Source organism: Salmo salar, chromosome 21, assembly GCF_965601325.2.
Source record: "Salmo salar chromosome 21, fSalSal1, whole genome shotgun sequence".
Classification (NCBI taxonomy): domain Eukaryota; kingdom Metazoa; phylum Chordata; class Actinopteri; order Salmoniformes; family Salmonidae; genus Salmo; species Salmo salar.
The window spans coordinates 49,206,672-49,450,933 of NC_138311.1; the positions used below are offsets into that span (position 1 = coordinate 49,206,672).

The 244,262-nt window shown below is 42.2% G+C and overlaps 2 protein-coding genes across 2 annotated transcripts in view; one reads left to right on the forward strand and one right to left on the reverse strand.

The window, feature by feature from the left end:
* The window catches only part of LOC106582439 (pyridoxal kinase), a 23,308-nt gene extending 13,087 nt beyond the window's left edge, over nt 1-10,221 (reverse strand). Inside the window, exons 1-2 of the mRNA XM_014165552.3 lie at nt 9,918-10,221; nt 7,433-7,487 (exon numbers count right to left, since the gene is read on the reverse strand). Coding sequence (XP_014021027.1) covers nt 7,433-7,487; nt 9,918-9,998 — 136 coding nt within the window. The 5' untranslated portion in view covers nt 9,999-10,221. The remainder of the gene's footprint in view (nt 1-7,432; nt 7,488-9,917) is intronic.
* Nucleotides 10,222-67,431: 57,210 nt separating this feature from the next.
* LOC106582440 (glypican-6) lies at nt 67,432-228,421 on the forward strand. Its single transcript, XM_014165554.3, has 9 exons — nt 67,432-67,936; nt 100,812-100,970; nt 134,730-135,121; nt 141,040-141,205; nt 190,362-190,492; nt 191,653-191,799; nt 213,710-213,849; nt 223,149-223,324; nt 225,315-228,421. Exons 1-9 carry the CDS (start codon nt 67,783-67,785, stop codon nt 225,530-225,532), a joined length of 1,683 nt encoding a protein of 560 aa, XP_014021029.1. The 5' UTR covers nt 67,432-67,782; the 3' UTR covers nt 225,533-228,421.
* Nucleotides 228,422-244,262: the final 15,841 nt, after the last annotated feature.

The following is a 244,262-nucleotide window of genomic DNA, read 5'->3' on the forward strand; positions in this document are numbered from 1 at the left end:
ACACACAAAGGAGAAATCCTTATCTGTTTTATAGGCCTACTGCAAGTATATGCAGCCAAGACAGAACGATAAACTCTGTCAGAGACCCACTAAAGCAGCACTTACCCCTCAAGAGTCTGAGCCTGCCTGGCAGGGTTGGTACAACAAAGCCAAAGCCCCCTGATGGGTGAGCATAATAAGGAATTTCTCAAAGCTGCTAATGAGAACCTTGATGACCTTGTACCTAGCAGGTGGGGATTCCGGTGTGGTGCCCCCACCCAGGTAGTGGCAGTGCAGGCAACTCTAGCTGCAGTAACCCATGGGGAGTGGGTCACACTCGGACAATCAGAGAAGGGGAAAATTCTTATGTCCCTGGTGGCACAAAATAATCATAAGGTCTGACTGCTCAGAGAGGCTTGGGAAAATGGTCACAACGGGGGACTGGTGTGTGTGTGAGCGCCATCAGCTAGAACTTCAGATTGATTAATCAAATCTCACCATTCTAGCATGCCTTCTCAAACAACTACAACTGTATATGCATTCGCACATCAAGTCTTCTCTTGAATTGGGCTCGGGATGGAACAACTGTTGAACATCCGAGCTTGCGGTTGTTTGTGGGGGAAGGGCAGGGAATGTGTGTATCCCACATCTGTTGCTATGGGGTAATGATGTTTTGTTTGCCGAAATAATATTTGCTTGCCAAATGTAATTTGTCATGCCAATCCTGGTTATAGGTAACAATCTTTTGTATGAACTGCCAACATTATGACGCATATTATTAGTTCATTGTGGAAATAAAATATGCAAGATTTTTTTACACAGACACACACACACAGAGTACCAGTCAAACGTTTGGATACAGCTACTCATTCAAGGGTTTTTCTTAAATTTGTATTTTTACTATTTTCTACATTGTAGAATAATAGTAAAGACATCAAAACTATGAAATAACACATATGTAGTAACCCCCCCCCCAAAAAAGAGTTAAATAAATCAAAATATATTGAGATGAGATTCTTCAAAGTAGCCACCCTTTGCCTTGATGACAGCGTTGCACACTCTTGGCATTCTCTCAACCATCTTCACCTAGAATGTTTTTCCAACCGTCTTGAAGGAGGTCCCACATATGCTGAGCACTTGTTGGTTGTTTTTCCTTCACTCTGCGGTCCAACTCATTCCAAACCATCTTAATTGGGTTGAGGTCGGGTGATTGTGGAGGACAAGTTATCTGATGCAGCACTCCATCACGCTCCTTATTGGTCAAATAGCCCTTACACAGCCTTGAGGTGTGTTGGGTCATTGTGCTGTTGAAAAACAAATGATAGTCCAACTAAGCACAAACCAGATGGGATGGCGTATCGCTGCAGAATGCTGTGGTAGCCATGCTGCTTAAGTGTGCCTTGAATTCTAAATACATCACAGACAGTGCCACCAGCAAAGCACCCCCATCATCATCACACCTCCTCCTCCTCCTCGCTTCACGGTGGGAACCACACATGCGGAGGATAATCCGTTCACCTACTCTGCATCTCACAAAAACACGACGGTTGGAACCAAAAATCTCAAATTTGGACTCATCAGACCAAAGGACAGATTTCCACCGGTCTAATGTGCATTGCTCGTGTTTCTTGGCCCAAGCAAGTCTCTTCTTATTGGTGTCCTTTGTAGTGGTTTCTGTGCAGAAATTCAACCATGAAGGCCTGATTCACACAGTCTCCTCTGAACAGTTGATGTCGAGATGTGATTGCAGCATTTATTTGGGCTGCAATCTGACATGAAGTTAACTCTAATGAACTTATCCTCCGCAGCAGAGGTGAGTCTGCGTCTTCCTTTCCTGTGGCGGTCCTCATGAGAGCCAGTTTCAGCATAGCGCTTGATGGTTTTTGCAACTACACTTGATGAAACTTTCAAAATTCTTGAAATGTTCCAGATTGACTGACCTTCATGTCTTAAAGTAATGATGGACTGTCGTTTCTCTTCACTTATTTGAGCTGTTCTTGCCATAATATGGACTTGGTCTTTTACCAAATAGGGCTACATTCTGTATACCACCCCTACCTTGTCACAACACAACTGACTGGCTCATACGCATTAAGAAGGAAAGAAATTCCACAAATTAACAAGGCACACCTGTTGATTGCAATGCATTCCATGTGACTACCTCATGAAGCTGGTTGAGAGAATGCCATGAGTGTGCAAAGCTGTCATCGAGGCAAAGGGTGGCTACTGTAAGATTATTTCGAAGATAAATACACAACGCAGAAGACGAGAGGTCAATTGAGTACTAACGATCAATGGAAATAGTGTTTTTTCTGTAATATCAATGGGTCAGAGACATAACTCATAGCAAGTTCTCATTGGTCCAAATTGTTTATACATAGAACCTGAAATAGGATAGTTATTTGGCCATTGGCCCAGTTTTATTGCAAGGAATTCTAATTGGTCAACCACAGGCTAAGGCTGGGTTATGAAACTACATCATGTCCCTTTGTTCTGTGGATAGAATCACAGGAAAGAATCACTGAGGACAGGGGAGCATGAACATCTACCATCTACCTCCCGCATGATTTGTTCTCTTTGAATAAACATATTTTCCGCCCCCTGCTTTGGGGTCTGTGTTATTGGAGAATAACATCAACTGCTATCACTACTTTGAAGAATCTAAAATATATTTGGATTTGTGTAACACTTTTGGATTCAATAATTATTTTTCTAAATATCTACACACAAGACTCCACAATGACAAAGAAAAACCTTACTTACATAGGTATTCCGACCCTTTGCTATGAGACTCGAAGTTGAGCGCAGGTGCATTCGGTTTCCATTGATCATCCTTGAGATGCTTCTACAACTTGATTGAAGTCCACCTGTGGTGAATTCAACTGATTGGACATGATTTGGAAAGGCACACACCTGTCTATATAAAGGTTCCACAGTTGACAGTGCATGTCAGAGCAAATACCAAGCCATGAGGTCGAAGGAATTGTCTGTAGAACTCCGAGACAGGATTGTGTTGAGGAACAGATCTTGGGAAGGGTACCAAAACATTTCTGCAGGATTGAAGGTCCCCAAGAACACAGTGGCCTCCATCATTCTTAAATAGAAGAAGTTTGGAACCACCAAGACTCCTAGATCTGGCCGCCTGGCCAAACTGAGAAATCGGGGGAGAAGGACCTTGGTCAGGGATGTGACCAAGAGCTCCAGAGTACCTCTTGAAATGAACTTTCCAGAAGTACAACCAACTCTGCAGCACTCCACTAATCAGGCCTTAATGGTAGAGTGGCCAGACAGATGCCAATCCTCAGTAAAAGGCACATTACAGCCCGCTTGGAGTTTGCCAAAAGGCACCTAAAGGACTCTCAGACCATGAGAAACAAGATTCTCTGGTCTGATGAAACCAAGATATAGCTCTTTGGCCCGGAATGCCAAGCGTCACATCTGGAGGAAACCTGGCACCATCCCTACGGTGAAGCATGGAGGTGGCAGCATCATGCTGTGGTGATGTTTTTCAGCAGCAGGGACTGGGAGACTAGTCAGGTTTGAGGGAGAGCTGAACGGAGCAAAGTACAGAGAGATCCTTGATGAAAACCTGCGCCGGAGCACTCAGGACCTCAGACTGGGTCGAAGGTTCACCTTCCAACAGGACAACAACCCTAAGCACACAGCCAAGACAATGCAGGAGGGGCTTTGGGACAAGTCCTTGAGTGGCTCAGCCAGATGCTGGATTTGAACCCAGTCAAACATCTCTAGATAGACCTACAAATAGATTGGGCTGAGGGCTGTAGGCCTAACTTGATATTGATCTTAACTTCTCACCATCAAAGGATTCATGGCAACAAACAAAAAAAACTCTTTCATCCACTACCAAGCCCCATATTGGGAGGTCAAGTCATGATCTAAAATAGATCATGTAGCCAACTAGAAGTTAAAATGCAACCACCCCAGGGTTCAATCTCTGAGTGAATGGCATGTACTCTATGAACCCATTACTGAACTGTTCAGTATCTCCCTTCTTTCTGTACAGTTAATAGATTATCAATCATTAACTGTAGGACTATCTCCAACACCTTACTGGATTTAATGTAAGTGCAATTGCTCAGATAGAAAAGTACTTTCTCTGAGTTCATGTAATGCAAAGTTGAAAGAGCGATTGTTTAGACTGCAGGGTAATATACGAGTTCACTGCCTCATCATTTCACTCCAAACATTCAGTCTTTCATGACTTAACTTTGGAAAAATTGTTTTGGGAATTGCACTAGTTAGAGACAAAAACACATTTTGAATAAGCACAAAACGCTCAATTCTTCTCTCCGAGTGAACACTGTTTTACTTTACAACAAATGGGTGGACATCCTCAAATTGGAGGGAGACGTTAAAAAAAAAGGGCTCACCAAAAATGTAGAGGGTGAGGCTAGTGCTACACACTGTGGTTACTAAATACAGTCACTGGAATCTTGAATGTGGGCTGAGACAGGGGTTGGCCGAGATGATATTGACTACTGATATGGGCCAAAAAGAATCCCACAACCAGGGATACATTCCATAAGTGACTCGTTTAAGGAAACTAGGCATATACAGGATAGTCTTTTTTGGGGGGCAGAAATGCCTTCTGGAACATGTGAACTTTGCCAGTCACATTTTGTTAAAGGTCCCCAACAGTTTGCTGCAGCTAGCAACTGGAACGAGCTGCAACAAACACTCAAACTGAACAGTTTTATCTCAATCTCTTCATTCAAAGACTCAATCATGGACACTTACTGACGGTTGTGGCTGTTTTAGAACAGTTTCAACTGTTCTGCCTGCGGCTATGGAACCCTGACCTGTTCACCGGACGTGCTTGTTGCACCCTCGACAACTACTATGATTATTATTATTTGACCATGCTGGTCATTTATGAACATTTTAACATTTTAACATTTTGACCATGTTCTGTTTTAATATCCACCCTGCACAGCCAGAAGAGGACTGGCCACCCCTCATAGCCTGGTTCCTCTCTAGGTTTCTTCCTAGGTTTTTGGCCTTTCTAGGGAGTTTTTCCTAGGGAGTTTTTCCTAGCCACCGTGCTTCTTTCACATGCTTTGCTTGCTGTTTGGGGTTTTAGGCTGGGTTTCTGTACAGCACTTTGAGAATATCAGCTGATGTACGAAGGGCTATATAAAAATAAATTTGATTTGATTTGATTTGATTTTACGTGATGTATTGTTGTCTCTACCTTCTTGCCCTTTGTGCTGTTGTCTGTGCCCAATAATGTTTGTACCATGTTTTGTGCTGCTACCAAGTTGTGTTGCTACCATGTTGTTGTCATGTTGTGTTGCTACCATGCTGTGTTGTCATGTGTTGCTGTCTTGCTATGTCGCTGTCTTGGGTCTCTCTGTATGTAGTGATGTATTGTCCCTCTTGTCGTGATGTGTGTTCTGTCCTATATTTATATTTTATTTTTAATCCCAGCCCCCGTCCCTGCAGAAGACCTTTTGCCTTTTGGTAGCCCGACATTGTAAATATGAATTTATTCTTAACTGACTTGCCTAGTTAAATAAAATAATGTGTCTTAATAACAAACTTGTATGCCATATGAAAATACAAATAAAACAAATTAAATGACGATTCTACTTGGTTTAGCCATGGAAAAAGACAAGAACCTTCCCGCTAGCCATGATTGGCTGAAATGAGTGGGCTGGACATGCCAAGAGATGAGTTCGGATTGGTCTGCCATGTAGCATGCTTCTGTCTATAACAAAAGCTGCGCTGTATGTGTAAGTAATCCTTTGTTGCTTTTTTGAGAGATATCACAAAGAACTGAAAAACATTTTTTTAATGCTCTCCACTTTCTGGAGGACAGAGTTTTGAAATCAGTGGAATGCCCAATGGAAGCAGAGTATAAAAGGGATGGAGAATTCATGTGTTTGTTTGCAAATATGCAGGAGTTGAAAAGAGAACTCACAGAAGGCTGTTGTATAAAACACCCGTCTCCAGATTACATCTTCAAACTAAGGGCAAACATGGCATCCGTGACAGAGAGGGAGAAGCATCCATCTAGAGTCTAGCTAGCTACATTTTCAGATATTATAGGTTTAAAATTGTCAAATGTCCTTTTCATTGCAAGTTAAAGCGTACTGTTAGCTAACTAGCTAATGTTACGTGTAGGATCTGTGTAGTAATATTATTTGTATCTCAGACCCATTTGTATTGCTAGTTATATCCTAATGTTAGATAGCTAACATTGAACATGGTTGGTTAGTTTTAGCTACCTGTAGATTCATGCAGGGTAATAATATTATGAGTTGGGATTATGGTTCACTGTTTAGCTAGCTACATGTGTAAACAAAAGACTCCATTATGCAAGTAACCATTTCAATAGAATGTTTATGACGTCACTGTACTGTTTACACCTTCTATATCCTGTGCATGTGAAAAATAAACTTTAATTTTATTTGATATAGTGTGCGTTTACCAGAGACGGTAATGTGAAGAATAACATGATCGTCACCAAAGTGAAATTAGGATACACCGTTAGGCCAACGAGACAATGCCCTGCTTTTATTTTGTCACACTCATAACCGTAAACTATTTTCTGGAATTAGCTCGCCATTAACATGTAAATAATGATCTTGTTGTGAGTTTATTTTCTTGTAATAATGAATACAAATGATCTAAAGTGAAGACGTCAGCAATATGGTATGACCATTGTTTGAACTGGCTAGCCAGCTAACGTAACAAGCTAGAAACTAACCAAAAAAATAGTTTAGAAAGATGCTTTTAGTTGCCTGGTTTGCTAGATTGACATGTACTAAATTCATTTTTAAACGGATTGGTTTATTGGTGTTAAAATACACCAGATATGCTATTTTGAACCACCAGGCTGCTGATGTCATGCAGCCTGTCGTTTGAGTGTTTATACTTTTCTACTGTCGTCCGACAATGATCATGATGTCACTGTGACAACTGTTTACAGACATATCGATAGTCGTAGTATTAAATCAGTCTTTAGTCTTGAAATCTTTGGTTGTTTACTACACTACCTTACTCACGCTGTTTAGCACATGGCCTCACATGTGAATCCTTAAAGAGATGGGTGGGGCTAAGGCTTAAGAGGGTGTGAACGATGCTGAACGAGTGTAGACAAAGAAGAGCTCTCCAGTAGGTGTACCAAAACATTCAAGGGCCATTTTCTCAAAGTGGGGTTTATCATCTTTCAAAGCAGAATTACTTTCGTTGTTCCTCAACTGTAGTCTATGATGTACCATTTTCTACCTCTGAGTCTCTACTTTTATCCAATATAAAAAAACACAATTTCGAATGTTGCTACATAAGACCAAATGGTGTGGGATAGGATTTAATTTGATTCTTGATAACATTTTCTTCTAGTGTACTTCTTATACATAGCCTGTTTACCAGCTGTTTCTGTCAAATGTTATATTGAAAAACGAGCACGGAGTTACTGCCCTGCACGCACCTGTGTGATTGGAGAATTGCACTGAGTTGATGGAGTCCACTTCGAACCCAAGCACCTGTGAGGGGAGACAAGCAGATCATAACAATGCTTGCAAATATTACATCACTTTCGTGGGTTTATGACATATCTTTCTTCATGAACACACACAATCAAATTAAACGGCCTGCTACTCGGGCCCAGGAACTAGAATATGCATATTATTAGTAGATCTGGATAGAAAACACTCTGAAGTTTATAAAACTGTTTGAATGATGTCTGTGAGTATAACAGAACACATACGGCAGACAAAAACCTGAGAAAAATCTAACCAGGAAGTGGGAAATCTGGAGCTTGTAGTCTTTTCAAGTCATTGCCTATCCAACACACAGTGACTTAGGGTTCATTTTGCCCTTCCTAAGGCTTCCACTAGATGTCAACAGTCTTTAGAACCTAGTTTCAGGCTTTTGCAGTGAACAGAGAGTGAACAAGAAGGCCGGGGAGTTGGTGACTCAGGGAAGGACATGAGTTCATTGGCACGGTTTCACGTGATGAGGTAGCTGTGTTCCAAAATGTTTTTCAAGACATTGGAATCGTCCGGTTGGAATATTATTGAAGTTTTATGTTAAAAAGGCCCTAAAGATTGATGCTATACAATGTTTGACATGTTTCAACGAACGTAAATATAACTTTCTTTTTTTTTTTTACTTTTCGTCGTGAATATTTGGGCGCGCTTCCTACATTTGGAGTAGCTTACTGAATGCGCAAAAAACAAGGAGGTATTTGGACATAAATGATGGACTTTATCAAACAACAATTATTGTGGACCTGGGAATCCTGGAAGTGCCTTCTGATGAAGATCAAAGGTAAGTGAATATTTATAATGCTATTTATGATTTTAGATGACTCCAAAATGGCGGATATCTGTATTGCCTAGTGTATGTTTCTGAGCGCCGTACTCAGATTATTGCAAAGTGTGCTTTCCCCGTGAAGCTTTTTTGAAATCTGTCACAGCGGTTGCATAAAGGAGATGATTATCTAAAATTCTTTGAATAACAGTTTCATATTTTATCAACGTTTATGATGAGTATTTTTGTAAATTGTTGTGCTGATTCATCGGCAGTATTGGAGGCAAAATATTTTCTGAACATCATGCGCCAATGTAAAATGCTGTTTTTGGATATAAATATGAACTTTATCGAACAAAACATACATGTATTGTCTAACAATGAGTCCTAGGAGTGTCATCTGATGAAGATCAGCTAAAAGTAAGCACTAACCTTTGACGAATTTCTGGTATTTGTGATCCCTCTCCTGCTTGGAAAATGGCTGTGGTTTTTCTTATGTTGTACCTGTCCTAACATAATCTAACTTTATGATTTCGCCGTAAAGCCTTTGAAATCGGACAATATGGTTACATTAAGGAGAAGTGTACCTTTAAAATGGTGTAACATAGTCGTATGTTTGTGAACTTTGAATTATGACATTTTGTTGATTTGAATTTGGCGCTCTGATTTTTCACTGACTGTTGAATAGTGTGAACCGTGGGTGCCCAAAAGAGGTTAAAATATCAAAACAAACTCGCAACCATTTACATTAATTTGGGGACAGGTCGAAAAGCATTAAACATGTTTGGCAATTTAGCATCCACTTGCTTGCTAATTTGTCCTATTTAGCTAGCTTGCTGTTGCTAGCTAATTTGTCCTGGGATATAAACATTGAGTTGTTATTTTACCTGAAATGCACAAGGTCCTCTACTCCGACAATTAATCCACACATAAAACGACCAACCGAATCATTTCTAGTCATCTTTGAACTTATATGGTGATTGCATTTAAACTTTCATAGTATTACCACTACCACTGGCAAAACAGTTCGTCTTTCAATCACCCACGTGGGTATAACCAATGAGGAGATGGTACGTGGGTACCTGCTTCTATAAACCAATGAGAAGATGGGAGAGGCAGGACTTTCAGCGCGATCTGCGAAATAGGAACGACTTCTATTTTAGCCCGTGGCAACGCAGACGCTCGTTGGTGCAACAATTGAGTAACATGGTTTCTAAATTTATTTTGCGACGTGTCCGGTCTGGTCAGCATGTAACTCTGTGTTGTATGTGTCGAACTGCTTTTGCTTTATCTTGACCAGGTCGCAGTTGTAAATCAGAACTTGTTCTCAACTGGCCTACCTGGTTAAATAAAGGTGAAATATATATATATATATATTTATTTTTTTATCCTCTGGCAAGTATAGGCTACACTATTGTTATTCTGAATGACTATTCCGAATTTCTCCAACCTCTTCTATTCGCTAAATACACTACAGGTTACTGTACGCCCATGTAAATTTAGCTAATTCTGCTAATCTAACCAGTTTTGCGAATCTTTCCTAACCCTTGGATACTGTATCTCCTCTTTCTCAGCATGTAGCCAGGCCACTCGTTCAGAGTTGTCGAACGTGCATACATTGCAAACCCCCAGCAAGTAACGTAAACATATTCATTTCTTACCTGCAATGGAAATGTTGCCGATTTATTCCCGACGTATCCCCTGACAACATGACTCTGAATAGATAACACACGACACTCCATTTCAAGGATGTAGTTAAAAATGAAGCTACGAGGGCTGTGGAATAAGATGTGTTCCGTGTACGAGCTAACGAGGCTCACTAAGCAAACAATCCTGTAGACTACACGAGCGTATGCGAAAACTCCACTGTATTATTCAACTGTAGACTACAATAAGGACACGACACAGCATTGGCGATTCAAGAAGACTGACTGGCTGCAATATTGCAGGCAACTTTATGGACACCTAAGAAAAGTCACCGGCGCCTTAAAGTGGATAATGATTTAAGTTTCTAGTACAAATAAATGATTCACACAAACTATTCCAATGTAAACTGACATGCATCCTGATTCAATCATATGTTACATAGGGTCGGAGTCAAACACATTATAATTGAAAGGCAGGGATACAGAAGTGTGGTCCTTTGAACTAGAGTTGCGAAATTCATTTATATTGCAAGCTGTTGCTACTGCCACTGGCTGTCAGCAGCGGTCAGCATAACATACACTGTACATTCAGTATTGCTACTTCTCTGATTATAACATAACATGATGAAAATAAGAAAGAGCTTAATGGTTGTCATTGTCTATCATCAGCAATTATTGTAGCTAATATTTAAAATTAAAAGAATGATCACTGTGTTTTTTATTATCAATCAACAATTCACTTGTCTGAATGATATTTCTATGTCAGACGTTGTCTGTTCAAGAACGCAGCTCACACACATATGTCAGTCTCATAAAGATGAAGACAAGAGGGTCCAAGAGTTTTCCCTTGTTTTATCTCAATGATCAGTCTCACTTTTTACAGACTGAGGGTCTACACAAGAAACGTCCTGTTTCACCACCAGTCTTGAATCTGGTCTTAGAGACTAAATGATCAGCCTAAATGCAACGAATCACACTCTCTGTGTGTCTCTGACTGCAGGCCAGCTTAGACCAGTGGTTATGCCTGATATTCAATCTCAGTGACACTGATACTGTAGTGTACGCTTACGCATGTCAGGTGGGCAGAGTGATATAACCTGTCTGGTGGGCAGAGTGATATAACATGTCTGGTGGGCAGAGTGATATAACATATCTGGTGGGAAGAGTGATATAACATATCTGGTGGGCAGAGTGATATAACCTGTCTGGTGGGAAGAGTGATATAACATGTCTGGTGGGCAGAGAATGATGCATGATATAACATGTCTGGTGGGCAGAGAATGATGAGTGATATAACATGTCTGGTGGGCAGAGAATGATGAGTGATATAACATGTCTGGTGGGCAGAGAATGATGAGTGATATAACATGTCTGGTGGGCAGAGAATGATGCATGATATAACATGTCTGGTGGGCAGAGAATGATGATGAGCGATATAACACATCTGGTGAGCAGAGAATGATGAGTGATATAACATGTCTGGTGGGCAGAGTGATATAACATGTCTGGTGGGCAGAGAATGATGAGTGATATAACATGTCTGGTGGGCAGAGAATGATGAGCGATATAACATGTCTGGTGGGCAGAGAATGATGAGTGATATAACATGTCTGGTGAGCAGAGAATGATGAGTGATATAACATGTCTGGTGGGCAGAGAATGATGAGTGATATAACATGTCTGGTGGGCAGAGAATGATGAGTGATATAACATGTCTGGTGGGCAGAGAATGATGAGTGATATAACATGTCTGGTGAGCAGAGAATGATGAGTGATATAACATGTCTGGTGGGCAGAGAATGATGAGTGATATAACATGTCTGGTGGGCAGAGAATGATGAGTGATATAACATGTCTGGTGGGCAGAGAATGATGAGTGATATAACATGTCTAGTGGGCAGAGAATGATGATGAGTGATATAACCCACCTTTGTATTCTTTTGATCTGATAAAGCATGCATCTTCCCTGTCAGAGGCAATATTGTAGTTTATTATGTATATACAGTGGCTTACGGAAGTATTCACCCCCTTGGCACTTTTCATATTTTGTTGCCTTACAACCTGGAATTAAAATAGATTTTTTGGGGGTTTGTATCATTTGATTTACACAACATGCCTACCACTTTGAAGATACAAAATATTTTTTATTGTGAAATACAGCTGCAAGTCTCTTGGGGTATGTCTCTATAAGCTTGGCAGATCTAGCCACTGGGAATTTTGCCCATTCTTCAAGGCAAAACTGCTCCAGCTCCTTCAAGTTGGATGGGTTCCGCTGGTGTACAGCAATCTTTAAGTCATACCACAGATTCTCAATTGGATTGAGGTCTGGGCTTTGACTAGACCATTCCAAGAAATGTAAATGTTTCCCCTTAAACCACCTGGCTACCCCTTCCAACATCTCAGCACCCCCTGCAGCAACTTGCCCATGGACAGATACTCCAATCTCCGCTGTGGAGCTTTGCAGCTCCTTCAGGGTTATATTTGGTCTCTTTGCTGCCTCTCTTATTAATGCCCTCCTTGTCTGGTCCATGAGTTTTGGTGGGCGGCCCTTTCTCGGCAGGTTTATTGTGGTGCCATATTCTTTCCATTTTTTAATAATCGATTTAATGGCGCTCCGTGGGATGTTAAAAGTTTCTGTTAATTTTTTATAACCCAACCCTGATCTGTACTTCTTCACAACTTTGTCCCTGACCTGTTTGGAGAGCTCCTTGGTCTTCATGGTGCCGCTTGCTTGGTGGTGACTCTTGCTTAGTGGTGTTGCAGACTCTGGGGCCTTTCAGAACAGGTGTATATATACTGAGATCATGTGACAGATCATCTGACACTTAGATTGCTCACAGGTGGACTTTATTTAACTAATTATGTGACTTCTGAAGGTAATTGTTTGCACCATATCTTATTTAGGGGCACCACTTTTCCGTTATTTTTTAATTTCACTTCACCAATTTGGATAACTTGGCCTCCACAATCACCCGACCTCAACCCAATTAAGATGGTTTGGAATGAGTTGGACCGCAGAGTGAAGGAAAAACAACCAACAAGTGCTCAGCATATGTGGGACCTCCTTCAAGACGGTTGGAAAAACATTCTAGGTGAAGATGGTTGAGAGAATGCCAAGAGTGTCCATTACATGAAATCCAAATTAAAATCAACTTAAATTACAGGTTGTAATGCAACAAAATAGGAAAAACGCCAAGGGGGATGAATACTTTTGCAAGGCACTGCAATGCCTTTGGATCACACAATTTCAAGCACCTATGTATGTCAAAGACAAACTGACACAAATACGCATACCCAAACAACGTCATTAGGTTTATCTACAGTGAGGGAAAAAAGTATTTGATCCCCTGCTGATTTTGTATGTTTGCCCACTGACAAAGAAATGATCAGTCTATAATTTTAATGGTAGGTTTATTTGAACAGTGAGAGACAGAATAACAACAAAACAATCCAGAAAAACGCATGTCAAAAATGTTATAAATTGATTTGCATTTTAATGAGGGAAATAAGTATTTGAACCCCTCTGCAAAACATGACTTACTACTTGGTAGCAAAACCCTTGTTGGCAATCACAGAGGTCAAACATTTCTTGTAGTTGGCCACCAGGTTTGCACATATCTCAGGAGGGATTTTGTCCCACTCCTCTTTGCAGATCTTCTCCAAGTCATTAAGGTTTCGAGGCTGATGTTTGGCAACTCGAACCTTCAGCTCTCTCCCAGATTTTCTATGGGATTAAGGTCTGGAGACTGGCTAGGCCACTCCAGGACCTTAATGTGCTTCTTCTTGAGCCACTCCTTTGTTGCCTTGGCCGTGTGTTTTGGGTCATTGTCATTCTGGAATACCCATCCACGACCCATTTTCAATGCTCTGGCTGAGGGAAGGAGGTTCTCACCCAAGATTTGATGGTACATGGCCCCGTCCATCGTCCCTTTGATGCGATGAAGTTGTCCTGTCCCCTTAGCAGAAAAACACCCCCAAAGCATAATGTTTCCACCTCCATGTTTGACGGTGGGGATGGTGTTCTTGGGGTCATAGGCAGCATTCCTCCTCTTCCAAACACGGCGAGTTGAGTTGATGCCAAAGAGCTCCATTTTGGTCTCATCTGACCACAACACTTTTACCCAGTTGTCCTCTGAATCATTCAGATGTTCATTGGCAAACTTCAGATGTATATGTATATGTGCTTTCTTAAGCAGGGGGACCTTGCAGGCGCTGCAGGATTTCAATAGTTCTCGGCATAGTGTGTTACCAATTGTTTTCTTGGTGACTATGGTCCCAGCTGCATTGATATCATTGACCAGATCCTCTCGTGTAGTTCTGGGCTGATTCCTCACTGTTCTCATGATCATTGCAACTCCACGAGGTGAGATCTTGCATGGAGCCCCAGGCCGAGGGAGACTGACAGTTCTTTTGTGTTTCTTCCATTTGCAAACAATCGCAACAACTATTGTCACCTTCTCACCAAACTGCTTGGCGATGGTCTTGTAGCCCATTCCAGCCTTGTGTAGGTCTACAATCTTGTCCCTGACATCCTTGGAGAGCTCTTTGGTCTTGGCCTTGGTGGAGAGTTTGGAATCAGATTGATTGATTGCTTCTGTGGACAGGTGTCTTTTATTCAGGTAACAAACTGAGATTAGGAGCACTCCCTTTAAGAGTGTGCTCCTAATCTCAGCTCGTTACCTGTATAAAAGACACCTGGGAGCCAGAAATCTTTCTGATTGAGAGGGGGTCAAATACTTATTTCCCTCATTAAAATGCAAATCAATTTATAAAATTTTTGTCATGTGTTTTTTCTGGATTTTTTGTTGTTGTTATTACATTTACATTACATTTACGTCATTTAGCAGACGCTCTTATCCAGAGCGACTTAGAAATTGGTGCATTCACCTTATGATATCCAGTGGAACAACCACTTTACAATAGTACATCTATATCTTTTTTTTTTTTGGGGGGGGGGGGGGGGGTTACAAGGATTACTTTATCCTAGCCCAGGTATTCTTTAAAGAGATGGGGTTTCAGGTGTTTCCGGAAGGTGGTGATTGACTCCTCTCGTGAGGGAGCTTGTTCCACCATTGTGGTGCCAGAGCAGCGATCAGTTTTGACTGGGCTGAGCGGGAACTGTGCATCCGCAGAGGTAGGGGGGCCAGCAGGCCAGAGGTGGATGAATGCAGTGCCCTTGTTTGGGTGTAGGGCCTGATCAGAGCCTGAAGGTACGGAGATGCCATTCCCCTCACAGCTCCGTAGGCAAGCACCATGGTCTTGTAGCAGATGCGAGCTTCAACTGGAAGCCAGTGGAGTGTGCGGAGGAGCGGGGTGACGTGAGAGAACTTGGGAAGGTTGAACACCAGACGGGCTGCGGCGTTCTGGATGAGTTGTAGGGGTTTAATGGCACAGGCAGGGAGCCCCGCCAACAGCGAGTTGCAGTAATCCAGACGGGAGATGACAAGTGCCTGGATTAGGACCTGCGCCACTTCCTGTGTAAGGCAGAGTCGTACTCTGCGAATGTTGTAGAGCATGAACCTACAGGATCGGGTCACCGACTTCATGTTAGCGGAGAACGACAGGGTGTTGTCCAGGGTCACGCCAAGGCTCTTAGCACTCTGGGAGGAGGACACAATGGAGTTGTCAACCGTGATGGCAAGATCATGGAAAGGGCAGTCCTTCCCCGGGAGGAAGAGCAGCTCCGTCTTGCCGAGGTTCAGCTTGAGGTGGTGATCCGTCATCCACACTGATATGTCTGCCAGACATGCAGAGATGCGATTCGCCACCTGGTTATCAGAAGGGGGAAAGGAGAAGATTAATTGTGTGTCTTCTGCGTAGCAATGATAGGAGAGACCATGTGAGGATATGACAGAGCCAAGTGACTTGGTGTATAGCGAGAATAGGAGAGGGCCTAGAACTGAGCCCTGGGGGGCACCAGTGGTGAGAGCACGTGGTGCGGAGACGGATTCTCGCCACGCCACCTGGTAGGAGCGACCTGTCAGGTAGGACGCAATCCAAGAGTGAGCCACGCCGTAGATGCTCAACTCGGAGAGGGTGGAGAGGAGGATCTGATGGTTCACAGTATCAAAGGCATCAGATAGGTCTAGAAGGATGAGAGCAGAGGAGAGAGAGTTAGCTTTAGCAGTGCGGAGAGCCTCCGTGACACAGAGAAGAGCAGTCTCAGTTGAATGACCAGTCTTGAAACCTGACTGATTTGCATTAAGAAGGTAATTCTGAGAGAGATAGCAAGAGAGCTGGCCAAGGACGGCACGCTCAAGAGTTTTGGAGAGAAAAGAAAGAAGGGATACTGGTCTGCAGTTGTTGACATCGGAGGGATCGAGTGTAGGTTTTTTGAGAAGGGGTGCAACTCTCGCTCTCTTGAAGACGGAAGGGACGTAGCCAGCGGTCAAGGATGAGTTGATTATTCTGTCTCTCACTGTTCAAATAAACCTACCATTAAAATTATAGACTGATCATTTCTTTGTCAGTGGGCAAACGTACAAAATCAGCAGGGGATCAAATACTTTTTTTCCCTCACTGTATATCTGTACTTTTCCCTGATAAACGTATTCAAAAAAAGTATATTATACCAACTAAAATCAGGTTAGTATTACAGCATTCTAATGGTCTATCTTTGAACATGAAACACTGTATCTGGTGTAATCTGGATTTAAACAATTTGTCACATGGGAAGCAGTGGAGGCTGCTGAGGGGAGGATGGCTCAAAATAATCTCTGGAATGGAGTCAATGGAGTGGTATCAACCACATTGATTTGGACAAGTATCACGGGTTAGATGCACTTTGACAGCCGTAACACCACAATTTGGCTGGTGGGTCTGTTGAAAAAGTGGGCCAATCGGAGGGACAGTGTGCGTGCCTAACTTCACTGTCCCTGAGTGGGGCTTTGCAGTCAACATGGCAGAATGGAACTGGTGCCCATTGATTTGTATCTAATGATGCTCACCAGCTGTGCCCCGTCTGATGATGATGTTACTGGCTATGTTTATACTGGCTGTGTTTATACTGGCTGTGTTTATACTGGCTGTGTTTATACTGGCTGTGTTTATACTGGCTGTGTGTATACTGGCTGTGTGTATACTGGCTGTGTGTATACTGGCTGTGTGTATGGATTATCACTGTGCAGATACAAACAAGGACCAGGGCAGTCGACTGCGAGGCCTATGGAGGTTGTCTATGAAAGACTCAAAGCAGATAACCAAAGGTGAGAAAAGCATGGGATGAAATATCAAGAATCTTGTGCCTTCTTGCAAGAGGCCAATGTTATTACCAGGGTCCAGAGTCTTCACTGTAAACTCTTGGCCCTAGAAACTTTAAGATAATGACCTCCCTACCTGTGGCAGATGATGTTTGTTCATTAGGAAGTTTAAAGGTTGAACAATCAATCACCTGCTGTGAAGTTTCTCTGCCAGACAGCTTTTAACTGCTCTGACTGAGGTCACTTTGTTTAGATAAATATTTGTACCTTATGTAATTGTGTCTGGGCCAGGCTGCCATGATCAGCTATTAAAATACATCAACCTTGGCTTTGCAGTCACCTTGAGAGATCGGACCTTCCCTACCTAATACTCTTACTGTACAGCAAACTTAAACAAAAGAGAAGGAAAACAGAACTATAGATCCACTGATGAGATGAGTGTGTCCACAATTTTATTCCCCCCCCTCTCTCTCTCTCTTCGGTTGTGCCACTTCCTCATCCAATCAAAGGAATGGTCAAACAACAGCTGCTGTACTGCTGTGTTGGGGTTGGATACCATCTCCAGATCCTGGCAACTGTCACCATACAAGACAGATAATAGGGGCTGATGCTGTTTTAAGAAAACTGTCTTAGTTCATCTGTGAGAATTAGTTTGCAATCAATATTCTGTCTGTCTCTGTTTTCTGCTCTCCCTTCGTCTTACTCTCCCTTTCCTGTTGGCCCAGTAAGACTCAGTGCAGCTCTCCTTTTCCTCTGTTTGTCCAGTAAGACTCAATGCAGCTCTCCCTTTCCTGTTTGTCCAATAAAATGTAACACAGCACAGGGACGGTGACTGCAATCAAATGCCTGGGTGAGTGAATATTTAAGGAAAGTGGGAAACTATACACAAAGCTTCCAGATTATTTGGGGTTTTATTAACAGCATGTGTGTTTGTCTGCAGAGTGTGGCTCCAGACCCCAGTTCAGCAGTCGTATGGTTGGGGGCAATGTGTCAACACACTTCTACACGTACACGCACAAACACAATCCCACACCCCTCATACTGTTTCTCCCTCCTCAGGTTTGCATTCCCCACACCGTTGGCAGTGCATGTAGGATTGACAGATCAGGCAGGTGAATGGGGCAGAGCAGCCGGTGAATGGGGCAGAGCAGCCGGTGAATGGGGCAGAGCAGCCGGTGAATGGGGCAGAGCAGCCGGTGAATGGGGCTCAGGCTCTGGCAGTGGAGAAGATTATCTAGCAGCCCAAGGCTCTGGAATGCGACGTCGCTCTGGTGAAGCTGGTCCAGCCATTCACATTTAATGGTAGGTAAGGACCCCACTGTCTTTAACGGTAGGTAGGGAACTCACTGTTTTTAGACATACTGTATCTCTGATCTCTCTCCATGTGAGGGATGGAGGCTTTGTTTCTGTATTAACCTTAATCTTTTGCCTCCAACCCTCGTTTTCTCCCACACTGCCCACTCTTTATTTTAAACCAACACACCCCCTCTTCTCTCAGGGTCCCCTGGGCTCTCAGGGTCGCCTGGGCTCTGACAGCGACATGTCATTATGTGTATTGTCTGTCTGTGATTGAGGCCACAAGGCTCATCTACACCCATACTCTTGTTTCCCTGTGACCCTCCATCTCTGCTCCAGCTCACTTCTCACTATTGAATGCGTTGCTTAGTAGCCATGTGTTAGTTGCCCCAGGAATAAGATTTAGGTTCATAGTAAGTAGTCAATAGTCTCAGCGAACTCTCACTTTATCACTATTTTAAACCCATGTGTTTCTGGGAAGTGTAGTTTGTTTCTCTGAACCGTCCTCCCTCCCTGCTCCCGGTGTTGTGGAACCCATCTGCCTACCTAACTTTGGGGAGGACTTTGAGGACGGGACCATGTGCTGGATCTCAGGCTGGGGGGGCACTTCATATGGGGGTGAGTCAAGGCTGTTAAGCATGTCACATGCTGTTTCTTTATTCACACTTACAGACCAGTAGTCAGTCTAGGGGTCATAATGTTTTTCATAAGTTTAAGCTCTGTCTGAGTGTAGTCTGCTAGTGATTCATTATTCTCTGTCCAGGTCCCTTTCCTCTCCAATAAGGTGTGCAGCACTCCGGGGGTCTACCATCAATATATCCCCCGGGATGATCTGTGCAGGTTACCTGGAGGGAGAAACAGACTCCTCCCAGGTACTGTAAGCCCATGGTGGTGAGCCTTAGTGCAGAGTGGGACATTTTTGACAATTTGGTGTTAAATATACACATGCTGATATGTTTTCATTAATGTTAAATATTTGTTGTTAAACATACTTATACCATGGCATTGTTGAATACTCTTTTCTGATTGGCTTGAAGGGGATTCTAGAGTGTGCATTACTTCCCTATAATGCACTGTATTTTTACATGATATAATTCAATGGCAATAGTTAATTTTTACATGTTTTGTTTGAGCTGCTTTTGAAAGCAAAAGTTGAATTGAAAACAGTATTGGTATTGTTGAATTCGTTTTTTCATAATAGCAAGCTATGTTTGATGGTTCAGTTAGTTAAACTAGCAAGCCTGTTTGTTTGGTTACCACAGTAACTACTGTAGCTATGTAGTAAACTTGCTAGCTACTTCAGTGGATGTTGAACACATAAATATTGGCAAATGAACACATTTCTTGCGGCAAATGTGTTAAATTATAACCATGCTATTAAAGGGATAATCAACTCTGGGATCTATAGCCCCTCATTGATCATCCCTTACATAAAGGCTGATATGTTTTTATAGCTGTTAAAATATTAGCATGCAGGTGTCTTTTCCGGTTGTCCGTTTCCCTGTGTAGCTGTTTGTTGTTGTGTCTGTGAGGGCCTGGGGTTTTACTGTTGTGTTTGTGGTCCCCAGGGGAACAGCGGGGGCCCTCTGGCCTGTGAGGACTCGTCAGTATGGAAGCTGGTAGAGGCCATTAGCTGGGGCCAGGGCCGTGTCGACAGGAACAAGCCTGGGGTGTACACTCGAGTCACCCCAGTCCCTCAAATGGATCCACCAACAGATGGAGGTTAGGAAGGGGAGCAGGGGTTGGGGATTGGATCCAACAGATGGAGGTTAGGAAGGGGAGCAGGGGTTGGGGATTGGAGCTGGCAGGGTTTATGAGAAGGTCGGGAGTTTTGTCCTGACCAAGAACTCTTATCAGGGGACCCATTTATTAGGGGTTAGTGAGGAGAGAGCCAGAGAGTTGGAATTCAAAAATTAATTATTGAAGGAGCAAATAACTGAGGACTAAATTCCTCAGTGGGTGTTCAACAAAGCACAGACTACTTGAAACACAGTGAAGCAGAGAGACTTGAACCATAGGCAGTGCAGCAGTTGAGGGAGAGAAAGGGTGCAATGCTTAAGCCTCCCCTGCTTGTCTTTCAAATTCCGTTTCACGAGCCCAGTTGTTCTCCTGTCCATAAATTCAATGAACTAAGATGAACAGCTGTGTTTTATTCAAATATTGTGCCTTCTATCCCCCAAATCCAGCATCTGGCTGTACAGTAAAGTACAAGGCTGCGCTCAGATATTAAATGACACATATAAAGTAAGAAATCATTTCAGCTCTATTCATTACAATTGTATCTAAGTTCAGTGTGTTGCACATTGGTGAACGTAGATCTGATTTTGTTGGGCTCTGTGTGTGATGTCGGCGCTGCGCTCTCGAGCTCGTTCAGAACTGTTTCCATTTGAACGAGGTAGGCTGTGTTCTCTCCTGGCCTCCCCTTTTTTAAAGGTATAAAATTCACTCAATGGACATTGTAACCTCTGTAAACGTACTTTACTCATAACAATATTGGTCACATACAGTGTAAACGATGTCTTTGTGTGGTGTCAGGATTTTATAAGTTTGTCTTCCTGCGGTATTATGACGAAGATAATGTTAGCGCCTCGCTAGCGTTCTGTGGCTAGCTACAGTATGATTAGTTCATTTTCATCTTCTGACAGCGGAGGCACAACAAATATATAGACTGCACGACATCCAATCCTGATGTCCCCTTTCCTTGCTTTTGCCCTGTGATCCTCATATGGAGATACTGTATGAAATATGTGTGGTTTTTTTCTAATCATGAAACAGTTCTGTGGTAGAGTAAATAGCCATTTGGCTCATTCATTGAACTAAGGTTTTTCCATTGAACATCCTTTTTAACATAGGATTTTGATATTCTATTGATGGTATTAATTAAGAACATGGTTCATATTTGGACAGTATATGTGATTTCATAGCTCTTTTTAGGGTCAAAGACGTATAAAGCTTTTCAAAACCTTAAAAAATGGACAATCCAAGATGGCAGCGGAGTAGGACGTATATATCTGTCTTTGTCTTATCCCTTGTCTTATCCCTTGTAAATAGCCGGTCTTTATCGTATACATCTCAATTTCTATCTATGAACTAAATATACTTTCCTGCAACCCGCCTCACTCAATGTGGTACGGATCTGCTATTTTTATTCCTTATAACTGAAACTTCCATCAGGAGCTAGCCAGCTAACTAGCCCCTCGCCTTTTTTCCCCCGGCATCAGCCAGCCTTAGCTTGGATAACACCTGCCAGTCTTGCACAGCGCAATATCAACCCAGAGCATATCGGAATGCTTTTCTCTACCATATATCACCGGATTCCTGCCGCTCTGGATCATTACACTGGATCATTACTCCGGATCATCGCAGCTAGCTAGCTGCAAACGAGTGGCTACAGTTAGCTCACGCCTCTGTCCCGAAGCAAGCACCAGCTAGCCTTGAGCTAGCCTCGAGCTAGGCCCATATACCAGCTAATTCTAGGGCTACAATACCTCCTTTACCAATTGGCCTGGACCCTTTATTGTCGACACGGAGAACCGCCGATCCATCACGACTGGACTGCCGACGTGATCGCCCAATGTGATCTCAACAGGCTATTCTGTTACGATATCGCCACAGAATCATCTACTAGCCCCGGCCCGCTAGCTTTTCTGAACACTGTGTCCCCTGCTCGCCCAGCATAGTAGTGACTACCGAACAGCACCCTGACTCACCTATTGCTGCTCTTTTGACCCTATGATCACTCGGCTACACAGCTGATGCCCCCTGGACTGTTTCAATAACACGGTAGCTCATTTTGTTTACCTGTCGGCCCCAGCCTTGAACTCAGGTCCTGTAACTGACCCGCTCTGCCCATTCATAGCCATTTACCCGTTGTTGTCTTAGCTCTCCTGATCAACACCTATGATTGCTTTATGCCTCTCTCTAATGTCAATATGCCTTGTCTACTGATGTCTTGGCTAGTTTTTATTATTTTATTTCACTGTAGAGCCCTCAGTCCTGCTCAAAATGCCTCAGATAGCTCTTTCGTCCCACCCCACACACATGCGGAGACCTCAGCTAGGTTAATTGATGCCTCCAGAGATGAAACCTCTCTCATCGTCACACAACGCATAGGTTTACTTCCACTGTACTCACATCCTACCATACCCTTGTCTGTACATTATGCCTTGAATCTATTCTACCATGCACAGAAATCTGCTCCTTTTACTCTCTGTCCCCAACGCACTAGACGACCAGTTCTTACAGCCTTTAGCCTTTAGCCATACCCTTATCCTACTCCTCTATTCCTCTGGTGATGTCGAGATTCCCCCAGGCCCTGTAGTCCCCAGTTCCACTCCTATTCCCCAGGCGCTATCATTTGTTGACTTCTGTAACCGTAAAAGCTTTGGTTTCATGCATGTTAACATCAGAAGCCTCCTCCCTAAGTTTGTTTTATTCACTGCTTTAGCACACTCTGCCAACCCTGATGTCCTAGCCATGTCTAAGTCCTAGCTTAGGAAGGCCACCAAAAATTCTGAAATTTCCATCCCCAACTACAATATATTCCACCAAGATAGAACTGCCAAAGGGGGTGAGTTGCAATCTACTGCAGAGGCAGCCTGCAGAGTTCTGTCATACTATCCAGGTCTGTGCCCAAACAGTTCAAGCTTCTACTTCTAAAAATCCACCTTTCCAGAAATAAGTATCTCACTGTTGCTGCTTGTTACAGACCCCCCTCAGCCCCCAGCTGTGCGCTGGACACCATATGTGAATTAATTGCCCCTCATTTATCTTCAGAGTACTGTTAGGTGACCTAAACTGGGATATACTTAACACCCCGGACGTCCTACAAAGGCTTCTCAACAGTTTTTACCCCCAAGCCATAAGACTCCTGAACAGGTAATCAAATGGCTACCCGGATTATTTGCATTGTGTGCCCCCCCACAACCCCTCTTTTACGCTGATGCTACTCTCTGTTTATCATATATGCATAGTCACTTTAACTATACATTCAAGTACATACTACCTCAATTGGGCCGACCAACCAGTGCTCCCGCACATTGGCTAACTGTGCTATCTGCATTGTGTCCCGTCACCCACCACCCACCAACCCCTCCTTTACGCTACTGCTGCTCTCTGTTCATCATATATGCATAGTCACTTTAACCATATCTACATGTACATACTACCTCAATCAGCCTGACTAACCGGTGTCTGTATGTAGCCTCGCTACTTTTATAGCCTCGCTACTGTATATAGCCTGTCTTTTTAGTGTTGTTTTATTTCTTTACTTACCTATTGTTCACCTAATACCTTTTTTGCCCTATTGGTTAGAGCCTGTAAGTAAGCATTCCACTGTAATGTCTACACCTGTTGTATTCGGCGCACTTGACAAATACACTTTGATTTGATATTTGATCTAAGCTAGATGCCCTCAATCTCACCCAAACTATCATGGAACTTACCAGGTACAACCCCAATCCGTAAACACGGGCACCCTCATAGATATCATCCTGACCAACCTGCCCTCTAAATACACCTCTGCTGTCTTCAACCAGGATCTCAGCGATCACTGCCTCATTGCCTGCGTCTGTAATGGGTCCACGGTCAAACGACCACCCCTCATCACTGTCAAACGCTCCCTAAAACACTTCAGCGAGCAGGCCTTTCTAGTCGACCTGGCCCGGGTATCCTGGAAGGATATTGATCTCATTCCATCAGTAGAGGATGCCTGGTTATTCTTTAAAAGTGCTTTCCTCACCATCTTAAATAAGCATGCCCCATTCAAAAATGTAGAACCAGGAACAGATATAGCCCTTGGTTCACTCCAGACCTGACTGCCCTCGACCAGCACAAAAACATCCTGTGGCATACTGCACTAGCATCGAATAGCCCCCGCGATATGCAACTTTTCAGGGAAGTTAGGAACCAATATACACAGGCAGTTAGGAAAGCAAAGGCTAGCTTTTTCAAACAGAAATTTGCATCCTGTAGCACAAACTCCAAAAAGTTTTGGAACACTGTAAAGTCCATGGAGAATAGGAGCACCTCCTCCCAGCTGCCCACTGCACTGAGGCTAGGAAACGCTGTCACCACCGATAAATCCACGATTATTGAGAATTTCAATAAGCATTTTTCTACGGCTGGCCATGCTTTCCACCTGGCTACCTCTACCCCGGTCAACAGCTCTGCACCCCCCACAGCAACTTGCCCAAGCCTCCCCCATTTCTCCTTCATCCAAATCCGATAGCTGATGTTCTGAAAGAGCTGCAAAATCTGGACCCCTACAAATCAGCTGGGCTAAACAATTATCCCCACTTTTTTCAAGTCCTGTCTGGTTCAGCGACGGTAGGTTTATGCCCATGGGCAACGTTGTTGCCGGTGATGTCTGGTGAGGACCTGTCTTACAACAGGCCTACAAGCCCTCAGTCCAGCCTCTCTCAGCCTATTGCGGACAGTCTGAGCAGTGATGGAGGGATTGTGCGTTCCTGGTGTAACTCGGGCAGTAGTTGTTGCCATCCTGTACCTGTCCCGCAGGTGTGATGTTCGGATGTACCGATCCTGTGCAGGTGTTGTTACACGTGGTCTGCCACTGCGAGGACGATCAGCTGTCCATCCTGTCTCCCTGTAGCTCTGTCTTAGGCGTCTCAGAGTATGGACATTGCAATTTATTGCCCTGGCCACATCTGCAGTCCTCATGCCTCCTTGCAGCATGCCTAATTGTTATGGGAATTAAGTTATCAATGTTCTTAAACCAAACTTCAATTCTGGTTGATTGAAGCAGAAGGAGAACCAGCCTACAATGGTCAAAACGTTTATTTATGAGAGCTCTATAATCCATACAATGTACAAAGCCTTTTATATTAACACACACACCCAAATGAACTCACATCAGTAGAGAACTCCACCCCGCTTTAGGCGGCTGTATTTTTCCACAGTACGCATACATTCCTTATCAAACCTTGCCACCTGTCTTCTAATCTCCTGCCAACTAAGCCATTCCCAGGCCGTTGTTTCTCTCCCTAACTTAGGGAGGCCTCTTCTCCTGTTCCTTTCCCAAGGTCGTCTTATCAACTCTGCCCTGCTCATTTTGAAGTGGTAACAGTGTCTTAGTCTTAAACAGTGTCTTAGTCTCCTCACACACTGTATTGGATTATAGTTTTTAACATATTATTATAGCCTTATAATTACTAATACATTTCAACATGTTATATGGTTTCTGAGTGAAATCATTTAGTCAAACCTTTAATCATATAATTTCCATTAGACTAAGGCACGTTCACGCAGATGAGCAAGGACCCTGGGCATGTTTCTTTTGGTGTTTTTCAGAGTCAGTAGAAAGGCCTCTTTATTGTCCTAAGTTTTCATAACTGTGACCTTAATTGCCTCCCATATGTAAGCTGTTAGTGTCTTAACAACAGTTCCACAGGTGCATGTTCATTAATTGTTTATGGTTCATTGAACAAGCATGGGAAACAGTGTTTAAACCCTTTACAATGAAGATCTGTGAAGTTATTTGGATTTTTACAAATTATCTTTGAAAGACAGGGTCCTGAAAAAGGGCCGTTTATTTTTTTGCTGTGTTTATATCCATGCTTAGACTGGCAAAAATATAGCTACCCAGACATTTTATTTTGAATACCACATATTTGATGTGTCATGGGTACAACTCAAAATTTAAAAAAAGTTTTTTTTACAAAAACTTCCTGCCTTACACTGTAAACAAATGCTAAAATCTATGAAAATATCTTTCACTTCATCCTTTGAGATTTGTTTTTGTCTCTCTCAGTCAACAAAATACATTTATTGTATTTTAATATAAAATACTGGTGTTATACTGTATGACAATATTTTGTTACCCTGAATGACACATCACAACAGCTCACAAATATTGATTAAATGTGATTCCTTCAGCAATAACAATAATTTCGGCACTGCTCAACTTGGTGCAGCCAGTTAAAGTGATGCCTCACAAGAGCATCCCTTTTCTCGTTGAAGTTTAACCAGGTCAAGCCACGCGCTCGTTTCAGTTTTTTTCACAAAATTTGTGAATGACCTCTCTCCGTTGCTTGATTTCTCCCTTTGCGGCTGTTGTGGCTGTTCCCATGAAAATTGGCATGAAAATTGGTGCATTCTCTCCAGGTAGGGCCAGCTCTATTTCATCATAGCAACACTTTGCAAAAACACGGTACATGCATTGCTTGTTCTTGATATCACAGACAATGGAAGACAGTAACTCGAAACCGCTTGAGGTTTTTAGCAACCCGCTTCGGGTCAACCTGTCATCTTGAAGTTTCACATTCTCGTAATCGAGACATGCACAGGTGTTGCGGTCAGAAGAAAGGACTTTGTTTCTGTCCATTTTGAGCCTGTAATCAAAACTACAAATGCTGATAATCCATTTACTCAGCTTGTCTAAAAAAGTTTATTGCTTCTTTAATCAGAACAACAGTTTTCAGGTATGCTAACATAATTGCAAAAGGGTTTTCTAATGATCAATTAGCCTTTTGAAATTATAAACTTGGATTAGCTAACACAACGTGCCATTGGAACACAGATGGTTGCTGATAATGGGCCTCTGTATGCCTATGTAGATATTCCATAAAAAAATCTGCCGTTTCCAGCTACAATAGTCATTTACAACATTAACAATGTCTGCACTGTATTTCTGATGAATGTGATGTTATTTTAATGGACAAAAAAATTGTTTTCTTTCAAAAACAAGGACATTTCTAAGTAACCCCAAACTTTTGAACGGTAGTGTATATAAAAAAGAATCTCATTTGTCATCTTCAATATTTAGAAAACTTAAATCGGAGCCTGGAAAACAAAGCTGTTAGCTTGAATAACAAACATTTTATACATAAATATTCCATTCAAAACAAGAGGCCACAAAAAAACACATACTGCTTATGTTTGTATATGAAAATAAGCATCTCTTTTTTTTCTCATAAGCTCTGCTGGCCCACAGGGCCCATGTGAAAGCCTGGGAGTCAGTCATTTTCAGAGTGGGCACATCTACTCAGACACTGGCATGCAAAGTGAACAAAGCGACTATTGCTACAACTTCAAAGTGTTGGCATCGAAAAAGAGATGACAGTTTTTCTCAGACACATACAAGCATTTTTTTATTAATGTTGTCGATTTTCAAAAGTGTTCTCAAGTCAGTTATCAACAGTAAAGGCATTTTTTAAAATGTAGTTTGGTCTCAAAATACATTCATTAAAACTACAGTACCAGTCAAGTTTGGACACACCTACTTTATTTAAAAAAAAAAAAAATCTACATTGTAGAATAAATGTGAAGACATCACAACTATAAAATAACACCTATGGAATCATGTAGTAACCAAAAAAGTGTTAAACTAATCAAAATATATTTTTTATTTGAGATTCTTCAAAGTAGCCACCCTTTGACTTGATGACAGCTTTGCACACTCTTGGCATTCCCTCAACCAGCTTGGAAAATTGCTCACCTTTTATGCATATTTCACAAAACAATTTCATACACATCAAATCCAATATTATTTCATATAAAAAAAGGAAAGTCAGCACATTGTGTGCAGGAATCATTCATGTGTCTGTATTCAATACTGTGCAAAGGCTTAGACTTTACATCGGCAAGCAGCAACAGGAATCATTCATCAGCATCCTCACAATCCAAGTCAATGTATTCAATACTGTACAAAGGCTTAGACTTTATTCACTTTACAGTGCATTTTGTATTCATTGATGGCAATTGTATTTACAGTTTTGCAAAAGTGGGTTTAAGACATGCAATCCAGGGACAAAGGCGAGAAAATGATCAGTCTACAAATGTATTTAATCATTTGACCATGGCTGTTCTGCTATTGGTACGTTTAACTACAGTTCCAAAAAACACCAATGAGAAAAACTGTAAATGAAAAATAAAAAATTAATTCACTATTTATTAACGGAGAGTACAAACTTGCTTCAGTGTAATTTTTTTGAACACTTTGTGATTTGTTTTGTTTCTCTTCTTTTTGTCTTTTGGAACTTTCAATAATATTATACAAAAACATAGACTATATAATGAAACATGTTTTCTTATTAAATGAAACTACTCACACACAGCACACTGTTCAGTAGAGGGACATCAGAAGTGATCCTGTATGTGTTGTGGTTGTGCTCCGGTAAACCGATTGACGCGCGCGTATGTGTGACTTAAGCCTTAAATAACCATATTAACTATATGTAGAGTGAAATAATGATCCTGTTACCAGCAGCATCCTCATTGCCAGCAAGTTGATCCATCTGACCTAATAAGTCGCTCTGGATAAGAGCGTCTGCTAAATGACTTAAATGTAAATGTAAATAAGATGTGTGTGTAGGCTACACTATTTCCTATCTATAATTATCATGTTTACTGAGTGGACTCTGAATTACCACTTGTGACCTAGGCCTGTCTTTTCAATAGATTTTGATGCAGTTACTTTTAAATACAACCAGCATAGTGTCATGTACAATTTGCACATGAGCCAGGGGTTGTGTGTTTGTGTCGTCTGTTGAACTATTTACTGAATATTGCATAACCTGTAGCATTTATCGTGTAAAGAGGCTAAATGGATTCTTTGGATGCGAATCAGAGAAGGGCAGAATAGAGGAGATGATTGTGGACTACAGGAAAAGGAGGACCCCCATTCACATCGACGGGGCTGTAGTGGAGCAGGTTGAGAGCTTCAAGTTCCTTGGTATCCACATCACCAACAAACTAGAACGGTCCAAACACACCAAGACAGTCGTGAAGAGGGCACGACAAAGCCTCTTCCCCCTCAGGAAACTAAAAAGATTTGGCATGGGTCCTCAGATCCTCAAAAGTTTCTACAGCTGCAACATCGAGAGCATCCTGACTGGTTGCATCACTGCCTGGTACAGCAATTGCTCGGCCTCCGACCGCAAGGCACTACAGAGGGTAGTGCGTACGGCCAAGTACATCACTGGGGCTAAGCTGCCTGCCATCCAGGACCTCTACACCAGACGGTGTCAGAGGAAGGCCCAGCCACCCCAGTCATAGACTGTTCTCTCTACCACCGCATGGCAAGCGGTACCGGAGTGCCAAGTCTTGGACAAAAAGGCATCTCAACAGTTTTTACCCCCAAGCCATAAGACTCCTAAACAGGTAATCAAATGGCTACCCGGACTATTTGCATTGTGTGCCCCCCCCCCCCTTTTACGCTGCTGCTACTCTCTGTTTATCATATATGCATAGTCACTTTAACTATACATTAATGTACACACTACCTCAGTTGGCCCGACCAACCAGTTAGCACATTGGCTAACAGGGCTATCTGCATTGTGTCCCACCACCCGCCAACCTCTCTTTTATGCTACTTCTACTCTCTGTTTATCATCTATGCATAGTCACTTTAACTATACATTCATGTACATACTACCTCAATCAGCCTGACTAACCGGTGCCTGTATGTAGCCTCGCTACTGTATATAGCCTCGCTACTGTATATAGCCTCGCTACTGTTATTTTTCACTGTCTTTTTACTGTTGTTTTTATTTCCTTACTTACTTTTTGTTCACCTAATACCATTTTTGCACTGTTGGTTAGAGCCTGTAAGTAAGCATTTCACTGTAAGGTCTACACCTGTTGTATTCGGCGCACATGACAAATAAACTTTGATTTAATTTGGAGTTTGACATGGAATGCATAGTGATGATGTAGTTATGGTTGTATCCAGCAGATGGAAGCACATGAATGGTTGATGTAGTTACGGTTGTATCCAGCAGAGGGAAGCACATACATAGTTAAAATGTAATTCACAGTTTGAAGAGATGTTTCAAGAAAACTTCAAACAGCTATGAGCCTGTGCTTCATTCTGACCATTGAAAATGTATTAGATAAACGTATCATACATTTTGTGATAGGCCTACTCCTCCATAAGGAAAGTGGCTAAGCTTATCTAATTCATGTTCTTTGGTGTATTTACTCAACCGGATTTGTTTGAAATCAGATTTTTTGTCATTAATTTCCTTGAACTGTACATTTCTGGGCACATTGTTTGAATCTGTTTTATAAAACTTTTAAAGATCCTGATATTTCCGTGTTTTTCTCAAAATCCATGCACCGTCTTATCGCTGAGGCTACAATGTTTGTGTGTGATTCTGTACTTTTCCATTTGCATTTAAGCTAATCAAAAAACATTTTTTTGTCACTTTTTAATTTGTTTTGCAATTGTGGTTGGCTGATTGAGAATGAGGACTGGCAGTGCTCATACATGGTCATATAGGCTACTGTATCATACAGCTTGAGGAGAGACTGGTATCAAAAATAACCTGTATTTAAATTTTTCTGCTGTGACGCAATACCTACGCCAGCCTTTTTTTCCACAATTCTTGATGACCATCTCAGTTTAGTCATCTCGTTATTTTATTGGCGGCGTTGAATGTTTCTGTGGTGACACAGCTGACCTGTTTAATGGGGTTCTCACCTCTCCCAATGCTGACCTTTATCAGACAGCCAAGATAAATGAGAAGCGTCCAGACAAAGCATTTCTGCTTGTCAGACTATGCTGATTGCTCCCACAACCTCTATTTACTGTGATGTCAACAAAACGTAATGGCCATGTTGTGGATGCATGTCATACAATATTGAGGGACATAAAACTGTCCCCAAAATGTTTTGCTCTTGTATTATTTTTCTCAGAGTGAAATATGTTCAAGTCAGTCCCCCTGTTTTCTTCCCCATTTGCTGCATGTAGAATATGTTGTTCCAATGAGTCAGTCAGTAAATTTAGTCACTTAGTCAGTCGGTCAGTCAGTCAGTCAAATCAAACCAAATGTATTTATAAAGCCCTTTTTACATCAGCAGATGTCACAAAGTGTTTATACAGAAATCAAGCCAAAACCCAAATGCAATGCAGATGTAAAAGCATGTGGCTAGGAAAAACTCACTAGAAAGGCAGGAACCTAGGAAGAAACCTAGAGAGGAACGAGACTCTGAGTCAGTCAGTCAGTCAGTCAGTCAGTCAGTCAGTCAGTCAGTCTCTCACACCCTGAGCTGTTTCACCTGTCTTTGTGCTTGTCTCCACCCCCTCCAGATGTCGCCCATCTTCCCCATTGTCCCTTGTGTATTTATACCTGTGTTCTCTGTTTGTCTGTTGCCAGTTCGTCTTGTTTCATCAAGCCTACCAGCGTTTTTCCCTTACTCCTGTTTTTTCTCTCGTCTTTCTTTTCTAGTTCTCCTGGTTTTGACCATTCTGCCTGCCCTGACCCTGCCTGCTGTTCTGTACCTTGTGACACTGCCCAGGTGTACTGACCTCTGCCTGCCCTTGACCTGTCGTTTGCCTGCCTCCTGTTTTTGTAATACACTTTGTTACTTCGAACTGTCTGCATCTGGGTCTTCGCCTGAGCCGTGATAGTATGAACTGGCCACAATGAGCGCCGGAGAGAGGGAGCGGGAGTAGATGTGACACACTCAGTCAGTAAGTCACTTAGGTAGTCAGTCAGTCACTTAGTCAGTCAGTCACTTAGTCAGTCACTTAGTCAGTCACTTAGTCAGTCAGTCAGTCACTTAGTCAGTCAGTCACTTAGTCAGTCAGTCAGTCAGTCAGTCCCTTAGTCAGTCACTCAGTCAGTCACTTAGTGAGTTAGTCACTTAGTCAGTCACTCAGTAACTTAGTCAGTCAGTCAGTCACTTAGTCAGTCAGTCACTTAGTCAGTCAGTCAGTCAGTCAGTCCCTTAGTCAGTCACTCAGTCAGTCACTTAGTGAGTTAGTCACTTAGTCAGTCACTCAGTAACTTAGTCAGTCAGTCAGTCACTTAGTCAGTCACTTAGTCAGTCACTCATTCACACAGTCAGTTAATCAGTCAGTCACTCAGTCAGTCAGTCAGTCAGTCAGTCAGTCAGTCAGTCAGTCACTTAGTCAGTCACTTAGTCAGTCAGTCAGTCAGTTAGTCAGTCAGTCAGTCAGTCACTTAGTCACTTAGTCACTCAGTCAGTCACTTAGTCACTTAGTCAGTCACTTAGTCAGTTAGTCAGTCAGTCAGTCACTTAGTCAGTCACTTAGTCACATAGTCAGTTAATCAGTCAGTCAGTCCCTTAGTCAGTCACTCAGTCAGTCACTTAGTGAGTTAGTCACTTAGTCAGTCACTCAGTCACTTAGTCAGTTAGTCAGTCAGTCACTTAGTCAGTCACTTAGTCACATAGTCAGTTAATCAGTCAGTCAGTCACTTAGTCAGTCAGTCAGTCAGTCCCTTAGTCAGTCACTCAGTCAGTCACTTAGTGAGTTAGTCACTTAGTCAGTCACTCAGTCACTTAGTCAGTTAGTCAGTCAGTCACTTAGTCAGTCACTCATTCACACAGTCAGTTAATCAGTCAGTCAGTCACTTAGTCAGTCAGTCAGTCACTCACTTGGTCACTCAGTCAGCCACTTAGTCAGTTAGTCAGTTAGTCAGTCAGTCAGTCACTTAGTCAGTCACTTAGTCACATAGTCAGTTAATCAGTCAGTCAGTCACTTAGTCAGTCACTCAGTCAGTCACTCAGTCAGTCACTTAGTCAGTCACTTAGTCAGTCACTTAGTCACTTAGTCAGTCAGTCACTTAGCCAGTCAGTTAGTTAGTCAGTTAATCAGTCAGTCAGTTAGTCAGGTAGTTAGTCAGTCAGTCAGTCAGTAAATAAATTCATGTCATGCTCATAGAAGTCTAAACGTTAACTGTGTTGCTCTGGAAAATATAATATTTTGGAGAGAACAAAAGGACATCTGATCATTAAAACTATTAGCCATGGCTTTGGAAAATGAATGCCTGTCTCTTTGCAGATGCCAGACAGCCTTTCTCAAGTCATTCAAAGGCACAATTAAGACTTGTCTCTTACAGTACAATGGAGGCATGTCTCTAGTGAGGCATTGGTGCTTTCTGCTCTGCAGCTGATTGTGTTCTCTACCCGACAGACCTATTCCTCCCTTATCTGTATTCACTGGAGCCCCATCCTCACTCTCTCCATAAATAGCTTTATCACCTTGAAAGGCGATTGTTGTAACACAGCAGAACTCACAAATTCGACTAATTCAATCAGAACTGTTGTGTAATAACATAACACAACTCTAACACAACTGTTGAGTAATAACACAACTCTAACACAACTGTTGAGTAATAACACAACTCTAACACAACTGTTGAGTAATAACACAACTCTAACACAACTGTTGAGTAATAACACAACTCTAACACAACTGTTGAGTAATAACACAACTCTAACACAACTGTTGAGTAATAACACAACTCTAACACAACTGTTGAGTAATAACACAACTCTAACACAACTGTTGAGTAATAACACAACTCTAACACAACTGTTGAGTAATAACACAACTCTAACACAACAATGATCAATATATCTTCATGCCGCATAGATTCCCATTGATTGGAAATACTTGGTTGCATCATTATTAAAGGTTAGCCCTGCTACAAAGACCAACTCTGTTCAATTACAAAGAAGATTGGGCAAGCGAGGAGATACATGCTCATTATTATTTACAGGAGTTGGTATGGGTAGTCTGATAGACTATTTCGGGATAAAGAGCTCTCTGTTTTCTCCCTATCTCTGTAGACTTAGATTCTTGTTATCTTTGTTTCAAGGTCAATGCTGCAACCTATAGCAAAGTAACTAGTGTAGTTCCATTGGGAAAATAGATGGCAAAGTAACTAGTGTAGTTTCATTGGAAAAATAGACTGCATTGAAACTTAGAAAATACACAAATTAAACAACACTCCTCTTTATCTCTACTAACAGTCTCATTCACTGACTCAAGCACACACCTTCATACCCAGACCCTCATAACACACCCTCATACCCACACCCTCATACACCCACATACCCACACCCTCATACCCACATCAAAATACCCACTCTCACACACCCTCATTCACACACCCTCATACCCACTCCCACACACTCACACCCTCATACGCACACACCCATACACCCACACTCCCACACTCACACCCTCATACCCACACCCACACACCCATACACTCACACCCTCATAGCCACACCCGCATACCCACAGTCTCATACCCACAGTCTCATACCCACAGTCTCAAGCACACAGCCTCATAGCCACACTCTCATACCCACACCCTCAAGCACACACCCTCAAGCACACACCCTCAAGCACACACCCTCAAGCACACACCCTCATACCCACACCCTCAAGCCCACACCCTCATACGCACACCCTCAAGCACACACTCTCGTAACCTGAAGAGCTCTATATCACCAGAGAACATTGTCATGTACTGGGTGTCCATAGTTATCAGAGTGTCATTGATTTTGTGGAGATGTGGTAAACTTCGGTTATTTATCTCCATGGCCTAATTAAAGATTCAGAGGGGACCTTGTCTCTGTGTTGATGTTGTGTCCCAGGGGGTTGTGTAATTCTGCTAACAAACAGGTTCAGCCAGGATGCTGAAGTGGCACTCCACTGCTGGCATCCATGCTGATGGGGGTCGCTTCCTTCATCTGACCTCTGTGAGCTAACTGTACCTCAATGTCTAGGACTCCACACGACCTAGAAATTAACTCACCAATTTACGTATGCATATGGCACACCCCAGCTGTCAATTTATGCCAATGCCCCTTGAATTAGCCATGAAAAACAATTAATTTTCTCAGAGAGTTGATTAGGAGTTTTCACAATGACCCTTACCACAGTCTTTTGTGTCTGAACACTAGCTGACTTTGTGGGTAGTGAGGCAGAGGCATGGATAGAATTCAACTGGAAGTGTGCCCAAGATTAAAACAAGGTCTTGCAAATTTAGCTAATATTCCAGCAAGTAATCACTTGAGTTGGTTAGTTCATTGATCTGACAGTTGTGGTTTGCATGTCTTTCTTTTCGCACCTGTTTGCAGAAATTTACCTGCCATAGGGCAGTTAGGGAAAATGCCCGGTGGGTCCGTTCATCTCATTGGAGAGAATTATTACATGTTTTTATTGTAAAAAGAAAATGGGCCTGATAAGAAATGTTATTATGATTTTTCTGGCTAATGGCCTGCTGTCCCATTTCATAGACACCGGCCCAGAGTATTTTAGTGGACCGGCCCATTTGGCCCTGATGGGCTGATATGTAAGAAATTCCCCAGACGATTTATGGTACCAGTTCTGTCTGTTTGTGAATCAATAGTTGGCTGTAATGAAGTTAAAAATAAACAAGTAGTTGGCTACTAAAAGTAATACTACTTAATTATTTTATTTAGTTTCTGGATAGATCTATACAGTTTCCCTGTAAGTCTTTTTTTCTTCTTATGACATAAACCTACAGTGAGGGAAAAAAGTATTTGATCCCCTGCTGATTTTGTACGTTTGCCCACTGACAAAGAAATGATCAGCCTATCATTTTAATGGTAGGTTTATTTGAACAGTGAGAGACAGAATAACAACCAAAAAATCCTGAAAAACGCATGTCAAAAATTTTATAAATTGATTAGCATTTTAATGAGGGAAATAAGTACTTGACCCCCTCTCAATCAGAAAGATTTCTGGCTCCCAGGTGTCTTTTATACAGGTAACGAGCTGAGATTAGGAGCACACTCTTAAAGGGAGTGCTCCTAATCTCAGTTTGTTACCTGTATAAAAGACACCTGTCCACAGAAGCAATCAATCAATCAGATTCCAAACTCTCCACCATGGCCAAGACCAAAGAGCTCTCCAAGGATGTCAGGGACAAGATTGTAGACGTACACAAGGCTGGAATGGGCTACGGTGACAACAGTTGGTGCGATTATTCGCAAATGGAAGAAACACAAAAGAACTGTCAATCTCCCTCGGCCTGGGGCTCCATGCAAGATCTCACCTCGTGGAGTTGCAATGATCATGAGAATGGTGAGGAATCAGCCGAGAACTACACGGGAGGATCTTGTCAATGATCTCAAGGCAGCTGGGACCATAGTCACCAAGAAAACAAGTGTGTTACCACGGCGTAGTGGTAACACACTACGCCGTGAAGGACTGAAATCCTGCAGCGCCCGCAAGGTCCCCCTGCTCAAGAAAGCACATATACATGCCCGTCTGAAGTTTGCCAAAGAACATCTGAATGATTCAGAGGACAACTGGGTGAAAGTGTTGTGGTCAGATGAGACCAAAATGGAGCTCTTTGGCATCAACTCAACTCGCCGTGATTGGAGGAGGAGGAATGCTGCCTATGACCCCAAGAACACCATCCCCACCGTCAACCATGGAGGTGGAAACATTATGCTTTGGGGGTGTTTTTCTGCTAAGGGGACAGGACAACTTCACCGCATCAAAGGGACGATGGACGTGGCCATATACCATCAAATCTTGGGTGAGAACCTCCTTCCCTCAGCCAGAGTATTGAAAATGGGTCATGGATGGGTATTCCAGCATGACAATGACCCAAAACACACGGCCAAGGCAACAAAGGAGTGGCCTAGCCAGTCACTTAGAAAATCTGTGGAGGGAGCTGAAGGTTTGAGTTGCCAAACGTCAGCCTCGAAACCTTAATGACTTGGAGAAGATCTGCAAAGAGGAGTGGGACAAAATCCCTCTTGAGATGTGTGCAAACCTGGTGGCCAACTACAAGAAACGTCTGACCTCTGTGATTGCCAACAAGGGTTTTGCCACCAAGTACTAAGTCATGTTTTGCAGAGGGGTCAAATACTTATTTCCCTCATTAAAATGCAAATCAATTTATAACATTTTTTACATGTGTTTATTTTGGATTTTTTTGTTGTTATTCTGTCTCTCACTGTTCAAATAAACCTACCATTAAAATTATAGACTGATCATTTCTTTGTCAGTGGGAAAACGTACAAAATCAGCAGGGGATCAAATACTTTTTCCCCTCACTGTAACATAACGAGGAACTTTAAAACACGTATCTAAATTCAGCCTGCCGTGCTGTACTTTGGATGACATGGCATCTTCAGCATGACAGTAACAGCCTATTGCTCTGCTATCTGCTGAAGTTAAGTGGCAGCTCTGGAATAAGCCTCTTGCCAAGTATTAAGTAGAAATCAAGGCAGCTTTCGACAGCCTCCTCATACATTTAGTTGCTTCTGCGTCTCAACTACAATTAAAGCCTCCATTAGATCAGCCACAAGCATGTCAGGTTGACATTCCTATGATTAAATAAAGCTATTGTTATGTAACTTGTTATATTTTCCTTTTTTTATTTGTTAAAGATAAGTTAAATGGAAATAGTTTCCAAGGTAAAATCTTGAAGTGATTGCTAACGTTAAGTATGAATGCAGTATTCTTTGTGACGGGTTCTTTCTCTTCTCAATCTATTTTCTGCACCATTCTTTTACCTCTTTTGTATCCCATAAAGCAGACATACCCACAAAGGAGTTAAAACCTTTATTTTTTGTCAGGAGAGAGCAACCGTCTCTTTTGTACGGTGTGCAGTGCTGCAGAGCAAAAAGCAATTTGGAATTACAGAAGCCCAGACACTGATTAGCATTGGTAGGTTGGCTAAAAATGACTTTTTAATGACCAAAACATAACATATTTATGATTTTCTGTTTGCAGCATATTTTTTAATGAATTTTCTGTCCTGAAATTGCAAGTAAATAGTGAGTGTGTGTGTGTGTGTGTGTGTGTGTGTGTGTGTGTGTGTGTGTGTGTGTGTCTGTCTGTGTGTGTCTGTCTGTGTGTGTGTGTATGTATGTATGTGACGTTAGTAATGATAATAGACTTTTGCCACTATATATTCAGTCAAATAACTGACCAGTCGTGTTACGTAATGTCCCCACTGACTGAGGATCTATTTGTTGTATCTCTTGCTTTCCCATGTCTCTCAGACCCAGCAAAGCTCTGTAAGGAGACAATCAATGTCTATCTCTGGCTCACTAACCTTCCTCATTTTTTTTCATCTGTTCAACTGACTTCCAGTGGACCTGCCAGTATTCCTAGATGAAACTGGCAGAGATTCCAGCTCTGCAGATGTTGATGCACCAACTGCTCTCAACAGCTGTTCTGGCCCGTGACACTCAGGAGGGAGACAATTCCAGCAGAAATGTCATAGAGATGATGCCGGGGGTTTAGCCTGTGAAATTACTGTGTCCCGGTAAATCCAGAAACCCAATGAGATTTCTATATTTACCATCAATAATGTAGGTCCTAAACAGTGGATATTCAACCCTATCAAATAGTTTGGTCCAGCATCTAATAAAGCAGCTGTCACCATGGAGATGTATCTGGCTGAAGCACAGTGTTGGAGAACAAGTCTTTTCTCCTGATGGATTTCTAAGAGGTTCTCTGGTGGAGATGAAATTGGCTATTCACTCTGGGGACTGAATGTTGGAGAGGCCACACCGGGCAAATGACGGGCAGACATCTGTGTGCATTTTATCAGCATTATGCAGAGTAAAGCATCCAAAGTGTACATCTGGGTTTGTGCTCAGCCTTATAGAAAATTATAAAAGGGAGTTGTTCTGATATTCCAAAACCATATTTCCTGTGCAGGTAACATGTACTGTAGAAATACTGAATAAGTAAAAGGTTAGGTTTAGTCTAAACCTATTAAAAATATATCTCAAGTTAAACTGACAAATACAGTTTAACAATGGTTTGGAACAGATGCTCTGTAACATAATACACATTTCCTTTACTTTAAGGTTATTGTGAATTCCGATTAGTTCATATTCTCATTATACACATTTTCAGTGTGCACAAACCCATTTTGGTGCTGGTTGATTAGCTCTACAAAGCCCACAGCACAATCATCCCCTGACTCTCCATGTCTCTCAAAGCAGCAAACTAGCAAACTGAAGTTAGTAAGCTTCCCTTTACCCCATTCTCATTATTCATTTGAGCTCCCCCAGAGAAACAAACACTGCCAGAGGACAACGCAGCTGGAGCATCAACAGCCAGAGGGTACAACCATTATCATGAAACCCAACTAACACCTCGGGCAGCACAGTGTGGGTTCCTTGTGGAAACTGCTAAACACGTTCTGTTGGCACAGTGTGTAATACCATTTCATTGTATGGTGAGGCTGATAGAGCAGAGGACATCTGACATGAAGAGGATTGAGAAGAATCATTCTTCTCCGCTAACGCTTCAAGAAAATAGTTCCTTCTGCACAGGGTAAAGACGTCAGATAGATATCTAATTTGGGATGAGATTGAGTTGTCAACAAATGGGAATTTAATTTGAAATAAATCACATTTTATAACTTTATCAATGATTTGCGAAATCTAGGTTAAATATATGTTTACGTTGATGACTCGTTCACCTGTGGGGGTGCCACAGGGTTCAATTATCGGGTCGACACTTTTCTCTGTATACATCAATGATGTCACTCTTGCTGCTGGTGATTCTCTGATCCACCTCTACGCAGACGACACCATTCTGTATACTTCTGGCCCTTCTTTGGACACTGTATTAACTAACCTCCAGACAAGCTTCAATGCCATACAACTCTCCTTCCGTGGCCTCCAACTGCTCTTAAATGCAAGTAAAACTAAATGCATGCTCTTCAACCGATCGCTGCCTGCACCTGCCCGCCCGTCCAGCATCACTACTCTGGACGGTTCTGACTTAGAATATGTGGACAACTACAAATACCTAGGTGTTTGGTTAGACTGTAAACTCTCCTTCCAGACTCAGATTAAGCATCTCCAATCCAAAATTAAATCTAGAATTGGCTTCCTATTTCGCAACAAAGCATCCTTCACTCATTCTGCCAAACATACCCTCGTAAAACTGACTATCCTACCGATCATTGACTTCGGCGATGTAATTTACAAAATAACCTCCAACACTCTACTCAGCAAACTGGATGCAATTTATCACAGTGCCATCCGTTTTGTCACCAAAGCCCCATATACTACCCACCACTGCGACCTGTATGCTCTCGTTGGCTGGCCCTCGCTTCATATTTGTCGCCAAACCCACTGGCTTCAGGTCATCTATAAGTCTTTGCTAGGTAAAGCCCCGCCTTATCTCAGCTCACTGGTCACCATAGCAGCACCCACCCGTAGCACGCGCTCCAGCAGGTATATTTCACTGGTCACCCCCAAAGCCAACTCCTCCTTTGTCCACCTTTCCTTACAGTTCTCTGCTGCCAATGACTGGAACGAATTGCAAAAATCACTGAAGCTGGATACTCATATCTCCCTCACTAACTTTAAGCACCAGCTGTCAGAGCAGCTCACAGATCACTGCACCTGTACATAGCCCATCTGTAAACAGCCCATCCAACTACCGCATCCCCATTATGTTATTTATTTATTTTTGCTCCTTTGCACCCCAGTATCTCTACTTGCACATTCATCTTCTGCACATCTATCACTCCGGTCTCTATCACTCCAGTGTTTAATTGCTAAATTGTAATTATTTCGCTACTATTGCACACACTGTATATAGACTTTTTTCTATTGTGTTATTGACTGTATGTTTTGTTTATTCCATGTGTGACTCTGTGTTGTTGTTTGTGTCGCACTTGTTTGCTTTATCTTGGCCAGGTCGTATTTGTTAATGAGAACTTGTTCTCAACTAGCTGTCACGTCCTGACCAGTAAAAAGGGTCATTTGTCATTGTAGTTGGTCAGGGCGTGGCAGGGGGTGTTGTTTTTGTGTGTTTTGGGGTTTGTTTGTTTCCAGGGGATATGTTCTAGTTTTCATTTTCTATGTTCGTTTTTCATTGTGTGGCCGAGTATGGTTTCCAATCAGAGGCAGGTGTTGTTAGTTGTCTCTGATTGGAAGCCATACTTAGGCAGCCTGTTTTTTCCTGTGGGTTGTGGGTGGTTGTTTCCTGTATAGTCTGAGAACCTTACGGAACTGTTGATTGTCGGTTTGTTATTTTTGTTTAAGTGTTCACTTTATTACGATAATAAAAGAAGATGAGCACTATACCCGCTGCGCTTTGGTCCCCTTTCATCGACGCTTGTGACACTAGCCTACCTGGTTAAATAAAGGTGAAATATTAAAATAAAAAAATCAACCAGTCACATCGATGACTCATTCAATCAACCAGTCACATCGATGAATCATTCAATCAACCAGTTACATCGATGACTCATTCAATCAACCAGTCACATCGATGAATCATTCAATCAACCAGTCACATCGATGAATCATTCAATCAACCAGTTACATCGATGACTCATTCAATCAACTGGTCACGTCGATGACTCATTCAATCAACTAGTCACGTCGATGACTCATTCAATCAACTAGTCACCTCGATGACTCATTCAATCAACTAGTCACGTCGATGACTCATTCAATCAACTAGTCACGTCGATGACTCATTCAATCAACCGGTCACGTTGATGACTCATTCAATCAACCGGTCAGGTCGATGACTCATTCAATCAACTAGTCACGTCGATGACTCATTCAATCAACTAGTCACGTCGATGACTCATTCAATCAACTAGTCAGGTCGATGACTCATTCAATCAACTAGTCAGGTCGATGACTCATTCAATCAACTAGTCACGTCGATGACTCATTCAATCAACTAGTCACGTCGATGACTCATTCAATCAACTAGTCACGTCGATGACTCATTCAATCAACTAGTCACGTCGATGACTCATTCAATCAACTAGTCACGTCGATGACTCATTCAATCAACTAGTCACGTCGATGACTCATTCAATCAACTAGTCACGTCGATGACTCATTCAATCAACTAGTCACGTCGATGACTCATTCAATCAACTAGTCAGGTTGATGCAATGTGATCACATTGAAGTTTGTTGAAAAAATGAGGAGAGAATGTTAACTCATGAGGGCCATTTTCTATGTGCCAATTTTTGAACCAAATTTTTTGAAAATACTAAACTAAGTCTAGCAATAACAAGCTCGCTCGTATTTAATGGAAAACATAAGTGTTATGTGCATGTACTGTACATTGAGTAGATAACATGAGTAGAAAATATATTCTGTTTGACCAAGCCATATTGTGTTACCACAGAACACTGTCTTATGGCACAATGAATTACACCTCAGAGTGATCGGTCACAGTTAAATAAAACTGATGCTTGTTTGTTTTCCCCTGTAGGTCAAAATAGATTAGAACTTGACTGACATGATAATTACAGACGCATTGTTGCAGCCTTTAAAAAAAAAAAAATCTGTTTGGCCAATAGGCAAAAACAAGCAAAAAATATTATTAGGCAAACATTATAACAGGTATTGAAGTGCCAGTAAGTTCTGAGAATGGTACGAAATCATACTAATAAGCCATTATTTTCTTATTTCTTAACGAGATTACATGGGTAGAAACCCACAATAAAGGTGAGTGAAAGTACTGTACTTTGTGAGTGCTGGGGAACAGATTTATGCCCGTGTGCCCTCTTTTTAGATCATTTTTTGAAATCCATCAAATGAGTCACTATGTTGATTTTAGAATTTCCATTAACACCTGCCAATCCATCACAGTTTAGTAAATAGGTTTATACCATGTTTTTATAAGACACTTTGAGGTATTGCCATCAATCACAGCTGCAGTAATATGGTAATTTAGCCTACCCAATCCCTCTGCACCCATTCATGGTCTAGACGTATATACACTACCGTTCAAAAGTTTGGGGTCACTTAGAAATTTCCTTGAGGAGTAACATGAAACATTCTCAATACAAAGGCATGGTAAAAAAGGAAGGAATATACCAATGGTTAAAGTAACTGTCCAGTGTTTCCAGATTTCTATGAAATATGACCTATATTTAATTACAATATGAGTGAAATTATTTTCCTTAAAAATAAAAATGAATTGAGTATGTTCAAAAGCAGCTTTTCTGTGCTGGAATGGTGTGTGAATACCCCAACAACAGAATGGTGTGAGAATACCCCAACAACAGAATGATGTGAGAATATCCCAACGACAGAATGGTGTGAGAATACCCTAACAACAGAATGGTGTGAGAATACCCCAACGACAGAATGATGTGAGAATATCCCAACAACAGAATGGTGTGAGAATATCCCAACAACAGAATGATGTGAGAATATCCCAACAACAGAATGGTGTGAGAATACCCCAACAACAGAATGGTGTGAGAATACCCCAACGACAGAATGGTGTGAGAATACCCCAACGACAGAATGATGTGAGAATATCCCAACAACAGAATGATGTGAGAATATCCCAACAACAGAATGGTGTGGGCGTGCCTCTATAACAGAATGGTGTGGGCGTGCCTCTATAACAGAATGGTGTGAGCGTGCCCCAACAACAGAATGGTGTGAGCGTGCCCCTATAACAGAATGGTGTGAGCGTGCCCCTATAACAGAATGGTGTGAGCGTGCCTCTATAACAGAATGGTGTGAGCGTGCCTCTATAACAGAATGGTGTGAGCGTGCCCCTACAACAGAATGGTGTGAGCGTGCCTCTATAACAGAATGGTGTGAGCGTGCCTCTATAACAGAATGGTGTGAGCGTGCCCCTATAACAGAATGGTGTGAGCGTGCCCCTATAACAGAATGGTGTGGGCGTGCCTCTATAACAGAATGGTGTGGGCGTGCCTCTATAACAGAATGGTGTGAGCGTGCCCCTATAACAGAATGGTGTGAGCGTGCCCCTATAACAGAATGGTGTGAGCGTGCCCCTATAACAGAATGGTGTGGGCGTGCCTCTATAACAGAATGGTGTGGGCGTGCCTCTATAACAGAATGGTGTGAGCGTGCCTCTATAACAGAATGGTGTGAGCGTGCCCCTATAACAGAATGGTGTGGGCGTGCCTCTATAACAGAATGGTGTGAGCGTGCCCCTATAACAGAATGGTGTGGGCGTGCCTCTATAACAGAATGGTGTGAGCGTGCCCCTATAACAGAATGGTGTGGGCGTGCCCCTATAACAGAATGGTGTGAGCGTGCCTCTATAACAGAATGGTGTGGGCGTGCCTCTATAACAGAATGGTGTGGGCGTGCCTCTATAACAGAATGGTGTGGGCGTGCCTCTATAACAGAATGGTGTGAGCGTGCCTCTATAACAGAATGGTGTGAGCGTGCCCCTATAACAGAATGGTGTGAGCGTGCCCCTATAACAGAATGGTGTGGGCGTGCCCCTATAACAGAATGGTGTGGGCGTGCCCCTATAACAGAATGGTGTGGGCGTGCCTCTATAACAGAATGGTGTGAGCGTGCCTCTATAACAGAATGGTGTGAGCGTGCCCCTACAACAGAATGGTGTGGGCGTGCCTCTATAACAGAATGGTGTGAGCGTGCCCCTACAACAGAATGGTGTGGGCGTGCCTCTATAACAGAATGGTGTGAGCGTGCCTCTATAACAGAATGGTGTGGGCGTGCCTCTATAACAGAATGGTGTGAGCGTGCCTCTATAACAGAATGGTGTGGGCGTGCCCCTATAACAGAATGGTGTGGGCGTGCCCCTATAACAGAATGATGTGGGCGTGCCTCTATAACAGAATGGTGTGGGCGTGCCTCTATAACAGAATGGTGTGGGCGTGCCTCTATAACAGAATGGTGTGGGCGTGCCTCTATAACAGAATGGTGTGAGCGTGCCTCTATAACAGAATGGTGTGGGCGTGCCTCTATAACAGAATGATGTGAGCGTGCCCCTATAACAGAATGGTGTGGGCGTGCCTCTATAACAGAATGATGTGAGCGTGCCCCTACAACAGAATGGTGTGAGCGTGCCTCTATAACAGAATGGTGTGGGCGTGCCTCTATAACAGAATGGTGTGGGCGTGCCCCTATAACAGAATGGTGTGGGCGTGCCCCTATAACAGAATGGTGTGGGCGTGCCCCTACAACAGAATGGTGTGAGCGTGCCTCTACAACAGAATGGTGTGAGCGTGCCCCTATAACAGAATGGTGTGAGCGTGCCTCTATAACAGAATGGTGTGGGCGTGCCTCTATAACAGAATGGTGTGAGCGTGCCTCTATAACAGAATGGTGTGAGCGTGCCTCTATAACAGAATGGTGTGAGCGTGCCTCTATAACAGAATGGTGTGGGCGTGCCCCTATAACAGAATGGTATGAGCGTGCCCCTATAACAGAATGGTATGGGCGTGCCTCTATAACAGAATGGTGTGGGCGTGCCTCTATAACAGAATGGTGTGAGCGTGCCTCTATAACAGAATGGTGTGGGCGTGCCCCTATAACAGAATGGTGTGAGCGTGCCTCTATAACAGAATGGTGTGAGCGTGCCTCTATAACAGAATGGTGTGGGCGTGCCTCTATAACAGAATGGTGTGGGCGTGCCTCTATAACAGAATGGTGTGAGCGTGCCTCTATAACAGAATGGTGTGGGCGTGCCCCTATAACAGAATGGTGTGAGCGTGCCCCTATAACAGAATGGTGTGGGCGTGCCCCTATAACAGAATGGTGTGGGCGTGCCCCTATAACAGAATGGTGTGAGCGTGCCCCTACAACAGAATGGTGTGAGCGTGCCTCTACAACAGAATGGTGTGGGCGTGCCTCTATAACAGAATGGTGTGAGCGTGCCTCTATAACAGAATGGTGTGAGCGTGCCCCTATAACAGAATGGTGTGGGCGTGCCTCTATAACAGAATGGTGTGAGCGTGCCCCTATAACAGAATGGTGTGGGCGTGCCTCTATAACAGAATGGTGTGGGCGTGCCTCTATAACAGAATGGTGTGGGCGTGCCCCTATAACAGAATGGTGTGGGCGTGCCTCTATAACAGAATGGTGTGGGCGTGCCCCTATAACAGAATGGTGTGGGCGTGCCCCTATAACAGAATGGTGTGGGCGTGCCCCTATAACAGAATGGTGTGGGCGTGCCTCTATAACAGAATGGTGTGGGCGTGCCCCTATAACAGAATGGTATGGGCGTGCCTCTATAACAGAATGGTGTGAGCGTGCCTCTATAACAGAATGGTGTGGGCGTGCCTCTATAACAGAATGGTGTGAGCGTGCCTCTATAACAGAATGGTGTGGGCGTGCCTCTATAACAGAATGGTGTGGGCGTGCCTCTATAACAGAATGGTGTGGGCGTATACCGGTAATAAAAAAAATTCATGCAAGTAGGCCGCTGATTGGCCAGCTGATCCTCCGGAAGAGACATCATCCACAATGAGGAAATAGCAAGCATTTTTGAAACGGTCTGTTTGAGATACAAGTTTGAGGTGAGGTTTTTGCTTAGTGTTTTTTCTCCAATTTATGCTTTGGCTACAAATACAAGCATAGTATGAGTCAACAACATTATTTGGGTGACTTAACAGACTATGAACTTTTAAAAGTGAGATTTTCACTGGCCAGTTACTCTATTGTTGTTTTCTTCAAATAGCATGTAGCAATTTCTACTTTATACCGCTGATATGGGGAGGCAGCTCGTTTCAGTAGAGTTGGTTGTCCCATGATGGCAGCCTTAGCTTTATCTCACTGGAGGCATATCACAACTCCAGAACTAACTGAGGAAAAGGAGCTTGTTTTGCTGCAGAACCAGCATAGAAAATCACTTGCCTTCCAGGACATAAGCCCTCTTGAGACAGGCTCTTTATTGCCATTAAATCTCAAACTTCTCTAACAGCAGAATATCATCTGCCAGCCACATTGTCACAGTGAAGAGTAGATCCTAACATAAGGGAAGTGGTGGGAGTAGGTATACAATCCGTATGGGCCTACTCCCTTAGCCTCATTCTCCTCCCTTAGCCCCAACCTCCCTTAGCCTCAACCTCCTCCCTTAGCCCCAACCTCCCCCCTTAGCCCCAACCTCCCTTAGCCTCAACCTCCTCCCTTAGCCTCAACCTCCTCCCTTAGCCTCAACCTCCACCCTTAGCCTCACTCTCCTCCCTTAGCCCCAACCTCCCTTAGCCTCAACCTCCTCCCTTAGCCCCAACCTCCCTTAGCCTCAACCTCCTCCCTTAGCCCCAACCTCCTCCCTTAGCCCCAACCTCCCTTAGCCTCAACCTCCTCCCTTAGCCCCAACCTCCCTTAGCCCCAACCTCCCTTAGCCTCAACCTCCTCCCTTAGCCCCAACCTCCTCCCTTAGCCCCAACCTCCCTTAGCCTCAACCTCCACCCTTAGCCTCAACCTCCTCCCTTAGCCTCAACCTCCACCCTTAGCCTCAACCTCCTCCCTTAGCCCCAACCTCCCTTAGCCTCAACCTCCTCCCTTAGCCCCAACCTCCCTTAGCCTCAACCTCCTCCCTTAGCCCCAACCTCCTCCCTTAGCCCCAACCTCCCTTAGCCTCAACCTCCTCCCTTAGCCCCAACCTCCCTTAGCCTCAACCTCCTCCCTTAGCCTCAACCTCCTCCCTTAGCCCCAACCTCCCTTAGCCTCAACCTCCTCCCTTAGCCTCAACCTCCTCCCTTAGCCCCAACCTCCCTTAGCCTCAAATAGCTCAGAGTGTTGCTGGCATGTTCAAAACAAAGTGAACAGACAGGAGGAAGTGGTTCCTAATCCTCTGACAGTTTCAGCTGCTCCATCTCAGCGCTGTGTACTCTACTGTAAGCCTTTGACTCACTGAGGGAAGGGATATAATAAAACTTGTCGGTGAGATTTATTGGCAGCTAAAATGACATAAAATTGATTTCCTGCAAGGAAATCCAAGGAGAGGAAGAAGTCTGGGGCCTCTTAGCAGGTTCTCATTAATTAATAGGTTGTCTCAGGGGGTGAAGACGTTATGTAACACTGTGGTGATTCAGTCCCATGGCGGAGACAGGGAAGCACTATAGGTGTCTCACACGATAAGCCTAACTAGTGCATTGAAGGAAGGAATTCTTCACCCAGATAATACATGTGTAGCGTAGCAAGGACAATCTGAGCAATAACGCCAATGAATCCTGGGATTTCAAATGAATAACATTGTATTCTGTCAGCAGTGTCATTTACTAAGGGGCTGCACCAAAGCCCACAATTAAGTGGGAAGGAATCTGAGATATTAATTTTCACTCTATTCCATTTCATGGATGAGAAACTGTGATTCAATTAAAGTGTCAATACACATTGTTTTGTCCTTGTTAGTTTAAGAAAAGAGAGCAACATAGCAAATCAGGTGTGAAAACTGCTAAGGCAGAAAGTCAGTCCCATTAGACCTCTCTTGTCACCCTGAAATCTGAGCTAATGACAACTCATGTGTGTGATCTAGATGTGCAAATACAATCCAGCTAATGTGATGCTCCTCGTTCTATCGGTCTCATCATTTTGGGGCGGCAGGTAGCCTAGTAGTTAGATGGGCCAGTAACCGAAAGGTTGCTGGATCGAATCCTCAAGCTGACAAGATGAAACATCTGTTGTTCTGCCCCTGAACAAGGCAGTTAACCAGTCTTGTTACAGTCCACCAAGTTAATCATATAATTCCCCTATCATCACGTGGTTCCCCTCTGAGCTAGTGTTACACAGACAACAATCAGAAGCACTGTATTCTAATTACTCAGCATTAATTAGAATATCAAACTTCAGCCTTATCCTCTCACGAAGTTTACAAAGTAAAGCTGCAAGTAATTATCTGTCACACCATCTTCATTCGGTTGTTGAATTGATGATTTGACTCTGTCAGAAGATCACATTGACACTTGTACTCCTGAAGGCAATGTTGAACATGACAGTGGGGGCAAACCCCATTAAGACTGACATCACCAGAAGTGCTGTTACCGATCATGTAATTTCACTGATATTTAAGTCATATTTCTAATGAGAATCAAGTCGATATCTATTTATTGGGCCTTAATAATACTAGCAATGGGATTGAAAACACATTATCATGCACAACAACAACAACTTGTAAATGTTGTAGTTGGTTTTGTCCTCTAAAGTACATATACTTGTTTTATGTCAAGCACCAGCATAGACCTGTTATTTCAGTGTTTTTATCCTACGACGCTGTCACAGATCCACTTCACACTTGTGAGGTGAGAGGTGAGCGGTGTCTCTGCCCCATGGTCTCCTCCACGGGAACTCTGTGAAGGTGGGAGACAGGGCCTACTGCTCTCAGAGTTTTGACACTGAACCTGTCATGGCTGTCAGATTGGATGCTGGAAGAAGTTCAATCTCATCCCCCAGAGAGACAGCCATCACTGTGGATTGGGTCAGCCGCTGTGATGGCTGCTCTGAAGGTTACCTGGCTGTACCTGTTCCTAGGACAAGGTTTGAATCTTTGGCTGTGTTCCAAGCGACAAGGACCCTGCCTTTGGAGGCACCATTTCAGGACGTAAAAAAATCCTGCGATTTAGAAGTCATCATCCAATGTATCCTCAAAAATGTTTTAAGATATATATCTTAGAAATATATAAGATAGCTGAGATAACATTAGATACAGTATATTTCTTATATCTCTTAGAATATGTTTTGGGTAGGATATCCCATAACATCTTGCGACTTAGCTAACTAAAAAAAAACAAGGTCTGTTAAATTTATGGCGGACGTAAGTCCCGCTTCTGAGAAACATTTCCAGAAGAATGAGAAATAACTTCATGAAATGTGAGTATTACATTTATTTATTCACCAAATGAATGTTAACATTTTCAACGAATTATTTTCATATGAATTTTAAATGCACTCATTTGGACATACAATTCCCAGTTTGCCCCACTAACAATTGACATGATCCAGTTAGCTTGCAACCGATCTCATCTGAATCAGCGGTTTAGATGGACAACTAAAATAATGTTAACTAGCTAATTGTGAATTCATGAATGTGTAAATGATGAAAAACTGGACAGTTTGTAAATCCTGAATTGGTGAACTTGCTAGCCAGCTAATGACAAATCTAGCAAAACATTTTCTTACGGACTTAAGAGGACATGCGCTCATTTCACTCCATTCGCAGGACACTCTTCCAACTAGTTTGGAGGTAAGACATTGTAACATTGTCTAGCTAGCTAGCTAGTAGTTTCTTTTGTCACTTTCCCTCCTTCTCGTGTTGCCCCATTGTGTCTGAGGTCGATGTTACCAGTTCAAATGAGAGCCTAAGTCTATAAATTATTAGACTAACAGGTGATAACTTGAAGGTCTAAATCTCCTCTACCTTCATCCCCAGCACCTGCCATTGGATAGAGAGATTTAGACCTCCATTTAGACTAAATCATGAGTTTTTCTTTAAGTAATGCACAGCGGATCATAGGAAAAAGTAGCAACAATAGGTTTATGTAATATGCACTGTTTTCATATTATTATTAACTTACTACAACGTCAGGTTGACTGAGATTGTGTTTATTCAAATAAGCAGACTCTTTTCTCATGCATCCTGGTGTGACAGACTCCAAGGCTCTCCACAAACTTGTCGAAAAAAAGCTTCTTCTCATATTAATGTAGACTATTGCCTTATTTATTCAAAGTGACTCATTTCTTCCCACACTAACCCATACAGTAGCTATATTATGCCAAGAATACATGTCAGAGAGATACATCAGACTACTATTTTTCACCATTGTTATTCCCGTTTTTCTCCGTAGCTCCATGACTACCGAAAGTGTGGACCAAGCCTGAGAATCTGATGGCGCCATGGGCAACTTCCTGTGGCGGTTGTCATGGGTCCTGGCCCATCAGCGAATCACAGGCCACCCGGGCCGAGATCACTAACCTCGTACAACTTGTGAGACAAGTTTACATTCTGTTTCGCTACATGGATTCCGTGATAACGCAGCAGTAATCAGTCTGGTAATTATGAGGTCACCACAGAGAGCCAACAAAACAGCCTGCCCAACAGCATAATCTCCCAAACCCAGATCCCGCCTCTGGTAACTCTACTCAATTCTATTTAGTTCTAATTTATTTAAATAACTTCTTATTTGAAAAAGGTACATGCAGTCACTTTACATGGCTACTGTATGGTCTTTGCTTTCGCAAAATAACCACAAATAAAGTTTGTCTGTGCTACTAATAATTCAACAAAAATACAATTTGAAGAGGCACTAATCTAAGTGTTATTACAAAATGGTTTAAAATCCCCATCAGAGTATTACACTAAACAACTCTATATTGTAGACATATCCCTCTTAACTAAAGTGCTTCTAGAAATACAGAGGTTATCAACCTATAAAGGGTGCTACTCTGACATAATCTTGGTGTTCCAGGCATTGACTTAATGAGCTGCAGCCTGGGTGCAGCTGGCAGCGTCATTTTGGTAATGGACCATGGACTGGCCAAGTACACATCATTCAGCTACCCCTTTCAATAAACCACATAGTTGTCATATTTTAGCCCCTCAACCATGAATCTGGTTGGTCATTAGTTTTAAAAACTCTAATAGAAGATCCAATCAAAATCCTCTGAGCTTGTCACTCTTCTAGGGCTAAATGTGTGTGTGCTCACTGTAGCCCTTTCCTGCAGTTAAATGACCAAAGCACCCTCTAGTGGCCTTATGGGTGGAATGTTTCTCATTTTTTAAATAATTTCATAATGAATAAACATTGTTAAAAAAACGGATGAAAATCCAGTGTTTCTATGTCAAACGGGTTTTGTTATATTTCAGTATTCTGTGATGTATATAAAGTGTAATATTGGGATGCAAACTCAAAATGTAATACATTTCAACTCTATATCTGACATGGTACAGGTGTCTTCGTTTTTTTAAGCCCATAACCATATGTGTGAGGTGGATACTTTTGTTTCAAAGTAGATTTGTTTAAGACTACCAAGAAACACTGTGTGACCCTGACTTAGCCCAGTAATAATAATATAGCACTACTTCAGTCAGTGAGAGTGTGTCGCTGACTGAAGCGGTACTATATTATCAGACTCACACGTGTCCTAGCTTCAGCTTCAGCTTCAGCTTCAGCTGTATCCAAACCCTCACCCTGGTCCCTGCCATTACTCCAATCCATATTGACTCCCTGCCCAGTGCTTAAGCCATTATGACAATGGCTGACAGTGCAAAAAAGCCTACCAGTTATGTGTTCATTAAGCATTATCCTACTATAAGTGCTTTTTCATTGATACACAGTTAGTGCAGTTGCTGAGCTGAAAGTCATCTATCACACATTCAGTCTCCAGTTTCCAGTCAGCAATTCTTTCTAAATGCATTATTCTATGGACTGTGTTGTTTGTTTGCTACTCATTTCAAAGAATACATTTGCGTCTGAACTCTGTTATGTAATACTGAGTGTTATTTACATTTTTGTCTGCCTGGCAAGAGGACAATTGATGGCACGATAATAAACCGTTATACAAATCTGAGTCAACAAATCACAGGATAACACACGGTCTAATTTCTGAGCTCTGCACTTAAATGTATGGGGTGTGATAGAAAAGCATGTGTTCAAACCATCCTGGTACACTTAAGAATATAAAGCCTTTGGCCCTAATTCCCTGCTTGGATAAACATGTGGGAAGCAAATCTTATTGTTTATGTATTGTTGTTGTCCAGGCCTGGATGAATTTGTGTGACTTCTGAATTAAACATAATGCTATTTGCTAAAATGCAACGAATATGCCCCATTTTTTTTCTCCCAACCAATCAATTGTCTGGCCATATACAGTACTGCTTTGAAGAATCTCAAATATGATTTGAGTGATTTGTTCAACACTTGTTTTTGGTGTTATTTCATAGTTTTGATGTCTTCACTATTATTCTACAATGTAGAAAATAGTAAAAATAAAGAAAAACCCTTGAATGAGTAGGTGTGTCCAAACTTTTGACTGGTACTGTACATTAGCTTAGAACAATGGATCAGACAGTGGCTTCAAAACTTGTCAAACAGAATGATGATTCCTTGATTTTCATTCAAAGGGGATTTCATTTATGTTGCAAGCAGTCTGATGTCTGAAATTGGATCTGAAATTGTAAGGGTCTCTGAGGTGCTGGGACCCTTACAGGGTGGTGGTGCGGTTCAGCACTCTCAGAGCGTGGCACTTCCTTGATGGAAATTCTCTTTAATCAGAAGTTTCATCATCCCTTCTTTACTTGTTCACATCAGTTTGATTTGTTTTTCTGGGTTAGGGTTGGGGTTGGCTCTATATTCAACAAGACACTGGCAAAGTCTCAAGGTTGGTCAACAACAATTAGTATGCTGAAAACAAATGATTTACTTTCATTGCGATGATGCCTTATCTGTGAAGAAGTTATGTATTATTATTATTCCTAAAAAAATGTGTTTGGTAAGCCTTAGGAGCATGTGTGGATCACTGTTATTTACAGAAATAACAATCCAGTCTTACCACTGCAAATGTCTGACAATAAGAAATATATTGGAAATGTGTCAAAATGCTTACTGTATGACTTTCTCGGTAACTTGAGGTTACAATAGCTTTTCAGTGCTAGTTTTCGTGGGTGCCTTGCATGGAGTGGTATTCTTCTGGACTTTTGTGTATTGAAGAAAGAGAAACTCATTTTATTTTGCCTCCCAGTTTAATTGTTTTATTTAACTAGGCAAGCCAGTTAAGGACAAATTCTTATTTACAATGATGGCCTACCCCGGCCAAACCCTCCCCTAACCCAGACAACGCTGGGTCAATTTTGTGCCGCCCTATGGGACTCCCGATCACAGCCGGTTGTGATACAGCCCGGGATTGAATCAGGGTCTGTAGTGACGCCTCTAGCACTGAGACGCAGTGCCTTTGACTACTGCGCCACAGTTGTCTTGTGGCACAGAGCTTTCAAGATGTCTCTGGTGAAATGGAAACATATCCCAAAAAACATTAATTCAAATAAAAAGCAAAGTAAACTTTTACAATGGGATGGCAGCAAATGATCAGTCATGACGGAGGAGAGTTTTCGAGTTATTACTAATTCAACACATAGCACCAAAGCTTTTAAACCAGTAGCTGTTTTTAAAAGAATTTCTGAATGAATATGACAGGTTGTTTTTGGTTCAGTGTAGCTACCTTCATTGAAAATCATTTCATCACTAAGGTAAACTATTAGTTTCTCTTGATTTCCCATGATTAACCCTCATTTTTAAGTTCAATTAAATCTAGTTTTCACACTCAATTTCCTGAACTTGAAGAGACACACTCATGCAGGCACGTACGTAACCACCACGGGTGGCTGGTGGCACCTTAATTGGGGAGGATGGGCTGAACGTAATGGCTGGAATGGAATGGTATCAAACACATAGTTTCCATGTGCTTGATACCATTCCATTCATTCAATTCCAGACATTATTCTGAGCCATCCTCCTCTCACTAGCCTCCTGTGGTACCAACACACACCCACTCACCCACCCACCCACCCACCCATACTCCTGGGCACCTCTGACAGCTCTCCTAGAGGGGGCATTCTCTGCCCCCTGATGATGCCTGGTACAATATATCATCCACATCCGGTCTACTACATAGCAAGGGCAAGGGAATCCTCTACTGCAGGGTTTAGGGATAGTTAATGGATCACAGAGTTAATCAAGCAAAGAGGGCGCCTCTACAAAGTAAATTGTTATCATTTGAGATTACTGGATCAGATGCAGCGTTTTAAACAAGCCCCAGTGATTACAGGGTAAGACACAGTGCTTTAAAGAAGCCCCAGTGATTACCAGATCAGATGCAGCGTATTAAAGAAGCCCTAGTGATTACCGGATCAGACGCATTGTTTTAAACAAGTCCCAGTGATTACCGGATCAGAAGCAACGTTTTAAACAAGCCCCAGTGATTAGTGAATCAGACGCAGTGTTTTAAACAAGCCCCAGTGATTACCGGATCAGAAGCAACGTTTTAAACAAGCCCCAGTGATTAGTGAATCAGACGCAGTGTTTTAAACAAGCCCCAGTGATTAGTGAATCAGACGCAGTGTTTTAAACAAGCCCCAGTGATTAGTGAATCAGACGCAGTGTTTTAAACAAGCCCCAGTGATTAGTGAATCAGACGCAGTGTTTTAAACAAGCCCCAGAAAAGACACAATTTTATAAACAAGCCGCAGTGATTAAAATCAAATCAAAGTTTATTTGTCACATGCTTGGTAAACAACAGGTTTAAACTAACAGTGAAATGCTTACTTATGGGCCATTCCCAACAAGAGAGAAAAAAAGTGAAAAAATAAATAAATTATAACACAGTAATGATAACTTGGCTATATACACAGGGTACCAGTACCAAGTCGATGTGCAGGGGTACGAGGTAATTGAGGTAGAAATGTACATATAGATGGGGATAAAGAGACTAGGCAACAGGACAGATAAACAGTAACAGCAGCATATGTGATGAGTCAAAAGAGAGTGCAAAAAGGGTCAATGCAGCTCTTATGGCCTGGGGGTAGAAGATGTTCAGGGTCCTATCGCTTGCCGTGCAGTAGCAGAGTGAATAGTTTATGACTTCGGTGACTGGAGTCTTTGACCATTTTTAGAGCTTTCCTCTGACACCGCCTGGTATAGAGTTCCTGGCTGGCAGGAAGCTTGGCCCCGGTTATGTACTGGGCCGTACGCATGACCCTATGTAGAGCTTTGCGGTAGGATGACAAGCAGTTGCCATTCCAAGCGATGGTGCAGCCAGTCAAGATGCTCTCAGAAGATTTTGAGGCCCATGCCAAATCTTTTCAGCCTCCTGAGGGGGAAGAGGCATTGTCGTGCCCTCTTCACAACTGTGTTGGTGTGTGTGGACCATGATAGATCCTTAGTGATGTGGACACAGAGGACTTGAATCTTTCCTCCTGCTCCACTACAGCCCCGTCAAGTCTTTGAAAATGTTTAGGGTCTTCCTCTGACAACGCCTGGTATAGAGGTCCTGAATGTCAGGGAGCTCAGCCACAGTGATTTTTTAAAATCTTATTTAACCTTTATTTTATCAGGGAGTCATACTGAGACCAAGGTCTCTTTTACAGATGAACCCTGAATGACAAATTACATAAAATACCCAGATCAAAATATAAATACATAATGCAAGCAGAAAGAAAAACATGGTCATAAAGAACAAACACATTGATCAGTAATACGGTCCTCAATCAGCTTTCTGAATTGACCTAGAGGCACCAGAACATCACATTTAAGAACATTTTGAAGTTTGTTCCACAAATAAGGTGCAAGAAAACTCAAAGCTGATTTACCTAACTCAGTAGAGACCAAAGGAACTCCTATGTCTGAAGTTTAGTGATGATGTTAGGTGTAGTGGGACTTTTTGTAACAGGGCTTTATAAATGAAAACATAGCTATGTATCAATCTACGTAACATCAAAGGGGGTTAACCAACTTTCTGGTGATGTACTGGGCCGTACTGGGTCGTACGCACTACCCTCTGTAGCGCCTTGTGGTCTGATGCCAAACATTTGCCATTCCAAGCTTTCATGCAGCCAGTCAAGATGCTCTCAATGGTGCAGCTATTACCGGATCAGACGCACTGTTTTAAACAGGCCCCAGATCAGACGCAGCGTTTTAAACAGGCCCCAGATCAGACGCAGCTGTTTTAAACAGGCCCCAGATCAGACGCAGCGTTTTAAATCAGGCCCCAGATCAGACGCACTGTTTTAAACAGGCCCCAGATCAGACGCAGCGTTTTAAACTTAGGCCCCAGATCAGACGCAGCGTTTTAAATCTAGGCCCCAGATCAGACGCACACTGTTTTAAACAGGCCCCAGATCAGACGCACTGTTTTAAACAGGCCCCAGATCAGACGCAGCGTTTTTAAACTTAGGCCCCAGATCAGACGCACTGTTTTAAACAGGCCCCAGATCAGACGCAGCGTTTTAAATTAGCCCCAGATCAGACGCACTGTTTTAAACAGGCCCCAGATCAGACGCAGCGTTTTAAATTAGCCCCATATCAGATGCCCCAGCGATTCCTGTTTATTCCCTTCTATCATGTATACTCAGCTGCTATTAGAACCACTCACATGAAGAGTATCACCTGTTTTGTTACAGTAATGTAACTGATTGATGTTTCTGCAGTTGGGTAACATTTTGCTGATAAATACCAGTGAGTTCTATGGAGAACAAAGTATATCTTCACAGTCAAACCGTACTGTTCACATGGGTCATTGGTTAGGGATGCAGCATACTTTTTGCTTTTCAACACAAAGTTGTCTCCAGTACAAAACGTATGATCATGAAAGTCTGTATGGGAGTATGGTGTACAGTAGTAGCCTGGTGGTGCTATATGGGTATATGGGTGTATGGTGTACAGTAGTAGCCTGGTGGTGCTATATGGGTGTATGGTGTACAGTAGTAGCCTGGTGGTGGTATATGGGTGTATGGTGTACAGTAGTAGCCTGGTGGTGATATATGGGTATATGGGTGTATGGTGTACAGTAGTAGCCTGGTGGTGATATATGGGTATATGGGTGTATGGTGTACAGTAGTAGCCTGGTGGTGATATATGGGTATATGGGTGTATGGTGTACAGTAGTAGCCTGGTGGTGATATATGGGTATATGGGTGTATGGTGTACAGTAGTAGCCTGGTGGTGATATATGGGTGTATGGTGTACAGTAGTAGCCTGGGGGTGATATATGGGTATATGGGTGTATGGTGTACAGTAGTAGCCTGGTGGTGCTATATGGGTATATGGGTGTATGGTGTACAGTAGTAGCCTGGTGGTGATATATGGGTATATGGGTGTATGGTGTACAGTAGTAGCCTGGTGGTGATATATGGGTATATGGGTGTATGGTGTACAGTAGTAGCCTGGCCATGTTGGTGCTATAACTCTTTAAATCTCTGTGCCCTTTCTCTGCATCATCCATCTTCCCTTATCAGTGTTTATACACCATCAGGTTTGCAGTGTCCTACACAGTCCCTCTGGTAATTTAACTTGGAATATGTTTTCAGAGCATCTTCCAGGCCCCTAGAATGCTCCAAGTCATTATTGTCTCTGGCAGGTACATAGAAGCAGATTAAACTAAAGAGGAGAGCCAGGGAGGATGTCAGGAGAAGGTCTGCCTGTTTCTATTGTTTATTTACCAAGCAGAGTCAGGGCGTTCAGCCGAGCCCCAAGGAGAGAGGAGGACTGTGGGACATCAGCAGCAATGCCAAGCTGACCCTCCATCTTCTCCTGTCCTCATCTGCAGGCTTCCTGTTTCAGCGTCAAGTGATTGACCATTGGCTCTAGATTAGAATTGATTGCATCATAGAAATAACAATGGAAGCCTATTAGTATTCACACATACTGTGGCAGGTAGTGTGTCTCACTGTGTAATCAGCAGATAGCAGAACAACTGGATCCATTATTAACAACACATTGTCTAGCAGGCTGATGCTAAAGATGAGACTGGGGCCTTTTGATTTGAGTAATGCAGTGGTTCTAACTGGGTCGTATCGATCCGTCTATCCGGCTCCTGTTCATGACTGAACAAGGATGGATGCCCTGGTGGTCGTTGAAGGGTAAAAATACTGGGGTAACCTGAGAAAAGCTATTATGTGCTGTTAGCTCATGTAGAGGTATGAGAAATACGTTTTTTTGCTTGACTTTCCATGGGAATGGCTTGGAAGCAGTCATGGTCTCCTTTAGAGGACAGGAGAGGGGAACAGGCTGCTCTTGTGTGGAGGATTGGGTCTGGCATCTTCATGGCTGGACATGACTGTTATCATTACCATGGTCTTTGATCCTGTCTCTTCAGACTAGAAGTGCTTTATTGGTCCATTTGCACGAATATTCTTTTTTTTTTGCTGTCACACTAACCAACCTGACACACAACACATAGATCCCAGAGCAGCAACCCTGGAACGCTTAAGTAAAGTGCCTTGCTCAAGGGCACAACGGTGGTAGGTAGTATACAGGGATATTGAAGCCGGTAACCCTCCGACAGCCGGGTCTTTCCCTGCAGATTCCCCAGCAGGCCGCTCAGGGGTTCAAACCGTCTCTCTAACCTCGAGGCTACAGGCGAGTTACCGGCCCGCCTCTCTAACCTCGAGGCTACAGGCGAGTTACCGGCCCGCCTCTCTAACCTCGAGGCTACAGGCGAGTTTACCGGCCCATCTCTCTAACCTCGAGGCTACCGGCGAGTTTAGTATCGCCTATCAAAGGGATTCTATGTGTGTCAATCATCCGTTATTGTATTGACACTGCAGAATTCAATGGTCTCTTTTATCCCAAGTCTATAAAAAGTAATAAAGTGGCTGACATTTTCTCTGGGGTACTTCCAATGGCTACATCTGTGATTCAAACCTGTAGCCAGGTGCAGCTAAACCCCTTGGCTACTCGCCCTTGCTCTTGACTGGGAGATGCCAGAAGCTTGGACTTTTCTAACAGCCTGATGTTTTTAACATTGACCTCTACATGCATTAAAATGACTTGGCTATATTATGAGTCATGTCCTGGTCTTTCACTCTGTCTAAAACATATGAATTACTAGGTGTCATACCTTAGATGAAATAAGAAGTATAGGCTTCCTCTAATGGCTAGGACCAATTTGAAATGTTCTTTCACCTTTAAAAAAAATCTGAGATCACTCCATCATTCACATTACCCAGGTGTCTATTTTAATGTGAATTACTGTAAAACATTGACTACACGTCTCGGAGCGTGCACAGACAGCTATGACGTAAAACATGCTGACTACACGTCTCGGAGCGTGCACAGACAGCTATGACGTAAAACATGCTGACTACACGTCTCGGAGCGTGCACAGACAGCTAAGACGTAAAACATGCTGACTACACGTCTCGGAGCGTGCACAGACAGCTATGGCGTAAAACATTGACTACACGTCTCGGAGCGTGCACAGACAGCTATGACGTAAAACATGCTGACTACACGTCTCGGAGCGTGCACAGACAGCTAAGACGTAAAATATTGACTACACGTCTCGGAGCGTGCACAGACAGCTATGACGTAAAACATTGACTACACGTCTCAGAGCGTGCACAGACAGCTATGACGTAAAACATGCTGACTACACGTCTCGGAGCGTGCACAGACAGCTATGACATAAAACATTGACTACACGTCTCGGAGCGTGCACAGACAGCTAAGACGTAAAACATGCTGACTACACGTCTCGGAGCGTGCACAGACAGCTATGACGTAAAACATTGACTACTCGTCTCGGAGCGTGCACAGACAGCTAAGACGTAAAACATTGACCACACGTCTCGGAGCGTGCACAGACAGCTATGACCTAAAACATGCTGACTACACGTCTCAGAGCGTGCACAGACAGCTATGACGTAAAACATTGACCACACGTCTCGGAGCGTGCACAGACAGCTATGACGTAAAACATTGACTACACGTCTCGGAGCGTGCACAGACAGCTATGACGTAAAACATTGACTACACGTCTCGGAGCGTGCACAGACAGCTATGACGTAAAACATTGACTACACGTCTCGGAGCGTGCACAGACAGCTATGACGTAAAACATTGACTACACGTCTCGGAGCGTGCACAGACAGCTATGACGTAAAACATTGACTACACGTCTCAGAGCGTGCACAGACAGCTATGACGTAAAACATGCTGACTACACGTCTCGGAGCGTGCACAGACAGCTATGACATAAAACATTGACTACACGTCTCGGAGCGTGCACAGACAGCTAAGACGTAAAACATGCTGACTACACGTCTCGGAGCGTGCACAGACAGCTATGACGTAAAACATTGACTACTCGTCTCGGAGCGTGCACAGACAGCTAAGACGTAAAACATTGACCACACGTCTCGGAGCGTGCACAGACAGCTATGACCTAAAACATGCTGACTACACGTCTCAGAGCGTGCACAGACAGCTATGACGTAAAACATTGACCACACGTCTCGGAGCGTGCACAGACAGCTATGACGTAAAACATTGACTACACGTCTCGGAGCGTGCACAGACAGCTATGATGTAAAACATTGACTACACGTCTCGGAGCGTGCACAGACAGCTATGACGTAAAACATTGACTACACGTCTCGGAGCGTGCACAGACAGCTATGACGTAAAACATTGACTACACGTCTCGGAGCGTGCACAGACAGCTATGGCGTAAAACATTGACTACACGTCTCGGAGCGTGCACAGACAGCTATGACGTAAAACATGCTGACTACACGTCTCGGAGCGTGCACAGACAGCTATGACGTAAAACATGCTGACTACACGTCTCGGAGCGTGCACAGACAGCTATGACGTAAAACATGCTGACTACACGTCTCGGAGCGTGCACAGACAGCTATGACGTAAAACATTGACTACACGTCTCGGAGAGTGCACAGACAGCTAAGACGTAAAACATGCTGACTACACGTCTCGGAGCGTGCACAGACAGCTATGACGTAAAACATGCTGACTACACGTCTCAGAGCGTGCACAGACAGCTATGACGTAAAACATGCTGACTACACGTCTCGGAGCGTGCCCAGACAGCTATGACGTAAAACATTGACTACACGTCTCGGAGCGTGCACAGACAGCTATGAAGTAAAACATTGACTACACGTCTCGGCGCGTGCACAGACAGCTATGACGTAAAACATGCTGACTACACGTCTCGGAGCGTGCACAGACAGCTATGACGTAAAACATGCTGACTACACGTCTCGGAGCGTGCACAGACAGCTATGACGTAAAACATGCTGACTACACGTCTCGGAGCGTGCACAGACAGCTATGACGTAAAACATTGACTACACGTCTCGGAGCGTGCACAGACAGCTATGACGTAAAACATTGACTACACGTCTCGGAGCGTGCACAGACAGCTATGACGGAAAACATGCTGACTACACATCTCGGAGCGTGCACAGACAGCTAAGACGTAAAATATTGACTACACGTCTCGGAGCGTGCACAGACAGCTATGACGTAAAACATTGACTACACGTCTCGGAGCGTGCACAGACAGCTATGACATAAAACATTGGACTACACGTCTCGGAGCGTGCACAGACAGCTATGACGTAAAATATGGTGACTACACGTCTCGGAGCGTGCACAGACAGCTAAGACGTAAAACATTGACTACACGTCTCGGAGCGTGCACAGACAGCTATGACGTAAAACATTGACTACACGTTTCGGAGCGTAAACAGACAGCTATGACGTAAAACATGCTGACTACACGTCTCGGAGCGTGCACAGACAGCTATGACGTAAAACATGGTGACTACACGTCTCGGAGCGTGCACAGACAGCTAAGACGTAAAACATTGACTACACGTCTCGGAGCGTGCACAGACAGCTATGACGTAAAACATTGACTACACGTCTCGGAGCGTGCACAGACAGCTATGACGTAAAACATTGACTACACGTCTCGGAGCGTGCACAGACAGCTATGACGTAAAACATTGACTACACGTCTCGGAGCGTGCACAGACAGCTATGACGTAAAACATGCTGACTACACGTCTCGGAGCGTGCACAGACAGCTATGACGGCGCAGGAAATAGTGTAAAAAGGGAAAGATGGGATCATGCTAATCTTGCCCTAAAGCCTATTGATTTTGAACAACGTAATGTTTTATTGTCCTGACATTTGAATATGATTAGTGTAGCACCAATCCGTTCAGGAATGTTGCGTGGATGATATTGTTGTTGCTGCTCTAATCCATTGACATTAAGCAGTCAGTCAGCTCAGTGCATGTCTATGTCGACACTGCCGACATTTAAAACAAGAGCTTCATTCATTAGTACACAAACCACAAGTCCTGTAAACTGTAAATCTAGAAGAAATGTACTGACAAAAGTTTCAGGATTGTCTGGTTGATATGGACCACTGTTATGAGCAATGTTGTGGCAGTATATATTGATTGGACTGTTGGTTAATGCCACGTTGGTAAATTAACCACAGGGGAGACCATATATTTCACAGCTTAAAGGCTCTGCTTAGGCTGCTTAAACTGCCTGCACGTTAAACCTGTCCTGTTTAACATTCATGCAAATTCATTGGAAATCTGCAGAGACAAAGACATCAAAGAACCCACATCTGGAGAAAATGAATGATACAGCAGTTCGCTGTTATACAATTAATACTCTGTGGGAAAGGTATGTAAATGTAAATTGTCAATGTCTGAGGATATGACAACAGGACCAGAATCCTTCCTTTAATCTTGCATTAGAACAGGCAACCTGCTGTCACGCCGACGATGTCAGACAGCGACAACTGTCCATGACCATTCGCTGGTTATTAGATGCATCGACACAGTGGAAATTCTTTCAAGTGGTGTGCAGAATGTCAACATAATGGCCATGTTCAAGACAATCAAAACCGTAATGCATCATGGGTAAATTGTGACTGATCTACAAATTATAATGAGTAGTTATTTATGATGCAAGGTTCTTTGTAGATCAGTGTGCAATGTCGAAACAAGCCCAATGACTCTTCTGCAGGTTTCCAATCAACATTGTAATTCAATGTGCTCGATGTGAATACTGCCTGTAACTGCCTTGAGGCCACTCATTAGTGGATCGATCTAAAGTATCACGTCTCACGACTTCATAAAGTTTTAAGAGTAATTATTGTAAAAGCTCCTCATTAACACTTATCTTATACAAGTATTGCAAATGTTCTTAATTCCCCCGAAAATAGGGTCAATGTCTGTCGCCGTTAGCCGCAGATTGTCTTGATTAGATAAAGTGGCTTCATTTGAAACCAGAAAAAAACGAAAACATTTTTGATCTGAAATGAATGTGCCTCCATGTTTCCTATATATTTATTCAGCAGATTGCTTACATTGCCAGTTTTCCTCCCACTGCCCTGTGGCTGATCTACAGGCATCATTCATACTAAGCACTCAGAAATCCCCTAATGCCAGAGGATGTGGAGGTCAGAAGTGCATATTCATATTTATTTATTACGTCATGGTCCGAATTCTACGAACGCTTTACCCTGTCTTTATTCCTGGAGGTCTAAACAGGGAACACATAACAAAATGAAATCTAGCCATTTACCAGAGTGAGATACCTTTGGTCCCAGAGCGTGAATTAAACCAAGCAGGATGCTATGTTGTGGGGCGGATTAAGTCTGTTGGTCAGGGTATCATCCCTACTGTAGGTCTCAATCCTTCCTAGGGAAAAGGTTGTGTTTTATCAGGGAGTGATTCTCAGATATGTTAAGCCATGAACTGTAAAAAACTATTATCTTGATGCATCCAAAGCATAGGTTAACTCATTCATACCACAATAAGGCACATCACAATATCGAATTTCAATCAATTAAAATGCACAGGGATGCTATTGAAAGATTTGGCACAATTACACAATTATCTAGCTAATGATTCAATTGGACCTAACCTAACTGATGTACAACATTTGAATGTATAATTCTCTGCATTGGATGTCTGTACTGTTTAATGTTCATTATAATCAGAAATCTGCGTTTGGTTTTGTCCTTGTTTCGTCCTTGATTCCTCCTTGCGCCAGATGAGTCGGCATGAGATGCACAATAGGATGCAAAAAGCAAAAGATAGAAGTCTTGCAGAGCAAATGTAAATTAATAAAAAAACATTTATTTATCCATGATGTCTTTCCCCAAGACATTTCCGACAAGACTTTGAAATAGTGGTTGACTATCACAGCTTTACAGACAGTAATGATTTTTGGGGTGTGTCGCAGTGCATATAAAAGCCAAACTACAACAGCAGCAACCTAGATAACAGCAATCCTCTGTGACACGGTAATGGGGTCTTGTCTACCATCCTTGAACAATAATGTCATAAAAATTTCAGCCATGACTAAATTATTTCAGACCCATGTACTCCAGAGATACAGTAGATCATTGAAATGGTAAAATGCAATGGCAGTGCATTTACTTTTATTTCCTAATCAACCCAGTTTTATTGCTTCACCGGGCTGTTTGCTGATGGTTCACAGGCTGTGTCAGGTGAATTCCCTACTTTGGGTTGGCTACATTCAGATGATCCTGCTATGCTATCGCTGTTAAGATAATTATGCTAATTGGGGTTTGTGAAGTTGACAGGTCCTGGGAAGGAGTTTAGATTTTGCTTTTAGAAAGATCAGGAAGGGTAATGATTTTTAGCACTTATCATAACATATCTGAATTCCCAACCTGTCCTTTTCTCTTTGACAACTAAACCATGGTTTTCCACTGGTGTGTGACTATATTGAATATAATTGTTCTGCTATTGAATTAAATCAAAAGCCAGAGTCTGTCAAGGAGAACATTAATACAGTTGTTATTTCTCACTGTATATGCATACTGTTTGTTGTTACTTTTTATTATTCAGTAGCTTAATTTCTCAGAGTCAAACATACCCCAAGGACGTGTTTGTCTGACACAATGAGGAATTTCCTGAAAGTGAGGGAGGACTGAGCACTGTAAATGTATTCTGAGTCTTCACTTGCCTCAGGAATCTCAGAATGTTCGTGGGGAACTTTCTGACCATGCTTTTTACACTCCTATTCTTTGTGGAACAACTCTTCCAGAAAAGAGAGTTGCCTGGAAGATATCTAGCTCAGGAGCAATTGTCTTTGACATTCAATGAATATATTCAACAGACCTATGCATTGTGGCGTATATTTCTCCATCTCCCATATTCTATGATAAGATTCCTGTCATTACTATTTCCAAACAAACTTTGAGAGTTATTTGTTAAAGACATGTTTCTGAACTTTGTCGACTACTGAGCATTTTTTAAACCTTCTGCTTTGGGCTGGATGTGTCAATGTGTAGTTCACACATGCATAATCTATGAGCAGAATTACTGTTTTACCTCAATTAGCCACAAAATCCCTAATTTGAAAGTGACTGTTTTCTTGAAGCTGTGCCGCAACATTTTCCCTACATTTCCCCCCCACGTGGGCCAGCCCCCTAGCAATTCGAGTTCTAACCAATGAGCTTCAGCCCCTCGCATTTGAGTGACAGTTAGCAAGAGGCCTGCCCAGCATTATCCAATGAGGTTGCAGGGCGGGCTCAATGGCTCAGTGGACACAGCAGAGAGAGAGGACAGAGAGAGAAAGAGAGCTTAACAACTTGGTGCACATATCTGCACATATGTGACGTAGTACACAATTTTCGTGGAACACTTTTGGCTCATGAGTGTTACTTTCAGAACTGCTGGCTAAAACGTATACAAGAGGATCAGAGAATCGCTTTAAGCCTTGGAAATAAGCTGGGGGGGATAGCCTACCTCCCATGTGAATTAAATAATTAATGTGTCTTACACAATATGTAGCAAAGCCAAGGTAATATCAATGCTTTGTTGACATAGAACATTTCACTGTGCCTAGATACAATCAGTTCATCTACCGTTTTTCAAATTTCCACAATTGGTTATCACACCCTAAAGGGTCAGTAATGCAGTATTTGGTTAACATGTTGCATTTTAGCTCACTATGGAGAAAATACCCTGTCACTGGAAGTGTAATGATGTCGGACTATGGAGAAAATACCCTGTCACTGGAAGTGTAATGATGTCGGACTATGGAGAAAATACCCAGTCACTGGAAGTGTAATGATGTCGGACTATGGAGAAAATACCCTGTCACTGGAAGTGTAATGATGTCGGACTATGGAGAAAATACCCAGTCACTGGAAGTGTAATGATGTCGGACTATGGAGAAAATACCCTGTCACTGGAAGTGTAATGATGTCGGACTATGGAGAAAATACCCTGTCACTGGAAGTGTAATGATGTCGGCTACAGTATGCTGTGTTAACACCCCTGAACACTGTGCGCCAGTCAGTCTGAATGGAACCGTACATGTAACTCTGACATCTAACGGAGGTGGAAGTGTAGCTGCTATTGCAGCCATTATGATAATCCACTGTTGATCTACTCCGCTACTAAAGCTGCTCAAAAATCATTAAAGCACTGAAAGGTTCAAGCATGGTCTCCACACAACACAGCCAATATACCAGTACCACCTCAGTCACACCGCGGCTGTAAGAAGATTACACCTGAGCTAGTCATAAAATCCACTGATAATCAATGTCAGGTTTGACCAAATCCATCAACCATTGTCACCTTGTCCTGATTCAGTCGATTCCACGTACAAGCACAGCCCCATTGTTCAACACAGGCTCTGAAATGGAGAGTTCTCTCATAGAGAACCACTGTCATAGACAATAGGCTGTAAACTACTGGGGTATATTTATTTGGTAGGCTTACCAACTGACTGTTGAGTTGATCAAGCAATATAATAATGTAATAAACATATAATATGGTGTAATATGAAGAAAGACATATGAAAGAAATGCTGTTAAATGCTGTTAAACCAGGACAGTACATCCCTTTAACTGCCAGTAAAACAATTATAGGCTTTATCACCAATTCAGGAGCAATCCAATCCATGTGAAATCTAGTTTGACAGTCTGGCGAGACTGACTCCACTCCGTGTTTTCCCACCCTCTCTGATTTATTAATGCATCATAGGTGTCTCCCTCCTCTTCAGTTCTGAGTATTTTGACTTTCTACAGTAACGTATAACAACACCCAACGGCGCTTTCTGAGTGAAGTTGAGTGAACACGTTGAGATCCCGTTCTCTGTTGGATCAATGTGGTTTTACCTGGACTCACAACAACATTCTGTTTTGCGTCAACGCAGGACCGTCAACCATCGTTGGCAAAATAAACAGATTTTGATTGAGAAAGATGTTATGATAGACAGTTGTAGAAAAGTGGTGACCATTAGACGTTGAGTTGTTAGTACCTACTACGTCCGGATGCACTGCAGTGGAGTTCCTCTCTAATCGGGAATCTGCAGAGGATTAAAGAAGGATTAATCACAGAAGTGCACGATGTTGAGAATACGGACCGTCCTATGGACTTTATCTGTCGCGCTGTCCGTTGTCGCTGGACCAGATTTTAAAGCACATAACTGCAGTGAGGTTAGACAAGCTTCTATCGCAAAAGGCTTCAGCTTTGAAAATGTTCCTCTGCAAGAAATGTCAGGTAAGAAGGGAATGTAAGATGTCAGTGCTACCTGTCAATATAATGATGTATTGAACACAGTCGTAAAGTGGGTATAGTTATGGCATAATAAACCATATCATGTGGATAAGAAAAACAAATCTTATACTGTATTATGCAAAACTGTAATGTTCTAATTTACATCACTTACTACTATAATGCGCGTGAATGGACATTTTGATAACCGGCGCCTTGGCTTTAGGCTACAAAGCATTTTATTTAGGGATATAGTTGTTTATTATGATAATGCACAGCCATATGAAAGTATTGTTGCTATTGAGTGAAGGCTATACTCGCCTGTCATCCATGAAGTTGTGGTTGATTTTGCTTTATGAAGGAAATGTATGTGTGATATAAAGGTAGCCAGAATAATGAATATAACTGAACACACACGGACCTTAGGCCTACCTAGGTTACTTTAACATTGTACAACATGTTTAACTGAACCTTTATTTAACTAGGCAAGTCAGTTAAGAACAAATTCTTATTTACAGTGACAGCCTACACCGGCCAAACCCGGATGACACTTGGCCAATTGTGTGCCGCCCTATGGGACTCCCAATCACAGCTGGTTGTGATACAGCCTGGATTCGCACCAGAGTGTCTGTAGTGACGCCTCAAGCACTGAGATGCAGTGCCTTAGACCGCTGTGCCACTCAGGAGCCCCAGCCTATAATACAAACCCCTTAGAAATAAAACTCTAGCCATTTAAAACTCTCGATTAATTCCTAATCAAAGTAGCCTAATGCAGATATGTCTCAGTAGCCCAGTTTATAACGTTCCCATTCGTGATACTTTCGTTCATTGTTTCAAAGTTAAACCTAAATATATCCATTAGCCTACATTTAAAATATAATAGAAGTAGTCCTGGACATAATGCTATTTTAATATTTGACTGAATAAAGTCAATTTCTTTGTTTATCTAACATTGTGAATAATATGTAAATGGAAGCAACAGAATAAACCTGCTGGTGTGTCCAGTAGAGGTCTCTGAGTCTTCTTTGTGCCTCTGTGTCGAAATAATTCAGAATCGTCAGCCATCCATTCACTGGATTGAGTTCTGTCTTGTTAATAAAGTAACAATGACGCCGTCATATAATGCTACCTCAAGTCATTGCAAACATCAGTGCAATTCAATTATCCAACCAATATCCATTCTCCTTCACATGTGTATCAACCACAGGGTAATGCTGGCATGATGCTATTATGATGCTTCTTGTTAATGTAAATACATAATGGTAGCCTGCTGGTCTTCAGAAATATTTATATGGACTTTCCCTATTTCAGGCCATGGAGGCTTGAATTTTTCAGACCCACCCAAGTGAAACTGTGACTGGCTCAGTCAGAACCTACATTATTGCTCCAGTGTTCTGCTCCAGGGTTCTGCTCCAGGGTTCTGCTCCAGGGTTCTGCTCCAGGGTTCTGCTCCAGTGTTCTGCTCCAGCATTCACAAGGATAGATTTGCTCAAGGAGAGTTGTCATAAGGAACATTTGAATTATTTTGTTTAGGTAATAATTATCGATTGCATGCATGAAGTGGATCAAATAGTTGTTTCCTCTTTCCCTTCCCATATGAGTATAAACTTTGTCCGCCCAGACCATTAATATCATGATGTCATGATCCCATAATTCTGTAGTTGGACAGAAATCTGGCACAGGTGAAAGGTTGTGTATTTGATAACAAGCACACCTGTTCATAGACGGGCTTGAAGATCTACCTGATTTGAATCCCTCAGATGTAGGCACGCTCCTGTCATTGACGTCTAATCTCCAAATGAATGAAAAGCTCAGTCTGTCATCTCTGAGTGATGCAGCTGTATGGAAGCACTGTGATCACATCCACAAGGGTGTTGACCTCATTTGTCTTCAAGAATGGCAATGACCGATTTAATGCAATGTCAACACCTCAGCAAATTGATTGCTGAAAGTCTGAGAGAGTGCATATTTCAGATTTGTGCACTGTGCATATTGTCTGTTTAGCCGACACAATTGTGTACATATCCTTTATTTATTAATAATAGTGATGTAAACATCTCTGTGTCACTGCCACTGGTGCAAATGGTGTCTCATCGAATATCCTTGTACAACCAGCATGCCAGTCAATAGACCATACAGAGCTGAGCATGCCCTTAGAAAAACGGTTTCCAAAAGGTTTCTTTGGCTGTCCCCATAGGAGAACTCTTTTTGGTTCCAGGTGTAATCCTTTTTGGTTTCAGGTAGAACCTTTTTGGGTTCCATGTAGAACCCTCTGTGGAAAGGGTTCTACCTGGAACCCAAAAGGGTTCTTCAAAGGGTTCTCCCATAGGGACAGCTGAAGAACCCTTTTAGGTTCAAGATAGCACCCTTTTTTCTAAGAGTGTGTTACAGTATTGATTCAATGTACAATTGAGATGGAAAAAACCCCCAAGTCTCTATATTGTATAATCAGGTTGATATTTTCATTCGCTAGCCTATTGGTGTGAAGCCAATCCTTAAAATATTTAATGTGAATTCTAACCGTAGTATAGAGCAGGAAGCTCTGTGTATCGTTTTACTTTGTGATTGAATCCTGTCCAAAGCTCTTCACTGCATAATCAGTTGAGTTGAGGTCTGTTGCTTTTGGCCATGTCCTCAAGAGGAGAGCCGTCAATTTCTAGTTGTGGTCAAAGAGAGATGGGTTGATGTCTGACACCTCAGAGACTGATGATATTGTACATCATCAAATTATATTGAAGGCACCGGAATTCCCCTCATATCCTTACAAAATCCCTTTGGCTTCATATTGTACATGGTTCTACTCTTTTTCAGTGGTGTCTGATATGCAAACATATGTGATTTTTATTCGCTATAGGCTAATTGAGCTCAGTTGACTGACTTTAGTGCTTGAATATTGTGCTCAGCTTTTGGAGTGAATGAAAGATGTCCGTGGCACTGTCTCAACCCCGTTGCTTTGTATCTCACTCGTTATAATTCATTAGGGGTTTAAATATAGCTTCATTTGATTGTAATTCCTTCATTTAACCAGATGGTGTCTCTGCACAACTTCTTGTGAAAACATGAATTTACAGGTTATTAGCATTAACAATGTCAAGGTAAACAAGTTGTGAATGATAATTTAGGATTATTGAAGGTGATTAGGCTTGTTCAAAGCTACTTTCAAGAGAGTCTAATCTGCAGTTAGCATGCTATTCCACTCCTATTGTTTGAGACCGGTGGTTTATATTGAATGTGTTTGTGGGACTCAGTTGGAGCAGCCAGGTCCTGACCAGAGTGTGTGGTCAGAATTAGCCAGGTCATGTAGAATGTCAGCAGGGGTGTCAGCATTATTGACAGAAGTGCTGCTATGTGTCAAAGCCTGCAGGCCCGGATGGAACGGTAATACCGTGGGCCCTGGCCTGTGCATTTTCAATAGGCCCTGGTCCAAGTTGACAGGAAGTACAGTGGCGAAGGCTTAAAAACTAAGAGTGACTGGGAAAGTGGACCGGCTGCACAATGCACTTCATGTCCTTAGTCATTGGACTGTCAGCGCAGCTAAAATTGTCTGGTGCTCCTCCAGTTCTCCTCTACAGGTTATTGACTCTGTATTTAAATTTTTTTTTTTTTAAATCGGTCAGTGAGTTCATTATATACCTCCTTAATCCAAGCCCATCACTGCCCTGGTGAAAGACTAGCCCTGCACGCAGGCTTGTGACAGATCTGTCTCAGGTTCCATTCACTGACCCAATGAATTACCCAATGCCTGAGACGAGACGCGACGACAGGGGGACTTGGAAGATGAGTCAGACAGACTGCTAGACCCTTCCTGGTAGATGTGTGTTATTAGGAACACAGACACACACACACACACACGTCCAAACTGTGTCTGTGGAACTTCTCAAGCTGTCCCAGCTCCACCCTATCATTTCACGTCCTGCTCAGCCTTCCTGTTCCCAGCAGTGGAATGGGACAGAAATAACGGTGCTGATATTTGATGTGGTCCATGGCTGCATATACAAGCAGCCAAATGATCTCTGCTGAGCCGTGTAATGTGTGGAATGGATTGAAAATAGCTAAATGGGAGAGCCAGGCCAGCAGAGAGAACAGCCAAGTGAATGTGCTGGTCTCTGGCATGATTCATCCGTATTACTATGCTGCATTATCAGATTATTATGTCCCACCCACTAAACACACAGTTGAGGTGATGGATCAAGGATCACATGTGATGGTGTGGTGGTGGTGGTAACCCTCTGCATTTCAATGGCCAACTCATAAAAAGGATGGTGATGGAATTGTTCTTGATTGGACAGTTGGGATTGGCATTGATTGAAAGTGTTGTAAATAGCAGTGTTGGCGGTAGGGCTGTTGGGGTTATAATCTGTAGATTTAATCATGTATCATCAGGAAAGCCAGGGACCCAAACAGTCTTTTTCTCCAAAGTGGATTTCTCAAACGCCTCTTCTATCTCCATGCCAATAATCATGCTCATGAATACTAAAATGGGCTGCATGACAGGGTTTCTCTCTTGGATCAGGAGGAACGACTCCGGTCTGTCTGCTGCTGTTTCATCCTCGCAGGGAGAATAACAGAATAAAAGGGCAGTCGCTCAAAGCATATCAACAAGCTCCTGCAGCGTAGACGCTGGTGGCAGTATCTTTTGTCAAGAAATTAAGTTGTCAAGGGGACACTGTTTTCTCCTCCACTTTTGTCTTTAGTTCTTTTATATTGGATACAAATGTGTAATTGAGCATTTCAATTAAATTCAATTTAAGGGCTTCATTGGCATGGGAAACGTATGTTAACATTGCCAAAGCAAGTCAAAATGGATAATTAACAAAAGTCAAATAAACAATAAAAAATGAACAGTAAGCAGCAAGAGCGTTTCTCTTACTGCTGCATACTCAATCTATTTTTCATTCTAGGGTTCTTGTTGATATTTTTTATTTATTTAACTAGGCAAGTCAGTTAATAACATATTCTTATTTACAATGACGGCCTAGGAACAGTGGGTTAACTGCCTTGTTCAGGGGCAGAACGACAGATTTTTACCTTATCAGCTCGGGGATTCGATCTAGCAACCTTTCGGTTACTGGCCCAACGCTCTAACCACTAGGCTGTATAGCTCACTGTTTGTTCACACTTGCCACTGTTTTGATCATATTCCCAACAGTACAATTTTAGATACGGTATAGTGTCATTATACTTCACATTATAAAGGAGATATCTTTAGATACGGAGCTTGGAAGATGAAAGGCTCATTTCTGTACCACTACACCCCTGTAGTTGATTTTTAGCACGTTTTCAGTGTTGTCATTCTTCCTAAGCATCTTTTCTTTAAGGCTCTCTGCACACTTGTTGATTTTAAATTAGTCTTAATAAGGAATACACACCATAATATATCTCTTAAAAGTCATTGGTTATGGATAATAGTCAAAAGTAAGTCTCTCCATTTATATAAAACAATATATATACTTGTCCCTGTTTGAACTTGAAGGTCTCGACCAATAGTGTGAGGGTTTGTTAAATTATTTTCATTGTTATTTAAGTTAGACTTGTCAGCTCTCTCATGTAATCTCAGAGAAGATAACACACTGACTCTGTATCGGTACCCCCCTGTATATAGTCTCGCTATTGTTATTTCACTGCTGCTCTTTAATTGTTTGTTACTTTTATCTCTTATTCTTATCTGTATTTTTGGAAACTGCACTGTTGGTTAGGGGCTCGTAAGTAAGCATTTTACTGTAAGGTGTACACCTGTTGTATTCGGAGCATGTGACTAATATGATTTGATTTGACACATTGTCACAGGCAGGGCATCCTCCTTGGCACTAATAATGATAAATGATTAATAAATCAAACATGTCTGACAATCTCATCACTGTCTAATTAAGTATATATAGCATACATATTTACAAGAAATTACCAGTGATTCTCGTGAGATTGTAAACAATAAATGTTTTAAAAATGCAAGTCATCATTACTTTTTTGTGTGAAAGAATATACTTTCACTGTCGGAATGGAATCCATGTCTTTCAGAATCTGTCAGAGCTATCCACTTAAAATACAACCAGAAGCTATGGAGAATAAGTTATTCAATTGCTTTGTCATGTTAATATAATCCAACATTAATATATGGTTTTGGTTGGGGATCTTGTTGAAGATTATTTGATTGGAGTGATATGAAACCTATGTGAAAGAGCACTATTTTAGGAAATTGAAAGTCATGTATAGTCACCTTAGCCCACAGCAGTGAAAATGTGTGTAACGTTTGGTCAACTCTTAACTTTTTAAACAACTCTGGAAGTAATGATCACTTACATACACCCCCGGTGAATCAGTGGATCTTCTTGGATTAACAAAGACCTGGCCCGTGTCTACAGCAACAATGTTCAGTCATACATACGTTATATCTCCCTATTCCTCCTCAACCTGTCAAAGCAGTGAGCCATCAAAAAACAAAGCCCCTTAGATTCCAACGGCGGTGGCTAGGTATTCAATCTTTAGCCCCATGTCTGTCACGTCAGTCCTGTTGACAACAGACTAGACATGTGTACCTGTAGGAGTGCTTTGCCTTTTCACCGCTCCTGGGCAGGGGCCAACGAGGTTGCGTAAGCGGCCATGGGGGATGTATTGAGCGCTCCTCTCAGTCCACTTGGCCACAGAGTGGAGGTATACCAGAAGAGTAACAGGGCACGAATGAAGACCAGAGCTGCGGTACGGTAGTAAGCTGTAAATGAGTAGTGAAAGGTAATGATCAGTACAGGCCTTAGGGCCTTCCTAGTGTCTAGTCTCAGCCACCAGCTGCTACCTGGCTGTAAGTCCTTAGCCATGCTCCAGTTAGCAAGTTGATGCAGAAGAGTCACACTTCTAGGCCCGCTGCCCATGAATATCAAATGTCCTCAGCCGTGTTTCCATTCCTGCACCACTCCTTTTATTACATACTGTAGTCCCCAATAAATATCAAAGCCAGACATGGTTGTACGTATGCTGATTATGCATAGCTTGTCATTCCACACTGTAATATACATAGTGTTTTGGGATCCTCTATAGGTTTACCATTCTTTATGGGATCCTCTATAGGTTTACTATTCTTTATGGGCTCCTTTATAGGTTTACCATTCTTTATGGGATCCTCTATAGGTTTACCATTTCCAGTGTATGCCATCTAGTTGTGTGTATCATTGTTGAAGGTAGCTATTCTGGTATCATCATAGACATTCTTATCCAATGAGGTGCTATCCCAGTCAGATTTATAGTATTGGTTCCAGATCCAACATTTAATCATCTTTATTTTACTCTTATTATTATTATCTATCTACCTCAAATACCTTGTACCCCTGCACATTGATCTGGTACTGGTACTCCCTGTATATAGCTCCACACTGATCTGGTACTGGTACTCCCTGTATATAGCTCCACACTGATCTGGTACTGGTATTCCCTGTATATAGCAGCACATTGATCTGGTACTGGTACTCCCTGTATATAGCAGCACATTGATCTGGTACTGGTACTCCCTGTATATAGCTCCACATTGACCTGGTACTGGTACTCCCTGTATATAGCTGCTACATTGATCTGGTACTGGTACTCCCTGTATATAGCTCCACATTGATCTGGTACTGGTACTCCCTGTATATAGCTCCACATTGACCTGGTACTGGTACTCCCTGTATATAGCAGCACATTGATATGGTACTGGTACTCCCTGTATATAGCAGCATATTGATCTTGTACTGGTACTCCCTGTTTATAGCTTCATTCTTGTGTATTTTATTTTTTCATTTTAATATTTTTTAAAACCCTATCGTTGGGAAGGGCTTGTAAGCAAGAATTTCACAGTAAAGTCTATACCCGTTGTGTTACTTTGAAGTGACTTCCACAATACTTTTGGGAAGTCTTTTTTTAGACAGTAAACCTTTAGCGTTGAACTTTAAGGGAGTCCACAGCAGGGCGATCTATGACGTACAAGTCACCTCAGCTGCAGCATGAGGGCCTTTAGAAAAATGGAATGGACCAGATTTCAAATGTCATTGAATGGCTATTTTCTGTATATGGCAGAATCAACAGATCCTGAAAGTACGTTATATTGGCTAGAGAGCTCATTTACCTACAAGCCCTTTTCAAATACACCTGAGAATAAGGCACATGAATATGGTCTTTGAAACAGCATTTCTGTGCAGTAGCAGAGGGACTAGCCTAATTTTAAATGATTTTTCTTGCTTGTGTGAATTCCCTTAGGTGATTTCTTTCCCTTGCAATGAAACATCTTATTCTAATGAGAATGAATTCGCTTACAAATCAATTCTTCTTGCCACACACCCCTACAATGACAGAGTTGCGAGTTTGTGGCACATTTTGAAATGCATTGACAATGGCATTTCATCATTGTGACATTGGTTTAGATATTAACATTTTGATATTCCATCATATTTGACTCTCCTGAGGACGCAGACCACCATGTCATTGTGTTGAAGGTACACTGTGACACTGTCATGTGTAGTCCTACTGTGCTGCTTTTACCTCTCTCTGAGGACATGTTCAATATTCATATAAGAACATACACTGATTATACCAAACATTAGGACACCTTCCTAATATTGAGTTGCACCCCTCCCTTTTTGCCTTCAGCACAGCCTCAATTCGTTGGGGCATGGTCTCTACAAGGTGTCGAAATGTGGACCATTTTTGATACACACGGGAAACTGTTGAGCGTGAAAAACCCCAGCAGCCTTGTAGTTCTTGACACACACCGGTGCGCCTGGCACCTACTACCATACCCTGTTCAAAGGCACTTAAAACTTGTTGTCTTGCACATTAAACCTCGAAATGGCACATAATCCATGTCTCAATTGTCTCAAAGCTTAAAAATCATTCTTTAACACTGATTGAAGTGGATTTAACAAGTGGCGATCATAGCTTTCACCTGGATTCCCCTGGTCAGTCTTTGTCATGTTTTGTATAGTCAGTGTATAATACATGAAACATGTCAGAGGTTTTGCAAAAGAGCTCTTGAGAGAAACCTTCAGCACCACAGAGGAGATGGAGAGAATTTATGCAGAGTAAAAGCATTTGGCTGCATACCTATGTCACCTGGTGATGAAAAGCTTATTTTTTTTCCTCATGTTTGTTTTGAAACGTTTGCTGTGCCAACCTAAAAAACATTGGACATCCCTCTCATCTGAAGTCTTGGCATGGTCTAGTCATTCCATATTGATTGATGTAAGTCCTAGCTAGAATCCGCTATTCTAAATAACACTTCATGGGATATTGTTAAAAGGATGAGGCTCGGGTATTGAGGAAAACACTGAAGGCAATTTTCACTTTTCATAAATGTTAATATTTTTTAACACCCATTGCATATTGAAATTGGCTAACACTCAAAAAGGCACGATCAAGTTCCTTCTCCATAACCTCAATCACTTTATTTAGAACGTTGTGATAACTCATCTTAATAATTCGCAAGGACACATTTGAAGTTGCTGCAATGTGTGAATATTAAAATGAGGGGGAAAGTGCTCTGACATTAATGGGTGGTAAAACTCTCTTGTTCTTGCTGGTTTTACCATAATACCTTTACTGTCTCACTCATAAATATTGTGCCACAGGAAAATATTGTTTTTCTAACTTGGCATTTGTACCAACATGCATGCTGTATTTTTTGTTGTTGTAATTTTTATTTATATATTTAACCTTATCCTATTAACCTATCTCAGGTTTTGGCCTGCCAAATGAGTTCTGTTATACTCACAGACACCATTCAAACAGTTTTAGAAATGGAGTATTTTCTATCCAAAGCTAATAATTATATGCATATTCTAGTTTCTGGGCAGGAGTAATAATCAGATTAAATCGGGTACGTTTTTTATCCGGCCGTGAAAATACTTTTTCAGTTTTTTTGTTTTATTTCTTGTTTGTTTCACTTTAAAAAATATTTAGCATCTTCAAAGTGGTAGGCATGTTGTGTAAGTGAAATGATACAAACCTCAATTTTAATTCTAGGTTGTAAGGCAACAAAATAGGAAAAATGCCCAGGGGGGGTGAATACTTTCGCAAGCCGCTGTATACCAGATGGCAGACCCATACTTTTACTGTTTGACCCACCCTTTCTGGAAATCAGGCTAGTCCCAGTAGAGTAACTTGTAGTGTTACTTGTAGAGTAACTTGTTCTGCAGTGGTGGTCCTAATGTTTTTGTAAGTCATTTGAAATAGCTCAGTGTAGGTTGGGAATGTAAAATATTGTGACAACATTTTTTATATTTTAATGGCACTGCAATGAATAGCTGCCATTTTATGGGCTGCTGACCAATTCTGCTGTTTTGTGTGTTTTTTTGCACTGTAACTTTTGTTTTTACATAATGTTTCTTTATAGTAAAGTGTACTGTTAACTAGCTAACGTTCAGTGTATGCTCTCCACTATCTGGAGAAGCGAGTTTTGAAATCAGTGGAATTCGAGTATGATAGCTGGGGCGGCAGGTAGTCTGGTGGTTAGAGCGTTGTGTCAGTAACTGAAAGGTTGCTAGATCGAATTCCCGAGCTGACAAGGTAAAAATCTGTCATTCTTCCCCTGAAAAAGGCAGTTAACCCACTGTTCCTAGGCCATCATTGTAAATAAGAATTTCTTCTTAACTGACTTGCCTACTTAAATAAAAACAGCTTAGGAGATGGAGAAAACACCGGTCTCCAGATCACATCTTCAAACTAAGCTCAACGATGGCATCCGACGGGAGACACGTCCACCCATCAATGATGTATACGGGTAAAATAGTCTATCAAGCATGAGTTGGGATTATTGTTCATTGCTTAGCTAGCTCTCTAGCTACATGTCTTAACAAAATACTCTACTATGCAAGTATCCATTTCAATAGAATGTCACTGCAACAACTGTTGATAGACGTACTAGCTGGTAAATTCGCTCTGGGTATCGATTTCAGACCACGGGTAAGATAATCTAGCTAGCTATATTTTTCATATATTACACATTTCTATTTTCTACAAAGTGTACTGTTAGCTAGCTAGCTAACGTTAGCTGGCTGGCTGGCTGGCTCGCTAGCTAACATTATGTGTATGATTTATTGGCCAGTTTGCGATTATTATTTACCAGCTAGTATGTATTTTTATTGCCCAGTCTGAGATATGGCTTTTTCTTTGCAACTCTGCCTAGAAGGCCAGCATCCCGGAGTCGCCTCTTCACTGTTGATGTAAAGACTGGTGTTTTGCGGGTACTATTTAATGAAGCTGACAGTTGAGGACCTGTGAGGAGTTTCTCAAACTAGACACTCTAATGTACTTGTCCTCTTGCTCAGTTGTGCACTGGGGCCTCCCACTCCTCTTTCTATTCTGGTTAGAGCCAGTTTGCGCTGTTCTGTGATGGGAGTAGTATACAGCGTTGTACGAGAGCTTCAGTTTCTTGGCAATTTCTCGCATGGAATAGCCTTAATTTCTCAGAACAAGAAGAGACTGACAAGTTTCAGAAGAAAGGTGCAAAAAGGTTTTCTAATGATCAGTTAGCCTTTTAAAGTGATAAACTTGGATTAGCGAACACAACGTGCCATTGGAACACAGGAGTGATGGTTGCTGATAATGGGCCTCTGTACGACTATGTTGATATTCCATTAAAATCAGCTGTTTCCAGCTACAATAGTCATTTACTACATTAACAATGTCTACACTGTATTTCTGATAAATTTGATGTTATTTTATTGGACAAAAAAAATTGCTTTTCTTTTAAAAACTAGGACATTTCTAAGTGGCCCCAAACTTTTGAACGCTTGTGTGTATGTGTGTGTGTGTGTGTGTGTGTGTATTTTATTATTATGAACAAAACAAATACAAAAACAGAAATATACAAACAAGAGTACATAATTTACATCCATTTGTCAAGTTTTATGGTACGTATTGCTTTTTTGTTTTTACACTGACTTAAAAGTAAGTGGTTTGTTCTCTGTCCACTTCATTTTATGGATAAAGAATCTGCATGGAAAAATAAACAAATTAACAATGAAAGTTAAATCAGGGTCCATATACTTTGGATCAAAATAAAACCTGATATCAGAGTCTTTAACATTAATAGTAGTTTCTTTTCAAATAAAATATTCTAACTCACTCCCAAATCTTCTGACATAAGAACAGTCCCAAAATAAATGGTCAAGAGTCTCTGGGTCACAACCACAAAATACACATTTGTTATCAATAGCTATTTTGAATCTGTGTATAATAAAGGTCTTTACAGTGGTGCTTCACTGCTGTTGTTAGCACAGAATGCTCGGATCAACCCTTCAAGAGATGGGTGGGGCTAAAGCTTAAGAGTGTAATGAACGATGCTGAATGGGTGTAGACAAAGAAGGGCTCTCCCATAGTAGAACCAAAACATTCAAAGGCCATTTTCTCAAAAGTGAGTTTACAAGTTTATCAACTTTTAAAGCAAAATTACTTCCCCATTGTTCCTCAACTGTAGTGTATGATATACCATTTTGTAGCTCTGAAATGTAAAAAACACAATTTCAAATTTTTCTACATAAGACCGATTTGAGCCGGTGCACATGCTGAGCACTTGCTGGCTGCTTTTCCTTCACTCTGTGGTCCAACTCATCCCAAAGCATATCAATTGGGTTGACGTTGGATGATTGTGGAGGCCAGGTCTTCTGATGCAGCACTCCATCACTCTCCTTCTTGGTCAAACAGCCCTTAACCTCTCTGGGCTAGGCGGGACGAATTCGTCCCACCTACGCAACAGCCAGTTGAATCCCGTGGCGCGATTTTCAAATACCTTAGAAATGCTATTACTTCAATTTCTCAAACATATGACTATTTTACAGCATTTTAAAGACATGACTCTCGTTAATCTAACCACACTGTCCGATTTCAAAAAGGCTTTACAACGAAAGCAAAACATTAGATTATGTCAGCAGAGTACCCAGCCAGAAATAATCAGACACCCATTTTTCAAGCTAGCATATAATGTCACATAAACCCAGAAGACAGCTAAATGCAGCACTAACCTTTGATGATCTTCATCAGATGACACGCCTAGGACATTATGTTATACAGTACATGCATGTTTTGTTCAATCAAGTTCATATTTATATAAAAAAACAGCTTTTTACATTAGCATGTGACGTTCAGAACTAGCATACCCCCCGCAAACTTCCGGGGAATTTGCTAACAATTTACTAAATTACTCACGATAAACGTTCACAAAAAGCATAACAATTATTTTAAGAATTATAGATACAGAACTCCTCTATGCACTCGATATGTCCGATTTTAAAATAGCTTTTTGGTGAAAGCACATTTTGCAATATTCTAAGTACATAGCCCAGCCATCACGGGCTAGCTATTTAGACACCCGGCAAGTTTAGCCTTCACCAAAATCAGATTTACTATTATAAAAGTTTGATTACCTTTTGTTGTCTTCATCAGAATGCACTCCCAGGACTGCTACTTCAATAACAAATGTTGGTTTGGTCCAAAATAATCCATCGTTATATCCGAATAGCGGCGTTTTGTTCGTGCGTCCCAGACACTATCCGAAATGGTAAATCAGGGTCGCGCGCATGGCGCAATTCGTGACAAAACATTTCTAAATATTCCATTACCGTACTTCGAAGCATGTCAACCGCTGTTTAAAATAAATTTTTATGCAATTTATCTCGTAAAAAAGCGATAATATTCCGACCGGGAATCTCCTTTTCGGCAAACAGAGGAAAAATCACAAAGACGGGGGCGGCCAGGGCACGCGCCTAAGCCCACAGTCCCTTGATCGGCCACTTGAGAAAGGCGATAATGTGTTTCAGCCTGGGGCTGGGATGACGACATTCAGGTTTTTCCCGGGCTCTGAGCGCCCATGGAAGACGTAGGAAGTGTCACGTTAGAGCAGAGATCCTTTGTAAAAGATAGAGATGGCAAAGAAGTTCAAGAAATGGTCAGACAGGCCACTTCCTGTAAAGGAATCTCTCAGGTTTTGACCTGCCATTTGAGTTCTGTTATACTCACAGACACCATTCAAACAGTTTTAGAAACTTTGGAGTGTTTTCTATCCAAAGCCAATAATTATATGCATATTCTAGTTACTGGGCAGGAGTAGTAACCAGATTAAATCGGGTACGTTTTTTATCCAGCCGTGAAACTACTGCCCCCTAGCCATAACAGGTTAACACAGTGTCCAAAGAAGGGCCAGATGTATACAGAATGGTGTTGTCTGCGTAGAGGTGGACCAGGGAATCACCCGCAGAAAGAGCGACATCGTTGATATATACAGAGAAAAGAGTCGGCCCGAGAATTGAACCCTGTGGCACCCCCATAGAGACTGCCAGAGGTCCAAACAACAGGCCCTCCGATTTGACACACTGAACTCTATCTGAGAAGTAGTTGGTGAACCAGGCGAGGCAGTCATTTGAGAAACCAAGGCTGTTGAGTCTGCTGATGAAAATGCAGTGATTGACAGAGTCGAAAGCCTTGGCCAGGTCGACGTATACAGCTGCATAGTATCGTCTTTTATCGATGGCGGTTATGATATTGTTTAGTACCTTGAGTGTGGCTGAGGTGCATCCGTGACCTGCTCGGAAACCGGTTTGCACAGCTGAGAAGGTACGGTGGGATTCGAAATGGTCTGTGATCTGTTTGTTAACTTGGCTTTCGAAGACTTTAGAAAGGCAGGGCAGGATGGATATAGGTCTATAACAGTTTGGGTCTAGAGTGTCACCCCCTTTGAAGAGGGGGATGACCGCGGCAGCTTTGCAATCTTGAGGGATATCGGACGATACGAAAGAGAGGTCGAACAGACTGGTAAAAGGGGTTGCAACAATTTTGTAGGATAATTTTAGAAAGACAGGGTCCAGATTGTCTAGCTCAGCTGATTTGTGTGGCTCCAGGTTTTGCAGCTCTTTCATAACATCTGCTATCTGGATTTGGGTGAAGGAGAAGCTGGGAGGCTTGGGCAAGTTGCTGCGGGGGGTGCGGGGCTGTTGGCCAGTGTTGGCGTAGCCAGGAGGAAAGCATGGCCAGCCGGAGAGAAATGCTTATTGAAATTCTTGATTATCGTGGATTTATCGGTGGTGACAGTGTTTCCTAGCCTCAGTGCAGTGGGCAGTTGGAAGGAGGTGCTCTTATTCTCCATGGACTTTACAGTGTCCCAAAACTTTTGGGATTTAGAGCTACAGCATGCAAATTTCTGTTTGAAAAAGCTAGCCTTTGCTTTCCTAACTGACTACGTCTATTGGTTCCTGACATATCGCGGTGACTTTTTGATGCTAGTGCAGTCCGCCACAGGATGTTTTTGTGCTGGTCGAGGGCAGTCAGGTCTGGAGTGAAAATGGAGTACCATGATTAATGAACAGTCCAGCAGGCATCAGCTATGTAGCCAAGTGATCATAGTGTCCAGTGAAGAGCAATAGATGAAACAGGGAAGCTGCTAGGTAGTCATTACTATGCTAGCAAGCGGGAGACATGGCGTTCAAAAATAAGTTTGCAGGCCGGGGCTAGTAGAAGAGTCTGCGCCGACGTGACCAATACATTTAGATTTGTACATTTGGGCTGCAATTTCTGAGGCTGGTTACTCTAATGAACTTATCCTCATAAGCAAACAGGAAAATGCTCATCCAGAGGTGGCACTCCTAGTGACCGATGATTTTAATGCAGGGAAACTGAAATCGGTTTTACTTCTACCAGCATGAGGAGACAAAACTCTAGATCACCTTTTCTCCCCACACAGAAACACTGGTTAAAATACAAAGCGCTCCCTCACCCTCCATTTGGCAAATCTGACCATAACTCTATCCTCCTGATTCCTGCTTACAAGCAAAAACTCAAACAGGAAGTACCAGTGATGCGCTCAATATAGAAGTGGTCCTACAAAGCGGATGCTAAACTACAGGACTGTTTCACTAACTCCGGCTGGAATATGTTCTGGGATTCATCCGATGGCATTGAGGAGTATATCACATCAGTCACCAGCTTCATTAATAAGTGCATCGATGACGTCGTTCCCCATAGTGACCATACGCGTCAAGACAAAGCATCAATACAGTACTAAGATCAAATCCTACTACGTCGGCTCTGATGCTCGTTGGACGTGGCAGGGCTTGCAAACTGTCATGGATTACAAAGGGAAACCCAGCCATGAGCTGTCCAGTGACGCAAGCCTACCAGATGAGCTAAATGCCTTCCATGCTTGCTTTGAGGCAAGCGTCTGTGAACCATGCATGAGAGCACCATATGTTCCGGACGACTGTCTGATCATGCTCTACGTAGCCGATGTAAGACCTTTTTAAACAGGTTAATGTTCACAAAACCTCAGAGCATGCGCTTACCAGCTGGCAAGTGTCTTCACTGACATTTTCAACCTCAACCTGACCCAGTCTGTAATGCCTACATGCTTCAAACAGACCACCGTAGTACCTGTGCCCAAGAACGCCAAGGTAACCTGTCTAAATGACTATTGCCCCATAGCACTCACATTTGTAACATGAAATGCTTTGAAAGGCTGGTCATGGCACAGACCAACACCAACATCACAGGCACCCTGGACCAACTCAAATTTGCATACCGCCCCATACTGCACTCCACAGTACCCTCTCCCACCTGGACAAGCGGAACGCTTATGTGAGAATGCTGTTCATTGACTACAGCTCAGCGTTGAACACCATTGTGCCCTCCAAGCTCATCACTAAGCTAAGGACCCTGGGACTGAACACCCCCCTCTGCAACTGGATCTAGGATTTCCTGACGGGTGGTGCCAGGACAATAACCTCTTCCTCAACGTCAACAAGACAAAGGAGCTGATTGTGGACTACAGGAAATGGAGGGCTAAGCACGCCCCTATCCACATTAAAGGGGCTGTTGTGGAACAGGTCACGAGCTTCAAGTTCCTCTGTGTCCACATCATGTTTGTTCTATCATGCTACACACACACCAACACAGTCGTAAAGAGGGCATGTCAGCGCCTCTTCCCCCTCAGGAGGCTGAAAAGATTTGGCATGGGCCTCAAAAACTTCTGAGAACATCTTGACTGGCTGCACCATCGCTTGGTATGGCAACTGCTTGGCATCCGACTGCAAGGCGGTACAGAGGGTAGTGTGTACGGCCCAGTACATCACTAGGGCCATGCTCCCTGCCATCCAGGAACTCTATACCAGGCGGTGTCAGAGGAAGGCCCGAAAAATTGTCAAAGACTCCATCCAAGTCATAGACTGTTCTCTCTGCTTCCGCACGGCAAGCAGTACCGATGCACCAACTCTGGAACCAACAGGACCCTGAACGGCTTCTACCCCCAACCCATAAGACTGTTAAATAGTTAGTCCTGGTCGCACTAACTCATCACATCCGCTGCTGCTACTGTTTATCTATCGTGTTGCCTAGTTACTCTTCCTAGTTATATGTGCATTTGGAAAGTATTCAGTCTCCTTGTTACATTACAGCCTTATTCTAAAATGTATTAAATCTTTTTTTTTCCTGATCAGTCTACATACAATACCCCATAATGACAAAGAAAAAACAGGTTTTATACATTTTTGCAAATGTATTGAAAATACAAAATAAATGAAATATTACAACCTCAAGCCTCTTCTAGGGTCTGATGCTGCAATCTTGGCACACCTGTATTTGAGGAGTTTCTCCCATTCTTCTCTGCAGATCCTCTCAAGCTCTGTCAGGTTGGGGAGTGTCGCTTTACTGCTATTTTCAGATCTCTCCAGAAAAGTTTGATCGGGTTCAAGTCCTGGCTTTGGCTGGGCTACTCAAGGACATTCAGAAACTTGTACCGAAGCCACTCCTGTGTTGTCGTGGCTGTGTGCTGAGGTCCTGAGTGCTCTGGTGCAGGTTTTCATCAAGGATCTCTCTGTACTTAGCTCTGTTCCCTCGATCCTGACTAGTCTCCCAGTCCCTGCCGCTGAAAAACATCCCCAAAGCATGATGCTGCCACCACCATGCTTCACCGTAGGGATGGTGCCTGGTTTCCTCCAGAAGTGACCCTTGGCATTCAGGCCAACGAGTTCAATCTTGGTTTCATCAGACCAGAGAATCTTGTTTCTCATGGTCTGAGAGTCTTTAGGTGCCTTTTGGCAAACTCTAAGTGGTCTGTTATGTGCCTTTTACTGAGGAGTGGCTTCTGTTTGGCTACTTAACCGTAAAGTCCTGATTGGTGGAGTGCTGCAGAGATGGTTGTCCTTCTGGAAGGTTCTCCCATCTCCACAGAGAAACTCTAGAGCTCTGTCAGAGTAACCATCGGGTTCTTGGTCACCTTCCTGACCAAGGCCCTTCTCCTCCAATTGCTCAGTTTGGCCCAGTGGGCCAGCTCTAGGAAGAGTCTTGGTGGTTCCAAACTTCTTCTATTTAAGAATGATGGAGGCCACTGTGTTGTTGGGGACCTTCAATGCTGCAGAAATTTTTTGGTACTTTCCCAGTTCTCTGCCCTGACAGAGTCCTGTCTCTGAGCTCTACGTACAATTCCTTTGTACAGACAGGTGTGTGCTTATCCAAATCATGTCCAATCAATTGAATGTACCACAGGTGGATTCCCATCAAGTTATAGAAACATCTAAAGGATGATCAGTGGAAACAGGATGCACCTGAGCTCAATTTCGAGTCTCATAGCAAAGGGTCTGTATACTTATGTAAATAAGGTATATCTTTTTATTTTATTTTAATACATTTGCAAACATTTCTAAAACCTATTTTTGCTTTGTCATTATGTGGTATTGCGTGTAGCTTGATGAAGAGGTTTTATTTAATCCATAATAAAATAAGGCTGTAACTTAACAAAATGTAGAATAAGTCAAGCGGTATGAATACTTTCTGAAGGCACTGTATCTACCTCAATTACCTCTTACCCCTGCACATTGACTCGATACTGGTACCCCGTGTATATAGCCAAGTTATCGTTACTCATTGTGTATTTTTTATGACTTTTACTTTTTATTATTTCTCTATTTTCTTTCACTCTGTTCTGTTGGGAAGGGCCTTTCACTGTTAGTCTACACCGTGTTTACGAAGCATGTGAAGAATAAAATTCGATTTACACAATGACTTGCCATGACTTGATTTAGCAGTATAATTTTCTGTCCTTTTTTAGCTGACTGTTTTTAAGAACATTGCACAAATGTCTTCGTGTAGATTACAGGATGATTATCTAGACTAATATGTACGGGCGTCTGTGCTTCTGTCATGGTTGACCTGTGATCTTCTGAACACTAAAATCATAGCACAGTTAGAATCAGAATCAATCCATGAGTAAATTCATGTCTAAGTGCCAGTAAGGAGCTTTCTTACTACCTGGCATTGAGTATGTGAAGTCAAGACGAGAAGACCTTTAGTGGGGGAGTGTATGGAATATGAATGTCTTCCTGTATTAGGCCCCGGGAAAGGATTCATCAGCACAGATAATGGGAGGGGTGATCTGACTGACACCGCTTGATTACAGACACTGGAGTGACAGGAAGTATTGCAACTCACGAAGGCAGCTCATATAGCTGTTGATGAAACACTGAATGCATGCATAAGCCCCCCTCATTACTTCACTGCATTTGCACATTTACAGTCAGGGTTGGGGAGTAAGGGATTACATGTAATCCGTTCATTTTTTGGGCATTTAACTCTGATTTAACTAGCTATGTATGTTGTCAGGTTTCGACATGAGAAAATTAGTGAAGTGTCAAATTCCCCCCAGATACTGCGAGAATTAGCGAACTCACGGATACAAAGCCTCAGAAATAAAAGATCCAGTCACAGATTAGGAGTCACTTACTGTAACTGTAATCTGTTACCAGCTAAAATATTGTAATCAGATTACAAATACTTTTGAAAAACTAGATTACTTCTAGGATTACTTTTAAATTCTGAAACAGTGTTTCTGAAAGAAATACATTGACACCTTTCTGTATTCCCAATGACATTCACATCATTTATTGGTCACATACACATGGTTAGCAGATGTTATTGCGAGTGTTGCAAAATGCTTGTGTTTCTAGTTCTGACAGTGCAGCAATATCTAACATATAATCTAACAATTCCACAACAACTACCTAATACACACAAATCTAAGTAAAGGAATAAGAATAAATACATATAAATATATGGATGAACAATGACAGAGCGGCATGGGCAAGATGCAATAGATGGTATAAAATACAGCATATACATATGAGATGAGTAATGCAAGATATGTAAACATTATTAAAGTGATTTGTGATCCATTTATTAAAATGGCCAATGATTTCAAGTCTTAAGTGATGGCTGTTTAACAGTCTGATGGCCTTGAGATAGAAGCTGTTTTTCAGTCTCTCGGTCCCAGCTTTGATGCACCTGTACTGACCTCGCCTTCTGGATGGTAGCGGGGTGGACAAGCAGTGGCTCGGGTGGTTGATGTCCTTGATGATCTTTTTGGCCTTCCTGTGACATCAGGTGCTGTAGGTGTCCTGGAGGGCTGGTAGTTTGCCCCCGGCGATGCGTTGTGCAGACGCACCACCCTCTGGAGAGCCTTGTGGTTGTGGGCGGTGCAGTTGCCGTACCAGGCGGTGATACAGCCCGACAGGATGCTCTCAATTTTGAATCTGTAAAAGTTTGAGGGTTTTGGTTGACAAACCAAATTTATTCAGCCTCCTGAGGTTGAAGAGGCGCTGTTGCGCCTTCTTCACCCCACTGTCTGTGTGGTTGGACCTTTTCAGTTTGTCTGTGATGTGTACCCTGAGGAACTTAACTTTCCACCTTCTCCACTGCTGTCCCGTTGATGTGGAAATGGGGGTGCTCCCTCTGCTGTTTCCTGAAGTTCACAATCATCTTATTTGTTTTGTTGATGTTGAGTTAGAGGTTGTTTTCCTGACACCACACTCTGAGTGCCTTCACCTCCTCCCTGTAGGCTGTCTCGTCGTTGTTGGTAATCAAACCTACTACTGTTGTCGTCTGAAAACTTGATGATTGAGTTGGAGGCATGCATGGCCATGCAGTCATAGGTGAACGGGGAGTACAGGAGGGGGCTGAGCACGCACCCTTGTGGGGCCCCAGTGTTGAGGATCAGCGGAGGGGGTGTTGTTTCCTACCTTCACCACCTGGGGGCAGCCCATCAGGAAGTCCAGGGCCCAATTGCACAGGGCGGGGTTGAGACCCAGGGCCTCAAGCTTAATGATGAGCTTGGAAGTTGAATGCTGAGCTATAGTCAATGAACAACATTCTTACATAGGTATTCCTCTTGTCCAGATGGGATAGGGCAGTGTGATGGAGATTGCATCGTCTGTGGACCTATTGGGGCGATAAGAAAATTCAAGTGGGTCTAAGGTGACAGGTAAGGTGGAGGTGATATGGTCCCTGACTAGTCTCTCAAAGCACTTCATGATGACAAGTGGGGCGATAGCCATTTAGTTGCCTTCTTAGGTACAGGAACAATGGTGGCCATCTTGAAGCATGTGGGGACAGCAGACTGCAATAGGGAGAGATTGAATATGTCCGTTAACACTCCAGCCAGCTGGTCTGTGCATGGTCTGAGGATGCTGCTAGGGATGCAGTCTTGGCCGGCAGCCTTGCGAGGGTTAACACGTTTAAATGTCTTATTCAGCATTGAAAAAAGGCGCAAGTTATAGTTTGTTCCGCCTGAGCGAGCCTGACCACAAGCCAGAGACCGCTGTGACGGCACCAAATGTGTTTGATGGATTGCTGTTAAAGAGCAGGAATAGGCTTTTGCAGGCTACAGTCCATGTCTTCCAATGGTGCGACTGCTGTCGGCATCCAAAGATTAGCCTATACATCCACACTTGGAGGTAAGGATGACAGAAGTAGTGTAGGCAATACAGGTATTTATTTATCCAGACAAATCAATTAACAACAAATTCTTATTTACAATCACGGCCTTGCCCGGCCAACCCCGGACGACGCTGGGTCAATTGTGCGCCGCCTCTATGGGACTCCCAATCATGGCCAGATGTGATGCAGCCTGGATTTGAACCAGGTATTTGAGTGAGACCACTTCCACTGAGATGCAGTGTCTTAGACCACTGTGCCACTCAGGAACCCACTTATTGAGGTCTACATTGATGTGAATCACACTGCTGCTCTCTCATTGATGTGAATCACACTGCTGCTCTCTCATTGATGTGAATCACACTGCTGCTCTCTCATTGATGTGAATCACACTGCTGCTCTCTCATTGATGTGAAACACCGCTGCTGCTCTCTCATTGATGTGAAACACACCGCTGCTCTCTCATTTAGCCATTTGCGCCTTACAGATTTGCACCTTACAGATTGTGCCTTACATAAACATTTGTGGATGGTTGTTCACAAATGTATATGTGTATTGTAACCCAATAATGGTTGAATTAAGGAAGTTTAACCTGTTTGGGCTAGGGGGCAAAAAATATGTGCCCATTTTTAACTGCCTCCTACACCAACTCAGAAGCTAGAATATGCATATTATTGTTCAGGTTTGGATAGAAAACACCCTAAAGTTTCTAAAACTGTTTGAATGGTGTCTGTGAGTATAACAGAACTCCTATGGCAGGCAAAAACCTGACAAGGTTTCATGCAGGAAGTGGCCTGTCTGACAAGGAGTCGTGCGTCTTGCATCTGTTTATTGAAAAGTAAGGATCTTAGCTGTAACGTGACAATTCCCAGGGCTCCAATAGGCTCTCAGGACGCGGGAAAATCATGAAGGTTGACGAGGCAGCCTCAGGCTGAAACAGATTATCATCTTATTCAAGTGTCCCATTAGGTGACAATGGAGTGAGGCGCGTGCGCGATTAGCCCCCGTGGAGTATTTTAATTCGGCTGTTTAGTTTATTGCAGATTCCCGGTCGGAATATTATCGCTTTTCTACGAGATAAATGGCATAAAAATTGGTTTTAAACAGCGGTTGACATGCTTCGAAGTACGGTAATGGAATATTTAGACATTTTTTGTCACGCCATGCGCTATGCTCGTGACCGTGGATTACCATTCTGATAGTGTCTAGAACTCACGAACAAAATGTCGCTGTTTGGATATAATGATGGATTATTTGGGACCAAACCTACATTTGTTATTGAAGAAGAAGTCCTGGGACTGCATTCTGACGAAGAACAAGAAAGGTAAGAACATTTTTCTTAACGGAAATGTGATTTTGGTGAAGGCTGAACTGCGTGGGAGTCTAAATAACTAGCCCTGTGATGCCGGGCTATGTACTTAGAATATTGCAAAATGTGCTTCATCCGAAAAGCTATTTTAAAATCGGACATATCGAGTGCATAGAGGAGTAAAGAATCTATAATTCTTAAAATAATTGTTATGCTTTTTGTGAACGTTTATCGTGAGTAATTTAGCAAACTGTTAGTAAATTCCCCGGAAGTTTGCGGGGGGTATGCTAGTTCTGAACGTCACATGCTAATGTAAAAAGCTGGTTTTTGATATAAATATGAACTTGATTGAACAAAACATGCATGTATTGTATAACATAATGTCCTAGGGTTGTCATCTGATGAAGATCATCAAAGGTGAGTGCTGCATTTAGCTGTCTTCTGGGTTTTGGTGACATTATATGCTGGCTTGAAAAATGGGTGTCTGATTATTTATGGCTTGGTACTCTGCTGACATAATCTAATGTTTTGCTTTCGTTGTAAAGCCTTTTTGAAATCGGACAGTGTGGTTAGATTAACGAGAGTCTTGTCTTTAAATAGCTGTAAAATAGTCATATGTTTGAGAAATTGAAGTAATAGGATTTTTAAGGTTTTGAAAATTGCGCCACATGCTGCAAGTGGCTGTTACGTAGGTGGGACGAATTCGTCCCGCCTAGCTTAAGCTGCCTATCAATCAATGTTTTTGCGACCAGTGGACAGTCAGTGAAAAATGTGTTCTTGCAACAGCGCTGCATAGTCGCGCTGATCCCAGTGGTCCGCTCCAAGTTTGAGGGACTTCCTTCCTTAATCTCCTCCATGGTATTGTGCTCCATACTGTCAAAAAACAAGTTTATTTTAAGAAGACAACAAGAGGGGCTTTTATTGCTCAGTGTAATTTGTGCTGATCAAAAAAATTATAATAATTCATAGGCCTAATGGACACATGCTCAAACTGCACACTTTTGAATTGAACAGCTGTAACTGATCAAGATATCAAAGTGTCACCAACAAAAACATATAAACAATAGGCAAATAAAAAATGCAACATATGGCATACATTTTTCACATGCATATAGCATTTTCCGGTAGTGCTCAAAGCATTCCATTCCATGAGAGCAGCATTTCTTCTTCAACTCGAAGCAATGAGACCAATCAGTCCTCCATGAAAACAAAATCATAAACTACAGAGAGGCTAATAAGTCCTTAGTTTTGGGGTTATGATCAGGTAAAACAATTTGGCTAATCTACATTTCCAAGTCCTATTCTTGAAGAAGAAGGGGTTTTTTAATGAATAGTAATGGCTGGAAATCTGTAACACTTTTGTTTTAAATGTAAAAATATAGCCTAATCATATTATTATCTATATTGAAGTAGAAAGCAATGGGTTAGAAGAAGCCTACATAACTCATAACGTAAAGTAAATTGCAACATCCATTTATGGCAAGCTATGTAAACTCTAACATGGATTTGTCCTGCAATAGATGTCATTCAATTGGTAATATTCATTTGTCTTATTCTGAGGGGAAAGTAATGTAAAATAACACTAAGTGTGGGTAATCCACTAGTAACTGATTACGTTTAGAAAGTAACTTCCTGACCCTGTGTACAGTGTTACAATGAGGAATCTGTATGCCCCCACTCACCTTTAGTTTGTGCCTTTTGAAGAAACATGCAAGTATAGCCTATTCATTTACATCATTTAGCAGATACTCTTAACCAGAGCGACTTACAGTAGTGAATGCATACATTTCATACATTTTTTTCTCTCCGTACTGGTCCCCCGTGGGAATCGAACCCACAACCCCAGCGTTGCAAACACCATGCTCTACCAACTGAGCCGCATGTCTGTGAACGTTATTGTTCAGGATCTGACTCACTCTCACCAGTATGCTAATCACTGCAATGACATTCTATATATATATATTCTATATATATATATATATATAATTTTTTTTCACTTACATGACAATGTGAGGACAAGCAGATGCTTGCATGCATGTGTGAAATGTGCCGTGTCTGGGGGAAGCAGGAAGCAGTGGAGCCCTGTTCTGCACCCTGACAGCTCTGATAACCAACTGAGTGGACAGGGATTGGGCTAGTGCTGATGTGAGGTTGCATTGGGACACATCTCTTCATTTCACCATCACAGCCCTCTTAATACTAGATGACTGCCAGAGGCACACTTTGATGCCAGGATATTAGCAGGAAATAATGTCCTCCTCAGCCATCAGAGACCAGGTTCACTCCGGATCACATTCAGCCATCAGAAACCAGGTTCAATCAGGTTACATTCAGCCATCAGAGCCCGGGTTCACTCCGGATCACATTCAGACATCAGAGACCAGGTTCACTCAGGATCACATTCAGCCATCAGAGACCAGGTTCACTCAGGATCACATTCAGCCATCAGAGACCAGGTTCACTCCGGATCACATTCAGCCATCAGAGACCAGGTTCACTCCGGATCACATTCAGCCATCAGAGACCAGGTTCACCCTGGATCACGTTCAGCCATCAGATACCAGGTTCACTCAGGATTACATTCAGCCATCAGAGACCAGGTTCACCCCGGATCACATTCAGCCATCAGATACCAGGTTCACTCAGCACCACGTTCAGCCATCAGAGACCAGGTTCACTCAGGATTACATTCAGCCATCAGATACCAGGTTCACTCAGGATTACATTCAGCCATCAGAGACCAGGTTCACCCCGGATCACATTCAGCCATCAGATACCAGGTTCACTCAGCACCACGTTCAGCCATCAGAGACCAGGTTCACTCAGGATTACATTCAGCCATCAAATACCAGGTTCACTCAGGATTACATTCAGCCATCAAATACTATGTTCACTCAGGATTACATTCAGCCATCAGAGACCAGGTTCACTCAGCACCACGTTCAGGACCAGAGTGAAGGAATGGAGAGAAGCCTATTATCATTGACCAGGTGACCCTGATATACAGTACAGTATTCTGCACTATAGTCAGACATGCGGTGAAAGTAGCTTGCAATCTGTACAACAATACTAAAAAACATATTCCTTTCACCAGAAAGGAATATAATAAATGTGTTTATCATACTGCTGGCATATTCTGTGTTCCTCTAAAGATAGGCCTTTAATAAAAGAAAAGCTATTCAAAGAGTATGCTCTCTGTATCACTCTTTCTTCTCTGGCTAATGGGGAATTTATTGTATTCCATTGTGTACCAACGGAAACATATATCTGTGTTCACTGTGCTGTTTTAACCTTGGCTGTGTAGCACATGCAGGGCACCTTGGTTGAGTGGAGAGGTCCCTTGAAAGCTCCTTATGGGATGTAGACTCATTTTAAGTGATGTTTTTCTCTGTTGAGACTGTGGGAACACACTGCTGTGTCTACTTGTCGGTGCGGAGGACCTCTTTGTGTGTGACACGTTGCTGATGGAGAGCTGCACTCAGACCTTTGACCAATAGGACCTCCCTGACTCCCACCAACCTTTGGCCCATTAAAGTGTTCACTAGATCTCAAACGTTTCCTTTTATAGACAGTCAGTGACCTACCTAAAGCTGAGTTTTCTTTTGACCTGTGAAGTAAACAAAACCAGTGTTTATGGTGCAGTCATAAGCTGTGGAAAAAAGAAAAATAGCTCCGAACAAACTGTGCGTGGGTTCAAACCTCATGCCTTCACATAATGCAGGTTGGCATTTACTTGGATGACTCATGCACTGGAGGCAGCTCTGCATGGTAGTCACTAGCTGGCACAGCCACAAAGTCATAAAGTCTGATTTAAACCTAACCTGAACTCTGTTAGGTTCTGAACAAACAGAGTAAAAACTCAAACGGACGACTAGGAAAATCTCAAACCATGTTTATTCACCCACTGGGTCATACAGCTGCAAATACATAGACATGTTTACAGAAGCACATACAGTATATTTATACTCTCCTACTAGGTGACGTCAACTCCTTGCACATCTAGACAGCCAATGCATCTCTGTTGCTAGTCAGAAACTTAATTGGTTCCTCTCACTGGTGTAGTCATGGCCCTGCCTCATGCTAGAAACATTTTTTTGGCCGTGGATGTGTATGCGTGTGGGATACGACTGTTCCTTCTCACTTCATCTGACCTGACCTCGGGCAAAATTCCTCACTTCTCCCTAATCCACGACTGTCCTACCTTATCAGTGACTGAAACCTGACTGTTGCCCTTTGCCTCCCTCCTTAGGAGCCATGAGATTTAACAATAACATGTTTTGACAGAATGTAAACTTCCTGCACTCCCCCTTGTCTCACTCCGTAACTTTCCATACACCTAGTTGTTATCCACCCTCCATTGACCCCAACGCATACATTCCTTATATATGTAAAGTAATCAATAAGTTCTAGTGTGGTGACATAAATAAGTATATTTCAAGCTAGAATCCAACAGATAATCCGGGTGGCCATTTGATTAGTTGTTCAGCAGTTTTATGGCTTGGGGTAGAAGCTGTTAAGGAGCCTTTTGGACCTGGACTTGGCGCTCCGGTACCGCTTGCCATGCAGTAGCAGAGAAACCAGTCTATAACTTGGGTGTCTTTCACAATTCTTTGGGCCTTCCTCTGACACCCCCTAGTATATTGGTCCTGGATGTCAGGAAGCTTGGACCCAGTGATGTCTGTTGTGCAAGCTTGGACCCGTCGTTGTTAATGGGGACCTGTTCGGCATGCCTTTTCCTGTAGTCCACGATCTGCTTCTTTGTCTTGCTCACCTCACATTGAGAGAGAGGTTGTTGTCCTGGCACCACACTGCCAGGTCTCTGACCTCCTCCCTATAGGCTGTCTCATCGTTGTCGGTGATCAAGCCTATCACTGTGTCGTCAGCAAACTTAATGATGGTGTTGGAGTCGTGCTTGGCCACGCATTCGTGGGTGAACAGCAAGTGCAGGAAGGGAATAAGCACGCATCCCTGAGGGGCCCCAGTGTTGAGGATCAGCGTGGCAGACGTGTTGTTGCCTACCCTTACCAGCTGGGGGCGGCCCGTCAGGAAGTCCAGGATCCAGTTGCAGAGGGAGGTGTTTAGTCCCAGGGTCCTTAGCTTAGTGATGAGCTTTGTGGGCACTATGATGTTGAACGCTGAGCTGTAGTCAATGAACAGCATTCTCACATAGGTGTTCCTTTTGTCCAGGTGGGAAAGGGCAGTGTGGAGTGCGATTGAGATTGTGCTGGATATAATGAAAATTAGGTTTAAAAGTGGTGGAATTGCCCCAACATATTTCTTTTTTTTCATGAATGTTTACGCTGACTTTGCCACTGCCCATCTAGTAGAAATAGCTCAGCTCTACCTCCAGGACGAGATTTACCCAATAAACGTCAACCTACTCACATATCTCCTACCCTAACTGGTGGATGTTACTGTTCTTCTTCATGGTCAAATTTATGGTCAAATCTTTAAGGTCAAATCAGCTCCTACCAGAGGAAGCTGAACTGATTCCCAAAGTTTGGTTAACCTGCAGGTTTCTGACTAAATAACATCTAAATTCTATTTTGGCAGTGAGAGGGCGAGGCGAATTCTGAAATTAGCCCATTTTTAGAGGGCTGATTGAGGTACTTGCTTGGTTGCTTTTAGGTTTTTAACAAAAAAATGACAACACCCTCAACATATTTTTTATGTCAAGAATCATTGGTTCGCCATCACGTGATTTAGATGATTTCTCCACATTTGGTCTTCAAAGTGATTGTTGTCATAGTGTGACATGCAGAGAAAAAAGGTGAATCAGCGTTGTCCATGGAAAATAGAATGGGGATGTAGATCATTAACTTGTAATTCAGTTCAGCTTTTCATGCATGTCATCAATAGTAATGTGATTTTCATCTGAATGGCAATATCAGAGATCACATTTAACTCTGTTCTCTCTACAGGCTACACACAGAATACTTATTGGCAATATTAACATTTACGTTATGAAAAATGGGAAAATAGAAGCCAGAAAGACATGGAATGTGTTGATTAATACATTATGATCTAAGGACATTGGACAAGTTGTAAATATTATTAAACAATCACCTATCGTCCCATACAAATGTAAATCCTTTAGCCAATGTCATATCAGTTCTCATGATTCCTTCATGTACTGTAAATATTTTGGGCAAAAACCACCAGGAATGTTTTCTGAACGCTCTCCTAGTATGATAAACAAGACAGAAACATGATGATAAACAAGACAGAAACATGATGATAAACAAGACAGAAACATAGTGATAAACAAGACAGAAACATGATGATAAACAAGACAGAAACATGATGATAAACAAGACAGAAACATGATGATAAACAAGACAGAAACATGATGATAAACAACACAGAAACATGATGATAAACAAGACAGCAACATGATGATAAACAACACAGAAACATGATGATAAACAAGACAGCAACATGATGATAAACAACACAGAAACATGATGATAAACAACACAGAAACATGATGATAAACAAGACAGCAACATGATGATAAACAACACAGAAACATGATGATAAACAAGACAGAAACATGATGATAAACAACACAGAAACATGATGATAAACAAGACAGAAACATGATGATAAACAACACAGAAACATGATGATAAACAAGACAGCAACATGATGATAAACAACACAGAAACATGATGATAAACAAGACAGCAACATGATGATAAACAACACAGCAACATGATGATAAACAAGACAGAAACATGATGATAAACAACACAGAAACATGATGATAAACAACACAGAAACATGATGATAAACAAGACAGAAACATGATGATAAACAAGACAGAAACATGATGATAAACAAGACAGAAACATGATGATAAACAAGACAGAAACATGATGATAAACAAGACAGAAACCTGATGATAAACAACACAGAAACATGATGATAAACAAGACAGCAACATGATGATAAACAAGACAGAAACATGATGATAAACAAGACAGAAACATGATGATAAACAACACAGAAACATGGTGATAAACAAGACAGAAACATGATGATAAACAAGACAGAAACATGATGATAAACAAGACAGAAACATGATGATAAACAACACAGAAACATGATGATAAACAAGACAGAAACCTGATGATAAACAAGACAGAAACATGATGATAAACAAGACAGAAACATGATGATAAACAAGACAGCAACATGATGATAAACAAGACAGAAACATGATGATAAACAACACAGAAACATGATGATAAACAACACAGAAACATGATGATAAACAACACAGAAACATGGTGATAAACAAGACAGAAACATGATGATAAACAAGACAGAAACATGATGATAAACAAGACAGAAACATGATGATAAACAACACAGAAACATGATGATAAACAAGACAGAAACATGATGATAAACAAGACAGAAACATGATGATAAACAACACAGAAACATGGTGATAAACAAGACAGCAACATGATGATAAACAAGACAGAAACATGATGATAAACAAGACAGAAACATGGTGATAAACAAGACAGAAACATGATGATAAACAAGACAGAAACATGGTGATAAACAAGACAGAAACATGATGATAAACAAGACAGCAACATGATGATAACCAGCACAGAAACATGGTGATAAACAAGACAGAAACATGATGATAAACAACACAGAAACATGATGATAAACAAGACAGAAACATGATGATAAACAACACAGAAACATGATGATAAACAAGACAGAAACATGATGATAAACAAGACAGAAACATGGTGATAAACAAGACAGAAACATGATGATAAACAACACAGAAACATGATGATAAACAAGACAGAAACATGATGATAAACAAGACAGAAACATGGTGATAAACAACACAGAAACATGATGATAAACAAGACAGAAACATGATGATAAACAAGACAGAAACCTGATGATAAACAACACAGAAACATGATGATAAACAAGACAGCAACATGATGATAAACAAGACAGAAACATGATGATAAACAGCACAGAAACATGATGATAAACAAGACAGCAACATGATGATAAACAAGACAGCAACATGATGATAAACAAGACAGAAACATGATGATAAACAACACAGAAACACATGTCTTTGTCTTCAAGTGATAAATTAATCCTGGCATGAATTTCATCTCTGGGCTGCTGGCAATTTTAATTTCATTTGTTTGTGTTCTACCAACATAGGGAGCTGGCTGAAAGTTGTGAGAACGGAATGATTGCATGGGGAGAGGGAACAACTCTGACAAACGTGTGTGTGTGTGTGTGTGTGCGTGAGAGAGAGAGATAGGAAGCAGCGTCTGCCACTGTCTCATCCAACCAGACCTAAGATTACTGTTATATACTATTTCTGGTTATGTTTTCAAGGCCTTTACTTTGTGACACTAGCTAGTGCTGATAAATGCTGCATGTATTAATGCTGCTTTGGACTGAGGTGTGCTGTAGCATGATTTAATGGCTGGCTTCACAGTCACGCACCATGGCTAATTCACATAGAGGGATCGAATCCCCGAGCTGACAAGGTAAAAATCTGTCCTTCTGCCCCTGAGCAAGGCAGTTAACCCACTGTTCCCCGGGCGCTGACGACGTGGAGGTCGATGAAGGCAGCCCTCCGCACCTCTCTGATTCAGAGGGGTTGGGTTAAATGCGGAAGACACATTCCAGCTGAATGCATTCAGTTGTACAACTGACTCGGCATCTCCCATTCCCCTTTCCCATCAGGCACAACCGACTTTGTTCTGCAGGAGAATGTCATACAGTACATTTCACAGGCACACCCTCATCCCTTTTAATACATTAATACATTAACATGTAGAGTCAACAGAAACACTGTAAAGCAGTGATCATACACTAGTTTCAGCTGCGGGACCATTTTTTCTTGAGCGGATGGTCAGGGGGCAGGAACATAATTACAAATAATTTATAGACTGTAAAGTGACCGCAAGAAGCCAAAACAGAGGACTAAAATATAATCACTTCAAACATAGCTTGCATTTGTATACAATCACATATATATCTATTTTATGCGTGGTAATACTTTGGAACAGATTTCCAAAATGAAAATCAATTGGAGCTGATTTATTTTATGCCCCCCCCCCCCCATGTTTATTTATTATTTGCTCAGAAACGTTGGGGGCCAAATAAAATCACCCGCAGGCTAAATTCTGATTACGGCCCACCAATTGTGGAACTGGAACCCTGCACTAGAGGAATCACTGTATTTTATTCACTCTCATAGCATTGTGTTACAGGCCCTCAAAATATAATGTAATTCTCTTACCGGTAAACCTGAAATTATCTGGCAGTTCTGGCTCTTTAATTAACTTCAGTAATGGTTGCATGCAGAGACTGGATCAAATTGAGAACACAGTGTAATAAAAAGCTGTTATTAGAATTGATCCAGTCATTTTAAGCAGCTAACCCCTAGGCTTGTGGAGATATTGTGGATTTAGGCTCCCTCTCATTTGTCTTAAAGACATTGACAGCACTTTATTATCATGTTTTGAGTAGCACAGTTTGACAAATGACTTTTTAAATAATTAAATAGTGAAAAGTGACTGCACATTGACAGTGAACGAGATGTGCACGGCATTGTTAGAGCATCAACAATACTTCAAATGTCTAAAGATGAGGATTTTTTCTATTTTTAGTCTGAAATCAAAGAGTAATATCAATCTATAGAGAAATCACTGATATTACTTTATTACAAAAAAATATTAAAATCAGCGTCCCGTTTGTCAGAGAAGAACCGTAGTTTATTAATCAGCCCTCCTTGTGTTAGTTGAATATGATTCATAAATGTGTTTGTGACTGAAGAGCATCTCTGTGTTTTTCCAGGCGACCATCTTCGTGTATGTCCTCAAGGGAGCACCTGTTGCACCTCCGAAATGGAGGACAAGTTTGGCCAACGGAGCAAGCTGGAGTTGGAGAACCTGGTCGATGAAACTAGTCATGAATTACGAAGCACCTTTGTCTCCAGACATAAAAAGTTTGACGGTAAGACATGTTTCTGGTGTTCTTTCTAAAAACTCTGCTTTTGTTTACCTGCATACCCTCTTCTCAATTGTTGCTCACCTACGTATTCTTTCATTTTGAGCCACCTATAGCAGGCGGCTGAGGGGAGAACGGCTCACAGTAATGGCTGGAACGGAGCGAATGGAATGGCATCAAACACCTGGAACCATGGAAATTATGGTTTGTTGTATTTGATACAAGTCCACTTATGCCCCTCCAGCCATTAACCTCTATGGGCTAGGTGCGTCCCACCTACTCAACAGCCAGTTGAATCCTGTGGCGCGGTATTCAAATCGTTAGATATGCTATTACTTCAATTTTTCAAAAATATGACTATTTTACACCATTTTAAAGATAAGACTCTCGTTAATCTAACCACACTGTCCGATTTCAAAAAGGCTTTACAACGAAAGCAAAACATTAGATTATGTCAGCAGAGTACCCAGCCAGAAATAATCAGACACCCATTTTTCAAGCTAGCATATAATGTCACATAAACCCAAACCACAGCTAAATGTAGCACTAACCTTTGATGATCTTCATCAGATGACAATCCTAGGACATTATGTTATACAATACATGCATGTTTTGTTCAATCAAGTTCATATTTATATCAAAAACCAGCTTTTTACATTAGCATGTGACTAGCAATCCCACCGAACACTGCCGGTGAATTTACTAAATTACTCACGATAAACGTTCACAAAAAGCATAACAATTATTTTAAGAATTATAGATACAGAACTCCTCTATGCACTCCATATGTCCGATTTTAAAATAGCTTTTCGGTGAAAGCACATTTTGCAATATTCTCAGTAGATAGCCCGGCATCACAGGGCTAGCTATTTAGACACCCAGCAGGTTTAGCACTCATCAAAGTCAGATTTACTATAAGAAAAATGTTCTTACCTTTGTTGTCTTCGTCAGAATGCACTCCCAGGACTTCTACTTCATTAACAAATGTTGGTTTGGTCCAAAATAATCCATCGTTATATCCAAATAGCGGCGTTTTGTTCGTGCGTTCTAGACACTATCCTAAAGGCTTAATAAGGGTGACGAGCATAGCGCAATTCATGACAAATGAATTCTAAATATTCCATTACCGTACTTCGAAGCATGTCAACCGCTGTTTAAAATCAATTTTTATGCCATTTTTCTCATAAAAAAGCGATAATATTCCGACCGGGAATCTGCGTTTAGATAAACAGACAAAGGAAAAGAAAGCATTCGGTCGAAGCGGGCACGCGCCTAAGCCCATAGTACTCTGAGTGGCCACTTGCCAAAAGCGATAAAGTGTTTCAGCCAGAGCCTGCCTCGATATCGTTCAACTTTTTCCCGGGCTCTGAGACCCTATGGAAGACGTAGGAAGTGTCACGTTATTGCACAGATCCTGAGTCTTCAATAAAAAGAGCCAAGATGAAACACTACTTCTCAGACAGGCCACTTCCTGCTAGAAATCTTCTCAGGTTTTGGCCTGCCATAGGAGTTCTGTTATACTCACAGACACCATTCAAACAGTTTTAGAAACTTTAGGGTGTTTTCTATCCAAAGCCAATAATTATATGCATATTCTAGTTACTGGGCAGGAGTAGTAACCAGATTAAATCAGGTACGTTTTTTATCCAGCCGTGTCAATACTGCCCCCTAGCCCTAACAGGTTATCAAGAGCCTGTCCTCCCCAATGAAGGTGCCACCAACCTCCTGTGCTCTATACACAGCTACTTGAGGATCCTTGAACAAAGTTTGTTCTGTTGACTTCTATTTCAGTTTTGCTTACTGTTGTGTTTGCAATTTAGTTGACTTTCTCAGGAGGGCATTTGAATTCTAAATCATCATGAAGTCTGTGAGGACCTCCTTTGGGTTAGACAAGCATGGCCTCTTGCACAACAGATTGACAGCTGGAACTAGTAGCGTAGAGCATCCTCCTCCTCTAATACATCTCCTACAGCAGGTCTGCTGCGGCAGTATGGAGGATCCTGACTTCCACAGAGACTCTTCTGACTACCTCTCCTGATCCCCCTCGGCTCAGAGAACGGACTTTCTCTTTGCGGAGATATATTTGTTTTTATGCCTCAGCCTTGACTTTCACACACACGTCCTGCTGATCGTCCTCTTCCCAGTGAGTCCCTGCTTGTTATGGTTTAATGAGCAATAACACAAATCTTTCCAATGGCACCTTCAGCAGTGTGGGCAGCAGCTGCTCATCAGGACTATGAAGATAGAGGAGATGGGGGTAAATCATGTCAATTATGGGATGCCATCCCACAGCCATACATCCTCCTGTCACATCTCAGTCAGCGGCTTTTTATAAAATATAATTTTAATATGTGATTTATGTTAGAGAAACTCTGTGGAGAAGTGTCTGTGTGCTGGCTCTCCCTGCTCCAGATGGGGCTTATTTTAACCTTTATTTGGTTAAACCAAAACCATATTGTGCTTCTGTTTTGGGTTGGATATGCTTCAGTTGGCTCACTGTTAACACAGGGAATTCAGGGAGTTTGTAAACGTTAAGCCAAGCAGTGGCCTTGATTCAACAGTGCTCTCTCCAGTGTGAGGAGCTAAGGGCTTTCATAGATTAGTCCACAGTGTCAGTGCAATGCTTCTCAATAACAATGATCTCTCTCTCTCTCTCTCTCTCTCTCTCTCTCTCTCTCTCTCTCTCTCTCTCTCTCTCTCCCTCTCTCTCCACATTTCAATCTCCCCACTTTCTGCACAACTAAGCCAAACGCTTTATGATTAAATAGTATTACACTTTTGACTGTTAACACTTGTTAAAAAAAATACATTCATCTAAATGTCTAGGGCAAACACTGCTTTGATGTTTATTGTGTGGGATGTGAAAAATGAGCTAAAGCTGTTGAGTAAGTGCCTCAAATCTGAGAGCAGTGCTGAAAAAGCATATATTGAATACAGGCCCCACAATTATTCAATGGAGAGCAGTGCATGTTAAATCCTGCAGTCATCTGCACCTGAGAGTTAAAGCAGAGTCATTTTTCATGCAATACGATGCAGAAGGAGTATTACTACACATCTCCCACGCCCTAACAGCATTAGGGCCACTACTGATTGTTGGAATACACTAGCAAAATAGTATAGGCTAATATTTATAATGATTCCACTTCTTAAGGATTGGCATTCCGTCAACAGGACAGTTGTAATTTCATGCAGCGCGTTATATCAAGATCGCACATTTTTGAGTAACAACAAATGTCGGTACATAGAAGTGTCTTACATCGGCGGAAAGCTTAAATTCTTGTTAATATAACTGCACTGTCCAATTTACAGTAGCTATTACTGTGAAAAAATGCCATGCCATTGTTTGAGGAGAGCTCCTAACAACAAAACACTTTTTTCAACGTTCTGAAAGAGCTGCAAAACCTGGACCCGTACAAATCAGCTGGGTTAGACAATCTGGACCCTCTCTTTCTAAAACTACCCACTGCCATTGTTGCAACCCCTATTACCAGTCTGTTCAACCTCTCTTTTGTATCGTCCAAGATCCCTAAAGATTGGAAAGCTGCCGCGGTCATCCCCTCTTCAAAGGGGGTGACACCCTAGACCCAAACTGTTACAGACCTATTTCCATCCTGCCCTGCCTTTCCAAAGTCTTCGAAAGCCAAGTTAATAAACAGATCACTGACCATTTCGAATCCCACCGTACCTTCTCCGCTGTGCAATCCGGTTTCTGAGCCGGTCACGGGTGCACCTCAGCCACGCTCAAGGTACTAAATGATATCATAACCACCATCGATAAAAGACAGTACTGTGCAGCTGTCTTCATCGACCTAGCCAAGGCTTTTGACTCTGTCAATCACAGTATTCTTATCGGCAGACTCAATAGCCTTGGTTTTTCTAATGACTGCCTCGCCTGGTTCACCAACTACTTTGCAGACAGAGTTCAGTGTGTCAAATTGGAGGGCATATTGTCCGGCCCTCTGGCAGTCTCTATGGGGGTACCACAGGGTTCAATTCTCGGGCCGACTCTTTTCTCTGTATATATCAATGATGTCGCTCTTGCTGCTGGCGATTCCCTGATCCACCTCTATGCAGACTACACCTTTCTGTATACTTCTGGCCCTTCCTTGGACACTGTGCTACCTAACCTCCAAACGAGCTTCAATGCCATACAACACTCCTTCCGTGGCCTCCAACTGCTCTTAAACACTAGTAAAACCAAATGCATGCTTTTCAACCGTTCGCTGCCCGCACCTGCCCGCCCGACTAGCATCACCACCCTGGACGGTTCCGACCTAGAATATGTGGACCACTACAAATACCTAGGTGTCTGGCTAGACTGTAAACTCTCCTTCCAGACTCATATTAAACATCTCCAATCCAAAATCAAATCTAGAATCGGCTTTCTATTTCGCAACAAAGCCTCCTTCACTCACGCCGCCAAACTTACCCTAGTAAAACTGACTATCCTACCGATCCTCGACTTCGGTGATGTCATCTACAAAATAGCTTCCAATACTCTACTCAGCAAACTGGATGCAGTCTATCACAGTGCCATCCGTTTTGTTACCAAATCACCTTATACCACCCACCACTGCGACCTGTATGCTCTAGTTGGCTAGCCCTCGCTACATATTCGTCGCCAGACCCACTGGCTCCAGGTCATCTATAAGTCTATGCTTGGTAAAGCTCCACCTTATCTCAGTTCGCTGGTCACGATAACAACACTCACCCGTAGCACACGTTCCAGCAGCTATATCTCACTGATCATCCCCAAAGCCAACACCTCATTTGGCCGCCTTTCATTCCAGTTCTCTGCTGCCAGTGACTGGAACGAATTGCAAAAATCGCTGAAGTTGGAGACTTTTATTTCCCTCACCAACTTTAAACATCAGCTATCTGAGCAGCTAACCGATCACTGCAGCTGTACATAGCCCATCTGTACATTGCCCACCCTATCTACCTACCTCATCCCCTTACTGTTTTTATTTTATTTACTTTTCTGCTCTTTTTGCACATCTTCATATGCTCATTTATCACTCCAGTATTAATCTGCTAAATTGTAATAATTTGCTCCTATGGCCTATTTATTGCCTACCTCCTCATGCCTTTTGCACACACTGTATATAGACTTTCTTTTTCTACTGTATCATTGACTTGTTTATTGTGTTATTGGCTTTTTTGTTTACTCAGTGTGTAACTCTGTGTTGTTGTCTGTGTCACACTGCTTTGCTTTATCTTGGCCAGGTCGCAGTTGTAAATGAGAACTTGCTCTCAACTTGCCTACCTGGTTAAATAAAGGTGAAATAAAATAAATAAAAAACACGATAGGTTTGATAAATTCACCTCTGAAGGTGAAATGTGTACTTACATTCTGAAATCTTGCTCTGATTTATCATCCAAAGGGTCCCAGAGATAACATGAAGTGTTGTTTTGTTAGATACATCTTTTTTCATATCCTAAAAAGGTCCATATAGCACGCATGATTGATTTTGTATTTTTCCACTCGTTCAATTTGCAAAGAAAGGAATCTGTGAAAATCTCACCCTAAACGTTGTTTTGAACGAGTCAAATCACATTCGTATCTATTCTTCAGAGATTCTAGAAGGTAACAAGACTTCACTATTTCATTAGGGGTGTAGTATATCCTATAAGACACCATATTTGGTCAGAGAGCGACGCCTTCATGGCATGCCGATGACGCGGGCGGCCATCACTTGAACAACTGTATCTTTGTCAAATAAGCACCAATCAGGGTCAAACAAAGCCAGCTAGATAGCCAATGAGCAGGGCTTTACGGGAAACCATATATATGTCGTAAAATGTACCTTCTAACCTTGCATGACAGCATGCCTTTTCATTTTAGACAAAAATTATAAGGCTATTCAGAGTTATGAAGTTATGAAAACTGGTTGTTTTGCAAATGTTGAGCTTATAATATGGCTACTATCACTTGGTAAGATGAAATCAAAGTTTAAGTATACAGATTTGACGATATTCTTGCAGAAAAATGTAATATGAATGCGAATGTCTTCTTCACGATTTGCCCAAATGTACCTGGGGACTTCACACTAAAAGTCTTGTTGTTCACTCATTTTTCAAGTTATCCATCTGAAACTTTGCACATACACTGCTGCCGTCTTGTGGACACTATTGGAATTACAACCAGAGTGATGGTCATAACTATAACCTTTCTCTTGCATTTCAAAGATGGTGGCAGAAAAAGACTGGTTAGTTTTTCTTTGCATTTCTTCTACCAGATCTATTGTGTTATATCTCCTACATTCAATTCACATTTCCACAAACGTCAAAGTGTTTCCTTTCAAATGGTACCAAGAATATGCATATCGTTGCTTCAGGTCCTGAGCTACAGGCAGTTAGATTTGGGTATGTCATTTAGGCGAACATTTAAAAAAAAGGGGGCAACCCTATTAATAAATCAGTCATTGTTCATGCAATACGATGCAGTATTACTACACATCTCCAGTAACAGCATTAGGGCCACTACTGATTGTTGGAATACACTAGCAAAATAGTATAGGCTAATATTTATAATGATTCCACAAATGACGATGAATATGTTTTATTACCAAGTCGTTACCAGTTTACTGTTGCTAATGTTGTCAACTGACTTTTATTTGGCAAGGGGACCCAAAAAGATTTAAGAGTAAGCAAATGTTTAAATTTATGGCTATATATTTAGCTATGAATAATTTAGTCCAAATTATGCATTTCCTTCTGCTTCTGTTTTCCCAAGTTTATTGTAAAATGGTTATGCTGTTGATATTGTTCTTCCACTGTCATCTCATACTTTATTATAATACACCAAGTTCAATGGCTCTCCATGTGAGATGTCCTCATTAAACCTGCTCTCACCATAGTAAACTACAACCTAAGTTCTTGAAAATCTCACGAAGACTCCAGTCACCCTGGTCATAGACTGTTCTCTCTGCTACCGCACGGCAAGCGGTATCGGAGCACCAAGTCTAGGTCCAAGAGGATTCTAAACAGCTTCTACCCCCAAGCTATAAGACTGCTGAACAATTCATCAAATGGCCATCGGACTATTTACATTGACACCCCTCCCACCCCTCCGTTTGTTATTACACTGCTGCTACTCGCTGTTTATTATCTATGCATAGTCACTTTACCCCTACCTACATGTACATATTACCTCGACTAACCTGTACCCCCGCACATTGACTCAGTACTGGTACCCCCTGTATATAGCCTCATTATGGTCCCGTGTGGCTCAGTTGGTAGAGCATGGTGTTTGCAACGCCAGGGTTGTGGGTTCGATTCCCACGGGCGACCAGTACGGAGAAAAACATTTATGAAATGTATGCACTCACTACTGTAAGTTGCTCTGGATAAGAGCATCTGCTAAATGACTAAAATGTAATTATTGGTATTTTATTGTGTTACTTTTATTATTTTTTACTTTAGTTTATTTGGTAAATATTTTATTAACTCTTCTTGAACTGCGCTGTTGGTTAAGGGATTGTAAGTAAGCATTTCACGGTAAGGTTTACACTTGTTGTATTTGGCGCATGTGACAAATAAAGTTTGATTTGATTTTAAAACACAACTGCATCAATCTCTGTATTTTGAGCCCAATAGCCCTCTATTTAGAAGACCAGAGTTTACCTTCATGGAAGACAACTGTCACTTTTTAGTTTTCACACATTTTATAAACCAAACACAATTGCAACTTCAGACACCTCTTTGAGTGTTTCGGATTTCAGCCCAATTCCCAGCAGCAAGTGACATGATTTACCATGCCCACTCCTTTTAAACTGTTCCTCATCGTATCTGGGGCTATTGAATTACAGCCTATAACTCTCAAATGATCGGATAGTTGCACAGAAACTCAATGTCAGAACGTCGGTGTGTTCTTTTTTTCCAGGAAAACAAAAATCTTTAGCACGTGTGCCGTTCCTGGAAGCAAGCGTGCATCAATAAACAGGTGTATATTTTGATCGGCCTCTGTCAGGGAGAGGAGGGCTCCAAGGATGAAGATGGGGGAAGTAAATGGGGTTTGTCCAGCAGCACTTATGTCCATGACTCCAGGCACCCACGTTTCTCTAGGGGACTCCTGCCACTCTCCATAATTTAATCAGTGTCAGGATGGATGCTGTGTGCAGGTTTCCATGCTGCAGCTTTCTGCTGGCTGCGAGCTTTACAGGAGACACAGAGTCTGGAGAGGGTCTCTGCTGACTAGCAACACAGGAAACATGAGACATTCCTATTTGGACTCTGATTTAATTTATGTGTTGGTTATCTATACTTTCAATCACATTGGAGAAATGTTCAAACCTGGAGAATTCTACAGTTGTTTTGGCAAGGTCAACCTTCACCTCCCTGGACGCCAAGGAATATTAGGAATATTTAAACATCTAGACTGGCTTTGGGTTTCACCAGCTAGTGTATATTAGGAATATTTAAACATCTAGACTGGCTTTGGGTTTCACCAGCTAGTGTTAGGAGGATGGAATCAGAGACCAACTATTGTACAGTATTTGATGAAAAAGTCAACACCAGGGAAATGATTGGAGTCTGGTTAAACCAGGATGGCTCATCATTTGTTTGAAGTGAAACAATGTTATTTATTTACTTGTGTTACACTTTTTAAAATTTAAAATAGAAATAGTATCTTTAACTGATTTAATTTATTTGAATGGTGAGAACGGCGTTTAACCAGGCTACAATTATTGTGTCAACAACATTGAGTATGGTCACATGCACATGTAACAGTATAGCTTCCGTCCCTCTCCTCGCCCCTACCTGGGCTTGAACCAGGGACCCTCTGCACACATCGACAACAGCCACCCTCGAAGCATCGTGCCACAAAAGCCCCGGCCCTTGCAGAGCAAGGGGAACAACTACTTCAAGGTCTCAGAGCGAGTGACGTCACCGATTGAAACGCTATTAGCACACACCACCGCTAACTAGCTAGCCATTTCACACCAGTTACACTCACCCCCCTTTTGACCTCCTCCTTTTTCACAGCAACCAGTGATCCGGGTCAACAGCATCAATGTAACAGTTTAGCTTCCGTCCCTGTCCTCGCCCCTACCTGGGCTCGAACCAGGGACCCTCTGCACACATAGACAACAGCCACCCTCGAAGCATCGTTACTCATCGCTCCAAAAAAGCCGCGACCCTTGCAGAGCAAGGGAAACAACTACTTCAAGGTCTCAGAGCCAGTGACGTCACCGATTGAAACGCGGTTAGCGCGCACCACTGCTAACTAGCTAGCCATTTCAGATCGGTTACACAAACAATAAGACAATTATAGTGGATAGTCAGATTAATATAATAGTTTGATTTAAACGTTTATGTGCTTTGGAAGAAGAACGTCTTCCCTAAAAATCCTGTTAACATGGACACATCTGAAATCAGGCTACCTGATCGCGCTCTGATAAATGCTGAAAATCACTAATCAAAATGAAGGTTCTACCACAGCGATCATGTTATTTTTGGGAAGCATATTTGATTCTGAGTTCGGGACATATAAGTTTGTATGTGAACTACTTCTAAGACGCATACGTTCAGTTGTGCCGAACTCACTTCACTCGCGCTAAAGAGGGAGGCTCTCGGCTGGTGCTAGCTCTAAAGAGGGAGGCTCTCGGCTGGTGCTAGCTCTAAAGAGAGAGGCTCTCGGCTGGTGCTAGCTCTAAAGAGGGAGGCTTTCGGCTGGTGCTAGCTCGGCGTATGACGAGTGAAAGCAGAATGAATTTCTTCCCGGTACAGGACCTCTTATATTTTTATGGGCCTAATTATAGAATTACATACACACTGAGTATACAAAACATTAAGGACACCTTCTCTTTTCATGACATAGACTGACCAAGTGAATCCAGGTGAAAGCTGATCCCTTATTGATGTCCCTTGTTAAATCCAAGCCTTGAGACATGGATTGTGTACGTGTGCCATTCAGTATGAATGGGCAATACAAAAGATTTATGTGCCTTTGAACGGGTTATGGTAGTAGGTGCCAGGCACATCGATTTGTGTCAAGAACTACAACACTGCTGAGTTTTTCACACACAACAGTTACCCGTGTGTAACAAGAATGGCCCACCACCCAAAGGACATCCAGCCAACTTGACACAACTGTGGGAAGCATTGGAGTCAACATGGGTCAGCATCCCTGTGGAATGTTTTCATCAACTTATAGTCCATGAGGCTGTTCTGTTCATGAGGCTGTTCTGTCCATGAGGCTGTTCTGTCCATGAGGCTGTCCTGTCCATGAGGCTGTTCTGTCCATGAGGCTGTTCTGTCCATGAGGCTGTTCTGTTCATGAGGCTGTTCTGTTCATGAGGCTGTTCTGTCCATGAGGCTGTTCTGTTCATGAGGCTGTTCTGTTCATGAGGCTGTTCTGTCCATGAGGCTGTTCTGTTCACGAGGCTGTTCTGTTCACGAGGCTGTTCTGTTCACGAGGCTGTTCTGTTCACGAGGCTGTTCTGTTCATGAGGCTGTTCTGAGGGTGGGGCCGGGGGGCTGCTGCAACTCAATATTAGAAAGTTACAAATTTTTGCTATACTCAGTGCAGAATCCCTATTCATTCAATAGGATCTCTGGGGCCTTGTCCTAAAGATTTGTCATTTAACTTTTTAAATATATAAACTTTTTTATTGTGGTATAAAAACAACCAGTCATGATGGTGTTTTCATCTGATTGTCAAATAATCACTTCAAATCACTTCTGCCTTGGCAAAAATGTTTGTGTTTTCGTGGAACCACATTGCATTTTGGAGCGTAGACTATACCACCTGTTTTCAAGTCCACCACTATTTATTTTGCCGGGACGCCGTACCGTACCGGACCGCATTACTTTCACCCCTGGTGTGTGCTTACTTCCATTTTGACCTTACTCCAATTTAAGATAAGTAGAGTAAGGTGTTTACATGACTATTCGATAATCTGCCCACTGTCAGTGTAATATCAAATTATTAGTGTGTATGTAAACGTACTCATTGAGTAGGAGGACACTGAACAAGTAAGCCTCACCACTATGTACAGTGCAAGCTGTCTCATTTAAATGCTATTTACCATGTATTTAACACCTGTTCGTGGAGTCCCACCCACATAGAGTAAGAGTTCATGTATTTCTTACAGTCTGTGTGGAGTGGGCCCATGATCTTTACTGTAGCTGACAAAGCAGCCTACGCATACCTTGACAACATTGCCTACGTGTCACTTCCACAACAGTGAGAGGACACCGTCGCTATCCTCTGCCAAGCTGTTCCAGGCAGAAGTATCCCGCATCACCCCCAAAGATCTAGACTACTCCGTCAGTGAGCCAGCTGTAACACAAGACCTACAAGAGAGAATAGAGGCCATCATCTCAACTATCCATGTCACCAACATGGCTCCTATTAGTGGGATTTATTATGATTTTCCTCGGTTCTGGTGGATCATTTATGCATGCGTACCACGTAGCATATTTTTCAGTGGCTTGGCTCCAATCCATATCCCAGGACCCTGGGAAACAGTACTGTTGTGCTCTGAGAAATTAGAGAAAGAACAGGCCTGCAGATTTCTCTCCCGTTAAGCTCATTAAATGCTAAGGTGGGGGTCTTAATTACTAATCAATGTCCTAGCTCTCCGCTGACCACTAACACCATGGTGCTGCCGATCTACACAGAATATTAATGTAGTGAGACCGGCACGATCGATTCCATCTAGAGCTGCAGACTCTTAAACAGCCCTATGCCTGTGGTGCAGTGCTTTTAGCTGAACATTTGAATATTTGAGTTTTTCACACATACAGATGAATAGCGTCTTTTGCTCGGACAGGTCTGTCTGCTCTGTGGTAACCATCTTTGCTCTGACAGTTGTCTGTCTGCTCTGTGGTAACCATCTTTGCTCTGACAAAGGTCTGTCTGCTCTGTGATAACCATCTTTATTCTGACAAAGGTCTGTCTGCTCTGTGGTAATTATCTTTGCTCTGACAAAGGTCTGTCTGCTCTGTGGTAATTATCTTTGCTCTGACAAAGGTCTGTCTGCTCTGTGGTAATTATCTTTGCTCTGACAAAGGTCTGTCTGCTCTGTGGTAATTATCTTTGCTCTGACAAAGGTCTGTCTGCTCTGTGGTAATTATCTTTGCTCTGACAAAGGTCTGTCTGCTCTGTGGTAATTATCTTTGCTCTGACAAAGGTCTGTCTGCTCTGTGGTAACCATCTTTGCTCTGACAAAGGTCTGTCTGCTCTGTGGTAACCATCTTTGCTCTGACAAAGGTCTGTCTGCTCTGTGGTAACCATCTTTGCTCTGACAAAGGTCTGTCTGCTCTGACAGAGCAAAGATGAGATAATGATGTGTTGTCATTTAGAGATCATGTGATCATGGCGTCAAGAGTTAGTGTTTATTCCAGTTGTATTTCTCTTCCACACTAATAGGTCAATGTGATTTGAATTGGGCTTCTTAAAGACTAAGAGGCGTTTGTCTATCATATTACCGGCCTGAGATCATATTGGTTTCCATTGCCTCTCATGTGGGTGAACACTATGCCATAACAATTATACCCACTCAAGGAGAAGAGGGGAAATATAAATCTGTTTAAATTTTTTTTTTTTTTTTTTTTGAACTAGTTGATTTGACAGGGCCCACTCCAAACAGCCCTCTCACCCAGCAACGACACAACAGCAACCGCAGAGGAATAATCCCCAGGCATGCATGGTATAAAAGGTCAGGCTGTCATGTTCTCCACAGTAACAGAGGTCCTCCTCTCAGACTCATTCCTGTCCCTCAGACAGCACCCTCCCTATTAGACTGATGGCAGGATCCTCTCCTCTCGGTAATGCCAGCCTCTGATTGACAGGTGGAATTAGGATGCTTTTCCCCAGAGAAAAGCATCTCTCTCTCTCTCTCTCTCTCTCTCTCCAAAATATATAGAGTACTGCACACATTACAATTACTTAGGTTTAAAAATAAGCTCAACTGGACACCTTAATGATGCAGTGAATTAAATTTGGCTAAAACTAATTGAATGTGTCATTGAACCAATTGCACATTATGGCAGCGAGGTGTGGGGTCCACTTGCAAAATAAGATTTCACCCAATGGGACAAACACCCCATTGAAACCCTGCATGCAGAGTTCTGTAAGATTCCCTTACATGTCCAGAGGAAAACTACAAATGATGCATGCAGGGCAGAATTAGGCCAATATCCACTAATAATAACAACTAAAAAAAGAGCAATTACGTTTTGGAAACATCTAAAATACAGTGACCCCCTCTCATATCACCAAGTCCTGCAATGCCAAGAGCTGAGCAAAGAAAAGAGTCCCCTCATCAGGGGCTGAGTTCACAAACCTGTTCTACTAACACACTGAATCCTCAGGACCCTCATCCAGCTGGTCCTGGGGCTGAGTTCACAAACCTGTTCTACTAACACACTAAAGCCTCAGGACCCTCATCCAGCTGGTCCTGGGGCTGAATTCACAAACCTGTTTTACTAACACACTGAAGCCTCAGGACCAGAACATCTAATCAATCAGAATAAAACAAATTACAACACAGTCAAAACAAAACTACATTGCTTATTCTGGGCCTAAATCGACAGTACACCGTGGCTAAATATTTGACCATGGTTACTGATCAAAACCTTAGAAAAACCTTGACAAAGTACAGGCTCAGTGAGCACAGCCTTGCTATTGAGAAGGGTAGACCCAGGGAACCTGGCTCCCTGTAGAGGAAAGGCTGTGCAACCACTGCCCCACAGCAGAACCTGAGACGGAGCTGCATTTCCTGACAAAATGTAAAAAATATAAAACAATTAGTGTCATTTTCCCAAATTTGAAACCCTTATTCAAGGTTTCAAAGACCTCTCTGATGAGGATAGGCTACCCGTCCTGTTGGGGGAGGACGCAGAGAGCTGTGGGTTGGCAGCGCACTACATTGCTGCCTGCCACAAGATGAGGGACAGTGTCTGACAGACCAATCAACCTGCACATGTACTCTACTGTATGCTTATTGTTATTGTTGAATGTATGGTTATTTTGACCCTTGGTTATTGTTGTTACTGTTGTCCCGTTGACAATTTTGATTCTCATTTTTATTTATTTTTATATTGTAAATATCCAAAATAAGCTTTGGCAATATGTACATTGTTACGTCATGCCAATAAAGCAAATTTAATTTAATTGACTTGGATAGAGGGACTGAGAGAGAGACTGGGAGAGAGAGAGAGAGAGAGAGAGACTGGGATAGATATATATATATATATACTGCTCAAAAAAATAAAGGGAACACTTAAACAACACATCCTAGATCTGAATGAAAGAAATAATCTTATTAAATACTTTTTTCTTTGCATAGTTGAATGTGCTGACAACAAAATCACACAAAAATAATCAATGGAAATCCAATTTATCAACCCATGGAGGTCTGGATTTGGAGTCACACTCAAAATTAAAGTGGAAAACCACACTACAGGCTGATCCAACGTTGATGTAATGTCCTTAAAACAAGTCAAAATGAGGCTCAGTAGTGTGTGTGGCCTCCATGTGCTTGTATGACCTCCCTACAACGCATGGGCATGCTCCTGATGAGGTGGCAGATGGTCTCCTGAGAGATATCCTCCCAGACCTGGACTAAAGCATCCGCCAACTCCTGGACAGTCTGTGGTGCAACGTGGCGTTGGTGAATGGAGCGAGACATGATGTCCCAGATGTGCTCAATTGGATTCAGGTCTGGGGAATGGGCGGGCCAGTCCATAGCATCAATGCCTTCCTCTTGCAGGAACTGCTGACACACTCCAGCCACATGAGGTCTAGCATTGTCTTGCATTAGGAGGAACCCAGGGCCAACCGCACCAGCATATGGTGTCACAAGGGGTCTGAGGATCTCATCTCGGTACCTAATGGCAGTCAGGCTACCTCTGGCGAGCACATGGAGGGCTGTGCGGCCCCCCAAAGAAATGCCACCCCACATCATGACTGACCCACCGACAAACTGGTCATGCTGGAGGATGTTGCAGGTAGCAGAACGTTCTCCACGGCGTCTCCAGACTCTGTCACGTCTGTCACGTGCTCAGTGTGAACCTGCTTTCATCTGTGAAGAGCACAGGGCGCCAGTGGCGAATTTGCCAATCTTGGTGTTCTCTGGCAAATGCCAAACGTCCTGCACGGTGTTGGGCTGTAAGCACAACCCCCACCTGTGGACGTCGGGCCCTCATACCTCCCTCATGGAGTCTGTTTCTGACCGTTTGAGCAGACACATGCACATTTGTGGCCTGCTGGAGATCATTTTGCAGGGCTCTGGCAGTGATTCTCCTGCTCCTCCTTGCATAAAGGCAGAGGTAGCGGTCCTGCTGCTGGGTTGTTGCCCTCTTACGGCCTCCTCCACGTCTCCTGATGTACTGGCCTGTCTCCTGGTAACGCCTCCATGCTCTGGACACTACGCTGACAGACACAGCAAACCTTCTTGCCACAGGTCGCATTGATGTGCCATCCTGGATGAGCTGCACTACCTGAGCCACTTGTGTGGGTTGTAGACTCCGTCTCATGCTACCACTAGAGTGAAAGCACCGCCAGCATTCAAAAGTGACCAAAACATCAGCCAGGAAGCATAGGAACTGAGAAGTGGTCTGTGGTCACCACCTGCTGAACCACTCCTTTATTGGGGGTGTCTTGCTAATTGCCTATAATTTCCACCTGTTGTCTATACCATTTGCACAACAGCATGTGAAATGTATTGTCAATCAGTGTTGCTTCCTAAGTGGACAGTATGATTTCACAGAAGTGTGATTGACTTGGAGTTACATTGTGTTGTTTAAGTGTTCCCTTTATTTTTTTGAGCAGTGTATATATATATATATATATATATATATAGAGAGAGAGAGAGAGACATAGAGAGAGACACTGGGATAGATATATATATATATAGATGGAGAGACATAGAGAGAGACACTGGGATAGATATATATATATAGAGAGAGAGAGATATAGAGAGAGACACTGGGATATATATATATATATATATATATAGAGAGAGAGATATAGAGAGAGACACTGGGATATATATATAGATAGAGAGAGACACTGGGATAGATATATATATATATATATAGAGAGAGAGAGACACTGGGATATATATATATATATATATATATATATATAGAGAGAGAGAGAGAGAGAGAGAGAGAGAGAGAGAGAGAGAGAGAGAGAGAGAGAGAGAGAGAGAGAGAGAGAGAGAGAGAGAGAGAGAGACTGGGATAGATATGTATAGAGAGAGAGACACTGGGATATATATAGAGAGAGAGAGACTGGGATATATATATATATATATATATATATATATATATATAGAGAGAGAGAGAGAGAGAGAGACTGGGATAGATATATATAGAGAGAGAGACACTGGGATAGATATATAGATAGAGAGACATGGAGAGAGACACTGGGATAGATATATATATATATATATAGAGAGAGACACTGGGATATATATATAGAGAGAGAGAGACACTGGGATATATATATATATAGAGAGAGAGAGAGAGAGAGAGAGAGAGAGAGAGAGAGAGAGAGAGAGAGAGAGAGAGAGAGAGAGAGAGAGAGAGAGAGAGAGAGAGAGGAGAGAGAGAGAGAGAGAGGGACTGGGATAGAGAGACTGGGATAGAGAGAGAGACAGACTGGGATAGAGAGAGAGACAGACTGGGATAGAGAGAGAGAGAGAGAGAGAGAGAGAGAGAGAGAGAGACTGGTGTCGTGTCTTTGGCTATGCCGGATTAAGTGATATGACATGCTGTTCTATAAGATCCTTTCTCTGTAATTAATATTACCTGATTAAGCTAATCATGTAAATGTAATTAACTCCTTTCCTAGCCCACGTTTACAGCGGCCGCTGCTAACTCAACGGCTAGGAGGTATCACTTCTGTAGTGAATAAGAGTTCAAAGTTCATACCATTCGCAACCAAAGCTCACGCTGAGGTTGGCTTAGTTCTGTAGTTGACATGTTAGTCCTTTTAACGTGGAACCGTCATCCTCATGTCCTCCGGAACAGCTTATTATCTGAATCCTTCTGACATCGGACCGTCGCCCTTAATGTACCCGGAACAGCTTATTATCTGAATCCTTCTGACATCGGACCGTCGCCCTAATGTACCCGGAACAGCTTATTATCTGAATCCTTCTGACATCGGACCGTCGCCCTAATGTACCCGGAACAGCTTATTATCTGAATCCTTCTGACATCGGACCGTCGCCCTAATGTACCCGGAACAGCTTATTTATTATTCATAAAGGGCTTATATAGTGGAGGGAGAGAAGGGCGTGTTTCATAGTTTATAACCCATGTCTCTTCACATGGGCGGGCCACTGAGTGAGCAGAGCTCTAACCTTATGAAAACCCAATTCTCTCATTTGGAAGCTAAAATTACATTTCATCTTTTCAGAAATAGTTTCATATTTAAATATTTAAATTGCACAACAATTCCATGTCAATCTGATAACTATAATATGTAGACTTTCCCAGATACAGTTTATGTCGTCCTGTCATCAGTCATAATGTCTCAGATGACTGAACTGAACTGACATCATATTCATTAAGTACCAACGCATATTTTCAACTGCTTGGATTACCGAAATATGGTTCCTTTCCCCCCACCTTTTGATGTTCCCGACTCTCTATGTTTAACAAAGGCTTTTCAAGAGTCCTTCAGTAGTGTCATGAGAGGAAAGGGAGAAAGGTATTTATGGGGGAACATAAACTTTACCCACAGGCCAACGTCATGACACTGGGATAGAGCGAGAGAGAGACTGGGATAGAGCGAGAGAGAGACTGGGATAGAGAGAGAGAGAGACTGGGATAGAGAGAGAGAGAGAGACTGGGATGGAGAGAGAGAGAGACTGGGATAGAGAGAGAGACTGGGATGGAGAGAGAGAGAGACTGGGATAGAGAGAGAGAGAGACTGGGATGGAGAGAGAGAGAGACTGGGATGGAGAGAGAGAGACTGGGATGGAGAGAGAGAGAGACTGGGATGGAGAGAGAGAGAGAGACTGGGATGGAGAGAGAGAGAGAGACTGGGATGGAGAGAGAGAGAGACTGGGATGAAGAGAGAGAGAGAGAGACTGGGATGGAGAGAGAGAGAGACTGGGATGGAGAGAGAGAGAGACTGGGATGGAGAGAGAGAGAGACTGGGATGGAGAGAGAGAGAGACTGGGATGGAGAGAGAGAGACTGGGATGGAGAGAGAGAGACTGGGATGGAGAGAGAGAGAGAGAGAGAGAGAGACTGGGATGGCGAGAGAGAGAGACTGGGATGAGAGAGAGAGAGAGAGACTGGGATGGCGAGAGAGAGAGAGACTGGGATGAGAGAGAGAGAGAGACGGATGGAGAGAGAGAGAGACTGGGATGAAGAGAGAGAGAGAGAGAGACAGACTGGGATGGAGAGAGAGAGAGAGAGAGAGAGAGAGACTGGGATGGCGAGAGAGAGACTGGGATGAGAGAGAGAGACTGGGATGGAGAGAGAGAGAGACTGGGATGGAGAGAGAGAGAGACTGGGATGGAGAGAGAGAGAGAGACTGGGATGGAGAGAGAGAGAGAGACTGGGATGGCGAGAGAGAGAGAGACTGGGATGAGAGAGAGAGAGAGACGGATGGAGAGAGAGAGAGACTGGGATGAAGAGAGAGAGAGAGAGACAGACTGGGATGGAGAGAGATAGAGAGACTGGGATGGAGAGAGAGAGAGACTGGGATGGCGAGAGAGAGAGACTGGGATAGAGAGAGAGAGAGAGAGAGAGAGAGAGAGAGACTGGGATGGAGAGCGAGAGAGACTGGGATGGAGTGCGAGAGAGACTGGGATGGAGAGAGAGAGAGAGACTGGGATGGAGAGAGAGAGAGAGACTGGGATGGAGAGAAAGAGAGAGAGACTGGGATGAGAGAGAGAGACTGGTATGGAGAGAGAGAGAGAGAGAGAGAGAGACTGGGATGGAGAGAGAGAGAGAGACTGGGAGAGAGAGAGAGACTGGGATGGAGAGAGAGAGAGAGACTGGGATGGAGAGAGAGAGACTGGGATGAGAGAGAGAGACTGGGATGAGAGAGAGAGACTGGGATGAGAGAGAGAGACTGGGATGAGAGAGAGTGAGACTGGGATGGAGAGAGAGAGAGAGAGAGACTGGGATGGAGAGAGAGAGACACTGGGATGGAGAGAGAGAGCCTTGGATAGGGAGAGAGCCTGGGATGTAGAGAGAGAGAGAGCCTGGGATGGAGAGAGAGAGAGAGCCTGGGATGGAGAGAGAGAGAGCTTGGGATGGAGAGAGAAAGACTGGGATGGAGAGAGAGAGAGAGAGAGACTGGGAGAGAGAGAGACTGGGAGAGAGAGAGAGACTGAGATGGAGAGAGAGAGAGAGACTGGGATGAGAGAGAGAGAGAGAGAGAGAGAGAGAGAGAGACTGGGATGGAGAGAGAGAGACTGGGATGAAGAGAGAGAGAGAGAGAGAGAGAGACTGGGATGGAGAGAGAGAGACTGGGATGGAGAGAGAGAGAGACTGGGATGGAGAGCGAGAGAGACTGGGATGAAGAGAGAGAGAGAGAGAGACTGGGATGAGAGAGAGAGAGACTGGTATGGAGAGAGAGAGAGAGAAAGAGAGAGAGAGACTGGGATGGAGAGAGAGAGAGAGACTGGGATAGAGAGAGAGATACTGGAAAAGCGAGAGAGAGACTGGGATAGAGAGAGAGATACTGGAATAGCGAGAGAGAGAGAGACTGGGATGGAGAGAGAGACTGGGATGAGAGAGAGAGACTGGGATGAGAGAGAGAGAGACTGGGATGAGAGAGAGAGAGACTGGGATGAGAGAGAGCGAGACTGGGATGGAGAGAGAGAGAGAGAGACTGGGATGGAGAGAGAGAGAGACTGGGATGGAGAGAGAGAGCCTTGGATAGGGAGAGAGCCTGGGATGGAGAGAGAGAGAGAGCCTGGGATGGAGAGAGAGAGAGCCTGGGATGGAGAGAGAGAGAGCCTGGGATGGAGAGAGAAAGACTGGGATGGAGAGAGAGAGAGAGACTGGGAGAGAGAGAGAGACTGGGAGAGAGAGAGAGACTGGGATGGAGAGAGAGAAAGACTGGGATGGAGAGAGAGAGAGACTGGGATGGAAAGAGAGAGAGACTGGGATGGAGAGAGAGAGAGAGACTGGGATGGAGAGAGAGAGAGAGCCTGGGATGGAGAGAGAGAGAGCCTGGGATGGAGAGAGAAAGACTGGGATGGAGAGAGAGAGAGAGACTGGGAGAGAGAGAGAGACTGGGATGGAGAGAGAGAAAGACTGGGATGGAGAGAGAGAGAGACTGGGAGAGAGAGAGACTGGGAGAGAGAGATACTGGGAGAGAGAGAGACTGGGATGGAGAGAGAGAGAGACTGGGATGGAGAGAGAGAGAGACTGGGATGGAGAGAGAGAGAGAGACTGCGATGGAGAGAGAGGGAGAGACTGGGATGGAGAGAGAGAAAGACTGGGATGGAGAGAGAGAGAGACTGGGATGGAGAGAGAGAGAGAGAGAGACTGGGATGGAGAGAGAGAGAGACTGGGATGGAGAGAGAGAGAGACTGGGATGGAGAGAGACTGATAGATAGAGAGTGATAGATAGATAGAGAGACTGATAGATAGATAGATAGATAGATAGATAGATAGATAGATAGATAGATAGATAGATAGATAGAGAGAGAATGATAGAGAAAGAGAGACTGTGATAGATAGAGACAGAGAGAGAGACTGATAGAGAGAGAAAAATACCGCAGTGAGCAGTCACAGCAGCAAGATGTGTGTCCCGTTAGCAAAAGAAAAGGGCAACCAGTGGAACACAAACACCACTGTAAATACAACCTATGTTTATATTGTTATTTATTTTACCTTTCATACTTCAAATATTTTCACATTATTACAACACGGTATCCAGTAATATAATATTGTTAAAACACAGTAGCCAATAATATAACATTGTGTCATGTTTACTGATGATATATTTCCCTTGTTTATTTCACTTTTGTTTGTCTATTCCATTTGCTTTGGCAATGTAAATGTTTCCCAATTCAATAAAGCCCTTTGAATTAAATTGAAATTGAGAGAGATACTGTGATAGAGAGAGACTGGGATGGAGAGAGAGAGACTGGGATGGAGAGAGAGAAAATGGGTTTGAAAGCGAGATACTGGGATGGAAAGAGAGGCTGGGATGGAGAGAGAGAAAATGGGTTTGAAAGCGAGATACTGGGATGGAGAGAGAGGCTGGGATGGAGAGAGAGAGAGAGACTGGGATGGAGAGAGAGATACTGGGATGGAGAGAGAGACGGATGGAGAGAGAGAAAATGGGTTTGAAAGCGAGAGGCTGGGATGGAGAGAGAGAGAAAATGGGTTTGAAAGCGAGAGACTGGGATGGAGAGAGAGAAAATGGGTTTGAAAGCAAGAGGCTGGGATGGAGAGAGAGAGGCTGGGATGGAGAGAGAGAGGCTGGGATGGAGAGAGAGAGATAGACTGGGATGGAGAGAGAGAGAGAGACTGGGATGGAGAGAGAGAGGCTGGGATGGAGAGAGAGGCTGGGATGGAGAGGGAGAGAGAGAGGCTGGGATGGAGAGAGAGGATGGGATGGAGAGAGAGGGAGGCTGGGATGGAGAGAGAGAGCCTGGGATGGAGAGAGAGAGAGGCTGGGATGAGAGAGAGAGATGCGTCAACAGCAACCTTGGTAAAATCCTCTGCATTATCATTAACAGCAGACTCGTACATTTCCTCTGCGAAAACAATATATTGAGCAAATGTCAAATTGGCTTTTTAACAAATTACCGTACAACAGACCACGTACTGTATTCACCCTGCACACCTTAATTGACAAACAAACAAACCAAAACAAAGGCAAAGTCTTCTCATGCTTTGTTGTTTTAAAAAAAGCTTTCGACTCAATTTGGCACGAGGGTCTGCTATACAAATTAATGGAAAGTGGTGTTGGGGGGAAAAACATACGACATTATAAAATCCATGTACACAAACAACAACTGTGTGGTTAATATTGGGAAAAAACAGGGCCGTGGGGTAAGACAGGGATGCAGCTTAAGCCTCACCCTCTTCAACATATATATCAACGAATTGGCGAGGGCACTAGAACAGTCTGCGCAACCTGGCCTCTAGAATCTGAAGTCAAATGTCTACTGTTTAAATGATGATCTGGTGCTTCTGTCACCAACCAAGGAATGCCTACAGCAGCACCTAGATCTTCTGCACAGATTCTGTCAGACCTGGGCCCTGACAGTAAATCTCGTTAAGACAGAAATAATGGTGTTCCATAAAAGGTCCAGTTGCCAGGACCACAAATCCAAATTCCATCTAGACACCGCTGCCCTAGAGCACACAAAAAACTATACACACCTCGGCCTAAACATCAGCACCACAGGTAACTTCCACAAAGCTGTGAACGATCTGAGAGACAAGGCAAGAAGGGCCTTCTATGCCATCAAAAGGAACATAGAATTCGACATACCAATTAGGATCTGGCTAAAAATACTTGAGTCGGTTATAGAACCCATTGCCCTTTATGGTTGTGAGGTCTGGGGTCCGCTCACCAACAAAGAATTCACAAAATGGGACAAACACCAAATTGAGACTTTAAAGCCCCTTAAATCAAAAATGAAATTGAATTAAATTTGTCGCGGAGGGAGAGCGACGCGCGACGCGGAGGGAGAGCGACACGGAGGGAGAGTGACTGATTAGAGACTGATAGAGAGAGCGAGCTCTCTGTGGACTGGCTTTCTTCCTGCAGGATAGCCCCCAGAGTAGAATAGGTGGAGATAAGATGGTGTGTGTGCTATGCTCAGAAATCACTGGCAATGTTATTTTTATTATGTGATAAAACTCAATGGGGAACTTTGTGGATACAGTACTCTTGAATGACTTTCTTGTATGAACGAGTGTAGCTTTTTTATCTATAGATGAGGTGTGGATTTAGGGTTTTATCACATGATAGAAACCTGCCCAAAACTTAATTAAATACCCAGCTGTTAGCTAACTCTGACGATAATTTATGGATCTATTCAATTCAAACATTATTTGAAGTCTATAATTGAAAGCATGATCCTTTGATCATTTCTGTGTAGTGATCTATTGTTCCATCCTGCTGTGATGAGGTTCACTCACAGAGATCTGCTTTGTGAATTCTGGCTCAAACTCTGATGCTCCATGTTGCCAAATTATGGTCATGTAAGGTCAATGTTGAGGGGCTGTATCTTAAACATTGAGGCTGTTATAAATGACCTGCCGTATGGTGATTGATGACAGTGTTGAAATAGTCTCCCGTTATCGAGGCATGTTGCCTTAATTATGTAACGTCCATATTTTGACTGTCAGTTTAAACGCTTGTGGCTTTGCGTATTTGCTTGAAGGTATAATCTCTCACGGCAGAAACATCAGAACATTCTGGGTTGCATTTAGGATCCACAATGTCACTCGGTGAATGCTGCAACTGTCAAGTGTAGTTTTGAAGAGTGGGGGCATTTTTATTTGTTTCTTTTTGTGCAGAAGGCTTTAGATCACTGGGAATCTCTGTCATTTTGATTTGTCCCATAGCTTTCATGAATCACAATTACACGGCTGCTGTGTTGTTTTACAAAGCCCTGTAGTGAGAGTTACTGCTGGTCATGTCTCGGGGGGAGTTGCTGTAATTAACTATAGCCCCGCAGGGCCTAGCTCTACACTGTGGCCATGAACAATGTCCCAAAGCAGCTCACTGTCATCGCTATGCACATCTGCTGCTGACGGGTAGATGGTGGCCCCAAAACAATTTTCTTCAAAATAAAGATCGAGACACTTGAGCGCCTCTAAAATAAATCTTAGTTTCCAAAGAGTTGTGAAAAGCATGTTTTGGCTGTTCTCTCTGTGTATATTCTCTTATACAAATATTTAGATTTTGTTAGAACAGATTTGACGTTCTTCAGAATGCTTTGGCAAGAGACTGGCTGACCTCATAGTGACTCCTAGTGAAGCGGAGGTGTAGCTACACTTGTCAAAGTGAGAATGGCTCTGTTTAGCCTGTCCTCTCCCAGCACTGTGCTCTGTGTGAGGAATATGTGGCCATATTGAGCTTAATCTGCTGAAAGTAATGAACTCTGTGCCAGTTATAAGTCTGAACATTTCTGCCTCATTGTTCTCTCGGGCTCACAGCCTTTCATTTTTGGTAGATCTCTTAATTACTGCCATGTTATTGAGGCCTTACATGAGATCTACATACCCCTTAATACCAGATTTGGAAAAATATGATCCTATTCATGGATTTTCTGTAATTATACTAAGTTGTCTTTTTTCCTAAATGTAAACATTCACTGAACTGTGTTATGGTCACCCCATAATGTCTGTGTTTATTATTCGTCCTAATTATACTGATATTGAGCTTGGCATTGTATCAAATATTCCGACTATATTTAAAATGAATCCCACCTCAATTATGTTGATTATATTGGATTAATAGCCGAGCTGATCCGGAAAGGAGAAACATTGACTCCACTGATAATTCTGATCCTCAATTCAGTTTCAAAGCTGTCATTAATCACAAAGGATATCAATGGGTGCCATGCACTCTGATTTTGTATTAATGAAGCCAATTCGAATAAGCACAAGACAAGTTTAAAACACAAATCTTTACTTAAATAATTCACTGTATATTCTTCCACTGTATCTCAATTCTCTCAAGGGTGATCAAGAATGACCTTATTTAAACAAACTTCACTGAAGTCAAAACTTTACTTTCTGGAAGTTGTTTGTAAGTACTAAGCAAGTGCCACTTCTTTCTGGAAGTGATAAACAAGTAAATATACTCAATTAAATGACATTCTTTCTCATTATTATTTCTTCTGAACGCGTCACACTGGTAAAAGGTAAAGGTCTGGAAAGATAATTTGATGTAATTATGTCCCACGGGACACAAACATGTCACTGGAGTCCAACAGCAGTAACATTAAAGAACCGGTAAAAACAGAAATAACAAAGGATTTGTTTTAAACTGAAAATGGAATTCAGACATGCCAATAACACTCCATAGTACAAACACCCATATTCTCTGACATTTCAATCTGTCATGCCTCAGAGAAGTGTAAACAGTCAACCACCACACTCGTTCAGCATACTGCATTACTATTAGTATAACGAAAGCCCTTAATACACGTTTGGACCAAGATAACAACTGTATGCCTCGTTAGTATTTTTTTAATTATTTTTTTTACAAGCATTTCGCTGCACCTGCTATTAACATCTGCAAATCTGTGTACGCAACCAATAAACTTTGATTTGATTTAGTACCGCTCATCTCTTTCCTCTCAGCGGGCTTTAGATGTGTTAAATACTGAGCCGTGTTGAGTAGCAACAAACTGCTGGTAAATCTGAAGCAATCTATTTTAAGGGACAAGGATGTAAATAATCAAGGATATTTTCAGTCACAGATGGGCAGGTGTGAGACAGCCCCTTGAATTGAATTGAATTGATAGTAATGAAAGAGCAATGGTGTCGATTTGATGCACCAAGAACATATAACAGGTAGTTGGATAAAGAGTGCATATGGAGTTACAGTAGCTAGATATCTTCAGGTAGGGTCATTAATGACGGAAGACAGAAATAGAGAGCAACACAAGACAACTTGAGAATGTCTTAAATGCAGATGCATTGAATGAAGATGGCAAGCACATCCTCCAGCAAAAGATATTGAAACAGATACGATTCAGCATTACAGGATTTCAGATCAGATTTCCCATGGATCTTTTCTCTCTGGTGTTTAGAGTCTCACTAATGTGTTGCTCCAAATGTAATTTAATTTCACTAGCTTTGCAGAGCGCTAATGAACACTTAGAGCCATTACAGTTTGAACAAGGCCCTTTGATTCTGGCCTGATAAGTGAGAGGAGAGCATCTCTGGGCTCCTGGCTGAACAGCATGTGACCCAACATGAACTGCACCAAAGACTGCCCAGGGTATTACTTCCTATATCATGCACTGTCATATTTAAGAAGATAAGAACATCTTGATATTTTGCCTGTAGTATGAATAACTGAGCCAGTAGTAATGGATTTCAACCAAGCTCTGATGCTTTCCTATGTTTAGTATGGAAGCCATGGAAATGTCTGCTATGATTAGTCTTAAACTGTTGCACCCTGTCTCCTAATTTGGAGGAAGTGGCATGAACTCTATTGAAATTTAATCTGGTTCCTTGAGAGGCAAGGCTATCATCATCCATAGCAGATGGTGGGAAGACCTAATCACCTCATTCTTGTTACTGACAACCCATAGAGGCCATTCGGTAAACAATAAGCTGTGTGTAGGAAGTGAATAATAAGTGAGTGGGTCAAGCATTCCCTCTGTTCTTTATATCGTCACTTGAAAAGTTTTTTGTTGTTGTAATATGTTGTATGTATTCCATGCGTTGTCATTCCCATTAACGTGCATTGGACAGTTTTTGGAGCATGGCAGGTGTCATTTAAACATATATAACGATCCACCTTCACTGCAATAACAGGCCTTATTAGTTTCTACCTTCACCACAAACACAGTCCTCATGGGTTTCTACCTTCACCACAAACACAGTCCTTATTGGTTTCTACCTTCACCACAAACACAGTCCTCATGGGTTTCTACCTTCACCACAAACACAGTCCTCATGGGTTTCTACCTTCACCACAAACACAGTCCTTATTGGTTTCTACCTTCACCACAAACACAGTCCTCATGGGTTTCTACCTTCACCACAAACACAGTCCTCATGGGTTTCTACCTTCACCACAAACACAGTCCTTATTGGTTTCTACCTTCACCACAAACACAGTCCTCATGGGTTTCTACCTTCACCACAAACACAGTCCTCATGGGTTTCTACCTTCACCACAAACACAGTCCTTATTGGTTTCTACTTTCACCACAAACACAGTCCTTATTGGTTTCTACTTTCACCACAAACATGGTCCTTATGACTTTCTTCATTTTTCACAAAGTTGTTCTGGTATTCTGGTTGTTCTGGTATTCTGGTTGTTCTGGCATTCTGGTTGTTCTGGCATTGTAGTTGTTCTAGTTGTTCTGGTTGTTCTGGCATTCTAGTTGTTCCGGCATTCTAGTTATTCTGGTTGTTCTGGTACTCTGGTTGTTCTGGTATTCTAGTTGTTCTCATATTCTAGTTGTTCTGGTTGTTCTGGTATTCTAGTTGTTCTGGTTGTTCTGGTATTCTAGTTGTTCAGGTATTCTGGTTGTTCTGGTATTCTAGTTGTTCGGGTTGTTCTGGTGTTCGGGTTGTTCTCGTGTTCGGGTTGTTCTGGTATTATAGTTGTTCTGGTTGTTATGGTATTCTGGTTGTTATGGTATTCTGGTTGTTCTGGTATTCGGGTTGTTCTGGTATTCTGGTTGTTCTGGTATTCTGGTTCTGGTATTTGGGTTGTTCTGGTTGTTATGGTATTCTAGTTGTTCTGGTTGTTATGGTATTCTAGTTGTTCTGGTTGTTCTGAATATTCTAGTTGTTCAGGTATTCTGGTTGTTCTGAATATTCTAGTAGTTCAGGTATTCTGGTTGTTCTGGTATTCGGGTTGTTGTTCTGGTATTCTGGTTGTTCTGAATATTCTAGTTGCTCAGGTATTCTGGTATTCTTGATATCCTTTGTCCTCGTCTTGTCGTGTCCCGTGTACAGTGGGGAGAACAAGTATTTCATACACTGCCGATTTTGCAGGTTTTCCTACTTACAAAGCATGTAGAGGTCTGTAATTTTTATCATAGGTACACGTCAACTGTGAGAGACGGAATCTAAAACAAAAATCCAGAAAATCACATTGTATGATTTTTAAGTAATTAATTTGCATTTTATTGCATGACATAAGTATTTGATCACCTACCAACCAGTAAGAATTCCGGCTCTCACAGACCTGTTAGTTTTTCTTTAAGAAGCCCTCCTGTTCTCCACTCATTACCTGTATTAACTGCACCTGTTTGAACTCATTACCTGTATAAAAGACACCTGTCCACACACTCAATCAAACAGACTCCAACCTCTCCACAATTGCCAAGACCAGAGAGCTGTGTAAGGACATCAGGGATAAAATTGTAGACCTGCACAAGGCTGGGATGGGCTACAGGACAATAGGCAAGCAGCTTGGTGAGAAGGCAACAACTGTTGGCACAATTATTAGAAAATGGAAGAAGTTCAAGATGACGGTCAATCACCCTCGGTCTGGGGCTCCATGCAAGATTTCACCTCGTGGGGCATCAATGATCATGAGGAAGGTGAGGGATCAGCCCAGAACTACACGGCATGACCTGGTCAATGACCTGAAGAGAGCTGGGACCACAGTCTCAAAGAAAACCATTAGTAACACACTACGCCGTCATGGATTAAAATCCTGCAGCGCACGCAAGGTCCCCCTGCTCAAGCCAGCACATGTCCAGGCCCGTCTGAAGTTTGCCAATGACCATCTGGATGATCCAGAGGAGGAATGGGAGAAGGTCATGTGGTCTGATGAGACAAAAATAGAGCTTTTCTGTCTAAACTCCACTCGCCGTGTTTGGAGGAATAAGAAGGATGAGTACAACCCCAAGAACAACATCCCAACCGTGAAGCATGGAGGTGGAAACATCATTCTTTGGGGATGCTTTTCTGCTAAGGGGACAGGATGACTGCACCGTATTGAGGGGAGGATGGATGGGGCCATGTATCGCGAGATCTTGGCCAACGACCTCCTTCCCTCAGTAAGAGCATTGAAGATGGGTCGTGGCTGGGTCTTCCAGCATGACAACGACCCGAAACACACAGCCAGGCCAACTAAGGAGTGGCTCCGTAAGAAGCATCTCAAGGTCCTGGAGTGGCCTCGCCAGTCTCCAGACCTGAACCCAATAGAAAATCTTTGGAGGGAGCTGAAAGTCCGTATTGCCCAGCAACAGCCCCGAAACCTGAAGGATCTGGAGAAGGTCTGTATGGAGGAGTGGGCCAAAATCCCTGCTGCAGTGTGTGCAAACCTGGTCAAGAACTACAGGAAATGTAGGATCTCTGTAATGGCAAACAAAGGTTTCTGTACCAAATATTAAGTTCTGCTTTTCTGATGTATCAAATACTTATGTCATGCAATAAAATGCAAATGAATTACTTAAAAATCATACAATGTGATTTTCTGGATTTTTGTTTTAGATTCCGTCTCTCACAGTTGAAGTGTACCTATGATACAAATTACAGACCTCTACATGCTTTGTAAGTAGGAAAACCTGCAAAATCGGCAGTGTATCAAATACTTGTTCTCCCCACTGTATATATATATTTACATATTTTCTTCGCATATCTTTTTATATATTTTTTTCTAAAAACTCAACTTCAAAACACTCTCCTGCAACCCGCCTCACCAATTTAAAAAAAAGAAAGTATTTTTACCTCAAATCTGAAATCCAGAACAGAAGCTAGCCAGAAGTTAGCCAGAAGTTAGCCAGATCACTAGCTAATGTTAGAATTCAGCTAACCACGGTTGGCAGTCATCAGCTATCCCTTAGCTCGAAAAGCTATCGCCAGTTTTGTACAACGCGACTCAGACCAGAGCATACCGGATCTTTTTTCTCTCCATATCCCCGGATTTCTACCGCAAGCTCTGGACATTTACACCTGGATCTTGCAGCTAGCTAGCTGCTATCCGAGTGACTATTGGCTAACGTCGGTCCCGGAGCTAACATCAATTATTCCGGAGCAAACCAGCTGAAGAGTTCCGTCAGCCACTCCTGGGCTACAATCACCTATCCGGACCCGCTTTACTGCCGATGCGGAGCCCCATCGGGCCTTCATGACTGGACTACCGACGTTATCTGCCCGAGGGAGTTATCCAACTGGCCCCTCCGTTGCGATGTAACCTGAACGCTCATCTGCGGCCAGCTAATCGTTAGCTGTCTTATCGGCTTCTATCTGAGTAGGTCTATTGGCCAATTTTCTTGGGCCACTATACCTATAACTATTTTTGCAAGGATTGGTCCCCTCTACCACACGGCACCCCACTAATCTACCGACGGAAACGCACGAGGTGGCTAAAAACAGACCATCTTCTGCCAACTTGCTACCCATGACCCGGCTAGCTGTCTGAATCGCCGTGACCGCAACCGACCTTACTACTCACTGGACCCTTTTGATCACTTGGCTAAGCATGCCTCTCCTTAATGTCAATATGCCTTGTCCATTGCTGTTCTGGTTAGTGTTTATTGGCTTATTTCACTGTAGAGCCTCTAGCCCTGCTCATTATATCTTATCCAAACTCTCAGTTCCACCACCCACACATGTGATGACATCATCCGGTTTCAATGATGTTTCTAGAGACAATATCTCTCTCATCATCACTCAATGCCTAGGTTTACCTCCACTGTATTCACATCCTACCATACCTTTGTCTGTACATTATACCTTGAAGCTATTTTATCGCCCCAAGAAACCTGCTCCTTTTACTCTCTGTTCCGGACGTCCTAGACGACCAATTCTCATAGTTTTTAGCCGTACCCTTATCCTACTCCTCCTCTGTTCCTCTGGCGATGTAGAGGTGAATCCAAGCCCTGCAGTGCCTAGCTCCACTCCTATTCCCCAGGCGCTCTCTTTTGATGACTTCTGTAACCGTAATAGCCTTGGTTTCATGCATGTTAACATTAGAAGCCTCCTCCCTAAGTTTGTTTTATTCACTGCTTTAGCACACTCTGCCAACCCTGATGTCCTAGCCGTGTCTGAATCATGGCTTAGGAAGACCACCAAAAACTCTGAAATCTCCATCCCTAACTACAACATTTTCAGACAAGATAGAATGGCCAAAGGGGGCAGTGTTGCAATCTACTGCAGAGATAGCCTGCAGAGTTCTGTCCTACTATCCAGGTCTGTACCCAAACAATTTGAACTTCTACTTTTAAAAATCCACCTCTCTAAAAACAAGTCTCTCACCATATCTGCCTGCTATAGACCACCCTCTGCCCCCAGCTGTGCTCTGGACACCATATGTGAACTGATTGCCCCCCATCTATCTTCAGGGCTCGTGCTGCTAGGTGACCTAAACTGGGACATGCTTAACACCCCAGCCACCCTACAATCTAAGCTTGATGCCCTCAATCTCACACAAATTATCAATGAACCTACCAGGTACCACCCCAAAGCCGTAACACGGGCACCCTCATAGATATCATCCTAACCAACTTGCCCTCTAAATACACCTCTGCAGTTTTCAACCAAGATCTCAGCAATCACTGCCTCATTGCCTGTATCCGTAATGAGTCAGCGGTCAAATGACCTCCACTCATCACTGTCAAACGCTCCCTGATACACTTCGGCGAGCAGACCTTTCTAATCGATCTGGCCCGGGTATCCTGGAAGGATATTGACCTCATCCCTTCAGTAGAGAATGCCTGGTTATTTTTTTTAAATGCCTTCCTCACCATCTTAAATAAGCATGCCCCATTCAAGAAATGTAGAACCAGGAACAGTATAGCCCTTGGTTCTCTCCAGACCTGACTGCCCTTAACCAACACAAAGCATTTTGTGGCGTTCTGCATTAGCATCGAACAGCCCCCGTGATATGCAACTTTTCAGGGAAGTTAGAAACCAATATACACAGGCAGTTAGAAAAGCAAAGGCTAGCTTTTTCAAGCAGAAATGTACTTCCTCCAACACAAACTCAAAAAGTTCTGGGACACTGTAAAGTCCTTGGAGATTAAGAGCACCTCCTCCCAGCTGCCCACTGCACTGAGGATAGGAAACTCTGTCACCACCGATAAATCCACTATAATTGAGAATTTCAATAAGCATTTTTCTATGGCTGGCCATACTTTCCACCTGGCTACCCCTACCCCGGTCAACAGCAAGTACCCCCCACAGCAACTCGCCCAAGCCTTCCCCATTTCTCCTTCTCCCAAATCCAGTCAGCTGATGTTCTGAAAGAGCTGAAAAATCTGGACCCCTTCAAATCTGCCGGGCTAGACAATCTGGACCCTTTCTTTCTAAAATTATCTGCCGAAATTGTTGCAACCCCTATTACTAGCCTGTTCAACCTTTCTTTCGTGTCATCTGAGATTCCCAAAGATTGGAAAGCAGCTGCGGTCATCCCCCTCTTCAAAGGGGGGGACACTCTTGACCCAAACTGCTACAGACCTATATCTATCCTACCCTGCCTTTGTAAAGTCTTCGAAAGCCATGTCAACAAACATATTACCGACCATTTCGAATCCCACCGCACCTTCTCCGCTATGCAATCTGGTTTCAGAGCCGGTCATGGGTGCACCTCAGCCACGCTCAAGGTCCTAAACGATATCTTAACCGCCATCGATAAGAAACAATAATGTGCAGCCGTATTCATTGACCTGGCCAAGGCTTTCGACTCTGTCAATCACCACATCCTCATCGGCAGACTCAATAGCCTTGGTTTCTCTAATGATTGCCTCGCCTGGTTCACCAACTACTTCTCTGATAGAGTTCAGTGCGTCCAATCGGAGGGCCTGTTGTCCGGGCCTCTGGCAATCTCAATGGGGGTGCCACAGGGTTCAATTCTTGGGCCGACTCTTTATCTCTGTATACATCAATGATGTCGCTCTTGCTGCTGGTGAGTCTCTGATCCACCTCTACGCAGACGACACCATTCTGTATACTTCTGACCCTTCTTTGGACACTGTGTTAACTACCCTCCAGACAAGCTGCAATGCCATACAACTCTCCTTCCGTGGCCTCCAACTGCTCTTAAATACAAGTAAAACTAAATGCATGCTCTTCAACCGGTCACTGCCTGCACCTGTCCAGCATCACTACTCTGGACGGTTCTGACTTAGAATATGTGGACAACTACAAATACCTAGGTGTCTGGTTAGACTGTAAACTCTCCTTCCAGACTCACATCAAACGTCTCCAATCCAAAGTTAAATCTAGAATTGGCTTCCTATTTCCTATTTTTGCCTTTACCTCCCTTATCTCACCTCATTTGCTCACTTTGTATATAGACTTATTTTTCTACTATATTATTGACTGTCGGTTTGTTTTAATCCATGTGTAACTCTGTGTTGTTGTATGTGTCAAACTGCTTTGCTTTATCTTGGCCAGGTCGCAATTGTAAATGAGAACTTGTTCTCAACTTGCCTACCTGGTTAAATAAAGGTGAAATAAATAAATAAATAAATATCCACAGCAAATGCTCATCATTCCCAAAACCACGCTATCTGTGAAAATCCATTGTCTTTTCACCACTAAAGAAATAGTTACAAGTAAATATAGCAATTTGCATGCGACAATCTTTTCATTTATCACATATCAATGGCAGTATTGAATGTATGAATATACAAACCTCTACTTCAAAGTCACACTGCCAACTCCACTGCATTTCTACAAATCAACGTGAGCAATACAGATTCTTATTGCTGAAGCAGTATGTACAGTAGCAAGTCCAAGTGTGTTTGAATAGGGCCAGCCTATAGAGAGTGACTGACAGTATAGCATTACTAATCTTTAACACTTCTGAAGTCTAGAGGAGAATATGAAGATGGGTAGTATTGGTGTGAATAAACACTGTGTTAACCTGAGAAACCTCTGCCTGTTCTCCGTTTAATTTTAGCAACAGTGTAATGTAAAAACCTCATGGAAGTATGCCAATCTTTGACCCAGACACCCTTCAGCTATGAAAGACAAACTGGTGTACAGTGTCTTTACATTTTAAAGATTACAAATGTTAACTCAAGTCAGTAGGTATCTCATTCTATTAGCATGCCCATCTTAACAGCATCAGAGTGCTCGTATTTGAAGACAGATGTAGGCCTACATAAGCTATAATGAACAATATTTTAATTGTCTCCTATTCCTCTTGACCCAGAGTTCTTCCTGGAGTTGTTGGAGAACACGGAGAGGTCGTTGAACGAGATGTTCGTGCGGACCTACGGAAAGCCGTACATGCAGAACTCGGAGGTGTTCCAGAACCTGTTTGCCGAGCTGAAACGCTACTACACGGGAGGTAACGTGAACCTGGAGGAGATGCTCAACGACTTCTGGTCGCGGCTGCTGGAGCGCATGTTCACGCTGCTCAACTCCCAGTATGTCATCACTGAGGACTATCTGGAGTGCATCAGTAAGTACACGGACCAGCTAAAGCCCTTTGGAGACGTACCCAAGAAGCTCAAGGCTCAGGTTACCAGGGCCTTCATCGTGGCACGCACTTTCGTCCAGGGCCTCTCGGTTGGTAGAGAGGTGGCCAGCAGGGTGTCCAAGGTAAGCCCTCCGTCTCTGCCATTCATAAGAAAACTGAGTTGAGTGGTTTTAGTTTGGGCTAATTTGCTGCTATTGTGCAGCAGGGGATGATGGTAATTTTAATAAGGAATATATACCACTTCCCCAATGGGAATTTCTCCCTGAAACCTTTCACCCAATTTGATCATGTAAAATTAATGTCATAGATTTATATCAACACTTTCCCCTGAATTGAACAATTGACTGATTTTGTTGGATCCATCATTATCACATATCAATATTATATTTCAAACCTCATAGATCATAAAACAGAGTATTTTGTTGGTGTTTGGGGCTGGAATGGATTGTGCTGGTGGAGAGAGAAGTACAACATAATATAACAGTGTATCCAACACATTCTTAAACAAGCTGAAGGTCTCTGTTTTGCTTTTTGGGTTTTCTTTCCTCTCAGGAGATCCCCCACAGGCTGGTATTTCGATCATACACTCTTCTGACTGACTTACCACTGCCTTCCCACCACTACCATCTCTTTGTATGGGCCTATGGGCTGGTGGGTTAAGGCTCAGGGCTGCCTTTTCAAGGATCCTATAATGACCTCTGGTGGGGCCTCCCATTGTTCAGGAGGAATTCTCAAGCATGGGAAGACTATTTGGCTCCAAGCTATGGGGATATATATGTATTTCTTTGGTATCTCTATCACCTAATATTTTTTAAGTCTGTATACCGTCCCCATTAATCTTGCTGTAAGTATTCTGTTTGATGTAATGTTAATGCAGCTAGCTGCTTTTGCTGTATATCATTGCCTTGGGAGTGTGTAGTTTCGATCTTATGCAAAGGAAGATTTAAAGGCATAGCAAGAGATGTATGCTTGACATTGGCTCGACTCAACAACAACAGCTGTTTTCTAGATGTCTTGTTTTCAGTTAATATCAGTGGTGGAAAAAGTACCCAATTGTCATACTTGAGTAAAAGTAGAGATACCATAATAGAAAGTTACTCAAATAAATGTGAAAGTCACCCAGTAAAATACTACTTAAGTATATTTAAAACCAAATACTTTTACTTAAGTATCAAAAGTATAAATCATTTAAAATAACTTATATTAAGCAAAGCAGACGGCACCATTTTCTTGTTTTTAAAATGTATGGATAGCCCAGGGCACATTCCAACACTCAGACATTACTTACAAAAGATGCATTTGTGTTTAGTGAGTCCGCCAGAACAGAGGCAGAAGGGATGACCACGTGTTCTCTTGATAAGTGAGTGAATTTCACAATTTTCCTGCCCCGCTAAGCATTCAAAATGTAACAAGTACTTTTGGTTGTCAGGGAAATTGTATGGAGTTAAAAGTACAATATTTTCTATAGGAATTTAGTAAAGTAAAAGCTGTCATAAAAATATGAATAGTAAAGTACACATACCTCAAAAAAATTACTTAAGTCGTACTTTAAAGTACTTAAGTACTTTACACCACTGGTTAATATCAACATTAGAACACTGGCTAGACTTGTACTGTAGATCAAGTTTGCTTCCATTGCCTCGTGGTCTCAAGCAATTTATCTGAATTGTATGCGTTTGTTACCGTTATTGGTGTTAATAGTAGTGTGTACACTGTTCTGTGTTGTTAGAGGAGAAGCCTGGACATCAAGGCTAGTAAACAGTTAATATACTGTTTGGAAATGGAGTCCTTTTGCAACGGTTGCTGGCCAATGAGTTTATGTTCACCATAATTCATGATGGGGTGTGTATCATGCAGATTGTAGCACAGCTATGAGTGGTCAAAGGCACAAGGAAACCCAAAGCAATAGGCTGCCTGGGGAGAATCACATGTATAACCCCCGAACATAGAACAAACTCAACCTTTCCACTGCTGGTCATTCATTACCGGCAAGCATGGTGAACTCTGTGAACCTCAATGGTGTGATCACGTCATGCACCTCCAGGCCATATCACTTCCCTATGTCCAGCCAGGGCTGCCTGATGAAGCACTTTCATGAGGATGAGTTGTTACTGTCTGTGGTAGTGACACACGTCCTGGGTTCCCTGGCAGCCGCCGTGTCCCCACCTCAACTCTGACATTTCCCAGGGACCTGTGACACGAGTCATGTGGCGGGCCCTTTGATCCAAGGGGCCTCAACTCATCTGGAGAGATTGGGTGTAAGCATAATGGAATAGGACACCCCAGAGGAGGGGTGGGACATGTGACATCTATGCCTAGTGCTGCTGAGGGGCTTTATTGAGTTCCAGGAGCTGCTGCACTACCTCACATCACAGCAGTTTACAGTTTATGACTAAGACACTACACTGCTTATCTATATCCCAGGTCAGGTCAGTTTATCCATGGTCAATCAGAGTTTATCCATGGTCAATCAGAGTTTATCCATGGTCAATCAGAGTTTATCCATGGTCAATCAGAGTTTATCCACGGTCAATCAGAGTTTATCCACGGTCAATCAGAGTTTATCCACGGTCAATCAGAGTTTATCCATGGTCAATCAGAGTTTATCCATGGTCAATCAGAGTTTATCCACGGTCAATCAGAGTTTATCCACGGTCAATCAGAGTTTATCCACGGTCAATCAGAGTTTATCCACGGTCAATCAGAGTTTATCCACAGTCAATCAGAGTTTATCCACGGTCAATGAGAGTTTATCCACGGTCAATGAGAGTTTATCCACGGTCAATCAGAGTTTATCCACGGTCAATCAGAGTTTATCCACGGTCAATCAGAGTTTATCCACGGTCAATCAGAGTTTATCCACGGTCAATCAGAGTTTATCCACGGTCAATCAGAGTTTATCCACGGTCAATCAGAGTTTATCCACGGTCAATCAGAGTTTATCCACGGTCAATCAGAGTTTATCCACGGTCAATCAGAGTTTATCCACAGTCAATCAGAGTTTATCCACGGTCAATCAGAGTTTATCCATGGTCAATCAGAGTTTATCCATGGTCAATCAGAGTTTGGCATTCAGTTACACTTATTTCTGCATAAATACCAGCATGGACTAATGTTTTCCCATTTTCTAAACCTCTGAAATGAAAAGATATGCCCAGGGATATATCAAGGCTCCAACACTGTCATTATGGGCACACAGCGTATTTCTATTATTCAGTTTTGCAAAGCGGTGATGTGGCTATTGATTGATTCTAATAATAGGACTCTCTTTGATGAGCTCGAATCATTAGAATAATATCTGCTCTGCAAACGCTATAATGCACTCAAAGAAGCCAGCAGTCCAGGGAGATAGGGGGAGAGTCATGCAGACATTATGGCAACTTACTGAGTGCTGGTCTGCACCAAAGCCATTTGTGGAGGAAGAAAGCATTTGTCAGGTGTCAGTTCTGCAAATTGAAAAGGGAGGAAGCAACGCTATACCATATCTTACTGTACGGAAATGCACATTAAGGATTCTGTCAGTAGAGTATTTTAATATAAAGTGCATCTCAGATTCAAATGAATGAAATTGGAATCTGAAAAAGACAAATTTTTATAGTGTCAATGTGAAATGTATGAATTGTGTTTACCAACAGTTGCTATGTTGCTAGATTATAGTGACGACAGGTACCAGAGATTATAGTGACGACAGGTACCAGAGATTATAGTGACGACAGGTACCAGAGATTATAGTGACGACAGATACCAGAGATTATAGTGACGACAGATACCAGAGATTATAGTGACGACAGGTACCAGAGATTATAGTGACGACAGGTACCAGAGATTATAGTGACGACAGGTACCAGAGATTATAGTGACGACAGATACCAGAGATTATAGTGACGACAGGTACCAGAGATTATAGTGACGACAGATACCAGAGATTATAGTGACGACAGATACCAGAGATTATAGTGACGACAGGTACCAGAGATTATAGTGATGACAGATACCAGAGATTATAGTGACGACAGATACCAGAGATTATAGTGACGACAGGTACCAGAGATTATAGTGACGACAGGTACCAGAGATTATAGTGACGATAGGTACCAGAGATTATAGTGACGACAGATACCAGAGATTATAGTGACGACAGGTACCAGAGATTATAGTGACGACAGGTACCAGAGATTACCCCCTTGATATTTTAAACTCGCTACTCGCAACATGTGAATTTGTGGGGGTGTCAGTGGGAACATGACATTGTGTGAGTGATCAGCATCAGACTGTGTGTTAAATCAAGCCTATGACGGAGGAAGCTAGCAGTAGATGTTTAAGGCATATCAGTCAGTCACGGTAGTGTATGTATTTGATCTACTAGCCTGACTCTGTGGAGGCGGCTGATGATGCCTCCCTCTCCTCAGCAATCCTCACTGGTGGGTTGGGAGAAGCAGGGGTCCAATCATATCAAACATGAAGACAGCTCAGAAACCACTCAAAACACTGACTTCCAGCCGAGCTGTGGCTCTTCTCTCACCTCATGCGTGCAGTGTCTGGGTACTTTGGAAAATTTAGACCAGTACCTGACAACTCCCTTTCGCCCCGCTGGGACATCCCTACTCCTCCCTCTAGCTTTGTTGGATTTGGTCTGAAATACACAAAATAGTTTGAGCCTTGTGTAAAATTAGACTTCTTTCAGAATTTATTTTTTAAATTCAGAACAGAGACTAGGTGTTTTATTTTAATTTTAACAGATGTTGTGATTAATTGGAAAATACTCTGATGAAATGGGAATGTTTTTATTTTATCGATTTTTGCCAGAGTAACAAGAATCTTTGACACTTAATAAAATGCATAAAACATGTAGAAACACACACAAACGAAAGCAAACTGAAGCACTGACAGAAATTATGGTTAGGGAATAGCTATTTCATAGAGGGCTGAGCTGCAGTAACAAGGTTAAGAAATGATTTAAGAACCTGTCTGTGTTTGAAAAAGAGATGAAGCCATTAGCCATTACCTGGGAGTCTTGACTTTAAACAATAGGGTGTGGATATTTGCATTATTGACAAAAACATTTCTGGTGCTGTATTGTTCACAGATTTTCAATTTCTCCAGCTACAACTGTTCCTGTTTATGTATGCTGAGCTTCTGTTCAGCAACATAGATGTAAGAGCTGTATGTGGAGCTAGATGGAGGACAGTGGCGCAAGATGGAGGACAGTGGCGCTAGGTGGAGGACAGTGGTGCTAGGTGGAGGACAGTGGCGCTAGATGGAGGACAGTGGCGCTAGATGGAGGACAGTGGCGCTAGATGGAGGACAGTGGACAGTGGCACTAGGTGGAGGACAGTGGCGCTAGATGTAAGAGCTGTATGTGGAGCTAGATGGAGGACAGTGGAGCTAGATGGAGGACAGTGGTGCTAGGTGGCGGACAGTGGCGCTAGGTGGAGGACAGTGGCGCTAGATGGAGGACAGTGGCGCTAGATGGAGGACAGTGGCGCTAGGTGGCGGACAGTGGCGCTAGGTGGAGGACAGTGGCGCTAGATGGAGGACAGTGGCGCTAGATGGAGGACAGTGGCGCTAGGTGGAGGACAGTGGCGCTAGATGGAGGACAGTGGCGCTAGGTGGAGGACAGTGGCGCTAGATGGAGGACAGTGGCGCTAGATGGAGGACAGTGGCGCTAGGTGGAGGACAGTGGAGCTAGATGGAGGACAGTGGCGCTAGATGGAGGACAGTGGCGCTAGGTGGAGGACAGTGGCGCTAGGTGGAGGACAGTGGCGCTAGGTGGAGGACAGTGGCGCTAGGTGGAGGACAGTGGCGCTAGATGTAAGAGCTGTATGTGGAGCTAGATGGAGGACAGTGGCGCTAGATGTAAGAGCTGTATGTGGAGCTAGATGGAGGACAGTGGAGCTAGATGCTTTTTAATCCAGCTGATTTCTTTATATACATGAAACACGGAAAAATACAGTTTACTGGATTAATTTCCATGTGTAGAACAGCCTTGTATGTTGTGTCCGATGTATAGCTGGCCTTTGTTCTCACATCTACCCACTAGGTGAGCAGCACCCCAGCGTGTATCCGAGCTCTGACCAAGATGATGTACTGCACATACTGCCAAGCCATGCCCTCCGTGAAGCCCTGCAACAACTATTGTCTGAATGTCATGAAGGGCTGCCTCGCCAACCAGGCTGATCTGGACCCAGAGTGGAACCAGTACATCGGTAAGAGCCCTCCCTCCCTCCCTTTGTCTCTGACTTTGATTTGGACTGTTCTGACTTTGCTTCGTATAAAAAATGCATTCTGTGTTGAATTGTTGTTCAGTGTTGTCATTTGTCTGCATTTAGTTCCATGGGCAGAACTTGGGCGCTGTGATAAGGTGCTTTTTACTGTTTGAAGCCTTCTTTTTACCTTTGACAATTTATACTGGATGAAAATGCCATTATTCATTGGCTGGTGGGCTCGTGCTGTATTGAATGGGCACTTGCAGTGTGGTAGCTACACACTATGAGGAACGCAAAGCTTTGTGAAAAGCAGTTCAACAGCAGCTTGTTCAGCTCGGGGAGATTACAAACATGAATATAACATGGACATTATTTATTTATTAGAATACCTTATTCAGTTTGGAGCCTTCATTTTGACATGTCAGGACTGCTGGAGTGATCTAAAGCAGATCAGGCTAGCTGTGAGCTGCACTTTAAGAGACACATGTCAAGAATGCCACTGTCAGAAACGGGGCCACAGCTCTCTGGATAGTTGTTTCATGTCAGAAGTGCAGAGGTCCAATGTAAAGTACAGCGCACTGAGATGTTGTTGGAGCAGCATAACGTGCGTCAGATGAATATTCAATGGTAAAATGAGGTTGACTGTTAGAACCTTGTTACTCACAGGTAAATGTAAGCTGATGGTATGTGTTTTACTGTCTGATGTCCTAATACAGAGCTCGGCTACTTCAAAGGCTCCCTACTGTAGACTACATCAGTCACTACAGTGAATGGTCCAGCAGTACTTGTCACTGAACCACTTCGTTATAAGATTTGTCTAAGTGTATTACAGAAACCTTTTGTCATGGTGTGTTTTTATGTTCTTCTATTTGAAAATTGGGTGGTCTACACTGTTGCACAAATTGTTGGACAACCTACCTGAAATAGTCATTTTTTTCCTAGGTTTGAATTGTTCATACTCTAAATTGGAGGATTGTTCCCAGGGTGTAGAGTAAATGTCAGTTTCATATATTTTGGCTCTCTGACATTTCATATTCATTATAGGCTCAAAGATTTTCAATTAGCTCAAGGTCCAACCACAAAGAGATATCGATCCTGCTTTCAGAGCTTACAGTAGTGATTGCATGTCTGCCAGATGTCCCCTGAGCTTCTCGTTGTTCTTTAAGTAGTTTACATTTTTTTTTTAATAATAAACTGCTCAAATAATTAACTGCCATCTGTAATAACACTAGCATTGGTGGTTTCTGCTGTGATGGTGAAATCCATTTAGTTTGCATACGAGCTCACAAACAATGTAGGATTATCATACACTTCAACATGCCTTTTCATCCACAAATAGGACTACAGTGTAGTAATGTACTTCAAACTCACATGAAAACCAGCTATTCCAGTTGCTGTGAATAGAAGGGAGAAGCTGGTGACTGCAGGGCTTTGAGTGAAAATAGAACACAAAAGCCTGGACTGACATGGAACTTGCATGGAACCCCTTACACTTGTGGGAATTGGCCTATATAGATAGGGTTAAATTGAAATGTGTCTTACAGCAGAAATATGGAAAGCATATGCATAACCATGGTAGCAATTAACAGTTTGGAGATTATGGGAAAATTATGAGATTAAAGGTGAGGACAAAACAGTTCACCTGACACAAGACTGAATCCAAACATTACACTGTTGATTTGATGTGCATTTTACATCTACTGTACTTTTTGCCGCATTTGTTGATAACGAAATCTGAAAATACTCTGGATACATTCAGTAACATTAAAATAATATTATTGGAAAATTTGAGGTAGGTGCAACACAAGACAAAAAAATGACAAAGGTTTGAGTGAGGGTCTAACTGGGGTTTCCAAGTGGCTACAAACCTCTCCAAAGTGTGCACAGTTCCTAAGTCATTTCAATGCACTTTTATGACTCAAAGAAGAGTCTCCAACTATAAGGTGTTTTTTTGAGCTCTCCTAGCTGTGGTGTTGAGGAACTAGAACAAGCACACTTGTACAGTAGTTGTTTTGTTTGGAACACAGCCCTGCATCCCCGCCTTTAAACAATTACTGTTGTTGTTTACGCAATCCAAAAACGGTCCATTATAAATCGTAATATGGGTCAGGTGGGCATAATTTGAAAGCTTGTTGTGTTGCCAACATGACTAACTAAATGATAAAATAGGATCTTACAGTGTTAGGCTTTCACAAGGCAATTCAGAGAAGCAGATGGTAATTTTACTGCGCAGACTGGAGTGCATTCAGATGCCACGGCAAACGTTCTTCACAATACAACAAACGGGCTCATTCTGTTCAGGGCAACCCAGGGTATGACGCCATGTCATTTTGCAACTCTACATCAAACACCGTGATTATAAACTCTGTCACTGTGTATTACATGAGTTTTATGTGCACATTTGGACTCTCAGGTGTTTGGCTTGCTTGTATGACATCAAAGCAGTATTTATTATAACCCTCAACATTTTATCTTATACATAGAATCCTTGTCATTTACAGCATTTCCCTCACTCGGACATTAAAACATTTGCAAAAGTTGCCCAATTAGCTGGAGGGATAAGGGCAACTTCTTGTCACGTGCGGTGTTCAAGTTCACATTGGCTGTCAGTCAAAACCCATTCAGAGCTGTGAAGCGCAGAGCCAGGGCTCTGACGTCATGTATAGCACATTACTGTACAGCCACTGTGTTCCAATTTAGGTGCTTATCATTGTCCAAATCTGCCATTTTCAACCCGTATAGGGGTACATAAAGGTATTCATCTTGATTCCAGTGGCATCTATCCAGCCCTACAGTGTCTGCTCCACTGACTAGACGAGATACCGGAGAGGTGAAAAGCTAATTCAACCAAGGACTGAAAAATCCTTTTTCAGCTGGAAGCTGAGCTCCCGATAGCAACGATTTTTCCCTCAGCACCTGCTCGTTGCTAGAACTCCACCAGCAGGAAATTTCACTCTCTGACACAGTGCATAGGAACTCCTGACAGAACTTGGACAAGAGGGCAGTCATTCACATTACCCTCAGCCTGACCTTCATTTATCTTCAGTGTGTGTGGGGTTAGAGGAGGGACTCTGGTAGCACGACCTTGAGCATTCCAAAACAGATGTTCATTCAATGCAACTGTGCTTCTGCTTCCATTCATTCATTCAGTCAAACTAGCTAAATATGTCATGCTTAAATATCCATCTCTTCTCAGAATAGCTGTGTGTATATGATGGTGTGTATAGACATTATGGGCAGTATATGAATACAAAAGGTATGCACAGCAGTAGTTATACTACAGTAGGATGAGCCTTGACTAGAATAGAGTATATACAGTTGAAGTCTTATGTTTACATACACTTAGGTTGGAGTAATTTAAACTTGTTTTTCAATCACTCCACAAATTTCTTGTTAACAAACTATAGTTTTGGCAAGTCGGTTAGGACATCTACTTTGTGCATGACACAAGTAATTTTTCCAACAATTGTTTACAGACAGATTATTTCACTTATCATTCACTGTATCACAATTCCAGTGGGTTAGAAGTTTACATACCATAAGTTGACTGTGCCTTTATACAACTTGTAAAATTCCAGAAAATGGTGTCATGGCTTTGGAAGCTTCTGATAGGCTAATTGATATCATTTGAGTCAATTGGAGGTGTACCTGTGGATGTATTTCAAGGCCTACCTTCAAACTCAGTGCCTCTTTGCTTGACATCATGGGAAAAGGGGGAGGCTTGCAAGCCGAAGAACACCATCCCAACCGTGAAGCACGGGGGTGGCAGCATCATGTTGTGGGGTTGCTTTGCTGCAGGAGGGACTGGTGCACTTCACAAATAGATTGCATCATGAGGGAGGAAAATTATGTGGATATATTGAAGCAACATCTCAAGACATCAGTCAGGAAGTTAAAGCTTGGTCGGAAATGGGTCTTCCAAATGGACAATGACCCCAAGCATACTTCCAAAGTGGCTTGAGGACAACAAAGTCAAGGTATTGGAGTGGCCATCACAAAGCCCTGACCTCAGTCCTATAGAAAATTTGTGGGCAGAACTGAAAAAGCATGTGGAGCAAGCAGGCCTACAAACCTGACTCAGTTACACCAGCTCTGTCAGGAGGAATGGGCCAAAATTCACCCAACTTATTGTGGGAAGCATGTGGAAGGCTACCTGAAACGTTTGACCTAAGTTAAACTATTTAAAGGCAATGCTACCAAATAATACTAATTGAGTGTATCTAAACTTCTGACCCACTGGGAATGTGATGAAAGAAATAAAAGCCTAAATAAATCACTCTCTCTACTATTATTCTGACATTTCCCATTCTTAAAATAAAGTGGTGATCCTAACAGACCTAAGACAGGGAATTTTTACTAGGATTAAATGTCAGGAATTGTGAAAAACTGAGTTCAAATGTACTTGGCTAAGGTGTATGTAAACATCCGACTTCAACTCTATGTTTAAGAACTACATACAAATAATAGCGCAACTCAAAAGGTATAATCAGTTTCTACATAATCATTTTATTCTATTGATCTGTTATCAGATAAAACAAACCTCGCATAAATTATGCGTAAATGCTATAAGGGTTGGTGAAATGCCAATGAATTTGTTCCTGCTTTACAGTGGCACTATTTCAATAGTGTAGTTTCAATATTATACTTTTTAAAACCTTTACCCCTTTTTCTCCCCAATTTTTGTGATATCCAATTGGTAGTTACAGTATTGTCCCATCGCTGCAACTCCCACACAGGAGTTAAATGTATTTGGCTAAGGTGTATGTAAAATTCCGACTTCAACTGCACATACTGTATGAAGTGGGTACAACTAGTGCATCTCTGTTTGTGTGGATCAACCATTTCAGCTTGTCAGCACGTCGAGGATTTTGAAGCTTTTCACCGTGTCAACTGGATGGAGGCTCTGAAGTTCATCAGCTCCTTCGTTTTGTTGAGGGAGAGGTTATTTTTCTGGCATCACATCCTCCCTATACGCTGTCTCGTCGTTGTTAGTAATCAGGCCTACCTCTGTTGTATCGACTGCAAACTTTATGATTGAGTTGGAGACGTGTGTGGCCACTCAGTAATGGGTGAACAGGGAGTACAGGAGGGGGTTGACCATGCGCCTGTGTTGAGGATCAGCGTAGCGGAGGTGTAATTGTTGGAGTAGACGAACATCCACAGGTAGCCTAGTTTTTTTTAAAGTGATTTGTTTGACAATAAGATGAAAACATCATAACTGATTGTGTTCATGCCAAATTAAAAGGTAATAATAAAAAAAAGACTGTTAAATGAAATGTTTAGCTAGTAACGTTAGCATATCAAAGGGCTGAGATTAAGCTTGGCAGATGCACTGTGTACTGTAAACCATGGAACTATTAGTATGTTGAGCACAAGAGGCTGGTGAGGGGAGGATGGCTCACAATAATAGCTGGAATGGTATCAAACACATGGAAACTGTGATACCATTCCATTTATGCCGTTCCAGCCATTACTATCCACCCGTCCTCTACAATTAAGGTGCCAACAGACGCCTGTGGTTGAGTGGCACTACAAATCAGTTCAATTATTTGTGGTTTTGCATGTGTTAATGTAATAATTGATTGGATTTATATAGCACTTTTCTACCAACTGAGGTAGTCAAAGCGCTTTACATAGTAGGGGGAAACTCACCTCACCCACCACCAACATGTAGCACCCACCTGGGTGATGCACGGCGACCATTTTTGTGCCAGCGCGTTCACCACACATCAGCTATCAGGTGGAGAGGTGAGGAGAGATATATGGCTATTAAAGGAGTCCATAGCCAACCCCCACTGCCAACACAACCCAAATGATATACCCCTGCGGGAACCTGCTTTCAGTAATTTATTTATGCAAAGAAAATGTTGTTTGTTTTATTTGTCTCTCAGTTGGTAAGACTAGCAAGTTTGCACTTTCTCTTTTCTTGCCTTAGGCGGGAAACAAATGGGCCAAGCGAATGACAAATGACTGAGTTATTTCACGTAGAATAAAATGTCAAATATTCAGTGAACCTAGATGAATTCACTGCTTAAATAAGCACTGCTTAATTTCAGTATTTCAAACTATTAAGAAAAGGGCTGAGTGGGAAAGGTGCTGTACCTTTTAAAGATTGATTGAACCCACTGTGACTATTAAAACCTACCCAAACCAGAAACCGTGGATAGATGGAAGCATTCGCGCTAAACTAAAAGCGCAAACCATCGCATTTAACCATGGCAACGTGACTGGGAATATGGTTGAATACAAAACAGTGTAGTTATTCCCTCCATAATGCAATCAAACAGGCAAAACGTCAGTACAGAGACAAAGTGGAGTTGCAATTCAACAACTCAGACACAAGAGATTGATTAATCGTAAAGGTCATGACGCAGTTATCACACGCATAACATATCAGACACCAAAACATTTCCAGACTAAGCCAGTGGTTAAGACGTATCAGATTAAACATTACAGCATTGAAGATCATTTTCAGAGGCTTTTATCTATGCATACCACCTGTCTGCACATCGAACATATGCCTACTGCTGTTTTAACATGAATCAGACAGTAGAAAGGACAAATGTTTAAATATGCTAATCTGTCAGCTGAATTCAAGCAAAATGGTTAAAGGCGTTGTTTTTCTTATACATGTAATTAAAATAGAAGCAATACATCATGGATTATATTGGTTCCACTGAGTGGCCAGTGTCTAATCCATTTGTTCCCATTGCAGGATAAATCCATGCTGACCCCTGCATGAAAAAACAACAAGAATGGCTCAGTCTATGAATTATGGAAACAGGTGGCAGACATCCTTTATTCAACCTGCATTATGAATTATGGCATGCATGTGAATCATTTCACTTCAGGGGTTGTTTGGTTTTACAAAAACTATGTTCATATTGTATGCCAGTAAGAACATGTACTCTTACATTCTCCACCTAGCACAGCCAGAAGAGGACGGGCCACCCCTCAAAGCCTGGTTCCTCTCTAGGTTTCTTCCTAGGTTCCTGCCTTTCTATTGAGTTTTTCCTAGCCACCGTACTTCCACATCTGCATTGCTTGCTCTTTGGGGTTTTAGGCTGGGTTTTTGTAGAAGCACTTTGTGACATCTGCTGATGTAAAATGGGCTTTATAAATACATTGGGTTTGATCCAGTAATAGAAAAACTGAGTAGTCATGTGAAGGAAGATTAGATGAGATTATATTTTGTAATTTTTTTGATAGGATGAATCATCTGAAGCATTTAGTAAACTAACTGATGAACATCTGTCAGTCAACACCTGATTACTCCTCACTGAACATATGCTGCGTTCACCAACCAAGGGTTTAGTACAGAGTGCAAATTATGTGGGGCCCAAGGGTGGTCTCAGACCCCCTGAATGGGGGGGGGGGGGGGTCTTTAAATAATGCTAATTTAACTAACCCCTAAATGAAACGAACACCCCCACCTCTGTCATGGCTTAATCTTGTTTTTCCCCATGTGGCTGTACTTGTCATCTCGGGATAGACCCGCCCCTTCTCAGGTGTCCCAACTTTTCTTTCTACCCCCAAATATATTTTTGTCAGCAAGACGCATTAAATTCATTTAGGCTACAAGTGTCATTACAATCACTGAATGTCATGAAACTTTTTGGGGTGTTGTGTAACAGATGTTTCTTTCCATTCATCAAATGGCACTAGTGAACTTTTTGAATTCTGGAGTGGACGAACATGCGCAGGTAGCCTACTATCATGACTGGTTGTGTTCATGCCAAATGAAAAATATATATTGTTAAATGTCTAGCTATTAATGTCAGCATATAAAACATGAATGTTTACCCCTCTCATATGAATATAAAAGTACAGTTTCAGCGTTTTAAAGTTACCTTAAAACAAACCATCAATATCATCATTATACTGTACGAGTCACTATATGAGGCAAATGCAAAATTGTGACTGAAGATGTTGATAATTTCCCTGGTGAGTTAATCAGCTTCTTGCTGCATGCATCCTGCCTGGACGGTGGCTCAGAGCAGCCAAGGTGGGGAATAACACCCTGTCTTAAAGATACAGCGACAGTTTCAGAATGTAACAGGCTGTTACTGCTATTTCAGGTAAAACTTCAATAAAACAAGTCTCAAATATAATGTCCAAATTTCAGCTGTGCTATTAGTATTTTTACTGTAAGCATTTTAGGATCAGTGAGACAATTCTGTTTACACTTATATTTATTTATTTATTTATTTCACCTTTATTTAACCAGGTAGGCAAGTTGAGAACAAGTTCTCATTTACAATTGCGACCTGGCCAAGATAAAGCAAAGCAGTTCGACACGTACAACAACACAGTTACACATGGAGTAAAACAAACATACAGTCAATAATATAGTAGAAAAATAAGTCTATATACAATGTGAGCAAATGAGGTGAGATAAGGGAGGTAAAGGCAAAAAAGGCCATGGTGGCGAAGTAAATACAATATAGCAAGCAAAACACTGGAATGGTAGATTTGCAGTGGAAGAAAGTGCAAAGTAGAAATAGAAATAATGGGGTGCAAAGGAGCAAAATAAATAAATAAATAAATAAATACAGTAGGGGAAGACGCAGTTGTTTGGGCTAAATTATAGATGGGCTATGTACAGGTGTAGTAATCTGTGAGCTGCTCTGACAGCTGGTGCTTAAAGCTAGTGAGGGAGATAAGTGTTTCCCGTTTTAGAGATTTTTGTAGTTCGTTCCAGTCATTGGCAGCAGAGAACTGGAAGGAGAGGTGGCCGAAGGAGGAATTGGCTTTGGGGGTGACCAAAGAGATATACCTGCTGGAGCGCGTGCTACAGGTGGGTGCTGCTATGGTGACCAGCGAGCTGAGATAAGGGGGAACTTTACCTAGCAGGGTCTTGTAGATGACCTGGAGCCAGTGGGTTTGGTGACGAGTATGAAGCTAGGGCCAGCCAACAAGAGCGTACAGGTCGCAGTGGTGGGTAGTATATGGGGCTTTGGTGACAAAACGGATGGCACTGTGATAAACTGCATCCAGTTTATTGAGTAGGGTATTGGAGGCTATTTTGTAAATGACATCGCCGAAGTCGAGGATCGGTAGGATGGTCAGTTTTACGAGGGTATGTTTGGCAGCATGAGTGAAGGATGCATTGTTGCGAAATAGGAAGCCAATTCTAGATTTAACTTTGGATTGGAGATGTTTGATGTGAGTCTGGAAGGAGAGACACCTAGGTATCTGACCAGACACCTAGGTATGTGTAGTTGTCCACATATTCTAAGTCAGAACCGTCCAGAGTAGTGATGCTGGACGGGCAGGCAGGTTGAAGGTCATGCATTTAGTTTTACTTGTATTTAAGAGCAGTTGGAGGCCACGGAAGGAGTTGTATGGCATTGAAGGTCGTCTGGAGGGTAGTTAACACAGTGTCCAAAGAAGGGCCAGAAGTATACAGAATGGTTTCGTCTGCATAGAGGTGGATCAGAGACTCACCAGCAGCAAGAGCGACATCATTGATGTATACAGAGAAAAGAGTTGGCCCAAGAATTGAACCCTGTGGCACCCCCATAGAGACTACCAGAGGCCCGGACAACAGGCCATCCGATTTGACACATTGAACTCTATCAGAGAAGTAGTTGGTGAACCAGGCGAGGCAATCATTTGAGAAACTAAGGTATGTGTAATGGCAGGTTATATTACCGTAGACTCAGTTTGTGTAATGGCTGGTTATATTTACATGTCTTTGAGGTGCCTTTGAATTTTTGTATAGGGAATTGTACTTTTCATTGAATAATGTTTTGAAGTGTCAAATTTTGTACAAAGTTTTTTTATGAGGCTTTTGTTGGGCTGTCCTAGAGAATTGATGTCTCGATCAGCCTATGCCGTTGGAACATCCATCACCTGCTGTGGTGATGAATGTGGCCCTCTCTAGTTTACACCCCACGTGACATTATACTTTTTTGTGTTGACAGGTGGTTGAAACCGATGATAGTAAGCGATTTTCCTTCCTGCTCGACTACTGCAGTGCACACAACAAGACCACCCGTTGTCCTTGACTCACAGTTTTCTGTTCAATTATTTGGCTTCGTTGTGATATTGACTAGTGTCGTTCTCTCTGGAGGCCGTATGTCACCACACTGATTTTATTAGCTAATTTATTTTTAATTTGTGTGATTTGTTTCACCGGGGTAACCGGAGACAGACACAACCTCACTATTCATGACATTTCTAACCAACAACATTTCTTGTCCTTTGTGGAGATATCCTCATGAATAAAATATAGCAGAGGAAGGGAAGAAACTCCCAGCAGCACACCACTAAAGGACTGGCTGAGAATTAGACCTCACAACTGGCCAAAAGATTGTCCTCTTCTGCAAAGGCACTGCACTAAAGGGAATTGAAATAGTGAATATATTGTTCATTAATTGTGTGTCCTGTCCTTACATTTGTTTAAACATTGATCTAATTAATTGCCTCAACACCACAGCAGCTAATGAAGTCAGTCAGTAGGGACCTAATGCAACAGGGTTTTATTAAAGGTCAGGCACAGTCAAACTTGCGTTATTCATCAAATTGGGTCATGTGTGGAGGATGCCAGGTGAAAGTATAATCAATAAAGTATGAAAAATGACAACTGTTGGCTCATCTATAAAACCCAGTGTGAAAACGCCTTGATCAAAAGAAGGAGTTCAGGGGGAGCAGCCTATTGGTCGAACGAGTCATGTCACCCGTTCATAAATGTGCATACACCAATGGGAATCCTTATTTGCCCGCCAATCACAGGTCTCCCTCCGAATAGGGGTTGGCTCACCATCTTCCATGCCAAGAATGCTGCCGGGCAAAACAAACTTCTAGCTAGCCAGTAGCAGTGTGTGGGTAAAATCACTAGGGTAGCCAAGCCCCCCAAAAAAGAAAAAAAGCCATAATACAACCTATGTGTTGTGATAATTGCGTTGTTTGCTCTATAACCTCTTAATTCGAATGTCTTGCCACCGTGATATATAGACCTAAGGCTGAGACAATAAGAAGACACAGTGGCAGAATAAATTCAAACACACCTTTGTTTCATCACAAAACCAGATATCAGCCTCTGTCCGGTGAAGTCCACAAAGCATTTTGCATGTAACAAACAGTTACATGACCTACAGCATGGTCAAGTAAGTTAATGTTTCCGACATTTTCAGACCACTAAACAACTATTGATTTAGAACCACAGAGAGTTACCACAAGTCACAAAGAAAACAGGGGCTGCCTCCACTATTCCAACACCATTTTAACTTTAACATTTCAACATCATCAAATCACCTATGCTTAGTCTAATACAGTGACAACTAAAAGATACCAAAAACAATTTAGTCCAATCAACGTAAGCAAAATATGATGTGGCTGTCCATGGTTCTGATTTATGTGCGCGTGCGTGCAAGTAGAAAAACATGGTGACTCACTAATACCATCCTCCTCTCTTTCATGTTGATGAAACGGTCTATCACTCTGCCATACAGTACACACTTTTATTTTGAGTTGTCCTAGGCTACCTGGCTAAAATGTTTGCCTGCTAGCCTAACTTCCATTCATGGGCAACGTTAGCTAGTTAATATTAGCCTTCTACATCTAGCTACATATTGAACCTCCATCTCCTCAGGCCAGGGGCACAACAATGTAATAATTATTGATTGGATCAGAATAGTTGTTATAAACATTGGCCATTACGGAGAATTAAGTAAAACCACAAGTCCAAATCCCTATCTCCATCCATGGCTAAATTAGGAAAGAGCTAATTTTAGTTAGCTGGCTAGATAGCCACCAGAGGACAACAACACAACGAGATGCAACAATTCAAGTTTTTCTGTCAAAGACGTATGCTCTCAATGGGATTTTTAGGAGTGATGCCAAATCCAAGCTGGTTTCCCTTGATACTTTTTTTGGTGCGCTCAGACCATTCACAGCTGAGCTCGCTCAGTTTAGGTCAACACTGATTGGCTAATTCTGGATACTTTTTTTGTCAAGGGAGAGCAGATGCTTGCTGGCTTCCCTTGCCTTCAATGCTACGGGCGGCAACAATGTCAAATTCGTTGGACCAAACAGCATCAGATAGATGGCCTACACGTAGAGAGACAGAGGGGCGTTGTTTCGCTCACTCGGATGTTTTCTCCTGTGAGATACATTCAGCCTTTTGCGAATTGAAGGAAAATTCTGAAACACAGAGAGACGAAAGATAAATAATTTTATGTTTATTTATTTTCCCAATTTTTTTAGGGGAGCCTGGAATCCTTGGCATCCATGAATACACGCCACTGTAGCTAGCTAGCAGGTGTTCAGCTAACATGGCTACGTATCGCATTGTGCCACGATGCCAAAGTAAAGATAAAGATTTGCCTTTATTTCCATTATGGATCATATTTCATACATTTCTGCTCTCAAATCAAACAGCATACAGCCTCACTGATAGTCAAAGATGAGAGGTTTAATTTGATCAAATTCAGGTTAATTTTTATCGGGAAACAATATTATGGGTGATGTTTTTTGTCACTCTAAGACTATTTTTCTGGGAAATAGGATGACTGTGCATTCCCTTTAAGCTTCGTATGTCTCTGTCGCTCAGAGAAATATAAATCTTGGTGTTCACCATTTGACTTGCATGGTGTCTCAAAGAGACACTCTTGTTTGCACAAATGTAACCTTGAGTCACGTATAATTTGAGATGGATCTGAATGAAAGACAAAAGCACCAGATACATACTATGAAGCAACACAGCAGTACTAAATGGATAATTATGATGGTTGTAATTGTCTTTGTATCTGGCAGACAGAAGAAGTGAATCTTCCCTATCTGGATTCTCTGCTTTGTTCACTACGCAGCGTGTGTAAGTCTTGGCTTGACTGTATGCTTAGAAGAAAAGCAGAGAAATGACATGCAATTTGATAATGTATCTAATAATAAAACATATGAAGGTGCAATCAGGGGGAGGGAGGGAGGTGGGGTGTGTGATTTAGCACGGTCTTCTTCCAATGCTATTCCACCCCACCACTGGAACCTCTGCTAAATGGATTTATAATGGTTGTTTGCTCTCGGACAAATCTTTGTGGCCAGTTCCACCACACAGGAACACATGGTTAAGCAAATACAAATAAGTAATCTTATATCCTTTGTGATATGTGTCCACAGTTGATAGAATCCTGGAATCCATTCATGTCCCTAGGTGTGGGGAAAGGTAAGGGTTGAATAGTCAAAGCTGTTAGAAGAAATGGCAATGAGCCCTGCCTTGCTGGAACATTATCCCAAATACATTAAGAATATATTCCTGATGGACTGTAGGCAGAGCCTTTGAAATAATGTATTTACGTAATCTGTCACCAGATTGAAGGCAGACCAGAAAACATGTTTTCTTTAATAAAGACGTAGTGGAAACAGTAGTTGTGAGCCTGTTACTAAAAGATGATCATAATTCACCTGAAATAAATTACTTTCACCATCATTTTTAACAAAAATGTTAAGTTTTGTAAAAGAGTTGCTGAATATGTGTATATATACAGTACCACTCAAAGGTTGGACACACCTACTTCCAAGGTATTTCTTTATTTTTACTATTTTCTACATTGTAGAATAATAGTGAAGCCATTAAAACTATGAAATAACACATATGGAATCATGTAGTAACCAAAAAAGTGTTAAACAAATCAAAATATATTTGTATATTTGAGATTCTTCAAAGTAGCCACCCTTTGACTTCATGACAGCTTTGCACAGTCTTGGCATTCTCTCAACCAGCTTCATGAGGTAGTCAACTGGAATGCATTTCAATTAACAGATGTGCCTTGTTAAAAGGTCATTTGTGGAAATTCTTTCCTTAATGCTTTTGAGCCTATCAGTTGTTTTTTAAATGTTTTATTTAACCTTTATTTAACTAGGCAAGTCAGTTTAGAACACATTCTTATTTAACAATTACGGCTTAACATGGTAGGGGTGGTACACTGAAGATAACCCTATTTGGTAAAAGACCAAGTCCATATTATGGCAAGAACAGCTCAAATAAGCAAAGAGAAATGACAGTCCATCATCACTTTAAGACATGAAGTTCAGTCAATCTGGAAAATGTCAAAAACTTTCTTCAAGTGCAGTTGCAAAAACCATCAAGCTCTATGATGAAACTGGCTCTCATGAGGACCGCCACAGGAAAGGAAGACCCAGAGTTGCCTCTGCTGCAGAGGAGAAGTTCATTAGAGTTAACTGCACCTCAGATTGCAGCCCAAATAAATATTTCACAGAGTTCAAGTAACAGACACATCTCAACATCAACTGTTCAGAGGAGACTATATGAATCAGGCCTTCATGGTTGAATTGCTGCAAAGAAACCATTACTAAAGGACCAATAAGAAGAAGAGACTTGCTTGGGCCAAGAAACACGAGCAATGGACATTAGACTGTTGAAATCTGTTTTTTGTCCTGATGAGAGATTTTTGGTTCCAACCGCCATGTCTTTATGAGACCCAGAGTGGGTGAACGGATGATCTCTGCATGTGTGGTTCTCACCTTGAAGCATGGAGGAGGAGGTGGGGGGTGCTTTGCTGGTGACACTGTCAGTGATTTATTTAAAATTCTAGGCACACCTAACCAGTATGGCTACCGCAGCATTCTGCAGCGATACGCCATCCCATCTGGTTTGCTCTTAGTCCCACTATCATTTGTTTTTCAACAGGACAATGACCCAACACACCTCCAGGCTGTGGAAGGGCTATTTGACTAAGAAGGAGAGTGATGGAGTGCTGCATCAGATGACCTGGCCTCCACAATTACCTGACCTCAACCCAATTGAGATGGTTTGGGATGAGTTGGACTGCAGAGTGAAGGAAAAGCAGCCAACAAGTGCTCAGCTTATGTCAAGACTGTTGGAAAAGCATTCCAGGTGAAGCTGGTTGAGAGAATGTCAAGAGTGTGCAAAGCTGTCATCAACGCAAAGGATCGCTACTTTGAATCTTAAATATAAAACATATTTAGATTTGTTAAAGACTTTTCTGGTTACTACACGATTCCATGTGTGTTATTTCATAGTTTTGATGTCTTTACTATTATACAATGTAGAAAATGGTAAAAATAATGAAAAATCCTTGAATGAGTAGGTGTGTCCAAACTTTTGACTGGTACTAATATATATATATGGTAGCTCTTTTGCAAATCTTCAAAATCTCTCTATATAGAGACATCAATGGGTGTCATAATGCCATGTGCCTGCTGCAGTCATTGCGTCTGAAAAAAGCTTTTCATTGCATTGGTCACATTCCTTCTCTGATTTAAGAGCAGTCCAGCTGGTGGGACTGGGTGCAGATTATGTTGGGTTTTGTGGTGATCATGTGTTCTCAAACATGTGGTTTTACGAGGAGAAAATGGATGTTGACTGGAAACAAGGTTTTCCTCTACATATTTGTGGACAGAATAGTTGAAACAACCCTGTCAGCTTGCATTAAAGATCTGTGGACAGATGCTCTGTTCAAAAGACAATCCCCATGACATCCCTCACCCCATTAGTAACGGGATCCATTGGAGAATGCCTCACTATTGGGTTCTGCTGCAGAGTTTCATTAGGCTTAGCTGCTCTGTGCATTCACAGGTACCCCAGAGAGCATACTGGTTTCCTATAGCAAAACTATGCCTATTATCAGCTATTGTACTGTTACAAGTGATAATCACATGTTGGATCTGAAGAAAAATCAGATTAACGCATGCAGCATTTCCCTGTTTTGTATAAGTTCAGCTGTCATGTGAGCACATCCTACAGTAATAGTGTAACATTTGGAAGTATACGTTGCTGTTCTGTGTTGCTGAGGGCAATACACACCTACAGTTGTTGTGGGAAGTTTACATACACTTAGGTTGGAGTTATTAAAACGCCTTTCTCAACCACTCCACAAGTGTCTTGTTAACAAACTATAGTTTTGGCAAGTCGGTAAGGACATCTACTTTGTGCATGACACAAGTAATTTTCCCAACAATTGTTTACAGTCAGATTATTTCACTTATAATTCACTGTATCACAATTCCAGTCAGAAGTTTACATACATTAAGTTGACTGTGCCTTTAAACAGCTTGGAAAATTCCTGAAAATGGTGTCATGGCTTCAGAAGCTTCCAATAGGCTAATTGATATCATTTGAGTCAATTGTAGGTGTACCTGTGGATGTAATTCAAGGCCTACCTTCAAACTCAGTACATGTTTGCGTTATACATCATGGGAAAATCAAAATTAATCAGCCAAGACCTCAGCAAAAAAACTGTAGACCTCCACAAGTCTGGTTCATCCTTGGGAGCAATTTCCAAATGCCAGAAGATACCACGCTCATCTATACAAACAATAGTACGCAAGTATAAACAACATAGGACACGCAGCCGTCATACAGCTCAGGAAGGAGACGCATTCTATCTCCTAGAGATGAACGTACTTTGGTTCGAAAAGTGCAAATCAATCCCAGAACAACAGCAAAGGACCTTGTCAAGATGCTGGAGGAAACAGGTACAAAGGTATCTCTATCCACAGTAAAATGAGTCCTTTATCCTAAGAACACCATCCCAACCGTGAAGCACGGGGGTGGCAGCATCATGTTGTGGGGGTGCTTTGCTGCAGGAGGGACTGGTGCACTTCACAAATAGATGGCATCATGAGGGAGGAAAATGATGTGGATATATTGAAGCAACATCTCAAGACATCAGTCAGGAAGTTAAAGCTTAGTCGCAAATGGGTCTTCCAACTTGACAATGACCCCAAGCATACTTCCAAAGTTGTGGCAAAATGGCTTAAGGACAACAAAGTCAAGGTATTGGAGTGGCCATCACAAAGCCCTGACCTCAATACTATAGAAAATTTGTGGGCAGAACTGAAAAAGCGTGTGTGAGCAAGGAGGCCTACAAACCTGACTCAGTTACACCAGCTCTGTCAGGAGGGATTGGCCAAAATTCATCCAACTTATTGTGGGAAGCTTGTGGAAGGCTACCCGAAACGTTTGACCCAAGTTAAACAATTTAAAGGCAATGTTACCAAATACTAATTGAGTGTATGTAAACTTCTGACCCACTGGGAATGTGATGACAGAAATAAATCACTCTACTATTATTCTGAGATTTCACATTCTTAAAATAAAGTGGTGATCCTAACTGACCTAAGACAGGGAATTTTTACTAGGATTAAATGTCAGGAATTGTGAAAAACTGAGTTCAAATGTATTTGGCTAAGGTGTATGTAAACTTCCGACTTCAACTCTGTGTTTAAGAACTACATAAAAATAATAGCGCAACTCAAAAGGTATAATCAGTTTCTACATAATCATTTTATTCTATTGATCTGTTATCAGATAAAACAAACCTCGCATAAATTATGCGTAAATGCTAGAAGGTTGGTGAAATGCCAATGAATTTGTTCCTACTTTACAGTGGCACTATTTCAATAGTGTAGTTTCAATATTATACTTTTAAAAACTTTTACCCCTTTTTCTCCCCAATTTTTGTGATATCCAATTGGTAGTTACAGTATTGTCCCATCGCTGCAACTCCCACACAGTCTTGGGAGAGGTGAAGGTCGAGAGCCATGCGTCCTCTGAAACACGACCATGCCGAGCCGCACTGCTTCTTGACACACTGCTTGCTTAACCCGGAAGCCAGCTGCACCAATGTGTCAGAGGAAACACCATGCAACTGGCTGCCGTGTCATCGTGGATGCGCCCGGCCCGCAACAGGAGTCACTAGAGCGCGATGGAACAAGGACATCCCCCTCCCCTAACTCTCTCCTTTACTTATAATGGACTTCAACAATCAAGGACTGCTGTTCACGAGTTGTCTCTCCAATCCATATCCTCTTGAGATTTAAGGGATTACTCCTATTCACAAGGGGCCCGATTCAGACCTGTACGCCTTTCGTACGCACGCCTTTCCTACGCACTTACATTATGCAGGTGCTTAATGGGCTTTGCAGGCGTGGTTCTCTTGCGCACGGTGAATAAATGTAATTCAACTGCTGAAAACCCTCCCACTTCCTGGTCAACAGATTATCTCGTGGAGTTTTCATTCAATAGCACTGTCAATAAATGTATCTAAAGCCATCCCATTAAATGTGGTTTACCTTTTTAATTAGAATTTTCGCAATAGACGCACTAGAATACATGGAGAGAACGGTTCAGAATATCAATGACAGAGGGCCATGCTGGCCTAAATACATACATATTCATCTTCTTTACAGAACCAATTGGAAGATTTAAAAAATACTCTAACTTGTATGTTATTTAGAGTTAGGAAAGTAAAAAAAACAAGTAGGGGTGCCTTTACACACAAAATATATTAGTAAATAAAAAATGGTGGTTTGATTCATCCTGAAAGTTGCCATATTTAATTGTTCAATCCATGAAATATTGGAAGGTGAGAAAACTGTACAATAGGGGTTGAACAGTAGCCCTATTAATCTACACTAATAATCCTCACTAATCATGGAACTGTGATGACAATGATCCAGTCATCGTGAACCTTGTGCCAGGCTGCAGGTTTAAATGGCTACGTGTGGTCTGTGTTCCATAACGATTCCAATAGGCTACATGCCCCAAATTATTGCACAACTTGTAATACATTGGCCTAATATGATCCACTATCGGTAGAGATCATCAAGAATATCCACATGAACGTGACAGAGGAAAGAAAGGTAAACTAACTATGTAATGTAATACTGTAAGGAAACTAACACTAAAGTGACAGTTATAAATCTACTGTACAGTATGTGGGTATAACTGACGGTGGCAAAAGACGGTGGCTAATACTTAACAAGATACACATTTTAACATACAGTGAAAAGTCTGGGCATATAATTAAAACATTATTGAAATCATAAATCAACTCTAGGTTTGGCGCTACACATTTGTCTCCAGAGATCACAAGGTAAAATAGGTCTAAAACAATCGTCATTCATATTTACAATCCCCTTATTCAAACGGCTTATTCATTTACCTAGCTCTTATGAGTTTGTAAATTACAGTGCATGGAGAATGCTGTTATTTCTATCGGAACAAAGTAGATGCTCCACTTGGATCCGAACGGTTGCTCCACCTTACTAATCATTTAATTGTGCGTAAAGGTGGTGGAATTATTAGAGAATTAAGTCGAGGTCAGAATATGGCGTATCTGTTGACTAGGGCTGACCCCGTTTAGTCGACTGGTCGATTGTTTGGTTGATAGGCTGTTGGTCGACCGAGATTTTTTACGGCGAGCAGTGACAAATGTATATAAATAATTTATGGCACATGAGACACTTGTCTGATTCATGCTTGTCTGAGTGGACTAATCCATTACCTGTCTGAGTGGACTAATCCATTACCTGTCTGAGTGGACTAATTCATTACCTGTCTGAGTGGACTAATCCATTACCTGTCTGAGTGGACTAATCCATTACCTGTCTGAGTGGACTAATCCATTACCTGTCTGAGTGGACTAATCCATTACCTGTCTGAGTGGACTAATCCATTACCTGTCTGAGTGGACTAATCCATTACCTGTCTGAGTGGACTAATCCATTACCTGTCTGAGTGGACTAATCCATTGTAGAGGCCTGTCTCACTGGACTAATCCATTGTGGAGGCCTGTCTCAGTGGACTAATCCATTGTAGAGGCCTGTCTTAGTGGACTAATCCATTGTAGAGGCCTGTCTTAGTGGACTAATCCATTTTGGAGGCCTGTCTCAGTGGACTAATCCATTTTAGAGGCCTGTCTCAGTGGACTAATCCATTGTGCTGCTCGCTGTTTATTATTTATGCGTAGTCACTTTATCACTACCTACATGTACAAATGACCTCGACTAACCTGTACCCCGGCACATTTACTCGGTACCGGTTCCTCTTGTATATAGCCTTGTTATTGTTATGCAATTTCTTTTTTTTTCTTTCTTTTTTTGTACTTAAGTTTGTTTAGTAAATATTTTCTTAATTCGATTTCTTGAACTGCATTGTTGGTTAAGGGCTTGTGAGTAAGCATTTCACGTTAAGGTCTACATCTGTTGTATTCGGTGCATGTGATTTGATTTGATTATTATTATAGTCTTACCGTTGTAATTGTAGGAGTGGACACCTTGTTTGCAGAGCGCAAAAAAGTTTTGTTTTATTTTATTCCATTTATGAGTTGTGAATTTATTCATTGTCTTTTGTTTGGAGCACTTCTGTCAATCTTGAGTAAGGACACGCACCTCATTACACATAGAAGTAGGACTAGGCTACCTGGCCTGCGCGCAAATGTAGGCCTATAAATGTTGCCATTTGGGGATCTGATACTATTTCTGAGTGTCTAAACTCACCATCACTGTGGAGCTTCTCAAAGTATTTTATTAATCTCCTCAAAAAGCAAGTAAACAAAGTCTGTTTTTACATCCATTGAGAATGACAATAGTTCCTCAACGTAGCCTATTCAAAAAATCTTTCCAGCTCTCTGCCTTTCGATAACCACTCAGCATGAAAGGGGAAAAAAATGTCATGCTCTGATCCCGTGGAAACGTCATAAAATAGGCCTACCTGATTACTTCTCATCCTTTGTGGAAATAGCCTACGGCTGTGTCTTTCCAGAGCTCACTGGCAGAGAAACTCGGAGGCTCCAGAATATTTGATACAATGTTGCAAGTTTGTTAGCACAACCAAGTTAATAGTTGATACAATGTTGCAAGTTTGTTAGCACAACCAAGTTAATAGTTGATACAATGTTGCAAGTTTGTTAGCACAACCAAGTTAATAGTTGATACAATGTTGCAAGTTTGTTAGCACAACCATTTAAAAATGTGATACAATGTTGCAAGTTGTGAGCACAACCACGTTAATAGTTGACACAATGTTGCAAGTTTGTTAGCACAACCAAGTTAATATTTGATACAATGTTGCAAGTTTGTTAGCACAACCAAGTTAATAGTTGATACAATGTTGCAAGTTTGTTAGCACAACCAAGTTAATAGTTGATACAATGTTGCAAGTTTGTTAGCACAACCAAGTTAATAGTCAAAACAATGTTTCAAGTTCCTTGCAGACAGGCCATGCATATGATTTATAGGAGGTTTATTTTTATCAGGATATTTTCTACCTGTGGGCTGCAATATTTTCATTTGTTGGCTCTATGTAGGCTATTTTTACATATTGGCAATGGCAGTAGAAGTTACTTTTTAGGTTTGTATTTTCATTTAGGTAGAATTTTGATTGACCTCATGACTATGATTTTGAGATATGAAGACTTTATTATAAATATTATTGAAACTGTTCCACGAAAATGTGCATATGAAAATCATAACTGGCATGAAGATCAGTAGAAATGGTATGATAACTTAGCACTCCAAATGGAAAAGGTTGCCGAACGCTGGTGTAGCCTATTACTACTGGCAACTTCAGGAGCATAAAGGCAGAATCTGCGAAGAGGAGGAAGGTTGGGAACAGGTTTTTTTCTTCTGGTTAGGCTATACTGATCTCTGGTTTCCTCTTTAGTAATTTGTGTCTTCATTTTTAATTGCCATGCTTTAAGCATCACACAAGCTCAGTAGCCTACATACATATGATTTTATTCAAACATATGGAAAAATACACTTTTTACAATTTTAACCAATCGATTGGTCAAAAGACCAGATGACTCTTGGTCGACCAAGATTTTTTTTTTGTCGGGGACAGCCCTATGTAAACACATCTCCAACACACCTTTATTTCTTAGATATATACCCCAAACTAATATTGGGTGAATAGCATGCTATTCTCATGCTTAAATTCAAGGTCAGAATACGCTTAGAGAGAAATGTGCATAAAAAGGGAATTACGTTCCATTTACGCACGCTTAACTCTGGTCGGAATTCCCTGTTTTTCGTCGATCAGCTTGGAAAGGACGTCATCTATGTAGATCGTTTTATCTGTAAATGAAATATTCAAGGCTGTGTTTAAAACGAGGCTATTTCCCCAGTGTTATCCTAAGATTAAAGGCAAACTGTGTCAGACATCGGCTGCTTCTCTAGTTGTAAAGCTGAACATGATGTAAGTGCCAGTGGTGTCAGCACTATCAGATGTGAGCATTTCAATCTTCTCTAGACATATCCTGTACATTTAAACCAGCAATTACTACTTTCTTGCATGTTTCATTTTGTTTGACTATTTGTAAGCTTTACAAGTCAAATAAGCTTGCCTCGTTGGATCTATGAATCAGAAAGAAAATGAACTGTCTGTGATTTTGTCTTTCTGGTAGAATAGAAAGAACAAGTCTCCAGAGAAAGGTATCAGGAATCTGCTACTGTCCGGAGTGATGTGGCCGTTTGGAAACTAACTATGTGAATGAATAGAGAGCTTTTTAGGAAATTCATTTCTGTTTGGGAAAGGAAATTACCATGTGCACAAAGCTTTTAAGGCTTGAGAGAAAAAGATTAAACTCATCCATTTGTCTTTTTTTTTATGTGTATCATAGCTATAAATGTTTCAAAAGAGCAGTGGATTGTCTCATCTGTTAATCTCTGGTCTGTGTGGAAGAGTGTGTGTGTGAGAGAGAGTGAGAGAGAGAGTGTGTGTGTGAGAGAGAGAGTGTGTGTGTGAGAGAGAGTTTGTGTGTGAGAGAGAGTGTGTGAGAGAGTGTGCAAGTACGTGTGCTCAAGGACTTTTTTTTATCAGGACAAATTGTGAACAAGGAACAATATGCCCATTTTTTTTCAGTGCCATACTGCACCATTCGTTGGCTGAGTGAACTGCAGATGAGCTATGCTTTACAGAATCCAAATTACACGAGAGCCATTTTTCATCCCAGGGATTTCTTCAGAGCCATAGATGGGCCTTTTCACTTTCCGTATTTGTCCTTGTCTGCTGGAGGTTTTGTAGCAGATGGCCTCTATTTTCGAGGGCAACCGTTTCGATAGCTGAAGATAGGAGAATGTCTATAGGATGGGGTTTTTGTGTGGCTGTATTACAACATACTGTAATAGAGTGTTCAAATAAATTTGGCTAAAGGCCTCATCATAATTTTTGGTCTCTCGCCTCAAAATAGGACAAGATGGGCCCTATTTGCTGTCTGGTGATGATAACCAGATTTCATCCTGTTGGTCGGTGGCCTATCGCCAAACTGCAGCAGTGATGACTGGGAGAGCTTAGCTTGGCTCGCAGCAGCCCTGGCACAGTGGACCAGATTCTCTGATCTCCTCATAAAAATAAGACTTATTCATTCTCCATGTAGGTAGAGAATGTTGCTACGTGCCGCCTCCTCCTCAGGGAGGTAGTGTTGTGGCTAACGACAGATAACTGCCCTGACTAGGGCTGTTACGGTGACCGTGTTACCAGCACACCAGCAGTCATGGCTGGTGGGCGAAAATCTGATATCAACTTTGGAGGGGACAATTACATGAAATTTTCTCCTAACTACCGGTACCCAAAACTACACAACTAATCACAACAGCAATACCATTGCCTTTAACAAATCTTAGTTCAGTCACCAGTTTAAGTTGAGAGTGGGGGTATCCATGGCATTTTCCAATTATGTTCCTATTTTACAAGTTAAAAAAATTGAGAACCTTTCATAATGTTGCCAAACAAAGACTCAACAAACTTACCTGAGACTCCCTGTCTCTGCCAGTCTGTCCCTGCATATCTGTCCCCAACTCTGCTGTCTGTGTGCCATCTGTTGCCTGCTCTGCATAATGACATCATTGTGAAACATTTCCATTAGAATTTCATTTCTTTCTTATGAACATTTTATCAACTAGTCTTTGAGATATTAGGCTACTAGGGTTCTTACTTTGCGTTTTGGTGTACTGAAAAATACTCTGATGTCCGTCTTTTATTTTTCCTGCCATTTTTCTACCTGGCTGGCTGTCTACACACACACACAGTGTGTAGGTTATTTACAGTAGGAGATGGGCTTCTATCATCTTATCTTTTATCATTCTATTTGGGCTTTGATCTAAAAGGTAGCTAGCAAATGTGAAACGGATTAAAATGACAAGAGTTGACAGCTGTATGAGTTCACCATTTACACAACATATGCTGCAACCTTTTGTAATTTCAATAGTTTGTTTCATATTGGCTGGCTTCCAACAATAGCTGAATTTGCAAAGCTAGCGAGCACCAATTCAGTTTCAGTGGTGTTTGCTATAATCTTTGCTACCCGGGTTAAATAAAGGTGAAATAAAATAAATAAATAAAAGTTCCCTTGCGACAAATTTAGCTTTTGCAACGAGACCATTAAATATATTTAAGACAATGGTAGAAGAGAGTGTAGTTCTGTTCAGTTTGGATTTCAGTTTATCGCTAACCTTATCACAGGGACTTTGAAGCACTAACTTACATCATCTGCGTGCTGATCTTGGAATAAATTGACGATAGCAAAGATTCCATCTTTGACGACGCTACATAAATGGAATAGGTACTAGCTAGCTTAATAGTTAATATTTGCGCGCTACCTCTGCATATTCAGCTAGTGTGTGTGCGCGATTGACTGGATTAACCTCATGTCATTTGGCATTGAGTGCCTTTCAGACAGTAGATACGACCTCTCTGTTACCTAGCAAGCTAAGGAACTGGCAGTGGATCAAACCATTGTGAGGCAAAGAGTGGGGGGGTCGCAATCTTTTGAAACTTAAAAACACGCTATTAAGTGTCTATAATCAGCACAATTGCTTTCATTGCGTATTATTAATATTATTTAAATTACATAGTTATGTTTCAGTGATATATTGGGGGGGACAAATCATATTTTTCCCAGGATGGGGGGGTCGTGTCCCCCCCGTCCCCCCCGGGATTTCCGCCCCTGCATGTGACCGTTGAGTCACTGTAACTAGGCTTCTCTAAAATGGCACTCTTCAAATTAATCAAATCAAATGTTATTTGTCATATGCTTCGTGAACAACAGGTGTAGACTAATAGTGAAATGCTTACTTATGGGTCACTACCATCAGTGCAGAGAGAAAAATATAGAAACAAACGGAATAAATACACAATTGTAACGACTGTCTTGAAGAGGGAACCAAGGTGCAGCAGAGGATGTGTTCATCATTAGAGTTTTAATTCAAATAAACAAGAGAACACTACAAAATGAACAAAAAACGACAGCAAACAGTCCTGTGAGGAAAATACTCAAACAGAAACAATTACCCACCCCAGTGACAAACAACTCCTACATATGTGACTCCCAATCAGGAACAACGATTCCCAGCTGTTCCTGATCAGGAGTCACAAGACACACACCAGACTGCCACGTCCTGACCCCCAAACTACTACACCAGCTCCATCTGCTGGTCAGGACGTGACAGTACCCCCCCCCCTCAAGGTGCAGACCCCGGAATGCACCTAACCACAACAACAAAAAACCACCAACAAACAAAATCCCCAACAAAACCCTAAAACAGTAACCCTAAACAATAAGGGAGGGAAGGGAGGGTGGCTGCCGTCAACGACGGCACTGTGCTACACCCTCCCTCCCCAACCCACCTATCCTGGAGGCGGCTCAGGCTCTGGCCGTTCCAGGCAGTCTGGGCAGTCTGGCAGCTCGGGGCAGTCTGGGCAGTCTGGCAGCTCGGGGCAGTCTGGGCAGTCTGGCAGCTCGGGGCAGTCTGGCAGCTCGGGACAGTCTGGGCAGTCTGGCAGCTCGGGACAGTCTGGGCAGTCTGGCAGCTCGGGACAGTCTGGGCAGTCTGGCAGCTCGGGACAGTCTGGGCAGTCTGGCAGCTCGGGACAGTCTGGGCAGTCTGGCAGCTCGGGACAGTCTGGGCAGTCTGGCAGCTCCGGCAGTTCAGGGCAGTCTGGCAGCTCCGGCAGTTCAGGGCAGTCTGGCCACTCCGGCAGTTCAGGGCAGTCTGACCTCTCTGGCGACTGTTGACTGGCGGGCAGCTCTGGCGACTGTTGACTGGCGGGCAGCTCTGACGACTGTTGACTGGCGGGCAGCTCTGACGACTTGACTGGCGGGCAGCTCTGACGACTGTTGACTGGCGGGCAGCTCTGACGACTGTTGACTGGCGGGCAGCTCTGACGACTGTTGACTGGCGGGCAGCTCTGACGACTGTTGACTGGCGGGCAGCTCTGATGACGACTGTTGACTGGCGGGCAGCTCTGATGACGACTGTTGACTGGCGGGCAGCTCTGATGACGACTGTTGACTGGCGGGCAGCTCTGATGACGACTGTTGACTGGCGGGCAGCTCTGATGACGACTGTTGACTGGCGGGCAGCTCTGATGACGACTGTTGACTGGCGGGCAGCTCTGATGACTGTTGACTGGCGAGGCTGGGTTGACACACTAGACTCCTGATGCGCGGGGCTGGTATAGGACGTGCCAGCCCGGAGACACGCACCTCCATGCTAGTGCGTCTGGCGGGAAACACCGGACCGAAATGGCGCGCTGGCGGTCTTGATTGTAGGGTTGGCATCACCCCTTTCGGCTCGATGCTCCCCTTGCCCTGGCACCTGCGGGGCGCTGGTACTGGGCGAACTGGGCTGTGCGTCCGTATCGGCGAGATGGTGCGTACCACAGCGTAACATGGCGCCCTCCACCTCCTATGCACCTCCCTGTAGTCACGGGTAGCTGGCTTACGGCTCTTCCCTGGCCTGGCCAAGCTACCCGTGTGCCCCCCCAAAAAATAATCTTGGGGCTGCCTCTCGGGTTTCCTAGCCAACCGTGTTCCAGCGTAACGTTCCCGATGGTTCCTCTGTCCAGCTGCCTCCACTCTCCTGAGTGCCTCCACCTGTTCCCATGGGAGGCGATCCCTTCCGGCCAGGATCTCTTCCCAGGTGTAGACTCCCTTGCCGTCCAGGACGTCCTCCCATGTCCATTCCTCCCTTTTTCTCTCCTGTCGCTGCTCCTTCCTCTTCCGCTGCTTGGTCCTTGTTTGGTGGGTAATTCTGTAACGACTGTCTTGAAGAGGGAACCAAGGTGCAGCAGAGGATGTGTTCATCATTAGAGTTTTAATTAAAATAAACAAGAGAACACTACAAAATGAACAAAAAACGACAGCAAACAGTGACAAACAACTCCTACATATGTGACTCCCAATCAGGAACAACAATTCCCAGCTGTTCCTGATCAGGAGTCACAAGACACACACCAGACTGCCACGTCCTGACCCCCAAACTACTACACCAGCTCCATCTGCTGGTCAGGACGTGACAACAATGAGTAACAATAATTTGGGTATATATTGTACACGGGGTACCAGTACTGAATCGATGTGCAGGGGTACAAGGAAATTGAGGTAGATATGTATGTATAGTTAAGGGTAAAGTGACTAGGTAACTGGTGTCATGACGTTGGCCTCTTTTGGTACAGGGAGGACAGTTGACCCCTCCCTTTTGCACCACCAACCCTTACCTTCCCCCCCCAATCCACCCTGTGTGTAAAGGGTCATAAAAACTCTAAAATTCCAGGAGAGTCTCTGGCCACATGGCCCATAGAGAGACACAGGAAATTCTTCCAACTCATAGAATTGGAGAGCCAAGCGACATTTTGTGTTCTGGAGAAGGTATGGAAGATTGGTGAAGAATCCAGCTACGAACTGATCCGCTTGGTACAATTTTGTGATACTCAGAAGAGACAATATAGCCATATTACCATAAAACTGTTTATATAATAGCATCATAATGGTTGTATAGAATGTATTAATAAGGATAAAGCTTTTGTAAGACATTGAGATGCTATTGTACTGATGTAATGTGATAGAATTGTATTTCTGTAACCAAATCTAACTCAGTCATAGGCACGCCCCCAGGGACCCATACAGGACCAGGCGTCATTTGACAAGCCTGTTCTATGGGCACTATAAAACACCCCCTGATTTACATTTCTTCAGACCAGGCCTACACTCTATGGCCAGAGGTTTGACCATCCAAGTACTCTACTGAAAGTGAACTATACCACGTGGTTAACTTTTAGACTATTGATACTGACAGAATAAGAACAAGTCTTTGATATTAATTATTAGTCTGCAGCTAAGTAAATTATATCATTGAACGCGAAGACCAACGAAACAACCATTCGATGACGACATTAATGAATGTCGCTTTGAAAGATCCATTCTAACCGAGAGAGAGACTCTCCAACAGAACCGAACTCTCCAACAAAGAACGACGACACACTGAGCGTAAATATATATTGATTGCAATTGTTCCCGAATGAGTGAGCCTTCAATTGTCAATTGTTAATATTAATGAACTCTGTGTAACTTCTCAGCTGACCGTTTATGACCCATTGTCTAACAGACCAGCCATGCTTGTTAGCCATTAGGGTACATTACTATACCAATCCTTTGTGACGATAATTACTGTTTATGTTTTCTGTTAATTACTTAGTGTAGTAAATAAATGATTTTAAGACAATTGATGTATGGATGATTTTAGTAAAGACTGGGTTCGTGCAGATACAACAATTTACGACGTTTGGAATGAGACTGGACTAGAGGTAAAATACACCATTTAAACCAGAAGATAATCGGCCTATACTATAATAGAATATAATATTATAGTACAGGAAAGTTATTAGGAAAATTATAGCTTTGTAATCTGAATATTCTCCTTGGTGCCCCGATCTCCTAGTTAATTACAATTAAACGATTAATCAGTTTAATCGCGTGATAATAATTACAGGGAGCTAATTGATAAACATATCTTCAGTTTAACGGTACCCCAAAGACACGACACTGGATAGATAATAAGTAGTAGCAGCAGCGTATGTGATGAGGCAAAAGAGTTAGTGCAAAGAGGGTCAATGCAGATAGTCCAGGTAGCTATTTGGTTAACTATTTGTAGTCTTATGGCTTGGGGATAGAAGCTGTTTTGGGTCCTGCTGGTTCCAGACTTGGTGCATCGGTACTGCTTGCAGTGGGTAGCAGAGAGAACAGTCTGTGACTTGGGAGGCTGGAATTCTTTGACAAGTTTTTGGGCCTTCCTGACACCGCCTGGTATATAGGTCCTGGATGGCAGGGAGCTCAGCCCCAGTGATGTACTGGGCCGTACGCACTACCTTATGTAGCACCTTGCAGTCGGATGCTGAGCAGTTGCCATACCAAGCGGTGATGCATCCAGTCAAGATTCTCTCAATGGTGCAGCTGTAGAAATTTGTGAGGATCTAAAAGTCCATGCCAAGTCTTTTCAGCCTCTTTCAGAACTGTGTTGGTGTGTGTGGACCATGTTAATTCCTTAGTGATGTGGACACCGAGGAACTTGAAGCTCCCCACCCGCTCCACTACAGCTGATGGTGGTCAGTAGCCTACCAAAATTGCTAACGGCCCTGAAGTCGCTAATGACCTGGTGCTCAGCGCTCTACTGTCCCTCTTATCTCTTTGAAATCAATGCAAATGAGATTTTGTTTCAAAACACAGCTACAGCCATTTGGTACATTTTGGATGCGAGGCTAATAATTAGCTGGTTAATAAGATGAATCAGGTTAGTAACATCTGAGTTTGGAGTGAAAACCTTCAGGAGGGTAGATATTCAGGAACCGGGTTGGAGAGCCCTGACATTCAGAGTTTGAGCTGAATATCAACTGTCATACAGCGAGAGCCAGCTCCTCAAATAGCTGGTTGATGCATGGAGTGAAATAAGTGTTTTTATAAGCCCAGTCATTGTGCACCATTTCTATAGACTATGCAATTGTGTGTGGAAACAGAGTTTTGATGGCCTGTATTAGGGCCAGGCACCACAGGCAGATTTTTGCATCAACCTATCAATTTTGAGATTTGCTCCATTCATATTAGTATGTCAAAAATGTATGAAAATGTATATTTTCTTTGGTTTATCATACTACCGTCATCAAGCTATATGGAATTGTTTTAAGAAAGTCATACCAATGATCATTTAGCTATTTGATTTAAAATGTTAAGACCCCTTGAAGTTTCAAAAACAATATATCCCCAAAATGTTATGAAAAATAAATTGGGCCTTACTGCTATTAGCCCATGCAAACGCATTGAATATCAGATTCACTACATGGAACAACAGATCCATAGATGGGTCATGATAGTTTTGTAGGCCAAACCGTTCGGACGCTATAGACGATTTAGTGAGAAGACCGATTTTCATGATGTCTCATGGTCTAACCAACACCGCTTTAATCTCAGCAAAAAAAGAAACGTCTTCGCTGTCAACTGCATTTATTTTCAGCAAACTTAACATGTGTAAATATTTGTATGAACATAAGATTCAACAACTGAGACATAAACTGAACAAGTTCCACGGACATGTGACTAACATGAATGGAATAATATGTCCCTAAACAAATGGGGGATCAAAATCAAAAGTAACAGTCAGTATCTGGTGTGGCCACCAGCTGCATTAAGTACTGCAGTGCATCTCCTCCTCATGGACTGCACCAGATTTGCCAGTTCTTGCTGTGAGATGTTACCCCACTCTTCCACCAAGGCACCTGCAAGTTCCTGGACATTTCTGGGGGGAATGGCCCTAGCCCTCACCCTCCGATCCAACAGGTCCCAGATGTGCTCAATGGGATTGAGATCCGGGCTCTTCGCTGGCCATGGCAGAACACTGACATTCCTGTCTTGCAGGAAATCACGTACAGAACGAGCAGTATGGCTGGTGGCATTGTCATGCTGGAGGGTCATGTCAGGATGATCATGCAAGAAGGGTACCACATGAGGGAGGAGGATGGCTTCCCTGTAACGCACAGCGTTGAGATTGTCTGCAATGACAACAAGCTCAGTCCGATGATGCTGTGACACACCGCCCCATGCCATGACGGACCCTCCACCTCCAAATCGATCCCGCTTCATAGTACAGGCCTCGGTGTAACGCTCATTCCTTCGATGATAAACGCGAATCCGACCATCACCCCTGGTGAGACAAAACCGTAACTGGTCAGTGAAGAGCACTTTTTGACGATCCTGTCTGGTCCAGCGACGGTGGGTTTGTGCCCATAGGCGACGTTGTTGCCGGTGATGTCTGGTGAGGACCTGCCTTACAACAGGCCTACAAGCCCTCAGTCCAGCTTCTCTCAACCTATTATGGACAGTTTGAGCACTGATGGAGGGATTGTGCGTTCCTGGTGTAACTCAGGCAGTTGTTGTTGCCATCCTGTACCGATCCCGTAGGTGTGATGCTCGGATGTACCAATCCTGTGCAGGTGTTGTTACACGTGGTCTGCCACGGCGAGGATGATCAGCTGTCTGTTCTGTCTCCCTGCCTCCTTGCAGCATGCCTAAGGCAAGTTCACGCAGATGAGCAGGGACCCTGTACATCTTTCTTTTGGTGTTTTGCAGAGTCAGTAGAAAGGCCTCTTTAGTGTCCTAAGTTTTCATAACTGTGACCTTAATTGGCTACCGTCTGTAAGCTGTTAGTGTCTTAATGACCGTTCCACAGGTCCCATTTCCGTTCATTAATTGTTTATGGTTCATTGAACAAGCATGGGAAACAGTGTTTAAACCCTTTACAATGAAGATCTGTGAAGTTATTTAGATTTAGATTATCTTTGAAAGACTGGGTCCTGAAAAGGGGACGTTTCTTTTTTTGCTGAGTTTATCTATGCCACCTTTCACTGCAGGATCCAATGCAAAAAAATGATATCTTTAGCTTAAACTGACAGATTTTTATGGAGATGTTTTGATTATGCTAATTCGATTTTGGCAACCTTAAAAAAAAAAGTAGGGGTGTGGATAAAAAGATAGAATTAGCGCAAAACATTATCATGCTGAAACATGAGGTGATGGTGGCGGATGAATGTCACGGAAATGGGCCTCAAGTTATCGTCACAATATCTCTGTGAATTAAAATTGGCATCGATAAAATGCAAACGTGTTTGTTGTCTGTAGCTTATGCCTGCCCATACTACAACACCACCGCCGCCATGGGGCACTCTGTTCACAACGTTGACATCAGCAAACCGCTCGCCCACACAACGCCATTCTGTGGTCTGCTGTTGGAGGCCGGTTGGACGTACTGCCAAATTCTTTAAAATGACGTTGGAGTGATGTCACCAACATTGAGAGAAATAAGATTTTTGTCCATATGGAACATTTCTGGGATCTTTTATTTCAGCTCATGAAACATGGGACCAACACTTTACATGTTGTGTTTATATTTATGCAACACGCAAAACACTTGTGTAATTAAACTGTCATTCCTGACAATAGTGTATCATCATAACAAATTGTTATGTGGATTTGGCACACGAAATGAATTACCGCATCTCATTGCAGCAACACAATATTATGTAGCATGAACGCTTCTGGGGGTAAATTCAATTTCTATGTAGGTTAACGCAATGGAGTCAATATAATTTAGTTATACAAAATAAAATGAACAGTGTTGATGAGTCATTGTTTTAATAGAATTTCTCAAAACGAAGCACTTTGAGGTCTTATTTACATCTCTCCCTCTCAACTCTCTCTCCTCCCCCCTCCTCTCTCTACTCGCCATCTCTCTCTCTTTTAATCCCCCGCTCTCTATCTACTCTCTCTGCTCGCGCTCTCTCTCCACTCTCTACTCTCCGTCTCTGCCTCTTTAACCCCCCTCTATCTGCTCTCTCTCTCCTCCCCCCTCCTCTCTCTACTCTCCGTCTCTCTCTTTAATCCCCCCTCTCTATCTACTCTCTGCTCACTCGCTCTCTCTCCTCCCCCCTCCTCTCTCTACTCTCCGTCTCTCTCTTTAATCCCCCGCTCTCTATCTACTCTCTCTCTCGCTCTCTCTCCTCCCCCCTCCTCTCTCTACTCTCCATCTCTCTCTTTATTCCCCCGCTCTCTATCTACTCTCTGCTCACTCGCTCTCTCTCCTCCCCCTCCGTCTCTCTCTCTTTAACCCCCCCTCTCTATCTACTCTCTCTGCTCACTCGCTCTCTCTCTCCTCCCCCCTCCTCTCTCTACTCGCAGCTCAGTTTCCACTTCATTTTGTGAGCAGTGTGCACATAGGCAGACCTGGCTCTCAAGAGAAGACAGGCTATCTCTCAATAGCAAGACTATGCTCACTTAGTCAAGTATTTTCTTCATTTGGGTCAGCTACGGTGGTCAGGTATTCTGCCACTGTGTATTCTCTGTTTAGGGCCAAATAGAATTCCAACTTGCTTTGTTTTTTGGTTGATTCTTTCATGTGTGTCAAATAGTTACAGTATCCTTTTGCTTTCTCATAATTCGGCTGGTTCTAATTGTGTTGCTGTCCTGGGGTTCTGTGGGGTCTGTTTGTGTTTGTGAACTGAGCCCCAGAACCAGTTGGCTGTAGGTACTCTTTTCTAGGTTAATCTCTATGTAGGTGAGGGCTTTGCTGTGGAATGTGTGGGCATTGCTTCCTTTTAGGTGGTTGTAGAATTGAACAGCTATTTGTGAGTAAAGTTATAATTCTGCTCTGCATGTATTGTTTAGTTTTGCATTGTATATTCTTTCCATGCAGTCTCAATTGGGTGTTTGTCAAATTTTGGTGAATACTTGGTTAGTGAGTGGAGCCCAGACTTCACAAACATAGAGGGCAATGGGTTCTATAACTGATTTGAAGTATTTGTAGCCAGATCCTAAATGGGATGTCGGGTTTTATGTTCCTTTTGATGGCATAGAAGGCCCTTCTTGCCTTCTTAGATTGTTCACAGCCTGACAAGTTACCTGTGGTGTTGATGTTTAGGATGAGGTAGGTATAATTATTTGTGTGCTCTAGGGCAGTGGTTCCCAAACTTTTTATAGTCCCATACCCCTTCAAACCTCCAGCTGTGTACCCCCTCTAGCACCAGGGTCAGCTCACTCTCAAATGTTGCTTTTTGCCATCATTGTAAGCCTGCCACACACACACTATACGATACATTTATTAAACATGAGAATGAGTGTGAGTTTTTTGTCACAACCCTGTTCGTGGGAAGTGACAAAGAGCTCTTATAGGACCAGGGCACAAATAATAATATTATAATAATCAATAATTTTGCTCTTTATTTAACTATCTTGTATATAAAACCTTATTTGTTCATCGAAAATTGTGAATAACTCACCACAGGTTAATGAGAAGGGTGTCTCTCCACCCGGCACAGCCAGAAGAGTACTGGCCACCCCTCATGCCTGGTTCCTCTCTATGTTTCTTCCTAGGTTCTGGCCTTTCTAGGGAGTTTTTCCTAGCCACCGTTGTTCTACACCTGCATTGCTTGCTGTTTGGGGTTTTAGGCTGGGTTTCTGTACGAAGGGCTTTATAAATAATTTTGATTTGATTTGAAAGGATGCACATAACTCTGCAATGTTGGGTTGTATTGGAGAGAGTCTCAGTCTTAAATAATTTTCCACACACAGTCTTTAGTGCCTGTATTTAGCTTTTGCGCCATCAGTACAGATACCAACATGAGCAGCAGCTACGTTTGGCTACACTCGGACCGTTAGTGGAATTCCCGAGAGAGAGAGTAACGGTTAATGTGATTGGATGTTAATTATCTGACTAGGCTACCTGTATTTGAAATTGTGTTGTTATTTTGCTGAACACTAGATGGTTTAATTGTATTTTTGGCAGTGAAACAAGGCTTCTCAGGCGAGGAAAAAAAACTCACCCAAATGTATAGCCCCGTTGGAAAATATAAATGGACTGTTTGAAAATGTGAAGAATTATTATTATATTTATATTTTTAATGTGAATCACATTTTTATTTGGCATACCACCGACGGCATTGCGCGTACCCCAGTTTGGTAATACCTGCTCTAGGGCAACGGTGTCTAGATAAATATCATTTTTATTTGTTGTCCTGGCCACTGGACCTTTTTTGGAACACCATTATTTTTGTCTTACTGAGATTTACTGTCAGGGCCAAAGTCTGACAGAATCTGTGCAGAAGATCTAGGTGCTGCTGTAGGCCCTCCTTGGTTGCGGACAGAAGCACCAGATCATCTGCAAAACAGTAGGGTGAGGCCGGGTGCTACAGACTGTTCTAGTGCTCTCGTCAATTCATTGATATATATATGTTGAAGAAGGTGGGGTTCAAGCTTCATCCCTGTGTCACCCCACGGCCCTGAGGAACGAAATATGTGTGTTTTTTGCCAATTTTTAACTGCACACTTGTTATTTGTGTATATTGATTTTATAATGTTATATGTTTTTTTGCCAACACTGCTTTCCGTCAATTTGTATAGCAGATCCTTATGCCAAATTGAGTCAAAATATTTTTTGAAATCAACAAAGCATGAGAAGACTTTGCTTTTGTTTTGGTTTGTTTGTTTGTTTGTCAATAAGGGTGTGCAGGGTGTATACTTGGTTTGTCATACAGTAGTTTGGTAAGAAGACAATTTGACATTTGCTCAGTACATTGTTTTCACTAAGGTCATGTTGGAGTCTGCTGTTGATACTGCAGATGGTTTTTCAGAGATTGCTGTTGATGCAGATTCCATGGTAATTATTGGGGTCAAATACGTCTCCACTTTTGTGGATTGGTGTGACCAGACCTTGGTTCCAAATATTGGGGTTGATGCCAGAACTAAGGATAGTGTTGAAAAGTTTAAGAATAGCCCATTTGAATTAGTGGTCTATATATTTTATCATTTTGTTTAGTATACCATCAACACAACAGGCTTTTTTGGGTTGGATGGTGTGTATTTTGTCCTGTTGCTCATCAAATCAAATTGTATTGGTCACATACACATGGTTAGCAGACATTAATGCAAGTGTAGCGAAATGCTTGAGCTTCTACTTCCAACAGTGCAGTAATATCTAACAAGCAATCTAACAATTCCCAACAACTACCTACCACACACAAATCTAACAAGTAATCTAACAGTTCCCAACAACTATCTAATATACATAAATCTAACAAGTAATCCAACAATTCCCAACAACTACCAAATACAAACAAATCTAAAGGAGTGAATGAGAATATGTACATATAAGTATATGGATGAGCGATGGCTGAGCGGTATAGGCAAGGTGCAGTAGATGGTATAAAATACAGTATATACATGTGATATGAGTAATGTAAGATATGTAGACATTATTAAAGTGGCATTATTCAGAGTGGCATTGTTTAAAGTGACTAGAGATCCATTTATTAAAGTGTCCAGTGATTGGGTCTCAATGTAGGCAGCAGCCTCCTCTGAGTTAGTGAGATATTTTGGATTCTCCAATGTAATTGGAGATTCCAAAGGGTTCTGTGGTCTTAAATAGCTGATTCTAAGTTTTTTAATGATCATGTATATGTTTTTGCTCTTGATTCTTTGTTATATGGCTGAAAAGGTTGGAGGACTGGTTTATCCATAGATCTCCATTTTGGATAGATAGCCCTTTGTGTTGTTGTTTGTTTAGGGTGTTCCAGAAGTAATTTCCTTCAATGGATTCTTCAATCACATTGAGCTATTTTCTGACATGCTGTTCCTGCTTTTTTCTGTATATCTGTAGTGTTTTAGTGTTTCCTCATAGTGAAGGCGTAAGCTAAGGTTTTCTGTCTCTGTGTTTTTGATTGGATAGGGTTCTAAATTTCTTTAAGGTTTTTGCATTCCTCAGCAAATCATTTCTCTTTGTTTGTTTTCTTAGGTTTTCTGCTTGAATTTAAATGTGATATGTTAGCTGATAGGTCAAATATACTGTTCAGGCTTCCTACTGCTATGTTTACACCTTCACTATGCCAGGTAAACATTTTGTCCAGGAAGTTGTCTAGGAGGGATTGGATTTGGTTTTTGGTAGGTTTCGACACTACCTTCCTTCTATCTTTCTGTGGGCGCTGCATCCTGGGCTCCCTGTGTTTGTAGTGCCCATCTGATTAAATGTATCTTAACTCCACACGACTGGGAAAGATTGCCATCTTCCCTGGTGCTGCTGACGGCAGCTCCTTTCACTCTTTGCATTAGAGATCAGAGGAGGACCTCACCACTGACTGCTCTGACCTGGATTGTCACTTTTTGATTTTGAAATACTGTTTCTTTGAGTTCTGGAACTGTTTTTTGTCCCTACAACATTCCTAAGGCCTGTTGCATACATTCAGATTATACTGTATGTATATTATCAACATGGATACTGGCACTGTCTGATAAAGGATTATGTGTACGTAAAGCTTTGTTGACGTACATTCTTTGAAAGTACAAGGTTATTGTCTTCAGATCTGCATAATCATATGAAAATATAATTTGAAGCTTAATTTCTTGCTCAGGAGGTAGGAAACCACAAGATCCAGCCTAGTCCCTGGCCTTAGCTGTGTTGATGGATATCTTACAGAACGTCACAGGCTATCTGCCGCCTCAGTGTAAACAAACAGTTTACTCGTCAAAGCGCCGGCCTCAGACATAAAGGAAATGGTACCGGAGCTGACTGAGGTAACATTGCCCAGCCATTTCTCAGCTCCTTTCCCTGCCATTAATGATAGGAAGTCCCCAAAGACCACTGTCATCCATATTCTGAAATCATCTAGCCTAGCTATGGGACACTGGGAGTTTCACTACTATACAGTGCATTCTGAAAGTATTCATATACACCCTTCCCTTTTTCCAAGTTTTGTTACGTTAAATAATTATCCCTCGTCAATCTACACACAATACCCCATAATGACAAAGCAAAAACAGGTTTTTAGAAATGTTTGCAAATGTATTAAAAATGAAAACAGATACCTTATTTACATAAGTATTCAGACCCTTTGCTATGAGACTTGAAATTGAGCTCAGGTGCATCCTGTTTCCATTGATCATCCTTGAGATGTGTCTACAACTTGATTGGAGTCCACCTGTGGTAAATTCAATTGATCAAATCAAATTGTATTGGTCACATACACATGGTTAGCAGATGTTAATGCGAGTGTAGCGAAATGCTTGTGCTTGTAGTTCCGACCGTGCAGTAATATCTAACAAGAAATCGTAGACCTAATTTGGAAAGGCACACACCTGTCTTTAGGTCCCACAGTTGACAGTGCATGTCAGAGCAAAAACGAAGCCATGAGGTCGAAGGAATTGTCCGTAGAGCTCCGAGACAGGATTGTGTCGAGGCAGAGATCTGGGGATGGGTACCAAAACATGTCTGCAGCGTTGAAGGTCCACAAGAACTCAGTGTCCTCCATCATTCTTAAATGGAAGAAGTTTGGAACCACCAAGACTCTTCCTAGAGCTGGCCGCCCAGCAAAACTGAGCAATCGGGGGAGAAGAGCCTTGGTCAGGGAGGTGACGAAGAACCTGATGGTCACTCTGACAGAGCTCCAGAGTTCCTCTGTGGAGATGGGATAATCTTCCAGGAGGACAACCATCTCTGCAGTACCAATGGTAGAGTGGCCAGACGAAAGCCATTCCTCAGTAAAAGGTACATGACAGCCCGCTTGGAGTTTGCCAAAAGGCATGAAATACAAAATTCTCTGGTCTGATGAAACCAAGATTTAACTCTTTGGCCTGAATGTCACATCTGGAGGAAACTTGGCACCATCCCTATGGTGAAGCATGGTGGGGGCAGCATCATGCTGTGGGGATGTTTTTCATCGGCAGGGACTGGGAGACTAGTCAGGATCGAGGGAACGGAGCTAAGTACAGAGAGATCCTTAGTGAAAACCTGCACCAGAGCACTCAGGACCTCAGCACACAGCCAAGACAACACAGGAGTGGCTTCGGGACAAGTCTCTGAATGTCCTTGAGTGGCCCAGCCAGAGCCTGGTCTAACATATCTGGAGAGACCTGAAAATAGCTGTGCAGCAACGCTCCCCATCCAACCTGACAGCGCTTGAGTGGATCTGCAGAGAAGAATGGGAGAAACTCCCCAAATAAAGGTGTGCCAATCTCATAGCACCATACCCAAGAAGACTTGAGGCTGTAATCGCTGCCACAGGTGCTTCAACAAAATACTGTAAAGGGTCTGAATACTTATGTAAATGTGATATTTCATTTGATTTTACTTTTTTTTTTGCAAACATTCTAAAATCTGTTTTTTGCTCTGTCATTATGGGGTAGTGTGTAGTTTGATTAGGACATTTAAAAAAAATACATTTTCGAATAAGGCTAACGTAACAAAATGTGGAAAAGGTCAAGGGGTCTGAATACTCTCTGAATGGACTGTAAATTCTTTGAAATCATCAAAGCTCCGCTCTATATCATTTTATACCAGTAAGCTATGATTTTCAAACGAGGAATTTCAATGTTTATGCGCAATATCGCATTAACAAATTGTTCCCCTTGTTCTGTCTGCATTCTTTTAGTTCTACCATTTCATGGCAATCAAAAGCCAACTGTTCTCAAAAATTACTTATTGAATGATGAAGGCGAGACTGTGGCAGCAAGCCAAAAGGATTTGTATTACAACACAAATCCACATCATAGAACCAATATTTATTGTATTTGAACAAACTGGAACTGTGATGTTGGGATGGTTGCACTCCTGGTGAAGACATAAAAACAGAACTGTTGTATTGTCACACAGTGGATAGGTGCAGAGAAATGTGGTGTTTTACAGGGTCAGCCAAAGTAGTATGGCGCCCCTGGAGCAAATTAGGGTTAAAAATCCTTAAGAGTCTATTGACACACCAATGCGTCAATCTAAGTAAAATCAAATAAAAATGCCCATCAAAATTTGTCAATTTTAGCTAGAGACATCCCGAAAATCAATACACCACATTCGCCTATGACGGCCTTCCGCATCTGCGGTGGAAGGTGACCGAGCTACAGCGGTGTTTCAGACCACCATCCCGAAAATCGGTCTTCTCACAAAAACGTCTGTAGCGTCCAAGCGGCCAAATGAAATCACATGGTATTTGTCACATGCACCGAATACAACAGGTGTAGGCGTTACAGTGAAATGCTTACTTATAAGCCCTTAACCAACCATGCAGTTTTAAGAAAAATACCTAAAAAATAAGAAATAAAAGTTACAAATATTTAAAGAGCAGCAGTAAAATAACAATAGTGAGGCTATATACTGGGGGTACCGGTACAGAGTCAATGTGCGGGGGCACCGGTTAGTTGAGGTAAATGAGGTAATATGTACATGTAGGTAGAGTTATTAAAGTGACTATGCATAGATAATAAACAGAGAGTAGCAGCAGCATAAAAGGTTGGACAATGCATATAGTCTGGGTAGCCATTTGATTAGATGTTCAGGAGTCTTATGGCTTGAGGGTAGAAGCTGTTTAGAAGCCTCTTGGACCAAGACTTGGCGTTCTGGTACAGCTTGCCGTGCGGTAGCAAAGAGAACAGTCTATGACTAGGGTGGCTGGAGTCTTTGACAATTTTTAGGGCCTTCCACTGACACCGCCTGGTGTGGAGGTCCTGGAATGCAGGAAGCTTGGCCCCAGTGACGTACTGGGCTGTACGCACTACCCTCTGTAGTGCCTTGCGGTCGGAGGCCGAGCAGTTGCCATACCAGGCAGTGATGTAACCCATCGGATGCTCTCGATGGTGTAGCTGTAGAACCTTTTGAGGATCTGAGGACCCATGCCATGTCTTTTCAGTCTCCTGAAGAGGAATAGGTTTTGTCGTGCCCTCTTCACGACTGTCTTGGTGTGCTTGGACCATGTTAGTTTGTTGGTGATGTGGACACCAAGGAACTTGAAGCTCTCAACCTACTCCACTACAGCCCCGTCGATGAGAATGGGGGCGTGCAAACTTAATTATGGTGTTGGAGTCGTGTCTGGCCATGCAGACATGGGTGAACAGGGAGTACAGGAGGGGACTGAGCACACACCCCTGAGTGGCCCCCGTGTTGAGGATCAGTGTTGTTACCTACCCTTACCACCTGGGAGCGGCCCATCAGGAAGTTCAGGATCCAGTTGCAGAGGGAGGTGTTTAGTCCCAGGGTCCTAAGCTTAGTGATGTGCTTTGAGGGCGCTGAGCTGTATTCAATGAATAGCATTCTCACATTGGTGTTCCTTTTTGTCCAGGTGTGAAAGCGCAGTGTGGAGTGCAATAGAGATTGCAGCATCTGTGTGTCTGTTGGGGTGTTATGCAAATTGGAGTAGATCTAGGGTTTCTGGGATAATGGTGCTGTTGTGAGCCATGACCAGCCTTTCAAAACACTTCATGGCTACAGACGTGAGTGCTACAGGTCGGTAATCATTTAGGCAGGTTTCCTTAGTGTTCTTGGGCACAGGGACTATGGTGGTCTGCATGAGGGATTTCTTATAAGCTTCCGGGTTAGAGTCCCTCTCCTTGAAAGCGGCAGCTCTACCATTTAGCTCAATGCTGATGTTGCCTGTAATCCATGGCTTCTGGTTGGGGTATGAATGTACAGTCATTGTGGGGACAACGTCATTGATGCACTTTATTGATGAAGCCAGGGACTGATGTGGTGTACTCCTCAGTGCCATTGGAAGAATCCTGGAACATATTCCAGTCTGTGCTAGCAAAACAGTTCTGTAGCTTAGCATCTGCTTCATCTGACCACTTTTTTATTGATGCTTCCTGCTTGTTTTTGCTTGTAAGCAGGAATCAGGAGGATAGAATTATGGTCAGATTTGCCAAATATATAAATTTCTACGCATCTGTGTTTGCCAGTGTCTAATGTGATGTACTCCTCAATGCCATTGGGAGAATCACGGAACATATTCCAGTCTGTGCTAGCAAAACAGTCCTGTAGCGTAGCATCCGCGTCATCTGTAGCGTAGTGGTCAATGTTAATGCAGATTACTAGTAGTCAATGTTTTTTTCGATCCCTATATTAAATGATTACTTCATTCAGTAGGGTGGTAATGATAGAGTGATGATAATTGCTAATAGTAATTTTGACAGTGTATGTGTGGTGAGGTCCACTGGCTGTAGACAGGGACTCTGACTTGGTATGGCTGAGGAGTTCTCCATGATAGGGGAGCCTTAGAATAGTGTTACCTAGGTCTCAGTGTTCCCCTCTGGAGTGCAGGTTGATGTTTATTGTCATGAGTCTTGCCCTGAAGGCAGAACTGAGCCTTTTCCGCTAGATGGACCAGCTGTAAAGTCAAAGTTGGCTAAATCTCTAAATTAAATTGTGCTTTTTGGTCTTAAATTACGGTTAGGCATCAGGGGTTATCAGAGTGATTAAGGTATGAATAGGATTAAAATCAGATTTTCAGACTTTGTGGCTGTGCCAGCTAGTGACCGCTCTCCAGGTCAAGACTCATGACTATAAATGCCAACCTGCCTCTGGGGCTGCTAGCTGGCCAGGTCCCCTTGTGACTGTAGATTTTCCACTCCTGTCATTCCACAGACAGTCTCAGTCCCACATTACCATTAATATATATCCCCCCCAGGATAGACTCCAGTAGCTCTGCTCCATGACAATAACAATTAACCCATGGCTCTTGTTAAAAAAAAATATATATATGTACAGTTGAAGTCGGAAGTTTACATACACTTAGGTTGGAGTCCTTAAAACTAGTTTTTAAACCACTCCACAAATTTCTTGTTAACAAACTATACTTTTGGCAAGTCGGTTAGGACATCTACTTTGTGCGTGACACAAGTAACTTTTCCAACAATTGTTTACCGACAGATTATTTCACAGTTCCAGTGGGTCAGAAGTTTACATACACTCAATTAGTATTTGGTTGCATTGCCTTTAAATTGTTAAACTTGGGTCAAACATTTCGGGTAGCCTTCCACAAGCTTCCCACAATAAGTTGGGCAAATTTTGGCCCATTCCTCCTGACAGAGCTGGTGTAACTGAGTCCGGGTTGTAGGCCTCCTTGCTCGCACACACTTTTTCAGTTCTGCCCACACATTTTCTATAGGAATGAGCTCAGGGCTTTGTGATGGCAACTCCAATACCTTGACTTTGTTGTCCTTAAGCCATTTTCCACAACTTTGGAAGTATGCTTGGGGTCATTGTCCATTTGGAAGACCCATTTGCGACCAAGCTTTAACTTCCTGACTGATGTCTTGAGATGTTGCTTAAATATATCCACATAATTTTTCTTCCACATGATGCCATCTATTTTGTGAAGTGCACCAGTTCCTGTTGCAGCAAAGCATCCCCCACAACATGATGCTGCCACACCCGTGCTTCACGGTTGGGATGGTGTTCTTCGGCTTGCAAGCCTCCCTTTTTCTCCTCCAGGCATAACGATGGTCATTATGGCCAAACAGTTCTATTTTTGGTTCATCAGACCAGAGAACATTTCTCCAAAAAGTACGACCTTTGTCCCCATGTGCAGTTGCAAACCGTAGTTTGGCTTTTTTATGGCGGTTTTGGAGCAGTGCCTTCTTCCTTGCTGAGCGGCCTTTCAGGTTATGTCAATATAGGACTCGTTTTACTGTGGATAGAGATACTTCTATATCTGTTTCCTCCAGCATCTTCACAAGGTCCTTTGCTGTTGTTCTGGGATTGATTCACACTTTTCGCACCAAAGTAAGTTCATCTCTAGAAGACAGAACGCGTCTCCTTCCTGAGCGGTATGATGGCTGTGTGGTCCCATGATGTTTATACTTGTGTAGTATTGTTTGTATAGATGAACGTGGTACCTTCAGGCCTTTGGAAATTGTTCCCAAGGATGAACTAGACTTGTGGAGGTCCACCATTTTTTTCAGAGGTCTTGGCTGATTTCTTTTGATTTTCCCAAGATGTCAAGCAAAGAGGCACTGAGTTTGAAGGTAGGCCTTGAAATACATCCACAGGTACACCTCCAATTGACTCAAATGATGTCAATTAGCCTATCAGAAGCTTCTGAAGCCATGACATCATTTTCTGGAATTTTCCAAGCTGTTTAAAGGCACAGTCAACTTAGTGTATGTAAACTTCTGACCCACTGGAATTGTGATACAGTGAATGATCAGTGAAATAATCTGTCTGTTAACGATTGTTGGAAAAATGACTTGTGTCATGCACAAGTAGATGTCCTAACCGACTTGCCAAAACTATAGTTTGTTAACAAGAAATTTGTGGAGTGATTGAAAAACGAGTTTTAATGACTCCAACCTAAGTGTATGTAAACTTCCAACTTCAACTGTACATATATATATATTTTACATATTTATTTAACCTTTATTTAACTAGCAAGTTAATTACAATTTCCAATTTAAAAGGGCATCTCTGGTTCGCTAAGTGATTGTAGACAACAATGACAGGCAGAATATTTTCTTATACAGTAGACAATTAATAAGAGAGAGCATGAGATGTGTATTTCTCCTGAAGTGGACTTCGTCAGCTCTTTGGTTCATGGATCACATGATGTAATTTTTTTTCCAGACCAGTGATTGAAGTGCTGTAAGTAAATGCAGTGTTGTGATGAAGTTATACATTTCAGACGATGCCATATGGTTTCAGTCCACACAGTGATATTAAGTGACCTTATAGCATCCATGCCCACGGCAGATGTAAGTAAGACCTCAGTGACCTTATAGTGTCCGGGCCCACGGCGGATGTAAGTAAGACCTCAGTGACCTTATAGTGTCCGTGCCCACGGCGGATGAAAATATGACCTCAAAGTGATTTTATAGCGTCCATGCTCTGGGCGGATGTACAGTTGTGGCCAAAAGTTTTGAAAATGAAACAAATATTAATTTTCACAAAGTCTGCTACCTCAGTTTGTATGATGGCAATTTGCACATGCTCCAGAATGTTATGAAGAGTGATCAGATGAATTGCAATGTCCCTCTTTGCCATGCAAATGAACTGAATCCCCCAAAAAACATTTCCACTGCATTTCAGCCTTGCCACAAAAGGACCAGCTGACATCATGTCAGTGATTCTCTCGTTAACACAGGTGTGAGTGTTGATGAGGACAAGGCTGGAGATCCCTCTGTCATGCTGATTGAGTTTGAATAACAAACTGGAAGCTTCGAAAGGAGGGTGGTGCTTGGGATCATTGTTCTTCCTCTGTCAACCATGGTTACCTGCAAGGAAACACGCGCCGACATCATTGCTTTGCACAAAAAGGGCTTCACAGGCAAGGATATTGCTGCCAGTAAGATTGCACCTAAATCAACCATTTATCGGATCATCAAGAACTTCAAGGAGAGCGGTTCAATTGTTGTGTAGAAGGCTTCAGGTCGCCCAAGAAAGTCCAGCAAGCATCAGGACCGTCTTCAAAAGTTGATTCAGCTGCGGTATCGGGGCACCACCAGTACAGAGCTTGCTCAGGAATGGCAGCAGGCAGGTGTGAGTGCATCTGCACGCACAGTGAGGCGAAGACTTTTGGAGGATGGCCTGGTATCAAGAAGGGCAGCAAAGACGCCACTTCTCTCCAGGAAAAATATCAGGGACAGACTGATATTCTGCAAAAGGTACAGGGATTGGACTGCTGACTGGGTTAAAGTAATTTTCTCTGAATCCCCTTTCCGATTGTTTGGGGCATCCGGAAAAAAGCTTGTCCGGAGAAGACAAGGTGAGCGCTACCATCAGTCCTGTGTCATTCCAACAGTAAAGCATCCTGGGACCATTCATGTGTGGGGATTCTTCTCAGCCAAGGGAGTGGGCTCACTCACAATTGTGCCTAAGTACACAGCCATGAATAAAGAATGGTACCTTCACATCCTCCGAGAGCAACTTCTCCCAAACATCCAGGAACAGTTTGGTGACGAACAATGCCTTTTCCAGCATGATGGAGCACCTTGCCATAAGGCAAAAGTGATAACTAAGTGGCTCGGGGAACAAAACATCGATATTTTGGGTCCCTGGCCAGGAAACTCCCCAGACCTTAATCCCATTGAGAACTTGTGGTCAATCCTCAAGAGGCGGGTGGACAAACAAAACCCCACAAATTCTGACAAAATAAAAGCATTGATTATGCAAGAATGGGCTGCCATCAGTCAGGATGTGGCCCAGAGGTTAATTGACAGCATGCCAGGGTGGATTGCAGAGGTCTTGAAAAAGAAGGGTCAACACTGCAAATATAGACTCTTTGCATCAACTTCATGTAATTGTCAATAAAAGCCTTTGACACTTATGAAATGCTTGTAATTATACTTCAGTATTCCATAGTAACATCTGACAAAATTTCTAAAGACACTGAAGCAGCAAAGTTTGTGAAAATTAATATTTGTGTCATTCTCAAAACTTTTAGCCACATCTGTAAGTAAGACCTCAGTGACTTTATAGTGTCCGTGCCCGGGGCGGATGTAAATAAGACCTCAAAGTGCTTCGCTTTGAGAAATTCTATTAAAACAATGACTCATCAGCGCTGTTCGTTTTATTTTGTGTACCTAAATTATATTGACTCTATTGAGTTAATCTACATAGAAATTGAATTTTACTCCCAGAATTTTACTCATGCTACATAATTATGTGTTGCTGCAATGAGATGCGGTAATTCATTTAATGTGTCAAGCCCACATAACAATTTGTTGTGATGAGACACTATTGTCAAGTATGACAGATGAATATTGACAAATACCAAGTGTTTTGCGTGTTGCATAAATATGCTGAACAAAAATATTAATGCAACGTAAAATTTTGGTCCCATGTTTCATGAGCTGAAATAAAAGATCCCAATTTTTTTTACCTGTAAGAAAGCATTTCTCTTTTGCCAAGATAATCCATCCACCTGACAGGTGTAGCATATCAAGAAGCTGATTAAACATCATGATCATTACATAGGTGCACCTAGTGCTGGGGACAATAAAAGGCCACTCCAATATGTGCAGTTTTGGCAGACAACACAATGCCACAGATGTCTCAAGTTTTGAGGGAGTGTGAAATTGGCATGCTGACTGCAGGAAGGTCTACCAAAGCTGTTGCCAGAGTATTGAATGTTCATGTCTCTGCCATACACTGCCTCCAACATTGTTTTAAAGTATTTGGCAGTACGTCCAAACGGCTTCACATCCGCAGACCTCGTGTATGGCTTTGTGTGGGTGAGTGGTTTGCTCATGTCAACGTTGTGAACAGAGTGTCCCATGGTGGCAGTGGGGTTATGGTACGGGCAGGATAAGCTATGGACAATGAACACAATTGTATTTTATCAATGGAAATTTGAATGCACAGAGACACTTTGACGAGATCCTGAGGCCCATTCGTCCGCTGCCATCACGTCATGTTTCGGAAGGATAATCCACGGACCCATGTCACAAGGATCTGTACACAATTCCTGGAAGCTAAAAATGTTCCAGTTCTTCCATGGCCTGCATATTCACCAGACATGTCACCCATTGAGCAAGTTTTGGATGTTCTGGATCGATGTGTATGACAGCGTGTTCCAGTTCCCACCAATATCCAGAAACTTCTCACAGACATTGAAGAGGAGTGGGACAACATTCCACAATCAACAGATTAATCAACTCTATTTCATTTGCATGAGGCAAATAGTGGTCACACCAGATACTGACTGGTTTTCTGATTCACACCCCTACCTTTTTTTTAAGGTATATGTGATCAGCAGACGCATATCTGTATTCCCATTCACGTGAAATCAATAGATTAGTGCCTAATTTATTTATTTAAATTGATTGATTTCCTTATATGAACCATAACTCAGTAAAATATTTTAAATTGTTCTATTTTGCATTTATATTTTTCAGTGTATATACCATATTCTGTATACTGCCTTCAGAAAGTATTCAACATTGGCTTAACAAGTCACATAATAAGTAGTGTTTAACAAGATTTTTGAATGACTACCTAATCTATGTACCCCACACATACAATTATTTGTAAGGTCCCTCAGTCAAGCAGCGAATTTCAAACACAGATTCAACCACAAAGACCAGGGAGGTTTTCCAATGTCTCGCAAAGAAGGGAACCTATTGGTAGATGGGTAAAAATCCAAAAAGCAGACATTGAATATCCCTTTGAGCATGATGAAGTTATTAATTATACTTTGGATGGTGTATCAATACACCCAGTCACCATAAAAATACAGGCGCCTTGTCTAACTCAGTTACCGGAGAGGAAGGAAACCGCTCAGGGATTACACCATGAGGCCAATGGGGATTTTAAAACGGTTAAAGTTTAAAGGGATACTTTGGGATTTTGGCAATGAGGCCCTTTATCTACTCTCCCAGAGTCAGATGAACTTGTGGATAGCATTTTTATGTCTTTGCTTGCAGTTTGAAGGAAGTTGCTAACTAGCGCTAATTAGCTCACGCTAGTTAGCTCAATTGCTAACTAGCATTAGTGCAACGACTGCAAGTCTATTAGTACACTTTGGATACCCAAAGACTTCCAGTCATTGTGCTAATGTTAGTTAGCATTGGCTCGTGAAACTACCACAGAGACATAAAATTGGTATCCACAAGTTCATCTGACTCTTGGGAAGTACTTCATTGCCAAAATCCTGAGGTATCCCTTTAATGGCTGTGATAGAAGAAAACAACATCATAGTTACTCCACAATACTAACCTAAATGACAGAGTGAAAAGAAGGAAGTTTGTACAGAATAAAACTATTCCAAAACTTGCATCCTGTTTGCAATAAGGCACTAAAGAAACATTTTATGTTCTGAATACAAAGCGTTATGTTTGGGGCAAACACATCACTGAGTACCACTCTTCATATTTTCAAGCATGGTGATGGCTGTATCATGTTATGGGTATGCTTGTCATTGGCAAAGACTAGGTCGTCTTTTTAGGAAAAAAAGTAAATATCCTAGAAGAAAACCTGGTTCAGTCTGCTTTCCAACAGACACTGGGAAGAAAATTCATCTTTCAGCAGGACAATAACCTAAAACACAAAGCCAAATATACACTGGAGTTGCTTACCAAGACAACATTGAACGTTCCTGAGTGGCCTAGTTACAGTTTTGACTTAAATTTGCTTGACAATCTATGGCAAGACCTGAAAATAGCTGTTTAGCAATGATCAACAACCAACTTGACAGAGCTTGAATAATTTTTTTAAGAATAATGTGCAAATATTGTACAATCCAAATATTGTAAAGCTCTTAGAGAGAGCAAGAGAGACTCACTGCTGTAATCACTGCTAAAGGTGATTCGAACATGTTTCACTGCTAAAGGTGTTTCTTAATTTTTACTATGTTCCACATTGTAGAATAATAGTGAAGACATCAAAACTATGAAATAACACGTATGGAATCATGTACTAACAAAAAAAGTGTTAAACAAATCAAAATATATTTTTGATTTTAGATTCTTCAAATTCTTTGCACACTCTTGGCATGGAAATTAGATATTTCTGTATTTCATTATAAATACATTTGCAAACATTTTGAAAAACATGTTTTCACTTTGTCATTATGGGGTATTCTGTAGGTGAGTGAGAACAAACAATATATTTAACAAAATGTGGAATACGTTAAGGGGTATGAATATTTTCTGACGGCACTGTACATTTTGCTGAAGAGATACATGAATTTACATATTGATAGCATGGTAAAGCATTGAATGCAAATGGGGATACTCTGCTTTCTCTGGACACCCATACATCCTCAAACTCAAGCAAAGCTTTTGGAAGACATTGTGGCTAAATTTCTCTTTTCTTTATTTCGTGACAGATGCCATGTTGCTGGTGGCACAGAGGCTGGAGGGACCCTTCAACATTGAGTCTGTCATGGAGCCCATTGATGTGAAGATTTCAGAGGCCATCATGAATATGCAAGATAACAGCGTCCAGCTCTCCTACAAGGTATGTCAACCAAATTAATCAAACTGATTCCCGGAAGCAAATAAAGTGTCTAGAGTCCAATAAAACACAAATGAGAAGTGTATGGCGTTTCTTGTCCTGTACTCCCACATTAAGTCTGTAAGGACAGTAGGGCACAGCTGTATTCTGTCAGGTACAGTTTATATTTGAAAACCAACTGAATCGTGATTTAGGTGAATATTGCAAACCATTCTCATTATATCCAATTTTAGGTCTTTGTATTTGAATTACATGTTTCCCATTGGTTAGATAATCTTAGTTCAACTAACAGAAGTTAACGTGTTTCCTGTCTTTTACGGCATTTTACTTTGCCCACAAAATTGTAGTCATTGCAAGAATAAACTGAAGTGGTTGTGAGGAGATTTTTCAGCCTACACAGTCTTGAATACTTGCTCTCGTTCAAGGCTACATGTTGAATGCTTGCTCTCGTTCAAGGCTACATGTTGAATGCTTGCTCTCATTCAACGCTACATGTTGAATGCTTGCTCTCGTTCAACGCTACATGTTGAATGCTTGCTCTCGTTCAAGGCTGCATGTTGAATGCTTGCTCTCGTTCAAGGCTACATGTTGAATGCTTGCTCTCGTTCAAGGCTACATGTTGAATGCTTGCTCTCGTTCAAGGCTACATGTTGAATGCTTGCTCTCGTTCAAGGCTGCATGTTGAATGCTTGCTCTCGTTCAAGGCTGCATGTTGAATGCTTGCTCTCGTTCAAGGCTGCATGTTGAATGCTTGCTCTCGTCCAAGGCTACATGTTGAATGCTTGCTCTCGTTCAAGAAAAATACTCCAGTAGCTTTCTCATGATACAGATTTGTTTATCTTTAAAGTACAGTATATGTGGTGAATTGCCCATAATCCTTTATAAAGTGAACTCCATGATATTTTACAAGGCTGGTTATGCACCATTTGAAAAACCTATCAGCTCTGGTTAGATAAATGTGACTTTGAGCACTGTCATGTTGGTGATCCACAAGGCCTTAGGATGCACAAGGCCATTGGATCCACAAGGCCATTGGATCCACAAGGCCTTAAGATCCGTAAGGCCTTATCAAAACATCTTGTTTTCCATCTTTTCCACATCCCAGGTAATTCTAGCTTCTCTCGCAGTCCAACAGTTGGATGTCCTTCTCTGTGTAATTGCAGGTTTTTCAAGGCTGCGGCCAGCCAAAGCCCTCAGGAATGGGTGGCAGGTCTACCCGGGGCGTTTCGGATGTGTTCAATGCCCGTTTCAGGCCCTACAGCCCAGAGGAGCGGCCCACCACTGCAGCTGGCACCAGCCTGGACAGACTGGTAAGGAGAGGCAGAGACACACAGCCCACAGAGCTACTGCCTCAGAATAAACATCATTTGTCTTTCTGTCTTGACACTGTTGATTAAAACGCCCTCCGTTCAGGCCCCTCTCTCTCTCACTCTATCGATCTGTGCAAAGAGAAGTGTGCAGCAACCCATGCTTTTCCTGTCTTTGTGTACCTCACAAATAAGAAAGAAAAGATTCATAGAATTTGTGAGATTGACAGAGTCAGGTGTTTGCTGTACAAAGTAAACCTTTACTTTCGATCAGATTAGCTTTGTTTTGAATCATTGAATCGTGTTCCGATTTTTATCACAGTGACATCTAACTTGGCGTTTTGGTAAGGGTCGAGCTCAATATAAAGCTGACAGTCCAATTCAGGTGAGAGAAATGTATCTGCAGTCAAATTGTCTGCATGCAGAGGATAATGTGAAGGCCAGGAGTTAAGGCTTGTCAAATTGACCGATTTGAAAAGTCTGTCTCTATCATGCAGTGCTGTTTTTGTAGGAGAACAAAAACCTTGACGTTAAATGTGTTTTTCTCAATAATCCTCAAGCTCTTAAACACATTTTCAATAGATTCAAAGGTATCTATTCAATATGTGTCTGTTTGATGAATAACATTTGTAGCTGCAAGTTGAACAATATTCAACTTACGCACAGACCTTCCTTTCATTCGGTATTTCAATTATGGACTCAATTGAAAGTCAACTCTATTTTGTAACACAGGAAAATAATAACTGGATTGAGAAAATGATGTTCTGCATGACTTCATGCTAAAGCCAGAATACCATTATAAGAAAATAGACATTTTCTTCCATCTATTTAAGTAATGAATAGTAATTATTATTTCCCTTAACTTTGTTCTTCCTCTTAACTCTTTTTGAAGGACTCTGATGTCTTCGGATTAATGCATTTGGATGTCATTTCTGTGTGTGTACCTCCCTCTTCCTGCTCTATTTAATTAAAGTGCTTCTCTTTCTTATTCTATGCTGCTTACCAGAGGATTGTCTGGAGTGCGATGCAACACAGTGTAAGCTTTATGAATTCTACTGTTAACTTTTATAATTTTGTCTGGGACTCTATTGTATTTTATTGTCTCCTATGCCCTACTCTCTAATGTATTGTCACTGAAAAATAAGAATTACAGATATCGGATCTTAACTTTATCACTCTTTTGTCGCTGAGAAATTTCCTGATTCATCTTGAAATTCAAATGAGCCTTGAGTGGCTGACAATGAGCAGTTCTCTTTCCATGCGGGGGCAGTCGAGTCATTGGGATCAGGGCTTGCTATCAAAATAATGTTTTCTCTCACTCGCTCAAACGCTATAGACCTAGGTCCTATTACCGCAACATTCAAATAAATGTCAAAAATGTTTTTAAAATTAAACGCAGCCCTACACATCAACACCCGTTGTTTTATATAGCTGAATAAAACAAGCTAGATATTGGTCTCCACTAGGCTACGACATACACGTGTCTAGTGTATCCAAAGGTTACAGATGAACTGTCAAAATTGAGTTCATTCTTGGCCTGGGGTGGTCTAGTGGTTAGGACGCACATATAGGCCTACCTCGTCAGCGTGGGTTTGATTCTGGCCCACGCTCTTCTGGCACAAATAACTCAACCCCCTGATTGACTTGATGTAGTTTCAAATATGGACATTCCAGGGTTATTTTACCCCTGATATTGATAAGAAATGACCATACCAGACACTTTTGAATAAAATCGTTGAAAGTGTTTATTATATTTATATTTTTGTTTAGTATAGATAAATCGCCCTTAGTCTGTTCAAAATTACTATGTCGTTGCGATGACAATACCAACCAGAGGGCGAACATATCTTGAAAGACTTTGGTTGCAAGCAGGACACCGACATAATATTTTAGGGAGCGGTAATGAGGTGACCAGTAATGGTTGTAATTGACATTAGCGGTGCGGATGGATTTAGCATGTATTGATGGTTTAAGTTTAACGAGACATCAGCTGGCGATAATAAGGATGCTGCCTTTTGAGGCACAATTTCTCAGCGGGACGTCAAAATTGGCCAATCCCATGTATCCTTCGCCGAGGATGGACTAAAGTTGGGAACCTGATCACGTTTCACTCCATTGCATTGGCTTGGCAGGAGAAAACGGTCCTGCCCAACTCGTTTTGGAGGTAAGACATTTTAACAACATCTGATGAATAACATAGGACATTTTGCCAGCTGTGCTCTGTTCAATCAAGGCTTGCTAGCCAGGTAATTAATGCATTCTGAGGATGAGCATGTTTTGCTAGCTAGCTGTAAGCAGTGTCTGTTTAACGTTGCTTATGTAACGTTAGCTAACTTTCTCTTGCCACTTTTCATTCCCCTATTGTGTTACTAATCCAAATTAGAGCCTAAGTTATTCTACACTTATTGTAAACAACTTGACCGAGCCTAAAAATATGCAAAACTGTAATAAAAATGATTGCACATTAATAAAGGTAGTTGTGGCTTCAGCAACTTGAACCAGCATAGAAGTTTGAGCAGTGTGGTTCATTTCTCCCCCTTATCTCTGCATGTTCCAGGTTGAAGGACATCCCACCCCGACACCCTGCAGATGTAAATACCTTGTTGTGAACCTCCCAGCCACAAGGATAATCACCATAGTTCTATCTAACACCACAATGTTAGATAGAAATAGATTTACCCATGTTATTGTTTATCATGCAGGTTTGTCAGGACATTGTAACTTATGAAGCTCATTCTTGAATACAGACTTGATTTCTGTCACAGGTGATTGCATTGAAGGGCTGGAACTAAAACCTGTAAACTCCTATCCTGCCTGTGGCTGTCATGATTAAATTTGCCCTCATGTACTGAATAAACTTATGAATGTTGGAGGTTAATCTCCTTGACATGTCCCTCACTTGGGAATTACTTATTTGTACAATGGATTGTGTTTTAAGGACTAATGCACAGATATAGGAAAAACGATACAAATGTTAGCATTTATTCCAAAGTGTTGATGTCTCCACAAGTTCCTGGTTCATCACTTTTCAATATTAGTTATCAACAAATATAAAATATAAAAATACATTTTATTTTGAATATTGGTGTCATTTAATAATAAATGTACATACATTATCTTCACAGTGAAACACCACTGGCTATAAATCATTCTTAAAAAGTCAGTAAAATAGGTTATCTCAAAAAATTGTAGCCTGTGGGATGTCATGCATACAAGCTTACCTGTCATGTCCACACCGATGGAGCAGCAGACCAAGCAATATGTGAGAGGAGGACCCTATACCGTAGGATAATTATTCTGATCTGTGTCGACTTCATTAACATGTACTGAGGAGATCGATTTGGTTACTTGTTTACTTCATGTCAGATATTTCCATTTTGGGATAGTTGTTCAGTGAATTTCTAGTTGCTCATGCTGCTATAGTGATTTTAAATATTCATTGAGATTCTCCTGCTGCAGGAATCTTATTTTCCTCCTGCGACGCAATGGATCAAATTAAGTTCCGACATCTGTACAGACGAGATAGGGTTGTGTATTGCCTGGCCACTACTGTTGTAAACAAGCACAGTGACATCCAACGCTCCAACGGTATACCTTATATATATATATATTCCATCTCAGCCACTGTCTCAGAAGCTACTCCCATAAGAGTACTCTTTTAAATAACATTTTTTATGTTACTGCAGAGTGGTCTGTGTTTGATTACAAAGCATTGTGTTTTTGGAGCTGTTGAGACCTTAGTCATGGCCTCTGTGTTTTATGGTGTTCTGTAACAACATTGGCTGTTAAACATTGTATTAGAAGTCAGGTGTACCACCAGGACCGGTACTGTAGATGGTAATCAGGTGTACCACCAGGACCGGTGCTGTAGACGGTAATCAGGTGTACCACCAGGACCGGTGCTGTAGATAGTAGTCAGGTGTATCACCAGGACCGGTGCTGTAGATAGTAGTCAGGTGTATCACCAGGACCGGTGCTGTAGATAGTTGTCAGGTGTACCACCAGGACCGGTGCTGTAGATAGTTGTCAGGTGTACCACCAGGACCGGTGCTGTAGATAGTTGTCAGGTGTACCACCAGGACCGGTGCTGTAGATAGTAGTCAGGTGTATCACCAGGACCGGTGCTGTAGATAGTAGTCAGGTGTACCACCAGGACCGGTGCTGTAGATAATAATCAGGTGTACCACCAGGCCCGGTGCTGTAGATAGTTGTCAGGTGTACCACCGGGGGTGGCGCCGGTGGCAGTCGTCATCATCGTCATCTGGGTGGCTGCTCAAATGGCAGACAGAGTGAAATGAGGCCTCCAGACTGCCTCATGAATAACTGGGCAATTAGCCAGCTTGGAGATTCCCTTTAGATGTTGAGGTGAGTGACAGAGGCTGATTATGGACATGTGACGGCTAGACAAGGACACCTGATGAGGGTATCCGTTATGAGCATCCATGTGCACTGTAGTCATGGCATGTCAAGTTCTCTGCTGTGCTGGTTGGTTCATAGAACTTCCTGGCTCCATAAAAAGTTTGAGTTACTACAGTACTGTAGCTTTCCACAGTCAGCCGTCCTCTCAGTTTCATGATGCCATAGAGTTCATGCAATAATAATGCAAGGAGCTGTTGTGGTGTTGGCGAGAGCCAGAATGTTAAACAGACACACTGGTATGCTTTTCTTTATGCAAAGCCCGTCATTAGCATGAAATGTGAAGCTGGACATTGTCTTAAAATAATCACACTGCCCACAGAGAAATGAATTTCTGCTGAAAAATCTATTTCTGAATAGAATATGCATTTTGTATGTCAGAATGTATTTTCATTGATGTATGAGTTATAGGGGGTATTAAAGCAGTGTAAAAATGCTTAAGGATATAGTGCAGACACATGGTACTGTAACTTCATCATTCTGTAGCCCTTTCCTGTAGTCAAATTACCTAGTGGCCTCATCGGTGGAATGTTATTCATATTTTTTCATAATTTCAAAATGTATGAACATTACAAAAAAAGAATATGCCGAAAATCCGGTGTCTCTCTGTCAAACAGTTTTGTTATAGTTCAGTCTTCTGTGATGTATATAAAGTATAATCTTGGGCTGCAAAGTCAAAATGTAATACATTTCAACTCTATATCTGACATGGTACAGGTGTCTTCTTTTTTAAGCCCATAACCATGTGTGTGAGGTGTATACTTTTGTTTCAAAGTAGATTTGTTTAAGACTACCAAGAAACACTCTGTGTTATCCATATTTAGCCCACTTCAGTAAAGGGTTAGCTTTAACAATTAATGACCAGACAACAAAAATATGAATCCAGAAGTGGGCATGATAAATGTGATAGAGGAGGCAATACTGTAGGTTGCTGCAGTTTGGATTAGGCTTGGGGTTGTGGGGGTGTCTGCTCATCCAGAAGCAGCCTACCTCCAGCTGCCAGGTAGCAGCCCACCTCCAGCTGCCAGGTACCAGCCCACCTCCAGCTGCCAGGTAGCAGCCCACCTCCAGCTGCCAGGTTGCAGCCCACCTCCAGCTGCCAGGTAGCAGCCCACCTCCAGCTGCCAGGTAGCAGCCAGTTATTAACCAGGATCCTGTGGCCTCTCCTACTGTAGCTGCAGTCTCCCACAAATGCAGCAGTTATCACTGCTCCTGTCTGTTTATTCATCATCAGAGCTGTCTGGGTTCACTGTGGGAGGCCTCTTTCATTTCCTCCTCTTTCACTTCCTTACACCACTCACCGTCCTCCTTTAACTTCTCTAATATCATTATCATTTACACTCCCGGTGATATCGCATGTATGAAAAGCTAAGGTGTCCTTTGATTCAGAGTTAGTGTCTGACTTCATCGCTGAATTAGCTAACCAAGAGATGGGAGCCGAGCCTGGGATGGCTGGGACTTAGGAAGTGTCTCTGTCTGTGTGTCGTCGTCTGGCTGCGTTGCGGTGTTTACGTGGGAGCCCTGAGGAGCCAACATACCTCCAGGCTCCAGCTCCATGAGTAATGACTGCTTAATTGCCTGACATCCTGTCACCATCCGCCGTCACAGTCCTGAGAGAGGAATGGATATTTTGAACGTCCAAAGGGAGATGAAGACACTACAGAGTGTCAGGCTGAGAGGACCTTTAATGGCTGATATTTGATGATAGGGCAGGCCTTTATTGTACCATTTAGTATAAGTTAAGGTCTAGTTTTATTCAGTGTCTTCTCCTGCCGCGTTCTTGTCTGGACTGCATGGATACACAACCTGTTTATTGCATGAATACGCAGCCTGTTTACTGCATAGATACGCAAACTGTTTACTGCATGAATACGCAGCCTGTTTACTGCATGAATACGCAGCCTGTTTACTGCATAGATACGCAGCCTGTTTACTGCATGAATACGCAGCCTGTTTACTGCATGGATACGCAACCTGTTTACTTGATTTATCAGGATTTGGTGGGAAATGTATTCCAAGATAATTTTTCAATCACAGGAAAAAGCAGGAAGCAAAAAAGTTATATGATTGAATTATAAAATAATGTTTTGTTGCTATTTACAACCATTTAGTTAGAAATGTATGCACGTAAAACATTTTTGATTTAGATATTGCTCCAGTCTCTGCATAATTTGGTGCACAACTGAATGTGGATGTCGCAACAGGTTGATAAACCCTGTTAAATTATTTCTGTGCAATTATACTCTTGGCTTCAGATTTCTATAACTCGATAGGGTGATGTCCATTTCCATGTTCTTGCAAATCTGTGTGCTCGCCATCCCCAGTTCATTTATGTGGATGTAAATTAATTGTGCCTGACTCATTGATTGCTTTTTGGGAGACTAAAGTCCTCTAGCTGTGCATGGATGTGGCGCCTCATGTGCAGTAAAGGAAATTGGATAGCTTCAGATCAGTGTCATAGATACCACACTACAGTCTATCTTCATTAGCTAGATGAGCATCATCTTGGAACACAACAACAGTCTGATGCAGCTGAATCTTATATTCTGCCCTCTGAGCTGAAGTTTTGCTCCTTCTTAGTGTTTTATATGCTACCTGTAATATTTTATTACTTATATTTACCAATTTCTCTCTGGAGCATAGTAGATTTAGGTCTCTTGTAGAATTGGAACTCATAGAATTAAGTCTCTCATTCATTTGAAACAACTATACATATCCTGTGTTATTTGCAGCCAATACGCATTGGAACACATGTGAAATGCCAGTGTGGTGGCCTGGGTTATACCACTGCCAGGAAGCCTTCATCCTCTCCTTCTCCAAAGACTTGACCCATACATAAACCATCTTCAGTCCAGAATCACTTAAAGACACTGAAACATTCTTGTTTTGGATACGGCTTAGTGGAACTAAGTTGGCCAGTCCACATATCCAGTGGTTGTATTTGTCCATTCTAGCCTAAGCCATGCTATTATGTAGATTCCACAGATTCTAACATAATTGTTAGTTTTCCCGAAACCACATGAAAATAAACAGTGTAAAAATGGATAGTCCTATTATTTGACAGTGTATTTAGGAATCTCTGAACGGAGGGCGGTACTCAAGCATACAAATGTAATGGTTGAAAAATGGTAGCCTGACAAATACCAGCAATCTTGGATAACCACCCGAGACTACATTCAGGATATTGCGAATCACAATGGGTTTGACACTAGTGGTTTAGTGTTTTCTTCAAGGCCACTAGAGCCACTTGTATGCTAAATAATTTGCCAGGCCGTTTCCAGGGAAATGAGGATGAACAAACAGGTGACTAGTTAGCAAATGTTTCAGTCAGCATGGTTCTATCATTATGGATTTATCAGCGTGGTACTATCAGTGTGGTTTTATCGCCATGGTTCTATCAGGGTGGTTTTATCGCCGTGGTTCTATCAGTGTGGTTTTATCGCCATGGTTCTATCAGTGTGGTTTTATCGCCGTGGTTCTATCACCATGTTTGTGTGTGGAGCCAGGGCTCCACAACCATGTCAGGATGCCAGTCTGCTTGGAGATGTGAACAGTTGAACAGCCAGAGCTTCACAACCATGTCAGGATGCCAGTCTGCTTGGAGATGTGAACAGTTATGTTCTCATAGGAGAGTTACCAAATAACACATTCCCTCCCATCGCCAGACGCACATACACACACCACCACCACCACCACCACAAACCACCTACCACAACCACAACCACAACCACCCACCCACCTACCTACCTACCACAAACACCAGTTGGCCTACCCCAGCCAAACACTGACCCGGACAACTCTGGGTCAATTGTGCGCAGCCCTATGGGACTCCCAATCACGGCCGGTTGTGATACAACCTGGAATCGAACTAGGGTCTGTAGTGACGCCTCTAGCACTGCGATGCAGAGCCTTAGACCGCTGTGCCACTCGGGAGCCCCTGAATAGGGCAGTACCAATAACCTCTGCACATAGCTTGAAACTAACTGCATGTAATTTCAAAAATAAATATGGCTATTAGTACGCAGATATTTAATGTCATACTTGGCGGAACAGTGCTATAATCATCCAGGGATTTGGCATGAATCATTTCTGGCGTCTTCACATCAAGTTCCTGCTGGTCTCCTGTTAGCCGGATCTCTGTCTATGGATCATTCCTTCATCTTAACTAATGGTGTTGCCGGGGGAGGGACGGCCCAGCCGGGGGAGGGACGGCCCGTGATTGCTCTGAGTTTCCCTTTAATCATCTCCTCTCGCTTAACTACTTCTCCAGTCCTAGCCTAGGGCAAATCTCTACCACAAACTTACAACCATTTCATCAATATTCTGTCATTTTGCCTCCCCCAAGGGATCCCTGTTTGATAAATGGAGTGCACCATGATAAAGTGTATTGCCTAACTGCCTAGTCGCTGAGGGACTGAGCCCGGGGTATTCAGCAAGATATGTAAAATGGGGCTACTCTGAATACTGGGTCAATTTGACTGTGGGTAAAATAGCTGCGATAACAGCAACTAATTGAAAGAAGTCACTTGGTTGTTGGATCCTGTTCACCTCCTTTTAATACACTCCCATTGGAACCTGCAAGCAAGAGGGAGGAACAACGTGGGTACTGTACACATAGAGTGGACAGTGACATACTGTATGTTAATACAGCAGGTTTGGTGCTATATTTTCAGAGCATAAACATACTGTATTTCTTTCATTAGTTGAACATGGTACACTTTAACACACTTACTCTTCCTTGTAAAGCATTGGTTTCTTCAAGCAGTATATATTTGGTCTTGTCCTGTCCTCTCAGCGTTATTATCTATCCGTGAAGGTTTAGAGATGAGAAAGAAGCAGCCTGATTTGTCTGTGATGGCACTTGAACAAATTATCCCTCAGAGAGAGAAGACTGATTTGTCTTTGATGGAACTTGAGCAAATGATCTCTCTGAGAGAGAACCCATTAACAGGTAATTATGTGTCCCCTGAAACAGCACTATCACAGCTATTTCAGGATCTAGAGAAGTAACAAGATGGAAACACAGCAACATGAAATGATGTTTAAAGGATTTATTTCATGCAAGTATACTGACGTGTTGAATAGTAGAGAGAGTAAAAACGACATCTCAAGGTATTTTAGAAATAAACGCTACAATTCAATATATATTTGGAAATGGAATCAAAACAGCAGTTTATTGTCACCATAAATAACACATGACACCAGTCATAACTGTACTGTTTATTTATTGTACTGTAATTGAAGAGGCACTGGATCATGGTCAAAGTCGCTCACCGTTATTTTGTAGATATGAGTTGTTGTTTCATCATCGCTCTACGGGTGCTATCCCTTTGACTAAACGGAAGGCTTGCACATTCCCAACAGTTGATATACAGTATGTGGAGACCTTGTGAGTGGTAACACGTTTTCATTTCCATTGTTCTGTAGCCTTGCTTGTCTCCGTTTTATCTTCTCAACTGTAACACTGAGAAAGATCCTGCTTCATTTCTCCCACTGTTCCAAAGTTAAATCAAATCAACCTGAAAATAATAGGGCTATTTGAATGACAATAAGACTCTCGCCTCACGTCAAGTATGTGCTGCTGCCGGGAAGCATTGTAATAACAAAGACAGGGCTGTCACAGACGTATGGTGCCATCAGTCTTGGGCATTGGAATGATACACAGGCAGGACACACCACCGCCATGCTGGGATCTCTGTGTTAAATCATAGCCTTCCGCTCGGGGCAGATTTAATGCAGAGACGTAATCAGGACTCTAGGGAACTGAGGCTGGGTGGCTGGGGCTGCATAGGGCTGAGGCTGCATAGGGCTGGGGCTACTCGGACATAGGGCAGCTGGGGTTATGGCTGGAGCCGGCGGTAGGACTTGGGCTGCTGAGACTGAAATGTGGGGGTGTGGCAGAAGCTAGAGGGCTGGAGCTGCAGGATGATAGGCCTCCACCTGTTGCAGCATGGATAAATAGTCAATGGCTTCCAAATGCTTTTATCTTGTAGCCATTGAAATACAGTATACCAGAGTACCACAAATTCGCCACAGTTTGGCATTGATTGAAGCGCTTTATTCAAATCCATTTTCAGAGTACTGCTGATACAATGCGACAAGTTCAGAATGCTGCGGTTGACAGCTAACTTTCTCCCTATTGTTTCCCGAAATACAGCTATGATATTACTCACCAAGATATTCTCTTTAGTCTTTACAATAATGGATGGCCGTTTGCCAATGGCATCAGGCTTTTTGTGTTTTGGAAGTTTAATTTTGTTTCTTGCAAGTGAGTGTACTGCAGTAGGCTATAGTTTTATGATACAAACAACCCTTTTGAAGTTACTGTAAAGAGTGACCGTGTCATTTCCTGACCCGAGTCGGAAGGAAGAACTGTTCAGGTGTATCCATCCTGTCTGTGCTTAACCTGGAAGCATAAACAGCTGTTTGTTCTATTTTAGGGGTCAGAGAGGGGAAACATGTTTGTATTTGCCCTCTGTTGATTGTTATTGATTAGGGTGAAATGAGCCCACACATCCACTGCCTGCTCTAAGCGGTGAACCCTGTCGTCTGTCAGATACAGCAGTTCTCCTTCAAGGCACACACACACACACACACACACACACACACACACACACACACACACACACACACACACACACACACACACAATGTCTTATTGTCGAACGTCTTATTCAAAACACAATCACAGAGGTCATTTACTCATTATGTGTATTTTTGGGGGGGGACAATATTATTTTTGTTCTAGATTTTTAATATGCAGAGTGGGTTTGGGGACAGATGGTGTGTCGTGGTTGAGAAGCTGTGCTGTTTATGAGGATACCCAGGCCCAGGAGGAAGGGTTTATGAGGTGATAGACACCAGTGATTAAATAGCCGTGTCGAGGGACACACACCCACAGGGCCTCACAGCACCGCCACCATTCTCCACACTGGAGCCGAAGAATGGAGAATGACTAGGGAACAGGGGACAAGGACATCTGCAGTCTTCAAAAGCATAGGTATTGTTTTTTAAGATTGCTTAGATTTCACTTTTGTTGAATACAGTAATGTAACAGGTACTGTAATATATATTTGACCAACCTTGTCAAAGGGCAGGGCTGTCTAATTCAGCCCTTATCCCAGGCCTGAATCAGTCTCTACTGATATCTAGAACCAGCAGTGTTGCCCAATGCAGTAGCGTAGGGTCTGATGAGCAAGCTGAAATATTCATTTTGCTGTGGACAGAGATATGTGTATCAGGGGGGCATCCATTCCACCTCAGTGTTGGTCATAGTCAGACACTATGTGTATAGCAGGAGTATGGTGCAGAGAGCAGACTCTGTCATCTCTGTACTGTAATTGAGATGCTGCTAGTATACAGCTCTGTACTGTAACTGAGATACAGCTAGAATACGGCTCTGTACTGTAATTGAGATGCAGCTAGAATACAGCTCTGTACTGTAATTGAGATGCAGCTAGAATAAAGCTCTGTACTGTAATTTAGATGCTGCTAGAATACAGCTCTGTACTGTAATTGAGATGCAGCTAGTATACAGCTCTGTACTGTAATTGAGATGCAGCTAGTATACAGCTCTGTACTGTAATTGAGATGCAGCTAGAATACAGCTCTGTACTGTAATTGAGATCCTGCTAGAATACAGCTCTGTACTGTAACTGAGATGCAGCTAGTATACAGCTCTGTACTGTAATTGAGATGCAGCTAGTATACAGCTCTGTACTGTAATTGAGATGCAGCTAGTATACAGCTCTGTACTGTAATTGAGATGCAGCTAGAATACAGCTCTGTACTGTAATTGAGATGCAGCTAGAATACGGCTCTGTACTGTAATTGAGATGCAGCTAGAATACAGCTCTGTACTGTAACTGAGATACAGCTAGAATACGGCTCTGTACTGTAATTGAGATGCAGCTAGAATACGGCTCTGTACTGTAATTGAGATGCAGCTAGAATAAAGCTCTGTACTGTAATTGAGATGCAGCTAGAATACGGCTCTGTACTGTAATTGAGATGCAGCTAGAATACAGCTCTGTACTGTAACTGAGATACAGCTAGAATACGGCTCTGTACTGTAATTGAGATGCAGCTAGAATACGGCTCTGTACTGTAATTGAGATGCAGCTAGAATAAAGCTCTGTACTGTAATTGAGATGCAGCTAGAATACAGCTCTGTACTGTAATTGAGATGCAGCTAGAATACAGCATTTAAATCAAATGAAAACCTATTTAAATGCAGACAGTAGCGACTGTTGCCATGGAAAATAATTTGATCATGGAGTTCTCTGCCCCTTGTTGTTTCTGCGGCCAGACCTTCTGTACAGGCTATGATTAGACTCATTTACTAGCAGTGTTGTGACTGAACGATAGCTTTTATACACAGCAGTTGATGACATCCTTTGTTATTCATTTAGAAAACCCATAATTAACAGCTGATTTATCATAAAAGTGGACTTTGTAAGTGACATTAAAGACACTAAGGGTTATTGACACGTTGCCTTAATAAAGATTGGAACGAAAATGTTTAATTACCGCAGCGCTGAATCAAGTGAGGGCATGAACCCTTTTAATACATCTGACCTCAGCAGTCTGACAGCCAGTGGATATTGACATTTTGACATGTAGTTTAGTCACCTTGGTCTTTCTTCATCCAGTAGACAGTTTAGAGGTTGGTTATGAGGCCTGGCAGCATTGTAGAGCAGCCAGAGGAGGAGGGGGACTTTGGCTTCAGAGCTGGTGACACGTCAGATTTTGATCTGGAGGCAAGGGCATCTGAACACCACCAACAGAGGTGACAGACAAGTGATATGCCAGGTGTCATTTTATCAATACACACAGATATTCTAGGTTTATTTTTTATTTTTTTACTGTTGTAGCATAGGTAGTGATAATCATCTGTAAATATTCTGTCCGCCCAATTATTTCCCACAATGAGAAAATAGATTTGGAACATACTGCTTTGAATTTGAAGGCACTTTAGTTGATCAGAGTTTAAAAGTAAAGTCATGTCCCTGGATGACAGGTAGTGTGTGTGTTATTTACAACCAACATTAGCACATTACAGCTTCCTTTTTAATCATGTTTACAGCTGGATTAATCCCCAGTACTGCTGTTTACATCCATTAGTTAGACCTGCTGGTTTCCCACTGGTAATCTGCCTGCAGACAGCTGCAGGGAGAGGGAGTGGAAGAGAGAATTGGAGAGAGAGAGAGATGTATGACTCAGGACAGGGAGAGAGAGTAGGCAGCAGACAAGGCTGGATGGACTGCTGCAGCATTTGATCTTCTCTGTTTAATTTCATGTTTCATCTTCAATGTTTTCACACATTATTCTGTCCAAACCGTAACACTTTTCTTATTTTCCATGACCTTTATGTGAAAAGCTTGGTGGCAACGGTATGCATTTCACTATATGAATACAAACAAGTGATACCTGAAATGTCGTTTGAAATTCAGAAAGCCTCGATACCCAGCAATCCTGAAACACTTTCACTTTTCCCAATTAAGTTTTGCCCTGTTTGTCAGGTTCTGTGGCCATCCCTGCATGTCGGTGCAACAGCAGGCACGCGTACTCTGGAGGTATTCTAAATATTCTGTCATTGGCTTAAAGGACCGCTCTGTGCTTTGAAGAGCGATGGATTATAGATGGCATGATGCATTAAACAGAATGTACATATTAGTTCAGAAGCAGAGAGACAAGCCCAGGCTCTTTGATAGGGTAGTCCTGTTTTTGTTTTTTTTACCTGAAAAGACCGCACAATGAGATTAGCTAGTAAAATACAGAAACTCTGAACAGTAACAGTACTCTCTTGATGACTGTTATGATATATTCTTTATCAAATATCCTGGACATTATTACCACCATAAGTCAGACTGTAGGCTGGCAAATTAAGTCTACAGTGATTTGTATGCAGGTCAGCGTTTTACATCATGAATGTTGTTTTGGAGGCAGCTCTGCAGAGTGGTCTCTAGCTAGCACAGCCACAAAGCCATAAAATCTGATTTTAACCCTAACCTTAACCCTAACCTTAACCACACTGCTAACCCTAATGCCTAAACCTAACCTTAAATTAAGACCAAAAAGCTAAAAAACGAAATATATATTGAATTTTTACAGTTTAGCCAATTTTGAGTTTGCAGCCGGCCCATCAAGTGGAAATCAGTCAGCTCTGCCTCCAGATCAAGTTTCATGACGATAAACGTCAACCTGCGATTTGCACTGTATTTATTTTCTCAACAGGGAATACTGCCAGCTATCCATTTAACACCCAGCTCATATATAATGGTACATTTTCTGGTTTTTGTAGTGCAACATGTAATTGTGTTCATAAAAGTGGCAAATGAAAGGAAATGAGTAAATAAACATACGTCTGTCTTCATGGTGAACACTTCTCAATCCTAATCAGAGGACCATGTAATAATCACACCTCACATTTGTCGGTGGTGGATGTTAGAGAAGACAGAAAGTGTTAATTTCCCGAGGGGTATTTTCATCTATTTCAACAACCTGATGCTTCTAGGATGTTTGCCATGTTAGTTTGTACGTTTTTGATTTGAATGGGAATATCTCCTATTGTGAACATAATCTTAGTTCTCTCTGTCTTTCTCTCGATCACAGCCCCCCCCCCTCTCTCTCTCTCTCTCTCTATCACAGTCTCTCTCCCTCTCTCTCTCTCGATCACAGTCTCTCTCCCTCTCTCTCTCTCGATCACAGTCTCTCTCTCTCTCTCTATTTATCTCTTCTCAATATTCCCTCATTGACAACCTGCACATACTGTACCTGTCAGTCAGTGTTTCTCATCCTCCACTTTCTATGCATACACTAGAGAATACAAACTTCCTCCCCAGTGTTTCTGGCACTATGGAGAGCTGAGATGATGTGCTCTACTTTACATTCTGAGGATCCCCAGTGTTTCTGGCACTATGGAGAGCTGAGATGATGTGCTCTTCTTTACATTCTGAGGATCCCCAGTGTTTGTGGCACTATGGAGAGCTGAGATGATGTGCTCTTCTTTACATTCTGAGGATCCCCAGTGTTTGTGGCACTATGGAGAGCTGAGATGATGTGCTCTTCTTTACATTCTGAGGATCTTTATGTATCTCTGCATTTTACCTTAAATGCATGAAGATATTTTTGCCATAAAGCATATTAACCAATTTGTATTATCACTTGCTGGTCCAGATACTCCAATTCCCATGGCATATTAACAGGGCAAGAGGCAGAACAGTTTAATGTGTGGCCTTGTTTCTTTTTCTGCATGAGTATTAACTATGAATACCATTTGCATAATCTATACTTTTTTTAAATTGACTATTTGTTTGTGTGTGTGCTCGTACATGTCTTTATGTGCGTGCATGTGTGTATACATTAATATACAATGTCTGGTACAGTATGTTAGGTTTAGATGGTTGAATATGCAGTCTTTCTCTCTGTCTCACTCTCTTACACTCACACTCACCAGTAGAATGTACATACAGTACTGCAGTATTTCCCAAACTCAGTCCTCGGGACACAAGGGGTGCACATTTTGGTTTTTACTTAATACTGTCTGCATTAAGCTTGATGACTAGTTGATTATTTAAATCAGCTGTGTAGTGTTAGTGTAAAAACCAAAACGTGCACCCCTTGGGGTCCCGAGGACCGAGTTTGGGAAACCCTGCCACACACACTCCTTCAATTTATAAGAGATGGACTGCCATCTAGTGGTCATATCGCCAGCCTGCCAGTATCAGCTTATTGATGCAGTCCTCATACCATTTTATTTATTCATAGGGAATGCAGAATAAAGATGGAGACTGACTCAGATAGCCAAAAACAGTTTATAGAAGTAAATTGCATCTGGTCTACTTGTGAAAAAGCACACTCTCTCTTCTCCTCTTTATTTATTCTCACTCCTTGGGTGTGCTGAAATATTTGAAGGTGAGGTAGAAAAGAAAAGTCAAATTCCATTTAGTTGGTATAAAAGCAAATTTTCTCTCTCTGGAGATGGCCTTTATTCACTCTGTAGGAATATCAGTTATATATTTAAATGTTCATAGAACGAGGGCTATCAATAAATCATAGAGATGTATAGAGTACTCTAGTGCCCAAAAGCCAGTTTGACGATTTTGAAGTAGTCAACTGGGTGGGACTTCCTATGGTTTAAGGAAGGATCACATAATCCCATCCTGGTTATCAGGAGGGTCAGCCAATGAATTATACTCCTGAGCAAACATTCCATAACTGCAGGTGGTAGTAAATAGCCAACTATGGCTTTATACCTGTTCCAACAACACTCTCTAGATGGCAATATACTGCACACCCTTACAGTTTGTTTACCAACTCCAAGTAGTAATAGAAGAAGAACATGGACTACTTCAAAATGGAGATAGCCTCAATGGCACTGCCCGTATGCTCTCAGACGCTATAATGGGACAGATACGACATTGCGATCTCTTTACATCTCTATAAAATAAATACATATTTCATGTATTCAGTTATTTTGTTATGAAACTGAATTTTGTGACTATATCACCCCCTAAATCAATGAGAATATCTAACTACTCTAAAAGCCAGTTAAATCTGGAGACTTTTCATATTTTCATGTCTATGCCATTAAACTCCCATTAAACACATTAATTGCTTTTGTTTTACAGAACATAAAGCTAAAGCCCTCATTTATTGTCAAAGCTCTGTATTACAGACTAGACAAAATTAATATTTTATTTCCTGTTTCCACCATCCATCGACCCACACAGACCCCTCGCCAACACAGCCCCCTCGCCACACAGGCCCTCGCCAACACAGCCCCTCACCAACACAGCCCCCTCGCCAACACAGCCCCTCGCCAACACAGCCCCTCGCCAACACAGCCCCTCGCCACACAGGCCCTCACCAACACAGCCCCTCACCAAGACAGCCCCTCGCCACACAGGCCCTCACCAACACAGCCTCTCACCAAGACAGCCTCCCAGTAGTTCTTTAGATGCACAGTACGTTCAGTTCTGTCAGAAGGGAATCGTGGTCCACTCAATATGGGGGAGGTGTCAGTACTGTGTCAATGTAATCTCTGCTTTTGTTTCAATTGGGATCACATGAGATCGATGTTTACCTCTCCGTGGTAACTCATATAGCTATATGACGCAGATATATAAACATTAAAAGTTTTAGAACACCTACTCATTCAAGGGTTTTTCTTTATTTTTACTATTTTCTACATTGTAGAATAATAGTGAAGACAAACTATGAAATAACACATATGGAATCATGTAGTAACCAAAAAAGTGTTAAACAAATCAAAATATATTTTATATTTGAGATTCTTCAAATAGCCACCCTTTGCCTTGATGACAACTTTGTACATATATTAGTATGTTGCTTGGTGTTTATGAGGATGTATTGTACAAAAAAATGATAACCTAATCACTATGGTGTGAATTACTGTCTGGTCAAAAGTAGTGCACTATATAGGCAATAGGGTACGATTTGGGACACATCCAGTGTATCCCCGAAGCGTGGTATCCTGGTGCAGTCAGTTGTGTGGTTTAGTTAATTAAATATGGCCAGTGATGTTAGTCCTCTGAGTGGAGTCCTGACCCCTCTGGGCAGCAGTATCAGAGCTGCTAAAGTGCTTTGGCATCCGTGTGACAGCATGAACACCTCAAAAGCAGTGGCGGCGACCCCACTGTAAGTACTGCACCTTTCATGTTCAACTATTGCAAACACCATGCTCTACCAACTGAGCCACACAGTCCCATTTGGCTCAGTTGGTAGAGCATGGTGTTTGCAATGCCAGGGTTGTGGGTTCGATTCCCACGAGGGGCCAGTACGGGGGGAAAAAACCAAATGTATGAAATGTATGCATTCACTACTGTAAGTCGCTCTGGATAAGAGCGTCTGCTAAATGACTAAAATGTAAAATGTAACTACAGGTTCACTACAATTTAACCTGCAGCCAACAGCGTGACAGGGGGAGACAGGTAATGGGAACACCCTGATGTTATCAGTTTTCCCTTCAGCTTTTGTGAAACACGTAAATCCAAACATTTCAATACAACATCCAGCTATTGATATTTATTATAGATCCCTGTTAGTTCCTGCCAAGGCAGGAGCAACTCTTCCTGGGGTTTATTATGGATCCCCATTAGTTTCTGCAAAGGCAGCAGCTACTCTTCCTGGGGTCCAGCAATTTTAAGGCAATTTACTTCGGAGTTAAAACATTACACTTCCCTACACATTACTACAACATATTTACAATACAAAATCCAAATGTGCGTATGTATAGAGTGCGTGTGTTAGCGTGTGTGTGCGAGCGTGGGTCTGTGCCTGTATGTGTCTCTTCACAGTCCATGCTGTTCCATAAGGTGTAGTTTTATTTTTTTTAATTATCTGACTTTACTGCCTTCCTGAGTTATGTGATGTGGAATAATGTTTAATGTTGTCATGGCTCTATGTAGTACTGTGTTTTGGCCTTGGTGGCATGTCTTGTGGAGGTATGCATGGGTGTCTGAGCTGTGTGCTAGTCGCCTAAACAGACAGCTCGGTGCATTCAATACGTCAATACCTCTCACAAATAATGTGATAAAGTGAGCCAGGGGAGATTGACATGCATATTATTCATGTTGTCCCAAATACAATGCTTTTAGTTTTAGAAATATTTAGGACTAACTTATTTCTTGCCACCCATTCTGAAACTGACTGCAGGGATTTCACTTGCTGTGGTAGCTGACGTGTACAGTGTTGAGTCTACATAGACACACAGGCTCTACTCCGAGACAGTGGTAGGTCATTAGTAAAGATTTAAAAAAAGTAAGGGGCCTAGACAGCCACCCTGGGGAATGCCTGACCCTACCTGGACAATGTTGGAGAGGCTTCCATTAAAGAACACACTCTGTGTTCTGTTAGACAGGTAACTCTTGGTCCACAGTAGAGTAGGGGATGTAAAGCCATAACACATATGTTTTTCTAGCAGCAGATTATGATCAATAATGTCAAAAGCTACACTGAACTCTAACAAAACAGCTCGCACAATCTTTTAATTATCAATTTACCTCTGGCAATCATCAGCCATTTGTGTAAGTGGGTAGATGTTAAATGCCCTTCCCTATAAGCATGCTGAAAATCTTTTGTTAATTGGTTTACTGTGAAATAGCATTGTATCTGGTCAAACACAAAAGTTTACTAAGGGTTGGTAACAGGCTGATTGGTCAGCTGTTTGAGGCAGTAAAAAGTGCTTTGCTATTCTTGGGTAGCGGAATGACTTTTGCTTCCCTCCAGGCCTGAGGGCACAGTATTTCCTGTCGGCTTAGATTGAAGAGATGGCAAATGGGAGTGGCAATATCGTCCCTATTATCCTCAGTAATTTTTCATCCAAGTTGTCAGGCCCAGGTGGCTTGTCATTGTTGATAGACAACAATAATTTGTTCACCTCTTCCACACTCACTTTACGGAATTCAAAATTACAATGTTTGTCTTTCATAATTTGGTCAGTTATGCATGGATGTGTAGGTTCAGAATTTGTTGTTGTCATGCCTACATTTGCTAATCTTGCCAAGGAAAAAAAATCATTCAAGTAGTTGGCAGTATCAGTGGGCTTTGTGATGAATGATGTTATCTAGCAAGTTATTGATTTCATGGACCTTGTTTTTTTGGCTACATATGTTTTTGTGTTTTTTTTGTGGGTAGATCAGCTTTAATATTGTGGATAGATTAGCTTCCATCAATGTAATTGTCTGCATCATTTCCAACCTCCATATATATATTTTTAAAACATATATTTTCCTTTTATTTCCCCCCTAACTCCCTTAATTGGAGTAACCTAATAGACAACAACACTTAGGCATCTACTTCCGTCTTATACATACTATATACATTTTATGGAGTGCATTTCACAATAGTTATCTTTTGTTTGTTTTTAATCCCATCTCTGAAGACCATCCAGTTTTGATTTCTATTTGCCATATATTCTTTACTGTGCTGTTTCACATAAATTCTGAACCTATATACATTTTACGGACACAGTATATTTTACATTAGTTATCTTGTTGTTTTTAGTCCCATCCTTCAGCTCCACTCAAAACCTTCCATCTATCCCTGAACACCATCCAGTTTTGATTTTCTATTTGCCATATATTTTTAACTGTGCTGTTTCACAAATGTTCTGAACCTTTCTATTCTCATAGTTTCTGCAGATTGTAAATTAAAGGCTACATATGTTAATGTGGGCTACTTTTAGCACTTTTCTGCAATTCTTGATTGTTTTTATTGCTTTACTGGGAGGCTTATCAGAGGTAGACATGACAGTGATATTTATGTTTGAGCTGATAGTGCAGGGTTAGCTGCACACAGTGGACTTCCTACAAGGGCAAACCACCTCAAAGCGAACAGTATATCTCAGGTTCGTAGGTGATTGATTACTGCTGACAATAGCTATAGGATTGACATAAGCATTCAGGGGAGTTAGAGGGACATACATTAGGTTACTTACAATATGACTGACAACACCCCTGGGACAATGTACATTTGCAGCAGCACTACGACTAATCAGCGACACAATGGTAGGGATTATCTGAGCAGGGCTTGGGTCACAGATAAGTCATTGTCTCAACGCAGACTTGAAATGTACGGACAGGATCCATGAGCCAAGATGATTTGGATGGACTCCGTTTCCAAAAGGTGTCAAAGTTATCTATAAAAGTTATGCCAACAGAGCTACAGTAGCCTTTTAGCCAGGTGTGTAATGCCAGTAGCCTGCTGAATCTTTCACAGCCGTGGCCCAGCGATGGTACCTGGTCTGAAATAATTGGCCGCTTTTTGGAATCTTTCAGAGCTAGAATCAATTCTTTTAAATACATTTTCAGCAGTTCTGAGCTAGTCCTCCTAATGCCGTTTGACTCCACATGGACTGCGACAGCGTCAGCCCCCAGCATCTTTCGTAGAACGGTAGGAAGCAGCCTTGTAATGTCCTTTACTTCTGCTCCAGGATAGCAAAGGGTTTTTGCCCTGGAAGCAAGATTTCTCACCATAGAGCTGCCAATGATGACAGCTGGTGAAATGGCTGAGGTCCTGTCGTTCTTTTGCCTTGAGTGGTTTAGAAGAACCCTCAAAGTTTATGGTGCAAGTCACTAAGCATGTTGTGGTTGTTATATAAATGTGTCTGAGGATGACTCTGTGGGGTGCTGGTCTGGACCATAGAGAGATACAATATTCTGTATCTATGGTCTGGACTAAGCTTTTCTCAGCATTAGCCTTTATCAGTTATTTATAGGGCACAGGTGAAATGCTTGAGCTCTGGGTGAAATTCATTTTTAAACATGTATCCTCTCAGAATGTACACTGACAATTTACCATTCTTTTAGCTGCAATATATGTGTTCAATGGCATGATAAATTGTCAAGTGTACACTGCAGTCTTTATCCCAATATGATGTACCCCTCCTTGATGAGTTTGTGGAACATAGCATCTCATCCTCAAGTCAATGTGATGTTAAATCTACCTACCTCTCCTTCTTTCACATGCTCAGGTGATTGACATCAAGGAGAAACTGAAGCTGTTCAAGAAGTTCTGGTCCAACCTGCCTGAGGACATCTGCAAGCCACACAGGGTGACAGCAGGGAATGCCACCGATGATGACCAGTGTTGGAATGGGCACACCAAGGGCAGGTAAGACTCGACTACAATAAGTGTTCCCACCCGAACACAGGCTGCTTACCCCAAACACTTGGGTAAACTAGCACTAAATGACTTCCACGATATGTCTGGTCCCTGAATTAAGAACCATTCTGATTATTTATTTTGCACTGGCCCAAATACGGCAGCTCGCTATTGGAGAGCCTTGACATTTCTGGCTGAGGCATTGCAAAACAAGTGGAAGACAAACACTGCTATGCACTCGAAAGTCCGAGGAGTTTGGAGACATAAAATCACCCGACCAAACTGAGTCTTAACAGATGCCTTCCCTGGTGAAGCCCTTTAAAGCTGAAATTCGCAGACTGTGGGCAACCCCAATTCTTCTGTTGTTTTTTCACTTTGAAAGAAAACATAGGGGTTGAGCCCTGAGCAGAAAGAAGCATCATCCTTGGTTCTTGGATCTGAATCAGCTCGACCCCAAAAGAGGAAAACAGATAGTAAAAGGCTACTCCAATCCTGACTGATCCAGAATCCGGATAAACATTACATTGGGCATCCTTTTGAAAGGTTGGAAGAGTGACTAAGAAATGGCCAAAGTACTCCTGTTCTACATAACAAAATAATACTAATTGTTACTGCAATAGTACACGGTACAATGCTAAATAATATTCCCGTATACGCCCCACTGTATCCTGTACATATGCCAAACACATTTTGATTTTAATTTGATATCAGTAAATTATATTGAGAACGTATGGACCGTTTATGAATTCAACCATCAATGCTCTGTTAACAACAGCTAAATGACGGGGGATATTAATTCAGTCGTTCTGGTGGGTAGTTCACACTAGGTAGCAGTGTTTGGGGTAATGCGTTACGACAGGGATGTCAAACTCATTCCATGGAGGGCCTAGTATCTGCTGGCTTTTGGTTTAAGACCTAGACAACCAGGTGAGGGGAGTCTCTTACTAATCAGTGACCTTAATTCATCAGTCAAGTACAAGGGAGGAGCGAAAACCCGCAGACACTCAGCCCTCTGTGGAACGAGTTTGACACGTGCATTACGTAATCAGATTACTTTTATGACTAACGCGTTACTTTTTCAAATTGGGTAATATTACTACGGTTACTTTGTCAAACAAACCGATCTCGACTTGTTTTTCATCATTTAGTTCTCGAGCGAGCAGAGAAAGACTGTTTTAGAAAAATCTTATGACAGCTGCTGTCCATAGAAATGCATAGAGGGCACATACACCTCTGATCTTTGCAATTGATGGCTTCTGTGATGGCAAAGCCCATAGATGGCTCTCCCCCCATCTATTGGCAATTGTGCCCTCTATTACATCTCTATGGGTCCTACGTGTGTTATAACCAGAACTCACGGCTCTAAAGAAATATTTTCAATGAAAAGATGAGAAATATGCAGATGTTTGGCTGACAGTATAGTTTGGATTACCAGTCAAAAGTCAAAAGTTTGGACATACCTACTCATTCAAGGGTTTTTATTTATTTTTACTACTTTCTACGTTGTAGAATAATAGTGAAGACATTAAAACTATGAAATAACACACATGAAATCATGTAGTAACAAAAACAGTGTTAAACAAATCAAAATATTTTTGAGATTCTTCAAAGTAGCCTTGATGACAGCTTTGCACACTCTTGGCATTCTCTCAACCAGCTTCATGAGGTAGTCACCTGCAATCCATTTCAATTAACAGGTGGGTTAAACGTTAATTTGTGGAATTTCTTTCCTTTTTAATGCATTTGGGCCAATCAGTTGTGTTCTGACAAGATAGGGGTGGTATACAGAAGAAAGCCCTTTTTGGTAAAAGACCAAGTCCATATTATGGCAAGAACAGCTCAAATAAGCAAAGAGAAATGGCAGTCCATCATTACATTAAGACATGAAGGTCAGTCAATCTGGAAAATGTCAAGAAGTTTGAACATTTCTTCAAGTGCAGTCGCAAAAACCGTCAAGCGCTATAATGAAACTGTCTCTTTTGACCCAGAGTTACCTTTGCTGCAGAGGATAAGTCCATTAGAGGAACCAACCTCAGAAATTGCAGCCCAAATAAATGCTTCACAGAGTTCAAGTAACAGATACATCCCAACATCAACTGTTCAGAGGAAACTATGTGAATCTATTGCAGCATAAATACTGGAGGCTGAGACAAGCGGGGTCGGGAGACACTATGGCCCCATCCGACGATACCCCCGGACTGGGCCAAACAGGCTGGATATAACCCCACCCACTTTACCAAAGCACAGCCCCCACACCGCTAGAGGGATATCTTCAACCACCAACTTACTATCCTGTGACAAGGCCGAGTATAGCCTACGAAGATCTCCCCCATGACACTCACCCAAGGGAGAGGCGCTAACCCGGACAAGAAGATCACATCAGTGACTCAACCCACTCAAGTGGCGCACCCCTCCTAGGGACGGCATGGAAGAGCACCAGTAAGCCAGTGACTCAGCCCCTGTAATAGGGTTAGAGGCAGCGAATCCCAATGGAGAGAGGGGAACCGGCCAAGCAGAGACAGCAAGGGTGGTTCGTCGCTCCGTTCACCTTCACACCCCTGGGCCAGACTACACTCAATCATAGGACCTACTGAAGAGATGAGTCTTAAATAAAGACTTAAAGGTCGAGACCGAGTCTGCGTCTCTCACATAGCTAGGCAGACCATTCCATAAAAATGGAGCTCTATAGGAGAAAGCCCTGCCTCCAGCTGTTCGCTATGAAATTCTAGGGACAGTAAGGAGGTCTGCATCTTCTGATCGTAGTGTACATGTAGGTATGTACGGCAGGACCAAATCGGAAAGATAGGTAGGAGCAAGCCCATGTAATGCTTTGTAGGTTAGTATTAAAACCTTGAAATCAGCCCTAGCCTTAACAGGAAGCCAGTGTAGAGAGGCTAGCACTGGAGTAATATGATCACATTTTTTGGTTCTAGTCAAGATTCTAGCAGCCGTGCTTAGCACTAACTGAAGTTTATTTAGTCCTTTATCCGGGTAGCCGGAAAGTAGAGCATTGCAGTAGTCTAACCTAGAAGTGACAAAAGCATGGATACATTTTTCAGCATAATTTTGGACAGAAAGTTTCTGATTTTTGCAATGTTATGTAGATAGAAAAAGCTGTCCTTGGAACAGTCTTGATATGTTTGTCAAGAGAGATATCAGGATTCAGAGTAACGCTGAGGTCCTTCACAGTTTTATTTGAGACGACTGAATAACCATCAAGATTAATTGTCAGATTCAACAGAAAATATCTTTGTTTCTTGGGACCTAGAACTAACATCTCTGTTTTGTCCGAGTTTAAAGTAGAACACTTGCCGCAATCCACTTCCTTATGTCCGAAACACAGGCTTCCAGGGAGGGCAATTTTGGGGCTTCACCATGTTTCATCGAAATGTACAGCTGTGTGTCGTATGCATAGCAGTGAAAGTTAACATTTTGTTTCCGAATGACATCACCAAGAGGTAAAATATATAGTGAAAACAATAGTGGTCCTAAAACGTAGCCTTGTGGAACACCGAAATGTACAGTTGATTTGTCAGAGGACAAACCATCCACAGAGACAAACTGATGTCTTTCCGACAGATAAGATCTAAACCAGGCCAGAATTTGTCCGTGTAGACCAATTTGGGTTTCCAATCTCTCCAAAAAAATGTGGTGATTGATGGTACCAAAAGCAGCACTAAGGTCTCGGAGCACGATGACAGATGCAGAGCCTCGGTCTGACGCCATTAACCTCTTACATCTAGACGTTCCGCTAGCGGAACACCTGCTCCAATATCCAATGATAGGCGTGGCGCGAATTACAAATTCCTCAAAAATACAAAAACTTCAATTTTTCAAACATATGACTATTTCACAGCATTTTAAAGACAAGACTCTCCTTTATCTAACCACACTGTCCGATTTCAAAAAGGCTTTACAGCGAAAGCAAAACATTAGATTATGTCAGCAGAGTACCAAGCCAGAAATAATCAGACACCCATTTTTCAAACTAGCATATAATGTCACAAAAAACAAAACCACAGCTAAATGCAGCACTAACCTTTGATGATCTTCATCAGATGACAACCCTAGGACATTATGTTATACAATGCATGCATGTTTTGTTCAATCAAGTTCATATTTATATCAAAAACCAGCTTTTTACATTAGCATGTGACGTTCAGAACTAGCATACCCCCCGCAAACATCCGGTGAATTTACTAAATTACTCACGATAAACGTTCACAAAAAACATGACAATTATTTTAAGAATTATAGATACAGAACTCCTCTATGCACTCGATATGTCCGATTTTAAAATAGCTTTTCGGTGAAAGCACATTTTGCAATATTCTCAGTAGATAGCCCAGCCATCACGGCTAGCCATTTAGACACCGACCAAGTTTAGCCCTGATCAAACTCCGATTTACTATTACAAAAGTTTCATTACCTTTGGTGTCTTCGTCAGAATGCACTCCCTGGACTGCTACTTCAATAACAAATGTTGGTTTGGTCCAAAATAATCCATCGTTATATCCGAATAGCGGCGTTTTGTTCGTGTGTTCCAGACACTATCCGAAATGGTAAAGAAGGGTCGCGCGCATGGCGCAATTCGTGACAAAAAAATTCTAAATATTCCATTACCGTACTTCGAAGCATGTCAACCGCTGTTTAAAATCAATTTTTATGCCATTTTTCTCGTAGAAAAGCGATAATATTCCGACCGGGAATCTCCTTTTCGGCAAACAGAGGAAAAAAAATCACAAAGACGGGGGCGGTCAGGTCACGCGCCTAAGCCCAGAGTCCCTTGATCGGCCACTTGAGAAAGGCGATAATGTGTTTCAGCCTGGGGCTGGGATGACGACATTCAGGTTTTTCCCGGGCTCTGAGCGCCTATGGACGACGTAGGAAGTGTCACGTTAGAGCAGAGATCCTTAGTAAAAGATAGAGATGGCAAAGAAGTTCCAGAAATGGTCAGACAGGCCATTTAGCAGACGCTCTTATCCAGAGCGACTTACAGTAGTGAATGCATACATTTCATACATTTTTTGTTTTTGTTTTTTGTACTGGCCCCCCGTGGGAATCGAACCCACAACCCTGGCGTTGCACACACCATGCTCTATCAACTGAGCTCAAAAGACGAAAATGCTGTCGTTTTTTAATATTTTTTGTAAATTGAAATTTGCTATCGTGAATGTTAGCAACACCTCCGCATTTGTGGGATGCACGGGGGATATGGTCACTAGTTGAGATAGTTTTCGATAAGTTGGACTGCAGAGTGAAGGAAAAGCAGCCAACAAGTGCTCAGCATATGTGGGAACTCATTCAAGACTGTTGGAAAAGCATTCCAGGTGAAGCTGGTTGAAACAATGCCAAGAGTATGCAAAGCTTTCATCAAGGCAAAGGGTGGCTACTTTGAAGAATCTCAAAATATAAAATATTGTTTAACACTTTTTTGATTACTACATGATTCCATAGGTGTTATTTCATAGTTTTGATATCTTCACTATTATTCCACAATGTAGAAAATAGTCAAAATAAAGAAAAACCCTTGAATGAGTAAGTGTGTCCAAACCTTTGACTGGTACTGTATATGGCCAATTAAGGAGCCCACATGATAGCGCAGCACTTCCATACTAGTACAGGAAAGCAGCGGCATAGATGAAAGGAGAAACTAGTGATCAAACCTCTGTTAGTAAGAAGCGTATGTTTGGTAGAGCGTGCACGGCTCGCCTTGCTCTCTCCAGCAGATTTTTGATTTCATGAAGGTAATGCAAAGTAATATAACACGTTATTTTCCACACAAAGTTCTATTATAAAGTAACACGTTACTTTTGTTAAATGTAACGAGTAATATATAACTTTTTCAAGTAACTAATCCCAACACTGCTATGTAGGAATCAATGCTGTATATAGGCAGGCAATGTGCTGAACAGGCAAACATAGCTAACTATTTTGGTCGATTTAGCAACCCTATCATTATCGAATCATGAAGCATAATAAAAAATGCATATAGAATTTCTTACCTCTCTTTCAGTGTTAGGGTTTGCACCACAACTTGTACAGCCCCAGGTTCCCTCTAAATCAGATTGTCTTCACCAGTATCTCCCTGAGAAATGCATGTTTCTGTGATGTTACTGTACCAGATTTAATAGCTGATGCACTTTTTTGGGGTGGTCCTGGGCCTGAAATGATGTTTACCACCCAGCTAGCTAGCATTATAATCTACAAACCAAACCCACTAATGTTGTGATGTCTACAATCTGCATATCAGGCTTTAGTTAGTTGAAATAAAGACATTTGGCCATCTTGTGGAGTTTATGCAGTGTAGCTATATGATGTAACTATCGTTAGATTAGTTTGAGTACAAAACAGTCAGAATACACAGGACGTTAGCTTGCTAGCTAAGTAGCCATGTTAGCTAGCTTGAACTTTACACACACTAAGGTTAGCAGCTAACTTAGCAAGTAGACTAAAAACAATCCAACACTTACCTACCAGTCCATGAGAAGGGTGGCAGTTTCAGCTTCACACTTCTAACCTTTCAATGCTCGCCACCTTTCAACATGAATTTCAATGTTTATCTCGTTTCTGGATTGAGCAGTCTTTATTTCTCTTCTTTTTCTCTTATGGGGTTGTTGATTCAGATCCAAGAACCGAGAAGGATGATGCTTGTTACTGTCGACATTTTCTGAAAACATTGTACCTTCTACCAGGACAGTTCAATCGCAAACAAGTTAACTAGCTTGTTGGCTTTGTCTGCTCTTTGTTTGTTTCTGGCGGCTGTAGCTTGCAAGTGACTTTCCCTTCCTCTCAAGCTCCGGAGCCATGCTCCAGCTGGGTTGTTTGAGTAGGCGGGGTTAATGCAAATACACACCTTTCCCAGAAGGTCAGCCCAAGGCAGCTCAGGGCTCAACTAAAGACACACCTTGCCCAGAAGGCCAGCCCAAGGCAGCTCAGGGCTCAACCAAAGACACAACTTGCCCAGAAGGCCAGCCCAAGGCAGCTCAGGGCTCAACCAAAGACACAACTTGCCCAGAAGGCCAGCCCAAGGCAGCTCAGGGCTCAACCAAAGACACACCTTGCCCAGAAGGCCAGCCCAAGCCAGCTCAGGGCTCAACCCCCATATTTTCATTCAAAGTAAAAAAAACAGAGTGGCATCGATGGGTAGCAGATTCCATCTTTAATGTTGGTTTTAATTTGCTTTGATGTCTTTTTATAACCAGCATAATGCCTCGTTGCTGGAATTAATTTCATTAGTAGCCAAAATGTTTGAAAACTGAAGTTAAATTCTGCTTTGTCCCAAAAGGGAAGACTAATAAACTACTGTTATTCCAAAGTCATAATACAATTTGTACTTTTATGTGCATATTACTTAGTGACCTTGGGACTTTAAGGTTCTATCTGCGCAAAGCATAGTTCTGAGATATTGAGAATCAATGTTTTTACATCCCAGATCTCAAAACTGTTTTGTAGTGAATTCTTATTTCATAACCCATTAAGGTTCTCACTTTAAAGTTACTTAAAGTACAGAGTATCAAACTCCTGAGATGCTTGTAAATCAGTTTTTTTAGGAGGGTGCAATCACAGATACAACCTTATGGCTCTGAAATGTCAATCTGTGTTCAGCCATAAGGTTCTTTCTGACAATTGTTCAGTTTTTAAGACTACTGCAGCTATTTGAATGCATTACTGATAGAATAACACTGTTTTACTAAGATAGAGTCCGAACACATCATCAAATACATTAAGCCATGTATTATGGTCATCAGACAAATTACTATCATCACTGAACAATGATGTGACAACATTTACTTTAAGATTTCTGACCGCATTGTTATTTTGCTTCCGTGCCATTATTGCTGGCAAGACTAGCCTAGACCATACTTAGAGGGACATGGCAAAGACGAGTTCGGATTGGTCCGTCGATATTTGTTCAGGCTTGTAATTGAATTGCAGATATAACCTTATAGTGCCAAGTTCAAATGGGTTTATTCAGATCCAACTTTCTAGTTTTTCCATTTGTTTCACTTAAAATGTTATTTTTCGAAAATCTAACTTCACAGACATATGAAGAACCATCTAAAGATCAATTATATGTGACTAACTCATTTTTTACATAAAAATTCAGATATAACAGTATAGTCCCAAGGACTGGACTTGCTGGCTGACTTCACTTGAGTAATATTAATAACATTGCTAATTTCTGTTTCTCATTCAGTCATTATGAATGTAATATTTAGTTGTGTCCTATGTGTATGATAATTACATAGAGGTTGCATTTATCTTAGCGTTCTTGAATTGTGATCTCTTCCCCGTCTTTCTTGATATGCCAGGTTGTCTAGGTGCGGAAACATACTTCCCCTACTGGTTATCCTTCGGGTTTGAACACCCAAAGGTTGAGATACAAACATAACTGAAGATGCTGAAGGCACTGTTACCATGTAAACAATTGTTGGTTTTGTTGCCTGACCAATATAACCTGTGATAGGTTGTGTGGGTGTTCCAAATAGATTGTCAGACAGGTGTTTAGAAAACATATTATTATGTCGTATTTTTTTTTTTTGCATTAGTAATTGGTAAGAAAACTGATTTTTGTAACAGCTCATGTCTTGTTTGAGATTTTAGGTTTTTATCAGGTTTTAGTTGAAATATGTTTTTTTTAAAAGGTATACCTCTTGGTGTGTTGTTACCCGAAGCTGTCCGACTGTTTCAGAGCAGCACGGACTGGTGGATGTGGGGAAACATTGCACAGACTTGGAATGGTGGCACTGGTGACTGAGTTGTGAAATAATAAATAGGAAGTGACCCCTGTAACAATTTCCCTGGAGAAATATCTTCAAAGTATGTCAAAACATCCCAAGACAAGTGCCTTTCAAGAGCTCACTCTACTCACCCTGGTCACCCCTGACAGACCTGTGCTATTCCAGCCTGTCAGAAGGAGAGCAGAGGACAAAAATAACACTGTAGAGAGTTACATGGTGGGTCCAGCCTTTGTCTCTGTCCTGTCTTATCCAACTGGAGGGTGCAGAGCCCACAGCCTCAGTTCCGGAGAATTCTGTTTGACAGACACAGCATGCAGGGGAGGCCAGACCAGACTATAATGAGGCTGTCGAGTGTCATTAACTGCTCTGCCATTACTCTCATTCACCCGAAGTCTCTGTGTTGCACCAATGTTCCACATGAAATGTTCTACTAATTGCCTAACAAATTGGTGTTTGCCTCGGTGTGCAGAAGACATGATTTCTTTAAAAAACAGTTGCATTGGTAACTATGGGAACTCTTTTTAGTATGAAATGAAAAGGAATGGTTATTGTCTGGCCTGGCAGGTATTTCCCAGAGGTTCTGAAAGACGGATTGACCAATCAGGTGAATAACCCTGAGGTGGGCGTAGACATCACCAGGCCGGACACGTTCATTCGCCAGCAGATCATGGCTCTGAGAGTGATGACAAACAAGTTAAAAAATGCCTACAATGGCAATGATATCTACTTTCAAGACTCAAGTAAGTAACACTCCACATATACAGTGCATTCGGAAAGTATTCAGACCTCTTGACTTTTTCCACATTTTGTTACATTAGAGCCTTATTCTAAAATTGATGAAATAGTTTTTTTTTCATCAGCAATCTCCACACAATACCCCATAATGACAAAGCAAAAACAGGTTTTTATGAAAAAAATCGAATTCAGTAAAAAAAAATTACGGAAATATCACATTTACATAGGTATTCAGACCCTTTACGCAGTACTTTGTTGAAGCACCTTTGGCAGCGATTACAGCCTTGAGTCTTCTTGGGTATGACGCTACAAACTTGCAACACCTGTATTTGGGGAGATTCACCCATTTTACTCTGCAGATCCTCTCAAGCTCTGTCAGGTTGGATGGGAAGCTTCACTGCACAGCTATTTTCAGGTCTCTCCAGAGATGTTGTATCGGGTTCAAGTCCGGGCTCTGGCTTGGCCCACTCAAGGACATTCAGAGACTTGTCCACTCCTGCGCTGTTTTGGCTGTGTGCTTAGGATTGTTGTCCTGTTGGAAGGTGAACCTTAGCCCCAGTCTGAGGTCTTGAGCGCGCTGGAGCAGGTTTTCATCAAGGATCTCTCTGTACTTTGCTCCAAGCGGGCTGTCATGTGCATTTTACTGAGGAGTGACTTCCGTCTGGCCACTCTTCCATACAGGCCTGATTAGTGGAGTGCTGCAGAGATGATTGTCCTTCTGGAAGGTTCTCCCATCTCCACAGAGGAACTCTGGGCCTCTTTCAGAGTGGCCATCAGGTTCTTGACCAAGGCCCTTCTCCTCTGATTGCTCAGTTTGGCAGGGAGTCTTGGTGGTTCCAAACTTATTTAGTTTAAGAATGATTGAGGCCACTGTGTTCTAGACTTTCAATGCTGAAGACTTGTTTTGGTACCTTTCCCCAGATCTGTTCTTCGACACAATCCTTTCTCGGGGCTCTATGAACAATTCCTTCGACGTCATGGCTTATTTTTTACTATGACATGCACTGTCAACTGTGGGACCTTTATATAGACAGGTGTGGATTTCCAAATCATGTCCAATCAATTGAATTTACTACGAGTGGACTCCAATCAAGTTGTAGAAACATCTCAAGGATGATCAATGGAAACAGGATGCACCTGAGCTCAAGTTCGAGTCTCATAGCAAAGGTTCTGAATACTTATGTAAGTAGGGCTTTTCAGTTTTTTATTTTTTTTATACATTTGCAAACATTTCTAAAAACCTGTTTTCACTTATGGGGTATTGTGTGTAAGTTGATGAGGAAAAACATTAATTTAATCAATTTTAGAATAAGGCTGTAACGTAACAAAATGTGGAAAAAGTCAAGGGGTCTGAATACTTTCCGAGTGCACTGTGTATATACAGTACCAGCCAAAAGTTTGGACACACCGACTCATTCAAGGTTTTTTAAATATTTTACAAATTTCTACATCAAAACTATGAAATAACACATATGGAATCATGTAGTAACTAAAAAAGTGTATAACAAATCAAAATATATTTTAGATTTTAGATTGTTCAAGAGCGTGATGACAGCTTTGCTAAGAGTGTGCAAAGCTGTCAAGGCAAAGGGTGGCTACTTTGAAGAATCTCAAATATTATATATATTTTGATTTGTTTAACACCTTTTTGGTTACTACATGATTCCATATGTTTTATGTCATAGTTTTGATGTCTTCACTGTTATTCTACAATGTAGAAAATAGTAAAAATAAAGAAAAACCCTTGAATGAGTAGGTGATCTAAAACTTTTGACTGGTGCTGTATACATATATATTATATTATTAAACGTTTTCATATTCAAAATCTGCAATAATTTTTTCTGTATTCATGTTTTCATTTTAACATTGAAAGTGTAGTTTATATCAATAGTCTCTGTCAGTTGCGCTTTCTGTTATTTGTTCTCTGTCAGTTCCTCTCTCTGTATATCTATGGACTGCTCATTGTGTTCTGTGTGTTCCTGTGCTGTTGTCCAGGCGACGAGGGCAGTGGCTCGGGCAGTGGCAGCGGCTGCACGGAGGCCTGCGTCACTGAGTTTGACTTTGCCAGCACCGAGGCCCCGGTGGTGGGAGCGGACCGGAGCGGGAGTGGCCCGATGGAGGATTCAGCAGCAGCCACACACCCTGCCCCCTCAGCAGCCCTGCTGGCCAGCCTGGCCCTTTCAGCCCTGGCACTGCACAGACTATGGAGATAATGCTGGGGGAACTCACCCAACGTGGACAGTAGGATCTCTCTCTACGCTGTGTTTTTCTAGCCAAACAGACTGGAGCTACAGTCAAGCAGACAGTATTCAGGCAGCCTTGGCCTTTCGGATAGATAGAGGGGTCTACTCTGCTCTGGAGACAGCAGTCATGCATCCTGGTTCCCCTTTCCTCCTCCCAAAGAGTGTCTGGTTGTTGATTCCATCCTTAGGCAGGGCTTCACATGACTGCCGTCACTCCAAGATAGAAACAGATGATCTCCTGTTAAACATTGTTCAAGAATTACTTTTGTCTGGCACAAGGCAGATGTTATTAGGTCTCCATGAGAAAAAGCCCTTGCACTTTTGGTCCTATTTTATTTTTTATTTTTTTCAATGCTATAGAAGGTTATTATGTTTTATCACTGTGAGTATGTGGAGAGGTTACACCTAGTGGTGACCAGGAGTCACAGCTAGAACACGTTTACTATGGTTTACTGTTATACCACATACTATGAGGTGATCTCAGTTGACAGGTCTTTTACTTGTTGACAGGTTAGAAGTGCGTTTCTTCATTCAAATAACAAACCTCAGACGACCCCAAAATCATATAAAAAAAAAATTGAAACAGTACGGCTGTCACAATAATTGTTGGTTTCTACCTTGTTTCCTCTGCTTTAAATATTATTGATTACATCTATATTGACAGTAAATAATACCAATGAAACATGTTTGTTGTTAATGTTAATCAGGTAAAGTAAGATATTCTATTACCAGTGTTGAGGAAGCTACTCTGAAAATATAGTTTACCAAGCTACCAATTACTTCACTCTGGAAGAAGTTAAGCTACACAAAAGCTACCCTAATAATGTTAACGCTAATATTACAATATATATATATATATATATATTAGTTAACTAAAGTTACTTTTAAAAAGTATTTCACTACATCCAAACTACTTAAAAAATGAATGATCATATGCAAATCTGAAATGTCATAGACTACAAATTGCATCTTTGGGATAAAATGTGTAACGGAATAAGTAATTTTGTCTATTAAACACAAACACAATGTTCCAAGTGAGAATTAGTCAGGTCTGATGCCGAAAAAGAAAAAGAAAGGAAATTATTTCCTACCCGTATCTTGCAAAAAAATTAATGTGTAATTCCAGTAGTTAGCTACACTGCTACATGGCTAACAAGTCATTAACTACTGAAAACACAACCTAGATTAGAATGTAGTTCAACTACCACCAAGCTACTTCAAAATGTAGTTAAATTACTAGTTGAACTACATGTAGTTCACTACTCCTCAACACTGTGTATTGCTCATATCTGATATGAGTTTCTACCATTTACTGCGTTCTATTCTTTTGAGTGCAAATGTTATCATATCACAAAGAACCTCATCAGAAATATTGCTTTATGTTCTATGGTGATATCCACTACGTATTTTCTAATCATTGAAAAGAGTAAGAGAATGGTCAAAGGTGCAAGCTATCGGCCTGCATTTATTGGTGGGAGGTTATTGGTGGGAGGTTATTGAAGGTTTACATTCATTTAGTCCCTTTTAAGTGTCACTATTTTTTATATCCTCCAATATGAACCTTTACCTGATAACTCAGGATTGATATGTTTTTAATTATGTTTTTAATGTTAATTCAACTTTAACTGCACATGCTTAACTTCATAAGAATACTGCATGTTCATCTGCCTTGCAAAGGGTTTTCATTACCAACAATGTGATGTCTTGAACTTCCCATCTGTCATTATAAAGGCAAATTTAGATACAGGAAGACACCTTGTTCTAACAATTCTAGCAAGCCCTTCTCGTGTACAGTACACGTAACATTGATTCAAACCAGACTGTCTGCATTCATTCATTCATTACTAAAAACAATAAATAATGACTGAGGATCAACATGATGACGTGCCAAATTGTAGTAGGTTAAAAGCACATTGAAGGCTAAAAATGCAGAAGACCTGAAAAAAGGACCCTGAATTTATCTCTGGCGCCTGAGGGGTTCTGTCTGCGGTGACAGGCTCAATGCCGACCACAGACACCTGTGAAATTAGAATTATAGGAGGTAGAGAGTGTCTGGACAGGGTTGAATGCTCCAGTGAGGATAGGCAGTAGAGCATGCCTACAGAGACTAGGAAGAGGATCGGTATTACTGAAAGGAGAGTTCTGTATTCCCCCCCTTCAAACGCTAGCCAACAAAACCAGTCTGTGTTCGGTGTTCTCAGAGGGCCAGCCGGTCAACTCAGTAAACCACAAAAGGCCAGCTAAGCTTACATAACAAGGGAGTTAGGATTATATTAAAATCCTTCAGCTTTTATCATGGTCTCTTAATGGACTCAGTGCAGCATATAAATTGTGTGAGCTTGCTTCGTTGCCTCTTGATAAACCAGTATTAGTGTTCATCTTGTATGAATGTAAGGCAAAATTATGATGTGCAAAATTATGGAGAACAAAACATTTTGTCCCTTTGTCAGTGTGTCCTTAAAATAAGATTCTTTAATATGAATAATTATCTTGCAGGATGCTGTTTTTTATTTTGTGTATCATTGCACTTTTAATGGTAATATATTTGCAATATTTTGTCTTGAAAATTGATGTTTATGGATCAGCAAATTAATGTCAAACAAATGTTTCAGAAACATTATTCATCAACATTTCATACAATCAAATGCATTCTATTGTAACAAAAAGAAGATCATGATGACATCTGTTGCTTAGAATTGGAAAACCGATTCAAGCCAATAAGGTTGATGATCTAGTTAACATAAAGACCGTACGAACAAAAATGCCTTACAGTTTTTTAATGCAATTAAAATGGTTGCATCTGAGTTTTGTTACTCTTTCTTGCAAATAAATATTTATTAAAAAGATGGTAACAGCTTTGCAATTTGATGACTTACATTTGTAATTTCAAGAAAAAAATGATTGAAATGCATAATACAAAAAAATGAAGTATAATGTATATTATAACGGATGCTTCAGTTAGGGAAAAACACAGGATAATATCAATCTTATGGGTTATAATGAGATTTAGGTGACAATATCCTATTATTAAATCATTTTACATTTTTATCTTTATTTAACTAGGCAAGTCAGTTAAGAACAAATTCTTATATGATGGCCTAGGAACAGTGGGCAGAACAACAGATTTTACCTTGTCAGCTTGGGGATTCAATCTTTCAACTTTGCGGTTACTGGCCCAACGCTCTAACCACTAGGCTACCTGCCGCCCCAAAATCATCAGGGTAGGGTAGGTACAAGGATAAGCGAAGCACTGTAAACATTGTACTGTAAATTCCCATCAATAATGTCTTGTATGACAGGGTGCGAGCAAGTTCAAGTTTCTATCATGAATAATAGCTAAAGCATGAAAATATATGAATCACATATACATAGGAGTTCTACTTTACAGTGCTATTGGCAGGTTTCACATTGTTCCTGGTTACTTTACAGTGCTATCTGCAGGTTTTACATTGTTCATCGTAACTTTACAGTGCTATCTGCAGGTTTTACATTGTTCCTGGTTACTTTACAGTGCTATCTGCAGGTTTCACATTGTTCCTGGTTACTTTACAGTGCTATCTGCAGGTTTTACATTGTTCATCGTAACTTTACAGTGCTATCTGCAGGTTTTACAACGTTCCTGGTTACCTTACAGCGCTATCTGCAGGTTTCTCATTGTTCCTGGTTACTTTACAGTGTTATCTGCAGGTTTTACGTCGTTCCTGGTTACTTTACAGTGCTATCTGCAGGTTTCACATTGTTCCTGGTTACTTTACAGTGTTATCCATGGACTTATTTTGGACCTAAGCTTGTCGCCTGCGTTCCCACCTTTGGGACAACGACTCCCATTGTTAGGGCGGAGACATGAGTGTCTCGTCATTATATACAGATCTCTGGTTGCAGTCAAATTTCTTTACAGGGAGGAAAGCATGATGCTCGTTAATTTGCACGTCCAATGCAATTTAAGTGGTAATGATGAGTCAATCCATCAGTTTGGCTAATTATTGTTTTCTGACACATTCATTTGTTTTCTTTTGCGCATTTCACATAGCCAGCCACGCATAATGTGGGTGCATAGTAGACTATTTTCTGTGTGTTGACTGACAACTGAACAGCAAAGCGATAACTGGTTTATAATAGATGTCGAACTAACTGAATGAAGTCAATCTCCTATAATCAAATCAAAGTTTATTTGTCACATGCCCAAATACAACAGGTGTAGACCTTACAGTGAAATGCTTACTTACTAACCAACAGTGTGATTTTAAGTAAGAAATGGGTATTAGGTGAACAATAGATAAGTAAAGAAATAAAAACAACAGTAAAAAGACAGTGAAAAATAACAGTAGCGAGGCTATATACAGTAGCGAGACTATATACAGGCACCGGTTAGTCGGACTAATTGAGGTAGTATGTACATGTAGGTATGGTTAAAGTGACTATGCATATATGATAAACAGAGAGTAGCAGTAGCGCAAAAAAGGGGTTGGTGGGTGGTGGGACACAATGCAGATAGTCCGGGTAGCCAATGTGAGGGGGCACCGGTTAGTTGGGCTAATTGAGGTAGTATCTACATGAATGTATAGTTAAAGTGACTGTGCATATATGATAAACAGAGAGTAGCAGCAGTGTAAAAGAGGGATTGGTGGGGGTGCGGGACAATGCAAATAGTCCGGGTAACCATTTGATTACTTGTTCAGGAGTCTTATGGCTTGGGGGTAAAAACTGTTGAGAAGCCTTTAGGTCCTAGTCTTGGCGCTCCGGTATCACTTGCCATGTGGTGGTAGAGAGAACATTCTATGACTGGGGTGGCTGGGGTCTTTGACAATTTTTAGGGCCTTCCTCTGACACCGCCTGGTGTAGAGGTCATGGATGGCAGGCAGCTTAGCCCCAGTGATGTACTGGGCCGTACGCACTACCCTCTGTAGTGCCTTGTGGTCAGAGGCCGAGCAGTTGCCGTACCAGGCAGTGATGCAACCAGTCAGGATGCTCTCTGTTGCAGCTGTAGAACCTTTTGAGGATCTGAGGACCCATGACAAATCTTTTTAGTTTCCTGAGGGGGAAGAGGCTTTGTCGTGCCCTCTTCACGACTGTCTTGGTGTGTTTGGACCGTTCTAGTTTGTTGGTGATGTGGACACCAAGGAACTTGAAGCTCTCAACCTGCTCCACTATAGCCCCGTCGATGAGAATGGGGCCGCGCTCGGTCCTCCTTTTCCTGTAGTCCACAATCATCTCCTTTGTCTTGATTATGTTATTCTGGCACCACCCGGCCAGGTCTCTGAACTCCTCCCTATAGGCTGTCTCGTCGTTGTCGGTGATCAGGCCTATCACTGTTGTGTCATCTGCAAACTTAAAGATGGGGTTGGGGTCATGCCTGGCCAAGCAGTCGTGGGTGAACAGGGAGTACAGGAGGGGACTTAGCACGCGCACCTAAAGGACTCCAGTGTTGAGGATCAGCATGGCAGATGTGTTGTTACGTACCCTCACCACCTCGGGGCGGCCCGTCAGGAAGTCCAGGATCCAGTTGCAGAGACAGGTGTTTAGTCCCAGGATCCTTAGCTTAGTGATGAGCTTTGAGGGTACTATGGTGTTGAATGCTGAGCTGTAGTCGATGAATAGCATTCTCACGTAGGTGTTCCTTTTCTCCAGGTGGGAAAGGGCAGTGTGGAGTGCAATAGAGATCATCATCTGTGGATCTGTTTGGGCGGTATGCAAATTGGAGTGGGTCTAGGGTTTCTGGGATAATGGTGTTAATGTGAGCCATTACCAGCATTTCAAAGCACTTTATGGCTATGGACGTGAATGCTACGGGTCTGTAGTCATTTAGGCAGGTTTCCTTAGTGTTCTTGGGCACAGGGACTATGGTGGTCTATTTGAAACATGTTGGTATTACAAACTCAATCAGGGACATGTTGAAAATGTCAGTGAAGACACCTGCCAGTTGGTCAGCACATGCCTAGATCACACGTCCTGGAAATCCGTCTGGCCCCACGGCCTTGTGAATGTTGACCTGTTTAAAGGTCTTACTCACATTGGCTATGGAGAGTGTGATCAACAGCTGATACTCTCATGCATGCCTCAGTGTTGCTTGCCTCGAAGCGAGCATAGACGTGATTTAGCTCGTCTGGTAGGCTCGTGTCACTGGGTAGCTCGCGGCTGTGCTTCCCTTTGTAGTCTGTAATAGTTTGCAAGCCCTGCCACTTAAGACAAGCGTCGGAGCCAGTGTAATACAATTCAATCTTAGCCCTGTATTGGCGCTTTGCCTGTTTGATGGTTCGTCGGAGGGCATAGCCGGATTTCTTATAAGCTTCCGGGTAAGAGTCCCGCACCTTGAAAGCTGCAGCTCTACCTTTTAGCTCAGTGCTAATGTTGCCTGTAATCCATGGCTTCTGGTTGGGGTATGTACGTACAGTCACTGTGGGGATGACATCCTCGATGCACTTATTGATAAAGCCAGTGACTGATGTGGTGTACTCCTCAGTGCCATCGGAAGATTCCCGGAACATATTCCAGTCTGTGCTAGCAAAACAATCCTGTAGTTTAGCATCTGCTTCATCTGACCACTTTTTTATAGACCGAGTCACTGGTGCTTCCTGCTTTAGTTTTTGCTTGTAAGCAGGAATCAGGAGGATAGAATTGTGGTCAGATTTACAAAATGGAGGGCGAGGGAGAGCTTTGTATGTGCCTCTGTTTGTGGAGTACAGGTGATCTAGAATTTTTTTCCCTCTGGTTGCGCATTTAACATGTTGATAGAAATGAGGTGAAACTGATTTAAGTTTCCCTGCATTAAAATGCCCGGGCCCCTGAGCGCCGCCTCTGGGTGAGCGTTTTCCTGTTTGCTTATTTCCTTATACAGCTGACTGAGTACAGTCTTAGTGCCAGCTTCCGTCTGTGGTGGTAAATAAACAACCACGAAAAGTATGGATGAAAACTCTCTTGGCAAATTGTGTGGTCTACAGTTTATCATAAGATACTCGACTTCAGGCGAGCAAAATCTAGACTTCCTTAGATTTTGTGCACCCGCAGTTGTTTATAAATATGCACAGACCGCCGTCCCACTTGTCTTAGCGGAGTATGCTGTTCTATCTTGCTGGTGCAGCATATATCCCGTTACCTAAATATCCATATCCCTTTGCCATTCATGGATCATGCAAAGTGGTTATAGGTCCATGCTGTGGTATCACATCGGGACGAGTAAACCAGCAGTGCAAGTTTCAACATGGTATGGACTAGCCTAGACAGCCAATCAGGATATGGTGATATGTTAGGCACATTAGAATTATTAGAATGTGGCAAATATTTGTAAATTATTGCATTCAATCCATGCTGGCTTTTGCGGGCTACCTGAGACATGGAACTGATAAGTGGGAGGGCGTACAGCTGTCGGCAATTTATTAATGCGCAATTTGCCTAAATGGGTAATGGAAACACTTCAAACACAAAAAATGTATTTGACACTGTAGGTTTTTGTGAAAAATCATTTTCTTTAGATGTGACATCATTACGTCCAGCTGTTTTTATCTACACGATAGTTAAATGGAAACGCATCCCAGCAGGCAATTGTCGCATATATTTTCTATGCAAACTTTATAAATGTTGACAAAAATATCACTGGACAAGTTAATGGAAACATAGCTAGTATAGCTTACCGAAGCTCGGTGAGAGAGAGTCGTTAATTTGGCTCCCTAATTTGCATAGGCTACTGGTAGGCCTAGGCTTTTGGCGATTATCTGCAGATGAACTATGAAACATTAGATGAAGATGGTGAATCGTCACTGCAGGAACAAAATATGATAATTAGATCCCTCACCAACATGGTCTCAGAGCATTTAGTATTATTCTGTACGTGAATACATGACACACTCCATTTAGAGATAGGGGGAGGGTTAGCTAACATGCTAATTAGTTGCAAAGTAGCTAAAAAAGTGGTAGTTAGTTAAAATGCTAAAGTTGCCTGTGATGAGATTTGAATTCGCAACCTTTGGGTTGCTAGACGTTTGCGTTATTCACCCACCCACCCATCCTGACCAACCCACCGTACTTTATTTTTGTTTACATTTACTTTTTTTTATTTTTTTATTTACCTTTATTTAACCAGGTAGGCAAGTTGAGAACAAGTTCTCATTTACAACTGCATACAGTCAATAATACAGTCAATAATACAGTAGAATAAAAGAAAACAAAAAGTCTATATACAGTGAGTGCAAATGAGGTAAGATAAGGGAGGTAAGGCAATAAATAGGCCATGGTAGCAAAGTAATTACAATATAGCAATTAAACACTGGAATGGTAGATGTGCAGAAGATGAATGTGCAAGTAGAGATACTGGGATGCAAAGGAGAAAGATAAATAAATAAATACAGTATGGGGATGAGGTAGTTGGATGGGCTGTTTACCGATGGACTATGTACAGATGCAGTGATCTGTGAGCTGCTCTGACAGCTGGTGCTTAAAGCTAGTGAGGGAAATATGAGTCTCCAGCTTCAGAGATTTCTGCAGTTCGTTCCAGTCATTGGCAGCAGAGAACTGGAAGGAAAGGCGGCCAAAGGAGGAATTGGCTTTGGGGGTGACCAGTGAGATATACCTGCTGGAGCGCGAGCTACAGTTGGATGCTGCTATGGTGACCAGTGAGCTGAGATAAGGCGGGGCTTTACCTAGCAGAGACTTGTAGATGACCTGGAGCCAGTGAGTTTGGCGACGAGTATGAAGCGATGGCCAGCCAACGAGAGCGTACAGGTTGCAGTGGTGGGTAGTATATGGGGCTTTGGTGACAAAACGGATGGCACTGTGATAGACTGCATCCAATTTGTTGAGTAGAGTGTTGGAGGCTATTTTATAAATGACATCGCTGAAGTCGAGGATCGGTAGGATGGGCAGTTTTACAAGGGTATGTTTGGCAGCATGAGCGAAGGATGCTTTGTTGCGAAATAGGAATCCGATTATAGATTTCATTTTGGATTGGAGATGCTTAAGGTGAGTCTGGAAGAAGAGTTTACAGTCTAGCCAGACACCTAGGAATTTGTAGTTGTCCACATATTTTAAGTCAGAACCGTCCAAAGTAGTGATGCTGGACGGGCGGGCCGGTTGCGGGCAGTGATTGGTTGAAGAGCATGCATTTAGTTTTACATTCATTTAAGAGCAGTTGGCGGCCACGGAAGGAGAGTTGTATGGCATTGAAGCTCGTCTGGACGTTAGTTAACTTGTTATGGACAGGGGGCAGTATTTTCACGGCCGGATAAAAAATGTACCCGATTTAATCTGATTATTACTCCTGCCCAGAAACTAGAATATGCATATAATTATTAGCTTTGGATAGAAAACACTCCAAAGTTTCTAAAACTGTTTGAATGGTGTCTGTGAGTATAACAGAACTCATTTGGCAGGCCAAAACCTGAGAAGATTCCAAACAGGAAGCGCCCTCTCTGACTATTTCTTGGCCTTCTTGATCATCTCTATCCAAAACAGGGGATCTCTGCTGTAACGTGACATTTTCTAACCCTCCCATAGGCTCTCAGAAGGTGCCAGAACGGGAAATGATGACTTTGCAGGCCATGGCTGAAAAACTGTAGCGCATTTGGATAGTGGTCGATCTGAGAACAATGAGACTGGGGGCGCGTGCACGAGAAGACTCCATGTTTTATTTTTTCGTCTTTGAACGAAAACAGGGTTTCCCGGTCGGAATATTATCGCTTTTTGACGAGAACAATCGCATAAAAATTTATTTTAAACAGCGTTTGACATGCTTCGAAGTACGGTAATGGAATATTTTGACATTTTTTGTCACGAAACGCGCCGGGCGCATCACCCTTCTTTACCCTTCGGATAGTGTCTTGAACGCACGAACAAAACGCCGCTATTTGGATATAACTATGGATTATTTGGAACCAAACCAACATTTGTTATTGAAGTAGAAGTCCTGGGAGTGCATTCTGACGAAGAACAGCAAAGGTAATCCAATTTTTCTTATAGTAAATCTGAGTTTGGTGAGGGCCAAACTTGGTGGGTGTCAAAATAGCTAGCCTGTGATGCCGGGCTATCTACTCAGAATATTGCAAAATGTGCTTTCACCGAAAAGCTATTTTAAAATCGGACACCGCGATTGCATAAAGGAGTTCTGTATCTAAAATTCTTAAAATAATAGTTATCTTTTTTGTGAACGTTTATCGTGAGTAATTTAGTAAATTCACCGGAAGTGTTCGGTGGGAATGCTAGTTCTGAACGTCACATGCTAATGTAAAAAGCTGTTTTTTGATATAAATATGAACTTGATTGAACTAAACATGCATGTATTGTATAACATAATGTCCTAGGAGTGTCATCTGATGAAGATCATCAAAGGTTAGTGCTGCATTTAGCTGTGGTTTTGTTTTTTGTGACATTATATGCTAGCTTGAAAAATGGGTGTCTGATTATTTCTGGCTGGGTACTCTGCTGACATAATCTAATGTTTTGCTTTCGCTGTAAAGCCTTTTTGAAATCGGACAGTGTGGTTAGATTAATGAGAGTCTTGTCTTTAAAATGGTGTAAAATAGTCATATGTTTGAAATATGGAAGTTTTCGGATTTTCGAGGACTTTGTATTTCGCGCCACGCCCATCATTGGATATTGGAGCAGGTGTTCCGCTAGCGGAACGTCTAGATGTAAGAGGTTTTAACACGGTGTCCAAAGAAGGGCCAGAAGTACACAGAATGGTGTCGTCTGCGTAGAGGTCGATCAGAGAATCACCAGCAGCAAGAGCGACATCATTGATGTATTCAGAGAAGAGAGTCGGCCCGAGAATTGAACCCTGTGACACCCCCATAGAGACTGACAGAGGTCCGGACAACAGGCCCTCCGATTTGACACACTGAACTCTATGAGAGAAGTAGTTGGTGAACCAGGCGAGGCAATAATTTGAGAATTCACCACGGGCTGGTGATTGACATAGTCGAATGCCTTGGCCAGGTTGATGAATACGGCTGCACAGTATTGTCTCTTATCGATGGCGGTTATGATATCATTTAGGACTTTGAGCATGGCTGAGATGCACTCATGACCAGCTCTGAAACCAGATTGCATAGCGGAGAAGGTATGGTGGGATTCGAAATGGTCGGTAATCTGTTTGTTAACTTGGCTTTCGAAGACTTTAGAAAGGCAGAGTAGGATAGATATAGGTCTGTAGCAGTTTGGGTCTAGAGTGTCTCCCCCTTTGAAGAGGGGGATGACCGCGGCAGCTTTCCAATCTTTGGGAATCTCAGACGATACAAAAGAGAGGTTGAACAGGCTAGTAATAGGGGTTGCAACAATTTCGGCAGATCATTTTAAAAAGAGAGGGTCCAGATTGTCTAGCCCGATTTTGTTATGTCTAGTCTGAGACCAGGCTGCCCTCACGGAATCCAGGCATTACAACGGAATCCAGGCATTACAACGGAATTCAACAATATAAAAATGTATCTACCTTAGTAGGGAATCAACTAAATGTATTAATTTGCCCAAGTTTATTATAAGACATGAACAGAATGTATCAGTGATTCGTATTTCCTGCAACTTTCTGAAGAGGCAACCAGAATAGTGTGTGTGTGTGCGTGCGTATCTACCACTTTGTACAGTCGTGGCCAAATGTTTTGAGAATGACACAAATATTAATTTTCAGTCTGCTGCCTCAGTTTGTATGATGGCATTTTGCATATACTCCAGAATGTTATGAAGGGTGATCAGATGAATTGCAATTAATTGCAAAGTCCCTCTTTGCCATGTAAATGAACTGAATCCCCCAAAAACATTTCCACTGCATTTCAGCCCTGCCACAAAAGGACCAGCTGACGTCATGTCAGTGATTCTCTCGTGAACACAGGTGTGAGTGTTGACGAGGACAAGGCTGTAGATCACTCTGTCATGCTGATTGAGTTCGAATAACAGACTGGAAGCTTCAAATGGAGGGTGGTGCTTGGAATCATTGTTCTTCCTCTGTCAACCATGGTTCTCTGCAAGGAAACACGTGGCGTCATCATTTCTTGGCACAAAAAGGGCTTCACAGGCAAGGATATTGCTGCCTGTAAGATTGCACCTAAATCAACCATTTATCAGATCATCAAGAACTTCAAGGAGAGCGGTTCAATTGTTGTGAAGAAGGCTTCAGGGCACCCAAGAAAGTCCAGCAAGCGCCAGGACCATCTCCTAAAGTTGATTCCTCTGCGGGATCGGGGCACCACCAGTACAGAGCTTGCTCAGGAATGGCAGCAGGCAGGTGTGAATACATCTGCACACACAGTGAGGCAAAGACTTTTGGAGGATGGCCTGGTGTCAAGAAGGGCAGCAAAGACGCCACTTCTCTCCAGGAAAAACATCAGGGACAGACTGATATTCTACAAAAGGTACCAGGATTGGACTGCTGAGGACTAGGGTAAAGTCATTTTCTCTGATGAATCCCCTATCTGATTGTTTGGGGCATCAGGAAAAAAGCTTGTCCGGAGAAGACAAGGTAGGCGCTACCATCAGTCCTGTGTCATGCCAACAGTAAAGCATCCTGAGACCATTCATGTGTGGGGTTGCTTCTCAGCCAAGGGAGTGGGCTCACTCACAATTTTGCTTAAGAACACAGCCATGAAGAAAGAATGGTACCAACACATCCTCCGAGAGCAACTTCTCCCAACCATCCAGGAACAGTTTGGTGACGAACAATGCCTTTTCCAGCATGATGGAGCACCTTGCCATAAGGCAAAAGTGATAACTAAGTGGCTCGGGGAACAAAACATCGATATTTTGGGTCCCTGGCCAGGAAACTCCCCAGACCTTAATCCCATTGAGAATTTGTGGTCAATCCTCAAGAGGCGGGTGGACAAACAAAACCCCACAAATTCTGACAAACTCCAAGCATTGATTATGCAAGAATGGGCTGCCATCAGTCAGGATATGGCCCAGAAGTTAATTGACAGCATGCCAGGGCAGATCGCAGATGTCTTGAAAAAGAAGTTTCAACACTGCAAATATTGAGTCTTTGCATCAACTTCATGTAATTGTCAATAAAAGCCTTTGACACTTATGAAATGCTTGTAATTATACTTCAGTATTCCATAGTAACATCTGACAAAAATACATAAAGACACTTAAGCAGCAAACTTTGTAAAAATAAATATTTGTGTCATTCTCAAAACATTTAGCCACGACTGTAGAGATTTGCGATAATGCTAATGAAAAGTCTTCTGGTCGATGGAACAACTTTCCTAAAACCCTTCTCAAGTAAATGTTAACTACAAAGTAGCCTATGGTTACGTGGCAGAATGGTATCATGATTATTTTCATCAATCCAGTTGGTATTTGTTTTGCAAATTCTACTATCACATGTTCACTACAAAAACACAGCTAAACAACAATTAAAGGGTAACTACTCCCAAAAATCTACATTTCTCAGATTTTTCCCAGACATCAAAAGTGGTCTTCTGATGTGGTTTAAGCATTGTTGTATACTTAAACAACCAATTTTCTTGTTTTTCTATCAATCTTTAACACTCGTGCCTCAATCGTATCAAGATAAGACAAAACCCCATCAAAATCCGTCTGTTTAAGCTAGAGACAGTGTCTTAGGAAAGTATTCACACCCCATTGACTTGTTCCACATTTTGGTGGGATTAAATTATTTTAAATGTATTTTTTTTGTCACAGATCCTCACAAAATACTCTCATGTCAAAACATATGCAAGAAATATACTGCTCAAAAAAATAAAGGGAACACTTAAACAACACATCCTAGATCTGAATGAAAGAAAAAATCTTATTAAATACTTTTTTCTTTACATAGTTGAATGTGCTGACAACAAAATCACACAAAAATAATCAATGGAAATCCAATTTATCAACCCATGGAGGTCTGGATTTGGAGTCAAACTCAAAATTAAAGTGGAAAACCACACTACAGGCTGATCCAACTTTGATGTAATGTCCTTAAAACAAGTCAAAATGAGTCTCAGTAGTGTGTGTGGCCTCCACGTGCCTGTATGACCTCCCTACAATGCCTGGGCATGCTCCTGATGAGGTGGCGGATGGTCTCCTGAGGGATCTCCTCCCAGACCTGGACTAGAGCATCCGCCAACTCCTGGACAGTCAGTGGTGCAACGTGGCGTTGGTGGATGGAGCGAGACATGATGTCCCAGATGTGCTCAATTGGATTCAGGTCTGGGGAATGGGCGGCCCAGTCCATAGCATCAATGCCTTCCTCTTGCAGGAACTGCTGACACACTCCAGCCACATGAGGTCTAGCATTGTCTTGCATTAGGAGGAACCCAGGGCCAACCGCACCAGCATATGGTCTCATAAGGGGTCTGAGGATCTCATCTCGGTACCTAATGGCAGTCAGGCTACCTCTGGCGAGCACATGGAGGGCTGTGCGGCCCCCCAAAGAAATGCCACCCCACACCATGACTGACACACCGCCAAACCGGTCATGCTGGAGGATGTTGCAGGCAGCAGAACGTTCTCCATTGCATCTCCAGACTCTGTCACGTCTGTCACGTGCTCAGTGTGAACCTGCTTTCATCTGTGAAGAGCACAGGGCGCCAGTGGCGAATTTGCCAATCTTGGTGTTCTCTGGCAAATGCCAAATTTCCTGCACGGTGTTGGGCTGTAAGCACAACCCCCACCTGTGGACGTCGGGCCCTCATACCACCCTCATGGAGTCTGTTTCTGACCGTTTGAGCAGACACATGCACATTTGTGGCCTGCTGGAGGTCATTTTGCAGGGCTCTGGCAGTGCCTCTCCTGCTCCTCCTTGCACAAAGGCGGAGGTAGCGGTCCTGCTGCTGGGTTGTTGCCCTCCTATGGCCTCCTCCACGTCTCCTGATGTACTGGCCTGTCTCCTGGTAGCGCCTCCATGCTCTGGACACTACGCTGACAGACACAGCAAACTTTCTTTCCACAGCTCGCATTGATGTGCCATCCTGGATGAGCTGCACTACCTGAGCCACTTGTGTGGGTTGTAGACTCCGTCTCATGCTACCACTAGAGTGAAAGCACCGCCAGCATTCAAAAGTGACCAAAACATCAGCCAGGAAGCATAGGAACTGAGAACTGGTCTGTGGTCCCCACCTGCAGAACCACTCCTTTATTGGGGGTGTCTTGCTAATTGCCTATAATTTACACCTGTTGTCTATACCATTTGCACAACACCATGTGAACTTTATTGTTAATCGGTGTTGCTTCCTAAGTGGACAGTTTGATTTCACAGAAGTGTGATTGACTTGGAGTTACATTGTGTTGTTTAAGTGTTCCCTTTATTTTTTTTGAGCAGTGTATATGACAAATAAAACACTATATCTTGATTGCATGAACATTCAAACCCCTGAGTCAATACATGTTAGAATCACCTTTGGCAATGATTACAGCTGTGAGTCTTTCTTGGTAAGTCTCTAATAGCTTTGCACACCTAGATTGAACAATATTTGCACATTATTCTTTTTAAAATTCTTCAAGCTCTGCCAAGTTGATTGTTGATCATTGGTAGACAGCCATTTTCAAGTCTTGCCATAGATTTTCAAGCTGATTTATCAACAACAAAAAACTCCCTAGTCCTTGCCAATGACAAGCATGCCCATAACATGATGCAGCCACCACCATGCTACTCCCATGCTACTCAGTGATGTGTTGGATTTAACCCACACATAACGCTTTCTATTCAGGAAATGAAGTACATTTCTTAACCACATTTTTTTGCAGTATTATTTAAGCACCTTGTTGAAAACAGGATGCATGTTTTGGAATGTACAGGCTTCCTTCTTTTCACTCTGTCATTTAGGTTAGTATTGTGGAGTAACTATAATGTTGTTGATCCATCCTCAGTTTTCTCCTATCACAGCTATTAAACTCTGTAACTGTTTTAAAGTCACCATTGGCCTCATGGTGAAATCCCTGAGCGGTTTCCTTCCTCTCCAACAACTGAGTTACGAAGGGCGCCTGTATCTTTTAGTGACTGGGTGTATTGATACCTCTTCCAAAGTGTAATTAATAACTTCACCACGCTCAAGGGGATATTCAACGTCAGCTTTTTATTTTATTTCACCGATCTACCAATAGGTGCCCTTCATTGCGAGGCGTTGGAAAGGCTCCCTGATCTTTGTGGTTGATTCTGTGTTTGAAATTCACTGCTCAACTGATGGACCTTACATATCATTTTATGGGTGGGGTACAGAGATTCAGTTGTCATTCAAAAATCATGTTAATTAGGGATCTGTCCTGTCCACGGGACGGTTAAGCTAACATAGGCTAATGCAATTAGCATGGGGTTGTAAGTAACAAGAACATTTTCCAGGACATAGACATATCTGATATGGGCTGAAAGCTTAAATTCTTGTTAATCTAACTGCACTATCCAATTTACAGTAGCTAGTACAGTGAAATAATACCATGCTATTTTTTGAAGAGGGTGCACAATTTTGAATATGAAAAGTTATTAATAAACCAATTAGGACATCTGGGCAGTCTTGATACAAAATTTTGAACAGAAATGTAATGGTTCGTTGGATCAGTCTAAAGTTTATGCATACATTGCTGCCATCTAGTGGCCGGCTGGAATAATACATTATGCCCTTTCTCTTGCATTTCAAAGATGATGGTACAAAAAAATACAAAAGAACGGTTGTTTTTTTCTTTGTATTATCTTTTACCAGATCTATTGTGTTATATTCTCATACATTTCTTTAACATTTCCACAAACTTCAAAGTGTTTCCTTTCAAATGGTACCAAGAATATGCATATCCTTGCTTCAGGGCCTGAGCTACAGGCAGTTAGATTTGGGTATGTCATTTTAAGCGGGGGTAAAAAGGGACGGATCCTTCCAACTTATTATGTGACTTGTTAAGCACATTTTTACTCCTGAACTTATTTAGGCTTGCTGTAACAAAGGGGTTGAATACTTATTGACTCAAGACTTTTCAGCTTTACTTTTTTTTAAAATTAATTTGAAAAAATGAAAAAAACCATCCCACTTTTACATTATGGGCTATTGTGTGTAGGCCAGTGACACACAATCTCAATTTAATCCATTTTAAATTCAGGCTGTAACACAACAAAATGTGGAAAATGTGGTGTGAATACTTTCTGAAGGCCCTGTATCTGTTTTCTTGTATGGGCTGCGTCTCAATCCACTGCATCCGCCTATGTCAGCCTTCCATATCTGCTGTAAAAAGTGGCAGAGCTACAGCACTGTTTGTCAGACCAGGAGAAATCCCCAAAATATGTCTTCTCGCGGAAACGTCTGTAGCGTCTGAACAGTTTGGTGTACAAAGTAGTATATTAACTATTTTGCCCCCACGGGACTCGTCTGCTGTTGGTACCGCTGATGTGCCAACATCTGGCTGTAACGGCCGAACTGTTTGGTCTACAAACTAATATGAGCCTTACTGTGATGCACACGATAGTGTTCTCTGTTTTGATCTACAAACAGGGATCATCAACTAGATTCAGCAGTGGGCTGATATTATTCTTGAGCGGATGGTCGGGGCCCGGAACATAATAATTTGTAGACTGCCAATTGAGCGCAAGCAGCCCAAACAGATATAATACTGGACTAAAACATAATAATTTCAAACCTAACATTTGTATATGATCCTGTCTCTCTATTATGCGTTGGGAATACTTGGGAATAGATTTCCAAAATTAACATCATTTGGAGCTGATTTCCTGGTGTTTTTACAGTCTTTTGAGTACAACAATGATATAAAAAAATATCTTTCAGAAAACTTGGGGGGCCAAGTAAAACCACCCGCAGGCCACATTCAACCCGCTGTTGCCAGTTGGGGAGCCCTGCTCTACGACCCCCAGAAGCATCACTTGCCTGAAGGTAACCTGGTACCGGTTTAAAGAATGGAAGTATGTGAGTAGTTTTGCGCAATCAAAAAAGGGGGATAAATATGTTTTCCAAAAAATGTATATATTCCTGAGAATTCCTAGATATAGGAGAGACATTTCTTAACCTTATTCCTTATGACTGATTTTGTTGGAATATCTACGGGGGTCCTACAATTCAAATAGCTAAATAATCCATGGTATGACCATTTAAAAAAAAATCCATATACACTGATCAAAAATATAAACACAACATGTAAAGTGTTTTCCCCATGTTTTATGAGCTGAAATAAAAGATCCCAGACATTTTCCATGCACACAAAAGCATATTTCTCTTAATTTTTGTCCACAAATTTGTTTACATCCCTGCCAAGATAATTCATCCACCTGACAGGTGTGGCATATCAAGAAGCAGATCATTACACAGGTGCACCTTGTGCTGGGGACAATAAAAGGCCACTATAAAATGTGCAGTTTTGTCAAACAACACAATGCCACAGATGTCTCAAGTTTTGAGGAAGCGTGCAATTGGCATGCTGACTGCAGGAATGTCCACCAGAGCTGTTGCCAGGGAATTTAATGTTAATTTCTCAACCATTAGCCGCCTCCAACGTTGTTTATAGAACTTGGTAGTACTTCCAACTGGCCTCACAACCACAGACCACGTGTATGACATCGTGTGGTCGAGTGTTTTGCTGATGTCAACGTTGTGAACAGAGTGCCCCATAGTGGGGTTATGGTATGGGCAGGCATAAGCTACGGACAATAACCAAATTGCATTTTATAGATGGCAATTTCAATGCATAGAGATACCGTGACGAGATCCTGAGTCACATTGTCGTGCCGTTCATCCGCCGCAATCACATCATGTTACAGCATGATAATGCATAGACCCATGTCACAAGG

Bases quoted from the DNA above. Each gene is read 5' to 3' on its own strand.
- LOC106582440 (XM_014165554.3), top strand. From the start codon at position 67,783: ATGTTGAGAATACGGACCGTCCTATGGACTTTATCTGTCGCGCTGTCC. The intron at 190,493-191,652 runs GTATGTCAACCA...GTGTAATTGCAG, and splicing joins GCGTCCAGCTCTCCTACAAG to GTTTTTCAAGGCTGCGGCCA. The intron at 223,325-225,314 runs GTAAGTAACACT...GCTGTTGTCCAG, and splicing joins TATCTACTTTCAAGACTCAA to GCGACGAGGGCAGTGGCTCG.